The sequence below is a fragment of the Acanthopagrus latus genome, chromosome 22, assembly GCF_904848185.1.
Source record: "Acanthopagrus latus isolate v.2019 chromosome 22, fAcaLat1.1, whole genome shotgun sequence".
Classification (NCBI taxonomy): domain Eukaryota; kingdom Metazoa; phylum Chordata; class Actinopteri; order Spariformes; family Sparidae; genus Acanthopagrus; species Acanthopagrus latus.
The window spans coordinates 1,095,503-1,383,860 of NC_051060.1; the positions used below are offsets into that span (position 1 = coordinate 1,095,503).

At 41.2% G+C, this 288,358-nt stretch overlaps 5 protein-coding genes and 1 long non-coding RNA gene across 13 annotated transcripts; 3 read left to right on the plus strand and 3 right to left on the minus strand.

Moving 5' to 3' along the window:
• Positions 1–360: 360 nt before the first annotated feature.
• On the minus strand, positions 361–64,003 carry mdn1 (midasin AAA ATPase 1). Of its 2 annotated transcripts, none has more exons than XM_037087401.1 (101): positions 63,748–64,003; positions 63,230–63,456; positions 60,225–60,449; positions 59,566–59,673; positions 59,060–59,252; positions 58,770–58,979; positions 58,166–58,297; positions 57,004–57,107; positions 56,591–56,705; positions 55,312–55,496; positions 53,809–53,890; positions 53,531–53,626; positions 52,516–52,628; positions 50,018–50,166; positions 49,785–49,845; positions 49,364–49,575; positions 49,167–49,270; positions 48,887–49,031; positions 48,437–48,533; positions 48,051–48,164; positions 47,343–47,490; positions 47,006–47,113; positions 46,352–46,503; positions 45,440–45,618; positions 44,963–45,171; positions 44,051–44,197; positions 43,800–43,941; positions 43,581–43,715; positions 43,258–43,396; positions 42,392–42,524; positions 41,893–42,023; positions 40,461–40,599; positions 40,073–40,187; positions 38,831–39,091; positions 38,544–38,741; positions 37,359–37,567; positions 37,144–37,266; positions 36,834–37,031; positions 36,202–36,309; positions 35,827–36,015; positions 34,742–34,831; positions 34,375–34,638; positions 34,018–34,282; positions 33,489–33,648; positions 33,067–33,183; positions 32,772–32,980; positions 32,533–32,681; positions 31,971–32,170; positions 31,554–31,777; positions 31,244–31,357; positions 30,631–30,760; positions 30,335–30,441; positions 30,119–30,252; positions 29,832–29,998; positions 29,481–29,601; positions 29,042–29,255; positions 28,671–28,911; positions 28,448–28,571; positions 27,735–27,899; positions 27,432–27,646; positions 26,966–27,353; positions 26,639–26,751; positions 25,332–26,007; positions 25,064–25,225; positions 24,537–24,822; positions 24,170–24,408; positions 23,091–23,186; positions 22,857–22,951; positions 22,607–22,731; positions 22,018–22,170; positions 20,795–20,904; positions 20,610–20,683; positions 20,169–20,497; positions 19,187–19,333; positions 18,972–19,098; positions 18,412–18,517; positions 18,106–18,221; positions 16,738–17,145; positions 16,430–16,656; positions 16,136–16,273; positions 15,536–15,729; positions 15,193–15,354; positions 14,972–15,109; positions 13,654–13,789; positions 13,213–13,385; positions 12,896–13,027; positions 12,533–12,674; positions 10,799–11,115; positions 10,554–10,709; positions 8,016–8,117; positions 7,719–7,917; positions 7,409–7,582; positions 7,085–7,242; positions 6,885–6,974; positions 3,384–3,499; positions 3,127–3,301; positions 2,941–3,014; positions 2,617–2,731; positions 2,254–2,320; positions 1,609–1,751; positions 361–1,527 (listed from the first exon to the last, which is right to left on the minus strand). In XM_037087401.1, the coding sequence occupies exons 1-101, from the start codon at positions 63,841–63,843 to the stop codon at positions 1,342–1,344; spliced, it is 16,605 nt and encodes a 5,534-aa protein (XP_036943296.1). In that variant the 5' UTR covers positions 63,844–64,003; the 3' UTR covers positions 361–1,341. The 2 variants fall into 2 exon arrangements, with proteins under 2 accessions (XP_036943296.1, XP_036943295.1); XM_037087400.1 differs by having other exon boundaries at positions 15,536–15,732.
• A 108-nt stretch (positions 64,004–64,111) lies between these two features.
• On the plus strand, positions 64,112–79,222 carry casp8ap2 (caspase 8 associated protein 2). 2 transcript variants are annotated; one of them, XM_037087404.1, is made up of 11 exons: positions 64,112–64,435; positions 65,155–65,246; positions 66,525–66,598; positions 67,647–67,721; positions 67,898–67,998; positions 68,376–68,450; positions 68,918–69,033; positions 69,694–72,134; positions 72,738–75,477; positions 77,920–78,019; positions 78,124–79,222. In XM_037087404.1, exons 3-11 carry the CDS (start codon positions 66,565–66,567, stop codon positions 78,175–78,177), a joined length of 5,736 nt encoding a protein of 1,911 aa, XP_036943299.1. In that variant the 5' UTR covers positions 64,112–64,435; positions 65,155–65,246; positions 66,525–66,564; the 3' UTR covers positions 78,178–79,222. The 2 variants fall into 2 exon arrangements, with proteins under 2 accessions (XP_036943299.1, XP_036943298.1); XM_037087403.1 differs by lacking the exon at positions 65,155–65,246.
• Positions 79,223–81,758: 2,536 nt separating this feature from the next.
• gja10b (gap junction protein alpha 10 b) lies at positions 81,759–84,799 on the plus strand. Its single transcript, XM_037086436.1, has 2 exons — positions 81,759–83,171; positions 84,299–84,799. The coding sequence occupies exons 1-2, from the start codon at positions 81,759–81,761 to the stop codon at positions 84,335–84,337; spliced, it is 1,452 nt and encodes a 483-aa protein (XP_036942331.1). The 3' UTR covers positions 84,338–84,799.
• A 1,271-nt stretch (positions 84,800–86,070) lies between these two features.
• bach2b (BTB and CNC homology 1, basic leucine zipper transcription factor 2b) lies at positions 86,071–186,343 on the minus strand. Of its 3 annotated transcripts, XM_037087035.1 has the most exons (6): positions 186,059–186,343; positions 168,791–168,929; positions 121,561–121,815; positions 103,553–105,064; positions 93,603–93,809; positions 86,071–92,958 (listed from the first exon to the last, which is right to left on the minus strand). In XM_037087035.1, exons 2-6 carry the CDS (start codon positions 168,827–168,829, stop codon positions 92,467–92,469), a joined length of 2,505 nt encoding a protein of 834 aa, XP_036942930.1. In that variant the 5' UTR covers positions 168,830–168,929; positions 186,059–186,343; the 3' UTR covers positions 86,071–92,466. The 3 variants fall into 3 exon arrangements, with proteins under 3 accessions (XP_036942930.1, XP_036942931.1, XP_036942932.1); XM_037087036.1 differs by lacking the exon at positions 168,791–168,929; XM_037087037.1 differs by lacking the exons at positions 168,791–168,929; positions 186,059–186,343 and adding an exon at positions 131,362–131,462.
• Positions 176,231–177,888, plus strand: LOC119012851. The gene is made up of 2 exons (XR_005072617.1): positions 176,231–176,374; positions 177,317–177,888. It is a non-coding gene; the product is annotated as an uncharacterized LOC119012851 (long non-coding RNA).
• A 17,783-nt stretch (positions 186,344–204,126) lies between the features above and the next one.
• Positions 204,127–233,030, minus strand: map3k7 (mitogen-activated protein kinase kinase kinase 7). Of its 4 annotated transcripts, none has more exons than XM_037086108.1 (18): positions 232,827–233,030; positions 232,164–232,283; positions 231,919–232,029; positions 231,666–231,731; positions 230,100–230,145; positions 227,500–227,638; positions 225,635–225,759; positions 224,633–224,761; positions 224,075–224,205; positions 222,512–222,593; positions 220,437–220,567; positions 220,172–220,319; positions 219,378–219,458; positions 212,907–212,974; positions 208,774–208,873; positions 206,845–206,906; positions 206,359–206,474; positions 204,127–205,825 (listed from the first exon to the last, which is right to left on the minus strand). In XM_037086108.1, exons 2-18 carry the CDS (start codon positions 232,254–232,256, stop codon positions 205,645–205,647), a joined length of 1,809 nt encoding a protein of 602 aa, XP_036942003.1. In that variant the 5' UTR covers positions 232,257–232,283; positions 232,827–233,030; the 3' UTR covers positions 204,127–205,644. The 4 variants fall into 4 exon arrangements, with proteins under 4 accessions (XP_036942003.1, XP_036942004.1, XP_036942005.1 ...); XM_037086109.1 differs by lacking the exon at positions 232,827–233,030 and adding an exon at positions 232,365–232,492; XM_037086110.1 differs by lacking the exon at positions 219,378–219,458.
• Between the last annotated feature and the right edge of the window lie 55,328 nt (positions 233,031–288,358).

Consider the following 288,358-nt stretch of genomic DNA (forward strand, 5'->3'; position numbering starts at 1 on the left):
ACTTGAGTAAGAGAACCAGGCTGCTGACTGCCTGTCATACCTGCCACTCCCTGCTGATACAGCTTTTCTCAAAGCAATGCCCTGCACCTATTGTCTTGCTTGACCAGACTGTAAGCAAACTCATAACCTGGGATTACTGGACCATCCCTCTTGTGGCACAGGACAGGCAGAGGATAGCTGGTTAACATGTTGTTGTAACACTGTTGTTTCTTCACAAGTTATTGATAAAAGTTAATTAAAAAAATAAATAAATAAATACATTTTAAAACAAATTACTCCTTTAATAGTTTAGAAGTTTTCTTGCAAAGTCAAATCAAAATGTCTGCTGAAATGAAAAGATGAGTGCAAGCACAGACAGAGTAACCTTGTAAATGGTTTATTGTCACACAATCATTCATTTCTTAGTTTAACACATGGATGCAATGAAGAAACAACCTCATAAATATGACCGCCTGCGTACATGAGTCCACATTACAAAACACAGAGGTGATAATAAACATTTCAATGCACATATCAACACCTACTTATAATGGTCGCAGTTCAGAGCTCTGATTTAGCAGTATGGATATAAGATGAACACAGCAGATATGTGTCTTTAAACCACTAAAATGGGTTTTACTTGGGCATTTATCAAATCTGCAGTCCCTGTGCTTCAAAGTGCATGAGAGCTGAATTTCAAAAAATCCGGACAGAGCTGTGAGCGAGCTTCTTATCATCAACCCAACAGCTCTATCAGGTGTGAAGTCAGATGCAATACTGTTTTCCTCTCCAAGGCACATTATGAAGTTCTTCTGAATGTCAGTCATGACCACACTAACATGCTACTGTTAGGTCACAACGTCAGGAAGGGTTCTGTCACAACACAATCCAACAACTCAGCTTTGTCAGCTCTGAGCATCTGTTGTTGTGTTCACATTGAAGATAAATGATTTGATGAGCTTGGTAACACTGACTAAAACATCCACACAAACATGATTTCAGAGCTATTGTACAACAGGGACAGAGGTATTTACTGACTCTTCACTGAGGTGTTTCACACGCAAGGAAATCACATTTTTGTTTCTATCATTTCATCTCAGACGTGCAATTTAAAGCAATTCCTGTTACAATACAAAAGAAACGGAGAATTCCCCTGATAAGAAGGACACAACAGCAAAGGTTTCTATCAAACTCTACTAAAATCTACAGTAAAAATAACAAAATAAAGGCACATGTACAGCGGCAATCCTCCTTTTTTTTCTTAGTCCTTTTGTTGTGGCTGAGAGGCTAGCAGCAGAACGGCATTGTGCAGTTGGTTGCTGCCCACTCCTCCCATCCTGTGAAAGATGGCTTCTCATTGGTCTACTGGTCGGCTGCCGTGACGAGCTCAAACCACTGTCTGAGTGCGTCACTCAGGGTCTCCGGCAAGGCGTTGACATCTCGCAGGATGATGTAGAAGGGGAAGGGGAACTCTTCCATATAGGAGCGGATCTCTGGCAGTTCGCCTGGCCCTTTGAATATGGGCACCTTGATGTCCAGTATGGAGTCCTGCAGCACAGCACCATGGTTTACTTACACATTGTGTGTGAAGATTTAGAGAATAATAAGGTCAAGTTTTTCTTTACTTACCCGTGAGTTGGGGTTGTCAAGCACCACAAAGATGATGAACACATTTGCACTGCGTGCTGTACGCAAAGCTGCCATCACTCGCTCCTTCCCCTCCAGGAACAACCCCCTGCCATCAGACACGATGACCAGCAGCTGGGCTGTCTCTGTGGAGAGAAGTCAGAGGTCAGACAAACAGTGGAGGGTAACATCATAACATGCAGCTGGTCAACGCAGTTAAAATTGGTTTGCATTGAGCCAAGTCTTTCAACACCCAGCAGTGACATCTTGGTGTACTAATGGAGTACGCTTATATTTCAGTGTATTACAGTGAGATTTTAACCACTGGAGACAGTGAATGTAGTGGTTCCACACAAAAAAAGTTCAGAATTCTGACTTTAAAATACTAATTTTGAGAAAAAAAGCTGGAATTCATACTTAAACTCACAAAGCCAAAGGCAAATACTGCAGACATTTAATAGTTCTCACTCGATTTCAGCCTTCTGTAAACTGTACTGGCCAGCTCGGCTTGCAGACAGCCCGATGTTAGAGTGAGAGGCAACAAATTTGACTTTTGCTACCATGAGTTTTGTAAACACAGTGTCCATAAACTGCAAAGCACACAATTATTGCTGTTCTTTTACTTAGCTACACAGCTTCAAGTATTACCTGAGCTTATAGATCCAGGAATCTGCTGTCGTGCCGCTAGAAACATTTTTGTGGAAGTCTCCAAAAACTAAAGATGTGAGATGAGAGAGAGAGAGAGAGAGAGAGAGAGAGAGAGAGAGAGAGATCTTTCATTGAAAGCCAAAAGGTAGATCGAGCATTATAACATATCAAATTCAGATAAAGAAATAAGAAAAGGAAAACAACATTTATAAAAAGAAGAAAACTTTTTAAACGCTTTTCTCATTTATTGTCTCTTCCCATACAGCAGACATCCTAAATTAATCAAAACTTAATCAAACTAAATTAATGTATTACTTTCAATAGATGTCTGGAATAAAAGAAGCAGTACAACACAATGCCCACCTGTGCTATTCTGGTCTTCTTCTGTTGGAACTGACAGAGTCTGAGGATCCGGGCCCCCGACTCATCGTTGAACTGCTGCTGGAAGGGGTGGAGCAGCTGCACCTGCTCGCCAAAACTGCACACAAGTAGGCGTTAAAGGTTCGCTTCACATCAGATACAAGTATACGCAGTATGACACCACCAACTGTACATACAGTATCAGTGCATTTCATTTCCTACTTGTATTGTGTTTAAATTTTTGTTCCAAGGTCTACATGTTTGTTATCTGGCTGCACAGTTTTTCTTTATATTTACTGCATCACAACTGAACATGTGTTACCTTACCTGCACACCGACACCTGTCCCACCTCCAGCAGAGTGAGGGCGTTGATTATCACTGCCAGGGATTCAAAAGCCAGCTGCACCACACACAAACACAGCAGTAATTTATTTGGACACATTCAACCCTACTTTCTATTTAATGCAATCATTAGGATTAGTATGTCAGGTTACATAACTGGGCTCTCTGACCTGTTTGGAGTGGTTGTCCACCATGCTGGAGGAGTCATCCACGGCCAGACAGATCTGGTACTCCCTCTTGCTGGGCTTGGTCCTCCTCAGCCAGATCTTGTCTTTCCTGAACTGACTGGCGATGTAGGGGATCACCTTTCTCATGTTCAGACGTTTCCCTGTGCGGTAATCACCTCTGTGGAACATCACACATTAGCAACATAATGATTTAACCTTTCCAATAGAATGCATGATATAGTGAGTGTGTTTCTGCTGACTTGAGTTTGGCGGCCTGCGTGGGCTCCAGGATGAGGCGGAGCTGCTCACACAGCTGCTGGGAGAGAGCTGAGGTCAGACTCTGGTACTGGTGCCACATGGAGGCCGCTGCACTCTCCTGGAACACATCAGTCAAGAGTTACAAACTGGACTTCACACAGTCTGAACAACAGAGTAAGACTCTTGATATGGTTCAAGTTATGAAGACAACCATTTTAAATATTTAGAACGTTTCTGATTTTTCAAACTACTATTGTGTACGGTGAGGTAATAGAAAGATATTTCAGAAAAGCATGTATAAGAACTTGAATCTGAAGACTACATTTGTACAAAATAACTATTTGAGGTGAAAGACACTAGTCTTTTTAAGGTTCAGGTTCAGGTTTCAGGTTTGCCAATTCAGCACCATTGTTTGTTCACACCGAACCAAGCAGCTCTGCTGTAAAGCTGCACCAGTGTGTCACTTCATAAAGCAAGCCAGCGCCGCAGACCCAAAGGAGGTTTTGATGGTACACGTCATGATGATGACATCTGTGTGTTTTATTCAACATGTTACACAGGTGTCCTCCTGTTAATCTAAACATGTACCTACTGACCGTTTATAATCATTTGGATGATGTTGTAATGTGTAGTGATTGAGATCCTGACCCACCAAACATCCTGGAAAGTGAATTTTCAAGTGAATTTTCATTTATTTTTTACTTGATGAGTGAAGGATCTATTTGGCTGTCAGAGTGTGAACACCATCAGATCTGTGCCTCTGACTTTTCCATTCTCATACACATCCATCTGTTATGGAGCGACATGATCACTCATTTGAAGTTGTGTCCACCTGATGAATGGAGGTCCAGTATTCTCTCTCTTTCTGCTCTGGTTTTTTGTCTTTATCAGCTCCTGAGGGAAACATCTGCCTCTTGAGCTGCTAACTGCTGCACTAGGTTCATCTGCTTTTCCTTTATTTCCCATTGAAGTTACTCATAAATTGCTTATTTGCCTATTTTGACATGGGAGGGAGAGGTAAGGTCACTCAGTGTTACCTGAAGCTGGTATGGTGCATATGGTTAAATGTGTGTGTGTGTGTGTGTGTGTGTGTGTGTGTGTGTGTGTGTGTGTGTGTGTGTGTGTGTGTGTGCGCGCAGGTGCAACATCTTCAGTATGAAAGGGAGCGGAAGTGATTGCTTGACAGACAGAACATGTCACTTCACTTAGTTCAGTTTCACAGGCTCTTTGCCTTTTATGGTTGTAAACAGAACATTTCCTCCTGTCCATTTCCTCCACATTGTAGCAATCCACATACAGGAAGGAAATGACAGGGAGGTGAAAGGACAGAGCTAGAGATAGAACTCTGAAAACTCCAAACAGCTGTTTCTACACACCTCACGCTCCACGGTGATTTTGAGTGGGGGCCAACACCTTGATTCCACTGGGCAGATTGCTTTTATTGGGTGCGTGCGATGATGTTTTGTTTCATTCTCCATGTGGCTTCACGTGGGAGTGTTTCAGGAGAGGTGTGTCATGCCTGCAGATATTGTTGAGTTGCTGATATTTCGTTTATTTCATCATTTCATCATGGAGATCGTGAAGAACACCAAATTCCTCGGTGTCCACCTGGTGAAGAACATAACCTGGTCACGGCTCCACCGTGAAGAAAGCCCAGCAGCGGCTCCACTTCCTGAGAAGTCTGCGTCACTGTTTTGTATTTGTCTGATGCACTATTGCACCTCATGCAAATAATAATAATAATCATATAAATAGCTTTTTTTTTACTTTACTTAGCAGTTACATGTAGCATTTGGTATTGTTGTTGTCGTTGTTTGTCAGCACTGAAGCTTCTTGGGTAATGTGATTTCACTGCACTGTGTGTCGTGTGTATGGCTGGAATGACAAACCCTCTTGAACTGAATCTTGAATGAATTTTTCCTCGATTTTTGTCATTCTACTTTGGTTGAGTTGTTATAGCAATGGTGGATAATGAAGATGCAGCAGCTGGTAGCTCCCCCAAATGATGCTACATTTTCATTTCTATTGCCATCAATTTTTCAGCCCTTTTGCTGAGACAAATTCTGACCATGGCAGAAAACAATTTTTTTTTTCTCTGGAGAAGAGAGTGGGTGTTTTGGATTAAGAGCAGCAACTTTGATATCATCACAGCCCATGGTGTCTTTCAACCATCCGGCCTTACTGTTTGGACTGCCACAGGGAGGAAGAGAGTAAGAATAGGATGCTAATGCTAATTGTTAAGATTTTTCATTTTCATTTTACCTGTCGGATTATTGCCTAACCACTGTGGCGAATCAGTGACAAATCACTGTGCACTTTTATTCACCAGCTTGATTTGAGTCTAAGACACTGTGATTTAATTGTTATGCACCAATTAACTGTATTATTAAAAGAGTTGTAAATATCCTGTTGATAAATGAGATAAGTTGCAAGCATTAATCCTTTTATGAGGGGTTAATACACTGGAGAGAAAAGCCAGAGTATGAGAAAGAACGCAGCTCCTTTACTGTGGAGAGGCCAAGGTTATAGATAACCAGTCTGTTTTGCACAGATGGAGTCCTTTTGGTGAGAAGTAGAGAGTCAGCAGAGAAACTCACACAAGAAACCCAAACAAGTGCAGGATGAGAAAAGTTAGAAGACAGGAGAGGGAGGCTTTTTCTAAACAGGACGTGGTCTCCATGAAGTGAAGGAATCATGTTGCCAAGGGACTGGGACCATCCCATGCATGCACCAATGATGGGAGAGCTAAGTCAAAACCACAGCTCTACCCCGCCTGTTTAACCAATGAGAGATATTCACCTTATCTATCTGCTTTAACCAATGAGAGATTATACAACTTCTGTAACTGAAATTATAAAATACATTGAAGAGTGAAATTGTGCATCTTTTTCTGGGCGATTGGTTTGCTGCCTGTGATTTTTCAAACAGACAAATTCCTTGATATCTGGCTTTGCTTAATGATACAATTCTAAATGAATGGTTAAAAGGCATGTTGTGGTATATCTCAAATAAATGAATACGCCTGACATAATCCATCTTGGTTTGAGGCTGCTCCTGGCTAATGTCTGGTCACAGGCAAAGGAAATTAACAAAATCTGGGCTCAGGTTGCAAAACAATGTGAAATCATGAGAGTGCTGTGCCCACAGAGACTCGTCTCCACCACAACTTATTGGATAAAGCTGTTGCAGTCGATGGGCAGACTGACCAGAGCACAGGACCGCAACTGGATGAGGACAGGTGGACCCTGTCCATTAATTTTGACTGTATGTGAGCACCAAACATCAACATTATAAACAGTGTTTCCCAGATGTGGAACTTTTGATATGAAGATGCTGACCACATTATCATCACCATCTTGTTAAAGCTGCTTACATACATCCTGATTCAGCAGATTCAGAGGAAGATTGCACTGTGTGTTTATGTATACTTGTTTATAAATCCACTGTCAGATTTCCTGTCTGGCTCTGGAAGAAGAGTCATTTGGACCCGAACTTGGACTCACCTCCTCCTGAGTTCCTGGGGCCAGTTTGGTCCAGGCCTCCAACTGCAGCTCCATCTCCCTCCTGATCTCCTCTGGATCTTTCTCTGCTTTCTGCAAACACAAAACACATGTGTCTCAGTCCTGTGACCAGAGAGTATTTGAGTAAGACAGAGTACTAAGTGCAAAGAAGTGAGTGATGAGAACAAGAGGTTTGTCTCTACCTGCATGGTGTCCAGCAGCAGCTCAGGAACTGTGTGAATTGTGGATTCTGTGCCTCTCTCTGCTGGCTCCTCTTCTCTGAGATTTAGTCGGTCCTTCCACTTCTCCTCCTCCTCGCTGTCTCCCTGATTCTGCACCTCCATCTCTCCACTGTCAACACCTGAGCAAGAGGCGGAAGTCAGGTGGTGTGCATGTTTCACAAAACAACAACATGGACTTCTGATTTTTATTTTCAAATGTTATCTATTCTAACTCCAATTCTACACACACTGTCTGCTTAGTGACGTGACTGAGCCCCCAATGCAGGATGAGAAGGAATGGGTCACCTTTCTGGGAGGCCTTGGTAGAGTCCAGCTGCTCAGGCTTCAGCTCCTGGATCTCAGCAGCCTGAAGGTCCTCTTCCTGACTCTCTGTTTCCATGGCAACATCCTCGTCGTTCTGGTCTTCATCCTGGTCCTGCTGAGGCCCTGCTGCTTTCTGTTGGTCAGCACTGGCAACATCTGGAAACAGCAGGATGCAGCAGAGACCAGACATTTCTTGACTTCAAATCTTGCTGTGGTGGCTAAACAATGTGACATCAAACTGTTACTGAATACACACTGGGAGTGTTTGCTGCATATGGAGGTTATTACTGACCATATGTCTGTGTGTCATAGGCTGTCTCTCCCTGTTTGATGTGCTCATACAGGTCTGACTCCTGCTGGGCGTCACTCTGCCTGCTGTCATCAGTACAATCCTTGCTGCTCTCCACTGTACGCAGTCGCTTGTTAACACGTTCATTGTAGTCACCTGTTGACCGCTCGTTGTCAGCCTGGCCAGGTTTTCTTTTGAAGCTCTGGAATGGTAGAAATGGCAGAAAGTTTTAATAAAGTGGAAAAATTGATTGGAGAAAAAAGGGAGGAAGTCTTGTAGATTTTCTGAGGCAGGTCATACCTGAGTCTTCTGAGTATTCTGCATCTGTGAAGCCATTCTTGCCGTCAGCTTAGACTGGTGGCCCTCTGATTGGCTGGCATCAGCGGCTCCGCTCCCATGCTCCTAACAAACCAGAATAATGGAAATATATTGAATTTCATCTTCCTTGTGGGGACTCTCCCCCTCCTCCCCGAGACAAGTGAAATAGCTTGTCAATGCTGGAATCAAACTCACACCACATCCAAATTCCACATCCTCTCCCCTAAATCTCTCACCGCCTAGGCCCCATCCCACTACCACGCTTGAAACAGCCATCACTGAAATGTCATCATGCCAGCTCCTCAGAATCATCCTGAAAACAGCAGAGCACAGCCTGTCCATGTAGACAATACAACTAACTCTAACTGATTGGTGCCGGGTCCAGGCTATGATGTTGATATCATATTTTGTAATGTTTTGCCCACAGAAAAGCCGGGGCCTCTTGGAGCTCAGGTTGCCTCCTCAATTCCTGTGTTGACAGTGTCACGATTCTCCAAATCCTCGATTCGATTCAATTTTCAATTTGATTCTCGATTTTTGCATTTAATTTTTTTAAATCACAGGTTGCTATGCCATTTTTAGACTAGACTTTTATGCAATATATCTGACCTTTGTTCACAATGTACCACACTACATTGTCAAATTTAAAACATTTATTAACAACATAATGTAACAATAACAGTCAATTGGAAACTTAAACAAAATAACCTGCTATCTAGTTTCTGCAGATCTTGCAAACTGTGGCTTTTTTTGTCAACATAACTCGCTGAAAATCCAAATTTCTTCCACACCTGCGACTTCAGTGAAAGAGGTGGTTCAAGTTCTGTCGATAGGTCTCCACTTGCCATTGTTGTAAGAGTTGCGATCCCCTTTCAGGAATATGGTGGTGCGTGAGATGCGTGTGCGTGAAGTTCTTAAGGTGTGAGTGGGTGAGTGAGAGTGAGGGAGTATGTGTAGGTGTGGACAGTGAATGAATGGTAGAGGGAGGAGAAGCAAAAGGAGTAGCAGTAGTAGTGAGGGCAATAAAGTGTACAATACAAGCTGCAGTTTGGCTGTGAATAAAGGCGACAGCTCCTCCAGATACAGCAAAGCTCCCAGGTATTATTTCCCAACCAGCTTAACAAGTGAAAGTGGTTCACCCCGATGGTAAACACAAACTTTGGCCCTGCAGGAAATCATCTCCCCTGTGCTTCCTGACCATGGTCCGGGAGCCCAACAGGAATGGTGTAACGCCATGCTATCGTTTGGCTGGCTGTAGCTAATAGCCACTGGCTTAGCTAGTAGCTAAGTTAGAGGAGGTTGACTCGCAGCACTTCAACACTTACCGTGTGTGTTTTTTTCCGCTTGGCAAGCCGACCGGACATGACATGGGGGTGTGCCAGCATCAACGATCCCATTTTTTTAATTCAAAGTTTGAGATTGTGACTTAATTTCTGTCGATTGTGATTTAAAATCGAAATCCTGACACCCTTAGTTGAGAGGTAATAGAAAAATGGTGAACTTGCTGAGAAACAGGAAGTGCCTAACTAAATCTATGAAATTTAGCTCCCATTCCTTGTCAGCCACAAAGCGTCACAAATAAATTGCACAGTTGGTTTTGACTCTCTAAAATTTTCTCCATTAAATGTCAGGTCTCTGAAACTTGGTTAGACGAAGATAACAGTGCAGCTATTCACACTGAATCAAGCCCTCCAAGCTTCTCTTTCACAAGTGAGACTAGAATGCATAAAAAAGAGGAGGTGTAAGTATTCAGTTTAATGAGGTACTCAAATGCAAGCAGATGTTTTATGGAAATGTTTACTTCTTTTGAATATGTGGCTCCTCATACATCTACAGGCCACCTAAACACTGTACAGATTTTTTGATGACGTTGTTGAGTTACTGTCTCTCATCTGCACTTTACTCTGATTGTGTGTTAATTGTTGGTGACTCCATGTGGACAAACCTGAGGACAGATGGCTAAAGAACTGTGTTGTGTCTTGATAACTTTGGACAACATGTGAGCACACACAACAGGGGCCACATCCTAGATCTGGTTATCTCCTCCCCTCTCCAGGTTCTCCATCAGTGACCTTGTACATCATTTCAGTTCTGAAACTACAAATGGTATTGATGCCATTGAAGTGAAGGTGGTCTCTAGTTAGAAAAAATATCTTTGGAGAAATGCCATGCTGGTGAAAATGGAAGAACTGACAAAGTCAAGGCAGTCCTTCTCCTCAGACATTAGGAGCAAAAACAATAACAATGTATGTGCCCTGTCTGCTGCTGTCAACAGGCTAACAATCCCTCCAACTTGATCCAATCAGTAACAAAAATATAAAGCACTTTGAGTTGCCTTGTGTCTGAATTGTGCTATGCAAATACACTTGCCTTGCCTTACTGCAAGAATTGGAATTCTTCAAAAACACCAGTTTGGAATCTTCTACAGGCAAACGAGTTCATAAATAACAGGTGATTGGGTATAAATGGTGTTTCCCTCCTTGTAAAAAAAGCACTGGGTCTAACTGATGAGTCAAGTACCTCTTTAGCTTGGTCTCTCTCTGACGCCTCTCCTGCCAGCTCTACAGCTGTATCGCTCTGAACATTCTGCTCTCCAGTCTGACCGTCTGTGTTGTGCTCCTTCCTCTCAGCAGACTCTGGCTGCTCCTCATCTTCACCGGCTCCTTCATCCTCCTCCTATAAGCATTACAAGTCCAAATAGTAACACAATAAACACAATGTGTGCATTGTGTTTAAAAGATATAGTAGTTCTTTGGCCTACACACCTTTGGTTTTTCTCCTTTGTCATCTGGAAGAGCCAGATCTTCGGCTTTTCCTGCCTCCTGTCCTCTTTCCTCTTTTTCCTCCTCCCCCTCCTCTTCATCCTTCACAGAAGATTCCTCGTCTGCTTCTGTGTTCTCTCCTCCTCCCTCACCATCATCATCTTCCATCTTGGGCTCCTGACCGTTCTCCTCTCCTGGTTGGTCTGTGTCTTCCTGCTCCATCTCCTCTGCTCCCTTCTCCTCGTCATCTCCATCTTTCTGTCCGTCCTCCTTCTCATCCAGGGCTGTAGCTTTCTCGTCAATGTCACATGGATTCTCCTCTGAGGAGGGGAAAATGTCAGGGAATGGGGAAGTGAGCACCGAGCTCATTTGAATGCATAAACAAACTGGCCCTCACAACAGTTTCACTACAATGCAGGGGTGGAATGGTTCACAAAATCCACGGTTCGGTTCATATCACGGTTTTGTGGTCACGGTTTTCGGTTCGGTATACGCTGATCGTTAGGAAAATCAATTATGTCTTGTATAGTCAGGTTAAAACTGAAATAATGAAGCAGTCTGACATTTGCTACATCATTGTGACAGACTTTAGTTAAAAGTAGGTAGACTCTGGTACTGCAAGAGAGGTGACATTGCTACTTCAAACATGCTTTTCATTTATTTGGCAAAGAAAGTTATCTTTAACAAATGCTAAGAACAAATAGTTATTCACTGTCACTAATGTAATGTAATGGGCAGTCACAGACAGGAAACTTTCAGTAGCCCTGGAGTAGAGCTGGTAAATACATTTCCTTTTAAGGATTTGAGTCATTATGAGTCACTCACTAAACTGAACTGGGTTGTGCAAGTCACTTGAGTCAGTATTGGCTAATCACCATGGAAACTCAGTCCTAGCCCATTGTCTGTTAACCAATAACGTAGTAAAAAACACAATGCAATAAAACATTATATACATGATTAGAAAAATAAAAGAGATACTAAAATAAAATATAACAAAATAAAACAAATAAACAATAGAGCACTGAGGTAGGAATGGTGTAAATGGATAAAGTTCCCAAATAGAGATAATAATAGCCTACTTACAATATACTACTTCATATTTATGTATAATTTTTATATACAAATTATTTTATTTTGCAAAAATTGATCGACCTAATTTCATTTTATTATGCTACATTTAAACACCAAACATACAGTAGCCTCTGGCTACCTGCAGAACATTGTGTAACATGATGTTATTTCAGAAGTGGAAGAATGGCTTCTGTTGTACACTGACAGGTATGTGCTTTTCACGCTGACTGGAGGAAGTCTAACCCAGAGACTTCACTCGCTCGTCTGCTACTCATTCAGAATGTAGCCGGCTGTTTGCGCTCTCCTGCTCTGACTCGCGAGCTGTAGTGCTATGATGAGTCGGCTGTGTTTCCGGCAAGCTAGCTCGCGAGCCGCGATGCCGGTTTACTGGCGGTTGGCATCCAGCTCTGTACCGCCACCTGCTGCTCTGGAGTGTACACGCTTTGCCTCGTTAGTAAATGAGAAAAAGAAGTTGCGCGTGCCTATGAACCGAGCGGTACACACGCGCCCCGAACCGTGACAAGCGTACCGAACGGGACAGATTTTTTTTTGATGAACCGCTCCACCCCATTACAATGAAGAATGTATGTTCACAAATTTAAAACAGTGGATCAGAGAAGTTCATAAGCATTTTGAATATTCCAGAACATTAACAGCAGGTCTCACCATCACCCTCGCCATCTCCGTCATCTCCATCCTCATCATCCTGGTCCAGATTGAGATCCTCAGGCAGATCCATGGCCTCAGGCTCAGGTCGCTTTTCCTGCTGACCGTGGTATGGGTCCACTTCATTCTCATCAAACTCCCTCTGGAGGTCAGCAGGAACACAGATCAGAAAAAGGAAATCCATACAAATGAAGGGAAATTGGTGACATGTTAGAAATATGCATCAGTATTCCTGGATGAAATTTGAAAGGAGAAAAGTAAAAAGTGAAGGGTATATCAATAATTAATGGTTAATACAGTTCAGTGACTGTGTGCAGGAATGGCGATCTGTGATTCTCTTCACTTCTTTTAAAAAAAGATCACCTCATCTCCTTGTTCATTGACTTTTTCTTTCTCCTCGTCATTGATCTGTTCATCTTTGTCCTGTTTTTTCTTATCCTTGTTGGGGTCTGCAGCATCCAAATTGTCATCCTTAGCCACCAGCTCTGACTCACCCTGAGAGAATCCAGTGTTGACAGCAAATAATGACACAACAAAGGTGACATCTGAGTGATTAAAATTAGATTCACTGAGCAATAAGATAGATGGATATGTTTCAATGCATGGAAATAGCTAATCTTTATATCCTTTTTTTTCAAATGTGTTTTGTTCAGCAGCCCTGCGGTCACTGTGGTTTGTACCTGGTCCATGCCCTGGCCTGACTCCTCCTCCTTGTCACTTCCTTCTTCCTCATCATCATCTTCATCATCTCCCCACATTCTCTCATCCAGAGTGTCCGTCTGTCCGTCACCCAGGTCGCCCATCTTTTTATCCAGCTCCTCCTCATCCTCTTTAGACGAGTCCTCATTGTCACCTGCAAACAATTCAAATGAATCCACTCACATATCACATACTTGCACTAAATAATTTTATAGAAGTTTAATTTGTGTTTGTCCTCTTATATTAAAAACAGCTAAGTGTTTATGCTCCAATCTATGATTTTGTCTTTTCAACATGTCATTTTTTCTACTGAGCGTCTCGCTATCGAGATAGTCGAAATACAAACTTAGAAATGAGTGAAGCCTGAAAAATGAGCAGGCTGCATTCAGTAAGCTCACTAGGCTACAGACTGTTCAGGTTACCTGGTTCATTCTCATCCCCATCATGCATTTGACCATCAAAGTCCTCTGACATCTCAATAGCGTTATCTTCTGCCTTGATTTTTTCTTTATCCTCCTGTTCTTCCTTTTCTTGGCCCTCTTGGAAAGTGTCCTCCACCTGGACGTATACAGAAGAAGCTTTATGAGAAATGTTGGTCAAACGATCCACCTTAAAGGCTCCTTATAGTGTTTCAGGTCATCACTGCTTACAGATTCATTTCAATACTGTTAGATAAAAATTCTTTAAACATTACTTCTGGATGTATTTATTTTAACATAGTCAATACATGTCATAGTTAGACATGCTGGATATTGTTATTTTGAATTATGATATTCTTAAGTACACTCAGTTGGCACGTCAGCTGTATTCTAAATAGTGTAGTGGAGTTTTTGTGGAAAAATACGTTTTCACCATGTCAACTACTGCCACTCGCCAACTTTTCTTTCGTTATTGAAATATCAATTTCCGAACAATATATCACCCAAATGCAGAGTTTCACATTAGAAGGGGCCGTTTACTCCAAATATGTTATTTATATGTTTATGAATCTCATCCCAATATGTTCTAATAACCTCGAAACTCCAGAATAAATGAAAGTAATTTGCTCCATTGGTCCCAGAGAGTCTCCAACAAGCATTGCCACCACCTTGATGTTGTTTCTGGATGGGTGTAACAAAAAATCTCACAATATTTTTCCAGGAAAGAAAAGAACTATATGTTCGAACCTGAGATCCACTGTAACCAGCATATTTTCTCCCAACTCTCAGCAAAAACGAGCACATTTCCCTCTATCTCCCTCTTCCTCTTTATGTATTCTCTGCTCTCTTGTTTCAATTGTTGGATTCCAATATACAATCAGGATATAATATTGTTGCATGTTCTGTTCAAAATCCATGTCGCAGACACAGCACCTCAGTAGTTTGGATGCATCCCCTATTCTGCAAATTTTAACTATTTCCTGCCAGGATTTCAGATGAGTGTCCAGCATGGGATCACCTGAAACCATCAAATGATCTGCTACTAGGGATGTTATTGGTAATCCTTTTAGCTTCATGCCTTCCATTTCCTTCCATCCTGCAGTGTATGTTGGTGAATATAGGCAGACTACTGGTCTCAGCTGAGCTGAGTAATAATATACTTGTAGACAGGAAAGGCCCATTCGCCCTTTTCTTTTCTTAATTACAGTTTTATATTTAATCCTGGCCTTTTTTCCTTACCATATGTACCTTAATAATAACTTGTCCAGTATAAACATTGTTTAGGTGGTATTCAGCTAGTAAGTGGTTGTAATTCCATCACCTGATCTTCATTCTCGATCTTGTCGCTGACGTCTTTGGTGCCCTCGCCCTCTCCTATACCACCACCCTCGTAGTCATGAAACTCTGTGGCACCTTCTCCATCTCCACCAGCCATCAGCTCCTGAGGCAGGCAAAAGCCCTGGGAGGGAGACCATAGCAATCTCTTAAGCTTTAAGTTCAACTTTATATTTTATTACCTGTTACTTTTTTTTGTGTGTGTACCTTTTGAGCGAGCTCAGTGAAGATGCTGGCCAGCACAGACAGCAGTTTGCCTGTGCTCCTGTGTGCTCCCAGTGACACAGACAGGTAGTAACGCACCAGGTCAGAGTAAATCCCCAGCAAAGGCTCCAGGCGCACCAGCATCCTGCACGCCGTGTTTACCTCCTAAAAACCAACACACACACACACACGCGATTGGGGTGTGTTTAACGATGACTTAACAAGGTAAATGATCATATTAGTTCTGTCAACGAGAAGATGTATAGTTGTATTTTTCTGTTTAGTAAGGAAAATAGGTGTTCAAGTGTTTTTGGTATCATACTGTATGCAATGCTGCAGTTGGTACCTGAAGTTGTGGCGGCTGACAGGAGTCTCTGTGTGTCCTCAGGTGGCTCAGCAGCCTCTCCAGGCCACCACCAACATCTGCCACACACAGAGCCTCCACCTCTGCTGCCAGCTTCTCCTCCAGGAGTCGAGTGAGGTGACCAGGTTTCAGCAGGTCCTCCACAGGTTCTTCATCCCCCTCCTCTTCTTCAGCACCTTCTGAAATATCAGACAACATCACGGTCATAACCAAAAATACTGTTGGAAAAAATATTCTGATAGATCTGCTTTTGAGGAGATTTGCTTCAAGGAAATATTTGGTCAGATAACGATCCTGTCCAGGTTGTGACTGGCAGTAAAATGATTTGGGAGATGCTCGGCTGGCACACATTAGAGTCACTGACAACTTCTGAAGAATGTCCAAATAGCTTTGATAACCGTTGCTAACACAGTTCACCTCCTCGTGGCTGATAATGAGTTCTAAAGTCCGAAGACACTAGACAGCAGCAGCTGTAACAGTGTTATACTGCTGCCCTTCTACATTGGAATGAACCAACATTTAATTGAAGTGCTGGTGTACACAGAAGTGAACAGAGGGCACTGCTGGCTTCGAATGCATCACCTCTCTTAATGTCTCCATGCTGCTCTCTCTGTTCCTCTCTCTCACTTCTCTTCACAAGCGTCTGGACAGCACACAGCACTGTGTTGATGTTCGTCTCCAGCTCAGCAGAGAACTCCGTACAGAATGCAGGCTGGTCAGCTGTGGAGGAAATAAGGAGAGGATCTGTGTAGTAGAACCATGGTACTATATAGGATTTCATTTTACTGCTGCTCTTTAACAGAAGTAGTTATTTTTTCAACCCCTTACTCTGTCTTCATGACTGACAGTATTGGGCTCAGTGATCGGTGTATTCACCTGAGTTCTGGTGTTCCAGGGACAGCAGCTGTGTCTTCCAGGTGGTGAACTCAGTGATGCCAGCCTCCACCTGTCCTCTGACATACTGCAGGCTCTGGGTGATGGCTGACTGGTTGGCTCCACCGCTGACACATGTGGCCGGGGTGAAGAGCTGCTCCACGCTGGGCATCTGAGCTACCACAGATCCCAGCTGGTCGAAGGATGAGCAGCATGTGGCAAAATGGTTCCTGTGGAAAAATACAATGTTGCTGACTCTGCTTCTGTCTTGTGTTACTGCTGCATCTCATTTCAAATTAACCTTCTTTTACCATGTGTAGAGTGCCCTCTCAGAGGTTTGCCGGGCCACATTATCCAGTTCCACCTTCAGGCTCTGCACCTGCTTCAACATCGTGTTCATGTGCTGGTTTAACTGGCACCAGGCGCTATCTCCTCTCCGCATCAGACAGCCCGGGGGCTGGCGATGTGCTGCCAGCGGGGACGGGCACATCAGGGTGTGCTGCCTGCAGCTGCTGGTATCCTCCTTCAGCTGGAGGTCTTCCGGGCAGCACTGATGCAGCCAGGCTAGCTGCTGTAGGACGGTGGCGCACTGGGCAGCCAGTGCCAGTCCTCTACTGACCCAACCATGAAGAGATGCCTGGGGTGGGAGGGCACACCCCGGGTCCTCACTGTGGCTCTGCAGGTGGGCCTTGAGACCCTGGATGCTGTTTGTTAACCTCCTGAGAGTGTAGATGAGATACATTATAATGGTAGATTTATCTGAACAGTAACACAAAGTGTATATAATATTAGTGTTTTGCCATTTTAACTTAAGATGCTAGCATTAAATTAAACTCATTTACATCATTATTCCATACCAAGGGTATATGCTACAAAAACTGAAGATCTTTTCAAGTTTAATAAGCTTGGATTAAAAATCTATCTATTAAAAATCTATTGCTCGTTTCAAGTTTTAGTTTATACATGATGATTTCAATGGAAGATATTTTGACTTCATTCAAGTAAATGTTACTTTTCTTGTATTGTTAAGCAATTTGTCTTTTTTGAGTTAATTTCAATGATACAAAGGATGCGTGTGAAAGAAAACCCACTTTGAAAGAAATCATTTAAGCACTACAACAAGATTATGCTAAATATAACAGTGCAAAAAGAATGTACTTAAAAATGAAACAAGCATTTTCTATCAGAGCCTTATTTTGAGAGTAAATGTAATTATTATTAAGGCGCACTATGTAGTTTTGGAGAAGAAAGAAAAAATATTAACTCAGAAATATTCATATTTTCCATAACTGAATAAACAAGCTGTTGTCAGAGGAAAATAACCCTGTTTGAAGCAAGAAGGGTGGCAGGGTCCGCCAAATATAAACAATCTGAAATCGTGTTTGTTTATTCAGTTTAATCAGTCATGAAAATGAAGAGTTTGTTTATCTAGTTTGTTTTGGCAGAAAAGTCGGATAATGAAGATTCTCTTCTGATTCAAATTTCTTCCCTAAAACTACGGAGTGCACCTTTAAGATTTGTTGTCATGTAAAATTATTATTTTACTGCATGGGTGGATTATTTGACCAGTGTTAAGTCATTTTCTATCTAAATCCAGTGTAAAGATGAAAATGCAATAATACAGGCAACTTCTGTTCCTTAGTTCCATACTGTATTCTGTAAGCACAGTGCAGACTGACCTGAGACGGACCCACTGCTCAGTGAGCTTGGCCAGTCGCTCCCTTTGTTTGAGGACCAGCTTGAAAAGATGAGAGGAGAAACCTCTACAGCGCTCTATGTTTCCCAGGCCCAGCTCCTATGACACACACACACAAACGTTAGTCTACAGGAACAAAATAAAGGGGCAATACATTGAGGAACTGCAGTTGCTACATTCAGTGCTAATCTGTGATTCCTGGGATTCACTGTCATAACATTTAGATAAATAGCTTTAAGAGGAATGCTATCAGTACTAATATTTTGGACAACAAGTGTCTGCATCTCACCTTGGCAGCGTGTTGAAGAGCAGTCTGCAGGGCTGTTCTCCTGGCCCATGAACGATAGAAGTACTTCTGACATCCATCCCATGCTGTCAACAACTCTGTAAACAACCTACAGCATCAAGCGGACAAAGAAAAGGATTTCAAAGAGCAAAGAAAAAATATTCTAGTGTTTCCTCTACATCACCTTAAACTGCAAGTGAAAACAAGTGAGACTAAGTTTTACTAATTGGTGACAACTGAAGCAACATCATGGGATTGTGGTGAATGCTAAATTGTAGTGTAAAAGTAGCACCAGTGAAACACTAATGTCGCTTATACAACAGTAAGTAAACTGTGAGTGTATTTCCTTCATTTTGTTCACTTATTGGACTAATTTGCAAGCGTGCTGCTTTTACATCACCCAGCTGAAACTATGGGGACTATCAGACTGTAGCTTCTTGCTGTATGAAGGGACAGGACAGGCTGGAGCTAACTGATTTCACTTCAGAAGACAACTCTGCAACACAACACATAGACATCTTTGACATCACAAATGTCACCCAGGTGTTGGTGCTTCTATTTACATGCTCTCCGCCTGTTCCTGGTTCCTGACAGCAGAAAGAGCGGTGTTCATCTCCAGAGGCTGCATACAGAGGCTTTTCACTGGGTCAGCTGTCCTGTTCCACATCAGGCCTTTACGATAGGACAGACCTTAATGGGAGCATGATATATAAGAGAGGTTAGAAGACCGGGGATCCAATTACTATGTGACACCTGTAAATCAACAAAGAATAATTACCTATCTCTGTGAGCATCTTGAATAGGTCTGACAGAGCTCTCTGCTTCTGTTGCAGGATGTGCTTCACCTCAGCCTTCTGCTTCTCTTTCTCTGCTGATGTGTCGATGGTTAGGCTCTGCAGGTCCCGCAAGTTGCTGATGACTTCGCCTGACAAGAACAACAAAAACAGAAGGACACTGTGTTATCACTGCAGGGTTTGCAGCTGTGGACAAATAAGGAAGCAGCTCTGTGACGTGTTTTGTTGGGGGATTTGAGGCCTGATGTCCTTACAAACATATGCTCTTCTTTTATGATCATAGAAGTGGTTCTGAAAAAAGCACCTAATCACAGAATGCTGCAGAGACTGACCACATCCAGCAAAGACAGGACCAGGTCACTTTTATATCACATGATTTATGCCAGTTACAAACACTTATCTAGTTTTCAACTCACTGCTGCATGAAAATGTTTCAATATTTATCTCATATTTTGTTTCCGGTTTCCGGTTCACTCGGCACACTGGCACTATCGACCATAATTAATAAAATGGCAAATGTATGATTAATACTTTTTATTTACAGTTAATTAACTGTTTCAAAATCTGAAATGCTTTATGAACCATTTATTAAGCAGTTGTAAAGGTTTATAAACATTAGTTTAATTGCTTTGTAAAAGGTTTGTAATGTTTGTTAACGATGACACAACATTTAACTTAAAAGTGGTGCCTGACAATTCATCCTGAGGGCACATAAATGTCTGAAGCACCTTTCATGACAATAGTTGTTAAATTAATTAATATTTCAATCTAGACTAAATTGGTAGACTAACAGACCAATAGTTGCAAAATGCAAATTATCCTGAGGGTGGAGCCAAAGGATAAGCCATGTGGTCATTCAAATCAAACATGTTCTTCCGAGAGTGTGAATGTGATCAGTACGTAATATATGTTATGTCAGTCTGCCCATCAGACTTTGGTTTTATAGTGTTTGAGTGAGTTTCCTACCAGTGAAGCAGTCCAGGTCTTCAGCCAGCTCAGGCACTGGGTGTTTCTTCAGCAGCTCCTTGCACATTTTCTTCATCTTCCTAGACAGAACAGGAAGACGTCCCTGTAGAGATGAAGCTTCAACTCCTTCACTTGGGCCCTCATCCTGCAGATCTCTACCCTTCCCAGGCAGAGCGATCTTCAGTGCCTGGTGAACCCGATGGATGGGAGTCTCCTCTGGGTTGGCATCCACACTGTCCAAGCTGGCGCTACTTCCCTGTTCCACCAGTGAGGGAACACTTGGGCCATTCAGAGCCTCTTCAAACTTCTTAACAAACTTGAAGAGAGTCCTGAGAGAAAAGAATAGAGGCAAAACATTGTTAGTCCATGACCAGGACACTTAGCCCTGAAGAATTTCCAATTATATGGTACAGCACAAATCAGATCAGGGTGATATCTTACCGGTGGGTTTTCTCAACTGACTGTTTGATGGACCAGAAACTGATGTCATTCCACTTGGAGATCTTGACAAAGTCCTGAGGACGCAATTCATATCCCAGTGGAGATTAATAATGTGTGTATTACTCGGACATTGATGGAAAGTGTCATATTAGTCATATGCAATAAAAAACGACATGATGATAAACCTTGAGCTCCTTCTCGATGGGCTGTCGGAGCTGATTGATTCTGGTCTGGATGCAGTCAGAGAACTGACTGTAGTATTTGTGCAGGTTCCAAAGAAGACTGGACAATGACTCTGTGACACAAGGAAAGAATTAACATGTTATCCCTCATCAATGCATCAGTTTCTCACAGCAAAAACAACAAATACTAAGTAGTGCCTTGTTGTCATCAACAGTTCAAAGGTCAACATGATTTGAAACAATAAACCTCAGTGATGAGATGGTAGTTTCCATCACACTACCAAGTTTAAAAAATGTTCTTTTGCCTTAGAGACATTCAAAAAAGGTCATGACTGGAACTGAACCAGTGGTGATTGCAACTGTAAACACTCAATAACAAGGCGCAGCAGCACTATTGAGTTCAGCCGAAAACCAATCAGTGATGTCTGAGACAGTTAGATGCATGACCTTTGGGCAACAGACAGAGACCCTATCTGGCCAAATGATCAATACATTTGTCAATATCCACACAAGTATCATGATGTAATTAGCTGACAACTTGCCCTCTGTTTTGTTACGCAGAACTGTTACAACATGATGTTTTTAATTTGAGCTGATAGTAAAAAAAAAACAAAATCTTAAAAATATTTGTCCTTGGGCTCAACTGTAAACAAAACATGAATGTTCACTGACATTATGTAGTAATCAAATAGTCAATTGGTGAAAGGTCATGTACCCTTTTAGTGGTTGCTTGTCATGTAGGGGACATTGAAGTTAAAGTCTGGCCTTGATCAGAGCACCACAGAATGAGGACAGTGGAGTCCTGTTATCACAGGACTGTTTCTAGTATCGAGAGGAGGAATGGTGACAGTAAATAATAACCCTTTCAAAATACACAGGGCTTGTGAGAACTGTTGCTATACTATGCTAGCATAGTTAAAATCACAAAGACATGACGGACTTGTGAATTCCTGTTTGCATGACAAACTGTGTCAGCTAAAATATTGAGTGTGCGAGCTTTATTCAAAATTTCAAGTTGAATGTGTTTGTGGTGTGAAATTGAGGGCATGTGTCTGGTCATACAAACGAAAAAAAAAGGAAACCATTTTTGCAATTTTCACAAATTCACAAAGTTTATGGCCAAAAGAAGCTGCTGTAAAATCAGGAATTTTAGGCTCCAACAATCCTGCAGGACTAATTCAGATAGACTAGTATGTCTTGTATAGGATGGTGGTGTGGTGGCTGACCTTGTCCAGTCTGGTTGGTGACCAGCAGGAGGTGGCAGTGGAAGCTGAGCAGCATGGTAAGGCGGGTGTGGAACTCTCCCAGGGTGGAGCCCTCCATGAAGGCCTGGAGGGTGGAGGACACTGAGGAAAGAGAGAGGTACTCCACCTCCTCACCTAGAGAAGCAGAAACAGGAAGTTTTAGCAATCATAGTATTTCATTCACTTTTTACTCTTCTAGACTTGACTTGATGGGAGAGTGAATGTGTGCTGCGTTTACTTTACTTTGTGTCTGGAGATACAGTGCATGCTAATTAGTATGCTAAGATATGCTAATGGACAGTTTTAATTCTTCACTCATACTGGCTTCCTGTTTTCTGTATAGATATTTTCAAGCCATTAAACAGCGCTAAGCTTTTGTATATCTAACATATATTTTCAATGTGATATATTTTCCACCATAACTACGTATTAAGAAAGTTCCCCTCAGCCAAAAACATAAAAAAAATGATTCCTCACTTTATTAACCACGTCAGAAATAAATACAGTGTCGTATTATCATTTTGTCATGCAGCTGAATCAGCACACACTCACACATCTGTACAGTTGGTACCTGTATTAGCATCCATTTTCTGCTCCTCCAGATACCTCTCTACTAGTTGGTAGATAGAGAACCAGTGTTTGGTTGATTTCTCAGTGTGCCGCTTCATTGCATTGTCCAGACTGCTCGACCAGCAACTACATGTGACAGGAGAGGACACATTTAACAACAGAAACAGGAAACAGCTTGTATACTGTGGTCATCACCATTATATATCCTGGTTGAGAAAAACAGAGGATAAGTTAAGGGCTGCAGGTCATACTTGAGCTCCAGTTTGCGCCACTGGATAATGAGCTGGGTGACTGGTTCCAGTTCCTTCCGCAGAGAGACGGAGCGGCTGGCGTTATTCTCCCAGTCCTGATGGGAAAAGGATGATGGATATTGAAAAATATCATTGATTTACTTTCTAGTTAATCTTATCAACACAATGTGGAACTCTGATTGAAGCTAATGTAATGCTGCGTGCTTCAGGTGGTATCTTGTTAGCACAGCACACCTGTGCTTTGCTGAGCAGGATCTCCAGACCATTAAGGAACTTGGCCAGTGGGCTTGCCAGGCTGAACGCCATGATCCTCTCCATCACCACAGTCAGCTGGAAAACAATACACACAGACAGGGTTAAACATTGGAGCAACCAAGACCTAACACTCATCTGAAGGGTCCATCAGGCACTAATAGCTACAGTATATCTGGAAGAGGAGATGATCAATTTTCCTCAGCCCGCTACCTGATGTCAATAATATAATATAATCTGCCACCCCCCCAATTTTGTTTTCACACTAATTTAAACTACACCTTCATGTGCAATTGAAATTAAAACAACATTCTATTTTAAAAAAACTGCAAGCTGACTTTAATTTGAGGTAGACTAGTCACAAATGCAATGTATTCAGTTTGCACTGCTGTAGTTCATCAAAAATGCATCTTCAGCAGCAGGAGTTGGTAGGCAGTGGCTTCATTTTAAATCTGATTGGCAGTAGTTTAATTCTGTGGGAGTATTGGAGAAGAGGGAGCTAGATGAAGAGCTGAAGACGAACGGCTGCACACCTTCATTTTCTCAGAAAGGTAACAACTCTCTTTGCCTCATTGACGTTACCAGGTTCCCTCTAACGACTGAGACTAAAACCTACATATTTCTAAATAGGTACTTTTGCTTCTCATTTTGACAACAAATCCTCTGCCATCGTCATGTCAGTCAGCTCACCTAACTCTCTCCATGCTAAAAGTTCAATGTGACGCCTGTTACTCTTTGCTGTGACTCTGCTGCTGGCCCCGCTGCTGCATGAAGAAGAGTAACAAACAACTGCTATTCTGTGCTAGCCATCCTTGGCTAAAGTCAGCTACCGTTAGCTAATTAGCCATGGAGTCAGTGGAGTTTGCCTTGACCTCAGTGTATGGGAGAGTCATTGAGGGCAATGGGGCTCAGTGGCCAGAGAGTGGACACAGTTGGACACCTAACTGGGACTGAACACAAACTCCAAGACTGATGGAGGTCAGTTTTAAGACAGAGGATACAGTACTTGAATGCTTAAATGCTACAGTACATCAGAACTTTAATGTGAAAAGGTCACTGACCTGTACGAGAGCTGGGTGCTCTGGCCAGTCCTCCAGTCTTTGCTTGACAGCGACACTCAGCTGCTCTAGGACAGGAAGACACAGCCGGGCCTCGCTCATGTTGGGCTGCTGGTAGAAGTCATAAGGTCCATCTGAGGTGACAGCTAGACTATCAAGACCCCCTGAGCCCTGCACTGTGTTCTGCAGGAGGGTGGACAGCAGCAGTTCACTGCCAGTCAGCTGCTGGTCCAGTTCAGCATCTGGGGGGTGAAAAAAAGAGGTCATCACACACTTTCCTTTAAAAGCAAGGACCCATTTACAGGAGTAAAATTATGCCTTGCTGCTAGGAAATGGTGAAACAGAAGTGATAGAAAATAAGATCACTGACCAATCAGATGATAGAAGTGTGACATCATAGGTGAGGCAATCTGATAGGAGGAGATGAGGGCGCTGATGTGTTCTTTGCTGTGATTGGCTGGTGTTGTACCCTGGTACCACAGTGACTTTGCATATCCCAGACAGAGGCGCTGATGGACCTGAACCATGGTGTTCATGGCAGCTGGAGACAGGAAGCTGCTCTCACTGGACTCTTCCTGGACTTTCTCTACCTCCTCCTTCAGTCCCAAGTCTGCTGGACCTTCCAGGCTTGGCTGGGACATGATGTCTGCAAAGTCCTTATGAAGTATGGACATGCACAATGCACTCATAGTCATAAAGACCCTGGAATGGTTTTGTTTGCTGTTCTGAATTATAACATTTCAGTTGAATATTATGGTTTAGGTTTGAATGATTGAAGCTTCACCAAGATTTGACCAGCTCCTCCTTACTTGAGATATCATGTTCATCATCATGAGGCAGATGGACTCATCCACGTGCAATGTCATCTTATCTAACACTTCCTTATTCTGTAAATACCTGGTTGAACTGAGGGAACTGCTGTCTGAAGTCCCTCTCGTCCTGTTCTTCCTCAGTCAGTCCTGAGCCATGCAGCCGACTGCGGTTACGGTACAGACTGGCCTCCAGCTGCTCTTGTTCTCTCTTTCGTCTCTCCTGCTCATCCCACTCATTCACAAGGGCCTGAGGAGCATCATGTAACAGTCAGCACGGCAACGGCCTCAGTTAAACTTTAACGTTAACGTTAATCCAGAAATCAGTGGATCTATATGTAAACCCAAGTACTGACCTGACAAATGTGTCTGAAGAGGCTGCGTGTCTCTTGGCTGAACTCTCCGGTGGAAAGTGTGTGGCACTGCAGGTAAAGCAGAGCGTTCAGGAGTAGTGTGGATGACAGGGGGACTACATGCTCGGGGTCCTGCTGCTGGGGCAGAAGCTTCACAAGGCAGCGCAGAACATCCATGCAAGTCCTGGAGCAGAGGAAGTCTGCCCGGGCTAGGTAGGATGGTAGGCTGTGGGACAGGGAGGGGAAGGCCAGCAGACAGACCACCAACTTGGACAGACCAGGCACAGGCGTGAGCGAGGCGGCCACCTGCGAGGCCACCAGCCTCATGCCGTGTCGGAGCTGGAGGATGCCGGTCCGAACCGGCCCAACCACATCGGGGTACAAGGGATAATCCTCCAGCAGCTTATTGCAGAAGCGCTGCTGGGAGTTCTGCCACACAGCCTCCTTCTTCAGCAGGCCCTGCACTGCCGACCTAGACTTGGAGGAGGATGAGCTCTGCAGGGCCTTGAGAAGGTGGGACAGGAGGTCTTCCACTGCAGATGCCTGGCCAATGCTGCAGAGGTAGTGCTGCAGCTCCTGGAAGAGGCGACCGTACTGTGGTTCATGAGGGCGACAAGCCTGTTTCCTGGAGAGCTCAGCTATCTGCTCCTTCACCTGCTGCATACGGATCCACAGGTACCTATAACAGCAAGTCAAATTCAAACAATAAAGGATAGGCTCAGGCTCAGGCTCTCTGTGGGTACCATCATTTTTGTCCAGGACAGTTTCATTATTATTTATTTATTTTTTATTTTATTTTATTATTCTGTTGAACCACAATTAAAAAGCAATGTCTGATTTTCATTAGTTTATTTTCAGTACATGTATTATTACTTTTGTCGGTTTCAAGTTATGTCAGTGATCATCGTGAGTTTTTCTTTGTTTTACGGAAGGTACCAACAATTTTGTCCACATGTGTATAAATAATAAAACTGGCTGTGCATGATCAAAATAATTTTACCAACCTCACCTGGTAATACTGTCACTCATGTGTGTGGTCATTTTTCTTTTTTGTGCTTTATCTGGCTTTAATTGATAGAACAGCTCAAAATATGACAGGATGAGAAAGAGGGGGAGAGACATGCAGCAAAGGGCCCCAGGCCAGGACTCGAACCTGGGGCTGCTGCAGCGAGGACAAAGCCCCTGTGCAAGGGACGCTGGTCTACCAACTGAGCTAAACGGCGCCCCATTTATGGTCATTTTTGAGTTGTATTATACCAAATGTTCTCAGTTGTAATATCACATGATCAGGACTTGCAGCTGTTTCTGACCTTATTCTGGGATGCTGGAATCCATCGGTGGTGCTGCTCTCCTCCAGCTCTGCTCCAGTCATCAGCTGAGATGATAGGCTGCGTGCTCTCCACTCCTCCTGCAGCAGAGCCAGCTACAACAGACACATAGGGACATGCCAACGCAATCATGAGGTCAAAGAGAAAGAGAGAGAGAGAGAGAGAGAGAGATACATGTACGTGTGTGTGTGAGTGTGAGTGTGAGTGTGTGTAAACATCTAAGGCTGGAGTTCACAGTTTCTGAGGGCAGAGAAGGATCGTATTGTTGTTACAGAATGGGGTGAAACAACAAAAAAGACGGTTGTTCACCTCCTGCTGAGCGTAGTTGAGTTTGTAGGCCCTCTTCACAGCTGGGTCAAAGATGGTCTGTGGTGTCCACACTTTAATCTGCAGCAGACCAATGTTGACCCAGAACACTCCAGAGCGGGCCAGCTGGTTGGAGCCTTGGACTTTGCTTTGTACATACTGCTGTAGGCAGGTGATACAGGCCTCCACCAGTCCGTCGGGGAGCAGATTGGGAGGCAGGAAGTCTCTGAAGACGGTCTGGATCTCTTGGGCAGCTATCAGAGGGTCGTGGTCCTCAACCAGGCTCTCACAGCTCTCCATGTATCCCTCCTGCAGGCTGGGAGGCAGCAGGTCAGCCATGCTTTGAAGCTGCCGCCGCAGAACTGCGCCTTGGAGCCTGAAGTCTGAGCCCCTGAATAGGTACAGTGGTGATTAGATAACCCAAAAATGATAACTGCTTGTGGAGATTATTTTTAATGCTTGAATCTACCTGAACTCAGCCAGTGTCGGGATGGCCATATTGTCCCACAACAAAGCAGACACATCCTGTAGCTGCTGGATTCTCTCCTTCCACTCCCCCAGGGTGACATGGGAGAGGGAGAGGAGGGCAGCACCTGATGGTTCCCATCGACCTCCAGTCTCACTGCTGCTGAGCACTCCCAGGATGCAATGCGACCACACTGCTTTACTCAGCAAGGCTGGTCCCTGAAAACAACATGGATGTATATTAACCCAGCAGGGTTCACTTTGATTAAATATAGTGATGTTAACAAGAGTTGTTTAAGCCCAGTACCATGTTGTCTGCTCCATGGTGCTGCTTAGGAGCTGGTTGGCTCTCAGATCTCAGTGGGTCCCATTTCAGCCAGAGGTCAGGGGCTGAGGTCACACTGCTGGTCCACAGGGCAGCAAGAGCTTCTGATAACAGCTCGCACCAAACAAACTGTAGCTCCTCAGCGGGCTGCAGGATACAAGAAGCATGAGCAGCATACTTTATATTCGTAGCTTGGAATACTGGTTTTGTTTTTTTTTTAAAGTATTTTTCAGGTACCCAAGGAGGGTCGTGCAACCCAGGGATGCTGCAGACCCTCCAGAGTAACTGCTTTTCATGCGTGATTTGAGGGATATTTGGATACATGGAATTTGAGTTACAGCAGTATGTAGGGGGTTTGTACCCAAATCAGGATCTTCTGAACTTTTACACCATCTCACGGCAACACCACTCCCCGATGGCAGTCACCCCCCCAGAAGGACAATATGCCCTGACACACTACAAATACTGCTCAGGATCGGCTTGAGGAAAAAAATAAAGAGCTCAGGGCATTGACCTGGCCTCCACATTCCCCAGATCCCAAGCAATCCAGCATCTGTGGGATGTGCTAGAACAAGTCTTAACCGTGGAGGCCCTACCGCCCCAACACATAGGACTCAAAGGATCCACTACAAACATCCTGGAGCCAGACACCACAGGACACCACCAGAGGTCTTCTGAAACTTTATTGTACTGACCCTGTCACTGCTGAGCAGGAACCACAGTGGCTGGAGCTGACTGACATTCATTGGCGTGGACTGTAGGCAGAAGCGCAGATGTCTGGAGAGTTCTTGGCGTAAGCTGTCCTCAGCCTCCTGGTCACTGCAAACCAAAAGTAAGGGTTCGCTAAAGAGTCAATCAACTGTGTCAAGATCCGTCTCCAGAAATATTTTGCTACTGATAAGGAGGAAGTAGATTTACCCAGGAGAGAGAGCCAGGAGCAGCAGGTCCGTGCTGAGTCGCAGCTGGTTGATAACAGCCAGTTCTTCCATGAGGGGCCAGAGCTGAGCCCTGCGGCTGAGCTGCTGCAGCTCTTCCCTGGCCAGGTGGACTCCGTCTCCTGACTGCTCAGCCTCAGGCAGGGAGCAGACCTCCAGGAGCCCTCTGGAGGTCATCTGTCGCTGCTGCTGCTCCACACTCAATACCAATCTTTCCAAAACTCCTAAATGGAAAATATAGGAAAACAATCACACACTGACTACATGGAGTTTTTCTCTCATCACCATTCCAGGGCCTATAAGCACTTCAGACAGATGGAACACAGGTTAAAGCTCTATCTGACAAAAGCTTACCAGACTTCTGAGAATCCAGCTGGTTGTTCGCCAACAGAACAAGGCCGAATGCTTCCAGCAGACTTTCCTTGACGTCCAGCCCGAGCCCGGCACCCTGAAGTCTGACCAGCTCTTGCCTCCAGGGACCTGTGGCGCCATCCAGCCTTAGATCGCTCACATCCAGGGCTTTACTCAGCAGCCTGAGCCGAGACGCACACTCAGCCACTGACTCCAACTGATGAAGACGATGGATATGGTTTGTGAAGTGATTCAGATCATCATATAAATAGTTGTGAATGAGTGACATTATACCGGACTGGCTTTTAAAGACTTTCTTTTCTTTTATTATACAAGAGAGAAAAGAATGGAAGATAGATGGTAAAACAACATCTGATGATGAGTAAATGTCTTCAAAGACTATGTCAGACGATGAAGTAAAGCTGGTGAGGTGTCTCCAGACCTTGAATGGCAAAGCTTTGCCGAGAGTTTTCTGGATGCCTTTCAGAGCTGTGGCCACAGACACTGGGGTGGACAGAACCGTCTGGATGGCTGCTGAGACCGTCTGCAGCTCCTGGTGACCCCTGCAGTGCAGTACAGCCATGAGTGTTGGGAAATGGAAATATGTTAACTTTAGACATTTGGAAAATAAAATTATCTGCAATTGTACCAACTGAGTAAAATGTAAAAGAAAAAAAAAACATACATACATAAATAAATAAAGAAGACAGATGGTCTGTTCTAATCATACAGTCATGCTACTCTGCAATGTATGAATGAAAGTTGTATGTATAATGTGGAGAGAGGTCTTTACTCAAATGTGGTGTCGTTGTCTCCCAGCAGCAGCTGTGGCAGTCGGATGATTAGGTGTTTCTGCACCCACTGCCAGTGCAGAGACAGCACAGAGATGCCCTGAGAGTCAGCCGGCAGTGTGCTGCACACATCCCAGAAACGATCCAGCCACTGCAGTAGCTGGAGGATCTGGACACACAAGACAGGTGGAGAGCCATAAGTGAGGAGAGCATAGCAATGTCAAGACAACCCAATAAAATAAAATAATGGATGCAAAGTGAAACATTGATAAAACCAGTCAGTTCTGACCTCAAACATGATGTGGTCTGAGATGTAGGGTTGTCCGTTCTGCACAGCCTGCAGGGTGACTGAGTCCCACAGGTCAAAGAAGGTCCTTAGATGCATCAGCACTGGGTGGGGCAGGTGACCGATATCCACAGTCCCTGTGAGGGAAGGAAAACACACTTTGGGGGTGAGTTGAATTGTCACTCATGTACTGAGAATTGTGCTACTGTGACTTCATACCTTTACTGAAGGCTGTAGCTATTCTCAGGGCACTGTTCTGAGCTGACAGGTTGATAGCACAGGTGCAGATAACAGAGCGCTCCTCTCTGTCCATCAGCAGAACAATCCTAACAATCACACACACTAACTATTAGCACCTTTGAGAACATTTTTATGAGTTTACAACAGTTGAAAGAATTCTTTACCTCATGGTTCATACATTTATTACAAGGTTAGCCTTCTGCTTGCAATAGTACCTACCGACTGCTCTAATGAGGACATTTTCAGCAGGATAAACTCTAACCCTCCCACTGTACCTGTTGGCAACTGCATTCAGTGTCTCTAGAAACTCCATGTATCTTTCCTCGTCCTCAAAGTTGCACTTGTTTGCCAAAATGTCCAGGTATTGCTTATTCCATCGCATGTCCACCAGAATCCTGTATTCATCTAGTAACATAACAAACAGTAGTTAATACTTATTATAGAAGGCAGCAGTAACTGGCAACATAAGACAAATGTTGAAAATCATCATTAGTTTTATCAAGATGTGAAAAATGAACCAAAAGCCCCCACACTTCTTAGTACCCTTTACGGAACCCAAGACATATAAACTGTGCTGTGCAGCTGGTGCAACACTGGAGGTTTCTTTTCTAAGAGTAAAGTTAGAAGTTAGTTTGAAAACATGATCATACAAACATTTGACTTCCCTCAGAATCAGAATTTTGACTTTACCTGGAATATTCTGATTTGAGCATAACTTCAAAACCAGCATTTTTATGAACAGTGCTTTAACTTGATCACAAGGTGAATAAACCAATTCTGATTTTAATCTAAAGTGTAAATATATTTATTCATATTGCTCAAATATTCTGATCGGGACTTTCAGTTGCAGTATTTTTAAATGAAGAACAAGACAACCATAGAGCTTACCGATGTTGTGTGGCTGGAGCAACTCTGCGAGAGACTTGCCCTTGGCTGCAAGTTTGCTACCAAACACAGCCTTCAGAGCCCTGTTTCCTGCCTCCACCTGGACCAGAGCTGGATCTGCAAGAGTCAAGAAGTCCACTGTATCCCTTATTTTCATTTGACATAACCTGTAAAACACAGGCCTATCACTTTGATCTCCAATATTTGCAGTGTGATTGAAACACTGAAGAATTGAATATTTCGTTTTAAAGCACTGTACTTAAACGTATAGTCTAAAATGTTGTGGTGCTGTTTGTGTGTGTAAGCATCACACCAGGAATGTGTTTGTAGCTCTTCCCAAGGTGTGAGAGCCAGCTGCTGCGCAGGATCCAGTCTCCATGAGAGGCTCTCTCTGTGACCAGCCTCACCGCTGTGGGGATCAGCCTCAGAGCATCTCCGTCTGCAAGATCCACCACTCCTCCAGCGAACACGAGGCCTTCATGGACACCACTACTCTGAAGCGTCCTCTGCAGGTCGCTCAGACTTAGTGGACGATTCCTGTGCACATGCAACACAATGGGTGTAATTGTTTCCAAGAATCAACTGTTTTCTATGTCTACTAACAACTGAATCTGCAGCTTTTTCACATGAACTGATAAAAATGTTTTTCAACACTTGCACTTTCAGTGTTTAGATGCACACTGTCACTTCAACCCTTTTAGGAGTTTAACTCATACAGTCAAATCCTTACCGTTTGCCCTGTAGGCTTAGGGTGTTCAGGCAGAATGAGAGGACCTGTCCGTCTCGGAGGACAGCAGAGAAGCATGAATCCTCAGTGGAGAGGAGGGCAGAAGGGAAGCCATCAGGCCAAACTCCAGCACACAGCAGCCCACTGCCCCAGTCCTCTGTGTCCAGGATGGCCAAGCGCTGCTCAATCACCTGCTGGGCTTGCTGTAAGGGATAACAATGCAAAAATGATCAGTCTTCCTCCAGGGAGCAGGAGTGTGCTCACTAGATGTCTTTATGCTAGAAAAACAATCAGAAACATGCCATTCAAAGAGTCATGAAGATTCAACACAATCCCTACTGCTGCACTACTTGTAATATTCACAGTCCACCAAAAGCCTATAAAACATTTTTTTTTTTTAAAAAGAGAAAAAACTTGCACTTTGCCAACGATGTTTACAACGAATGACAGATGACTCAATTTTGAGTTGACAGGAAGAGTGACGAGGAATGAGCCAGAAAGAAGAATAAAAGAAGAATCTCCCTTTTAGATGCATTCTTTTATATTAATAAGGGGGAGTTGATACCTTTTGGCTGGCAGTGGTGCGCTGGCACAGTGAGTAGGCCTCTCCACAGGCGTGCTGCAGGGCGCTGGGTAAATCTACCCCTCTCTGCAGCTGGCAGGACAGCAGGGTGGCAGCATGGAGAAGGGAGGCCACTGATGAAGCAGGGGAATCTGAAATATATAAGCCAGGATGTTTCTCATAAACTCTGCAGCCTGACTTGCTAACAGCATTTCAAACTGCTGTCATTATGCAGTGCTTACCCCAGATGGCAGACTTGATACTTTTGTGTATTTCAATCAGCAGGTCACACACGCAGTCCCCAGTCACCCCTGCCGTGTGAAGCAGGGTCTTCAGGTCCAGTGTGTCCCAGCAGACTCCCTCATGTTCCCCTGGGATGTAGACCTCCACCCCTCTGTTCCTCATGGCTCTGGAGAGCTCCCCATGCCCAGGGTCCATGGTCAGGAACAACCTACACCGCCATGCACACAGTAGCTGAGCATGGACATCTTTAATGACTTACACAAAAAGTTAACAAATGGTTATTTTATGTGCTACCTGAAGTTTGGATGTGGGGTGATTTTGGGGGTCTTCCCGTCTATGACACCGCGTTCGTTGATGGTTAGAGATCCACCGGGCTCCAGCAGAGCATTGAGGCGATCTAGGACAGAGGCACTAAGCACAAAACAGATGATTTGTGCAAGTTCAGTGGGGTTTCTCTTCAGGCTAGAAATTAGGTGTTCAAAATGCTAATACACTTTCCGGACAATCATTTCTAAACTCTCCCGACATGCATAGCTTTGTAAATAACTATCTAACATCAGTTAACTTCAATCAGCTGCTGGATTGGTTAAAGTAAATTTCAAAATAATATTTTCGTATAAATTGACATCTACACATGAGAGGCTTTTTTTGTATTATTTAAAAAACAGTGTAGTTGATCGACAGCAGACAACGGAACACTGCACTTTTTTCCTCACTTGCAGAAGTTGACATTGTCCATGAGCAGCCAGTCACCAGCCTGCAGGGCCTGGACCAGCATACCGTCCAACCACTCAAAGCCACCGTTTGTCCAGCCATCCTCCAGCTGAGCCAGACGCTCCTTCAGCAGAGTGAAGTCCATCTGCAGTTTGGACATGTCTAGAGGACAACAGAAGAATTCTAAGTCTTACAAGATGAAGTGAAATTAGAAAGATTGAAAGAATTTTCAGGGTGGCTGTGGCTCAAGGGTTGGGCCAGCATCTTGATATCAGAAGGTCGCTGGTGCAATTCCCCTGGTCTGCATGTCAAAGTGTCCTTGGGCAAGATACTGAAGCCCAAACGGCTCCTGATGTGCTGGTCGGCACCTTGAATGGCAGCCACCACCATCAGTGTATCAATGTATGTATGAATTAGTGGAATTAATTAGAATTAGTATGAAGTCACTTTGGACAAAAGTGTCTGATAAATGACCTAAATGTGAATGTATTTTCATTTACATCAGGCAGTATTCAGTTATCAGATCATTACCAGTGAACACTTTGAGCTTGGTGTTAAGCTTCTGCAGGAGGAGGATGATGACCTCCAGCTTGTTCAGTGCCTCTGAGTTGATGTTTCCCTCAGTTCTTTGGAGACCCTCCTCCTTCAGCCAGTGGCAGAAAAGACCCCACGTCTGCAGCAGGAACTCTGTGTCCTGGATGCCAACATCCAGCGACATCAGGCCCCGCCTTATAACCATCGCAACTATGTAGTCCACGCTCTCCAGCACTTGTTGCCATGGCCGCATGATATCCACCTGGAATGAAGAAGAGAGTGCAGAGTAATGTGGCTGGATGTTTTCAGTTGAAAAAGAAGTGTAGCAAACTAGAAAACTGAGTTCCTGGTTACCTGTTCAAAGCCTCCCAGCAGCTCTGTTGTGTCCATGGCACTGTTCATGGCCATTACCCTGAGGCGGTGGCCCGTCAGCAGGGCTATCAGTCTCACCAGGCTGGTCTTCCCACTGGCCGTGGGCCCAACCAGTATTGTCATCCAGCCTTTCTCCACACATTTCATCAGGGATTCCAAGGGCCGCAGTGCCTGATGTGTGATGGACAGCGGGGGATCCAGGGCCACAGGGGCTCCGCCGCTGCGCTGCAGGACAGAAAAGCCCACCTATGGGGACAATCCATAGAAGAAGAAATCCTTAATTTTGTCCAAACAATTCAAAACATTTGCTGCTGAGAAATTTACTTGAGTGGTATTTTTTTTTACCAACCTGCAGGTTGAGTGGAGTAATGTGGAACTCTCTGGAGCCGCTGTAAGGCTCAAAGTCCACTCCAAACACCTTCCTGAAAACTGAAAGCACCTTTGTGGGACAGGACAAGGTTCATTTTTACAAAAACAGTGGAAAAAAGCTTTCTAAATGCATAATTAACAACTACGAGAAAAGGGAGGAAAGCCACTGAATGCAGAAAAGATATTCTCCAATTTTCGGATTATCTGAAGCAATGCAAGTTTTTTTTTTTTTTTTTTTCATTTTTACTGTATACACAAGTTAATAAACGTATGTGATGATGTAGCATGCAATCTGTAAAGTAAGTAGATATCCATCACAACCCTGATTAACTTGGTCAAAGACACCCATGTTTTCCCTTTAAATGTGTTTCCCAGACCTTCAAACTGTGACCAGATGACTTAGTCAAAAGAAATTTCCCCAGTTTCAAACTTTTTTTTATCGATTCAATTTGCTTTTCAAATTAAAAGCTTCTTCTGTTGTCCCCTTTTCCAGATCTTACACCATAACCTCTGCATTCAGACTAAAGAACTATCAGTGGGTCTGAGATCCTCTTCAATGTGTTCTCATTCTTTTACAACACCAAAATGCGTTTCATCAGCGTATTAAATATATTTTCAGCAGAAGCACATTTAAATACATTTACATATAATAACAACAGCAGTAGGTCAAATACACAACCCTGTGGGACACCACTAATTAAAGCTTGCCATTCAAGCAGAGGGCTCTTTAAAATCTTTTAATTAAATATTAGGCAAACCATTTAAATGCAAATGGACATTACACACTGCCGTGGTCCTTGATGAAAAATGCTTGCTTTTAAAGTCAGTTAGAATCATTCTACCTTACTTCTCAGGAACCAATTTACCAACACATACACAAACACTTGAACAATTTTAAAAGGACACCATTCAAAAAATTAAACACATTAAACAAAAATACATATCATATAACCTGTACATCTTGATTAATAGATTTATTTCATCGATATACCGATTACCTTTTGAGATTACAGATGGACCTTCAAGTGCTAGAAATGTGATGTCTGATGTGCCAAAACAGTTTACCTGAGCCTTGTCAGCCTCTGTTCTCATCCTGTCAGCATACACCAAAGCTACATGCTGGCCGGGGTTGAAAAATCCTGGTGACTGATCAGCCTGCATCAGCTGACACCATCGAAACATGTCACGCAAGTTGAACTCCCAGGGGCTTCCTTTCTGACCCCACCGCCGCTCCACACACACCTCCTGGACAAGCTGTTGAAAGCACAAATAGCCTTTAATATGTCTTTTGACTCAACAGCTTTTAACGTGTGAAACACTGCCTAAGGACAGACCTGCCAACACGTTGAATATTTCGCTGGTACAGCAGAGTCAGCCTCAAGTTCAGTATATGAAGTCATAGATAGTCAGTCATACAACAGTAATGGAAGAAAAACCTACCTTGTTACTGAACTCCACCATTTTAGCAATGATTTCCTTATCAATGCTGGGGAAAATAGAGTCTCCTATGAACTCCATGTCTTTGCTTGTGAGCTGGTCCACAAAAACCTGAGAATGGAATAAGATTTCAGGAATCTAGACAGATCACATGATTACTTTGCTCAGCGATCGAATTCTGGCTGTTTCCTCCTTCAGCTCTCTATTCAGAGATGGTGAGCTGCAGTAGTACTTTCAAGAAACCATATTCAACCCAATCTATGGGGTCAATTATGGATGACGAATAAGCCATTTAAAACTGATAAAAACTTTTGTCTAAAACTGAAAATTATTTTGCACACACTTGCAAAATTGAATTTAACATGCATCTTATTTTCAACAGTCTAAGACCCAAAATATGTTTCTGCCCATTACCGATAATGTGGAGAAATACTTCTTCCCATCAATTTGAGCTCACATATTTGTACACAGACTTTGTTTTTTCTTGAGTGTGAATTATTTGCATTTTCTCCAACTTTACAGCTACGATTGTTGTCTGACACTTATTTCTTATTGTTTCATATTGCTCTCAATGATGATAATACTATTTTGCTGAATATACAAATGTCTGTATAATCATCTTGACTGTTCCTTACCTGAGTGAATCTGTTAAGGAAGGATTTGGGCAGTCCCTTACGTCCACCGCCCTGAGTGAAGGGGTTCTGGCATCCAAAGATCTTGGTCTTCTCTTGCTGAACCTGGAAGCTCATTCCCAGTTCTGGAATGAAGATCTCTGCTCTGTGATCAAAGCAGGCATTAAGACCCTCCAACACTGACTGAGACGCCAGGTTCAGCTGGGAGAATGAAAAACAATTCAGTTTAGTATCACAAATTTCATCAGCATCATCAGATAACAATTTATTTGCCATCAAAGCAGGCTCGTAGGCACAAAAATGCAGTCTTTACCTCATCCAGGACAACCCAGTGGCCTGCCTTCAAAGCAGCCAAGAGGGGGCCGTCACGCCACGCAAACTCTCCTCCCTTCCCTCCCTCCACAGGGAGATCTGTCCCAAACAAATCCGTCACATCCTACCAAAGAGTGCACATCATCAACATTACACCCCTTTTAAATTCTTTCAGCAGATCAATAGAATAATCTGAATATTCATATGAAGGCTTACCGTTTGCTCCGACAGGTTGATTCTGACCAGGTGGTTTCCAGACGCTTTTGCAAGCGCAGCCACCAGGCTGGTCTTTCCCACACCAGGTGAGCCCTCCAACAGCACAGGCCTTTGCAGCTTCAGAGCACGAAGAAGTCTTTGGGCATTCACCGCAGTGGTGCCTGCTGCGATGGCATAATCTGACAGGTTACGGCTCTCGGTCTGAGGCCCTTGGGGGGGGGGGTGTACAAAAGAAATGCCAATTAGATTGAAACACAAGAGAAGTATGCGATAACCAGCACGTAACATGCAGAATCTGAATTGGAGTGATTTCACAGGGGTGGGATATGGAGAGGAAAAACTGGATTGGACAAACAACTTTTACAAAGCAGTCCATAAATGACTTGATGCAAGAGACATGAGATTGATATCAACATCAGCTGCCCAACTGCTCAGAGCCGGCCAGCTCAGGAGAATAGTTGAGAACAGAGCCAGACCTTCTGGAGGAATAAACACCTGGAGCCATTTTAATTCTGCTCTGATGGGATGAGGAGAGCTCACAGATTAATTTAACTTTGGGGATTCAAAAGTTGATTCGTCTTTACTCCTGTTTATCAACCTGACTGCAGCAACGATCCCCAGAGGTAATTCACATTGCCGGGTGTTTATGTTCTGCAATGTTGACTGCTTAATGGAGCTGAATGGCAAATTACTTTATGTCATGAACGTAACGTTACAGAGAGGAGAGTGGAAAAATAAGAGAGCAAACCAGAGACCCAGGTGAGTGCTGAGTTTAGTGAGAGACTAAAGTCAATTCAAACACAATTTAACTAAACACCCACCACTGTGGATTTAAATCATTACGGTTAGGGTAAAGTTTAAAAGTTTTATTAATTCTACGATAAGTTGTTGCCAACTTCCTTGCTCACACTTTGCAGGTGACCAAATGAAGGCACACAACTCAATAAAATATAGAACAAAGGTCTAGTTGTTTCTAGACATTTTGATGAGGAAATCTTGAATATTATATCCTAGTCTCAGGTTAAAAACATGGGCTGACACCAGTAGATGCAGCTCTGTGGAATGAATGTGTTTACATAAAGCATTTGAACGTATATATACAGTTCAGAAGATATTAACAAAAAGCAAAAAAAATGTGAACGCGAGCATCTAATAAATCTGTTAGGAATGAACTTAAGTTGATACCTAAGGCAATGTAGAAGGGGTCAATGCCAAAGAAATCTTCCCCCCACTGTGGTTCCCGCGGCACGTTGCTGTCATAGACTCTGAGGGCGTCTAGCATCTCCTGATCCAGGTTGGTCATCTTGCTCAGCCGCTGTTGCAGGAAGCCCAGGCACAGTCGGCGTGCCATCAGAGCGCTGTCTGCACAGGACACCGTTGTTCCTGCAAGAAAAGGTAGTCTCAGATCCCATGTGTTCAACAGTTTCCCTCAGAGACAAAAATTATGAAAAAAAAAAAAAAGCTCAGTTTACCAGAGCCGATGCCGTCTATGTAGACCAGACATGCTGCGTGAATGAAAGCGGTAACAGTGTCCAGTCTGAGGTCCCACTCCGCTTCATCTTCATCTTCCATGGCTCCCATGGTCATGAAGCCGTCTTCATCTCGCTCACACACAATGTTAAGAAAGTTAACCCACGACAGGATGTCTCTTACGCTCAGGATGCAGCGCCGGCCGAAGTCCTGTGTGGTGAGCCACTCGATGAAGTCCAGCATAAGCTCTGCGATATCGCCGCCTGCATTTAGACCAACAAACAACTTCAACAACACTTTTCACATCTGCATATGTTTTCACTAGGCAAGGCAGTTCTTTTATACAGCAGAATTAATTGCTGTTAAACTCTGTTTCCATTATTTGCCAAGGGAGAGGGTGTTGACTTTGAGATTTATGGCAGTGGTATATTGGGTAATCACATCGCTTGCTTTAAGATATAAAGATAAATCAGTTTCAGGTTTGATTTGTCAATGTTCAACCTAATGACAACTGTTAGTGATGTTACTAGGTCTGGGCCCAAACACGTTTGGGGTTTAAACAGATATTTATTTGAATAATCTGAAATTAATAAAATGCTGAGTTAAATTTTGGAGCACCCATCAAGTCCCAAATGCAGGTAGATTTTCAAATCATCAAGTGAATATCTGATGGCCTTCTACCACACTGGCAGGTAAACATTTGTACCAAAACAGTCATGTGACTCGAGACTGTACTGCGTCTTCGTGTCATTCACAGAGGCACACAGTCAAACTTTCACTAACACAGCCTAAATCTGGGACCTCATGGTACATTCAGGTACAACTCATCTCATAAACTCTAAAATCTAAGTTTCATTCAAGTTTCTATTTTTCGTCTTTGACGAAATAGATGGGACTATATCTGTAATTTCCATCTTGTTTTTTCACTACAGAATTTCTAAGACGTAGATGCTAGGAATTTCTTAGGATCAAATAGAACGTGTTGGTTATCTTATCAGTTACTTTAACAGTAATTAAATTAGACTTATCATGCAGTGGTTGTGTAATAATGCTTATGTACAAGTTACAACGGGTCTCAATCGTCCATATACTAAAACATTTATATTATCAAGGTATAATATGAAATAAATTGCAAAAAATAAATCTTATTTCATGAGCTGTTTAACAAGTTCTAATGAGGACAAGTGAATGGCTTTAACCAAAACCTGTTTCAGTGTGGTATACTTGGCTCTAATCTAGTTTACCATCGAGAGAGAGGCCTGAGCGCAGGTTGTGTTGGATGATCTGAACCAGGTCACTGCGGCTGTTGCTCTGAGGACACCAGATCTCTGTGAAACGGTTCCTGAGGGCAGGAGAGAGCTGTGCAAAAACAGACAAGCACAAGAGTTAGACTCTACCTACTTGCAGTTCTGGTGGATTCCTCTTAAAAACACATGCACACATTTCTAAAAAGAATGTTAAATCATTGGGACAAACATTCTTCCTCCAAACACAACATAATCAGTCAAATGCAAAACTGTCTCTGTCAACAGTCAGCAGGTAGTGCTGCAGTGGCTTATAAGCACTCTATCTGCTGTATCACCTTCATCCAAAGCCCAACTGACAACGCTGGAATATTTTTTCTTTATCTACCTCCTTCTTGCCAAAGTCTCCTCCCGGGTTCATGGTGGCAACCAGAAGGAAGCCTGCAGCTGCTCTGATCAGCTCCACGTCATCATTGTCTCCGCTGCCCTTCTCTGCCAGAACAAGAGACTTCTCTGTCTCTAGAACACTGACAAACACAACACACTGTCAGAGGCTCCTCTTAATCTCTCATTAACTGTATGTGGATAAATATGTGGCGGTGTGTCATTGTGGATTATGGTGCTCAAAATGCAAAAGAGCACAAAATGCAAAAGTTCTGAATGAAATATCATACAAAGTGTAACAAAACTGCACTTTAACAATGCTTGTTAAAACAATACTTTAACAATACTTGTAAAAGTGCACTATGTTATATAGAAGTCTTACCAACCTGTTGTCAGGACATTTACTTAAAGTTTGGAAGGGATCCACAGAGTTGTTTTGTGTAACAAAACATTGTCAAGTTTGATGTTTGAGTATCAAATTGTTTGCTAATGCACATTTGTCTGATTGTTCATAGGGAATCAGTCTTACAAAAGCTTCTCTTTTAATAACAAGGTTCCATGATTACAATACAACAAAACTAATACTCATACAATACAACACGGCCTTACGACAGCAAACAAAAGCCTTTTTCACACAGCAATTCTGCAATACTGCTACAACGAAGGCTCGCCTTTACACTGCCTTTGTTTGTCATTTCATACAGCAAAGTGTTGCAGAACCAAGAGAGATGTGATGGTATATATCATAATGTTGAGATTTGAGCATTTTTTAAAATGTTTTTCAAACCAGTTCAGCCGATGGTTTATAATCATATGAATGCTGTTATAATGTGTTGTGATTGAGATCTTGACCCACCAAACGTTCTGGAAAGTGACAAAGTTAAGTTCATTGCTCTAAGTTACATAACATAATTTCTGTATGTAAATAGCAGACCCTGTCTGGCTCTTATTTGCGGAGAGGGATTTGCTGGAGGGGAAGTTCACTGAAGACTCTGTCAGGAGAGCTGACTATCATGGTGACTTTTCCTCATTAAATTTGGTGATTTTTTTAATATATAGTAATTCCAGAGACAGTAACTACAACAACACAGAGGTGGAAGGCAATGAAGACATTGTGACTTAGAGTTTTTTCTCTAAATCGCGTCACATGATCACTGCCAGCAGAATCTGTCTGGCTCGCTGTTGACTATTTTTGTGGGCTGAAGTGTGGGACAGTTTTCTTTAATGTGATGAAAGAAATCTGTTGTATTGTCAGACTGAATGTCACATCCCTGCCTGTCCAACACTGCCAGCATACCCTTACACACAGAGGTAGTCTTGCCTTTGTTGTTGCTCTGTTACCACCTCTGTTGGGGGATCATAGGCAAGGTGGAATATTGCCACATGATTCCTGAAAAAGCAATGTGAAAGGGGCTAAAAACAATGCATGTGTCTACCTGTTTAGTCTCTCCAGCACTGAGTCATCTGCCAGGGAGATCTCATCCATGAGGAACACTCCTCCTTCCTTCATGGCCAGCACCAAAGGGCCGTCATGCCACTGAAACAGCCTGCCATCCTCACCATCATTCTATACACACACACACACACACACACACACACACACACACACACACACACACAGACACATACACACACAAAGCAGATTAATAATATCAAAGCACATCTGTGCCCTTTGGTGGTGCTGTGAATCTTGTACTCAACATTCCTGCTTTAATTACATGATGATTTAATGGCTGCTAATGCAAATGTCTGATCGGTCATTTCTTGTTTTCCACAAGCATGACGGTATGTTTCAAAAGCCTAAAAAAGCTAATGACAGCTTTCCTTGTTATTTATCTTATTCACTTCTGCCAGCTCAAAACAACCTTGGAGTAAGACTATATGACTTTTTCTTTGCCTATAAATGTGTCACCAAATCACAAAAGAAGTCAGTACCTGATGTGTGTGTCTGACAGGTCGCAGACCTCCCAGGAAGTCAGACGTCTCCATATGTAGGTGACAATTGACAGAGAAAAACTTCTGTCCAGCCAAAGCAGCAAACAGTTGGCAGATTGTAGTCTTTCCACATCTGGTGAAGGAACAGGACAAATACTATGATAAAAATATATACACACATGCACTGATTGTATAGTCCATAATAATGATGTTAAATAAGGTACAGAACAAGATTACGCAGACATGCCAGGAGCTTTATGGAGGCTGTATCCAGGTGTTTTAAGCTCACATCAACTTAAAAGTTAACATCAGCTTGCCAACATTGACATTGTGTTTACCATCTTAGTTTAGCATAAACTAATGAGCAGAAAAAACAGTTAGACTTTATAATAACCATCATCAATAAATTGTACATTTAGTTAATTCAACTTTAATTAATAGTTATTACACTGTAAAAAAAACAAACAATGAAATGTTTATTGTTTAGTTGCGAGTGATGTTTACAAACCTTTACAAATGCTTAATTAATGGCTGATGAAGATCAAGATTACAGATTAAATTAATTAACCATTTATTAGTTATGGTTATTATAACGTGTTACCTACAGATATTAACCTGGTGGTGGTGCTAGAGGAAAGGCCAGTGGATCACCAAAGTTATTGGGATTCATTGTCTTGGAACTATGTTTATCAATACAAAATTCCCTCTCAGTCTGTCCAGTAGTTGGTATACTTCAGTATGTACCAAGGTGGTAGGCTGGCCATTATTGCCCAGCTAGCAGTGGTAAAAATGATTATCTCCATAGTACTCCAATGAGTAAAATAAGACAGAATGAATTTGGTCCAGCAGTCACATTTTAATCTTACCCAGTGTCTCCCACGAGCAGCACGGACTCTCCGAATCTAAGCGCTCGTCCTAGCAGCACAGCTAGTCTCCTCATGCCATGTGTCCACACCACATGACGAAACTCCTCTGGAACTCCAGCAATGCTGTCAATGAAGGGACCTGCCAATCAAAGCACCAAGGCAACAACTGAGCAAGGGAGCTTTTTTTATGTCTTTTGAACTGACCTTTTTGTTTGCAGGAGGAAGACTATGCTAGTATGCAAGAAGAGACGTCAACATGCTGTTTCAAATTCCAAAACAGCAAAGTGCTGTAAGTGTTTCAAAAAGCATTATGGTCCACTTACTGAACTGGCTGGTGACCTGCTTCTGTGAGAACAGGTTTTCAGGGTTCACCGTTCTCTTGAAGTGCTTTTCCAAGATGGACAGTATAATGGCCTCTTCCTCTGGCTTCCTAACACGTCCTGCCAGCAGCATGTACCCTGATGAAGACAATAACAATTTTACCTAAAGTTTCAATAGAAAACAAGTGTCAGCTAGTGAATTTAAAGTCTGAAAATCGTCACCATCATCAGCCAAATGCTGAAGCCAGTCCTGAGAGACCTCTGTCTGCTCTGCTAGCCTGTAGCGGTCTGCCCAGCGGAACAGATCTCTGAGGGTGATGAAGCCATGTTTACCCGCAAACACAGATGATCCTCTGCGTAAGGACTAGACATGGAGAACACATTTCACAAATGTAGTTAGGATCACCAAAAATAAGTAGGTCACACACAGGGTAGACAGACAGTTCTACAGCAACACACAAGAGTGTAGTTACCTGAAGGTCTTGCATAACCTTGACCAGCTTGGTGCAGTAGGATGGGGGCAGGCTGCACCTCTGGTGGAGGATGGTCTCCAGCTCTCCAGTAGGCAGCTCATCAAAGTGAAGCTCCACAAAGCGATTCCTGAAAGCCCTGGAGAGCACCTGGAAACCAGTCAGTAAAGATTACTATGTTAAACTATTCTTATGCTTTGATCACAGATAAATGTCGCATAAGATGTCAGTTTATCATTTCCCTCAGAAATATTAGATTCAATGGAAAATGCTTTGTAAGAATACTTAGGAGGTCGTATTATGCTTTTGGGTTTTACCCTTTCCTCTATTGTGTTATGTAGCTTTTTTGTGCATGTGAAAGATCTGCAAAGCGAGTAACTCCACGCCAAAGGGAGTCACTCTCTCCAACAGAGAACACTGTTATTTTACTCTGTCATTGGGGTAAAATGGAAATAATCATTTTTACTGCTGCTAGCTGGGCAATAGTAGTCAGCCTACCACACTTCAAGATGTCTCACTCTGTAGCTAATAGTTCAAGTGTTCAAGACACAGTGTGAGAAGGGATGCTGTAGCAATGCACCATGAGAAAAATAATGTGTTATTTGAAAATGTAAGTTTGTGCACCTTTTCCACTAGGATCCCCATAATAAAAGTATGAACGTGAAAATTAACAATATTTGACCTCTGTAAGACGGCTAAATTCCCATGCCAACTCCTTGTCAACTTTTAGAGAGCATCCTGACAGGAAACAGCGAGTGATTATAACCACCCAGAACATCACTGATACCCATCCATCGAGCATCAGTAATATTGGTGAAGTGAGATGTCCAGCATGTTAGTGAAAGTGATTCTGATGGTGACCATACTATCACCATGCGGTCAGAAAAAAACTCTCAGACTGAATGGATGGTATACCTTTCTACCACCATAGAGACCAGGGGGATTCTGGGTAGCAAATAGCATGAATCTTGGGTGAGCCTTGATGACTTCCTGTGTCTCAGCCACAAACAGCTCCCTGTTGTCGTCAAGTAGTCTATTGAGAGCCTCAAGAACATCAGTGGGGGCGAGGTTCAGCTCATCCAGGATGATCCAGTAGCCTTTCCTCATGGCATCTATCAGAACACCTGGAGCAGATTGACACACAAATGACTGTCTGGGAGGATGCCAGAGTTCAATAGTGGAAAGGGGCTGACTGGGGAAATGCTACTACAGTCTAACAGTAGATGGTTGTCTCGAGAGGAATATACTTTGTATATTTGCAATAAGCATTACACTTCGTCGTCAGGCTTCGACTGCAACAAAAAAGTAATTATTCAGTTTGACATACTGTATTATGTCTAATGAATGTGAAGATGATTCTTAATTAAAACAGATAAGCCTGAGAAATCGTACCCTCTTTGAACATCAGTTTGCCCCTGTCATCTGATGAGTAGCAGCCTATGTACTCCTGGATGTCGGTGTGCTCGTGGTTGTTGATTCTCACACACTGGTTCCCTGTAGCAGCAGCCAGCCAGCGGATCAGACTGGTCTTCCCCACAGATGTCTCTCCCTGGATCAGCACCGGGTGAGTCCTGTGAGGCCAAATCATTTAGAGATATAGTGATGTGTGGAGGGTAGTCTATTGATTTGTAACCTGAGATAACCTAATAAGCCCCAAGGGCTAGTGAGTAGTGTGGTGATCACTCAGTCATAAAGCAGTCATTCTTACAACTATAAAACCAGAACACTGATTGCCTGTCATCTTCATACATACGATGGGAGTCAAAACTGGGTGTTAGCATCCTATGTATATTTCTACTATTAATAGTGACAAATGAATAGGACTTAATGTTTAATAATTCATGCCTTAAAGCTACACAATCAGTATTTTAACAACTCATTAAAACAATAATTTGCACAGAGCTAGCTTCATAAAAAATGTGTGAAACTTGACTGGTCAACACTGAGCCACATCCAACACCTTTGGAAAAAACTTAACGATCGACTGTAAGCCATACTTTATCACCCAGCATCAGAGTTGGACGTCACTTGTGCTTTATCTAAAAACTCTATTTAATATCTATTTAGGGAGTTGAGACTGTCCCTGACAAAACCCATACACAGACATAAAAGCTAATCGATTTCTGCTTGGCAGGTCACCGACACTGGGAAATTCAGTCCAACCACATTTTTTCCTGATGCACTTTGATCCATGTCTTCTAAAAGGGCCAGAATTAACTCCGACAAAATGAACATTTATAGATGAACCATTGATTTCGGGGGAATTCATGGACAAGAGGTCAGGTGGGGCAACAGTTTTCCTACCCTGCAGATACCACTCTAGCAAGGTCACGGAGGTTGAGTTTGACTGAGGTGGTGAGGATGTAGCTGGGGTCCAGAGCCGGCTCCATCTCACCCTGGGCCACCCAGTAGCCCTCCACATCCACACATGTCCGGTCTGAGGGCGCCGGGATAGGCTGCAGGAAACACAACAAAATGCTTCCAATATCATTTTGCATTTTACATACCCTTAATATTAGCATGTTTTTCCTAAACTCTTTACTTTAACTGTTTTCCCTGTGTCTGTTTGTTTGGAGAAAGAGATGGATCCAGAAATGTTTTGTTCCAACATTTTCATAAATGCTCGGGCAATAATGAAGTCTGGGGTATTTAGTCAGCTGGTACCTATAGGTGAATGCATTTTGATGTGGATTCTAATGAGAATCTGGATCTAGCAGATTTAAATAGGTTTTCATAGAGTAGTCTCTTTTCAACTGCTGTACAGTTACAAATAAAATATTAGATTAGGCTTGATTGAATGAAATGGGGACGGTTGAGCCAGGGTGGAGGCATGTGCTCTACTGGGTGACATTGTAGTTGTTACGGTTTTGAAGGCAAGATATGTTACAGTACTATGTTTGCTACATTTAAAAATCAGAGCACTTTACAAGGCAGGAAGTAGCTCTAAGAAGGTCTTACTTGTTTGAGACACTTAATGTTCCCCATCAGGATGTGCTGACACACCAGTTTCTGGACCAAAGGGTGGGAACTTCTGTCCAGCTGGGTCAAGAAGCTCAGGCAAAAACCCTGCAATGAAGAATCAGGGAGCGTATCAACATGGAACGCATGCAGGTGATGGGGACAGAAACAATGTTACACTGTCACAGCAAGTCAAAATAATGGCGAAACACTGAAACGATCCAAACTTCTTTCAACATAAGCAAAAACCACTGGCATGTCTCAATATCACTTGGGGTACATAAGATTTTTTTTAACTTTGTACTTCAGTGGACTGACTCTTTATAGAGCAACCTACCTCATAGAGTGAGCGCTGCACACCGTGGCAGGGGTTTGCTGCCACGTACTTCAGTGCCCTGCACAGGGTTCGCAGGCTGTAGTGGGGTCTGTGACCTGTACCATCCACCAGATGTGAGTTGGCCTCCTTTCGTACTGCTAGGTAAAAACTGCAAACCAGCACACTTGTTAAAGTAACATTAATAAATACATCAGCAGTCTTCTTGAACCTGCTGTGAGATTCTTAAAAATGCAATGAGGACTGAGAGGTTTAGGCTAGAGCTATTTTCATCACATTAAGTATCTTAGTGTCACTAGAAATGTCTGCCCTTGGCATCTTGATAGTAACACCATAAAGAAAGTAGAAATGATACATAAAACTTGCTGTATTATTAAAGCACTACACTAGTTTCCTGAATTAAAGGCTGCTACTGTATGACAGATTATGTTGAATTTTTTCATTACTTTATTACCTTATAGTATCACTTATACAGTATATACACGAAAGGATATAAAAATACAGCAATTTCTTCTCTTTTATACCAAAACACATGTAGAGGAGGTAAAACTACATTGTTCAGCCCTGAGCAGTGCCTCAGTCTGCATACAGTTATGGTAGATTTTTAGTGTCTATAAATGAAATGTTCCCTGATACACTGTCCTTAAAAGACTTTTTTTTTGAGCCATGGTTGTTTTCAGCCGACTTGAATTTTCTCGTGTAAATGCTAACCTTATGATACCACTGATGACATTCCTGGGTGAATTCAAGCCCTTGAGGTAGTCTGAAACCAAAATGCGGAGATCTCCTTCACTCTCTAGCTCCTCCACAAACAGCTCAGTAAACCTGGAAGACAGGTGCACACACAGAGCAGGTTAATACATGGAGCATGCATATACAGTCAGTATGTGATATCCCCAGATGAGTATATTTAATTAGTTGTACCAATTTAGAACTCAGTCTTGTCTGGGATTTATCTAGTCAAGAGGAAAAACCTACCCTCATTTGAAATCATTAATGTGCTTTGTGATATTTCTAAGAAATAACATAAAATAGCATCTTAGCTAGGCTGACGAGATAAAGACTTTCACTATGTCTTCACCTCTGCACACTCTCACCTGTTCCTGAGGCCCAGAGGCAGGTTTCTCTTGCCCACATCAGTAGCTGGATTCATGCAGGCAAAGAGCCGGAAGTCTGGGTGGCGTGTCAGAGGCTCTATGATAAAATAAATCACAACAAAATCAACAACAATTCCAGGAATACTGAAACATCAATGAAAAGGGCAACATGTATTTGATTTAAACAACATACATCTAGGTCAATCATTGTGATCTGTTGAATGTCACATCTAAATATTAATGGGTTTAGCAGGAAAAGCTGATACCACTGAATTTAGTTAAGGGAATAAATGCATTTTTGTTATTTTTCACTGAAACTCAACATATCCAACAAGGGATTCAAAAGATTCTTTATTTGATATTCAGACCAAGTACTGCGATTACTCAGATTCACTGAAACTGAAAGCCATCAAATCCAATCCCTGTCGTATGGGTGACAGCTGTCCTCACCAGTGTCTCCCCGGTCCAGAAGCACCAGAGATCCAGCACTGCCCTCCAGAAGTCCACTTAAGCACTCCAGGGTCTCCGCTGCTGCCAGGTTGATCTCATCCAGCAGGATCCAGTGGCCCTTCTTAACTGCCTGAGCCAACGTTCCCTACAGTGGAGCACACAGAGGTCAGAGCTGATGAACACAGTCCAGGGCTTTAACTCATGGTTTGTTGTTGCATTTGGCCTTTCTTTGGCAGTTGGCAATGTAGAGGCTGAGGGGGGCTATCTTTTAGGTCTTTACCTCCACAAAGGCAAAGACCATGGCAGTCTCACAGGCTCGGATCTGTTGATGGGTCTGGCTCAGCTTGGCAGCCAACGCCTCCCACTGCTCCTGCAGCAAGGCAGCTGCACAACCACACAAGAAATATTAGTCTATCATGGTGCCACAGCTGCCAGTACACTCTCATTTATCGTTGTTAACTCTTTCTGGTACACTACCATTTGATTTCTCCTGCAGCTCCTTAGTGAGAGCAGACTTGCAGACATGGTCCATGAGTTTGAGCAGATCCTGCCAGCGCTTCCCCCTGAAGCAGGTCTGCACATGACCCAGGAAAGTCAGGTTCTGCTTCCTAGAGTATGTCTGGGAGAACAGATCCTCAAAGGCCTCCCGGAGAGGGAGCAAGATCTGCTTGTGATCAACTGGCTTGTACCTGCATCAGACAGAAAATAATGCGTGATGCCTTTTATTTTAAAGACTTTGAACTAACAGAATAACAGAGTGTACAGCTGTTACAGCATGAAGAGTTTTTATCTCTCAAAATGACAGATGGTATTTGAGGTTGCCAGAGCATGAAATTTGTAGGTGATGGAAAAAGTTACTCATGTCAGGTTTATTCATGTACACTTGTATGTCACTCACCCTCCAAGCAGATCGGCAGTGTCACTCTGCTGGTTCATGTTCACAACTCGCAACCTGTGTCCTGAATTTGACACGCAATAAGGAATATTTCAATCAGTGGTATGGACTGCTTTTTTAAAAAAAACAAAAAAAAAACTCTATACTTATGAACATCAGGCACAATTTGGAATTCAGGACAGCATGTGGACTCGAGCAGGCTGGGAGGCACAGCCCACCTGGGCTCCTGAGCTCACCTGTGACTCTGGCCAGGTGTTGAACAGTGGAGGTCTTCCCAGTTCCTGTCTCTCCCACCAGAAGAACAGGCTCGCCTTTGGCTACACACACCGCCAGCTGTTCCAGCAGCACTGAAGAGGGACGTGTGGCAGCAAATGTCTGGTTCTCCCTGTTCATGGGGGAAAAAAAAAAAAAAAAAAGAAAAATAAGTAAATGTGTATGTTGATACTGGTGTCACTGTCAAGCCCCCTCAACCATGAAATACAACATTTATCTTAAGTCAGCTACAATTTTCTAATATAAGGGCACCAAAAGACAATGAACAATATTTACAGTCATAGTCAAAAGTTTACATCCACTTGTAAAGAACATGTACATCATGGCAGTCTTCAGTTCCAGTGATTTCTACAGCTCTCATGTCTCTGTGATGAATGAGTGCAACACAAACTACTTTGTCACAAAAACATTCATGAAGTTTGGTTCAGTGATGGATTTATTATAGGTCTCCTGAAAATGGGACCAAATCTACTGGATCATAAATATACACACAGAAATTTCTATTATTTAGTTAAATGTCTTTGTTTCACCTCAGGTGCTGTTGATAACCGTCCACAAGCTTCTGGACGTCCTGAATTTTTAACTGTTCCTGTTGACAGAATCAGTGAAGTTCAACTTCATTTGTTAGCTTCCAGGCACAGACTTGTTTCTTTAAGTCAGGACTTTGGAAAGCTCATTCCAAAAGCTCCACTGTAGCCTGACTGGTCCATTCCTTTACCACCTCTGATGTGTGTTGGGATCATTGTCCTGTAGGAACACCCAACTGCACCCAAGAGTCGACCTTCTGCTGATGATTTTAGGTTTTCCACAGCAGCCTCTCAGCTCATGGTGATGTAAAACACACTTGACTGCAGACACTGACGCCAGAAGCCTCTAATTCATCGAAGACTTGCTTTTTGCTTTTTTTAGGTTTTTAGTTGGCTCTTGACCATCCTGACCCGTTTTCTCTCAGCAGCAGGTGATAGTTTGTGCTGTGCCATGCACTTAGAAACATTTGTTTGCACAGTTGATCTTGGGACCCGGAACTACTTTGAAATGGCTCCAAGTGACTTTCCTGACTTGTTCAAATCAATAATGTGCTCTTTCAGATCAATGCTGAGCTCTTTAGACTTTCCCATTGTAATGTTTGAGTCTAATGGCTGTATCAAACAGGTCCTATCAAAATGGGCTGTTATCAATCAGGTTCACTCAGAGGAAGTTTAGAGGCCATGCTACAAAGAAAATACGCTTCACACAACTTTCTATAATCAACTAAATTGATTAATGCAGCTGTAGAAATCACTTGAACTGAAGACTGTTGTGAACATGTTCTTTAGTGTATGTAAGCATTTGACTGCAACTGTATCTAAAGTTGTCTCAAAGACACTCTGAGCGGATTCACACTTATTGCAAGAAGACATTGCTAGCAAGAAGAAGAGATGGACTGAGGAGGAGAATGTGGGCAAGCTTAAGCAACAGGCACTGGATTTCCACGACAAGTGAGGAAGCTTGTATATGGTTGAAGGTGTGCAGCCTCTGTCTACAGCAGAATCACCACCTTTATTGGGGACATATGGAAAACCTAGGCACATTCATTTCTGGTATCTAGAGTACCTACCACCCACAAACAGTGAAATAAGACCTCCCAGTCAGTGTTTAATATTGGCTGCTTAGGTCAGATGACATGAAAGTACGTAAAGGTTAGGCACATTTGATTATGATGATGTCAACAAACAGTGAATTAACTTTACTTTTTATGGAAATATGACAGAAATATCCCCATAACAACTGGAAAACTGTTGTATTATGTGTACATTTTAAGGAAGCTCAAGGATGTGTAGATTTACTATGGGCTATCAACATTAGACTTAGTGTATGAACAAGTGTCACTAACTATACAACTTAAAGAACAGATCACTACCCAACATCTTTGACCTGACTTCAGACTTGGAGGATGTGAGCTTTGTCATGCTTTGTGTTGCTTTACTGTTTATTTTGTAGATTAGCCTGTAGAATCAGTTGTTAGCATGTTGCTCAGCCATAGCTTCTACCAGTCTGGGGCAATGTTAGAGACTTAATTGAGCCAGTAACAGTTTTTAGTATCCAACAGTAAATGTGTCTTATCATAACAGAATTGGATCGCTTTTAATAGAGTTATCACTACACAGAATACTGCAGACACTAAACTCATCTCAGTTTTCGCATACTACTGGACCAAGTCACACTTTGTTTTCAATCCATGGTTTGATATTGGCTGTACAACAGAATCAATGTGAATTTGGGCATGTCCTGATTTGTCTAACCATTAGATGGCTTTGTTTACCATAATGTAGTTTGAAATCAATTTGATGTTTACAGAGCAAAGCAGCAGGGGATCTATTTGGTTCTATCAGTACGTGAATATTGGCACAGCAACTAGCTGATGCACATATGGTGTAAACAGAGGTCAAAGGGGTCAGGGTGGGCAGGATGTCCCACTTACACACTCAGCTGCACTGCTTCAGTCTGCTTTCGACCCAGTGTCACTCTGCCCACGGAGACCTCCAGCTCGGTCAGCATGATGCCAGGCTGATACATCTGGCAGAAGTGCTGGGCCTATAGACAAACCAGAGGCCAGAAATAAAAAAACAAAAAAATTACAACGGGCAGAAACTGTCGTCATTGTATGGCATTCTGTTAAAAGAGAAGTTAACAATTCAGTCATTATGTACCCGCCCCCATACTGATGAGCTTCACAGCTTAACAGTGTTGCAGCAGTCTCCTAAACAACTGTAAAAGCAGGAGACTTGTTTTAAGATGTAAAAAAACAAGCATAAAAATGTCTTCATACAGCTAGTTGGTGTAATCTAAGTCTCTAGAAGCCTCAAATTCAAAACTGATTTGAAAGGATGTTATTTACACCCCCGTACAAATGCACAGTTGAGCTTGTGCACATACTTCAGACAGGGTGCATGCTAACACCTTTAGCAGCTACAGTGAAGATTTGGGCTTAAAAAGGATATAAATAGTGTATTTTCTAATCAATTCAAGTCCAGTAACATAATCAATATTTAGTATTATTATTGTATTGTATTTTTTTAAACCCTTTTCTATCTCCCACTTTTTTTTTCTCTCTTGATCTTCCTCAATGTATGTGTTTTCTTTTGTTGTTAAATGCTGTAAAAATTTAAACAATAAAAAAAAAGTCCAGTAACTTAGAGACTGATGGACGAGCTGTATTGAACCTATATCAAAGCTATATTGAACCATTCTATGTTTTGCTGCAGCACTGTTTACTGTGAAGCTCCAGAAATGTTTTGTGGACTACGAAACTTCACCTGACTTTCTTTCAGCATGTGGGCAAGTAAATAATAACTGAATTTCTTTTTTATTGAGCTATTCCTTTAATGTCAAAAAAAACAACATTTTCTCAATTTTCAATCAATGTTGTCATGGTGTGCTTTGAATTAATGCCCCCTGTGTTCAAAATTTCTGTCAATAAAAACCTTGTCAAATACCTTCTCTTTGGATATATTGAGCTTGCTTCCAATAATCTCGGCCATTCGCAGTCGATTTACGGGATGAGACAGCATGGCTGTGAAGCAATCAAGAGCCTGAGGAAGGAAACACCAAAAAGGCACCAGTCATTAAAAATAATACAAATTTAGGAGTGAACATTTCAGTTAAATATGACTAAAATAGTACTAAAGTAATTATAACTAATTACTATACTCTGGCAGCGGTGAAGATATATATGCTTTCATTCAGTTGCTTTTTTAAAATCCAATCCACAAACCTCTTGGAAGACATGTTGTGCTGTGGCTGCTGAGGTGCTATCAAAGTTAAGGCTGATCCGCTCACACCATTTCAGTAGGTCCCTATGGAGTCATAATAAGGACACAACAACAAGAAAAGAGAATGAAATGTAAATTAATGTAACAGGTATATTATTTCTGGATGCTAGCTGCAGAGTGAGACACTAAAATCCTTTAACCAATGTTGTCAATGTATTACATATTGTCTCAGGGGATCAAGAGGAATGAACAAGACATTATTGGAGACTATTGAAACCATGCACCAGCATGTGGGGGCACAGAGTAAATCAACAAATCAGATGTGAAAGAGTTGGATTAAATAAACATTTAGAGAAAAAGCTGGTCACACCAATAGCTGTGGTGAAGGCTTATAGTATTACATAGTGACAGCTGAAACAATCAGTAAATAAGAATAAGCAAGAAAGTTGACCTAACATAAATATATCTTCTTCCATAGCATGAACCCTGATGAACTAGACAAGCATCACATGCCAAGCTATAAAGTTAATTACATTGATCCATGAAAAGCATATGTACTATTGAAGTGCAGGGCATGGAAACGAACACATTGATTTATGGCTGAATCTTCACCAACAAAGCTTCTATGGATCACACTGAAAGCATGTGGAAACTACAAAAAGCACCAGTACAGATGAGAACTGTCTTTAAGTATGCAGGTACTTATAAACCTGTTGCCTAATGAGAATGCCCCTCTATGACCTGTAGAGGCTGTGATTCCTGCCCCTCGTCCAGAGGACAGTCCAATCGATCATCTATCGAACACGGCAGAAGCTGGTGGAAAGCTAATTAAAGTCGTGGAGGCTGCCGAGGCAGAATGGCTGGTAGTTGTGATTGGGAGATCTGACACATGTAAATCCAAAGCTTTCTATGTTTGCCCCCACTGACCATGACTGTCAGGATTACAGGGTGCAGAGAGGGTAACAAAAGGTTGTTATATTAAGGTGCTCTAAATAGCACAGGGTTCCTGTGCACCCCGTATATTTCAACAGAATGGTCAAATTCTTGTTGATTCTTGCTATAGATAACATGGTTTCAGTGGATTTTTATTTTTATCATGAAGACAATTTATAATACACAAAATATAATCCATCTTAATTTGTAGTCAGTCGATTTCAGTGTTTATAAACCTCTGTGCAGTTTGATAGCCATATCAGATATAAAGCAGGGTCCATAAGTGTGACACCAGATTGAAAGGCTCCAAGGTCATCGCGTAAACCTAAAATAATCAGAAAGTCTGGGAAAGTGTCAGAAGTCCACTTCTAGTTATTCTAAGCAAAGAAACTGGATCAGTAGTATCCAAAGCATGATCAGGCAGACCCAAAGTAACCACACCATCAACACCAATACATCTAGCATGGTTCAGACTTTTGGACCCCACAATATATTTCACATAAGAATAGCAGTTGTCCTAGATAAGAGATAAGAGATAAAAGTAAAGTGAGAGCAGAGAACGCTGGCCTCACCTCAGTGAGAGCGCTCTCCCCTCCAGCGGTGTGCTTTTGTCTGCAGATGTGTGCTGCTGGCTGCATTCAGCAGTTTGGATGCTCCCTGTGTCAGGGTCAGAATGTCTCTCTCCAGTCAGCTGGCAGTAGATATCCAGGAGACGCTCTGACACCACTGTCAGCTTTGGAAATCTGCTGATGAGCACCTACATAGACAGACAGAGGGTAAGCTAATAAGACATGAGGGAATTTCTGGAACCTTCTGTGAATGCATGAAATTACATGATGTCACCGACTTCTATGCACTAATCTCTCTATAAAAGCAAGGAATCTCTGTCTGTGTGTGTATGTGTGCTTCAAATATCTCTGCAGATCAGGATCAGAGTGATCTGAGAGTTTCAACATGGCTGCTGCGTGGCTCAAGGGTGTGCAACGTCACATTTGTCTGGACTACAATGATACTGTTAATGAATTATTTCATAAATGCTTTACGAATTCTGCTAGCATTGTCAACCATACCCACCATAGCCACATGTGCACCAGAGCCAATCACGGCAGAGCTCACTTCCACAACATACCTTAAGAAACAAGCAGATTTATACTTGCAGCAGAGCGAGCTGGACCAGGATTTTGCCAGCGGTTGGTCCCGTTCTGTGCATCTAAACTGACTGTGGATTAATGAGACTAAACGAGTCCGGACCAAGTCTGTTCCGGTCTGAGGAGATCCGGATACATGAGGACAACAAAGTGGAATTGGAATCTGTGGATGTTCGTGTGTAGCTAGCTGCTAGCCCACCACCACACAGCCCACCTCCCGAATCGATGGACTGGACGCATCGGCACGTCCAAAACCGGACTTAAATAGGGTAAATAATGTCCGCCACGCTTTTTCGTGAACATTGCCGTCACGTTTGCTTTGTGTCTGGTGCAGGAAGAAATGGTAAAAACAGGCTTTTGTCAGAAAAGTGTCCGCAAGCAGCAAGTTTGGTTGCTGAGGAACATGGGAAGTTGTGGGTACAGAGACAGAGATGGCGAGTTTTGAGAGTTGAGTTGAGAGATTTGTGACATATAGCGTGTTTGGAGTGTATAGTTAGTATGTTATATAGTGTTTAGTGTAGTGTGCTGCATTTAAATGTAAATAGTTACATATAACTTTGTAAATTTCAAAAACTTATGCACAAATTTAGCAAACAACAATTTATATTTACATTATAAGTAACGCAATTGGTTCATTAAACATATTTGTGGTTTTCACAGTAAAAAATCTAACTTTGTCCTTTGTTTGATAAGGGGCACTTACCTTCTTCAGCTCCTCTCGTGTCATGTTGCCTATTTGCAGCTTGGTCCAGTATTTGTCCAGCAGGGCTGCATGAGAATTCTGTGGTTTGTGCCAGCTGCCACCACTGTAGTACGTCCTGCAATACCAAAAACATACTCTTGTCCAATAACTTTTATGCCTTTCCATTAAAGACAATCTGACAGTGACCGAGATTTGAATAATGCATAACAATAACAGAGGCCTAACATATGTTATCCTGTGGTGTTTGTAATTGGGACATGCACAAGGACAATCATAAGGTGCCTGAATTTGTTTATATAAGATCTTGACATGTTCCAACTGTAAGGAGACACATCCATTAAGTGAAGATAAGCTAGTAATAATCACATCCCTTCAGTGCATGCAAACACAGGAAATTGTAACAGTATTCTTACCTTCTCGTTGCAAAGAACTGAAATCCAGGAGCAACATCGATGCAATCCTCCCGCCCTGGAATCATCAGTTTTTTGTTCTCCATCAGAGGCAGGAGTACAGATATCTAAAAAAACAAGTCCGGTTGTAGATTGATGACATGGCATGTTCAGGTCTAACATTAACAGGGGTTAGTAATAAAAAGCATCCGTTTATTATGGACCTATTCATGAAATACAGTGTAGCAAGACCTGGTTAAGATACCATGTATAATGAGTAGGGCTGGGACGACGCATCGACGCAATCGACAACATAAATTTGTCGACATGAATAATTTGCGTTGACGCGTCATCCCAAACAGGAAGTGGTAGTACCCGCGGAGGCTGAGAATAGCCTTTCTCACACAGAGACACTGCATTAATGCCGCAGCGGCGGTACGTCAATTTTCCGCCATTGGTCATTCACACTGAGCTAAGCACCGCTGGAGTAAAGACGAACCGCCGTATAATTCACACAGAAAGCTGCGCTGTGGCTCCTAAATAGACGTGACAGTACGCATCATGATGATGACGTCAGTGTGTTTCCCAGGTGACCCCCTTGTAAATCTAACCCCGCGGAACGTTTACCACGTGTAGTGATTGAGAACCCGGCCCCATAAACATCCTGGAAAGTGGAAGAGTTACGTTTTTCGTGCGAAATTACATTATTACATAATCGCTATCAGTAAACAGGTTGCTGCGTGACTCTGTCACTTGCGTTTGTCACTGTTTTCTGGGGAAAAGTTCACTGAAGTCTCGGTCAGGAGGGCTGACCATCGCAGGGATTTACATCCACACAACCACTTGAGAGAGTTAAAGTGTTTTTGCCAGTGACAGACACTGTTTTTCGGGCAGAAATGTGACGAAGAGTCTGTAGGACAGACGTGAGGACAGATGCTGCTCCGCCTACAACTGTGGTATTTTTTTCCTCATATAAGTTACCAACAACAGTTACAATTACTACGTTACTTTTGTTTGGTCATGTAACGTTGAATTAATCATAAGATTAGTCGACTAATCGAAAAAATAATTGCTAGATTAATAATTTGAAAAATAATCTTTTGGGACAGCTCTAATATTGAGTAAGGGATGAAACTTAAAATATCAAGGTCTCAGTCTATACTGTTTTCAAGAAGTTTTAACTGACCACATCCAGAGGTGCATGGTCGATGTCTTCCAGGAGGATCCACTGGCCTTTAGATACAGCTTGTGTCAGCGTTCCTGGCTGCCACACAAACTTCCCTGGTATGTCAGTACAACGGTACATCCCTAGCAGCATCTGTGAAACAGAAAAAACATACATTTTCAGGCTTCCATCTAATCTCCATTAAATATTAAAAGAGGAACTCCTATATCTTAAGGCTAATGTCTAATAAAGTTATATGGCTGTTTGGCGCATATGAAAACAATGATCCTGTCGTAAACACACAGTTAAACAAGCACCATTGCCGATGAATATCTATCTGCATGACTCAGGCACAAAGGTTCACTGACAAGGTAATGCTTAAAGTTGTATTCACATAACATTTATTCTAATTCGCTAGCTTTCCATCATCACTCTCCATCTTGGAAATTATAGTGGCCAAATGAAACACACTGCTACCTTGTGTAAATTTGGATTTCTGGAATTCTCTGGTTTGAACAATAGTGGAAACATTTGGGATAATCTAAGTACACAACTCAACAAAATATATAACAAAGGCCTATTAATCTTAAGACCTTTCAATGCAGAATTCTTCAATGTTGCTCACCTTGCTGTCAGTTTGATCCCCAAGCTGGACCTTGAGGATCTCTGTAGTTTTTGTATGTCCTGTGACAGCAGCCATAAACTCTACCAGAGCGGTTTTACCACTTCCAATAGGGCCCTCAAGCAGCACAGGCTTCTGGGAAGCCACGGCCAATGCCAGTCTTCTCAGATTCCGGCAGGTTGAGTCCACCAGCACCAGATCTTTTTTGTTCACCTGCAAAATAGAGATCAATATAACGACGGTAGAGATATTCAGCAGAGACTGTTTTATGTGACAAAACAAGAGCTGCGTACCTGCTCAGCCTGTCTAGGAACTATCCTAGGTAGGACAACACCACAGACTGCCACAACATTCTGGGACAGGTCCTCTGATACCACCTGGCCCCTGGTAAATTTATTAGCTCTCTCCTGGCGCCACATCACAGAGCCCTGATTGGTTAATACTAAGGCTTTTTCTACCTCAAGCTGCTGAGCCTCTTCCAAGGCTCTAAACAAGGAACAAAGAAAAAGACATGGCATGCAAACAAATTATAATCAATACTATACCAGTTTAGCCAAGATAACACATTTGTTGAAATAATACACTAAGAATTATTTATGAACACATTCATTCTACAGAAATATTAAACAAAACATGTATACAATCATAAGTGTAATGAAATATACTAAAACTATGCTGTTTTAGTGCCATTACATTACAAAACAGTTTTATGAGTAGCACTGAAACTAAGAATTCTTCAGAACACTTGGTCCTAGATTTGAAACTAGGTAGAAAAGAAAGGAAAAACAAAGCTACATACTTAATTTTCATGTGTAGGATCTCATCACTTGTAAGCACCTTCCTCAGAAAGATGGTTTTCTGGTTATCGGTCATATGAGAGACCAGTGCTAAACAATGGGCAGTGTACCTGTCAGAGACAGTTGGAAAGTACAGAATGTTCAATTGGGTGGAGCAACAAAGCAACGAGCAAAGAAACGCAAAAAAGCAAAAATGAAAAACTTTGCAGGCATTACCATTAACATAATTATATCAGCTACATGTTAACACGTATTTCACATTTATACAACTATGAACAGTTGAGAAAAAAAAAAAGAAAAAGAAAGGAATACGTTCCCTTTGAAGAATTTTAGTGAGACTGTCCATAATGAGTCCAACAGTGTCATAGAAGGCCAGACAAATGGAATGCTTTTCCAAACCTGTAGTCTACATTACTCACAACACACTCAGAGACATCACTGGAGGCAATTTATTAGATCACATACAGCCTAATCTGGAGCCACAAAAAGCTTTATACTACTTGTACACATATATGCACACCCAGAGTCTTAAAATTTGGGAATTTTGGAATTCAAGTAAAAAAGGGTAAGATGACTTATTTTGCATTTCCAAATGAAAAGGATTTATTAACCTGTATGGCCTGTGACGCCTCATTAGGTCTAAAGAGGATCAGGTACATACCCTCGAACCATTACGTCACTGGTGAGCAGCTGTGATACACAAGGACTCCAGTCCCAAAGCATTCGAAACTTGGCACAATCACTCTGGAGGAAATGTAGGGTGGCACCCATGAGGTCACGCAGCTTCATCCTCCTGGGGCCATACTGAACAGCTGATGACTCTTCACTGGTGAAGAAGAGCCTCTGAAACACTGGGGGGGCATCATTGAAGTACCTTGCAGCAAACCTATCGGAGAGAGGTACAAAATGAGCCACTGTGGAATGCAGCCTGGAGAAATGCGAGATGGTCCAGTAATTTTGGAGTTTATCAAGAATCTGACTGTTTCAAAACATACACCAACAGGATAAAAATTCAAAGTCATCAGTCTTGCAGATAGACTGTTCTGAAAACATGACATCTGTTCTGAAGTTCCACGAGGGACCTGCCTTGGTCCATTACTATTTATAATATACATGCTACCACTTGATAACATCATTTGAAAGGACAATGATGCTGCAGCTTTAAACTCCAGTGACACTAATTTTTTGGCAAATAGTAAATAATTGAGCAATAATTACTTAAACCTAGAAGAAACGCAGTTTAAAAATCTGAAGAAATTAACTCCCTGGATTATCAAGTCTCTCTTTTGTCCTCGATTCAGATCGAAGTCTCAAGTCCCACATTAACAAGCTAATGAAGACATTTTTAATGAATACATTTTCTCCCTTAGAAAGAACCATGTACCTTTATTTTTTTTTATCCAACTCAGTAACTGTAATACACTTTTTACTGACTGCCTCTTATTCGCCATCTTTATAGAGCCCTTGAGTCAGTAGTTAAGACAGAACGAGAAGATAATGGGGATCATAGTCATAGTGTTCCAAGAACAACACAAAATTGCCCTTTTTGCAGATGATATTTTGATATACTTGGGACATTCATCTGCTTCATTTCCAGAATTGCTCATAACCCTGAGGGAATATGGTTTATCATCAGATTATAAACTAAACACCAACAAATCTCAAATTTTGAATGGCAAATTTCATAGCCAATCCATCAGAGAGGAATTTAAAGTGAGTTGAGAATCAAAGTCAATTAAGTACCTCGGTGTGAATATTCCTAAACATTTGAATATGATTATATCAGAAAATTATGGCCCCCTGATCATCTGGCAGGGGAAGAGGCCAAGAATTCGCTTTAAGACTCTTCAATTAGCAAAAGACAAACAAGGCCTCTCTCTCCCGAATATCAGAAATTACAACCAAGCGGTGCAGATAAACATTTTAGTTAACATCTGCAACCCTACCACCCGAAGTGGAAAGACACAGAATATCAGATATCTAGTGATATTCCATTACAAGCACTCATCGGGGACAGTGGGTTGGTTGCCTTTCTAAAAGACATAAGCCCATTGATAAAAATGTCAGTTAAGATTTGGCACAGGGTAGTCAATGAAAACAAGGCTGAAGAACCATACTGGATCATAAGATGGATAGGATATGACTCTAACCCTGACCCTTTCCTATCAAACAGGATGAATGCAAGATTCAAACAGTGGGCCGATAAAGGGCTAATAAAACACTGTGACCTCTATGAAGGGGGCACGCTGCGACAATTCCAGGATCTTAAAAGTTGATTTGGTTTAACCAGTCGGGGGTTTTACAGATTTTTGCAACTTAGACATTACCTAGAGAAAATAACGAGAAAGGAAGAATTGCAACAATCTAATTTGGGTATTGTGAGGATATTTCTACTCGGTTACAGGTCAGACCCTGAACGTGGAAACATATCAAAGATGTATAAGATGTTACAAGAGGTAGAAGGGAACGATGCTGCATATATAAAGAAGAAATGGGAAAAGGAGAGTAACATTGTGATGCAGATGGAAATGTGGGAAAAAATAATATTCACAACAGTGGAAAAGTACATCTGCTCTGTCCTGGAGAGAATTTGGGTGGAAGAGTATAGTTAGGTTTTTAGAGCTCCAGCTCAAAGGACTTCTCTGGGAGCAAGTACATCCTGTTGGAGATCCTGTGGTGAGAATAAGGCAACAAATTTTCATGTGTTTTGAGACGGTGAAGAGGCCTAAAAACAAATATTTGTATAATATCCTATTACTAGCGAGTAAGAAAGCAATTACAAGAAATGGTTGGTAAAAGATTCTCCAACAGTCGAGGACTGGATCAAGTCGAGAACCGGTATAGGAGTGCTGTGATGAGAGAGAGTGTGGGTGCTTTTTTAAGGATGTGAATTTTTCTTTCTTGATTAATGGCATGTGTACAAACTTAAGAGCAACATGTAAAATTTATTTTTCTTCAAATAAAAAGTTTAATAACAGAAAAGTTCTGTAGCTTGGATAATAACTGGAATCACAGTAGTCCAGTTTTAGCTGCTCTTCACTGGCTTTGTGTAACTGAAGTATATGGGCTGTAGTTTAAAAATGTATATATAAAAAAAAAAACAAAACAACCGATTAAGAAAACATAGAACGCTTGATACTGCTCAATACAGCTCAATATAGCTCGATACTGCTCGATACAGCTCATCAAGCTTCATAATCCGAGTCTCTGCAGGCCCAGAGATCCCAAAGTGATTTGAAAATAAGTTATTTTCACCCATTTTAAGCGTAATTCTTAACTGTAGCTGTGGGTGAGCTGATAATGACTTTGTGTGAACCGTTCCTTTAAGGGGTCTTCACTGAACTGGTTGCTCACCAGTAAACAAGTCCAACAATTAACTTTCCTAAAAATGTTTCCATTTTTAAACTCAACCTCTGCACACAAAAATGAAATTATTACCAGTCTTCTCATCTCACGCTGGGCAACTAAACCAGACCTTTAATCTCGAAGCTCAGTGCTAAACTAGTCACAGCTTCAATATTCAAAAATATTTTAAAAAACTGTATTTTTGCTTAAAGGCCTCCTTCCAAGTTAATCCAGCTCCTCAGGTCAGCACTAGAATCTCTGAAGATGAGACATATAGGGGACATTTCCCCTGGTCACTGTAAGAGAATAAATTCTACTTACGCCTGCGCATCAGGACTGACACCGAGGAGTTTGCTGAGGGCCACACACAGGCGCTCGTGGAGGTCATGGTTGATCCTGCCACCAGCTTTGACCCTTTCTGCATTACGCTCCAACAGGTCCAGAACCAGCGGCCGCAGGTGTCGAGCAATCAACAAAGTATAGTCCTTCTCCAACAGAAGCTGAGCCAAACACTCCAGAATACACTGCCTGTCCTGCTGGCTCCATATCTGAGGAGAGATCATATGGCAGGGACGCCTCAGTTGAAATATTGATTGGTTGACATAAAAGCATTCATAAATCAATATATTGTTTTAAATATATTCACATCCTATGGATTAATAAGGAACCAGAATAACTTATATGAAACAAAAAACACTAAAACTATGTCATTTGGACTGTGACTGCTGGCATGTGATAGAAACAGTACTACATGCTGCACACAGGACACGTTTTGTGTCACAGTGTGAAAATAAAAACACTCCTTTATTTTATACAAGTCAGGAATCAACATATCTTACCTGTTTGGACAGATATTGGCTTAGATCGTTGTGACTTTTGTCAACATGTCTGGATATGGTGCCCAGTGACGACAGGCTCAATTCTAAATTTTCCATCGTATCATTTGTCGCCTGTGGAGGAGCGATCTACAAAGAAAACAAGCTCGCGCGGGCTCTGAAGAAGTATCCTGATTTACTGTTATTGAACCAAACTGTGAGGTTCATCACGCGATTGTCTGTCTGAGGTTGTATCACAACACATAAGCACGTTCCCGTCACTGATGTTAAAATCCTGTCCACATGTGAGTGAAGCTCAATTCCTTCCGGGTCGGGCTAGATTCTCCCCCGACGTCGCGCTGTAATGACGCAAACAGACGGAGACACCGGCTCAGTGCAACTCTCTCCGCTAGGAGAGCAACTTTCGCCCTGGAGATCTGCCATATCTGCTGCGGTTTGATACTTTCATTCACACCAGTCGGCTGCAGTGGGAGATGAACCGCTGGAGAATAACATCTGTCACGGAACAGTTGCTCTCCTTCAGGGTTTGACTCCAGTTTTAAGGATATTTTTTTTCAAACCGATGAGCTACTAGAACACTCCCTCAGCTCTGACAGACCGCGCGAAAATGTCGTTACTTCCTGTGCAGAGAAGTCTTGGCGCGACATTACAGTTGTAAACAACAGGAGGACACAAAACAGTACGCCGACAAGTAAGTCAACTAAATCATAGTTAGCTAAACGTTCTATCCTTTTTTTCTGAGTGTCTGCTCGATGTATAAGTTAGCGTTCACATTAGCATCCCGACGTACCGACTGAGCACTTCTGTCTTTTTGGGTAAACTTAGCTCACTGCTGAGTTTGGAAAAGTACATTTAAATGCGCAGCCGTCAGTTATTTAACTGACTTCTTTATCGAATAAGATTAAATATCAGTTAAGGAACGCTACTGCGAAATTTTCCCAAATAAATATTCATTGATGCGTTCTCAATAAAAATAAGTATGAAAACCTCAGTGACGTGATGCAAGTTAGACTTAGGTTAGCATGACAGGATAGCTGAGCTCAAAAGTCCATCAAGTAATATAACTTAAAGATGCTAAACAGAGACAAGTTGACTTTGAAGTTCCTTCTATGTTTTGTAGTACCTGATTTAAGTAGACATGTATTTTGGTTTGAAGAGGTTAGGACAGCTTCATTAATGTCAATGTTAGCATCAACAGTTACTACTGTGAGCTCATTTTTTCAAATATGAGATTTGGCCGGTGAAAAAGAAAAAAGTGGAAATTGAACAATAACGTTAATTAACCAAAAGGGTCAACATTAAACTGAGAAGCAACAGTTGGGCTGCTAGCTCTTACTGAAGAAGTCTGTCTCTGTGTAGCCCTGTTAGTGGCTTTGTTCTATGCTGTCTTCTTTGTTTTCTTGTGGACAGTGGTGAACAAAAGAGGTCCTGCTAGACCACTGTTATAATGCTAACAGCTAAGTGATCAGGCTCCACTAGAGAGAACCTTACTGCATTTACAGTTAAAGATGAACTGTAGGTATGAGCAATATATTTACACATTCTTTGTCATGTTTTGTATAACAATGATAACAATGATAATAATAATAATAATAATAATAATAATAATAATAATAATAATAATAATATATTTTTCAATAGTAATAATAATAATAATAATAAGAAGAATATCTTTTTTTTTTTTTTTTTTTTTTAAAAACAACCATAAACCAGCAAATGAAAGCCCAACAAATCAAGGTACTTCTTCACAGTGATGTTAAACTAAACTGCTCATTGATTTGAAATATTGCCCAGCATCACCTATAACATACAACCAGAATGAATAAAGAAAAAGACATAAACAGTACAGAAAAATAGCAGACAGTTGACAGATGTGTAAAGTATACTGTACATATTCTGTCAAATTGCCTAACATTATTTGTAGACTGATATAACATGAAGTTTAACTATTCTGGAGGATGAACTCTGGTAAGGGAGATATAGTCTTTGAGTAATGGCACACTGTTTTTAGGCTATATTGTGATACATAAAATATATCTCAAAATGTCTAAATCTCACCAAAAGCATTCAAGAAATGCTAGGACAGGGCGACAAAATCAAGTATCTCAACATTTTTGAGTCAAAAGATATTCACATTACTTTCACATTATTTTTTGAAATTCTCATTTAGTTGATATTTTGTCAAAGTATAGATAGTCATCCCTAAAATATTCATACAGTAGAGGTACTGTAAGAATGAAGTGAGTAAATATTTACTGGTTCAGTGTGTGAAGGCAATAATTAGTCAAGTAGAACATCCTAGGAAGTTCAGAAAAGGACATCATTTTACCATGACAACACTTATGTCATATCTCCATATAATGATATTGAAAAGACGAAATATCACCATAACCATAAAATATCCATATATTTCCTCGCTTTAACTCCAGTGAATTATTAATGCAAGTTGAACAGTACAAGAGAAGGATTTAAACAACAAGGTCAAAATTCAAACAGCAGATCCAAAAAACACTCCACCATACCCTCACAATATGCACCAAAAGCCTTTTCTTTCTCAACCTGACCTGCTAAAATCTTTCAGATGACATCATCAGGGTTATTTTCTCCAGAGACTGTTGGAGTGCCTCTTTATAGATTGGTTTGTCAACTATAAATAATTGTGATGAAATCTTGCCTGGGTTTTCAGTGCATCCACCAGCTAGAGTTCATCTCCAGCCTCCAGCCTTGTGTTTTGGGTAATAGTTGTCGTAATTAACTATTTCTTTTGTCATTGTTACCAGGATCTTCTAAGGTAACTGCATCAAGGAGATACTTGGAATAATGGAGGACAATGACATCAACGATGCATCTGGCCGTAAGTATAAGGCTATTATATATGCATTCAGTGATACTATTAGATCTGTTTTTTTTGGTCTATAATGGGGAATTCTGTTCTTAAAAAGGCTTTAGCTTTGTAGGGATGTAAGATAATATTGGAATGTTGTGATATAGTGTGTTAATTGCGCTGTATAGTAGTATTAAAATTTTTTCAAATGGAATGGAAATGTAGGACTAGCCACAGCATGTGGTAATGAATGTGGGAGTTATTTTGGAGGTGATGCGCAGCTGCCCAACAGTAGTAAGAGAATCCATGTCATGTGATTGCAGAGCCTAGTGATCTAGTGTTTAGTGAAAACAGAAATGGTCCTAATACTGAACCTTGAGGGACACCAGTTTCCAGAACGCAGGGTTTGGGCAAGGTGCCATTCCATGTGACCTGAAAGGTGCAATTTGTCAGGTATGATGTGAACCAGGTTAGAGCAGAGTCAGCAATGCCAAGTTCAGCCAGAGTGGAGAGGAGGATTTGATGGTTGACTGTATCAAATGCGGAGGGTAAGTTGAGGAGAATGAGGACTGATGAGTAGGATGAGACTCTGTTGGCACAGAGTGACTAAGTCACTATGAGGAGGGCCGTTTCAGTGGAGTGAGCAGTCCTGACTGATTTGGGTCAAGGAGGTGGTTTTGTGAAAGATGGAAGGAGGACAGTTGGTTGTAGACTGCACGTTCCAGGGTTTCAGAGAGGAATGACAGAAGAGATACAGGTCTATAGTTTGGATGTCAGCATTCAGAGTCTATGGTCTAGCTGTCTTGAGGGGAGCTGGAATATGGCCTGAAGTGAGGGAGGAGTTGATCAGGGTAGTGAGGAATGGCAGGATGTCGTGTGAGATGTCTTGGAGAAGGTAGGAGGGAATCGGGTCAAGGGAACAGGAGGTGGCATGGTTAGATGTCACTGGTGTGAGAGCATCTTCAGAGGAGAGAGGGCTGAACAGGTTAGGCCGTCAGAGGTGATGGTTGGACAAGGTGCTTTTAAAATGTGTAAAATGTGATAACAAACATTTATAATACATATATAATATCCACAGTCTTGGTACCGGATGTCAATGAAGATTCTGTGGATATCTACGATGGCCTGGATATCGGTTCTAGCAGCAATGCAGGTAAAAATAGTTTCTGAAATAGTTTCACTTTCGTCTGATACAGCACAATATCATAACCAGAAGTCAAACATAATATTACATGTGGTAAAGTTGTCCAGCACAGATTCCTTTGTCCAACATTTAGGCTTTATAATCATGATTTATCTAATTTATTGTCTTGTTTGGGTTAATTACAGAGAAATCACCTACAAATGCTTCTGAGCTGAAAGAGTCAATGGATCTATATGAAGAAATTGTTACAGAGGAACAGCAGAGCAGAGAGTCATTGTTCTCTGAGGTGAGCCAGGTTTCCTCACATGAAGTTTCACATTTAAGTCCTATATGAGGGGGAGATTATAACCCTTGCTGTGGGTTGGCATTTACATTGGAAGAGGCCCCAAGATAACAAATAAAAGGATGCAAATTTGTTTGTAGACTGGTTTGGGTTAATAGTGATCTAGTAGTGACCCAGGACTGAGGTGAAAAACCGCTACAACAGATTTCCCCCTGACCAACACTCTGGTGTCAGGTTGAACTGTCAGGTTGAACCTTTGTTTAAATTCGGTGTCATACACTACATTTGCATATTAAAGGATTATCTGATAAAATGCAGAGGGCTGCTTTCAGCTAGCCAAGTGTCTCATAATCCTATTCTTTTTCTTTGTTTGTTTCAAGTTGAAGTCCAGATTCCAAGCAGCCCAAAACCAAATCAAAGAGCTGCGCAGAAGACTGGAACAGATGGAGTTGCAGGTTTGTTTCCTCTTCCCTTCTTTTTCAATCAAAGGTTAGCTTTATTGCTTGATTATTATTAGGCTTCATCCCCAAGTCTGGGGAAAAAAAGAATACAATAATGGGGTTTTGTTTGTTTTGTTTTTTTCTACTGATGTTGGTATGTTAGTAGTCAGATGTTGGCATGTTAGTAGTCAGATTAAATACTTCATCATTTATCTTTTTAATGCAGCAATACATTCGCATACATAGGATTCATTATTAGATTTCTGGATTGCTTCTATTTGTACTGTATACCCACTTTGTCCCCACACTGAGCCAGTCCATACAGGCTATTTTTAAAGTAATAAAGATAAGTTTGAATATGTTGCTTATGTTTGAAAATGGGTCTTATAATGTATTCGAGAGGTTGTTAAATCCTACCTCCACTAATAATTGAACAGCACTAACATGGTGTGCTCTCTCTGTCTTCTCTTTTTCAAAAACAGAATACAGGATTGAACAGTGAGAACTGCCGCCTCAAAAAGAACATCTCTGCACTGTTGAGAACAGCTAGACAGGAGGTGTCACGGAAAGATGCTGAGATTCAGAGATTGAACCAATGGTAGGTTTTGTTTTATAATCAAATGGTGACTCATTATAACTAACCCTGTCCCGAATAACAGTTTTGGGGCTACAAACCTTTGAAGCAATCATGTCAGCCCTAATTCAATCTTTATTATCTGTTTCACAATAATATATTGGGCTGTAGGTTAATGTAATGTATGAAATGCTCTATATTGCCAAAATCTAATTCAAGCTGCAATGATTAATGAATTAATCTGCAACAATTTTTGATAATTGAATAATTGGTTTGAGTAATGTTTCCCTGATTCCAGCTTTTTAAAGAGGCATTATGTTCAGTATCTGAAAAAACAATAGTGTTGATGTTATGTCAAACACATCTATGTACTGCTGAGGAGATGACTAATGAAGTTAGCCTGCTAACCAGCTTGCCCCACCCCATTCTGTCTCACCATTTTATAGCTCAAGAGGCAAAAAAAAAAAAAAAAAAAAAAAGATAATTAACATCAACAATGAAAATAGTTGTTAGGCTGTGCTATATCTAACAACTTCAGGTATGATATTTAAAAGATCATGTTGGCAGCTCAGTTACAACAGATGACTTGTTCATGATCCACCACTATGGACTGTAGAAGCTACCTCTACTGACTGATCTATGTTTACATTCTAATCAGTTGTTAAATCATTGTTTCATTGCAAGGTCAGAGAAAGGACGCCTTCATCATCAACCTCACAATAATCATCAGCGTGATCAAAATTCCTTCAGTCGTACCTCCACCGGCAGCTCGAAGAGTAAGCCACCTCCTCCACCATCCTCAAGTCCTCCACCTCCTCCACCATCCAGTCCGCCTCCCCCTCTTCCACCTCTACCAGCTTCACCTACCAGGGATGATCATCCTCCACACAAACCTCCTCAGTCTTCCAGGAAGGACAGCGATAGTTCCACCTATCTGCCCGCTGGATCTTGTAAGACAAGAGTTTCAAAAGAATCTTCATACAGTTATTCAAAAAGTTCCTCAAGAGGAGAGTGTGATGTACCTGACAAACAGACTGAGCACTCTATCATCAAGTCCACCAACTCTTCATCGACCCGACATAGTGAGTCATACAAACACAAGTCCAAGCACAGAGAGGAAAAATGTCCAAATCAAAAGCTATCTGGTTCAATGGATAGGAGACAAAGAACTGGTTCAGATCCCAACAAGGAAGGATATGCCCCTGAGAAAAACAGGTCCCACAAAGCAGACAGAGACACAGGACGAAGATCAGACTCCAGATCTTGTAAAAGCAAGGACACCCTAAATGTTGAGGGGCACCACAGATCAGAGCGGGCGAAAAGCCCTCCACCAGAGACTATAGGTTCCTCTGACAACAAGAATGGGAGAGGTCGAGAGATGAGAGAAGACAGAGCCAAAATGTCCACATCAGACTCTAAACATGGTGCAGCTCACAGCTCTAAAGAGGGCTACCACCGAGATCATAGAAAAATCAAGACTAGTGATGGACATATCAGAAGTTCAGACTCAAAGAAGCCTTCTTCCAACCAACATGCTGACTACTACAAAGAGAGGGAAGGGGACAGATTGCCAAGGGATTCTCAAAAGAAAGATGATGTGCAGCGTCAAGAGGAAAGCAGAAAGCACAAGAGGAGCAGTCTGTTAGAGACAAGCAAGGAACGTGAGAAACAGAGGTCAAAAGAATCACTTAATCTTAAAGTAGTTGTATGTAGTAAGGAAAGAAAAGAAAAAACACGAGAGGCCTTAAAAAGATCATCTGAAGAACCTAATGGTACAGAGAAGCGCTCTGTGGAAGAAAATAGTCCAAACAGGAAGCTGTGTTTCATGGAAACACTGAATCTAACCCTTTCACCAATTAAGAAACCAGTGTTGCCCATCGATGCCAGCCAGGATAACCTCACATCTGTGGACGAGGTCACAGAAAATAGAATGGATGATGAGAGCTCACAACCTAACATTGAAGACATGTGCGTGATCGATGAAGTAAACAGCAGTGAATTACAAGCAGAGTCAGAAGATGTTGCAGAACAATCTGCAGATATTGCCAAAACTCCAGGATCTGAAAAGACAAATAATGGGTGTGATGGCATGAAAGATGTCCTTGAAAAAGACAAAAAACACGGTGAAACTCCTGCTGCTGCTAACAAGCAACTTGAAGACAAAACTACCTCAGCTTTAGATACCCCAGAGAATGTACATGTAACAGAAAAATCACCAGAGATGAGTTCTGCAAAATCATTTTCAAAAAATTACATGGACAAAACCGAGCTGGCCTTACACAGCCAGGTGGATGAATGTGGAGCAATGGAGGCTACAGATGGTGTCAGTGACAAATCTGGAAGCATTAACAAACGATGCACAAACAATTCTTTACAAAAAGTAAACCCTGGAAATAAATCTGATCAGTCTGTTCCAGTGTCCAAACCTGTTGTGCTTGATTCAAGTGTAGTGCTGAAGTGTAGAACTTCTAAACCTGCCGTACAGAAAGGCTTCCCAGCGGATTCAGTCAAAGAAAGTTTAGCTGCTTCACCCTCAAGGGGAAGTCCTGCAGCTGAAGGTGTTCCTGATGAGGCCAGTCAACAAAATCAGTCAAACACTACCCTACCTCAAGACTGTCAGCAAGGACTTTGTCCTCGGGCTTCTAGTTCCATTCATGAGAAAGATGCTTGTGGAATGTTAGATGGTCCTAAAGATGCAGATGCTGTATCCAGTACAATAAGCCTGGAATCACTTCCACAAGAAGGGTTGAGTCTTCCTGAGGCCATTTTCATTTTAACACAGACCAGTGAAAACGCCAATGATAGCATCACAACTGAGCCAAGTTCTTCCACTGGCTGTATCGCAGTGTCCAAAGTCAGCAGTACTACAGAGGAGTCGACACTGCCAGAGAAGTATAGGGATCTCACACCAAAGAAGAACTTCAGTCCTGGAAAGAGAGAGATTAACTTTGAGCCTTCCAGTTCTATGCCATTAGTTCATGATGAGGACTCAATGATGCGCACACTGAGCAATTTGAAGAAGATCCCTGATGCCATAAGCCCTCTGAGGAGCCCAATACGGATGGTGAAGAGAAGTCATCTCCATATTCATGGCAAGCCAGGTCATGTCAAGAGCCTTCAGAAAGGTAAAGGTGGCCTGATTATAAAGTTGGGTTACATTAAATCTTTAGTGCATATTGCATTTAAAGGATTAGAGTGGATGTGATTGCTTGTCATATTTTAGGTCTGTTATCTTGTGATTACAACTTAAAAGAGAGGTTCACCCGAAAATGAAAATTCAGTCCTTATCTACTTACTCCTGATGCCAATGGAACGTTAGATGAAGCTTTGTAGTCCAATAAAAACATTTTGGGACTGTAGTAGATGAGGAGTGGTTTTAAAACATAAAAAAACAAGTTCAAAGGCATAAAATGGTTCCATACTGTTTGTCTGGTGCAACCCGAGTCTCTAGAAGCCCCAAATTGATTTGTAAAGTTATGTAGTGTGGCCAAGGAATTACTTGGGGATAATTTTCTTAGTAACAGGCTCAGGGTATTGTCATTGAAGCTTTGGCATCTCAAATTTCATTGATAGTCAGTTATTTACTGTATCATATAAAGACAAGATACACATGATTTACAAGATAATAATAATATTTTGCAATAATTATGTTTTTTAATCATAATTATGAAATGCTGTCATAACAATTAGAACATGCCTAAACTCTTTTCGTTTTCTCTACTGTGCAGAATTTTCATGCAGCACAGCTGATGATTCTAACTCAAAGACACTGGATGTCAACAAAGAAAACAAATATCCAGGTTCCCCAGCAAACCATGAAGCACAAAACTTGGTGGACAAGATATCTGACATGCCTTCAGGTCTCTCTGACACTGAACTGGAGGAAGGGGAAATTTTAAGTGAAAGTGATGAGACAGCTGCAGATTCTCCCATTCCTGCAACCAAGAAGACGAAGTTGACACAACCGGTTGGAAATAAACCAAGTCCAAGGCCTGTGTTAAAAAGGACATCTAAAGAAAGGTGTGTTACATCAAAAGAAACGAATGAAATACCGAGTGTATCGACACGAAGTCCAAAGAGTCGTTTTAAAACAGTTTGTCCTGCAGCAACCAAAGCTGCTTTTTCCACCATAGAGGACGTAATGGAGACATTCAAGTTGGTTCGTGCTGAGATCAGAAAGAAGTACATGAAGCTTCATAAAACCTTTCCCAAGAAGAGCTTCTATGGTGTGATGGACAATTTCCAGGAGTCTTTTTTAGAATTTGTGGATGGTGCTCATTTTGGTCAAATATGCAGACAGGAAGGGGAGCTGAAATCCAATCTGAAGAAATTGATTGCATCTGTGTTTAGCAAGGTATCAAATAACGGTATTGTGAAACGCATCTTTGAACAGCAAGCAGCTGATCTGAAGCAAAAGTTATGGGACTTTGTAGATGATCAAGTTGATTACTTGTTCAGGGAGGTTTATAAAACGCTCAAGGGCCTTTGCAAACCAACAAGAGCTCAGGCTGAAGACCGTATTACCAGTGGATCTGAGAAAGGATCTAGACAGCCTCCTGCAAAGAAACCTCAATGTCAACAAAAGGAAGCCCATTCAGCTCCTACCAACCTGAATAGGATCAAGCCTTGCACTCTGGCGCCATACAAAAAAGGCCTTGGGAGCAGAGGCAAAGATATAAGAATCACACATGTCAGTAAGGACAGGAATGTTGACCTGCACTCAGCAAATTGCCCAAATACACAAACTTTGGTGGACTTCCCTACTCCTAAAACTGTTCTTTCAACTCCAGAGAAAAATAACATATCTTCTCTGGTTGTCCCTCAAAATAGCTCTTTGCTTGACAAAACTGACTTTGAGCTGCTCACAGAACAGCAAGCCTCCAGTTTAACATTTAACCTGGTGAGAGACACACAGATGGGAGAAATCTTCAAGTGTCTCCTGCAAGGATCTGACTTGCTGGAAAACAGTGGCATAACTGGAGACAACACCGCCTGGTCTCTTGGTACACCAAGGAAGGATGGAGAGAGACTCATCAGCATCACTACTCCAACTAAATTTGACTCGCCATCTAAACTGCTTTCCCCATCTAAATTTGAAACACCCTCCAAACTTATTGCAACGTGGTCAAGCATTTCACCTCGCAAGATGTCATCTCCACTATCCAAAGATCAGCTCCCACTGAATCCAGCTTTGTTTGACGAAAGTTGCTTGTTGGAAGTGCCGTCAGAGAACAGAGCAATGCTGCAGTCGAGCTTGGCTCCACAGAGGTCATACTCCATCCTAGCTGAAGATCTGGCAGTCTCCCTCACCATTCCATCACCTCTCAAGTCAGACAGCCATCTTAGCTTCCTACAGCCATCGAGCATGCACATCATGTCCACTCCAGACAGCGTCATCAGCGCTCACATAAGTGAGGATGCTCTGCTGGACGAGGAAGACGCTTCAGAACAGGAAATTCACCTGGCCCTCGACACTGACAATTCCAGCTGCTGCTCCAGCAGCAGTGTCGCCTCGGAACAACTTGCCACTCCCTTCATGTTCAAGCCTGACTTACCCATGCAGGCACTAGTGATGGAGAAGTCCAACGATCATTTCATCGTAAAAATTCGTCAGGCAGCCACAGACACCACGCTCACTGCTGATGACAACTTAAGTCAAACACTAACAGATGAAGATCAGCTTAGAGAAGATGGCATTGCAACGCATGAAAGTCAAGAAAAAGCTGTTTTGTCTGACAAATTACTGAGCAGTACCCCTACAAATGCAGAACCATCAGAGAGCAACCTTGTTGAAAGGTCTTGGACCTGTCGGACCACCAACGGTACAGATACCCATCCCACTGAAGATGCAAGCTCAAGATTACATGAAGATTCACCCAACAAAATAGAAAAGTCAACTCAACAGAATACCTCAAAACTGCCAGAGTCTACTCCTTTAGATAATAGTTTGCGCAACAGTGCCGAAAGCTCTGATCCATCCAGCAGAGACAGTTTCACAGTCACTGCTGATGACAGCTTAAGTCAAACACTGTGCAGAGAAGAAGACATACCAGCTCAACAAAGTCCTTTAAAAGCTAATTTCTCTGAGTCTTATAACAGTCCACATCACCCTGCTGAAAGCTCTCCAACAAATCAAAGGGTCCAAGTGCTGGCGTCACATGTTTCAGACTCCAAGAGAGGTATAATGGAGGTTTCAGACTCAGACACAACTTTCACCACTGCAAAGAGAGACATAAGCAGCACACCACAGAATGACCAAAGGGATCTACTCAAACGTAAACGGAAGAAACACCAAGAGAAATCAAAAACCAAGCGCTACAGAAAAGATGAAGAGAGTTCCGAAGGAATGATGTCGAATTGTAAGGATGATAGTGAATCCAAATCCTGTCCGGCATCACTGTCCCCAAACAGTCTCTATGCCAAGAATGTCATCAGGAAGAAGGGCGAGGTGGTGATGTCATGGACCAGGTCAGTAGTATATATTTGTATTCATTTGAGTACTGAACAATCCTGAAGTATTTTCATTTTGCTACAACACATTTATTAATTTATTAATTAATTACACTGCAAATTAACGCATGATAAAAATTAATGCAATTAATTCTGAGATTCTGAGTGGTAATTCAATGCGTGAGCATTTTAATTTTGGCCCATTGAAAGACCCGTAGGCTACTTGGCAGTGGCACGTCAGGGTAGCACTAGCACCGAGGAACTTGTCCGCACGTGTTCGTCACTTCCCACCTGCGTCGCTAGTTAAACAGCGTGACAACAGACATGAGCCGTTTTTATACAGAGCACCAAGCCGCCAATTTGCCCGTCCTTTAGGCGGCTCGGTCCGTGGTTTTAGACAGAGGCCGGCAAATTGGGGATCGCCAATTTTCCGCTTTGGAGGGTACACTTATTTCCGCCTCACCTGCTATCTACAAACGAGGCGGAAATGTGCCGTCAATGACCTGCACTGTAGTGCGACCCACAACCGAGGAGTTTTATTTTGAGGACAAATTATATGTCACCGTTCACAGCCTTATACTTCTACTATTCCTTTTGAATTGCCGTATTTAGTCAGCTTTGGTATTCATTTTGAATTGCTCTATTGAGTCAGCTTTAGTGCTCATTTTGAATTGAGAGTCTGCTTAAGTGCCTATTTGAGACTCAGCCTTACTTTATTTCTGACTTTTATTTATTTAAGTGTATTTGTATTGCATTTTTGAATAATGCACCTGGCCTAATTGGTTTGCTGGGATGTGCTTGACCATTTTGTTTTAAATTTCATTTATGAAACGCACTTTACCAAAAAAAAATGTGGATTTCAAATCTTCTCTTCTTCTCTTCTCTTCTTGTATTTAATTGATTAGTCATGAAATACAATTTTGTAATGTCCTAGAATTCGAATTCTTTATTTGGGTACCTTCAGCAGATATGAGATTAAAATGCGATTAATTAGATTAATTGATTACAAATCCTGTAATTAATTAGATTTTTTTTTTTTTTTTTTATCGCCTGACAGCCCTAGCTGTTACACACAGTAGGAGGTTACAACCTTCAGTCCTTAAAGGGCGATACAGAGTTAGTCAGAGCATGTACGGTACATGACCACAGTACGAAACATACATGGTGTCAGCTTGTGCCACCGTGTTGGACAGAGCAAGACTGGCCTGAAAATAGATACAAGTAAAAGAAGAGTTGGTATTTTGCAGAATAGAAAGGTCTGTAATTTTAACGTTTCCCAAGACTTTAGCCTTAAGACTTGTATTTATCCCACATCGGGGAAATTCACTTGTCACAGTATCAGGTAGACAGACAGACAGACATACAATAAGTACAAGACTTAAAATACTAAAAAAATACTAAAAAATTATTTGAATAAGAGGCAAAAGGTAAAATATAGAAAAGACTATACGTCATGTGCATTTTATATATTTCTATATATATTTTCTTTTAAAATGACTCACAGTCACTTTAAGTGATGGGAAATAATTTTAGCGTTAGAAATTGTTGCAACCCCAAATCTGCTGAGGATGATTTTGGCTTATTTGTCTGGGTTAATACTTGTAGAGACATCCCATACTTCCCATATTTACTCATTTAATTTGCTTAAATGTGCAGAATGTTTTGGATTACGGAAATTGCTTTTTCTGTCTATGTCCCAGTCATTTTAGCTTTCTGGTTCTTCAGGTCATAAAATAGCTCATTCAAAATTCAAGATTCTGCATTTGTAACTGCTGATAACAGCTCATCATTCTGTATTTTATAGCAGTGGTGACACAGGTAAACTCTAGGACAGTTAATTACAGTTAAAGACAATTCTGAGATACATTTACTGATCCCCTGAGGGGGAAGTCAGGTATATGCTTGCATGATATGGTAAAATATCAGTCAGTATAGAAATAGTACTATTTAATAATAATAACAGTTCATCTGATCTCTGGAAGTCTCTGGGAGCCCAGATTCCCAAACTGATTTTAAGAAGCATTATTTACACCCTTTCTGAAGATGAAATCCTAACTATAACTGCCAAGCTAAAAACATTAGTGCATCTTAAGGAAGGTCTTTCAAATTGATGTAGGATCTCAGGGATACAGAGAAGCCATTCACTTTTCAAACAAGTTGTTCAGGAGAATGCTGCAGCATAGTTTCGCTGTGAAGCTCCCAAAATGTATCTTTATTTTTAATATGTTGAATTACAAAACAGTACATAAAGGAAATTCATGTTTGGATTAACAGGTGGACATGTTGACAAAAAAAAAAAAAAAATGTCACAGTAAAGGAACTAATTGTCATTTGTTACTCCCAACCCTGGATGTTACATGTAACGAGATGGTGATGTTTGTAGTTCCAACGCTATTCGACTGTCGAATGAAAAGCAGTGCACCTGAAGATGATTACAACTCTGTATTCTGTCTGTTCCAGAGAGGATGATCGAGTTATTCTGGTCGCCTTGCAGACAGAAGGTGCTTCACGTGAGACTTTCTCTGCCTTGTCAGAGAAACTTAGTAAGCCATCTGAGCAGGTAAGCGCCAATTTACTTTTCATTTTTTATGATTTGTGATGTGACTGTACAGCTGTATTGAAGGAGCATGTGACGGTAACTGGTAACTGCTTGTCTTTTCTCAGATCGCTCACAGATTCTACCAGCTCATGAAGATCTTTAAGAAGATGGACAGTTGATTGTTTAGACTGTGTGCTTTGTTTTCTGCAAATAGTTCTTGAATTTGAACATTTCCACAAACACACCTGCTGCACCAACATACTTATGTAGGCTACTGTTGATATGATATGGTGCATGAATATGTGACCGCAGGGTGGATAAGTCAGTAGAAGTCGCTGTGGGTCGCAGATTGATCTCCACACGGGCTGCCCTTTTCATCAAGATCTGGAGAAGTTTTAACCAAGGAATCCAAGAAATCCATTCACTGTGAAGGTATTTGTTCTGGGTATTGAACTACCTGTTCATACCGTTCAAAAATAATTCAAAGTGAAAAATAAGAATGTAACAATAATGACTCAAGACAGATACAACTGACAAGATGAAAGGGTGAAATGCAAAGTAAAATACAGTTAATATCAGCGTTGATGTTTTGGATGCACTTTTTGGTTTTTAAGAATCCACACTGCTATCATTACATGGTTCTGGATATTTTGTTTTTTCTGATGTCTGGCCCTTGCATATGAGGCATATTACATTGTCCTCAGTGCAGCATCTAAACACGCCTTCATTTCTTGGCCTTTGCAGAAATTATTCTTTGCAAAAGTGTTAGTCTCAGCAAGTCCTGATGCTCTCTAAACTGAATTGGTAATACACGGTTCCAGTGCGAGTATGCTCAAATTCTCCTTAAAGAAGTGATTTTTGGTTTTTAATGAGTGGATGCTCCATGGAAACAACTTGAAGCATCATCCATCGTTAGATTTTGAGCTGTGAGACTAATCAGCTCGGCCATTTTATTATAATTTTCAATGTGTTATATTGGGTATATTTTAGTGGATGTATTTGTGATTAGTGTGGTGGGGGAGTGCTTGATATTTTTGAAGGTTGATCATATGTTTACATGTCCAAGTAATGTACAGGGCAGTACATTTATCTCTGTTAATACAAATGAAACATTTTATCTATCATTTCTTTTGACTCATCCTATTGCTTATAAAGAGCATGGACACATTGTAAATATTGTGCCTAATTCTTCACTGAAAATAAAGTTTTATTTATTTAAGCTGGTTAAGTTCCTTGTTTTTTAAGCATTTTATCAAAGTTAGGAATGTATTATAGTTGTGGCAAATTGGAAAATAGTGAGAAATAATCTGTGAGCCAGCACCATATACTGTCACCGTGATACAAAGGTTCATATAGTGTGCCATGAAGTATGGAAATTGAGGCAAGTTCCGAGGGATGCCGTTTGTAACTCAGTAGTAGACCAGCCAGTGACAGAAAGTGGAGGACAGAGGCAAACCAAGTGGGTGCTACACTTTTTATGTCTGAGTTTGGATGGATGTCTCATACTAATTTACTGTCTATACTCAATTCTGTATAAATTACTGATTAAATATCAGGCTGTAAAATCAAACTCATTCTAAATATACGTTAAATACTAGTCATGCCTGATTAGTAGTATTAAGATTCTTTAAGTAAAAGTATCAATACCACAATATAACACAATGTACTTAAGTTGTTAAGAGTAAAACACTGCTGTAAAATATCCTCATATGTGTTCACTGATATATAATTAGGACATAAGATTGTTAATACTTATGCATCAGTGTATAAATGCAGCAATTGACTTTTGTAGGTAGTCAAGATGGAGTTACTTTATGGGTTTACTTATGTCCAGTATTGTACAAAAGTCTGAGACAGCTAGTCAAGCTACTACTATTTTCAGGTTTGTGTAAAACGTGATGACTCATGTTTTCTTAGCGTGATTTGACAGTTTGAATTTGACAAGCTTCTTGTGATGTCACAGCATGGCTTAAATGTTCTATGGGGTTGACGTCAGTTAATTGTGGATGACCTTCCATGACAGGCAGGACTCCTAGGCCTTCTTCGTTGTTTGGTCCAACTCCAGAGGAGGCAAAACAGCCCCAGACCACCACTGTGTTTAACTCAAGATTTGAAAGACTGATATTCTCTTTCCTGTTTGTCTCCTTACATACAGTATTGTACAGTATTATACAGTACAGTACTGTTACTGCTGTGCATCTCAGACTTGAGTTCATCAGTAAATAGGACCGCTCATCCACTTTGAAATTCAGGTATTTTTTAACCCACCTCAAGCGTCTGGCCTTGTTTATACCCTGAGAAGTGTTTTAGAAGCTGCTGCACATCCTCTGAGACCACAACAACACATGCTTCTTTTGACTGGACCGTTGCTGACCTCCTTGTGCTCTTTACTTAATAAATTCAGTATTTGTGATGAAGTTGCTTTTCTAATGCACAGGCTTGATGTATTGATCATCTGATGATATGGTCACACTTTGGATACAACTGATCCAGTTTCTGAGAAGCAATTCAGGTTTCCATCCACTGCCCCCTTAATATCCTTTAGTGTAGCCATTTGAAATGGCTCCATACTGCAGCAAGACAATGAGCCCAAAATTTGCAAGAACTACTTGAAGACCAAAGAAGACCAAGGAGCCCTGAATGTGACGGACTTACCTCCATCACCTGACCTCAATCTCAAACATTTATGAGGAAACTTAAAAACTGACAAAGCCAGGTATTCTGTGACATCACAAGAAGCTTTGTGGAACACTGTTAAATCATGTTCAGATAACATGACTCACCAGGTTTTACACAAACTTGTGGAGTCACAAGCTCGAGTCCATGCTGTTATTGGGGTAAAAGGAGGATCTAACAATGAACCGTAGTCTTTAAACTTATCTCATAGTTTCAGTTACATTTTTACAATATTTCTGTCTGAAATATGGTGCAGTATAAAGTAACATAAAATGGAAATACCCAAGTAAAGTACATCTTTTGAATGGTGAGTCAGCATGTTCCATTATATTTTTTTTTCTGCCCCTTTATTTGGCACCTAACTCCATTTTTAAACATAGAAACTCCTTTCAAACATCAAAACGTCCAGCTCAATTGGGACATTCCTGCTATTTTTTTCCCATTTTTTTATATCCTTCAAACTTTCTGAAATATTCAACGAAACTTGAAAACTTCCACGTCATTCACATATTCAGAGCATTATTCAGGGTTTTACAGCCGGCAGTGTGCATTTGGCATCAACTCTTCAACAGCCAGCGATCACAACTGCAAGTTATTCAGAACTCGTCTTCTCTAGTTAAACATGTGATTCCAAAACCATGGATATTGATTGACTGGCTGCAGGGATTTTATTCCATCTAGACAGAAAAGCATCAGTGAGGTCCAAAATTGATATTGACTGCTATTTCCAATGTAGTGTCCTGTTAAAAGTGCCAGGGTGAAACTATCCTCAGGGCATTATAGGGTCATGTGGTGGATCAATGGCTTTCTAACTGGAGTCCTAGATTGCAGCAGTATGAAACAGTGTCAGCAAAACTGCACAGTGGGGTCTCATCTCTCTTCAAGGGACAACACATGAGCCCACTAATGAATCTGCTCTTCTATAATGGCTCAATGCTGAAGCATATGTGACAAGGATGATAGAGAACATGTGAGTAAACCACTAATATTTCTTTTAATTTTAAATTTCCATTCGATGATAATCTTCATAGTACTCATGAGTTTCTTTGTTCTTTGACAGATAATAATAATAATATGACAGAAAATGGGGGATTGGAACTTATTAGGGAGTATTTTAGAAGAGGTTCACATTCATTCCACCATTGTGGGGAAGATCTGGCTCACCATCCTCTTCATCTTCCGGATGCTTGTGCTCGGCGTTGCAGCTGAGGACGTCTGGGATGACGAGCAGAGTGAGTTTGTCTGCAACACAGAGCAGCCTGGATGCAAGAACGTCTGCTATGATCAGGCTTTCCCCATCTCCCTGATCCGCTACTGGGTCCTGCAGATCATATTTGTGTCTTCCCCGTCTCTGGTCTATATGGGGCATGCACTGTACCGTTTGAGGACCCTTGACAAGGAGAGACACAGGAAGAAAGCCTGTCTGAAAGCTGAGCTGGAGGGGACAGACCCTGTCCTGGAGGACCATAAGAGAATTGAGCGAGAGCTCAGGAAATTAGATGAACAGAAGAAAGTAAGGAAAGCTCCCCTCCGGGGCTCCTTGCTGCGCACATATGTTTTCCATATCTTAACAAGATCTGTTGTGGAGGTGGGCTTTATTATAGGACAGTTTGCTCTGTATGGCATCGGACTGTCCCCTCTGTACAAATGTGAGCGGTTGCCTTGCCCCAACAGTATTGACTGTTTTGTTTCACGGCCGACAGAGAAGAACATTTTCATGGTTTTCATGCTGGTTATTGCTGGAGTTTCTTTATTCCTAAATCTCCTGGAGATTTTCCACCTGGGTGTGAAGAAGATCAAACAGAGCTTGTATGGATACAAATATGGAGACGATGACAGTGTGTACAGGTCAAAGAAAAACTCCATGGTGCAGCAGGTGTGTGTGCTCTCTAACTCCTCACCACAGAGGCTGATGCAGCTTACACAGATGACCTGCTCTCTTGTATCTGATGCTCGTGGGGAGACTCTGCCACTGAGTCCAGCCCAAGTGGCTCCTCAAAATCAGGAGAGGCCCAACAGCTCCAACCAGCAGCCAGCACAGACTTGCCCGCCAAGTCACGGTGACACCAATGGTCTACAGCAGCAGGGGGTGGTGGAGCGGCGCAACCCTCTGGACAACAGGAAGCCCTCGTGCAGCAGCGATGAGTCAAATGGACCTCACTGCTCAGTCCAGCCGCGGTACGCAGGACCTCGACCCACACTGATGGCTGGCCACATGGAGATCCCAGCAGCCTTGAGGATCCCGCAGAGGAGGCAGAGCAGAGTGAGTGTTTGTAAGGAGCTCAGTGACATGAGTGATTCTCCTGAGAGCGACCACTTCCCCACGGCCAGGAAGTGCAGTTTTATGTCCCGAGGACTGTCGGAGAGCAAGCTGGCCTCTCCGTCCGACAGCACCAACTCACAGAGTGGAACTGACAGCGAGGCCCAGCACCTCAACCAGGGAGAGAGTCCAATTATGACACCGCCACCTCCCGCCAGCGGGAGGAGGATGTCCATGGTGAGTACAACAACATATTATCCAGTCATATCCTATCCTTTAAGGCAACAGATGTCACTACCTGGCTATCCCTGAATATATTAATGATGTACAGTCTATTTAAAGTGTAACTTAAAGCAACAAAATGTAACTCCCTGGAGAAAGATCCTTGATTGTTGAATGTCTTCGCCAGGTTGTAAAATACTGATTCTTTGGGTTGGCATCTGTTTTGAGCATGCCAGCTGTCAGGATTTGGTGACCTGGGGATGAGGCTCAATAGTTTTGTCTCCAGGAAGTTACATTTTGTTGGTTTAACCATGAGCTAAAAAAAAAGCAGTGTCACTTATGGTGAGTGTGTGTGTGTGTGTGTGTGTGTGTGTGTGTGTGTTATCATAGCAAAATGTGATCATAGAGACACCTGTTGTTGTGCGAACAGCCACATATTTTGAGTACATTTGCAGCTTATTATATGTCTGTCCCAGATTTGTCAACACTTTAGCATCACACCTGTACAAGATGCAGTGTCAAAACTTTACAGATGTGTAGTTGAGATCAAAATGAAGACCGAGTATGTACATGGGTCTAATATTAGTTTGGGCACCAGAAGAAGTAGAACATGAAATACCTATAAATATAACACTGCATCTAAATAAATGAAAACATGCCTTAATTTGATTCAGTTTCATTCAGGCATTAAAGGCCCAGTGTGATGGATTTGGGGGTCTCTTTGCCAGCCATGTCATCCATGTTGCACCAACATGTTTATATAGTAGCCCAGAAAGGACAAACCAAACACTGATTCAAGAGAGAGCAGTTTGCACTGTAGGGTGAGGGGAGGGATATTAAGTCAGTTGCAACCTGCAAACTTACTGGTTGATGCCATTAAATCGTGCTGGATGTTTGAATCTTTAATATTCACTTCCCTCTCTGGTTAAAATAGTTTGTTACACCTTAGAACCACTGAGTTGGGTGTGGTTGGCATGGTTAGAACTGTGCTGTATTGAACCTGTAACCACACCTACCAGGGATGTCCACTGTTGGTTAGCAAAAACAAGATTTTAAATGTTAGTAAGAAAAATGTGTTTATGTGTATGTGCCTGTGATTTGACTAAAAAGCTGTATTAACAACATTTCTGTCTGTCTTTCAGAGCATGATTCTGGAGCTGTCTTCAATCATGAAAAAGTAAAGAGAAAATAGACATTTTGTGACAAAGCTAGAAGCGAATGAGAGTTTCAAAGGGACCAAGGGATCCTGATCGCATAGCGACTCTTATCCTGTCACCCCACTTCAATTTTGTTTTCACACTATGTTTAGACAGTATGTATTGTGCATGAACAAGAACTTCACTTCAGACATGTTAACATGATGTTCCACAGACAAAAGAAGTTTGATAATTTACTTCATGTACATTACAAATTCTATCTCCAGTAGCTGATTACTTACTTTGTAGGGTGGTGGGTAGTTTTAAGAGACCATCAATCAAACTGAATCCAAATTTGATTTGGCTCAAAGCATATGTGATAGCTCATAAAATGAGACCAAGAGCCTGTTGCAATGATATTTGACTGAGGATTGTAATTAAAGTTTGTGGAATTGGCATCCACAAAAAAGATGAGAGAACTCTCTAAACCCGTGTTTAGAATTATCATTATACCGAATGGGCCGGCGAAAAAAAGGGCTCTTCAATTTCAGCATTTTGGTTTGACAAAAAGTAGCCTAATATTGTTTATGAATATATCTGCTTTTAATTGTGAATATTTCTGTTGTTCTGTTGTTTTTTCTATTAAATACTTTTCCCTCCTGAGCTGGAATAAACTGTTTTGTCTGTTGTTTCATCTAGAGTCAACCCACTAGTCTGACAATGCTGTTTTTCTGCTCTGGTTAGGTTTAGACACAGAAAGCACGTGATTAGGGATAGTAAAATATAATGATTAAGCCTAAAATACCCTGCTTTTGTTGCCCTTAGCATGGCTCGTCATGTCTTGAGGTCTCCTTAAAAATATCTCACTTCAAGTTTCTGTCAATTTTGATCATTAGCTCCACACTTACATTGGTTAATATCAAATAGCAGAACACTATGAATTTGGTCCCAGAACACAAACAGTACTCATTCTGTTGTGTGACAATTAGTTTAGGGTCATTTGAAAAAAATGCAAAATTATGTAAGATTATGCACCATAAATGCATAATATTAACTGAAAAGATAAACGCCCCCATCACAATACAAGGCCTTAAGACCTAGGACAAGTTCAGCCAAAAATGAAAATTCAGTCATAATCTACTCGACTCCATATGGATGGAAAGTTTCTTAGTCCACAAAACTTTTCAGAGCAAAGTCGTCAAGCACCATTGCAGCATTCAAGGTGAACTTATCTTTATAACCGTATTAATCACAGTTTTTCACATGAACATTGGGTCCAACTACTATTTGCTTTTCAATTTAAGTTCAATCGAATGCTTTCAGTACAAAAAACAAAACTAAAATTATTCACTGCACGCTACCTACCCAAAGATGAAGTGAACATACAGTGTGGGGGCACCCATTAGCTGAGTTGGTAGAGTGGGCGTCCCATGTACAGAGGCCCTGTCCTCTCAATAAAGCCATACAAAGGAAAAAAAAAAGTTTTAGCCTCCGAAGAGCCAGACTTTTCCTTTGGAGATGAAGACAAAAATGGAGCTAAGATGACAGTGAATATTGGTCTCACATTCATGATGTCCCACAAAGGAATGCTAATGTTGCTCTTAGTTGGTTGGATGGATTAGGAAACTGTTTGTTAATGCATTCACCACATCAACTTTCTAATTTCAGAGTTTATAGGGTTGTATGTCAGTGTTGTGTTTGCAGGTCAATTCATGTAGCTTTGAAACTTACTAACATTTTGTCATGTATTTGCAACAAGATGCACAATAAACAGAACATGATATGCACGTTTCTTTATTTCATAAAGAGAAATGGTGTCTAGACAAAAAAGTAATTTATAGAACACTAGCAATTGAAATGAATGAAAATGGGGTTTGCACAATACCGTATTTACAATGGTTATTAAGTCATTTTAATTAATTAGGGTCATGTAGCATTTAAAAATTATAAAGGTAAGAACTCTTAGTAGAGAATAAGCAAATAACAGCTATTTCAAATTGACAATATTAACACAAAACAATCATCTAGAAAAATGAAAGAAAAAAACAACTTGAACTATAAGCTTAAGAGCTATTACATTAAAAATGATGCACCAAAATCTACTAATACAATAATCCATATAATCTGTGTAAAAAGCATGTAGAAAAAACACCTGATGCAGTTTGCTGATACAGTCATTGACCAGTTATGAGAGGTATGAAGGATTTCACAGGTAGATAAGTGTGAGAAAGTCCGCACTGGTGACTCGGGGATGGGGGGCCCAGGCCCCTGCATACACTCACTTCACTTGAATGTGAACAATGGCCTCTGCAAGTTCTAAGGCAAATATCGGAGGTGCACTTGTATCCATATAATGCTGACCCATCCCAAAAATTGGATTATAGACAAGTTCTTTGTCTCTTTACATAACACCAAGAACCAGTCCAATTGAACCGAGCATCAGTTTTACATGGCAAAAAATGTATCAAACATGACATGACACCTATTTGTAAACATTTTCCATTTTTATATTTTGCTCAATTCTCAGCCTGCGCTTTCAACCAGGATACCAGATTTTTTTTTTTCAATAAAGTTGAGGAATATGTGAGAAAGGCATGTGTTTGTTCATATTATTTTACAGAACAACCTTTGGAGTTGACAAGCCAGTGTTTGTTTCAGAGAAGCAGCAACAAAACAAAGTTTAACCAAACAAGTCCACAGCAAAAAGGTACGAGCATTCAATTACAGAGTTACGGCGAAAGCAAAATTCAAAAAGTAACCAGGAGGATTCCTCTTATCCAAGAATCAAATTCTTAAATTCAGTATTTTCTATGCATAGAACTATTACCATTACATCATTTTTAAAGCTGCACTAATCAATATTAAAAAGGTTCGAATAACACGCGTGCTACCTGTCCAGAACTGAACAGCAGAGATACCAAGTTACCTGGTGAACATCGTGGAAGATTCACCAGCTAAAGACACAGATATATTTTCAGGAGGTGTTCGAGACCGAAAAGACTTCAAAGAAAAGATTGGCCCTGCATTCAACAGATGGACACGAACACTGCACCGAAACCATGATCATGTTGCTCTCTGTCTGCTCAATGTCTCGCAGGCAGCCCTATCCAAATGTTTAAGCCACTAAAAACTCTGTTAGGTAACAATAGAGAGCTGCAGGGATGACGTGTTTCTGTGGGTTAACCAAAAAGTTAGCATCAGCCTGGTTCCTTCAACGAAAAGCTGATAAGATTCAGTTGGATTATTGCATAAAATAAGATCTGTGGGAAACACAAGTTTATGCTACTTATTACTTTTGTTCAGCAAGATATTCTTCACAGGTGAAGACCACTTTTATCACTTGTGAAGCGTAAATGCAATCGCCAAAAGTAAAAAGCTAACACTGGGCTATAAACTGACGGTTTAAAAGACCATGGTCACATGACTTCAACGTCACCACAACTAAGGTAGAAATTTTGAATCAGAATACTTTGTATATGCCTGTGAAGTGAATAGATGACCCTGACAACCTCTGTTTTCTAATTAAGCTATTTGATGTAAAACACGTTCACTTTGACATTTACATGTATGGTGTTTGCTGAATATATCCTAGACTTGTGTTAACCACAGACTTTTTTCAAGCATCTACATGAAAGTAGAAACAAAAACCCCCAAGTGGCCAAAAATCAATTAATGTAACTTTGAGTAATAGTAACAAATCAATGTATGTGATGTTTTTAACCTTTTAAACCTTTCTATTTGTCTAATAAAGCAAGTAATAAAAAAAAAAAGTCTGCTTCTGAGTGATATGGTGAGCACATTCAAACACTTGGCACCCTGAGACACTAAAAGGTCACTACACTCAAATGACAAAAAAAACACCCCAACATATTTTCTCACTTAGTTTCCTGCTCTGTAACCATGTACATAGTTTGGAGATTGTCGGAGGTACCTGCCACTACCCCAAAAGAATGAAGGTAAACAGAATTCTAAACTCAAATTTAAGTTTTCATTGGAACTAACAAAACATATTGTTCACAATAATGTGACTAGTGTAGGCAAAAATCTCAAGCCTGGACCTTTACTTTGTAACCCAATACAACCAAAACTATCTGCATGACTAGGTGCCATATGAGGTAAGTGAGAAATGTATTTTTAGCTATGTATTTTTTGTAATGTGAGTGAACAGACCCCTTAGACAACACTTGATGTGTTGTAGATTTGGACATTAAGTAATCTCACCATTAAACCAGAGGATGCATGTTACTGTGCAAACAGCTGGTGTTAGAGCATGCAGCAAGACTCAAAGAGCGTGGAAGTCTGGACTAAAAGCTTTTTGACTGGAGAGTGTGCTTCAGGGGCCTCTGTGCGATGTGTCACCTCTTTTACTTAGCTCTACAGAAATCTTAAGTTTTGTTAAATTGATTTATCAAAATATGCTTAACAGAAATCCTGCTATGCAAAAACAAGAATGTGACCATTGTCGTATTATTCGGACATCTGAAAAGACACACTGGGGCCTTTGTCACAACAGTTTTGCTACAACACAAACTTCATGAATTCATTATCTCCCAACAGAAAAACATCAAGCAAATTTAAAAAAAAAGTACATGAATAGAAAATGAGTTGCATAATGTTTGCAGAAAAGAAGCTTCTGTAAAGTAGGTGGTTCCACTTCAGTTTGCTGGCTTTAACCTGGCAGAATCTCCACATGGGTAAAAACTGGTTTGCTTCAGTAAATATGTGCACAATATAAACAGCACAAATAGGAAAAAGGGCTGAACCATTACTGCCCACTCAGGCTGTGCCACAACATATGTATTGTGTGTGTATTGTATGATTATTTATGTGTCTGTGTGCATGTGTTTGTGTGTGTATGGGTACAGGGGCCAGTCTTTTAACAATTTAAAGGTTTATAAAATACACTTAATCTGTTCGGCTGTATAACATAAACAGTCTCACATATGAGATCATATTTCAAACTACATCTAAACTTTACATCAGTTAAATTCAGGGGGAAAGCTTTAAAACATTTCATCCAATCTTTAAAGCCCCAATCCCAGATATTTTTTTTCAGCATTAAATAGGGTAACGAAACACTGGTGGATGGGTAGGTGTTTCATGGGCATGTCACAGGTGTGGTCAGTCATGAGTTTAATAGCACCCCCCATTTGATCTGATATATACAGTGGCTATACTATGCAGGATATTACTATCCATATTCTAAGGCAAATTAGTATTTACTACAGCACTTTCACTTGAACCTCTGTTGAATGTTAAACATCTATAAAACTGGACATGGGACATCTCAAACTGCACACAAAGTCAGTTATGACTCTTTCTATTATCAATCTTTGATCCATGGAGGTTTCATATTTAAAACCTTTGTTTGAGCTGAGGTGAACTTTTTAAGGAAATCTGTGAAAATGTAAAGTCTATGGGCAGAGCAGCCAGCGGGAGAAATTCTACTGCTCATATTCAGCGAGCTAGGAAGAAAATATTTTATAACCAGGAAGTTAACCTGGATGTAAAAACTTTCTTGACGTTTACCGAAGGTGGGCAATTCTCATCGGGCCGAATGAGCGCCATCTTTGCTATTCCTATCTAATGCTTCTGTTTAAATCTATGCTAGCTCCACAGAAGGGGCTTGTCAAGTGGTTGGCAGCTATCTTACATATAGTGGTTGCAATAGCAAGAAAGGAAAAACTAAAGCTTATTATCTTGCTTAAAATTACCATTGTCAAACATTAGGGAAGAGTGTGAGTAGATTTATGGTTAGGGTTGAAACCTACTGTTAAAGTAATGTACTTTTGTTGGTTAAACTTCATGGAGGATGTAGACTAGTTTTGTGCATGCTAACAAAACTATTTCTGTTTAGCTTTGCTAAAATCATGATGTTTTTGTATTTTTAATAACAAGTACTGTAGTAGATATTCACATGTCTTAGAGAAAGATAGTAAACTTCAGTAACACTTTCAAGAAATGCTCAGTGAGGTACAGAAGCTAGTGGAACACCAGCTAGCCAAGAGTTGACATTAGCTTCAGCGCTTTCTTAAGCTAACAGGGGGTGCTGTTTTGGATTGGGGCTTTAAAGATCATTGAATGAAGCTTCACATTCCAATTGTATTCAACCTTGTACAGGAGTACTGGCTCCAGTTAGAGTTAAGATAATTCAGTTTGTTTATACATAGAAATTTAAAAAATATAATTTAAAAGCAGACTGCTCCAGAGGGAACTTACGAGGCAAACAGAAGCTAGACAAACTAACTAGGCTTATAGCTATAGGCAGCATGCATGCACATCACAAAGTAGGATGTTCAAACAAATGCACAATAAGGGCAAACATGTTACTTTCTTAATATGATTGTTACTTAATCATTTGGACAACACATACACTGTTTTCACGTCAAATGAAATCTGAATTAGCTTATTCAATTCCTAAACAAATACAAATCTAAGGTGTGAACAATCTTATACTAAACCATTAGCTTCCTTTTGTGTTTAGGTTTCAGATACGTCTTCTTCATAGAGATATTTCTAATTGTATATTTGTATAATCGTATTCACAAGATGTTTCCTCTTGAAATGCCAATTTAAGTGCTCCTTTTAAGGGGTCTCAAACAAAGACAAGGACCCTCATTGAAGTGCTAAATGGCTCTGAGCTCTTGGGGCTGGAAACAAAGTGCCTGAATTAAGTCAATTTATTTTCTTTCTGTCAAGAGGTGCTGGATTTTATTCAGGTTCAGTTTGAAAAAAATGAATGTCACTTAGATGTGGGCTGGGCTCTTTGTTCTCTCTCTGAACATCAAATGACAACACTGAAGAAACCCAAAGCGTATCTGCGAGAGTGTACACAAACAGCATCTTTAAACACTGATAAGAAGTAAGATTTCCTCCAAAAAACACAAGGCAGAACTCTTTTTTTTCACATTTATAGAGGAGTCAAAAGGAGGAGAGGAGCTGGCCTGAGCCACGCATTCAGAAACGTGCCTTGAATGTCTAACTTTTATACATGCATGGGGCTCAAAATTCTATGTGTGTTTTGACGCATGTGTCTGTACTGTATGTACTGTATGTGTGTGTCTTAATGTGTATCGAGCTGATTTCCTGAGTATAAGAACACCCGCCGTAATGGGGAGTATTCGTTAGGCAGGACAGGAAACAGCAAAGCAAAGATTTTTCCCTTAGCAAAAAGGTGCTTGATAAAACCCCGGTGAAAAAGAAACATCTAAGCCTCTACCTGTACAAAACCACTGTTACAGTCATCATGCTCCGTACTATATACATATCTGCCAAACAAGCACTTGAAAGTCACCATTACAACATCCAGATACAATGGTATTGCTGATGAGTGGGAAATAAAAATAGCCATTTAACCGCCTGCAAAGACTTTTTTTTTCTTTCACTTCAGTGCTGAGGAAGGCAAAGGAGGAATGTTTTCGGTTACAAGCCTGTACAAAGTTCTCCTGTACAGAAATACAAATGCAACACGCTTGAAGACATTTTTGCATATGAACATTTTACAGTCTAACTGCATCGTAACTTCCTCGTGTACAGAAGCTGTATTCTCATTTTTCATGAATTAGGTTGAACATTCAGAGGATTTTTCTTTTTCCTGAGTTTGAATTGCTGTGACGAAAAGGGCCACTGAGATATAGCGAGACAAGAACCACAGACAGAGAGAGAGAAAGACAGAAAGAGGTAGAGAAGATTGATAGAGACAGAGTGGGAAAAAAAAGAGGAGCAAATGTGAAAAGAGAAAAGGCAGGAACAGAGATACTGTCGGTACACAGAGAGACAGAGAGAGCTGCTGTTTAGGTCCGATGAGGTTCAACTTTGAGTGGTGATGTGTGACACATGGAGAACAGAGTCTCCACTGTAGAGGTTGCTGCCGGGGCGAGTATAGCACCATTGTAAGGGTTTGGTGAGAAGTTCCCACTCTGTCATGGTAAGAGGAGAATACCTGGAGAACAGTATTGCTGCTGTTAAGACAACTTTAGTGTCGACCGTTCAAAAAAAAAACAAAACAGAACAACAGAACAGCACAAAAAGACATAAATACAAACAAAGCTTGTTTTTCAGTGAACACTGGCAGAGGCTGACCATCTCAACAACCCAGAGAGAGGGTTTGTCAGAAGAGTAAAATTAAATAATAAAAAAAATAACATCAAAAATAACAACACAGAGAACCACCACTATTTAGTACAGTCCTTCCTTGGCTGCTCATCAGTTGTACATTTTTCAGTCATTTCCTGGCAAAAATCGACTGTTACCGTCTGGTTGGATTTCTCCAGGCCCGACTTTGTGTACAAGCTGGTGTCTTGGCCGTCCATATCTCTGTCTGCCCCATTTCTGACGGCTGAGTCGGGCTCGCTCTCCGAGGGGCCCGGCGAGCCGTGGAAACTGGGCTCTGGCGTGGCTGAGCCCGAGTGGGTGGTGAGGTCGATGCTGGTGGTGTTGGTGGCGGGGCTGAGGGCAGGCTTGGGCTGGTGGGCAGCGTTGTTGCTGGCAGAGGAGTTGGCGGGCCGCAGCACGGGGCAGTAGTGGTGTAGAGACTGGACCTGCTCGGGGCTCAGCTGGACGTCCCGGCACACCTCCTGCGACAGGCAGGAGAAGTTCTCCCACAGCTCACCCATACAAGCCTTCAGCTGGTTCCTCTCTGTCAGCAGCTTCTCCTTCTCGCACACCTGCACACACACACACACACACACACACACGACTCACTTCAGAGGGGCTGTTTGTAAGACAGATTTTGACAGAGGCTTCCACCCACTGTCTACTGTATGATGTTATTTAGAGTTATATTCAGTTCATTCAGTAAAACACTATACCAGCATTAGGTTTAAGTATTTCACCCCTGGAAGGGGGTCTTTGCATAAGGTGGGCTGGTCTATGTCGTGGAAATACATAAATATCTTATAAAATGGTGCTACATGACCAGAGAAAACTGAGAAAAGGGGTTGTGGTAAACTGAGTGTTGGGCAGTGCATGGTCTTGAAACAAAAAACAGTATGGAAGCCTGCTGGCAACAAACAATAACAAACGAATGCTACATCGAATGCTAAAATATGTTTCTGAAAACATATTTTCAGGGAAATAGGCAGAGTCCTGACCACAGCTTCACAGCCCACACACTCAGTGTCGCCACAAGAGGCCACTCTGATGCTGTGGAGTTGCTCTATACAATTATCTACCCATTTGAGAGCTACATCACATCATTTCCATTGGTTTGCTCAGGTAGTGGGTGAGGTAAATGTTATCCCTGATGACAAGTGTCCTGAGAGTGCCTCAGGGACAGAAGACAGCTGGAGACAGAAAGCAGTCGACTCACCAGTTTTCGGATCTCACACTCCAGGTTCAGGATGCAGTCGAGTTTCCTCTTGCGGCAGCGCTGCGCTGCAATGCGGTTCTTACTCCGCCGCCTCACGTCATGGATAAACTCAAGCTGTTCCGAGGTCAGTTTGTGCATTTTCACCAACATTTGGAAGTCATTCCGTGGAAGATTTGTGATCTGATCTACGGGGAAAGGCAGCTTCACCTGGAATAGAAAGAAAAAGAGAGGACAGATGTAATTACTGCTGAGCAGTTGGGCTGAATTTGCTGATTCATCTATCTTTGTATCTTTAGTCTTTTGTATCTCTGTACCCATCCACACAAACCTGAGAAAGGGTCTGAACTGAGTGAAATTACTATTGTAAGTTAATAGTTATTGACTGTCATCCAAATAGTATCTATAGAAGAACTACACAATACTACACATGAAACCAACTACCTGCAGCCCTGATTTTATCACTACCAATTTTCTTAAAGAGGTTACTGACACTGTTGGACCCAGTATTTTATTGATCATTAATAGCTCCCTAAAAAGTGGCATTTTCCCACACTAGTTTAAACATGCTGTGGTCCAACCTTTTTAAAAGAAACCAAACCTTGATCCTTTGGTTCTTAACTATTTTTGGTTGATTTCTATGCTTCTGTTTTTATCCCATGTTTTAGAGAAAGTAGTTTCTACTCAACGTTTAGCTTTTATGTCTCACAACAACATCCTTGAGCAATTCCGGTCTGGTTTTAGAGCTTTACACAGCACAGGAACTGCCCTCCTCAAGGTAAATCAGAAACAATCAGAAACTTTCACTCTCTCACCTCCAACTGCTACAGAATTCAGCAGCTAGGCTTCTAACAGCTTTTAACAGACAACATCACATTACCTCAGTCCTGGCTTCCATTCATTGGCTCCCCGTCCGTTTTAGAATTGACTTTAAGATTTTACTGATCACTTTTGAAGCACTCTTTTGTCTATAGCAGACATTTTACTTCCTTACGAGCCAGCTCGCAGCCTGAGATCCTCAGGCAGGGCCCTTCTAACCGTTCCAAAGTTGAGGCTAAAAACTAAAGGGGACCGTGCCATCAGGGCCCCTCGGCTTATTATAAACATCAGTTGTAACTTTATGGTAAAGTGTTGCTTAATAAATGGTCTATAAATCATTTCATTGTTTATGGTGAAACTACTGGCTTATGTTTTATCAACTATAAATTACAAATAAAGTTATTATAACGTTTTACCAGCATTACATATGATGGATTTTCCAAAGGGAGATGCTGATACATATTTTGAACCCATTATCTTTAAATCCGTGTATTGTTGTGTAGAGGAGACTTTAAAACAGCCCATGAGGACTCAGGAGGATGACCTCTGTATTCATTCAATCTAGCATATATATATATATATATATATATATATATATATATATATATATATATATATATATATATATATATATATATATATATATATATATATGTATATGTATATATATATATATATATATATATATATATATTATTTTTTTTTTTTTTTCCTCAAAAGGTCTATGGTTGTTTCTGGGCACTGACTGTACTGGCTGCTGTCACTTTTGCATGAATGAGAAAAAGCACTTCTAAACAGTCTGATGTCTTATTAAACATCTCCTGTGCGATTCAATGACAGGATTAATGGTGGACTATATACATTTACCAGCTACATGAAGGACGATTTACCAAGCGGGTCAAGTATCATTGTGTCACTTGGCGCAGCAGCTGAACTTGACCACAAGATGGCAGAAGAGCACTGCTGCACATGCCTCACAGAACAGGCTTCAGTGAGCTGACGGCTCTCTCAGCCTCATATTTAACATGTAGCGATATTTCAAGCAGAGGGGAAAAGGTGATGCAAGAAGAGTCCCTCTCCATCTGTCCCTTAGCACCTGGAAGGCTGCCAGTATGACAGATTAAGGGGGGCAGTGACTTGTCAACCTGATCCAAATCAGCGTCAGGTGATTTGTGGGGGCATGAATATCTGCACCGGCAACTAGCAGCAGTGTTCACAGGCTGCAGAACAAAAGAAGTAGTGGAATAAATGCAGCAGTGATTTGGCAGTGGCAGCCAAAACCAGAAAGCCGTGTGGTATAGCTTCACTGATATGAGAGCATATCAAGGTTTGTATGTGTTTATTTTTTTTCTCAGTTTGGAGAGCAACAATAAGTCAGCCTCTCTCCCTCAGGTGATGGCAAACCTTATGATAAGCACATCATAGGCAGATCCACCCCAGCGGTATCTGTGTGCACCAGGGAGCTGTAGCTTTAGGCGGCAAGTGAAGCAGTGGAGGCATAACAAAGAGCCAGAGGAAGACAGCCGGAAAGCTTGGCAGAGATGAGAGAAGCTGCAGCTCTCTTTCTCCTCTTACTTTCCATCTCCCTCCCTGTGGCTGCCTCTGCAGAGTGCAGGAAGAACAAAGTCAAACAAAGGAGGAAGCGAGGAGAAAGAGGAGCAAGCGATGCGACTCCACACTCCCGCTGCACCTGCTTTCTCGAGCAGGGCCAGCAGCTCCCCGGAGACTCTTAACCGCTCAGACGACGGCTGCATAGGCTGCAGCACAGGCAGCTCAGCTCTGTTTCTCCACCAGACTGTACACAGCAGTGGCTGAGGCGTCACCTGGTGTAAGCGCTGCACTCGTGGGAATAAAGCAAGTTGCCTACTCATGACAGAATTGAAATTACTACTCACTGAAGAGAAAATCTAGATGTCAATCTATTCCTGAGAGAGAAAATGGCTTGAGTTTCCTCATTAGAAGTGCAGCCCTCTGAGCCGCCAGGAGCCCTATTTCTCATCTCAGCTCGACATCTGCATGCAGACACATGAATAAATAATGGCCTGAGCTTTCAAGGCCACACAAGGCTCTCACTACTTTGCCAGGGCACGACAACTCTAGCCTCAAAGAGAAGCACTAAAGCTCTAAAACATCAGTAGGAGCTGCCAGCTCCCTCTAAAGCTTAAATGTTTGTGATTAGATAGCTTGTGTACCATACTGCACAGCAGTGTGAGCATTCACACTACAGGATCTGATGGGATCTAAGTCCAAACCAGGCTAGAAAGAGAAGGGGGTAGGAGACGCTGCGACCTTGTGATGGTTTCTTTCCCCCCCTCATCCACCAGTCACTGGTGCACAGGGGATGGCTAAATTTAGCCGCTCCACCACTAGAACCAGTTCAGCAGCAAGGCTGAGATGACAGAGTACGCTTCAACGTTAGTCATAAATTCACAGCCAACTGTTCTGGATTTACATTTCTTTCTCAGTTCTCTTCATTCCTCCTCCCTGCCCTCAGTCACTCTCTTTCTCTGGGTCATTATGCTGTAAATGGGGTGCAGAGTGAAATGTAGGGCTCATCTTTTTATCAGGACCAGCACTGTGCAGCCTCAAATTCAGCCTCCAAATACTACTTACATGACAAGAGAACAAGTCAGTCAGAGGGTGGAGCTGATACGTTTTCCCTGATGATGGATGATGTTATTTTCTAAACTGACTGATTGAATGTTTGACCCTTTTGGGACATTTTTTTTTAGCAATGCACAGTACAGTACAGTACAGTACAGTTCACAGTACTTTACATGAAATAAAAATGTGGTTTCACATGTGCTGTATTCTCAGGCACACATGATTTTGGACGTTTCACATATGCAGCATTTGGAGGCACATATGGTTTTCAGATGTTTCACATGAACTGATGTTTGTGTAACAACAACAACACAAACAACAACTCAACTTTTATGCTAAGCTAGGCTAACCACATCATGATGTTGGCTCGGTATTTACACACAGACTAATTCCCAAAAGTTTGCTTTAAAATGACACATACTCTGGGTAAATACTTGCTTCATTCTTGTACAACACTCTATTCAAATACTGTTATATTGTTCATTCTAAAACGTTTAAATTGTCCATTGCTGGTTAAGTAGGATATCATTGCAGTGTGTGTGACAGCCTTCAGATGAGGGGAGGCATTAGGTGAAGTGTAGCTCGATGGATGACCCGGACTGGGAGGGGTCACTGCTCTCTGCACTCACCTGCAGTCTCTTGACCAGCTCCAAAGCTTTAACATCCCCACAAAACATTTTTCTATATTGGCAGCACTTTTACACAAAGGCCCCGGGGCTATCATCTGGCAGTTTGCTTTAAAAGCTTAAGCAATTTTCTAAAATGACTGCTGCTTGACACCTCAGGTCTGTGTAATACTTGTCCCCTATCTGATCCAGACTAAAATGAGATCTTATCTAATGTGTGAGCTTTACTGTTCTTCACATTTGTGTTTCCCTGTAACTAACCCTGTTACATCTCACATGCTTGTAAATGGGATTATAGAACAGCAGCACACACGCATGTCCCAAGTCAGATCTTAATGAAGATACTGCTGAGCGGTTCAGTATTAACTGCTTTATCCCAGGGGTTAAAGGAATGATTTGCTACATTTCCGATACATTAATTACTGCTTTGCTTCTCTCTTGCCGGTTTCTGTAATCAAAAATAATATCAGCATGTACTGAGTTTATAAAACCTTTATTCATTAAAAACAAGTTTGTTTGGAATAAACACGATGTATTTATTTACCAGTTTCTTCATATCATAACCTAGAATGGTATGTTCAACCTTATCCAAAAAAAATAAATTAATTAATTAAAAAAACTACACCAACAAATAAAACTTGTAGCACTGGACACACTGGTTGATTGCCAAGTAATTCCTTGGAATTTGTGCTCAAAAACACCACAGTACTGGCTGCCAATCTGCATCGATGTAGCCAAAATCAACACAACAAGAATTTGACAGATCACCACTGCAAGGTAGCTGGATGGTAAACATCTCAGTGCTTCCTAAGGACTCAGGACTACCACAGGATGTAAGGCCCTGCAGAGGAAAGGAGTCTTTTCTGTGCCCCACGTTTGCTTTGGCCGAGCTGTAGCAGCAACCTGGGAATCTCCATTTCATCCAGATCACGCACTACACCACCATCTACCTTTTAGAAATGCTCAGAAATATCTCCTTTATTTGGTCCCTATATTTGTCCCAATCCACTCAGCGCTCCAGAGCAACCTAGCATGTACTCTAGGGGTGATATAGGGAGTAATGACGAGGGACTGTATCTCATTTCCTTGTTAGAAATTTGTTTTGTATATGCATGAAGCTAGATAAATATAGATTTCAAAGTACAATGCTTAGGTAAACAGCATTCCTCCTGCTTAATTTGAAAGTCTCCCTCTGCGAACTCTGTAGGGTCCCTGTGTTACCATAAGTTCATCTTTTGTATGCATTGTCATTATCCAAAATTGATTTCAGTTGGAAGTGAATGGGAAAATATGGACCTAGGATGAAACTTTATCAAGTCTCCTTCACTTGAAAAAGACACCAGTGTATAAGATTTCATCTGGTGTCCTAAGTATTAACACTACTGGATGTGACTAAAACAAGTAAACTGCTCCACAGGCAACATTATGAATAGCAAATCCGACTCAGACCGCAGCCACATCATATCTAGAGTAGAGCAAAGGTTCCCTGGTATTGTGCAAGGGTAGCAGAACTGATATTAAGGTCTGTGCACTTCCTGTCACACGTACGTTCTATTTCATGTTTCGCCTGATAAAAAACAAACAAACAACGTGCTGATGTATCAGAACTACTTCCACATTCCTCCTACTCGCTCGGAGATCAATATTTGTAATGCTGTGGCCCGACGATACACGAGAATAAGCTCAACGCCTACATTGCAGCCAAGAGCTGGAGCTCTGAGAGACACCGAGAGAGGGGACAGACTGAGGTACAAATGGTGCTGTGTATGGTTCTTTCTCAGCTGAGATGATTCTGCAGCAGCATGACCTCAGGACAGTGCTGAACATTAGTTGTGACCTGTGTGAATGCACACTTTGATTGCTTCACTCTACATGAGAACTTCAATGTGGTTCTGTTTGGAAGCCATTGCAAAAGGACGTCGAAGTCAAGTTTGCTAAAGAGCGCACACTGAGGAGTTAAAAATATTCAGTGAACTGACAGAATGTCACTTACAAAGTAATGTCTATCAAAAGTTTACTATGATTTAGAGCGTAGTCAATGTAGAGATTCAACTGGATTCAACTTTAATTTGGCAGTTAGAGATAATGTCCTAAAGTCCTGAAGTTAGTGAACTGACAAGTACTGTCCGTTACGTTACCCAGTAATGTAAGTAAAATGAGACACCATCAGCCACCAATGTTAGCTAAGTTAGCTAACATTAGCGACCATGGCCATACAGTGTAGCCAACTGAATATGGAAAAGTTTTCTGTTGCTTTTCATTCAACTTTAATTTGGCAGTTAAGAGATAATGATTCTTGTTAAAACAGTGTAATATCACAAGTACATACATCCCTAAAGTTACTGAACTGACCCGGCAGAGTCTGTTGGCCAGTTATATCTATCGACAGTTAAGTAACATAAGCTAATGTAAGCCACTATAATCGGCTAGCGGTCATACTAAACCAAGTAAGGTTGTAGCCTCAGAAGAGTGCACTGAAGAGATCATAAAGACTTGTAATTGCTTAAAAATGTAACTTTTTTGTGGGATAGTGATAAATGCTATGACACCAGCACAAGTTAAAGTTAAAGTTAACATTAAACAAAATCAATCCAAAGTTTAAACATAGCTCACAAAAACATAGTGGTCATATGAGATTGACTACAGAGATGAAACCCCTGTGTGTAGCTAGGCAACTAAGCTGTGCATAAAAGTGTTTTATTGCCATGAATTGAATTCAACACAGACCACGTTGACTGATGTTACACAGCAATGTATATCTAATGTTAGCTAAGGATGATGAACAATGAGATAACCACATCTGTCACTACATAATACGTACAGTCCAGACTAAAGGCATCACTCTTTATCTTTCATTTGTAATTTCTTATCTTGAATTCCACCGCTCAGTCAAATTTTCTGAAGGGTTAGTAGAGTTACAAAATGTCCAAAACAAGGTATTTTCCCTGACACAATATACATGAAGTGCAATACAATTAGATATAATTCCATCATTACTGTTGTGTCGGAGGTAAGTCAGACTTTGATTCTAGCAGTATACATTACTGCTGTCATAGTAAAGAAGATAAATTTACTCTGAGACAGATCTAAACTACAGTCTCTTCTTTAAGGCGACTTAGCTGTGTGCTGTGTGAAGCTGCTGATAGTTCTCTACACAGATGTGGCCCATATGAACAAAGCAGCCTATAACCACAGAGCAGGAGCTGCCCACAGACCTCAAGTGACTCTGGCTACCTTGAATGACTAGGCTTCGGTCAGACTGGCCAGCACTTTAACAACTTCCTTCCTCATCAAGATTCATTGTGTCCAGTCCACAATCCGGGTCTGCAGCTATTTTTATCAAAGCTGCTTTCCCCTCTGCCATTTGCTCTGCAAACACGGCGAGGCCAGCCTTCTCTCCATGTTTGTTTGTACAGCAGAATTACAGAGAGGGCTGGTCGGAAAAAGAGTGACCCAGGAAGCATGAGGTAGCATTTCTTCACCACATAAAGGCCAAGGGGGAGTAACCTAACACGGGGCTTCATTTTGCAAGTACTTCTCTGTGACCTCCACCAATGCAATAAACTGTAGAGCAACACTCATTCATGCGGAATCTGATCACCAGCCTGTGATAGTGAGTGGAAAGCTGGCAGATAACCCCGTCTGAGAGATCTGAATACTGAGAATAACGTGTGGAGTGCCAACAATGGCTGACACAAACATATATACTGTAAACACAGTTGTACCCACACAAAAAAATGACAAAGGGAACTGAAATGGCTCTGAGTCATTTTTAGGCTGCTCTCCCAGCTGATAGCTCAGCAATCCCTCACCATTTATGGCAGCGCTTTCAGTAGGCCCTTCAAAGGCCCATAAATCTGATGGCGATGCGTGTTGTGTACCACACTGCGAAGGTAATGATTACACATTACTGCTAAGTCTCTTTGTCTTGCAGATCTGTTTGTGCAGGGGAACTGGATTTCTTTTCATGGAAAAGCACAATCCTGTCATCTAGATCCAACCCTTGCAATACACTGACTTGCTCTGTGAATCCTATCACCATGGCAACGCACCACTTTCTCTATCCTTCTTTCTGCTCCCCGTGTGCACTTAGAGCCGCCCTCTCCACCAAGCTCATCAAAAATAATTCTGCCCTCACCTCGAGCAAACACCACTGAATTTAATATCACTGGAGCGAAGATGGCCTGGTGGTTAACACAGAGCCTCCTAGGGCCAAAAGTCGTAAGTTCAAGCTCTGTAACAAAATATGACAGTCTAGAGAAAAACACATGATGATGTGAAAACCTCACAACTGATTGCAGTGATGCATAATTTATTGTAAAAGCATTTCAAATCCCATCCGGGGGGGGGGGGGGGCCTATTCCAAGATCCGCTAAGTATTTGAGCAGCCCAGTCACCAGGATAAAGACCCTTGTAAAAACCACTACGCTCACATTTATATGTGTTACATGACCTATATTGCCTTTTTTTTTTACTGTATGTGTCACATAATGTTCAGATTACATGTTTGTGACCTGACTTTCATGTCATGAGGTGGAGAGAAAGGTGGTTTGTGGCAACCAAAGCAAGTACTAGCCAAAACATGATCTGAACCTAACCCTAACCTCAAACCCTTACTAAGGGGCTTGTGTGCCTAAGCCTAGTTGTAAGCGTAAGCCCAACATATAATATAAAATTGAATCTAAAGGGATGAAAAGTTTCAAGGTATCCATGGTTTGCAGAAATGTACTATTACATTTATTCTTGTGACTCAGTTGATTCAAAAATATTTTGGAGATAAAAGGTTTTGCTCTGACGGCATATCTCATCGAAAGATGATCACATTGAGATACAGATGGAAATTTGAATCATTAAAGTGAGTAAACAGCATTGCTACATGGAAGCAAAGCTATTCTTCATGAATTGGCTTTATTGTTTTCTACTTTCCCTCAGGTGGGAAATCTGCTCATTTCAGTGTTATTATTACACCTGCGTTAGAGGGTCCCTCACTGATCTTTACCAGGTAAACAACAACAGTCGTCTAGTCTGCAGCTTTGAGGACGTCTGCCCAGCTGGATTAGGAGAGGATGATTATAGGCTTGGCTATTCATCCCTGTCAGCACTGTTGAGCTGCGGTACAGCTGAACCTCTTGCCCACTCACATTGAACTCACTGCAACCGCTCAATTCAAACTTTATGGATAAGCACGTCCCTGCTCTGAAGTATTGGTTTTAATCCCTTTGCGACCCACCTCATAGCCTCACTGTGGCTGAGCATCACAGATAATTATCAATAGATCAGAAATGTCAGAAGTCGGCAAAGCTACATGGAGGATTAGCATATGCATATTTACAGGCAAATGTCACTGTTTCTGCTGGATAAAATGAGCTAGTTAGGCTCGTCGGCACTGGCAGGGAGATAGAGCCAGAGGGAATCACTTCAGAGGGAAGTTCTGCCCTGGGAGAACCTGACCTTACAATTGCCTGTAGTACCCCTCACACACACACACACACACACACACACATACACACACACACACACACGCATGTAAGCACACACACACACGCACACACACACACACACACACACACACACACACACACACACCCCCTACTCTCAGCTAATATGATCACAGTCTCAAAAAAGCAGCACCACAGCTTCCTAGACTGTCCTGGTGCGTTTGGGCTCACATATTCAAACCATTACACAGATCTCCAGCAGTGCATAAAGCAGATTAATAATATCAAAGCACATCTGTGCCCTTTGGTGGTGCTGTAAATCTTGTACTGAACACTCCTGCTTCAATTACATGATGATTTAATGACTGCTAATGCAGACCTGGAGAGCAGGCCACTGCAATATAATTAGCCATGGTGGAATTGATTGTGATGGCTACACATGTGACAGACAATGTTTTACACTCACCTCTGGCCCTTGCTCTTGTACATGGCAGGACTCGCTGTCTCCCTCTGAAAAGGAGCCCGACTCATCGCTAGAGTTGATGCCATAGGACTGCTCACATTTGATCTTGGGCCGCACCTGGTTAAAAAGGGCATCTCCACCTACATTTTGCTCCTGCTGGTCCACATTGAGGCAGCGAGCCACATTGGAGCATGGCGAGGAGGAGAACTCAAACTGGGGAAGGCTGCAGGGTGAGCCTCCACTGCCGTCCTCCGCATAGGAGTATGAGGAGCAGGAGCTGGAAGTCCTAGTGCGTGTCTCACAAGGCGGCGAGCGTGGGCACACTTTGATTGGCACTGGGCAGCTGGTGTTGGGTCGTGGGCGGCACAGGATCGGGGGCTCAGAGGAGGTGGTGCTGGGAGAATAGGTCTGGGTGGTTGGGAGGGACTGGCTGGCTCCAGCCCACACGCCCTTTGGCATGTGCTCCGTGAGCTCCATCTCCAAAGAGTTCCCACCAGGGTAGGAATGCGCTGGGGTACCCAGACGGTTGCAGGCCCCTGAGGAAAATATGACACTACGGCGGTCTAGCTCAACTTCTTGTTTGCAGACCCCATCACACGAAGCGGACTTGAGGGACAACCCAGCAGGGAAACCGTCCATGTCCTTTGGGGATGTAACAGACAGATCTAGCTCCCCAGTGAAAGGCCTGAAGTCTTTTTTGTGATCTCCCTGAGAGTTTCCTTTGTCCTGGGGGCAGACAAGTCTGTTGGTGAATAGCTGCTGTGATGTGTTGGGCAGACTGGGTAGGTCAACCCCTTTCTTGAAGAAGGCTCGGAGGCAGGAAGGGGACTTGGTTCTCTTGGTTCTTTCCACAGATATTGGGTTTTCCATCTCCATGGCAGTCACACTGTCCTTATCCCTGACGTCCTGCTCGTCCCCTGACAGGCACAATGAGATGGCCTCTTCCTCTGCCTGTGGTTCAACTTTGATCTGGGTCAAAGGCAGCCTGCCCTGACCCGGCACTGCCCCACTAACGCTGCTCTCTTTTAATGTGCTTGGAAAACCTGAGGTACTGGTGTCTGAGGAGGTGTCATCATTGTGCTTGTTGCAGGCCCACTGGTATTTCCTGTACTTAGGGCATCGTGGCAGGTCTGATGCTCCATGCCGATCAAAGTCTAGCCGGCCATCCATGAAGTTACTTGGCACAGCCACTGCTAACCGATCATCGTCAGGGTGTCGAAAAGAGGTTAGGGCATCAGCACATCGCCGCACTCTGGGGGAGTTGGGCCTTTCCACCTCTGACTGCATGTTCTCATCCTCTGAGTTGTTCACCTCCGCCGCCACCTTGTGACAGAGCAGCAAGCCATCTTCCTCGCTGCGCAGCTGAGCTTCCAGGAAGCGAAAGCATGAGTCCTCAAGGTTGTGCATGCGCAGGAATTCAGCACAGCGGATGACCTCCTGGATGTTTTCTCTGCTGAGTAACAGCTTAGCAGTGTAGGCAAACTGCAACAATGGGGCAAATCCCCTGGCAGTGACCTGCAAAAAAACAGGGAAATTGCCAGCATTATCATCAGCGCAGCCATTGTTCAAAGCACTTGGAGTGTGGTGAGACAACCTGACAGCTCCAACAACCATAAACAAACACTGTAAAGTACCGGTTAATCTTTTTATGGGGTCAGCATTGAACATTCTATACAGCAGTAAATAAGAACTGGTGCGCTGGGGTTGTTGGCAGGTTGTGTGTCCAGCCTCATGGCCATAATAACAACCTGTGGGACATTCCAGCAGTCTACCACTGTCTGCTCTGTGGCCATATCATTGGTTGTGCCTACACACCCTCATGTCACTGCTTTGTATTTGTGAAACCCCTACTTACTTGAGGTAAGAAGGATGTCTAAGCACAAGTGTTCCTTTTTATATGTATTCAGTTACTCCTATTCATTGTTGGAGGTAGGAGTCTATGTAAAAATGTTACCTTAAGAGCTTTGCTCAAGTGTCACATAACAATAGTTCTCATGAAAGAATCCAACAAAAATCTTTGTCACATGTTCACTTAATTACACCTGACACTTGCTTTCGAGTTTCAGCCTCAAAACTAAGATTTGGTATCAGTTCCAAGAGCTTTCATACTCATACCTATCTAATATTTTAAACACTTTGTGAGTTAAATATTGTTTAAGCATTAGCATCCTGAATAAAATGGCCTGAATCTTGAAACCTCAGAAACATTAGATGCCAGCTTTTGGCATTTGACAGTAAACTGTGGGTACTATGAACACATTTTAGGTTTGATATCCAGCCCTTATTATACCTGGGCCCTACAGCTTAGCTACTTTGCCTTCAACACATTCACAACATGAGCATGTTGACCAGTACTCTTTACTACAGCCCATCAGCCTCACTTTCTGAGTCAGTGCCCTGCATCCTCAGGTCAAGTGCCTGTAAAGCCTAATGGTTTGTAAGACTATGGCTTATCCCCCTTGTGGCCATGTGGTGCAGGATGACAGAGGGAAGCCTTCCATTTAGACTTAATGCCAGATAATTAGGTAAACTCCCGAGCCTGCAGAAGTCCAGGCCGCCCTCTGCTGCTGTTGTCACTGAGCACACAGACGAGAGAAAGGGCCCAGAGAAGCCGGCTTTAATGCAAGGCTTGTCTGCTGTTTGGAGATCAGCATGAGGTTCACACTAGGTTGCTTTCATCACTTTACTCAGGCTCTAGTGCCCAGTCCCTGCAGCTTTATCCTGGTTCATTCTCTGGTGACAAACAAATTACAGTTGGACGCTTGGGGAATGCAATCAAACCACACACACACACACACACAGAAGGTGCACTTGCAAGCGCAATTACAATGGGCTCACTTTGAATCTTGGATGGTATTGTTTGCTCTACAAAGCACCTTTTCAGAGGCTGAGTGATGTAAAGTCAGTAACTAACAGAGGCTCGCAGATGTAGGGGATGAGCAGCACAATGTGGTTTTAATGAGCTCGCTGTTTACTGATTGTTTTGCTGCCTTTGTCAGAAGAAACAAGAAGATGAATTACTCTAGGTGGAATGGTATCCACTGTGTGAGCACTGCTGCAGCTTCTGAAGGTCCAGCGGCCTTTGCCAGACAACCCACTTGTAAGAAGGATTTTCCCTCCAGAGCAATCAGACTTCAAAAACCGCAGAGTTTACTCGGTGGTTTTTATTCCGCCCGGAAAAACAGCTAAGCAGTATGCATGAGGAAACACAAATACATCTGTAAAAAATAGCTTGAGGTCATCGAATGAGTCTAAGAATGCATTAAATCATCTGGCTGTGTGGATTTTCAGGGAGATGAATAAACATGTGCATTAGGTTTCTGCTTTGTTTTTTCAAGACGTTTGAACAAAGTAGAACAAGTACTTTATTGACTTCTTCCTTATTCACTTTCCAAAAATGCTATGTGAAATTAGAGATAATACATGCTGGAGGCCCAGAACTTAACAGCACAATGGAGGATGTGTCTGTGCCAATTTGAATGGAACATGACCCCAAAATACAGACGGGGATTGTGTGATTAAAGAACAGATATGAGAATTACAGCTTCAAATTATAAAACACCCATCTTGACTTTGAGCTAAACTCAATGATCTGCAAGATTATATGTATGAACAACTGTACTAAATCGAGTCTGGATTTAAACTGTCTGTCTGATGATACTCTTAAAAATTGCCTTGAGCACACTCTGACATTCATACTGTGCTTGTGACTGATGATCTTTATGCAACTCACATGTTATCTGTCTGCAGTGTTGTAGCCAGGAATTAAGAAATACTGACCTCTTCCATGTCAATGGAAATAACTTGCAACATGAATTTGTACTATTCATTATTTTGTTTTCTGTACATATTATTTCAAAACAGGCCAAAACCTTTAGCCGCATTGCCCAGACTAGGTTCTGGTGGGAAAATTCAAAATTCTTCATCAGTAGTATCAGAACCAAGTCTTTCAACCAATTTGCACATTTTTCTTCACTTTTTAATTCATCGGGGTTAGGGTTATGGCCTAAAAGTAGGCAAAATGAGATATACTGCATTTATATAGGAATCAGTCAATTTAAACTCCTCCCCCCAGCATGCTTAAACCCTCAAATCAGACGTGTCGCAGGTCCTTCCTTCCATCTGCTGTCAGACTTTACAACAAGCACTGCTCCCAGTAGACCTCACTGTGCAATATAAACTCTATACTCATTTCCCATTTCTCATTTTTGGTCTGGACAATTTTTTGATATTCATTATTTGTAAATAATAAAATAATAATAATAAAATTTGCTATCCAAAACTCTTGTTGAGAAATGTTGAGGGTGGTAATGACTGTTAGAAAACCAAAGAAGAATACTGTACGTCAACAAAGGGAGAATACAGAATTGATGGTTCTTTGTGAAAACACCATCATACAGACACATAACACAACACTGATATCATAACAGCTCAGATAGCTACTCAATGTAAAGTAAATGATTAAAATGTGCAATCTCTGTGTTCTCAACCTCTGTAGCAACTAAATGTTGCATTTCAACTATTTTCTGGCAAAACCTGGATACATCTTTTTGTTCTTGTCATTGTTCTCTTCCATGAACTACAGTTCATAATTAGAAGACACAACTATGTGTGAGTCGGTTGAAAAGCTTTGATCATGTCTCTTATTTCATGATGTAATTAGCACTGTGAGATGAGATGCTTCTTCTTGACCAAAACAGCTATCAAATCTGTCAATATTTAATTCAGATGGACTGTAGCAGCTTGAAATAATTCCCAGATTGGTTAATAAGTCAATTTTCCATGGCCCCGTTGCCTCCATTGATAATGTATTGGTGACCATATTCTATTGAGCATGCTATAAAAAAACATGTTAATTTACACTGCCATAGTCAGATGTGTTTGCTGTTGGTATGTCTGATTTTTGGTTTAATCTTAATTAATGTATTTTATTTTGTTAAAACACATCTGCTCATATCTCTGTTGCTGTTATAAGATTACAAACAAATGTTTATAATGTAAAGCATCATACCAGCACCAGTCTTAACAGATGTGAGATGTATGCTAAATACACATATGTTTGCATACAGTTTTACATAATGTAATGCACTACAGTGTATGATGCGACTACTACCAACAGTTAATTAAAGATATTTCTGTATTTTCTGAGCTGCAGGGAGCACTCCAACTGGTCCTGATAGTTGAAGCTCCATCCTTCTTGTGTTAATCCAGCGCATCTACCGGCTGCAGCCTCCCAGCATGCCTCTGGTCTAAAGCACCTTGCAGTGAGCTCTGGCTAACAGACAGTCCAACAGCAACGGGCATATCAGTCATTGTTAAGAGCAAGCTGCTGACTCCATATCTGTGAGGGGGATGGTGTGTGTGTGCATGTGTGTGTATGTGCCTGTGCCAGAGTAAGTGGGTGGGTGGGTGTGTGTGTGTGTGTGTGTGGTGTGTGTCTGAGTGTGACGGATTGGGGGAGGGTAGAGGCATTGACTGGACTATCCGCTCTTCTGATGAGCACAGCACATCCACTACACTACTGCTGCAGCACTGCTCAGGAACATCGACACACACACACACACACACTCCACACGTGTCCTTGTTTTCATTGCTTGTAGGGACATCACATACACATACATTCAATTCCTGAGCCTTATCTTAACCACTACTTACCTAGGCCTAAACCCTTGACCACACACACATTTATGTACAATGTAATGCATCCACTGAATCCTTTTTTCACTCACAGTATATGATTGCATACTGTATGTACCCTTTAGGGTCTTTGATTTCAGATCATGAAGGTTGTATAATGATCTTGATGAAATGAATAAGTCATTTCTTTTGTATTTATGCATAAATGGGGTACCCTAGAAATTTACTTAAATGTCCATGAAACTGGGGGACTTTCGAGACACGGATAAAAAAAAAAAGTCAAAATCTGTGCAGCAGAGGCAGTGATCTCCTGATTTTTAATCCCTAGATGGGTTAATGTCTCAAAACAGTAGAGCCTACATCACCCATGATGCAGCCAGCACCACCCTTTCATTACAACTTGGAACTTAAATATTTCTGGATCTACTTGGAAAGAAATCGGTGGGATTTAGCAATGGGGGAACTGATGGTGTAGTATCCAGCGGCTATCTTCAAATCCACCAGACTACTTAAATAAAAAACAATGATTTTCATACTTTTCATAATATCATACTTTCATAACTCATGAGGAGACAAGAAAAAAAGGAGAGAGATTGTTTAGTGGCAAAAAGTAGTAGAGTCTCCAAGAGAATTCTGAGACAGGCACATGTAATAATGAGATTCGAAGTAAGTAATTTGTTTGGACAAAAAGGTGACCACAAACAGCTCCTACTTACGACTGGTCAGTAAATAACAAGTCACTTAATTTGTTTCAGAGTTTATTGTGTTTACTATCTTACCATCATATCTGTGAAGTGAGACGTGTGCACAGAGCCCAAAGAATACTAAAAGACAACACCCACCCAGCCACAATCTGTTCACCCTGCTGCCATCTGACAACAGATACAGAAGTATCCACAGGTGTACCACCAGACTACAGAGAAGCTTCTTTCCTTAGACTGTTACTCTCAATTCATCCTCCACACCACACCTTGAAAATAGTTATTCTTGTGAAGCATACAGGAACTACAACTTCATTAAGTTGTACAACCCTAATAGATGAATGAATATTTAAAAATCAAATGTTTTGATATGTGTGTTGAGTACCGACATTTAAACTAAAGAGGGACTATGTAGCTTTGGAGATGAGATTGACATTTGTTTGATATTTAGAATATGAATGACACACACAGACAAACACACAAACACACACACACACACACGGTTAGTTACCGTAGATCAAGCCATGCCCACCGTGGTGGTTTAAATGAGTCTGGGCGGCCGTCTGCTTCTTGGGCTGCCGATAAACAGCAAAGCTGCTGGAGGAAAAGTGCTGAGCGTACCAGGGATCTATTTTCAGCTAGTATCAGCAGCTGCTGCCTGCGGGAGTGCATCTTTATGTGTGCCCTGCACCATATGTGATTACTCCACTGTTACAACCAGCACAGCAGCCTAATGAAGGAACGCGTTGAGGGAGCAACACAGGATGGAGAGAGGGAGGGGGTAAATGCTGAGGGAGGATGGACGGAGTTCAGAGCAAAATGAAAGAGGAAGGGAGATGGTAACAGTGTTGGAAACAAAGTGTTTAAGGAAGACGAGGAGGACAGGGAGGATACACAGAGTGTTTCCTGGTCATTAGCTGACTGCCATGACATGTGAAGCATTTCAGCTGTTGGCAGAAGTTAGTGTATGAGTTAAGACAAAGAGACAAATTCATCAACCTGACAGATTGGGGCCATTTTAGGCGAACACAGGCCTGCTCTGCGTCTGGAGAGGACAGGCGATACCATTACAGGGCAGCAAATTATAGACAGAGGCCAATCATAGACCTGGCCAATTCTCATGACATTTTTAGAAAGCCTGCGAAATATCCTTTCATAAACAGGGTGAGCAATACTATACCATCCTCCATTCTCCTCCCTAAATCACTCACCTCTTTTCTCACCCAGTGATCCTCTTTTACAGCGGCCTTTCGCCTCCATAGAGGAGAGAGGGCTAATTTATGCAAATGTCCTCCAGTGAATTCCTGCATGTCATGCATGCTAATGAGGACATGGCATGGCATGACAATGGAGTGCTTCCCCACGCAGGAGAAAACACTCTGTCTCCATTGGAAGGAGCAGCTGACGCTTTAACATCAGATCTGCTGAGTAACCTGACATTAACCTCTGTGTTCGCAGACAAACAATAAGGAGCCCGAGTCACAGCACTAATGGAAATGAAACAGGCAATGTACTGTACGCTGTCATGGCACTATTACGGGTTAAGCTGTTATGCTGGAGGAGATGTGCAGGGACAAACGCCTGCCATAGAACAGAAGAGCTCTTGGGCAAAACATCTATCAAACAGATAGATAAAAGAAGACAAATTACCAGGCCAAAAAGTGTTTAGTTGGAAAAAATCTCTGTATACACAACTTGTATCAAGGATTTAAATATATAGATGTGCAAAGTAGCTGACATAGCAAATGATGTGTTTCTTTTTCAGCGATATTTAAGTATTAAATAGAACATCATCAGTCAAAAATGTCCTCCCCCCTTAATTTGATTAGTTGTTATGACACAGATGTGTACTGAGGAAGGTTAACTTCAAGCTGAAGTAGTAAGTTTGCTCTCTAAAATCACAGTGTACCAGATCAGCCCAGCTGGCTGAAAAAAAATGTCGGCAGTTAATGTTTCTGAGACATTTGAAAGTGTCTGTCAAGTGGTATTTGTGACTAAACCTCACCAGACTATGTTGAATGCATAAAGTTTTCTTAAAATGCTGTTAACTTGAAAAAGAAAATGGAACGTAATGAAACATGCAGCTGCAACACAAACTCTCGACAAATACATCACCAAAAAGAATGTTTCTGGTGTGAAACAGTTTGGGTTGGGTTTAGGCATGAAGAAAATAAAATATAAGTAAAACCCACCCCTAAACCTAACTCCTCAATCTAACCCTTATACAGTGAATTAAAGTCAAACTCATTACACACAGCCTATAAAATAAGCCAGAGGACCTGCTGCTATATCAGTTTTCTAGAGTCTTCTTGGTTCTAGTATCAAGTCCAATAGTTTAGGTGCAGAACATCCATGTACACAGGTTTAGTGCACATTAGACAAGTGTTAACAGTGGAAAGAGGTGCTCAGTACAGTGAATACATTTTCACATTTTCACAATGAGAGAATTGTAAATGTAAGGAAAGTGTCATCCTCAGTGACAGCAGAAGCTCAGACATTCCTGGTGCTGAGCTGTGGGTAAGTAGCCCCCCCCCCCCCCCCCCCCCCCAACGTGGATTAAATCAGATAGTGTATGTCTTAATCCTCTCCTAGTGCAGCTTACTGCACAGGCCAGACACTGGGCAGGACGTAACCCCACCTCTAAACTATCTAAAAAACATGCTCAACTTTCAAGACTCTGTTTGGGCATTTCTAGTCATACAGTTATTTTAATCAATCCTTTAATTTCTCCAAGTATATTAACAAAAAACAAAAAACAAAACTAAAGATAACTCAATAGGGTATTCAGCCAGGACTGATGAAAGTCTGTGTAGTCATTAACGAGAAATGTTGGCTGCTAAGCTGTGCAGAGTTGGAGGTTAAATACAAAGGGCATAAACATGGGAATCACACTGCAGGCTGTCACCTGAAGGCTGGCTGCTCAAGGTGCTCCTGCACCCAGCCTCTAACACTCAGACACTCAGATTTTCTCTGTCAGCTTGCGTCATGCGACGTGTCCTTGTGTTGGCAGAGAAAGAGAGACCCCCTGCTGGGCTAAGGGGGTTGGGTATTAGTGCTAGTGCTACCATTGCAGCCCATCACTCCTCTCTCTACCGCTCCTCTTCATCTTCTACCACCCAACCCCCATCTTAAATGAACGCAGTGCTCTGTCCCTGGCTCCTGGCTTCCACCATCTGTCTTATAGGCTGTTTGTGTGACAGTGTCCTGGCCATGCACTCAGTGTGGGACCAGTCCAAGTGAGGCCCCCTCAGATTAGCTGGTATTGTGCAGGTTGAGCCCTGATCAAGTTTGACCTCAGGTGGTGGATGGATCATCACTGCGTCTAAACCACAACAAGAGCATTACATGTGCCTGTCTCAGGTCTATCTCAAATTAACGTATTTGCTTAAATGCAGTCTGATGCTTTTCAGTCTCAACCTTCTTTTACAAGGTTTTTGAAGTCCCACAGATTTCTCCTTTGCATCCAAGAGAACACCATCATTATGTACATAACCACAAGAGGTCACTATTCAGGTGAATATAAAATATGTCACTTGCACTTGAAAGAGCCAGCAGTGACTTGATTTTTCTGACGAGGCCAGTCTTCAGTTGTCGCCAACATGTTAGCGTATCCATGCATCTCAACAACTACTGGCAAGAATCCTGGTAAATATCATTTGAAAATGTAAGATCCATATGGGTGATCACAAGGGATTCTCTTGAATCCAATATTTGCACTTGACTTCCATTTTATTCCATAAGGGGATATAACCAGACCGAATGGGCAGATTGCCACAAAATAACCCACAACTGTCCTGCCTTTCTTACACTGGCCATCAATGCCTGGACCAGTGTGCCTTCACCCCAAAATACACCAACTGGGTTTGGCGTCGACATCCCACCTGACTGCTGGATCCGCCCTCTCTCATTTCTCTCTTCCACTGACACTTTATGGTTTTAGTGCTCCTGGCTGAATATGAGTCTACATTATGCATGGAATTGTAACTGTCATGTGCTGCCACCCTGTTCCAAACTGCCTAACTTATGATCTTGGGAGGGGGGAGCCACTGAGGCTGTCCCTAACCCCATCCCTCACTATCATCAGTACAACATACTTTTTGACACGTTGCTACTTTCAAATGTGTAAAATGTCTATCAATGGCTGTAACTAGCTACCATTAACTAATTAGCCTATGGTTCAGTTAGCTGTGGAGCCAGTGGCCCTAGACTTTGCTACGACCAAGACCTCGGATCACAGAGGGACTCACCACAGCCAACTGGGCTCAGCCGAACATGTCTGGACACCAAACCAAAATTAGCCTCTGAGACTGACAGATGCCAGTTTCAAGATGGGATGCAGTACAGTGTTAGTTAATTTTTCAGTGTTTTGAGCAAAAAATCTGGCCATATCTTACAGATTGTCCCTGTGAGTCACCATTAATAACAAACTCTTCAGTATTCCAGTTTACATTTCCAGTTTGTGTGCCATGAACACTGCAGTCCTTAGTGGCCACAAGCACCACTTCAGATTTTTAGTTTTGTTGAAATAAATCACAGCAAATCCTTTGTTACACTGCAGGTGGAATACACTCTCCTTTTCAACAGGGTGCACATTTGTGTGTGTTTTCTTTTCTGGCTCCTGACTAAGGGAAGAACTGACAAACAGGAGGTGGTTTGAGGTCTGTAAACCAGCACTCTGCTGAATCACAGTGCTGTCCGCTCCTTTCTTTCCAGAATAAAAATCAGGAGAGGGCAGGAATGGCAGCCCTGGGAATCTACCACCATCATTCAGCCAGTCAAACATTCCCACGCTGGATGCGAGATGTGCAAACAAGAGGCAATGCCACAGCTAATCATTGGAAAGACTGTGGATAGTTATTTGATTTGTTTAAGTCAACAGATGTAACACTGATGTAATGACTACAATAAATTAGGTTTCAGGAATAACATGAACAGTAGTGAGGATCTCCAGATTCTCACCATCATCTGCTTGGACAGAAGAACAAAGATTAGCTGACAGCAGTCTGCTGTGATCACAGCAGAGATGACTGAGTCACATTTTTGCAATATGGAGGTCATTTTTGTTTGTCAGCGATAACCGCTCCTCTCCAGTGGAGGGCTCTCTTTGAATTTTCACTCCATGGATTGTATTTATGGCACACTGGTGCTTATGAATCCCCCTTTGTTCTTACACTCACAAGAAATATGATGTAGAGAAGCACTGTGTGTGTGTGTGTGTGTGTGTGTGTGTGTGTGTGTGTGTGTGTGCGCCTCCATCATCCAACATGGACGTTGTGCTCTTCTGTTCCTTCCCCCTGCTGGCTGGCCCGGAGGACAGCACAGCTGAGATAAAGCGGGATTGTTTTGTTCCCATGATGTGATGGCCAACAAAGCCCCTTGATGAAACTGGCTGCCCACAATCACATTAGATATAGATGATGTCACTCACCCGCGCCAGCCCCGGCTACTCCAAGGGCAGCGAGGCCATGAGAGAGCAGTGATGAAGGTGGTGGGGGAGGTGGCCTTTGTTTCACATTTCATCTGCACCGACCTCCCCCCTCTCCTTCAGTGGCAGCAGAGGTGCCTACTTTGCCTTTTGTTTCACATAGGTGGCAGCCTTCAGTAGCTGCTGAAGAAATACTCTCTATGACACAAGTGTCAGCAAAGTGCTGCTAACCGAGCACAGCTTAAGGCTGCTACTCTGAGCCGACACAGACCAGTGGGGGCTGAGAACCAGCCCTGCCCCCATCATCAGAGAGAAGACGGCAGTCAGACACAAGGCAGGGATGCGTCAGCATGCTTTAGTCACTGACCGTAAAGCACAGGGTGACAGGGGCCCTTAAAAAAAAGTCGACAGGCCACATCACTGAAATGACATTCTTCCATGATGTGGCTCTGACTTGTCTAGACAGTCAGAGAGAGATGTACTACCTGCTAAACAGGGCAGGAGAGTGCTATATAAAGGAGAATTTTGCCTAATGAAAAAAAAAAAAAAAATTGACAGATTCTGCAATTGCGATAGGATTCATAATTAGTAGAAATGTTATTTGAATAGATTGTGATGCATCGCTACAGTATTTCAGTAATTGCTGATTAGTCACACATTTTACCTTCATCAAAACATGTCAGCATCTGAGATTTGGATATTGTACTGGGCCATATTGCAATTTCAATTTCAATTAATTCTATACTTTATAGATCACTACATTTAATAATCAGGATCACAATTCCTTTATAGTCCCGGAACTGGGCAATGTGTGGGTGCAGAAACGTCAAACCGACATCAAAGAACTAGCAGCAACGAAAGCCGCCTCAAATTGCCCGTCTCAGCCAAAAAGCTGCACCACAAAGACTACAGCCGACAGCTAGCTTGTACATTCTGCGCCAGACTGAGAAGAAATAACTCTCAACACCACCAGATGATGGTAGACCGTATACATCATTAAAGGTTTGCAAACCGTTGTTATAATACACGCTTGCTAATGTAGGCTCTTCTAATAATGGGTGAAACCATGCATATTACAGTGACACGCTCAAGGTGCTTTCCTTTTCTTTTTACATTTTTGTTCTCATGCACTGATTTGCTTAGCTGAACAGCCAATCAAAGTGATTTATCTCCTCGACGAGCTCCGCTGCTGATTCGCCATGCTCAGCTGGCTGTAAAAGTCACTGACAAGGGCCATGTGGTGCCATCTAAGGCCAACAGTGCAAAACACACCAACTCAGGCCCTAAGAGGCAAATATTGTCCATTTTACTCCATTACATTTGTTTCACAGTTATTACTTACTTTGAAAATAATTATTTTACAATTACTAAAATATATGAACGCTTAAATAGCTTTTTATATATGAATAAATCAGTAATGGAAATCTAAAATATATATACTGTGTTAAATTACACATTTGATCCTTTGAGCATGACTTACCCACAGCACCAGATGTGATAGCTAATAACTCATTTGAAATCACAGTTCAAATCAATTTGAGTTCTGCAAAATGGCATAATTCACTATTTTCAGTTGGAAAATGCATTTCTGCATTTCTTCATAGTATATGATTAAATTGGCAAGGTGCTGGTGAATGTGATGTAGCTTCCTAAGTGCCCACTGAGAAAGAATAAAGCCAACATATTCATTATATGCTGTTTTACCATTTGGATAAAACAATAAAAAATATATGAAATGTTCGGAATGGCACGGGACTATATCGCTCTCTCTGGCACATTAAAGAGACAGTCATTGAAAGATGTTACTTTCCACACTCTATCTCACACCTGAAACACAGCAGCTCATGCATTATTCATGACTGCAGTGAGTGAATGAAAGGGATGCTGCTTTAAGCATCCAGGAGCCATTCCCTGCAGTCATTCTTTGAGTTAAAGAGCAGAAAAAAAGCCCCGATGCTCATTTTTACATAAGAAGACAATCCGACGTTAACGTCTTTTTCAATGTGCTGGCGACAAAGTCGTTTGACAGATGTTACTTTATTAATACACGCTGGCCCCAGCGAGGAGCCGCAACTCCACAGCACATGCGGGATGTGCCCCAGTTTTCACAGCAGCACATGTATGCATGCATGTGTGTTCGTGTGTGTGTGGGTGTGTGACATCAATACGTCAGAGGGGTACTTTCATCATGTGTTCGGCGGAGGAGCTCTGATGGGGATCAGTTGAAAGTGGCAATGCTAGAGTGAGCAAGAGACAGGCGTGTTGCTGAACCTGACGAGCGGCGAGCCCGAGGTGGCATTAATCTCACCACGAAATGCTACCCGCTGCTGACAGCGGCGGCGGCGGTAACATCTGACAGGTGCTAATTGGCAATCACAGCCCTATAGGCTCAATAATGCACTTTCTCACACCTTTCGCTGAGTCTTTATCCTCCAGCGAATGACAGATCAAATTAAAACACTGTTTCACTACTATTCCTTCTCATGCCAGAAAAAAAGTAATGAAAACAAAATTAACACAAAAATTAACCATAAAATCATAAGTGAAATTAAATGTGATATGTGATTGTTTATTAAAAAGAGAAGAGATCATCACATCTACCTTTGTCCTGAATTCATTCATAATGTTTCAGAATAAAAGAAATTATTACAACACTGCACTTGACTCTCTATTGGGCAAATCATGAACAAAATGCCCCTGCCCCAAGAGCCTACCGTGGCAAGTTATTAGGTTTAAAAGCACCTTTTCAAGACAGCCCTGCTAATACAACAAAACAATACTACTTTTTTCTGTAAAGGCATTAAAACTACACAGACACAGTTTTATCCCTTAAAGGTTTTCTGTGGAATGTCTGTGTTGTGCTGGAAGCTGGTTGTTAGCTTACACTCACATCCTATTGGACCGTCCATCCATGGGCTTCTATAGGCAACAGAGAGAGACTGGGGAGGCCTCGTTTTTCATGTCAAGTTACAATCTGCTCAAATATGCCCAATCAAAAATTGATTCATAAATGTAAATTGATAAAAATTGTTAAGTAGAGCCCCTGTGAGGTGAAGCAATATTTTACCTTGCTTCATTCACACGCAATTAACTATTTCAGAACTTTCAGTGTTCAAATCAGTTCTCGTACCAACAGCAACAGTGTTAGCAGGAGCTTGCTAGCAAGCTACATGTGCAGGGATTTTCCCTGATCACTCAGAAGTGAAACACGTGAAACATAGCAACCACACAGTATCTTTCTGTTATATTAAAGTACAAAATGCCTCCTTTTGTCTTTCTTGTCATCAATATTAAAGACATGTGAGGTCAATCACGGTCTTGACTAATAATATTCAGGATCAGTCATATATATATATTTTTTAGCTTTTTGTAACACCAGAAAAGATCCATATTGTCATAAGGCACGGTACAGTGCAGCATAATTTGCTGTCAGTTACCAGGAGTTGTTTTCCCCTGTGGTTTCATGTAATGCTGATGATGCAAGATGACAGTCGCTAAAACTGTCTAGTGAATGACTTACATGTCAGTCCAAATGACTTAATGTGTATTCCTCTGGGCCCTTTTGTAAAATGCCAGTCTGAACACGAACTGGACCAGAACTAAAGGCAACGATGTGTCTTTGTACCAAATTATCTTTAGCACAGATGACAAATAGTCATCAATATATTTGAAAGAATTTATTGTCCAAATGAATAGGAAAGAAACTGAAATGCTCTGACTGTGGAGTTCCACAAGGTCAGTGCTACCATATTTACATATTTACACGGTGGCCATTTTCCTCTGACATCACAGTGGGAAGCTCAAATGCTGTTATAAAAAGCACATCATTCACTACTGTTCCAGGTTGTGACATGATAATGTTAGGGACCCTGACAAACCTTTTGCAATTCACTGCTCCCTGACTCATCAGCAACTGGCAAGACAAGGATAATAAAAATCCAGAGGGATACTGGGCTATACATTATGCTGTTAGACAAAACATCGTTTTTGGTTACCCATTAAATTCTGTTAGACAACAGCTAACGTTAGCATTCAACATCTTACTAGCTGGGGTTACAATTTGAGTTTGAGTTTGAATTTAGTGTCACAAAATACAACAGAAAAGGCATCCATTTTGAAATGTAAAAATATTGGACTCAATGTAATCAAGCTTTTAATGTAGGCTAACGTAACATAATGTAATGTGAAGCAGGCTTTGCCAGCCACTCTGTCTCAGACAAAACACTCACTAGTGCTTGTAAATACTTTAATGTTGCAATTTGCATGAATATTACTGAGAGATGGGATTTAGTGTGCATAGTGTCCAGAAATGTGTCCAAGATGAGCGTTGACAAGTCTTTTCACTATCCATTGTCTTTTCAGTTGCTGATCAATCAGTATAATGTGTCATGATGACAATATATGAGATTCTCTATATCTACATGACTTGCAGACTGAAACACAGCAGTATGATGCTATCCAGCAGCATTTCATCTTTCCATCCGGGCTTGACATCAGAGGAAAATGGCAACCATGTGTATATGGTCTATACCAGTGGTTCCCAAACCTTTTTCCTTGAAGCCCCCCTTGCCTGTGTCCAAGACAAGCCAGGCACCCCCAACCCCAACCCGCATAAACTAAAAGAATAAAGTGATTAATTACAAACTTTTATTTGCAAAAATAAACAACAGTTGCAGGTTTTTGCTCTTATTCTCCTTGTTATAGATACATTTCTTCCTTTTTGTGTCACACACAACTACGCACACAGTTTAATTTTTGAACAGAATAGGCCTACCTCATGGGGTGCTGGTGATAAACAGCTAAATGAATTTAAACGTGGACCAAAAATATGTTTCAATTTGGATTATACAGAGTTCTGATTATCCAGTTGGGTGTGTTATTTGGATTTTATATATTTAATGTGCACAAATATAATTTTGGTAACCTCACAACCTCAGAGCAGACAAAGTTGTGTGCACCCCCTGCGATCTCTGGCGCCCCCCTAGGGGGGGCCCGGACCCCAGGTTGTGAACCACTGGTCTATGCAGTCTTACAGTTCTTTGTAAGTAGTTACAAAGTAATCTGTATTTGGATTACATTTTTGTTGTGATGAATAAAGAAACGTGTTACTTTCGCAATTCAAGGAATCTCTTATTTATTTAGTTTTCTATAACAGTAATCTGCTTCACCTATAGAACAGTCCTTACCCATAGAGGAACTGACTGTCAGACACACTTTTTGAAAAACCTCTCCTTCATTATAATGACTACTGTGGACTACAGTCAAGTTGAGAGAACAGAACATTGGCTGGATGAGTCTATGTGTTTTAAAAGCCCAAATGCACTTATAAAGTTAGAAAAAAAGCCCATGCACTGTCATAGATGGATTTGTGCTTTCATCTTTTCTATGGAGGCACCCATAGTTCATCAGTAAACATCATATACTTGCTAGAGGAGCCCGTGTTGTATTGTTGTCATTGAAACAGCTGTGCCTAATACTGTATGTCTCTGCCGAGTTCTCTGTCAGATTGTTAGCAAAAGAGCTGCAAATGTTATATTGTAAGGAAGGCTACACAATGACGGTAGAGACAATACATTCACAGGTACATGTACAGTTGTACACAGTATAACCGAGATACACAACCAGTCGTAAAGGGGTTTACCTTAATGTTTGGTAATAAATAAACTCTACTCTGAGTAGATAATGCAGAAACGTAACAATCTACTTTTTAATTTAACAGTAATGTTGTAACATGATGAGTTAGTTTTAAACATGATATTACTGAACACGAGGTCTATGGCGCTGGAATTTAGCTAGCTTCTTGTTAGCTGCAGCTGATGAGAATACCAGGTATACCAGATATGGTCAAACTGAGCTGTGACTTAGTGTGTTATAATTTGTGTGATACTTAATAAGACAGCTGTTACTTAATAAATCATCTGCTGAAATAATACATATAAATGTGACTATACTTCATTCATACTAGGGAAAATGTCAGTAAGCTTTGGGATACGTTTTTCTGTATTAAGACAGTATGGACACTGTGCTGTAATTTATGTTAGGCTAATGTCATTGCCAACAGTTGCATTCTGATCAATTTTTTGCTTGAGGTGGAGCGTGGTCAGTGGCTATGGATGCTAGGGGAAGGTGCAGAGAGCCTGGCAGAATTGTACATTTAGAATTTTAGTGTTTTATTGTCTAAACGCCTACAGCAGTTCTACTCCTGCAAGAGAAAACTGTCATGGAGCCAGTGTGATTGATAGACGTACCTCTTCTGGAAGGCTAACGACCAAGCCATTCTCTGCCTGGCCCACCAGCGCCTGGAGGAAATACTCGCTGCAGGCGGCCAGCACGGCCCGGTGCCCACGGAACTCCTTGCCCTCCACCAGGACAGTCACATCGCACAGGATATCCTGCTTCCGCTGGTCGTTGAGGCAGAGGAGGATATTGGTACAATGAACTGTCGACTCATACACATACATGGGGGCTTCAGGCTTCTCATCCACGGACATTCCGCTCACGCCCTGGAAATAGAAACACAACAGAGGGGGGTCAGCTTACAGCCGAACCCAGCGAGCACATACCGCAGGGCTGACATCAGCCCCGACGGTCTGCTGCAGCCAGCCTCATGATTCAACACATACAAGCCTGACTGACTGCTGCTCTCTTCACATGCTCACTCCTATAACATTCAAAAGCCAGCAGAATTTTGTTGTGCATTCCCCGGCTCAGTGTCGACCCACACAAAAAATTATACATGACTAACAAAGGACTGACTTTGAGAGTAGTCCACACATTTCCACTTACACACTTACCCTTGTACATTCAAATCACGTGCTCAAAAAAACCCAGGTAGTGACATCAAATGATAAAAACACACAGGAAACCCTTTATTTAAAGGCCAGTCACATTTAAATCAGAGGTAGACAAGAAGGTCCAGAGTAAAGTGTGCTGTGTCTTGTGCTTTAGAGGTCCACATGTGTTTGTAATCTAAGAAGGACTCACTGTAAAGGTATGCTGAGTGGCTTGGACACACTCTGCAAGAGAATATCAGCTGCACCGTTCTTCACAGGATAACCCAAATGTCACAAGATTGATTTTAAGCTATGGGCACAAAAAACTGTATATGTGCAACTTCAAAAGAGAACCCTATTGCCACGTTAATTATTACCATAGGCTTTTAAAATGTATCAAGTCCAACCAACAATAAATTCAAAATCTCCAGCTCAATCAGCCTGAAAGACAGTGGGTCAAAAGTGAAGGTATTAATGCAATATATAATACACAGCCTGTCATTGCTGTTGTCTATCAAACAAACAAACATCTGCTGAGTGTTGTGTGGGTAGGGCTGGGCCCTCGAGGAAAGAGACCTTCTGGAAGAATAAACACCCCGAGTCACGTTAAATTGTGCTCTGATGCGGAGCCATATACTGGCAGAGAGCTCAGAGAGGGATGTATCACTGTGTTGCTGCTGTTATCAGCCTGACTGCAGCAGTTGTCTGTGTATGGGACCTCCACTGTCTGGTGTTTATGTGCTTACGTTAACTGATGACTGTAGGCATTGTGTATTTTATTCATGAACGTAACAGTTACAGAGAGGAGAGAGGAAAAGAAGAAAGTGCACCAAATCTCCTGTGGGTGCTGAGTTTAGTGAGAGGTTGACCTGAGTTATAAACCCACAGACACTAGCCCTTTTTAGAACGCTGTCATCTCTGAGCATCTTCCCACAGCATCCTATCTCTCTGGTGTATTACAATAAATAATATCTCATTAAAAAGTGTTATGTTGTACTCTGGCTTCAGCTTTATTGCCTGGCTGCAGTCACGGGTCTTGGATGATGAGGAGTTAAAGGACCCACAGTAAGAGTAAAGTTCTGAACTTGTGTTGTTCTTAAGTTACTGTGTGCTGTTTCATTGAATAAAAGCACTTTTTCTGTTAAAAGCAATGCCTAGACACGGGGTGACTTTGTCCCTTTGTCCCAGTTTTACAAAGTGCAGCAAATTCGATTTTCTCAGAAAAGTTCAGTTTCTTTAATTGGCAGGCAAATGTAGTAAATGTGATTACACTCAGAACACATCCTCATTCTGAATGAATGGAGTTTATAATTCAGTAACTCCTCCTTATGATTGGAGGGGAAATAATCTGAAATGCTGATGTATACATTGCGCTGCTTTTGATTGACAGCTCATGGGTCATAGGGGCTCCATATATATGGAATTGTAAATAGAGTTTTTCCCAAACTGGTGTCTTTTTAAATACATTTTTGTGTAAATAAATTAAAAAACACTTTCACTTCCTGGTGTTAGCACTGACTAAATAACCACAAGAAGCAAATAAAGCTCTTACTGACTGGTGAAAATGCTTAAGACGAGAAGAAATGTTGAGTGGAGCTAGAATTCCTTCAGTAAACCCAATAAATAAACTTGACAGAGAGGAGTTCCACACACAATATTTTCACCCAGCACCCAGGATTCTCAGAGTGGAAAGACAGTGTGTGTGTGAGTGTGTGTATGAAATGGTGCAAGTGTTGCTACTACTTTAAATGTGAAAATGGCGACTGACGGCCGTCTTCACCTTGCAAATAGAACTAGCTCCCATCTTGTGAAAATGGGAGCCTATCGCTGTGTGAATGGAAAGGGACAGGATGGAAATGCAGTGAAGGAGAGCTCTCCACGCTGCAGCTGATCAGATGAGACTGTGATCACTGGCTGTGGTTACAGGGGCAATCAATCCAGTTGACAGGTCTCACAAAAACACGAGTGCTGAATGAAATCATTGGACAAGACGTTGTTTGTTTCCATGTGCCACAGTAAGCAATCATACCACGGCCTATGAAAAAAACTGCATCCAATATTCAACAGGATCATTGCATAAATGCTATTCTGTTGTCTTGAACCAACAATTTCATCAGGATATAGAGCTGGAGATGTACTCTGATGGGTAGAACCCTAACCCTGTGGAATTACAAGGCTGCAGGTTAACGCTCGGATACTCAACCCAAACCAATGGACCTGATGGATCCCAACAGGCAGGATTGGGATAGGGGCTGACAAACATTTAGAAATGATGTCCATGGTCACTGACATCTATTGACATTACTTTCAAGTTCTTTTTGTGAAATGATAGATAAATTAATAACTGGTATAAAAATAAGTGTTGTTGTTGTTTTTTAATTTTTAATTTTTCATACATCTATGTGTAGAACAATGTAGTCATCTACACTGTACATGTCTCATGTCAGGGTTAACAGACAGGCTGTAGGCTAACCATGATAACGACTTCTGTACGTGACGAGGTAACGGATGTCAAGTTTGGGTCCAGCCTAGTTACGACTCTTTCAGACTAGGTCAGATTTGGACATGAAAAATAAGTCCTGTACTGATTATTGGACAAATGCGTCACCTTGTTCAATTCTCAAATGTCATGACCACCAGTGTAGGCCAGGTGTTGCAGATGGATATGCAAATGATTCAGGAAATGCATTGCCCTATACCTCATATTTATGAAGTCAACAGATTTAAACAGTTGACAGCATTTTTTTGAACAATCAGCGCCTTTGAAAACCAGAAGCGCAGACTAACCACAGCCCAGCGAGTGGTTTATTTCTCCAATTGGGTGCAAGAAGAGATCATGTTGATGTCTCAGCATAAGAGAGCAGTCACTCAATCTCTATCTGCTGTATAGCCCACTAGAGGTGACGTCTGACACAGGCAAATGCATACTGAGCGTAGACCACAATGAGGGAAGTGAAAATTGTGGGCTGGCTTTGCGAGGCTGCACTGAGCCATGAATTGCGTTTAAGCCATTTGTAGATTATGTTGTTTACCTGTGACAGAGTCACACTGATGACTGGACTGGAGCAATCTACTGCAAGAACAAACAGTCTGCTGTGGGGGCTGTTTTGGAAAGTAAGTCCAGACTCTCTTGTGGTTCTGGCTGGTCCAACTCTTGTATAGTTTGCTTATTTCCACCAAACATTTCTCAGTTAGCTTCCTTGGTCTTCCAAGAATAATGTTTCCAGATGCGGTTGCGAGGTTCACAACACTCCAAACATGCTATTTCTACCATGGAATGCACATTTGCCTCACTTGGACTTCGGATGGTTTGTTGCAGTGGAAGTAAAATGCAAGGATGACACAAACACACACACACATGCACACACAAATACAGTGCAAGCATATTCACAAACACACATCCTTATCCAGACAGACAGACACACATACACACACACACACCACAAAATAGCAGGTTGTGGCAGAATTCTAGAAGTGCTGATGGATGCAAAAGATTTCCTATTTCTTTCTTTCTTTTTTTTTTTTTTTTTTTTTTTTATTCCAGGGTCAGTTGTTGACGGCAGCTCTTTCTGCTACACTTACACAGATGCAGCCAACCTTCTCTGGAGCTGCTACCATTTCTGTGTAGATCAAAAGCGCAGCGGGATGGTGATGAGAGGGCTCCTGCTGTGGTCGGAGCTGACTTCAGGGCTCACCGGTGGATGCTCCTGCAGTGAGCATGCACATCTGAGGGGGGCTGATGAAGTCTAATGTGGCTTGAGACCTGTTAGCTCTGCACCACAGATTATAGCAATTATGTATGTGGAGCTACAGCGCACTGCTTCAGTTGTGTGTGTAGAGCAGCCCACACACTGCTGTACTGTGCAGGAGGTGCATCAGAGAGGAGCTGCAGGTAACATCCTGTACTAAACAATGCTGTCATTATGTTCACCTGTCACTATCCCAGCTGACTGTACCTGCTGTTACCTCACCATTGTCAGATTGATTTCTCACTAACACATGGTTATAACACCATACAGTCACACAGCAAGGTGTTTTGTCCACATCATAAAGATTTCTCTGTAACTTCTTTGTATTTGTGTCTCTAGTCATGTTCTCACTGCAGAAAGGTTTCCTCTGTGAAGATGTGACTGTAGATTCAATGTACCAAACTGTCACACAATAGATTTATTCCATCTGTTCAATCTATTGCTGCATTTTTAATCAACATTGAATTAGTTGCTCTTTTTCTCCCTCTCATATCTTTGTTTTAAGTACAGAGCTGGAGACAGGATGTGGTTAGCCTAGATTTGTATAAAGATTGGAGCTAGAATCAGCTAGCTAGCTCTGTCCAAAGTACAAAAAAACACCTCTGAAGCTCACTGAACATTTTATATCTCATTTGTTTTACTTCAAAACAAACTGAACTGGGAAGATGACAATGGTTTTAGGAATAAGTGGTGTGCTTAGTCTTTATGCTAAGCTAGGCAAATCCCATCCTGACTCCAGGTCTGTATTTAATACACACATGATTTTGATAGAAATCTTCTCACCTAGCTGGGAACTGAAATCATCAATCAATCTCTATTTGTACAGCACACATTCACAACAACAATAGTTATCTCATGACACTTTCAAGTGGAGCGGGTCCAAGGTGGAATATTCACTGTAGCCGCTAAACTAACTGTACTAGAGCGCATCCTGACTGGAGTGGAGGCACAACTTCATGTAAAGAGGAAAAATAACATCTTTTCAAATCAATTTGAGACTTGGAGCCACTGATACTGAAACAAGGCCCTGTCTCCCTCACTTGTCTAGCAAAATGCTGCAACTCTGTTTTACCGTGAAGCTCCAGAAATGTTCTGTGGACAATGAAACTTCAACTTACTTTCCACTGGCATGAAGGTGAGGAGATAACAACATTTTCAGCCCTGGTGAACCAAATAAGACATAAAAAACGCCCATGACACTTCCCCAGGGCCCAAGATTATAAAAGCTCACATGATTTCTTGTATCATTTAATCGGCAATGCAGCCACGCTTTCCTCTTTTTTGTTGGTTAACAGCGGGTCACAGGTGCCACTGATTATCGCCATGGAAACACAGCTGAAATACTTTATTTTTATGTGGAGAGAGAAAATAAGACTGGACTCATTCAAACCAAGCAAACACAAGTATTAAGAGACGAAAAACCACATTTATGTGTTGAGCAGGATGTTTGAGTCAGCTTTGGCCTGACTTTCATATGACGTGGTCTCAGTTTGGGGACTTTTAAGTAGGAGGGGTGGGAGGGTGGGGTGGTAATGTGTGAGTGTGTCATAATGTGCTCTGTGGTGTGTGTCGTCGCCCTCTCTGGATCTCAGCAGAATGATGTGCAGGGTGTGTGGAAGAAGGAGGTGGGTCATGAAATAGAATAGAAGTGCACATCTTCGTGTACATCTACAGCACTGTGATAGGCTAAAAAAACAAGGCAAGTTTCTTTTCAAGATTCTGGAAACAGCAGCTGACAAAACAATCTTCACTCAAGTCAATTAATCATTCTATAATACAAAAATGTTGAAACACAAGTTGTTGTGTCTTTATGCTACACAGTAAAAAGCGTTTTTTTTTTTTTATGGTGAAGAAAGGAGGATGAGTTCAGGATTCTGAGGAAAGCCTGAAGACAGAAGCTATATACTACCCTTTCCTTTGCCTGATAGCTGGATGCAATGGCAGCACATGTAGAAGTAGCAGCCAACAGCTCTCTAAAATTTTGCTTCATTTTTGTTTAATGTAATATTTTTTTTCGACTTTTGCTGCGTGAACACACTTTACTTATGACAGAAATACACCCATCAACATCTGAAAAGGAAGTGTGGGGTTTGGATTGAGCAGCAGACCGTGAGACACTCTCTGCCAACAGCATCTCCCTCCCAGCCAGTCAGACCAGCAGGACCAAAAGTCAGTTATCCATGCAATCGGCCCAGGATCAGAGCTAGGCTAACGTTTGTCATAAGATTCCGTCTTAAATTCTATTCTTTCCGTCACTCTTTGATATAATAACATATTGTTTTCCATCACTTCCTGATAGATTAGTGCCACAATCAATCAGGATGGAGCAGAATAAGGACCGCAGGTACATGCACACCTGCTGTAAGTGATGAGTCGTTGCATATAACAAACACACAGGGGGTAAAGAACAACTTCAACAGTTTTAGAATCCCTCAAGTTATTGGAATGATTTGTCTAATGGGACATATCCAAGGCATGAAAACATACCAATGCAGCCTGTGGCTCCTTATAATAAACAAGGTTAGTTTTGACTGCTGCTGCTGCTATAGTCTAATAACATTATCCACTGAGCCAGTAGAGTCAGAGTGAGACTAACATGAACACTGTGTCACTGTGCACAATTAGAGGGGAGGACTCCTGGCAGATGACTGTAATTACACTGAGGATGAACATGGTTTTAATTGGAATTATCAAATTAGGCCATAGCAACAAATGCCCTTGGAGCTGCGCCAGGTGGCAAATGTCAACATGTAAGGTGATGATGATGATGCATAGGTAAATGAAAGCCCTAACCTGGGGTGTATCTTACCATGTCAATTTCAAATGAAAATCAAATGTCTGCTTCAAGGCAGTGTCTGCAAATAAAAAGGATGCAACCATTATATTTTGTGTTTGAAAGTAACATGCAGATCATATTTTTGGAGGGGTTTCATTTCCTCAAGTGAAACTTCCTGCTTACCCACACCCCAAAATGAGTTTCTGTGGCAGTGTTGGTCAGTGTGATAGTATCTCTATTCATCAGTCTGCACGGCAGCTTTTAATACTTTGATCTTCAGCAAGATATAATAATACACTACTTTTGTTATTAGTAATCTTGGTCCCCAGAGGATGATTGCTAATAACTTTGGTGACAGCCTGCCCTTTTCATCTTGTCAAAACCACATTTATGTTTGACCAACACTTAATCCATGACAGGAAGTGATAGGAAGTGCCTGAATGCTTGGTATAAAGCCATTAGGGCTGCATGATATTGATTATGATGATTATTTGACAGATGCAATAAGATTTATGATTCGTTGGTATGTCAAAATGTTCATCAAAAAGTTCACTTGTTATAAGAATTGGTAATGTTTTCCAGAATTCAGAATTGGTCATGTGAAGCTTTTGATCTTGAAATCTGATCCAAGGTTTTCACTTTACAACTGACGTCTGACTGTTCTGCTGTGACTTAATTTGATTACATGGTTATCTATGAGTTAACATGACTCTATGACCTCTGTGGCTTATGAAACCATTGCAAAACCCATTGAAAACCAATAAAGTGCACTGTCATCAAGACTAAAAGCAACACTGTTTTTGTAGTTCCTTATTTTTTTCTCCATCATATTAAATGTGTTTTTCATATGTAACTCTTGGTACTACAGAAAAAAAGCATGCAGCTCAGGCAGTACACACATTCAGAGAACCATCCTAACCAGAGCCAGCCTTCAGCCAACACAGTTAAATCACAGATAAATCTTTGCAAAAGCAAAGGCCATTCTTAGTAAGCGGAAGGAAGGATGACTTGTCTCCTCATCGCAACAAGCAAACTGTAACTTAGGAAGTAACTGAGTCATACATTTAAAAGCTGAAGTGACTTGCAACACAAAAATCAGCAAAGAGTGGTGAACATTCATTTAAATAAACGACGTCTGTGGTGTTTTGTATCAAAATAAGCAACACAATATTCCTGGAGTCAATTCCTCCACTTACTGTAAGATTGTAAGACAACATTGAGGGTGAGGTGCTTTCCAGTCCAACCACTGTAAGATCACTAACATCCATGGTGAAGGCTCCTTCACACCGCTGATAAGGTAAACAGCCTTTCAGAAGGTCACTGGGTTGCTGATATTGATCCTGAGATAATATATGCAAGACAGCCTCGTCTGACACCAGCTCTGCTGATCACATACAGAGGAATGTGGAAGCATAATGTGAAGGTTTCTTTGTCATATTTCATCACACTGACATAGATTATATCCATGCTCTCATGATAGACACATGATTTTAAAAAATGTCCCCGTTTGCGGGACAAATAAAGGAAATTCTGATTCTGATTTACACATAGCCCAAACCTCTACAGCACAAAGGCAAAGGACAAGACCCTTCAAACCCTGTGTACACAAAATGTGACAGACGTACTGTATTCAAGAAAGTTCATGGTAAACCTAACATGGAGGACACAGAGTCATCTCAGGCTACTGCTCGAGTCACTGTGCTCAAGTCCATCCACAAATGTATCAAGTGCTTTCTGCTCCTGATGGAAATCAATACCGTCTCCCTGCGCTTCGATCGGGGGCTGAGCAAAGACAACACAACATCAATTCTTGGAGAAAGCTTTGCCCATTCAAGGTATTCATGCACAAGGTAAGATACAACTAGACTGAACTAGAAATGAGCAATGTTGTATTTGGAGTTGAACTAAAATATTGTACAAATGTAAATGGAGTCCCTTCATACAACCCCCACGTACTTTTAGCATGGTCAGGCAACAAAGGTAACCCAGGTTAGCCTTGAGCCTGCTGGACAATCCTGGCTGGCTCTTGCTGCTGACACTGATGAATCAGACTGCCTGTGAGAGCGCACATCTGTCTGCACAGCCCAGAATGCACTTAATACATTGCACCAACCCGCATGTATCTGCAACCGTCCTAATTAACACCAGAGCTACTGCATCTCGTGGCGATGGAAAGGTCCAGGCGCTGACCTCAACCATGTGAATCAATACTCAAACCACAGCAGAGGTTTACCTTTTAAAAGAAACAATTAGTGTTGAGCACAGGCAGAATGGAAAGCATTAAAGACAGTGGAATGAAAGGCTATGAAACCCATTATCAGAGCAGCCAACATCTGCATCAAAAATGCACTGAGGCTTATCTCTTTGACATCAGGAAAAGACTACTAATGTGCAGAATGTCTGCACTGAGGGATAGTGCTGTGAGCCAGGTGTCTGAGGAAAGATTTCTGAGACGTGTCTTCCAAACTTGGTGTCAGTGTAGCGTCTTTCAGCTTTATCTATCACCACAACACCCAACAATGATATTAACAGGAGTCTCTTGCTTACTAATCTCACATCGAAGAATACATTCACGAACAAAGACATTTTTGTGTTGCTGAAAATGCAATAAACCCAGTTTCACTTAAGCTACCTGCTGCAGACTTGACTTGTAAATCTCAAGAATCATCGTCTCCATCCATTCAAAGTCGCAGAAACAGAAAACAAAAACAAGCCTTGAAAGCATCAGCTGCCAGTGTTCATTGGCATTACCTCAAAAAGGCATCAGCACACATCCAGTCATCTTGTTATTCCACTCTTTACTCTGACAACTTTCTAATGTCTCTCACTGCATGTTACCGGCAGCATCTGAGCCTATCTCTGTCCGTGGGTGGTGAGTATGACTGAGCAAACGAGGTATGTGTGAGTGAGTGTGTGTATGTGTCTGTGTGATGGCATGCCAGAGTATTTTTGGGCCCTGCCTGCTTAAATGCAGCTTGCATGAATCATGACTTCCCACATAGTAGGTCAGTGAGTGGGGTGAGTCATATTGCTGTCTTATATGGTAACGCGCTGCACATGTGACAGAAACACTGGGGTTATCTATAGACCAGGCTGGCTGCTGTGTCTCAGCCCTGTCTTGGTTTTCGCGTGATATTGGAACTCATTTGTCTTTGTTTAATCTCATCTTTGACATGTCTTGCAACAAATATATCTTTCATGTTTATGAATTTGATATTCAGTTTTGAACAGTCTGCCCAGCATTTTGGTGTGACTCAACATGACTAAGACACATTTTGGTTTTCCTTTTCAGCTTCAGACTGACATGTAAACATCACAGCAGCCAAACATTGCTGCACAAAAGCACAAGAGTCACCACAAAAGACAAACATACACGTAGCCATTGTCAGAATTTAGACAGAATAGCAGAGGCGCATTCCATTTCCTATCACATTGAAAATGACGAGCTACCACCTGCACACATGATAATCTGTTTGTCAAAACCTCTTCCGGTGAGATTGGCTGAATCAACAAGAAAACAAGTTTGTTGTTTGCAGACACCTCAATCAACAGGAATAGAAAACCAGCTCACGATGCAAGAGAAACACCCCAAAACTGTCACTACCAAGAGGGAAGTATGCCTTTGAGGGACTGGGTTAGGATATGTGGAGTGTTTTCCAGTAGCAATACTGCTAATTAGGCCAGTGATTGGCAGGCCAAGGGGCTGCTAGCACGAGTGTACCCGAGACTGGATTATGTGCTGCATTATTAATGGGGCCGGTGGAAGCAGAGGGAGTGTGTGTGTGTGTGCGTGTGTGTGTGTGGGGGGACCTTTATTCAACACAATAAAATCATCTTGTGCATGAAGTTGAGACAAATTCAACCGTCAATTTAAAAAGCAGAGCAGTCATGGAAAAAAGCAAGTGGAAAGTCTCCCCACAGGAAAGAGTTGACACAGAGCCATCGCCCACGTCAAAACCTTCAAAAGCCATGTCTGTACGCATGTATGTGTGTGTGGGTGTGTGTGTGCAAAGCCAAGAGTGTGTGTGATCATGTGTGCATGTGTGAGTGGGCTGGAGGGTACTGGTCTGTTGATAAGGCGAAGAAAAACAGTTTTTTCACACATTGCTCTTATGTGTGCAACATCGCAAGTTTTAAGAATACATGCAAATGCTCTTGTTGTTGTAGCAACATGCATAAATGTGCCAAACCAGAGCAATGGTATAAATATCCAGCTGGGATCAAAGGGCCCCAAAGCCAGGCTGTGAAGAAGATGAAAGACACAATGGACCGATGTGACTGATTGTAATACACCCTTGAAAAGCACAAAGACTCATCCAATGTGTCTGAAAATTCAACTGAGCGCCACGCTGCTGCTTCTCCATGTCAAATCTTTCCCTATGCTGTTGATTGTGTGCTGGTGTGATGTCTTGCTATGCAGCTGAAGCTGCTCTGAGAAACAAAACTTCCCTGAAACCGTCCACAAAAAAGCTCATGTAATGGAGCACTTCTAGTCTATAAAGGTGGCTGTGCATACAACTACCAATACCATGGTCATTGCACATGGGTAGAGAAAGCTCAGAAACTGCTTGACTTCTTAAGGACGCTTAGGCTTAGTTCCCACGCCAAGTTCTAGTCAACATCTGCAGAGCAGCAGAGGAAAGCTTCCTGACTGGACACAACAAACTGCCATGGTTGATGCATGATGACTCTGCACTGGCTGATTAAAACCACACAGAACATCACTGGTACCATCTACAGAGCATCAGTAATATCAGTGAGGTGAGGTGTCTGCACAGAGACCAAAGGATACCTAAAGACACAAAATATATATTTATTAAGAAAAATAACCACAGTCATGTCGTGTCGAGTGATTTTCTATATGGAAATGGCATACAAAAGGTCGTGGTGTGCAAGATAAGTTCAGAACATCTAGTGACAAAGCATAAAACAATTAAATATTCAACCATTTCTATTCATATTATGCATCCAATCTCATCTCATTTTCTTTTAAAATATTTTGACATTGACGTTTGACATTTTTTTGTGTTGAGCTGTTTTTAGGCTCTAACTGGTAAAATGTCTTAAATGGACAAGTGGGAAAGCTACTGACATCAAATCTGAGAAAGAGCCAAGACTGAAGGATAACTTGATTTGATAAAAAAAATGTGCTTGCCCCAAATACCACATGGCTTAGCACTTGCTGTAGTAAAAACAACTAAATGAGAATCAAATGTCAGACCCAATTAGGCTTGTATTTGCCAAAATCAAGTGGTGGAATGTACGCACATCAACTCAAATACTGTATTTAAGGTTATTAGTATTCAAGGCAATTTTAAGCTCCATACTTGTACTTTACATGAGCATTTCCATTTTCTTCAACTTTATGATTCCATATGTCAAAGGACTTTGAAACACATCCCATGCATACAAACTCCAAATAAATCTGTGCTTATGAATTCCATCTTATGCTGACCTGTGACTGTGATTGTGAACATTAACAGAGTGATCCTTCACAGTCTGAAGAGTGTAACTATCTTGCTGACTCTCACCTAACTGGCTTGCCTACTCTGAGCCATCAGACAGGTCACATTAAAACCTATATGTCATTCAGGCAGTGCAGTGCATGCGTAGTGATCTGCTGCACAGCCGTTGCTGTCAGTTTACTTGATGCCAGTGTGAGGGGCATGAGGGAGGAGCACATATTCACATGTTCCAACACTTGAAGCTGAGCTTGATGCTCACTCGCATTACCCTGCCAAAGAATGGCCATAGCGGGTTAGATGACCCACTGGCAGCAGCACCCACAGTGTGACAGAGCTAATTTGGGAAGTGATGTGAGGGTGACACACACACACACTCACACACACACACACACACACACACACACACACACTAACACACACGCACGCACGCACACACGCACGCACACACACACACACACATCGCAACATCATGTCTTTAAATAACATGGTCACTGACATACAGTAGGTGTATAGTTAATTACACTTAAGTTCATATTCATTTTGAATAATGAAATGTTTCACATACTGTTTTTTAAGCAACTGTTTATTGTTGCCACTGACATTTATGGCATTATGGCATTTATTTGGATGGCCATTATAAAATTGTTTATAAACCTTTGCATCTGCTTAATAAGTGATTTATAAAGCACTTAATTATTTGTCAATAGTTAAAGAACTATTACATAAAGTTGAATCAATATAGTGGTTAGACAACTTAGGGTTAGGGTGAGGGAAACCAAGAAAGATGATTTCTGTGTGCATGGTCATTCTTTCACTATCTAACCAAAACCACAGTCTGTCCCTCACCTTGACCAAGTGTGTGGCTGGCCTAAACCTGATGTGATACAGGACAGGAAGCTTGGTCTCTGCTGTGCTCTACATACACACGGCCACCACTCGGTCCACATCTCTGCTGGATAGGGAAGTTATTTTGGATTGGAAAAAGTAGTGAATGTACTCTAGGATTCACCCAAACACCTTTGCCAAAGAAATTTAGCACTTTGAACCACAGTATGTTGCACATGATATTAATAGGGGCACTGAACCTCAGTTCATGGTTCAGTGACTGAAACATGGCTTCAGATTTATAAAAAGTTGGTAGTGAGTGCTTGGTCAGATTGTTACTTGTGGTTCCATAATCTTTGAGCTGCAGTACGAGCTAAGAGTTTTTTGGAAGTTGTGAAAAGGGAAGTTGTGAAACATGTGCTTAAATTCTTCAACATAAAAAAGTGTAATTAAAGACAATCATTTTGGTATTGTGTGGGTACTTCCCCTGCGCCACAGTATCCAGCCCTGATGATGATGTGATCACAGTACTGGTGTGTATACGTGGGCAAGCTGAGCCTGACAGTTTGTTCTTGACCTTAGAACTGCTAATGGGATTTTTTTGTATCTCAAAATACTGCACACGACTTCTCTAATAGTCCTCATGATATTTGTGCAATTTACTGCAAAACCAGGAATTAATAACATGATAATAACACCACATAAACTAAGAATCTGACAACTGAGATAAAGCCATGTGTAGTGTATGAACTCTTAGCCATAAGGTGGATCCAGGCACATCTGTCACAGGAGCATATGCTGTCTTTGTGTTGACTGGTGATGTATTGCGATATATTGCTGTATCAATGACCCTGGTGCACAGACCTGCTTCTCTCTCTGCAATCTCTCTAATCTCGGTGGTTTCTGTAACCACTGTGCTCATTTCACGGCACTGGGCGAAACACATGCGTCTGAATCGTGCAGGAATCTACAGGTTTCATACAAAGCAGTCATTAGTCAGCTGATTTCAGTGATTTGAATGCAGGTACCTCTAATGATGATATTGGCCTGACATGACTGAGAACCCAACAAATAACAAGACATGAAGGAGTCCCAAACACTGGATTGAGTGATCAAAACATGTGCTTGTCGACTGAACTGTACACTCGCCTAAGAGACATATTGAAGATATATTACATTAATTACTGTAAAGCATCAGTGCTGCTCATGTATCATATGTCAGTCAGAGCTGTCAATGTACGTCAACACAAGCTCTGACTGCCTCAAATCAAGTGCGAGGGCACACAATGAAAGGTTATGGTTTCAAGTGTGCGCAGATGTGACACAGAGTGCGGTTAGCGGCTTTTGGGCAAAAGTCTTGATGACTCAACCTGAGAAGAGAAAGCAGTGTTGATTGGACCTCTTCGCACGCCCAAGCATCACAAGTCACAGTGGAAATATTCCCAGGGAGGAGGAATTGTATCACCAGTGAACAGTATTTGGTTCTGACTGAAAACAATGTAAACAGGGTCAGATATATATTTCTAAATGTATTCAAGGACAGATTTGTTAAAATTCCTTCAAAATTCTGAGGACGTGTCTCAACAAGCCGTGCCTTTCTTTCTTTAAATATGTAAAAACTGCTCACAAAAAATGTTAAACAACAAAAGGCTACCAAACCCTCTGAGACTGAGAGACGATCCTTATGGAACATATACATGTATCATTTCATGATATAGAAATGTCAGAATAATCATAAAAATAAAATAAAAATAATTTCATTTTTTGGTGTGAAGAAACAAGGATTCAGCTCCTTACTTAGCCTGGTGTGAGTAAATTGAGATGTGGTTTGGAAAAAGCTTAAGGAAGATAGTGAAAAGTTGGTTTGGGATATCTTTTCTTATTGCACCTGAGGAAATTCTCAAAATTGTGCGTACTGTTATAAATTGTTGCTAGAAAAAAACCCAAAAACTTCACATGACACCCTTCACAAAGCCTTCCCTGCCGGCCCTGCTTCCAAACAGCCATTGTTTGTGGCTCCAAAGGTGCAACCACTGCTGAAATAACTCACTTACAGTCATGATTCTTGTGAGATCAATATTTATCTCTGGGCCTATCGATTTCTTCTTGATTAAAACACTGAACTGTAACAACTTCAAGGTGAAAGAGAACTGAGTGCAAACGCAGGCAGCTGTTTTTGGAGAAGTCACTGTCACAGAAACCTGAGCTCACACCAACTCTGACCACAGCTCAGCACAGTTCAAACACCGATGGTATATACTCTTGTGTGGATGACATGTTTCAGTGGGAAGCATTGATTGATTTTTCCATCACGGCTGGAAATGACGAATCCAATAATCAGTTAAAAGCATCATATCTATAGACGACACACACAGTGAGTCAGAGCTGGTCTCGTTGTTTTCCCATATCGATCCTCTTCAGATGTGATTCATTTTCTCTCATACTCACAAAATGGGTCTCAAATCAAGACACATTTAAGGCCAATGATTTCAACAGAAACGCTCCACATAATCTTCATTTCGCATCCGATTGAAAACAAAAATAGTCATTCATCATCTATCGTGGTCCTTCCAATGCCACTCCACATTGTGAATGCAGATAAGCCTGCAGTCTGCCATTTATCAGTGTCATATGGCTGCGAGCAGTTCGGCTGACTGATGAATATGATGCCATCTAAATGTTCATATCTCCATCTTCTCAGCTCCTTATAAAGATACATACACGAACCTGCTGTATAAAAGGAGAGTATCTGGACGTGAGAGAAGCCACTTAGTATTCACCTGTTATAACTCCTTTACTGCATGTAAATTTCCCTTTCAGAGATGATGTCAAGAGAGGGACTGAGGGAAATTTTCACGCTCTGTTTTATCCAGCAGTCAATCAAAGGGGAATTAATGTTACTCATACTGTATGCAAATGATCTATTTTAAGTGTAAGTGGTTCAGATTTGAAACCAATGTTCCATCAGTCACTGTTAAGGTCATGGTCAGAGTGGTGTCACGTTTTTCCTTTAAATTTTCCTTAAATATAAATCATTTTAATTTTAACTCTGAATCAAATGGCTGCATATAATATAAAAAGGGTTGCTCCCAGTGACCACAGGTGATTGCATCACACATATGTCTGAGTTTTCTACAATTTCCGAGAGATCAGCACCAAAACTAGCCTGTTCAACACAACCCTGTGGCTAATCGCTGCAACAACTGATTTTGTCTGAATAAGGCCCAACAACTGCAACAGCTACAGTAGCTAATTAGGGTGCAGTGACGGCAGCCTTTTTCCTTTTCAAAGACACATTCTGTTTCCTGCGACTTGTAGGATGCATTAGATGCTCCTACGGTTCACACTGTTCATGCACTCTGATCTTATGATTTGGATCCACAAATATCATGGCGCATTTCAGTGTTTCCCACAGAATGTGACTTTAATTGGGGTGTTGGCTGTCCAGCTGGGGTGTCATTAAGCATGCGCATGCGAGACTTCCACCTTAAAGTCCGGTTAAGGAAGTACGCCGAGCTAACTTGGATGAGGAGAAAATGGAAACAGCCAGCTCTTCTTGACTCTCCAACTTTATTGGATTAAATTTCCCAAATTCTGACAGTAGGGGGGGTTGTGAGTCTTTCACAACCTTAGCTTTTAGGAAAAAATCCCCAGTGCATCGCATGGCGATGTAATTGCACAGCTTGGCCACGACAAAAACTGTCTTCAGGTGGGCTTGATCTCAGCGATGAGGCCAGCCGTCTTTGCAGAGGAAGTTACGGTCAAGCCAACTGTGTAATAATAGTCCCCCTCTTCTTTGTTGGTTTTACAGGCAGACCAAAATACCACACTGTCTCACAGTATATAACATCATGCTATTCACTGACGGGTACGTTGTCTTGAGTGAGTGAGAACGGGACGTGCAGCTCCAAAAATAGAAAATCAATATGTGGCTGCAAATGTTGAGGAAACGTGGCACGAGTTTAAAATAATTGATGATCAGCTGTGCAGCATAAGCTCGTCCCCTACTTCCTCAGTTAAATATCAGTTTATTTTTTCATATGCAGTCAAACAGATTTGTTGATGGGACAGGAGTCCAGCAGCTCAGGATCACATCCCTGTCCCTCATCAGTGAAGACACTGCCACTGTTTAGTATGTATCAGGTCCTGGCGCTCCTGGCTCTTAAAGGGAATGGGAAACAGCACTTGGATTGGTTTGATTTATGTTCTGCCCAAAACACACTCATGACTAATTCAGAGTCTAAATACCACCTCTTTGGGCTGCACTTTATGTGCCCAGATTATCAGCTGTTCAAGTAGCAAAACGGTGTTGGACATGCTGTAAACGCACTATGGTGCTGCACTTCAGCTCATGTGCTACAGACCATCTAAATAGCGACTAAAGCTAGTGAACACACTGAAGCATTTTAAGAGCTAAAGAAGCAGATATTTTTATTTGGCAGGTAGTGGCTAAACTAGAGTGAAAGTAAGAGCAAATATTGAAGTAAACTACAATACATTTATTAGGGGGATACAAACATGCCTTCTGCAACGAGCTGGCGACTCATCCAGGGTGTACCCTGGCCTTCGCCCATAGATAACTGGATTTGGCTCCAGTAACCCCCACGACCCCTTAGGGGGAGAAAGCGGCAACATCCCTGCAACCCTCATGGAAAAAGCGGAAGAAAATGGAATGGAACAAACATGCCTTTGCAAATTGTATGGGTTCCTTTACAGTGAAAAAAGTTAAATGGTTAATTTAGTCCCACCAGCTGCTACTACCACTGATAGCACCAGTAGCACTCCATGTGCTACAGACTTATAGTAATGCACTAAAAACCTACATGACTGTACTTTCCACCTTTCACTTGAACAGGTAGCAGAAATATCCAGTCCTGCTGCCCTGCACTGTGTCTCAAAGTTCATCCTCTTCTGCCGCTCTCACTCAGTCTGAAGTCAAGTGCAGAACAACCATTACACTGACTGTTGGAGGCCAGCCTTCCTCTAAGATCAGCCCTGTGGAAACCACTGGGGGAAATAACGCAGACGCAAGCTGCCGCTATTTGTGGATAAGAGACAGCGTTGGCTGAAATGACATGTTGGACGATGGTCTGCGGGGGGACATTGGCTTTTCTCGTGGCACACAGTTCTTGGAAGGCATGATTGATGCATCTCCGCTTGAGCGTCCTAAGCATTTTAGCTTGTCTGTGGCAATGCAGCTGCTACACAGTGGACGCGGGCTACGAGAAGGCCACTCTTAAGCTCCATACAGGGCTAAATCGCCCTTCTTTATCCTGCCGCTGTTTCCTGACCGAGGTCAGCCTCTCTGCACACCACAAATTACTCCCTGAAATGCTGCCAGACAGGGTTGTGGAGAAATTGCCATTTGTTTGTTTGTGGCTCAGACTCTGCACTAAGTCCCATATCGTAAGAGACTATTTTTAGCTGCCTAATCCTTCAATGGAGTAATAATGGCCCAGACTTGCCAGATGACAAAAATAAACACAAAAGCCCCATGTTATCGACTATACTGGGTTTATGTCTGATCTTTCATTATTTTTGACCCTTAAATTTCCATTATGAAAAATCTGTACCATGCAGTCATTGTTATGAAGTGATATATATATATATATATATATATATATATATATATATATATATATATATATATATATATATATATATATATATATATATATATATATATATACATATACATATACATATACATATATATATATATATATATATATATATATATATATATATATATATATATCAGAGCAACTAGGATGGAGATTTCAGCAGCAAGTGTTAATAGCAACAAGTCCCTCATAGGGAGGGTCTGATTCATTTCTTTCACAACTGCTGGAGGTGTCTCACACAGACCTGGGACATTCTGCCCAGCTAAGCATTAACTGTGCAGCTAATCTGTTGAAGTGGGTGGGGACAAGCATGACCACACACAGACTGCATGAACTCCCCTCTCAGGCTTCAGGAACTAACTCTTCGGACTGTGTAAAATCCTGCATACATTGACATAATGAGGCTGGGCTGGGCCTCAGCCTCTAGTCTTTTAATAGCTTTAAAGCATCACAAGGGGATCCGGGCCCTGTTTCCCATCATTAGCCATCATTCCATCTTGTAGGATCACTTCTGTGGACCTGTTGACACTTAAAAAATCCCAGCTCATTAAATATAGCAGCTTGGTCTGTGACCTCAAACTTAAAACTAAGACTCTGCCCACCCCTCTAGTGTGAGTTTTGCATATGAAGAGTCTGCAGTCATTGAGCACTAACATGTAATATGCAAAGTCTGGTTTGACTTTTAAAGCTTGCTGGGAAACAGGTTGATAACGTTGTCAAACGGTTGCGGTTTGGTCAGGATTAGGAAACACTATACTTTGGGTTGAAATATCTATGTTGAGTCACATCATTTCTGTAACTAAAAACTTCTTGGTGACTTTTGTGGTTTGTTGTTTTTTTTTTTCTGTTGTTTAATGAAAGAACATACTAACCGGTGCTTTCCAGGTAATGTACTGGGCATTAATGTAAGGTATAAAACAACCTAATTCAAAACAAAAATTACTCCATACAGCTCGCCAGGTGTAATCCAGTTCTCCAGAGGTCCCAGGATACCAGATTGATTTGAAAATACGTTATGCATGATTGAGCTTGCACACCCACTTCAGATGACATTAAAACATTAAAACATGTGTAAATTTCAAATCAATCTGGGATCTCAGGGATTCTGGCTCTATGGAGCTTTTTTCTTTCTTTCTTTCTTTTTGGTTTTTTTTTTTTTTTTTGATGTATTTAAACAAGTTCTCACGATGTTACACTGTCTCACTGTGAAGCTGAAGAAATGTTTTGTGGGCTATATATTTAGCAGTTATTGTATTCTGCTTACCCTTCGGGTACATCTGATCTATTACAAATTGTAATCTTCATTACAATTTCTATCACTTATGAAAACAGTATACTACCTGAGGCAATAGCTAAGATTGGGAATAGAGACACATTGCTACAATGATGTTACGAAACACTTGGGTGTAAACAAGTCAACAGTTTACCTAGATTATCAAACCACTTCATTTGGAGGTCAAACCAAAATTGTAGCTAACATTACAGAAAGTACAGTGAGTGAGAACTGAACTAGAAATTCTTTTTCTAGTGATGCCAACAAATCTCAGCATTTAACTTGCTGAGTCATCATCATTTAACGTAGCTGAGAAGCAGCTTTTATACGGTTGTACGACTGACAGCAGTAGCCAATGATGTAACGTATGCAATGACGAAATGAGACGTGTTTTACAGCACAAGAAGAAGCAAACAGAACCAACTGAAATAGAATGAGTGATGCACAGCTGAACTCTCACTACATTAAGACAAGAGCATGCACTGAGGGAGATGTGATAGCAGGTGATTTATTTTCCAGAAGATGATGAATGGGCTCTGTTCCACGTGTCAGAAGTGGGTAGTCATCCCTAACCAGCTGCTGTCTCTGCCCTCTGTCCGTGGTGAAGTCCGACTCATGTCCCACTTTCCTGTGCATGGTCCAGCTCACTGCTCAATATGTTCCAATGCAAAGCCAGCCATCGACTCACAGCCTACATGAGCTCGATAAATCTGTGGAAACATGCCTGCCTCAGCCAACGTATAGACTGGGAGTATACTCTACATCCTTCTGGTTTTGTCGAATCTGGCGTCATTTTTCTACCTGACTTCTATATTTACCACCTAAAATGAGGGTAGTGCAGCTTACTGAAAAAAGGGAAAATTTATCAATCATGTGTGACCACAGTTGCCTTGGAATATGTTGTTTTAGTTTTGGGGGTTTTGGTTTGTCTGTTTTCCTCAACTTGGTGACCAAAACATTTCCACATTTGGCTCCTGGAAGCTTGCTGGCAAACAGGTTTCAGTGGAACTAAATCTAATTCAGGACTGATTTACACTGAACATGTCCACATTTTCTGCTGTTTATTGAATTTTGCATTGAGGAGAGAGTCTTAGGCTGAACACAGTTCAATGACTGAAGCCAAAGAGGTTTGGATTGGACATTTGGCAGATGCTTAAACATCTGCAGGATATCCTAGACAAAGGTCATAAAACGGAAACCAGTTAAAAGTCAAATCTTTTAAATGCAAAACCACCTCTATAATGGTGGCTTTGTTATGTCTGCCTATGCTACAGGCTGGCCTATATACTGTCTATACTATGCTTTTATTGCAATGCCACTGCAAGAAGTTAAAGCCTTGAAAGTGGAACCATCTTTAAAACTGTGCAGCATCTGTACGTGTCCTGCTGTTCTGATTTGTTCGCATTGATTATGAAGTAGTGAAAGTGTGACAGAGCTTTATTTGTCCAGTGTGTTTTGAAGCAGTATCTAAGGTATCTCAGTCTCAGCACAAGCTTCAGCATGAGCAGAGTTTACTAGCATGGCTTAGCAATCCCTCTGGTCCTCACTCGCCTCGTTTGGTGAACTTTTCTCACCTCTGCAGCTCACAAAACTCGTAAAAGTCCCAGCCCAGACTTCACCTGTCAGGGCAACAGCTCAGAGTGAGTCACGGTCCATTCATCAGCCGTGCACTGACTGAAGGTTACTTGAGGGAAGAGCTGATGTCATCTGAATTGACTGTTGCTGTTTCGCCTCAGAATTTATACTTTCAAAATGATACCGAGGCCTCTCTACTTGTGATCTAGGAACTGACAATCACAGTCACATGGGGTAATGTAAACATGGCCAACAAGATGTCATTTCACGGTGCGCAAACAGTGGACTTATTTTGAACTCTTTCACATCCTGTGTGACTGTCCTAATCTTGTTTCTAACAGTTGCTCAGGCTCGTCACAACACATGCTCAATGTTGAGGTGACGGGGGAGGAGCTGGGTCGGTGGAAAGAGCGACAGAGGAGTCTCGTAAACAGCTCACAAAGCACCGGGGTTGCCGCAGGACATGCATCCCCTCCCATTCTTTACAGACACAGACAGACAGACACACACACACACACACACACACACACACACACACACACACACACACACACTGCACAATGCTAATGGAGGCGGGGGCGGTGGGGACATTTGGACTCTGTTTCACTTCCCCATTCCCACAGATATAGAACAGTGCAGGGCCACACACATTTCTGCAGCCGTGTGAAATGTCCATACTGTGTTACTCTGTGAGTAAACAGGTCTGTATGGCATTAAAGAGGATGGAAACATAGGACTAGGTGATGTGGCCAAAAGAGTTATCACGTTTTGTTTTTTCATATTGATCGATAATTATCACGATATATATTAGACAATAATAACAACAGAACAGACAGAACCCAAAACAAACCAGAGGGTTAACTGTGGTTTGTAAAATACAATTATTTATTGTCAGATATTAGATGACAAGCATTCAACAGAACCAACCAACCAAATGGCTTTATGTTAAACACTGAATGTATAAAATTATAAAATAGTACAACAAATTGCTTGTTTCAAAATGTCTCAAACATTTTACAGGTAGTATACTGAACTGAACATAGATTAAAGAAAATAAGAAAAAGTGAAATATTGTGGATTATTATGCTACTGTATCCTGTGAATATTGCACATTCTTGAGCTTGCAGGTAGTTGTTCAGTTCAGCTTCATTAGCCTCCTGTTCTGTAAGCCCTGATGTGGTTCAGACGTGCAACCAGACCACATATCATCTCTGAGATGCTCTTCCACCTTTACCCTTCACTCTGTGTATAGCTGAGGGATTGATGTTTGGCAGAGTGTATTTGGCATCAATGACCGTCATTAGCTTCTTGAATCCCTGTTTTTAAACTGTGCTTATAGGCATCATATCTGTAGCCGTACAGTATGTAATTGCGCTGGTTATGTCTTTGTATCGCTTCGGTTTCTTCTTATATGGGGCAATGGCTGAAAAAGCAGCTGCAATTGTTGGCTGTTGAAGTGAAATTTGACTAGTACAAGCAGTGGGGCTGGTCTGTTGGCTACTTGTGGGGAGGCTGATGCTAGCATGATGGCACAAACTCATGCTCTCGGAGTTCTGTTTGGGATGGGTCTGTTGAGATGATGGAAGAGGTTGGTGGTCGCTGACACATTGTGGACCTAATGCTGGTCTGTCATTTGTCAGACTTCAGGTAGGAGAACTATTTCCAAATGTGCCAAGTGGTGTGACCTTTCTTCTGTTCAATCTCTTCGTCTTTGTCAGTTTCACATCAGTTTTTACGCTTGTTGGACCGCTAATTTTCTTTCGGCATGACGCCGTCATTCTGAGGTGTTGTGAGTGGGAGGGGCCAGAAACATGCATCCACCACATGCATTTGTTTCTCTGATGTGCGTTTGGTTTTTGGTTTAGTGTTTTCTAGGTAAAGGAAAACTGAGCCAAAAATAAAAAAAACTTTATGGAAAATAAATGTCATAAATTTATCATCATTATCATGGAAAATGTTATCATGAAAATGATCAAGATCGAAGCCCAACTGAAACACCTGTCTGAACTTTTAAATTCAAATCAATATCTGCAAAACTCTCCATTTTATCACATACTATAGGTTGTTGTCTTCTTAAGTCATTAAATGTGTATTATGCAATACATGGTGTTAACTGATATGTTTAAAATTGAAGGTGCACTTTATGACATTTCTTCCTTTTATTACTTCTGCTATGTTTTTCCAATGTTTTAAATTTCAGCTCTCTGTGCTGATTTATTCTTGATATGTTATGAAATAGTGAGCTGCACTCTCAGCCCAGAACTTTGAAAGGCAAGGTGTGGCAGAAAGTAAGGGTTTGGAGATTGAGGTGGAGGATGCAGGAGACTCCAAGTTAACCACATACAACATAACAACAACCGCCCCTTAATTTTGGTGGTTTAGTTGCCTAAATCTAATGGTACGTTCACCACACAAGTAAAGTTTTTCGCGTCAAGATTGCACACAAAGTCAGTGTAAAGTGGCTCTGAATAAATGATGAAAATATTCAACTTTCAGAAGAAAACTTGCACAAGCCGCAAGGCTTTGTCAAATATTGTGTGGGGAGGGCTGGCAGACCAGTCAGGCTGCTCAGCTGCACAGAGCCAAGCTCTGGAGGACAGAGCTGGGTGCAATGCTTTCCACAGTGGTGCTTTTAAGTAATGAACTTCTGGAAAAATAAACACCCAGAGTCACATTGGATTCTTCTCTCACCTGGAGCTGTTTACCGGCGGACGAGAGCTCAGAGATTACTTTTGAATGTTTGGTATTTAAAAGTGGATTTATCTTGAATGCACAGGGGTGAGGGGAAAGGAAGAGAGAGAACCAAAGTCTCTGCTGAGTGCTGAGTTTAGTCAGGGTCTAAACTGTATTCAACCAGTAAGACACACACACCCTCGGTGCATGCTGTTGCTTGATAGCTTACAGCTAATGTACCGTAAAGTGTTTTGGCCGTACAATGCGAGTACAATGAGGCAAAATTTACTTTTGAAAGTTATGCTTGTGACGTGATAAGACGTCACATGCATAACCTAAGTTTCTGTTTTATAATCTTTAGTTGCCATGCATGTTTATGTTAGAAAGAGCACAATGTGAAATAATTTGCAAGGGCAAAACATGTTGCCTCTGAACATAATCCTGGATTTCTCTAAACAGCCCAACATAGATGCTCTCATCTGGCTGGGTTTGGATGCTGACATGAGCATTACACTCTAAATGGAGTTTACTGATCTACTGCACATGATTATGGTAATATTCCCTTCCCTTTTATCATTTCTGCTATGTATTTCAAACATTTAGAGTTTCTATTTGCTTTCAGATTGATTTGATAGGGGAACTATTTGGGACCTTCATACAATTATCAACTGCATTCCTCATGTCCACTTGCACAATGAAAGCATATTAACTTCCTATTTGATGTCAACAATTGACGTTCTGATTAATTTTGGCAAAAGTCTTTGTCAGGAAATTACTTACTTAATGATGCTACAATAGTCTAGACTTTTATTCCTTATGGTTCATGGGTGGATCCTGACTCGACCATAAATCAATAAACAGACCCACATTTCTTGAATTTAAAGTTCAAATTCGTGACTCAAAGAAACCGCATATACAGTGATTTCTTGGAACAGCCACAATAATGGGAAAAGGGAAAAAACACTTTAGAAATATCTCAATCTACTCCGAATGTGATTACGTAATTGAATAAATACAGTACAGACCCGCATTAGTTCTCTGTCTCCCACTCCTGCACGCACACACACATGCACACACACACACACACACACACACGCACGCACACACACGCACACACACACATACACACACACGCTGAAGAATGCTCTGAAGTCTGAAACATTTTTTTCACCCTGTGCCTCTGAGTCATAATATGAAGGAGGAAGCCAGGAATGAGTCAGAAAATGTTCCACAAGTCTAATAGTACATCTCAGTGCTGCGTGAATGGCTCTCAGGGACTGTTTGTCTCCTGGCACAATAAATAACTCCAGTGAGAAGACTCAACTTGCCGCCTGGTGACATGTCTTTCTCCTACAAAACTACTCAGGATAAAGACTGATTTTGCACTATACAGAAGTGAGAAAACATCAACAGAGGTTCCCTGAAGTGAACTGACTCCCCTTCCTGTGTGACCACCTCTAATTCGTTTGCATGAAAACTTCAAATACAAAGCACATGCATTGACTGTGGTAACGCTACACCATTCTCCACTGAGAAATCTGAAAAATATATACAGCCCTGTCTACAGCTGCTCTTTGAAATTCAACTCCGTGCCACGAATTAATTGGCTTTGCAGATGAAGGAGACGTGCATTGTTAAGTGCTAAGTGCAGAACTGAGCGGCTTGGAGGAGCAGCATCACATCAAAGCTCCACCAATTACGTTGGGTATCCCCGCTCCATTGAGAGGAGCGAGGCTTGCTGTGAGGGGGGTGGAGGGTAACTGGGTAGTTACCAGTTCAAGCTTTGACTCAAGTCTGTATGAGGACCGTCCGTCCGACCTTACTCATGAGAAAATGTTTTGTTCAGCACCAACTGGATTTATGAGTCATTCGGACCATTGGATATTCTACAGACTTAAGGGGCTCCACGTCATAATGTTCAGCAATTAACTGTATGTATCACTTTCTTATGGGCAGTGTGAGGGGACTGTAATGAGACATGGATAAAGAGACCTTCCTCTCTCTCTGAAAACTCTTCATGTATTATCATAAATGACGAAAGCAGCACATCCTTCTATTTAAGGAAAAAAAAAAACATTTTAACTTCAAAAACGAAGATTATAAAAATAGCTGGCAATTAATATTGCGGATTCATTTTAGCTTTACATGCAGACGACATGCAATGATTGACCACATCGCAGCTAACCAACCAAACGGAGGCTCTGAGAATCTCCTCTAACTCAACATACAGTAACATAGAGAATATGCTCATCAGCCAAGGCTGGAGTTTTTAGAGACACAAGAGACTTCATCAGAAGATCCGCACACTAAGTGCTTTCATTGCCGTGGGTATCCTTAAACTGCTGGTTCTCTATCTCCTGACATTAAATCGGTCTGCGGCAGCACCCAGAGGGCATCAGCTCAAACGTTCATCTAAAGAGATGACCAACACGACACTGCCAGTGGCCTCGCTCACTCACCCCTCCTATCTCATTCCTAGTAAAGAGAAGGACTTCTAATATTTTTACCTGTCCTGCTGCTGCATGAACAACAGAGAAATTGAAGCTGTTCCTTATACTGCCTGGCAATTCCTGGAAAAGCAGCATTGTTTGAAGCAGTGCCAACTTGGTCAGGCCATTCAGCCATCAATGAGTGTGCAGCGAGGCAGGGAAAAAATGATAACATGGAAATTAAGACTAGGGCTTCACATCTGCCTCATGTGGAATTTACGGCAGCTATTTGAAATGGCAGATCTCTACACAATTAGTTCAAAGAGCAGTTATCTGTTGTTGTTTTTTTTAAAATATCAGTTATAGAGATTATACATTATTTCCAACAAGACAGACAGTCAAGAGCAATGCTATCGCTCAGCCCAGTCACTAGAATAAAACACTGCTGGTTCTGTAAACCACTGATACATTCACATTAGTACGTATTTCCCAGTCAAGTGGCTTTTGTTCCTAAACCTAACCACGGCATAAGCACAGCGTTGCAACAAAAAGAACTATGAATTTTCAACATATCTGTGTTTTGCAGGAATGTACATTACTAACATTTATTCTGGCAATGGGGTTGTGGCTCTGTGAGGCTGTTCTTGTTAACATCAGCGTGCTAATATGCTTGCTAACCTTATGGCAATTTTGATGACAGAGTGACCGTTTAACATGTTTACTGCCTCAGTTTAGTGTGTTAACATGTCAAGGTTTGGTAATTAGCAGTAAGCACAAAGTATAGTCTGAGCAGATGAAAACTGAGGTATTTTCTCATACAAAACAAAAATTTACTAAAAAATCAAATGGATTTTTCTGAGGATGTCTGTACATCATTTCCTCTGATATCTTCCAATAGCAATAGCCTATCCCAAAGACCAAAGTGGTCAAATTGTGCATATTACATTGTGTTACCTGAGTCTTGCTCACTCTCTCAGTGGAAAAATGAAAGCTGTTGTAAAATCATCAGGCCTCAGTGAAACCCTAACCGTCCACAAGGAAGATACTCAATCACCCACATGAATCGTCCCAGCACAACCTCAGTGATTTATTTCACAATCCAATAAAATCGTTGTGTGGACCACAGTCTGTCAATGTCACAAACTGCTAAGACATTGTTGTTTTTAACCGCCGATCGACCAGGACTCGCTGTCCTTCATTGGCTGGCAGGTAGAGTCCCCTCCCCGTTGATGAGGTGACTCTGTATGGGATGCCCAACAATGCACAGAGGGGACTCATCAATGAGTTCCTTTCTCCCACGGGAGCCACTGTTTACTCAGCACAGGGCAGGCTGGAGAGCAGCACAATGGTGTTGCTGGGCCTCTGTGCCTAATATTGATGTCATACTACTCATCTCCACATTATCCCTGCTATTGATTAGTCTGATCTCAGCCTGGAGCGCTGGGGAGCAACAACAAACAGAGCTCTTTTTTCTCTCCTGTCTTTTACCGTCTTATCCCACTGACTCCCACATATTCAGAGAGGAACCAAGCCAATTCTTTTTTCCAGTCTACTCAGTGAGTCCCCTGCACCAACGCTCATGGTTAATCGATCAGAGCTGTGTCAATACTGCAGAGATTCTGAACTCCTGAAGTGCACAATCACATAGAGTGAGTAGGAGCTTTTCATCCCTCGTGGCTGAATTTGTTTTGCAGCAAAGTGATCATGAAAAAGACACGGTTTAGTGTTCATAAAGCATCTGCTCTCACTCTACATCCTGATTCATATACTCAGAGCAGAGTAAACTGCTCAATAACAATATAGCGTTTATCTATATTCTTATGTCACTATGTGACAGCATCTGCACTGATTCAACTTGCATCTAATGTGATGATGGGTTGTTGCAGAGATGTGAGAGAAAAAGAAGCTATCACATCGTGCTAACAGCTAACAAATCACCCAGAGAGAACCCTATGCTACCAGGAGCTTCACAGTAAGTGGAAAATGTGAATCAGCGACTGTAACGCTTCAACCCCCTAAAAATCTGTGGAAATGTAGGCTGCACCCACTACCCTCATTGTTTCCACATAGGAAAATGTACAGGGGTTTAACACATTCATCAAATGAGACTGTATCACATCCCTGACTGCAGCATATCTGCCTCCAGACGAGGGAAGTGGGCTGAACAACACTTTGATCTAATGCTGATGAGTAACTGTATGGCATTTAGTAGAAGCATCTATTGATACATGACAAGACTTTCTGGCGACACATATTTGTGTTGATGCACCACATGTACCATTGTTGTGATCATCTTCTTAGTGTTGTCAGCATTACCAGTATTGATAACAAGGATGTTACCAAAGTCATTGCTGAGGTTTGACGTCTGATGGACAAGATGATTGTGTTTTATTTATGTGTTTTAAGATAACACTTACTCACTTCCTGTTTTTCATTGCTTGCTGTGTATGTATGTGTGTGGGGAGATGGGGTGTGAGATATTGTTTTCATTGTTGTCAATGTGTGACGCACTTTGTGTTACTTTGCTGTATATATATGTGTGTGTGTATATATATATATACACATATATATATATATATATATATATATATATATATATATATATATATATATATATATATATATATATATATACACATATATACACACACATATATATGTTTGTTTGATTGACTGATAGATAGACTTTAGATGATTAGACTGTTTAGAAGCTAGCCAACAATATATCCAGTTTTGTAAAAGTCTTACAGTATCTGATATTAAATGCACTTAAAGGGATATTCCGGCATAAGTTTAATCCATGGTCTAACACACAATCCATGGTCCCTTGAAAGAGCTTTGCCAGAAAGAGAACACAGCTCACCACTCTCCTGCAGCAGCTTGCTGTAGAGTTCCGCAGCTCAAGGATGAAAATGTATGATTATTACTCCATGGAAATGCAATCAAAGTTCATACGTGTCTTGCCTACCAGTTTATAACAGTTATTATTGAGAGGGGACAGGGAAGAGAACAGAATTGAGCATTTCTAACTGCACTCGGTAATCGACTCGTAGGGCTTCCCCACAATGACCAAGCTGCTGGGGCTGCTTCAGTAGAAATCCAGCAAAGCTAGCAGATGTTTGATGCCTTGAATGTGCTGGGACCCTGTTTGTACTGTTGCTGAAGTTTGGTGCCGTTCTGAGCATTATTTGTGGCTCTGAGTGGCTTTTTGATGGCAGTTTCTTGGTGGAGGCATAGACAGCAGTGTGTTGTTATCGTGCAGTCTTTTCTGAGGATGCTAAAACTACGCAAGCTAGTGGTCGGAAAACTTGATCTCTCAAGGGGGGTCTTACTCTGTGTCACAGTGTGATAGGCCATGGATTAAAATTACGGCAGAATATCCCTTTAAATATCAAAAGTAGAAGTACATGTAAATTATTTTTGTTTTATAAAACTGTAAATAAAGTAATTAAAAAATGAAAAGATTTGCTGATTTGGCTTTGTTTAGTGGAGTACATTTAACAGATGCTTTTGTCCAAAGTGACTTGCAGTAGTTCATACAGACATTCTTACACTGATGGCAGTGGCTGCTGACCAGTTCATCAGGAGCAGTTTGGGGTTCACTATCTTTCCCAAGGACACTTTGACATGCAGACTAGGAGAATCGAACCAATGACCTTCTGATAACAAGACGCTGGCTCTCTCTAGATTGCAGCTTAACTTAACAGACTTAACAGTCTTCTTATTTTGGAGGACGTGCACCACCTAAATACATTCTCATTTTTTTCACTTGTAAAGGAGAATGTTTGCATTGTTTTATTGTCACATTTACTTATATGAAATAATAAAATCTAAAACACTCCTCCCACCACTGTTTGAAATGAGAAAATTCTTCAAATGTGTTGATTTGTGTTGGAAACTGATTTAAAAACAATTATACACAGTGTTGTTTTAATAAAATGTGACGTTAGGACTTAATGGATAATTTAACCTAAAAAGTAAATTCATTACCTAAACACCCCCATAACTTTGGAGAGTGGGACAAAGTTCCATAGTCCACCAAACATTTCTGGACCTTCGCAGAAAAACAGCATGACAGCATTGCAGATGAAGCTCTCTCCGTGCAGATAATGACATATCAGAGCTGTGGCTCTGTGGACACAGCGTCCAGGTGGGAGCAGCAGTGACACCTTTCACTGTATGACACAGAAACACTGTGCCTGGCTCTTCCTGTGCTCTGCTGGCCCTCTGCCTGGACTCTGTCACTCACTTGTGTTGCCTTTCAGCCTCGCCTTTGACATCAGCGCTGCTCGCGGGGCCGGGTTGCTGTCTAACTCCGGCTCGGCCTATCTAGGGTTTCACGTGAAGCAAGGTGTAGTAGGAGGATAATTTGTCCTCTGATGTCTGGCGGGTCACAGTATCTCCCAGAGCTATAAATACACCCCTTGTGTGCCTTCATACTTGGGGAGGGAAGCCCATAGTGGGCAGGCAGAGAATTACAACCGGTTTATTGATGACGGAAAAAAAATAAGGGCCATCTTTGAGCAGCCTGGGGAAACAACAAACCCCCACAAAGTGCCAGCATAGCTGTCACGTTGATGGCTCACTTGGAGAATTCCTTGAGTGGTTTTCTCTTTCAGATCATGCCTTCATTCAAGCTGCAATTTGAGCATTTCTTTGTGTAAAATGGCAGGATACGATCATTCACATCAACCAGGATGTACTCCACACACACGCACATACATGCACACACACACTCATGCACACAGTGTTGGCGTGTCTGCTTAAATATACACCTGGTTAATTATTCACAGCCCTGAGGGTCTGCAGTCTAGCAGGGTAGCTGCCTGCGTAAGGACCTGTCTTTCCTGATTTTATCTCTCAGCATTTCGTTATTCTGGGCACAGAGTCAATGAGAGGCACGTCATCAGAATTCTTCTGGTTTCTAGGAAGGGAGGGAAGGAAGGGGTCACAGAGCAGTTAAACCGACAAACCTAGCTGATGGGGCGGCTAGGTGAATGAGGCCTCTGAGCGCGAACGGTGGGGGAAAAGGCTGGACTGCGAGGCTCGCTGGAAACAGATGTCAAACAGGAACTTGTGTGTTTAACGTCTCCTCTACAACAAGCTTCCTGGAGACACGATCTGCCTTGAAGGGGGCCGGCCGGCAAACTGCTGCCTCATACTTTACCTCGGTCAGCCTGTGACCTACTTTCTACTGGGATGTGGAGAGTCAAAACAAAAAGTAGAAAAACAAAAGGCTCACTCACTCACTGGTTGATATGGAAAGAAAGCTTTGAGGAATGTCTTGGGGGAGTGTCGGAACAGCGACTGCTTCTTTTTCACAGGCAAATATTCACGTGTCATTAGCTAATAAAAACCGGTAATCAGAAGGAAAACAGATTGATGAGAGATATGATAGCCTAGAGTATCTGGGTTGGTTATGGAAAAACATAATTTTCAGCAAAGATTGAAGTCATAGTAAAGTACAAAAATGATCCGTTCAGCTCTGGTTGGTCGCTATCTATCAGAGAATTACAGCAAATGCCTCATAGGTAAACTCGTGAAGTCAGGGGTAGATGGGATTACAGGCAGGAATTCTGACTTTGAGTGCTGTTCCATTGTACTTTTGCAAGTAGATCAGAATTGTGTAGTTCTGAGCAACATTGCCACCTTGTTCTGATGGATACACTGACTGCCTCAGGCAGCTTTAGCAGTGTCACATGTGCGAATTTTCATGTTGCATTGAAATCTGACTTCACCTGGCGGAGAGATACACATCATGAAACTAGTAACTCATTTTCATAACGAATTGTTTTCTGCTTTCTATCACCGATTCATCATGATGTAAGCACAGTGCACAGTTCAGCAAAGCATTGTCACTTGACTACACAGCACAGGAAGTGACACCTTTTTGTATAAGGCCCCAGGCAACAGAGTTAACTTTTCAGTACAGAAAAAGGACAGGGCAGTTACTACAGCTCATCATGAATGCAGAATGCAAAGACAGAAGAAAGAGTACCGCCTGCACTGGGCGGGCTTCTCGACATGATTTGTGCCATCACTGATACTTTGGAAGTCAGACCTGGTCCAACTGTTCACCATACGCAAGTGTGACGTGGAAACTTGAAGCCTCCAGTGCACTGAGAGTGGACTCAACAGTGAAGCAGGAGACAACTCGTGTCAAGCAGGTCAACTTCTGAATAGATGCCGAACGATACACGATTTTCAGTAAAGAAATATTTTGATATCGATATATCAGCCAATATTCTTGTATAAACTGGTCACACTACATTTACATGTCATTGCATGGGATCAGGATATTTTACAGTTTAACAACAAACTGTATTGTCACACTGAAATGGAACATCACTGTGATTTTAATAATTATAACCTACAGCACCTACAATTATAACCTACACCTACAGCAGCTTTGCTGCATTATATTCTGTAAAAAAACAAAGACATATTTGATAAAGCTCAAGAATTCAAAACCGCTATCAGACTGCACGATCCTCAAGATGTGTTTGTTTAATTAACGAAATCAAAGAAAAAATGTCACTGGATGATCATTATTATTGTTCTTTTGTACTTCGGGTACCTACAAGTAAGTAAAGAAATGTACAGGGAACCACAGATCCTGGTTTGTCTTCAATCATTGGAACTGAAAGCTCATTTCCATCAGTTTTCAATTTAGAATCGAGATCTGGACATCCCTACAAAACACACAGAGTGATGATCAACCAAGTGATACACATGTCTAAGTAGGTGATAAGATGGTGAAAATGTTCAAAAAGTCACTTTTTCAAAGTCAATACTACACTCTGTATGAATTTAGTCTTTTTACAGTTCAAAATCAGTTATTGTCGCTTGAACATTACTGATAGCTAATGAATGAACAAATGGATTCTCCTCACAGGACGTAGAGGACCGCGGATGGAGCACATGTCAGCGTACAGAAGCTGCTGCTATAATGTGTCAGTCGGTGACATAGATCAGTCCAGCAGCCAGATGAAGGTGATAAAGTGAGCAGGAACGGCACCCTGCTGAACACATCCACACTGGCTGCTACTGACGTGAGAACAGCCTGTTCCTCACTGACTCAATCATTCAATACCCCCCCCAACACACACACACACACACACACACACACACACACACACACACACACACACACACACACAAACAAACCAACAGAGCAAAAGAACAGACAAAGGCCAAACCCCCTGTACCACAGTACTCTGTCTGCATAAGATATTGTCTGTTTGCATTTTTTTGATATAAAACATTTAGTAAATCTTCCAATACTACAACGTCACTTTAGGTTCAAAGCTCCAGTGTCTGCAGCGCTGCATTCAGATGAAGTCCATTGACATTTCCCAGCGATGGCAATTGACATGCAGAGTGTATCACTGACAAGACAGCACTGGATTCCCACAGAGTCATGGATTATTGTTCTGTCACCAGATCAGTGGTCAGACAGAGAGTCTGAGACAGCTATTAATCATCACACCTCCTCTCCAGGTGATGCTCTCAGGCTGATGACTCACTGACTCCATGAAGCCAGGGTCACCAGACCACTCATTAATATGTCCACACATGGATTCTGTATATTCAAAATTCAAGATTCAAGAGTCAAGTATTTTTTTGTCAATTCTGCTACATGTATAGGACGTGCAGAGGATCGAAATGGCCTTTCCTCACACCCATGGTGTGAAAAGAAAATATAAAAGATGAAGAATATATTAATATGAAATATATAAAAAAAAAGGGTAAAGAAAAACAAGGCACCAGCAAGTATTTAAATACAGTATGTACATCAAAGTGTGAATATATAATAAATCAAGTATCAAGTATTTTAGTATTTTTTCACTATTATCACTGGTTTTCTACACTAAGGACATTTGGTGCTCCAAATACAGACTTCTGTTACATACAGAGAATGGACTTCAAACAGCTGTACGTGAGCACAAAACTGAGTGGAAGGAGTTTCAGTGATGAGGAAACTAACCTTACCCTTCTTACAAAAAACACGTTTTCAAATCAACTTAAGTCGACATAAAGTCTTCTTTTTGCTATTTCATGCAGTGTCACAACACACAACCACCCGTTACGCTACAATAAGTTGCAATTCTGTGACCGCTGATACATTGCAGGATATTCATCTCAGAAAACATCACAATATCTTTGAAACTGAGGAGGAAAAAAAGTGTAACTTGTCCATATCCATGTGTATCATCATTCCCATGTAAAAAAGACATGAACTGGCAAAAGGCAAAAAAGTGGTGTATGATTTGTTAGCATAAAACAACAGCTTGCATGGAGTTCTATCAGCGCAGGAACATGTTGATCATTCATCACTGTCACTGTTTCTCCTGCACTCTTTTGTGGGAGTGTTTGTGTGTTTGTCAAAGGAGACTAACAACAGAAATACTTTTTATTTATTTATTTATCTATTTTTGGAAATTGAGTTAACTACACAATACACAGTTGAGTAAGATCATGTTAAATGTTAAATAAAATAATCTGTGATCTTTACTGAGGTTTCCTTTCTCTTTAAACAGAACCTAAAAGATTTCACTGAATCTCTCCATCACAGCCCGACATGTCAAATTGCCAGCACATTTACATACGAAAGCTCGTGGCTGGAGGTGACACATTTGATCAAGGATTCACACATAGGCTTTCCAGGGAGCGGGTATGAAAATACTGCATGACAGAGAGGATTCTTTCGTTGTGAATTATTAATATGGTATTTATAGGTCTGAATTTTTAATATTGGGACTTGTTTTAAAATGTAAAAAAAAATACAGATTAAAAAAATCCTAAAATGGCTCATCCAGATCATCTGGTGTAATCCAATTGTGCAGACGCCCATAGATCCCAAATTAACTTGAAAAAGCACGTTTTACATATTCTTAAAATGAACTCTTTACTGTAGTTTCTAAGCTAAAAACATTAGCATGCACCCAAACTGAAGTTGGTGCGCAAGCATGACTGTACATCGATAGTGGAAGTAACATCTTTTACATTACGTTTACATTTAGGGCATGTAGCAGACACTTCTGTCCAAAGTGACTAACAATAAGTACATTTGTCTAAAGAAAGAAAGAATAGAAACAATTGTGAAGCCCTCATCTGAGGATCGTAGCCGCTATTCATCAAGGATACTTTAAGTGCATAAGTGCACTTCGCCCTTCATCTTTTCAAATGAATGTGGGATCTTGATTCCTCTGGAAAGCTGGATGATGCCAGTGTGTTTTTACACTTCAAAACAAACTTCATTTGTTTAGGAGAATGCTGCAAAACTGTTTTGCTGTGAAGCTCCAGAAATGTTTTGTCAACTACAACACCTCACCTGACTTTCTGTCGGCGTGGGGGAGGAGCTGATGACTGCATTTTCATTTTTGGGTGAATTTAACCTTAGAAGTGTGTTTAGAGGAAGGGTCAGGTCAGAGTCACTCCACAAACTGAGTGTTTGTGACAGGAACAAAAATGTGTGTGGTACTTCCTGTACCCTGGCTGTACTCCACACACTGCCCAGCTTGACTCACATTTCCACTGACATTTGTTTTGCTCTCATCATCAGCTTATGACCTCAGTGTTTGCAGCTACAGGGTGAGCAATGGGGTGACGGGGGTCAGGTGGGGGTTGGATTAGGTCTCTTGATGCATGAGCGAAGATGCCGGCCAATGAGATGCCATGAAGCAGAGTGTCTGTCAGTAAGAAGATTGAACGGAAGGGGCGAGTAAAGGGGAGCGCTTGGGTATGTTAAAGAACAAAACATAGAGGAAAGTGGGAGGAAGAGGTGGGACAGACTGGCTGTGGTGGAAGCGGCTGACTCAGGCAGGGTTCACTGAGTTCAGCTAGTAAATAAGTGACTGACTCTTCTGAGTGCATTCCAAGGCTCCACCTCACCCTCCGCCCAGCGACTTCTCGGGGGGATTCCTGGGGTTTCTGGGGCTGCTCTCTGCTCCATGTGTCAACATTTCCAGGCCCTGATGCCAGCAGTGAAGAGGGGCGGCTGCTGCGTGGCTCATTCACTATTAACATGTTTGCTACAGATGAAGAGGGGAGGTCCACATAACCCCCCGCCCCCAACAAAAACATCCCGAGGCTCCCAGTCAATCGGCTCGCCGTGGTAAATGAGCCAGTTTCCAACAGAAGCCCCACACACTGCTGGAAAAGACTGACATTCAGTCATGTAACACACAAAAATATTTCTCACAGCCAAACATGGCTGTCACTTGTGTATGCAGATTAATACACCCCTGAAGCAATCCAGAATCTGGCCGTGGCACCATCTGCCGCGGCTTTTGCTAATCACCTCAGCCAGATGGGTTAGCAGATCTTTAGGAAGCTTGTTTTCCTGCTCAATAAAAATGTGCCACATCGGGCTGCAACACAGAAATTGGAACTGTTTTTGTCTAAAAAAAAAAAAGGGGTCTAACTCCATTTTTTGCCTTTGAGCAGACTCAGGTGATCTGCTACAAGAATGTTGAGCATGTCAGATTTAGGAACCACGGACAAAACACCAGAGGGAAATTTCTGTGAAGGGCAAAGAGGTAATATCACTGTAAGAGAGACATTTCATATAAAGAGCAGTTAACAGTCTGTTCAGTAGGTAGTGCTGAGGTAATGACCACATACACACATGCAAACACACAGCTTGAAAATTCAACGAGCATTCTGAATCAGTGGCACTTGAAATTTGAGTCTCAGCACATCTGCTCCATACGTAGCCTCCGTCTTTGGTTTTTGCCACATCAGGAAAAACTGCAAGTGGTTATTTAGCTCTGCAGTGCAAATCATTTCATTTCTCTGATGAAAGTCGTAATTGAAGTTCAGCACTGCTACAGCCTATGTGACTCAATGAAACAGATCGTTCAGATCTGATTTCTTCTGTATAAAATAGATAAGGTGGGAACTCAAGAGTTTCACCGATGGCAGGATTGCAGGTTCCAGCCTGTTTATTTGAGATTTCAAATCTCAGCCGACAGCATCTGGGTTGTTTTTACGTTCCTGCTATAGGTTGAACATTCCTGAGCGGAGGCCTGAAATCCTGAGAACAGCGCCTGAAGTAAACTAGCTCAGAGACAATGGTGAGAGGTTGAAGGTGAGGAGAGTGGGGCCTTTGCAGCTACTAATATATTCCTGGGAGATTTCTAAAGTGCTCAGACGCCAATTGCCCCACATAATGGTTTCCATGGTGACGAATCCTCCGATCCAGGGCTGTGGTACAGAAATGAACCGGCAGAACAATGACCCCTACTTCCACCACGTTACGGAACATTTTTCAGCCGGCTCCTTTTTTTCCATTCTGTGTCAGAAGGTGAGTAAACTACGATTTACAGAAAAGAAAATCCGCTTTTGTCCGTGTTCCGTTTCCATCTCTGCTGTTCCCATGATCCATGGCTACAGCTCCGAACTTCCTAATGCTTTTTTTCCAGAGGCTTCTTTTCAGCCTATGGTCTTGACAACACAGTTGGAATTTGCATGCATCAATAGCTTGGAGGAAAACAACATCCTTAACAGAATACACAAAACTGGAGAACCACATCTCTTAGGAAGGGTTGTTCTGAATTTAGCATTTAGGGTAAAATAATTGGGGATGTTACATTATTGATTTGAAGCAGCACTCTACCATCTCTATGGCCTCTTATGAGCTATTTATGAAGTCTTCTTTTTAATAATACTTTAAGCAATTCTAATAGTATTTCTAGTACAAGAGAAAGAACAAAGAACAACAAAGAATGCCCCTCTTCTGAGAAAAAAAACACATTGCTGAAGGCTGGTGGCTGCCAAGGAAGGTTTTGATGTCACACTGACAGAGGGAAAGTGCCCCATACTGACCACGGCCATAGCTTTGGCACCCACGCTTCCCATCAGGCCTCTCCAGACAGCTGGGGGCGACATCCTACCTATAGATCCCCTGATCACAGACAACAAAGACGAGATGCTGCCCAACAGGACGATAAATAGAGATAAAATAAATAATAATCAATCAGTGAGCCACCAATCAGTTTGAAAAGGTGAAACTGCCTCCAAGTAAGCATGTCTGGAAGCAATGTCATTCCACCACTTTACACATCAGGTTTACTCATCACGGTTCATACAGCTCAGCTTGTGAGAGCAGTTGTGTAATGCGCTCTTTGTCAAATCTGACATCTGTTGGTGTAACAGTAATGTCACCTGGGTTATCTTCAAGTTCATATGAAATAGTCTGTGTTACTGGGAACTGGGAGCATGGAGCTTTACCATTCAGGGAGGCTCTAAAGGACTCCGCCAATAAGTGAGTTCATCGGTGTGTCCTTGCAAAATAGATGGTGCTAGCAGCTTGGTGAGGTAATGAGTACTTGCAAGGCTATTTAGGGAACTACTTTAGCTGGAGAGCTAGCCAGTAACACTGCATTCACACACACACACAGATACACAGTACTAGGCAATCTCTGGCCTCTCATAAACCTGCGGGTGTGTTGACTGGACACTTGTTTTCTGACAAACTACAAGCAGTGAAGTCGTTAACGAACTGTTGCAGAGTTTATTTCCAAGTACAGAACACATGTTTTACCACAATCAGTCTCACACAGATTTACACTATGGTTTTGAATCTGCGCTGACAGACATCCTGACTCCTACAGATATATATCTATAGCCTTCGGGCAGATTCTTTCTATCTATCTATACACACACACACGCGCGCACACACACACACACACACAAGCTCCATTGTACAGTAATGACAACACCTGAAATGTGATTCTGATGTTCTTTTCCCTATAGTATCTTTGTGTTAAGCTTCATATGGCGTATCACCTCCCACCCCCCTGTTAACATGCATGGCACCAGAGAAGCATAGTTCCCAGAGACAAAAGTCACACATGCACAGACGGAGGATATACAGCCTCTGACAGCTCTAACTGGAGTGGGAAGACAGGCTATAATGGAATCTAAATAAGACTGTGCTGGCTCATTAAAGTTGCCCCGTGTGTTTGGTCATTAACTCTCCTCTTGTGTGACCTTCATCGCTCAAGGTGGGGTGGAAGGGTTTGGCTCTGCAGTGTACAATCTTGTTTCCAACACACTTAACAACAGCCCGCAAAGACAGACTGTGCTGATTTATGTCCTGTGAGCGTGTTGCCACTTTTATAGGCTATAAAAATTATTAACCCACTGAATGTCCTCTAAACACTTTAATTCCTCAGCAGAAAATATCTGCCATGGAAAAAGCTGGTGCCTGCTCCTACGAGGCCAATATTGCTTTTGAAGAAGAAAGTTCACAGAAAATAAAGAAAAAAGTTTTCTCATCACAGAGGGGATTCTACACCCAAGCAGAGCTCACTGGGCATCACCGCCACTGGCTGCTAGCCATTAAGTTAACACTGAACCCGATAGTAGCATCCCATGCCGGTCCAACTCCAGAATTAGCTCAGATTCAATTATTGATGGTGGATAGACATGCTTTCTCTCTCTGTCTTTAGTTGCACAACAAGACTAAGGTGTTGTTCAGACTGCCAGCTCGAACTAAACATGAACACATCGAATCAGATTTCAAACGTCTCAACACAACACCCAATGACAATATCAAATCCTGGGTGTCTGAAGTGTATCAGAGTACCTGAGCAAAATCCATGCTGCTACTAGCCGTGTGGTATGCAAGACAACACAGTATGTGGAGTCACGCTGAAATAGATGGTCCGCTGGCTTCTTGACAGTCTGACTGTTTGCATGGCGAGATGATGGATCTCAATTTCTTATGACGCGTTGGAAAGACACGTCTCAGGTGTGTGGAGTTACTGATGCCTCTGTCGTTACCACAGCAACCCATGCAGATAGGTTGGTGATGTCTGGCCAAACCAATCCTACCTGATCAGTTACAACACTGTGGACAGGCCTGCCATTATTGCAAATGTTCCAATATTTTGGGATATATTTAATCAATCACTTTATTGAAAAAAGCAATAGATTGATTAATTATAACATAAATCATTAGTTGTAATCTTAATCCTAGTGCATAAATAGTCAGGTGAGGAATCATTCATCCTCCAGAGCTAATTTGGATTCTTTCAGGACTCCTGACTCTGTGCAGAGTAACTACCTGAAGGAATATACTGTATTCCTGCAATGCTAAATCCAAGACTGACATGCTAAATCCAGACCTCCCTGCAGGGAAAAGAACTGAAAACATGCATGTGTCAGAGTTGCTAGTCCAGCTGTAAGAGGAGACTGTGAGGAACGAGTTCAAACAGCATTCAGTGGATGTAAAACAATTCTTGTGTGATCATGCAGATTCAAAGGTCAAACTGAAACTTGCCTCTTTCCACTGTTTTTTTATTCTCCTGTGGTGGGATTTGTCTACTAAAAGGGTCCGTCTTGTCCGAAGTGTGACAGTGGTCCTGGGACAAGCTGGCAGGCTCAACATCCCTCCCCCCACTGGCAGGACCTGCAGTGTATTAAAATAAATCTGTGCACACGTCCCACCCCGCCATGCTCGCTAGACATTACCTTATACAAGGCTAGCAGCAGCACGTTCTGCTCTCTGCCGGCCTAGGAGCACATTTTAACCGCCCTGCTGCCCCTGGCCTTAACCCCACCCCCACCTTATTTACCCTGCAGCCCCCTTCACCTTTAGCCCCAACCTCTCCTGTGTTTCTGTGTACATGATCTCACATGACTCGACAAAAACCCCAGGGCTAGAGCAGGGCTGTCCGGAGCGTTCTCCCTAGAGAGGAGGAGAAGATTGACTTTGTGGAAGGGACCTGGAGCGTTGCCCTCGACTTGGCTCAAATTGTCCCACTTGTCTGAACTGATGGATTTTGGCTAAAAATAAAAGCAAAAAGGGGCCCTTGACAGGCGGATGAATGAACTCAATGGTGCTCCTCCCGCTAACCGAGCCACCACATCGTGCGGCCTCCTCCGGGTCCCCCGATGCCTGAAAGACGAGGATGGCGTGCACAGCCCTGGGAGCGCTGAGTTTCACAAACAAAACAGCCCATTTTCCATGTGTGGCGGGGGAGATTCAGCAAAGGGGTAGAGCAAATGCAAGATGAGCCAAGTGAGTGGGAATTCCTGTGCTCCCCCCCCGTTACCCCACCCCATGCACATTCCCCCGCCACATTCATAGCAGCAAGAGATCGGAGCAAAACAGAGCAGCACCAGACTGGAAAGAAGGATCATAACCCAACCCAAACAAATAAAGGAGCAGGCTGGCCTGTGGGCTTTTCCCTCAAGGAGATTAAGTCCTGCCCTGATCAGACAAACTTAAAAAACGCTCCTTTCCTCATGTCTGTTTGAATGTGTTTCATTTGTCAGCTTTTTGTCTGTCTTCCACAATTTGATTTTTTTTTTTTTTTGGATTTTGATCCCTGGAGGCTGCTTTCACTTGGCTTTTATTTATGGGCTTATAGTGTATCCAGTACACTTCCTAGCTGTCATATATTGTTATTTAAAGAATAAGGTACCCATAAATACCACCAGTTTGTGGGAAAAAGAATAAATGTAATCAGTTTGAAAGTGTGGACTATATGTCCATAACTGTCCTTGTTAGGGTCAGAGAGTTAAATCTGCATCATGACAAGTCAATTAATTAGCAACCAACAGATCCTGTTTGCTCTGTAGCCACAGGTGGACAGAAAAACAACCACTGGATTACTGTGAATTGTCTGAATTTGAGGTGGAGTTAACGAGATACTGTTATCACTGGACAGCAGCGGCGCAATACATCTTTTTAAAACAGTATCATAGCTATATATTATCAAAGATAAATATAATCAATTAAAATATGACACAAATATATTAAAATAACGTAGATCCCAGACATGTGGTGGGGTATGTGCCTCACCAGCTTGAATGGGCACTACACCTCTGCCTGGAAAGAGTTCGTTACACTGATTCCAGCAGTGTGTGTTTGAGAGTAATGGCTGCCACTTTTGAGTCAGATTACTTTGATGGCTTCAGTTTAACGAAAATGCTTGAGAGATTGTCAAACAGTGTCTATAACACTTAGCACCACATCGTTTTGACGTCACATTAGGGGCTGCGTCTGGCAGAGTTTTGTCATTTTCATGCCGGATCATTGATTGGCAAGTAAAAAAGCAGGAGGGGCTTGAACCGCTCTCTCAAGCTTATTTCAGTCTTTCATAACTACTTTTTCTGGGTGTACAACCCAATATAACTCTGTGAATGATTTTGCGGAGTGAAGTGTGTGAAGTCAGCCCAATTCCTCACATCTTGCACCTGTCTGTGCCTCTTGGCTTTCCATTTAGCTTTCATTTGTTGTCATGAGGGAAAAAAAAGTATTTTAAAAGAACTGCTCACACTACTATTGCACAGACCATCACTAGTTTTCAGAGTGACCTGGGTGCAGGGCTCCTTTAAATATTCCTTGACTGTTTGCCATATGTGAAGCTCGTACGAGGTCTGCACGGGTGTTCCAGACTGCCATCTGGATCCTATCAGAGACCACAAATACAGATGTAGTGAAAGCGCTTGGTAGCAGCGCGGGCCGCCCAGCCTAATGAATGGGAAGAGCACATGTTGAACCCCTGCAACAGGTCAGTGGCAGGCGTGGGCTTCACCTCACCTCACACACACACAAAACAGAGGGAAGATCAATTGTCAGGGAGACGTTCCGCCTCAACCCGCATCTCACGCTACCCGAGAGTGTCCCGAAATATCCCTTCTCTCCGAACAAAAGAACAACAATACGGCAAGAGGTGATACGTGATACAGCAGGGTTAAAAATAGACTCACTGCTGACGAATGGTGGTCTTAGTTTACACCCTAACTAGCTGTGGCTAAGACTCCGACGACTCAGCTCAGGATTTGAAAAAAAAAATAAAAAATACACAAGGACAGGCATTTTTGTAAACCACTTATTGATGCAGAAATAGGATCTGGAAGTCTCCGTTCTATTGGGACTTTATGTGCCCTGTAACTTGAGAACAGAGAGAATCAAATGTTCTCACGCATGTCAAAGCTAAGAAAGTCCTGTTTGGGGGATTCAAAGGGTCTCATGGTATGTGAAGCATAAATGATCTGCCTGAGAAGACAGAGAAGTCCACCTTTTCAGGGGGAGGATATTTCTTTTGTTTTGATGTCACTGCACATGGCGTACTACATAGAGGATCATCAAAACATTACATCATGCAGGAAAAATCCATGAGAGAGGCTGCGAGCTTTTCCAACTGTGCTTTGCTGCACATCAATCAAAGCTCAGGGAGAAAAGAACGGAATTAGGGAGAGAGAAGTCCTGAAAGCCACTTGTTTTCCTGCAAAGTGTTGAAAGATTCAGAGGATCAGACGTCTGAATCGGGCTCTGGAGGTGGTCTTTCCTCCAGGTCAGGCAAAAAATGAAAAATGCCTCAGGGAGGAAGGAAATTAGCATAAAACAAGGTGTTGCTTTTGATTTAAATACTTTTAAAACTGTGTTATTATTCTTTAACTTATTGCACAACCCTTTATTTTCCCTCTCTTTTACACATGTAAACAAGAACATTTGTGACTAAAGGACTTTGTAAATCAAAGCAGCACTTATTCATACTGAACTGATTGATTCAAAGACATTCCAGAGGTATAATGGGAATAATTTCTCCCACTCTGTGTCATAAGTGCATGCAACATGCCTCGGAGTGACAGGAACAATGGCCTCTTTCACTGCCTTCGCCAGGCTGGAGATGGAGAGGTGCATCATGGGAAGCAGACAGGCAGACAGGCTCGTACAGTCAAATGCGGATACTTCAGGGAGGCCTCACACAAACCCAGGCAACAGGCAATGGCACTTAGACTTCCAGATATGGGCCATGTGTGAATTATGTGCTTGGATTACTCCTGCTTTGTAAAACACACAGTGCCTGCATCAGAGGGCAGCCAGTTCACACACCTCTTACAGAGCCTGATCTTCAGAAAAAATAAGTACAGTGGTTGTTTGGGATGTACAAGCACCATCCGTAGGATGGACTCACTGCAATCGCAAGTTTTCATATCTTTCTTAGTATGAAATTAAATATATATACAAATTTCCTAAAGTTTGGCCCTCAGGAAATATCCTTAAATAAAAAAAACAATACATTTCTTGAAGATATTTTTAAACTAAAGTCTTTATAGTGTAGCATTTTTTTTTTTTGCCTTTTTTTCAACTTTCTCATATGTTTTACGAATTGCTGTTGTGATACGCACCTGTCGGCCACCGTAGTTTTGACATACTTTTTACGTAAGACTGGAAAATAACGATTGTTCATATTCCAATGTCACAAAACAGGATAAAACTGTTGTTGGCATATTTGTGGAAACATCAGCTGTCACAGTCTGCTACAGACTGGAGAACATGTATGTCCCACAAACATAAGTACGACTCATCCATTGTAAACTGTTGGTACGATGCCTGTCATTGGGCCCCTTTACCTCCCTGCATGTACATTACTGTTTTAAAGATTCCTGATGCTTTGTGAAACCACATTAACCTAGCTAGCAACTTATATGGGGAAATTAACAAATTATGCTGAGAACAGCTGCTAACGGCACAAAGAGAAACAAGCTAACTCAACTCTCTGTATGGAATACAGTGAAGAGTCATGGACTAGCTTGTATGGGACCTGATACACAAGGCCGTTAGTCAGCTGTCTGCCAATGTCGGGGCCGTCGGCGACATTCGTGGCTCTCGTTTCTGCGGAGTGTCCCGCACCAGTCAGTCCTTGTCAGCGCTTACGGTGCAAGTGGAACCGGCGGCGGGACATGCTAGAAAAACAAGTCTCTTTGATTGGCTGTTCAGCTAAGCAAATCATTGCGCCAGCAGAGACACATAAAAACAAACCGACGGCCCCTTGAACATGCTGCTGTAGCACCTTTGATTTCACCCATTTAGCGAAGCTATATTTCCACAGCAGAGCCTTCTGTTTTCCCTTTGTGAGTGACAATACAGACTACTGCCACCTGCTGGTATGGAGAGATATTTCCTATCACGTATACGCAGAATGAAGAAGCTAGGAGGCCGTTCACTGTAGACTTTGTGATGTGTTCAAGTACAGCTTTGTGGCCAAGACACTGTCAATGCGAGGTGACTGCTGCTAGTTCTCTGATGTTGGTTTGGTGCGTCTGGGTCTCCAGGGTGTTGAGACTGCACCGAACACATTACAGTTACAAATTACCAATATCATCAACCAACCACACGCGTAGGGGGCGATGTTGTCGCAGAAAAACAATTATGATAACATACCATTTATTGATCTCTAATGAAATGTACATTTTGATTTCAGCTGGACTGTCAGATAGAAATATATTTTACTGTGGGAGGTCCGCGGCTCGTACAAGGCTTGAGCAGCGCGCCACAGCCACCATAAGAAGTACGAGTAACCACGTTGAGCTGGTCTCTGGGCTCGACACACAGATGCCAGCCCTCCACGTGGTCTGGGCTAAGCAGCCTGACAACTTGTACTCCTACTACAGCGGCTTTAACTTCACCCAACACTAAGCCACAAACTCTGGCTATGAGACTAACAGCTCCCAGACAAAGGAAGTCGTTGTGTTTGCACATAGATTATTAAGAAAAGCAGGGATAAGAGTTGTGACTTTAAATACACGTGAGACCTGCCATAAAGAGATTTGTGTGCAGCGTGTCACTTTAGAGTTACAGCTTCCTTTTTCATAAGCACATAAGGAAATTTGGACTGGATTTATTATAGGAGGGAAATGGTTAAACAAGTGAGTTTCCTTTCTTTATTTTGTGAGTAAGTTAGTGGATATGTTCATAGCTATGAGGCTTGTTAAACGATTTGCACAAGTATAGGAGAGAACAGAGCCAGCTGGAATAATTATCATTGAATATTTAGTCTATTACAGCCGCTATTCTAGCACCTGCAAAGGAAGTTAGAGAAGGAAGCTATATTTCCTTTGCACCACTTAGTTATAAATGGATATGTGCACTTTGTCAAGAATTTATACGTTTCGAAGCGTGATTCTTGTAGTCAGAGAACAGACAGTCATATTATCAGTGAACAGGAGACTTCAGATTATATGTTTTAATGGAGATTTTTTGCTTTTAGATTTCAAAAAATGTACACCAAAACAGAAAGCGGTCTTGTTATTATTTTATTTTTATAAAACATTAGTCTTGTTGCTGCTGGTATTATAAATTAAAAATTAAATAAAGATAGATCAAAATGAAAAGAATGAGACTACAGCACCCTCTGAGTTTGTGTTTGTGTGTGTCACTGCGATGCATGTTTGCCTCAGCTTCACACAGTCTAACCACAACAGGAAAAAATAAAAAACAGCCTTCCTGCCAACAGAAAATCATGTTGTAAAAACAAAAGGTGGGGTAGATACAGAGTTAGTGTTACTTACAGACTTGTCCTTCATCTTCCGACGGTGATTAGTGATCATTTATCCACGAGCAGCACACGGTCACACTCACACATCTACATCACTGTCAGTCAGAAAGAGGTCATGATTGGCAGGTCGGTGGTGAGCGTAGAGGACGTCCCTGTAGCGTGAACACAGACCCTCCTATCATCCACAGTTACTCATCCAGTGTCACAGGAAAGCCACAGAAGCACATTAAGATTTTGTGACTCCAATTCAAGAGTTTTATCAGTGTGAGACAGCTGCCGCTCTGTTACCAGTAAACGTCTAATTCTTCACATTTCAAATAAAATCTAAGTCAGCTGAATGATGTGGAAGTTTAAGATCCAGCTCCAAAAGTCACTCACTCTCTTCAGACTCAGGTGTAGACAGCAGTGGCTGCGACACTGCTCCTTTTGCTTTTGTGTTCCGGGAATTTGCCAAATCAAAGTTCAGAAATAAAAGGAAAATGGAAATGTTTTTTTTATTTATTTTTTTATTTTAAAGTGCTGATGTTTCAGAAGCATCCACTTACGAGCTCCTTACAACACACTCAACCGTACCTTTAGGACTTGTTATAGCTCTGTTTTACTTATTATTTCTATAAATATTTGACATTTTATGCCCTCAAGGTTGTGTTAAATTTTCCCCCTGCTATCAAAAATGGTAATAAATAGATATTTTTCAAGATATTGCATCAAAGACAGAAGTTCCAGCATCCTGAAAACAAAAATAGTTAGCTGGGTACACGCAAGATGATCCACTGAACTATATTGATAATCAATTATTCATCTATCCAAAAATCAAGCATTTGATCTTTGAAAAATACGAATTTGTTGCTTTTTTCGATTTCAGCACAGACTACTTGTGCGCTTCTGTACAGCTACTGGACAAAAGAAGACATTACAATGAACATTTGTTTTTATTTGTTCTCTTTTTTAATTGTAATTGCTTCTCATAGTCATAACTTAATCCACTGATGAGGTGAAGACCATAAGATGGTCAGTAAATGGCCCTTTAGTTATGATTTCTTTTGTTAAATTACTAGACAAGAATGGACACTCGTTGTCAAGAAGACAATGACTCCCTCATTTAAAAGCATGACCTTGCATGTTGTGATACACAATATACATCTTGATAATGTGAAATCCTCTCAAAAGCACTTCATTAATGCCAGGACCTGGTGGCACTATCAAATATCACAATATTTTTGCCCAAATACCTTGAGATCAATATTGACTGTGACTACTTGTACTTTGACAAAATATGAATACATATATGGAGAGGCTGACTCAGAGGGATCAGACTACTCCATTATTAGAACAGGAGAACGGTCAGGTAGGTTCAGGAAATGTCATCATTCCACTGTAATGCAGCCTTTAAAACCAAAAAGACAACAATTATGTCATATCACCATATAAACCTATCCAAATTCAAAGACCATATATAGTCTCATATAGCAATTATGATCTATATTGTATGTATTGCCCAGCCCTGCGTGGAATTACTTCTGTTGACTGAATCTGGTGTAAAACAAATGTTGACAACATACAGTACACAGAACAGACTGACCAGAGTCACAGCGCAGCCATCGTGGAGGCTGCCGAAGATGATGAAGTGTTGATTGTGATGTAGTGAGAGCTAACAGCACTGTGTCTCTGTTTGTGCTGCTGGTTTCACATTGAAATAAGCTGTGACGTCTCCTTTTTCTCTTCTCCTCTTACTCTGCCACCAGTGTCAACTGATAACTATCAAACAGCTCGACCCGATGCAGATTTCCAACAGAGATATCATGATGGTTAGAGCGGCCCGTCGCTGAGCAGAGTCTGATAGATAGCTCTAGGAGGAGAAGACGACTGTGATAGTTGGCTTAAAGCGCAGCATAAGTGTTCCTCTTGTATATCATCCTGAAGGAATACATATCACAGCGTTCAAAGAGACTCAGCGATCAGAATCAGATTGAGCAGCACTCGCTAAGCACGATGAGAACCAATTTGCTTCCTAACCTCCAGACACACTACTTGAATGAGATGAAAAGGGAAGTGCGCTGCTGTAAATCATCTCAATGTCCAGTTCCTACAGCCTTCCATGCAGCCACGACTATTGATCTCTCCTCTAACTCTCTCCTCGTGTCTGCTGTCCTTTCTCAATCCATCCTTCTGCCTCCCTCAGTTTTACAGAACAGCCGCTGATTCAACATGTGGGACACTTTCAAATACAGCGAATGAGGAAAAGATCATGTTTTAGCTTAAAAAGATGTTTCTGTTGCAAAAAACGTCTCAAGCTCTCATAGAGCACACACTTTCTTCAGGAGACAGGGCAGATCTTCTCTGATCAAATTGTTCCAGACTTTTGACCATTTATAACTTTAAGTAAGTCAGCATTCCTGTAGAGCTTCTTTAATTTGATAACATATAACAAAGTGCTGAAAACAATGATTATATAGATGGTTAAGACCCTCAACCCAACACAAACATATATATATATATATATATATATATATATATATATATATATATATATATATATATATATATATATATATATATATATATATATATATATATATATATATATATATAATCATGGCCCTGATCTGTTATCAATAAACACTGCCTCTGATTTAATCTGTGATCACATGTGCAACTACTCCTCACCAGAATGCTGGATGTGAAATTTGCCTTTCACATATATTTATTATATTATTATATTATATTATATATATATATACATATTTTCATATATAATATTTTTTCACATGTGAACTAAAATTTTAACACGTGAAAAGAAAACAATGTCAGATGTTAACTGGACATTTTCACAAGTGATTTGCTTTGTTCACACACAAATCAAGTTCTCACATGTGAAAATATACATTACACATATTAATTACGCACATTAATTTGTGATTGGCTTTTTTTTTTTACATTTCCATATGTGGAAACAAAACATGGTGTATGAAATCACATGAAATTCTCCTCTTCATGTGTGAATTCTATATTTTAACGATTACATGTGATTGGAATATTTTTACATGTGATTGGCTATTTTTTCACCTGCTTGGCTGTTTACATACAGATTACATATGGTCATATGCAATTTGCTTTTTCACTAGCATTTCCTCGTGTAGAGAGCTGAACTCTATTGGCTGACAATATGAGCTCTTCACACTACTATATCATATATCAGCTTTAGCAAAAACATTTAATCTACAATCAATCTGCTCAAAACTTTTCCAGAACAGCGTCACAGTGCCCTTCAAAACAGAAGGACTCGACTGGCAATTATGGCGTCTATTACAGAAGCGGATGAGGGTCAAAGAAAGTTTCTGAATTTTAAGTTTTTTTCTTCAATCTGACTTCAATCTCAAAATATAGATACAGAAGTCAGAACTCAGATTTCTTCTTTTTTAATGTTTTTTTTTACAGTGGCCCTAATTTTCTTCTGTAAATTATCTACGACGTTTAACAAACCAAATAAACATATCTGAATACTAGCTGGCAGTTGCCATGATAAATGACTGGTTATCAGAATAAAAATGTTCTGTAGCTTGACTAATTCTACCCAGGGCTAGAGATAGGAGTAATGTTAAGAATTTATTAAAAGAGTTAAAAGACCAATGTCTAAACATTACCAGCTCCTCTATCTAATACAATAATACACTTGTATCTGCACAGTACTAAACAGTTCACAAAATGCTTCACACGTCAAGGTTACAAAACAGCGAAAGTGAATTAACACACTCCTTCAAGTAGTAGACATACACACACAGAAACAGGCACTGATAAGGAAATGCTTCAAAACTGCTTGATGCAAGGGACGAATCAAAACTGAGACAACTCATGACATCTAACCACCCAGACCAACTGTCCAGAGACAGAGGTAAAAATACATAAATAGAAATTCACCTTTAAAAGTAAACAAAAACTGCGAGTAAATGGTTTCCGCGGCGCAGGCTCCTACTCTGCACTGTTTAAACATGCTTGGCTGACGCAGATCTTGTGACTCAGTATCAACAGTGGACCATCCACAACTCTGCCTTGTTGACCTTTCACCATCTGTCCTTAATGACACGGCCCAGGCCGGCGGACTGCACAGGGCAGCATGTGACCACCGCAGGTACACAACAAGAGTCCGCTAACACACTGCAGGTCAGAGGGAGGCACAGGTGAACTGACCGTGAACTCAAATCACACTTACTGATTCTTTCATGTGCTGCTGTGGAGTTCATTAGGGTCATTTGGGTTCAAATTTCCTGACTGAAAACTCACCGGGGATCAGTCTGACACCATGACTTACCTTTTCTGGAAGTCACATCATTAAAACATCTTTTATTACTTGAGGTTTTTTGCTGTGAGAAACCGCTGGCTAACAGACGTCATCTTCTTATGGCCACTAAACTTCAGCCTCTTTCTCAGACTGTGTGACTCCTCAATTCATCATTAGAGCTCCACCATAAAAAACAGCAGTAACAAGTAAAGGGTATTGAGAATAACTAAACAGTTATTCAGAAATAGCCAAATATCAGTATTCGACAGACAGACAGTTTTATAACCAGTTAAAGGGTCTTGTAGTATGTTTAAGTACACAGTTTTATCTTAAATTTAATTTTCCCTTTATTGGACAGAGAAGGTATGACATGAACAAAGGTCAGTGTCTGGAATCCAAGCAGTGACAGTTGTGACTTGAACCCAAATATTAAGTCCCAGCAGTCATTGCTGACCAGAATGTGACATTTTCCATAATCCTTTTATATTACTGTGCTTTCTTGCAACAGTTTAAATATCCATAAACCAGTGATTAGTTGATTGATGCACAAAATGAGGTAGGCATGGATGAAGATATAGTTTCTCTGGTGCCACCAAATTTCAAAGGCATCTTTCTCATCTGACCAATTAACCCAAACCAAGAGGAGTGAATTGTCCAAAGTATGATGTGGACATGCCCTGAGGGGACTGACTCTTATATTTTTATAGGCCCATATACTTCAAAATTACAGGAAGAAATCATCATAAACCTGGCTGACAATTATCCACGTACAGATTACACCCCCAGAGGAAGGGTTGTATACATGGATTTAACCCAACTTAAACTAACCTGACTTTCACGTTTTCCATACCACATCTGTGTGTTTCAAATGGAAAACCCATTGGGGTGAACGTCATGCTCTCAGTTTCTGTGCTTTCAATCCAATACTTCTCTTGCTGTAGAATTAATGTCCCATTTCTTGCTCCCTTTTTATGTGCCATGATTAGAGAAACAACATTATTAGGGAAAAGTACGAGGCACAGTGGGCCACTAGGGCGCACAGACAGGATCTCCACCTATGGCTCCCTGCTGTGAAATGGCAGAAAGCCACCAGCAGCAAATCCTGCTGATCTCGTTGTAAGCTGACTGGTTTACAGTGCAGCACGGGGGCTTGGTAAAGGAAGTGTGGGCACACTACTGCACTTCCACGCCCACAACCTCCTCCCACCACTACACCAGCCCCCTTCCAACCACCTGCGCTGGTCTCACAGGATGCCGCCCCCCCCCTCCCCCTCCACAACCCTCCTCTTCTCCTCACACAAACTTCTTTACAGCTGTACTTCTTATACCACACCACACACTGAACACCCTTTGTTGTTTTACACCTCACTGCTTCAACAACGTCAATGAATATGCAGTTTACAGTAAACCGCCTTAAAATGCAGGCAGTGGTTAGGAGGCAGGTTCATCCAGGGCAATGCAAATTATTATTGTTTCATTCTTTATCAAATTCTCTAATCATGGTTTCATGTCATGGAGATAACTTTGATTTCATTCAACAATGTTATGAGATGTCTGGTTTACAGATCTATCTAACTTAACTTCAGCCAAGATTTTTACTGGAAGTACTGTACAGAAGAAGCTAATGTCTGTTGACTATTTATAATATTGGGGAAAAATGTGATAGCCTAAATTTTTTTTTGTGAGCACCTGAATCAAAAGTCCATTCTAAACTACAACCTTTTAATGATTTGATTCAATTTAATGCTTCATATTGCAATTGGTAGCTATTTCAATTGCAATTTCTTCTGTAATTTAAACTCTAGGCATATTTGCTATTATGTCAGTTATTAAATAGATACTTCTGAAGGCTAACACCAAATTATCTTGCTGGTAGGATTCAGATGAAATTATGTTCTAATCCTTAGATAGTTTTCTACAGAAAACATAATTCCATTTAGTTTTTGTTAATTAAATTAGCTTAGATTATTAGCACTATATTTCCTCACAACAGCTTAATTGTAAAACAAAAAAAAAAATGGTATTAATGCCAAAATGCATTTTATATCTGATTATGAAGAGTTATGTATATCACTGACACCCCTGCATTAGCTAACATTAGCTTTTCACAGTGTAAAAAAATCTGCATTCAAAGCCTGAAAGGCGATAACAATTTAATCTATTTAAACTGGCCGAATTTCAACCACACATCACTTCACTATTTGTTGTTGTTTCTGGTCATTCACCCTAAACTATAACTAAAACTATAAAAAACTATAAGTAAAACTTTATTTATTTAGCAATTTTCTAAACACAAGTTACAAAGTGTATTTTATCAGCAATAATATAGATTAAATCAAATCAAAAAAGAAATAGTTATCACAGAGTCATACAATACAAAACATACAAAGACTACGTCACTACAGATCCACACTCACACAGATGAAGCCTAATGATCATGGGAGGGCCAGCCCATAAAAGGATGTTTTTAACAGTTCTTTTTAAAACACTCACCGGATTTATCTGATTTGATGGGAGGGGAAGGGTAGTACCTTGTAAGCAATTAAAAGAATCTTAAAGTGAATTCTAAACTTATCTGGCAACCAGTGCAGAGAGTCTAAGATAGGTGCAATATAAGATTTTCTAGCTAACAGCACTGCTGTTGCATTTTGTAGAAGCTGAAGTTGAGCTTGGGCAATTTGATTATGTTCTTAGTCTGAAATGGATAATATTGATCTATCTCAATTGAAAGAAACAGGATTGAAACAGTCCATTGAGATGGTCAAATTTCAGGAGAGGATAATAATTGGGACCGTTTATAAAGATCTCAGTTTTGTCAGAGTTTAGTTGAAGAAAATTATGAGACATCCAATTCTTTATGGCAATCAAACAGTTTGGGAGAGTGTTTAATTTGAAGTACACATTTGGTTTTACTGAGACATAACAATTATAAAAGATACAACCTAATTAAGATATAATATAATGAGCATAAACAAAGAAAAAAGTATGGGAACATTCAGTACACTAGCCTACATGTAAGGAAATGATGCGATGTGATAACTAGGCCACAGTTTGAAGAAAAACTTAACACTTCCTTGATTTTTCTTTAAGTGAAAATCCACACATTCCATCCTGTGTGTTCTAACATCAAAATGTTAAAGAGTGGTTGTTTTTTTGTTCTTTTTTGTCATGAAGAAATCATTGGCCAAGTGTGAAACACTGGTAATCAGGCAGCGTGTTAACTAGAGTACACAAAAGAATTTCATTCTGTAGTTTGTCCACAGAATTGTGTTAATTAATGACAACAGGTGGCCACAGCTGTCAGTTAATTTAAACCAGGTGTGTTCCTAAATCTTATCTATAGCTCTACACTAAAATGAGAGTATGGCTGTTAAAATAAGTAGAGCACACACTTTATGTCTTGGCAAATGGGTCAAAAAGAAAAAGAAAAACTTATCTATTGATTTTAATTTACAATGATGATGATGGTAATGTAAGAGATGACAAGACAACTGCTGTAACCGTACGCCGATGAAAATACGTTTCAGAAATGCAAGCTACAAGCTAGAAGTTAGAAAGCATTACACACACAAACTGCTCACTCTTTTTCTGCTCATGTGCATTAAATAATATCAGTTAATTCCAATGAAATTAACTGATAATAAAGTTCATTTAGTCCAAGGTTGCAACATTTGGCTATGACCGCCATTTCAACTGTTCATTGAACAGTGCACGCTGCCGCTCAAGAGTGTAGTGCTCTGAATTATCACATGATGTGTTCCAACAGCGCTCTGAATTTAAAAACTGTCCAGTTTGTTCTAGAGTGCACTTTGGTGCTTATCAGTGACTATTAACAAAATCTTATGATTTGAAAATTTCACTTGTTTATTTAAAGTAATCATTCAACTATAACCTCCTTCCTTACAAAAGTCTCCGACAGACATCTTACAATCAACACAAATCAAACCAAAAGCAAAACTATCTGCATGGCTAGATACCGCGAGGGTTAACTGAAGAATTACATTTATTTGCACTTTGACTGAACTGTCACTTGGAAGATTGATGTTGTGCAGTTGAGTTCATAATCTTGTCTTCTTCAAGCAGATGATCATGCAGCTATAATGATGCGTGTGAACCATTCTCATAGTGATTTCTAATAAGTCAGCAAACAAAACAAGCAAGAGATCAAATTGCTGTGTGTTTTGAATGATCAATAGTTCCTCCCTGACACTTGTTTACTCATGCATGCTTATTATTTTCTATTCATACGACGTTCATCAGCCACAGATGTCAGAGCTCCGTGTTAACATGCCTCACAGACACAATGGGAGTGTTTTGTTTTTGCAGGGTGTCTCTGATGTGCAAAACATTACAAATGAATTCAACTAAGGAGGAATTCTGACCTCTGCCACAGCCGGTGTCACCTCCAAGTTCACAGCGATCACTGAGCGGCTCTGGCAGACAGACAACAATGTCCTGCCACGGGGGTCATCCCTCCCTCCTTCAGTAAAACAATGATCTCACTCCCCGTACCAGGAATCCGCTGATTGTTTGAAATACCTTCCACTGTGCTTGACTGAGCACAACTTCTTTTTCCCATCGACCCGGAGGACGGAGAGAGAGGTGTCGGAAAACAAAATGACCTTGGCGGGACACTTAAAGTCCTCTAGCAAGATGGGAACTGCCTTCATTTGGCCCCTCACAACCAACTAGCCAAGTCAGTGAGAATCACTGTAGAACACAGAGTGACTTATGATGCTCAGATATGCAAAAATCCATCTTCCTGACCAATTTCAAGGCCAATATCAACACCTGAGACAAAAACATTAAAATAAAAACACCATATCACCTTATAGTCTTTTTTTCTAAATAAACACAAATTGTTAACATTTTGTAATAAAAATATGTCAAACTGTAGTACAACAGAATTTTGTTATCAAAGATGATAGGAATGGTGAAAATGTTTGTAATTTTAATTATTTCTATTAATAACTACATATAAAAGGTGCACTTTCAGTACACAACATACATTTTTAATGGCACTGATTTTGAATATGAAGAGTCTGAAGCTGTCATCAAATGTCTAGTCACATGTGTTATCCTGTGTAAAGATGATGCCATGACTATTTTTTTTTTGTTACGTTCTTCTACAGGGACATTAAAAACATTTTAACTAGCCCTTAAATACAGAATACTGGCATCAGCTGTATTAAACTCCAGTCAGAAATTAATCGTTCTATTTGCTCTTCCATTTGATTGTTTAAGATGCTGTAAGCAGAGTTTGACATTAGAAGGCTGTTTTACAGTCACTGCTCAAAGCCTAAATAGTCTCTGTGCTCAATGAAAATGTTGATTTTCAAGAGGCACGCCTACGATCATGATTTGTGACATCACAAATGGAAGCCAATCCTCGTCCAATATCTAGCATTGACTCACTTTACAGTGAAGCAGGAGACATCTTGTGTGCAGCAGTTCAACTTGTGAAATTACAAATATTTGTATATTCATGGATTCTGTAATTTTACATGAGAAAGAAGGACTAGGTGCCATTTTAAGGATTTTAATGTGGTAATCATACAGATTAGATACAGAGATTTTTATTTATATATATATATATATATATATATATATATATATATATATATATATATATATATATATATATATATAATGTGTATATATATATATATATATATATATATATATATATAATGTGTATATATATACACACATTATATACATATATATACACATTAAAGAGGGATATCTATGTATCACTGCAGCATGTAGTTAAACAACAGAATTTATTTGAGTTTGGCTCACAAGTGACCTTGAATACTTTAATACCTTAATCAAGAAAGTATCTAATATCTCAGCGAGAGACAGAAAACAGACGGCATGACATGACTGCAGCAACTGGCAAAGCTTTCCCCTGCTGCAACGTGCACTTCAGTGTCAGAGAACAGAACAAAAGAGTGTCACATATAAGGATATGACCTCAAACTGCAGAGGAAGAGGTGCATAGTCTGCCTGTGGAGGAGGGGGAGGACGGAGGTGAAACTAACACTTTTTATTCCAACGTCATTTACACAGACATCTTTATATTTAGAAACACAAATGCTTGTGACCAACAACCAATGCAGATATACTGTATACAGATGCAGTGATATTTACACTTGTTCAGCATGTTAGGTGTGAATTGGTTAACACCAAATTTATCTAATTATATTTACCTTTACGTCATTCTCACTATATTTGCAGATTAACTCATTTACTAAATCTTAATAAAGGATAACATCTATATTAATTAACTTGGTAAGTAAATATGCATTTTAGTTCTGGCTACAGGCTACTTCACCAAATTCCTTTTAATTGATTTTTTTTTTTTTTTTTTTGCACTTTTGCACTTTTGCTGGTGACAACTTAAACAAGGAGTTTCAAAGCTCATTCTTGGCTCATCTCCATCTGCCGATGATGATCATGTGATGTGATTGATAGAACCGGCAGGGCTACGAAATGGATCTTGATGTGAGACGGCCTCGACAACTAGAAATATAGTCTGTAAAGAAAAACGTTGTTAGACGCTAGTGACGAGTAGTAAAAACAGAAAAAAGACACGAGAAAATAAAACACAAGAAGTATGCATCAGGAAGAGGACTGAAGGAAAAGCCAGTGAAGACTGTATGTGTGCAACAGTGGCTGTTCTCTGGTCAGTATGAGGTCCTGCTTTACGTGTGACTCAGCAGCTGCAATGAGAAAACTGCTGACAGGAGACAGTAGGACTTTAAATTGGAACTACTACTACTGTGTGCTTCAGTGTTCCCCAGGAGGATGCAGAGAGGGGCTGCAAACACCAGAGAGAGCCTAACCCTGGAGACACACTCTGTTTACACCGCCTCGTTTTCACAGCAAACTGCTCTAATTTGATATGGTATGCATATCATTTCCATGGGGGCAGTAGGAGGGTGGGCTCTGGAGACCACACAGACAACAGTGTTTACTATGAATAACCTCAGCAACCCTAAGAAAATCCAACATGAATATATGGAGGAGCCAGCCTTGCTCTACACAGTGACGATTTCTCTGTTACTGTTACCAGGGTGAATATCTAGACACAGTGAAAGCACTTGATGTGGTTCTTTGGCTGCCATTTTCTCAGTGGGCTCAGCGTGGAGGAAAACTACAGCACGTGTTATTCACGTCTGTGAATAATAAGGACCACACACAAGCCAGATGAATTTAAAGTGACATGCAAAACGTGCTTCACGAAAGCATTTGCTTAAATATGGAGGCATGGTTTCATACAACTGGTTGTTCAAGAGAGTGCTCAACAAAACATGTCATAACTATTTTTACCAAAGTAGGTGCCCCAGTGGAAATTTCACCACTGAACTACCCAACCAGCACCAGAAAAATTGACTGGTATGGAAGACAAAAAGGGCCACACAAATAAATAAATATTTTAATTCCGAAAGATCTTCTAAGACAAAAATGGCAGTACAAAATGAGAAATCTGACAATTGAGATTAAGTCAAGTAAATTCTCAGAGAGGCCAAAATAGAAATATCTCAACTAATACCCTAATAAATTCCATGTCATGTGTATTGTCATGAATCTCAAGAAAATTAATATAATATTATGTTTAAGTAATTATTTTCAGAATACTGAAAAATAATCTGAGATCAATGACTGAAGAAATCTTTTAACAAATAGGAAAATTAATGAAGAATGTCAAAATTTGTGACAAGATTGTGCCCATATAATGCTAACCCTAACCAATGGATGTGTTATGAGAATGAAATGAGTTTTTTTTATACTTGTTAGATTAAAGTGCAGACTGACTGTAATGTAGTGAGCCTGTACTGTACATTTACATGTATGTACACACACACACACACACACACACACACACACACACACACACACACACACACACACACACACACACACACACAAAGCACTGCCCTGTTTCTTAAAGGACCCAGAGAGGGAAGACGAGAATGACGGATGAATTACATTATTTGTCAAAAGTATATGGCAAACAGTGTGGCTAATCAAAATTGCCCAGGAATGGACTAAGAAAAATGTTAAATATAATAGAAATACCAAAATACACTGGAAGAGGAAAAACTGCTAATAAACTAAACTAAGTCAAAAGTGCCATCACTTTTAGCTTACCGTTCTGTTAGAGAAAATATTTATTCAAAGGAATATCTTTTGTTTAGCTGGCTGTAATTGTCTTCCATAGATTGTGTCAGACTCGCATCTTCTTACTGAGGAGCCCACTTTGTCAAAACAGCAGCTGTGTGAAAGAAAGGAAACCAAATCCAGCAGCAGCACTTCTACTCAGAGCTCTCTCCAGATCAGTGGGTGCAAGTTTAAACACAACTCTGCAGCACTCGTAGTAGTAGTTGTAGTAGTAGTGCTGCACTAATGCAACACAAACAGGTCATTATACTGTGCTAAATGTTTTCTCTTTATTCACTGAACACCACTTTACCCATTCTTTGAAACTGCTTCAATAACTACTAAACCTCCCGCCCTCCCTCTTTCACTCTTCAAATGTTTTAATTCCAAAACAATTAAGACCAGATGTGCATCATTTAACTCACTCAGTGTGTTTTGCACAGTTGTAACCTTATGGATGACTACAGGACGGGTATTAACTGAGAGTTCAGAGGTGAAGCTTTCCGCTGGAGGCAGTAAGACGAGTCTGTGAGATCATCAAATTGGTTTGACGCAACTATCAGGATGATTTACGTGTCTTGATAATTTCTAACAGGCAACACAAGAAAAAAAAAAAAAGCCCAACCAAAACAGAACAATCAAAAATCTGCCTGTGGTGTTTTAGATTTGATAGCTTGTTGGCAACTGTCTCCGTTGTGCAGCAAACACACAGACAGGCACTGACTCTGCAACCGCAGACTGATGGGAGCTGGCTCTGACGGGATAATGCAATCTGATTTCACATGGTGAGCGATAAAGCTAGTGCACATCACTGCCATGAACGGTGGGAGAAGAATAATGAGCAGCCATGATATGACGGAGAGAAGGGATCACAGCAGAGAGAGAGAGAGAGAGGGAGAGAGGAGAGAGAGGGGGAAACAATAGCCCTTGGTGTAAAGTGCAGGATCTTAGATTTCTCCCAGCAGTGCTGTTCCATCTATGCCTCACACTGGCAGCAGCCCAGTCAAACATGCCTTTGTGCTGACGTGGGAGAGCTATGGGAACATGTTTTCTTCTTTTTTCCTGGCTAAGGCATTGGCTAGGGATGTTGAGCGGAGGTGGTGGGGGTTATATATCCTCAGTGATGCAAACGATCCTTTAATGATATGGAGGGAACAAATCTATTTGAGAAATGGGGATTCGCAGCGTTTGTTGTTCCGTTTCTGACGGAGGAGCTGCTTTTCTTTTGTGTTTCCTAACAATTCCAAATGATCCAGTTTTAGAACCTTAAGGGGCTGCTGGGATCCATCTATGATCACACAAAGAGATCACTCTATCACATTATACTCCAAGTGCAATTTCATGAATCATTAACCCATAAGTGCTCAGTTACTTTTGAACACAAGCAGCTTCTATTGTCATCAGGATTTTAATTAGCTTGATAGGAACTTCAGCCACATAAAACATGATTACTCCAGGCTCAGAGGAACACTGAAGGTTCTAGAAGTGAACAGTACAGTTCAGAATGGAAACATGAAGGGGGGACCAGCAGGGTCACATGAAGGGATCCTGTTGCCGTGTGGGATTTCAGCAGTGGCTGGGAACCCTGAGGGACTCATTATGCCGAGATCCCCAAAACAGCCTCACTCAGACTGAGAGAAGTTCCCAGGCCACACTCAGTTTGGCCTTGTTATATAATAACGTCCACCACTGTCACTTCTCTTTTTTCTTGCTTTAATCATTTTGATGCACCTGCAGTTGTTTGGGCTGGACAAAAGAGAGGAACAGGGAACTTAAAAATGTTGTGAAAATACTTTTTATCATTATGAATTATGATGCTCCAAAGCCCCAAAACGGCTGGATATAAAGAAGGTGTAATCACTCGGTATTACTGCTGGCCTGATTAGGACCCTGTGTTATAAACAATAGGTCTTCTCAGATAAAGGTTTACAGAAAAACTTGCTCTGGCCCTGAATGCACAACAAACACATTGGTTGCAGTCCCATTAACAGTAATTGAATCTTCTCCACTTTTACAATAATTCATCCTCCTTCAGCTGCTTCTCCATACAAATTCAACCAACACAGGCAGTTTAGCTCCCAGCCTTTTGTGTATTTTGCATCATTCGACTTCACAGCAGTTTTAAAACTACTGCTGCTACTACAAACAAATTAAAGCTGATGCAGTTTAGTGGCAGCTTGTCAACCAATCTTGAAATGTTCCAGTCTTTCATACATCATTGGTATGAAGATCAATGCACCTTTTACACATCCATTTTTTTTTTTTTTGAAAACGCCTGTTCTTGTTGACCAGTTCTAAACTCTGCATGGGCTGGATGGTCTGGATGGCTCCTGCTCTCAGGACTTCAGAAGTCCTACCAACAGCTCTGATCACAACCCACACAACTAATGTGACTTTCTAAGTTTTTTACACCAATGGAAGGGGCAGAAGAGGGAGCAAGTTGGAAAAAACAGGATGCAATAATGAGGCAACAATTCCATATCACTGTTAACTGACATTCAGAGGACTCAAATAGTGATAATATAGAATCATACAAACAAAAACACACAACACTAAGCGAGATTTTCACCACACTTAACTGGAATCCTCAAGATTTGACTGATGTTACTGTTTGTTGAGAGACATGTCTCAATCAGACATATTAAACTTAAGATGCAGGGGAAAGTTGCTCCTTTACCATTATACTATCAAGGCAAGCTATCAAGGTCAGAATGGTGTTTGTAATTTAATCCGTCTCCTCATCCTGGCAGACAAAGAAAAAAATAATACTGCAGAGACAAATGAAGATCTTTTCAGATGACAATGTGATCCAAGCAGAGGAAATAAATGCGCTGGCAGATCGGATGAAGTGGCTTTTAAGCCTGACTGAGTCACTGTGGGGTTTACAGTTTTGGACACCCCCCCTCACAATAAGCAGGGGATTGCCATGCATGGGAAAAGAAAGGCAGCGGGGCTACTGTACAGAACAAAAGGCTCCGTGCGTAAAACTGCGCATGAGTACTGCCGCCATGCACGTGTTGTGAAAGCAGAGCGATGTCAGCCAACGACAATGTGTTTTCATTTCAGCTCCCTTTAAAATGACAATTCAACGTCACAACGGGGCTGAAACCATCTTGTTCTGGCCGTGCACGCCAAACCATCTGCAGCACGATTCCTGAAATCCAATAACCGCGTTGTTGTGATTTTAAAGAAATAAGAGCAAAAACGCGACCCATGATGTGAGGGCTGGCTGAGGGTGGAGGGTGATGCTGCGATCCCCTCAGTGCCATCATCGCGTTGCATCAGCACAAACAGACAAAGAGCCGTGATGCCGCGGATGTCACCTCCTCAAAATGCTGTATCACCGCATTAATGGCAGCATCACTCACTCTCTTGTGATTTCAGGCACCTCATCGGCGAGTCGAACACGTGGCGAGTGAACAACGGCATCACGAAATAAACACATTTATTCCGCCTTCTCGTTCTTGTCAACACAGAGCCGTGCCTGCCCGAGCTGCGTGAACACATGCTTCATTTTATTCCGCTAGAGTCTCAACAAAGCACACGCTGAAAACTGAGGCGAAGCTTTGCCAACCGAACTGCTGTCAGTGTAAACTCTGTCAGAAAATACACACGAGCCACATTTAATATCTGACAGGTATCTTTAGGACGCTAATGGATCGTATGGATAACAACATGTGTCATCAAAGTGGTTGCGTAAATGTTTTTTTTTTTTTTTTTTTTTAATTTAATTTAATTTTTTTTTAAGAAAATCTAAAATGTTCCGTCTTGTACTTTCCATAGAGACTTGTATCACAGTAACCTATAACTCACCACTACACAATAAGACTGACAGGACTGACTAAGCCGCTACCGCAGCACTCATTCACATGACAATGCAGGACCGCGCGTAAAGGCGCAGCTGTTACGTTCCAGTCACCGCTCGAGTTAAAAATCACCTGTGTGTTCCTTTATTCTCAGCACGGTGATGGCAGCCGGGCTCTGCTCCTGATATCTGTCTCGTAAGGGGTTAATAATGTTAATGGAAATATGGGCTCTTAAACGACACCGTCGCGTGATTGATTCCATTGGCTGCCGGAGCAAAACAGGCTCGTCCTTACACAGCAAATATTCAGATGATATTTCTTTTTCTTTGTTTTTATTTTTTGAAGTGCTTTTAAGTGGATTAATGGGGAGGTGTGATAAACGATGATTTTAGATTGGATAAGGCAGGAAAGATTTTCTAATTTACTGGATCGTAAAAAAAAATAAAAAAATATATATATATATAACGATAATTATACTGAGCATAACAATGGCAATAGTAATACATGCTCAGCTTCACATTAATTGGGTGAATCTGCATGGAGTGACTGAGGGAGGCGTGTAATGACGTTCGGTGACAGCTTCTTTATGGAGCATTTCTCCCGGCAGCAGCGTGCCTGACCCTCCGCTGGGATCACCGACGCATCTACTTCGCAAAAACAGAGAAAGGGGAGCGCACACGGCGTATTGACTCAAAGCATAACAGGATGTGGTACTGAGCTGAGTTTCACTCCCGAACCCGCGTTCACACCCCGACACATTACACCCTCCAATATTCGCACCACCGCCAAGCTTTCAAGATTCATGCATGCGGTTTTTCTGCCTTTTCTATAAGTGACTTTTTTTTTTTTTTTTTCCATATATCACAGGGAGGGCTCCCCGGCGCTCTGTAGCCCGCTTACACAAGTTTGCAACTCGAGTATGAGAGCATCAACAATAGGCTGAGATTGACAAACGAGGAGCTCGTAGAAATAAGACAGAAAGAGAAATAATGGTGGTAGAAGGTGAGAAGACGAGGAGAAGCGTGCTCACCTTTTACTTTCTATTCCGCTCGTATTCCAGCCTTTTGTCCGTTTCCCACATTAAGTTCTCTCACATGATGACTCGCTTTGTCGTTTCCGCAAAGCCTCCCGACTGCAGAGAGGTGACTTCTTCTCCCGCCGCTGCAACTCTAATTTCTCACGTACATCAAAAAAAAAAAAAAAAAACAACGTCTGTGATTCTACGGTCTGTTGTTACGACTGCGCGCGCGTGTGCGTGCGTGTGTGTGTGTGTGTGTGTGTGTGCGTGCTGATCCAGGCGGCGTGCCGCTCCGTCTCCGCTGTTCGTTCCACTCGACTGGAACGCCTACTCTCAGTCGCTACATTGTTGACATTCGGCCGCTGACGTCACTCTATCCCCTCATTCACAACATCGTTAGCGCGGTGCGGCTTTGCGTTGGCGCCGTCCAGAAGCGAGCGCGTACTCTCGCGATTGTGCGCAGCGGAGCTTGGAGAATGGCACTACCGGCGGCCAGCTCAAATCTCTCCCCTCGTGCTCGCGGGTTCGGCGGCCTGACTCCCCCTCTCTCCCCCCTCTCTCTCTCCCCCCTCCACCTCCTCCCGGTGCACACAGCAGGAATATGACGGAGAGCGATGACACAAGGCGCTTCTCACGAGCCGCAGACGCAAAAAGGGAGAACAAATGTAATCGACTTGGTCAATTTAGTCAACTTATCTCTGAGCCAAATGTCATTACATCATCATCACCATCTTCATGCTGGAGAGTGAAAATGAGCAATAACGTCCCGGTACAAACACCACGGGCCACCGCGTCGGTTACCTTGATTTTTGTCGGCCCATGGCGTAAATTACACAGTATGAACTATAAACAATATGTGCAATGTCTACAACAACAACAACAACAACAACAATAATAATAATAATAATAATAATGATAATAATAGTAATAATAATAATAATAATAATAATAAGGAGAAGAAGAATGAGAATAATACCATCATCATCATCATCATCATCATCATCATCATCACCATCCTATTTTCGGTTTCCATCAGGCACATCTTGTCACCATGGGCAGTATTATTCAGAGGTCCTGTGATTCATGTCTGATGACATGATCACAGCTGTCTTATGAGTGGGTCCTGTCTCTGTGTTACGCTTGATTTGCTCTGTGGTTTACTTGCCAATGCCAGATGAAGATACAGTATCTGTGTTTGCATGTTTCAGAGTTTACTAGGTTTGGATTTTAACAAGTGACCGAAAATTAAGTTTGATCCAGGCTGTTTCCTGGCAACAGGATGCCATTAAGGAAATGATCGCAACCTAGTTGCATGACAAATGTGTGGCGTGGTGAGATGATGGAGATGGAGGATGAACACATAGGAAAGAAGAAAACATTTCTGCTACTACAGAACCCTTTTCTAATGACACTGAGCAGTTTTACTTCATCAGGCCTCTCAGATATTATATGAAATCATCTGAGAACTGATCACCACTTGTTGGGTGACCTGCTGACAGTATACATGCATATCCACCCTTTCCAAAGCCCAAACCCTCACTGTAGGTGGGAGCGGTAGAGTGCATCCTGTCAGTAGTGTACAAGCTCATCCTGGGATCCTTGGATTCTGGAGACTTTAATTTCATTTAACTAGCTGAACAAAGACATATTAAGATTTCTCTTTTTTTTTTTAGAATATGAATAAAAATGTCAAAAGAAAGTCTCTATCTACAGTTGTTAAGGAGAATGCTGCAATGCTACAGGAATGTTTTGTGGACTGCAAAATTTCACCCGACTTTTCATCTGCTCAGGGGTTAAAAGATAATGACTGGAATTTAATTTTTCAGTGAACTGTTCCTTTAATGTATGCTGTAGTGGGCCAAACGCCTTCAGTGTTATGCAACCATTTACATTACCAAACCTAAGAGAAATACAGCTGGACTTTCGTGGTCTCAAGGGGTTTAGTTACTCACTTTGCAGTCTCTATGATGAGGGGTCGTGCATGTCTTGGGAATAGAGAGCATCAAGCCAGAGAGGTGTGGTACCACTGACTTCTATGCTGCAATAAACTTGGAAGGACACTTTGCAGAAATCCATTTTGCCTTGGTTTTGGTGTGCTAATGGTGGTGATTGTACATGGTGAAGGACCAGATACGTGGGGACTAATTTCTAAGTTGAGAAATGAAAACAGACCAAAGCAAATAGGCAAACATAAATGCACATGCATGATGCTAAATGAGCAGATCGAGAGGTGGGAGGGAGGTAAGCTGGCGAGCGCTGCTCAGCTTAAACATGGGCTATGTGAGGGAGGCAGGGCTTTTTGTTCTGGAAGGAGCTCACATCCTATTTGGACAAGCGAACACTCACAGGAGATGTTTTAATTCCTAATGTAAAAACTACCCCCGGGGAGTTTGCATGTAATTATGCATTATCACAGTACAGCAGACAGCCCTTCTTCATAGCAGCCGTCACTTTTCACTGGATATTCCATGAGTGGCAATCAAAGAGCAGCTCCATGTGCCGGTGCCTGCATTAAACCAGTGATTCGCGATGGTGCTGCTGCTGGCATCAAAACAACACCACCAACAGGCATTTTTTCATTGGCATGGACAAAGCATCAAAGTGAGGGAGAATCAGGGAATGAAGGAAGTGTGCACACTATTTTCAGCGGGGTGATGATGCTATTTCATGATGATGAGTAGGGCAACTAAGAAAATACAACGTGAAAAAGTGAGGCTTTTTAAGTTTCTTATCTGGACACAGGAATTCTTATTTGATTTGAGGCGCAATACATTTATAATGAACCAACATGATGATCAAATATGTTAGCAGAGACAGATAAGTATGCCCTCATTGAAAGACAGTCTGACTGAAATTCAACTTAATCTTGAACTAAAAATATCATATGAAATATATCTGCTATATATATATTTTGTATATTTTTCATATTTTGAATTGTGTACTTATTGCAATGATCAACACGAAGTCATTTAAATTTTATGGTCGGCGTTCACCATTGGATTAAAGTACTAACAGTATCATTTCAGTGCTGTTGATTGGTGCAATATCTGTGTGGTTACCACTAACAACAGTACAGTATTGCGGTACATACACTGTAACCTACCCGGGGTTAAAATTCCAACCTTGTTATCGCTACTTCGTTAATGCTTATCAGAACTCCTGAGTGTGAAAGAGCTGCCAGTGGCTTAGCAGGTGTACATCGGTGAAAAGCAACATCTTGTTAAAATCATCTCTAATGAAGCACGCTAGCTAGCTAGCTCCGGCTCCAACATGGAATACAAATTTAGGGGGTCCTCGGTGTCTGTTGCTGTCATTTCATAAACAGACTCTTAAAACTCGGTCCCTCTCAATCTCAAGTCACCTTACGTATAAAGTTATTTTTTCCCACCCCTGACTACACAATGTAATAACAGCCATTAGCAATACAATGCCTACATCTTCACAATGCCTATTCTCTTAGCACTGTGGTACAATTTTTGGGAGAGTGACTTATGATGTATTTTCCAGTCAATAGTGAGCGAAAAATGTCTGGAAATGATTCTCTGCTCTTTTGAATAATACAAAAATATATGCAATAGCCACTCCACCATTATAGTTTGTCACCTTCACAAAAAGTGAGGATAATTCACGTTTCACTTAAAAATGCTGCTTTTCTAACAGACAGTAGCACCATTTGCTTAATCCAAATGGTACTTTTTTATGTGCAAAGTCAGCTTACTTCTAAGAACTCAGATGACAGGTACAGATTTCATTGCAGCCTGTGCACAGTGTAACTTGAAATTAATATGCATTACTCATAATTTAAAAGTCAAATGTGACAGAGAAAAATCAGAGGTGCCCTGAAATAAGGAGCTAAATGCCAAATAAAAAGTACAGCACCAAAGAAGAAACGCAATCCGTCAAGGGGTTATTTTTTGAGGGTCCAGAGACACAGCTTGACAATCCAGCAGCTAATCCCCCAGATTAGTGAAGGTATTCATATTCATAATCATCCACTCAGAAACCTTTGGGACATCTGAAGGTTTTTAATTCTGAAACCTAAAGTGAAGGGGCTCCACAGCCGGGCTGGGGGCCTTCAGCAGGCAGGAGCAACCCCGTGTCTAAAGGGGCTGGGAGATGAGCCTCGACCCCCTTTTGTCTCGGCGCAGTACATTCACAGTCAACATCTTGCTCATGCTCCCAATGCTAAATGCACTAAATGCATGAGGACAATTTAATTACAGAGTATAGACTCCCTGCACACACACACACACACACACACACACACACACACACTCCTGCACTCAATGACCTCTCCTCGAGGCCTTTTCAAGAAAAGGCGGCTGACTGAAGTTGGGTGGCGGAGAAGAGGGGGAAGGCGTGGGGGATGAATGGTGGTGGTGGGGTGGGGTACGGGGTTGAAAGAGTCTACAGAGCAAAGGCATTGGCCTGGCCTTCCTGCCCAGCGCTCTCACCGTGGACAAACACTGTGTTCTTATGTCAGGAAGTCTAATTAGACTTAATAAAAGCAGCATGTGAAACATCTGCCTTTCCTCCATGACAGAAAAAAGAGGAAGCTCCATGCAGAGGGAGGCCCGCTGAAACACCCTCAGTGTAAAGACAAGGCAGAGATGGGGACCGGGCAACAAAGGTGGAATGTTATTGTTTGGTTGATAGGTGTCAGAAGAAAATGCGTCCCGTCATGCATGCATCACTGAGAAGCAACGGATGATTGCTGCAGGAATGTGTCCTTAAACCTGCAGAAAGTTAGTTGCACGTCTCCCTCATCGCAAAGTCAAAGGTTTCTGGTAAGATACCTCAAGTAATGTCCGAGGATAACACAAGCTAAAGACATTTTCATGTTTTGTTGTATCGCATAAAAAGTGTTTACGTGTCTTAAAAAGGTGGCTGCTAACAAGTGTCTAAATGAGACCACCGTGTTTGTCGGGGACATAAAATGTCATCATGCCGAACGTGGAGACTCATGTACTCTTTTTGTTAGCCTTCACCTCTTCATCAGAGAAGATTCTTTTTAACCAAGCATGCAGATAACAGCTGTATTTGACAGGTGACAGATTGAGGTACTCAGTCTCAAAATACTCAGTTTGTAATGGCATATTTATATAGCTATTAACTTTAAATTCAATCAGATTTTTTATGAGATCTCTCACTGTGTGATGAACTCCTTAATACAGTTAATGCATCTCTCTGTACATAAGAACTGGTACTGGGCAATTTTCTGTGTAAGTCACTTTATTCTATATTCATTTATAGTATTTATGTTTATGAGTTTATGAGTTTCATCCATACACCCTCATACCTAAATAATTCAATAGGTTGATTGCCAGTGACGCTGAAAACAACATATATCACTGTTCTCTTCTTCCCATGCAGCTGCAGCGTACCAGCGTCAGGTGAACTGGATCTACATCATACTCTCACAGGTCGGTTAGGTTTAAAACAACACTGTGGTTTGGCTTAGAATACCTGCGTTGCTTACATACCTTGTCATGTTTTGTAGTTCACTTGATGTTGGATTAGAGTTCATGGCTTATTTGAACCAACCAACTATCCACCCCAACCTCCTCCCTACATAGACGTTTGTCACTTTTCGTACTATTTCGCCTGATTTCGCCTGATTTTTTTTGGAGTTCATTTGCACTCAGACTCACAGAAGTGCAGCTGCATGCAGCTTCTTCAGGATTCTGTCAGGACAGAGGAAGAGTCGTTATCAAAGCCCCCATGAAAGCAATTTGCAACACATTATGGAGTTACAAAGTATGACAGGTATAAACAATTCTGTTTCTCTTTATTCATCAATCTGTAGATTTCACAAGGCTTTTCATCCATACAGTCACAGTTTATATCCAGTAAATGTGCACTGCGAGCATAAACAGGCACATGTATTATCATGCATATGCTCACTAGTGACTCATAAGAAAAGTGTTTACAGCAAATCCAAAAGCATGAAAAAAAAAAGCCTTCCTCAGAATGAGAGACACATCGGTCAAAGAGTCATCACTTCAAGAGCGAGGATGACTCATTTCCAAGTGATTCATCAGGGTTTGCGGTCACCCAGATAGGATCGCCAGCCAAAAAGTACTTCCACGAATTTGCTGGCTAAGAGGAGAAGCAAGTCCAGGCAGAGGCACAAAGACGTAAAAGCAGCAGCGTTGTCAGCCAGCGAGCCGGCATGTGACCCAAAGCCAAATGCCTTTGATTACATCAATTATTGCGAGTCTGACGGTGCCTCGGGGAGCGATCTAACCGCCATTCATAACAGAGGCTGCCACAGAACCACCTATCAGGCTCAGGTTACCTTCTGCTCCTCATTCCTCAACAACACATACAAACACACACCGTGTCACACACGAAAGATAACACACAAGCAACGCGCTTTTCAGACCCACATATCTTAATACCATGTCAACACATTCACACATGCATGCATGCAAAACACACTGAGGCTTAATTAAACCTCTTCAACTTGATGAACATTTGCATTGCCCACTAAGCTGCTCAAATGTTCGAAAAATGTTAATTCTATAGAGTCTTATACGTTTTTGATTCTGTTTATTCCAACACACAGTATTTGATGCTCATACTGTGTAAAATAAGATATTCAAATGCACGATATAGAACGGAAATTCATATTGTATGATATTTGTATTCCTTTTTTTAATACTCCTGTCTCCTTCTGTTCAAACAATCTTTTTAAGGATCTTTAAGTATAAAAGTATATATTTTTTCCCCCTCTATTGACCAATTTTTTTTAATCTGCTGGCTCCAAAATGCTAATCAGTGATGCAATACATTTTTTTTTTCATAGTCAGGGTTAGGGTTAGACATTGGACATGGTCTTTTAAGTGTATTTGATGACTCAATACGTTAATGTCTATGACTTTTTTACTGTAAAAACACAGACTCTTAAAATAAATAAATGAAACTATACAGCGACGTTACAGTGACACTCTTCATTTTGTCTTCAAGTATTTGCAAAGAATACAGTGTACTAGGAAACCCATGTGTAGTAAATTCCACTTTATTTCTTTGTTCAAAATTGCTTCTCCGTACTCATGTTCTTAACTTCACATGTATTTATGTAACACAGGACTGCATGTTCTCATGGCCGCGTCATCCCAACAAACTCACATTTTCCCAGAATTCACAAATTTGGTACCTCTGGAAACATTTAGGTCTCCACAAGAATTTGAAATTGAATTCCGTAGGTTTGAACAAAGTTTGACAACATGATTTGGTCATGAGTCGTCGGGGGGGCAGTGAGGTTGGGGGTTTAACTTTTTTAAGTCATTTTCTTTCTCTGAATTGCAATTAGAGGTCAGCAAACAGAATTTTATAATACAGTACATCTTATTCTCTGTTTATAGTAATTTCTCTGGGAATAAATTGGATGTTTTTTAAATCAGATGCATATATGTGACTGGTGTCCCTCTATATAACTGTGTTGTCCTAGCGGTTGGCTGTTATCTGGTGTTTTTAGATTAAGGTTCAGCACTTATGGGTGGTTACAAACTTTGAGTTTTACGCGGCTGTCAGGTTTGGTATTAGATTAGACTTGACTGAACGGTTGGGGGTATGTACTCTACTGAGCGCCGTTTTAATTCAAAAATGTGCTTCTCCCTAATACAGCATGTCGTCTGCAAGAAAAACATGATAACTAATGTGAATAACTAAAGGTATGAAATAAATGTAATGGAGTGAAACGACAACAGACACTACCACAACTGACATGTAAAGTAAAACTGGAAACAGTACCATACTTGAGTTAAAGTATTGATTTAGCTTCTCTGGGTATTTCTGGCCATTAGTGATCTTGGAGAGAGGACTGAGCTGGTGGCTTGACAACTCAAAGCGTCAGTATTCGACAACCTTGGAATGAGAATCAACAATCAACCATCTTTCTCCAGATTTGCTTACTGCACCTTTGAGTAGTGTGTTGTCTACTGCAAGGATGAGGCTTCAGCAGAGCACAAGCATATTTTGACCTTATTCCAATAGTTTTGGAAGTATTTGCAGACATATATAGTGGCTGTGCTGGAAGTCTGCACTCTCTGAATGCTCTTATTGTTCTTAAGGTTTTATGCATGATTTCGGACATATTTGGTTCTTTGGCAAACTTGAGTAGATCGTGTAGTTAAATTCCGAACAATACTGGAGTGCACAACAGTCTGTACATTTGTAATAACGAACCCACTGCTGGGTTGAAAGGTTAACAGACAGAAAATAATGGAATGCTGCAGAAGAACCCAGGTGCAAGAACCCTCCTCCCAGCGTGTGTTCTCTGAGGAACTACCATTTGGCTGGCTGAGTGGAGGGAACTGCAGGGTCAATCCTCGCCCCCGGCTTACAGCAGGATCCATCTCAGGGAATGAGCTGGTTTGCAGCTCTCTCCATACCTTTGAGATTAAAAGGTAAAAGCCTGAACGTCCACACATGACAGGTTGTCATTGTGTGTTTGTCAGGTATGCATGCGTGTGCATGGCATGCATGTATGTGGGTGGCGAGGTTGGAGAGTTGCAGAGTACAGTTGGGTGGAAAGCTAGTTTCTATGCACATAGATACAACCATATCTTTTTTTTTCCACAAGCAAATTGGGCTTACAAACACGAAATACACGTGTTCTGAGAGGAGGGCTTTATGTCTACAGGCTGCTGTAAATCCCTCAGGACAGAATCTGAGGATGTCTAAACAAACCAGTTTATATTCCTAAAGTGGAGATTGCATCAGATAATTGAAGTGTTTGTAAGGCAGATATTCTTTTTGACTGAACTTCAGACTCAGTCTCTGTGTTCTCACCGCGGCCGTTTAAATCTGCCTCCAACATGTCTTGCAAATACCACAAATTATCACAAACAATGAAAAATGACAACACATTATTCCAAAATATATTCTGATTTTCTGTTTTTGTCAAATATCACCAAAATTTTGATCACACTCTTTAAAGCTGCACCAATCATTATATTTGTATGAGTGATGGATCAAATTATAGATATGCATTAGAGTCACACACCCCCAAAACACTTATCACTAGCTCTGCTTTTCTTCTCCTCTGCAGAGAATCTAAGCGCACTTTTTAAGTCAACATCAACCATGTATTCAGCAGCAGTATACCATCACGGCCAGCCAAGCTGCGCATCAGTTGCTGCTCACCGGGAAATCCACCACCAAACAGCCAAGACCAAAAGTAGACCGACTTCAGCACTCCCAAAACACCGGACTGACTGAGCCATTCTTCCTTGAAGAGCTCAGTATCAGCATCAAAGCCCCTTAAGACTGGCAAAGCCATCGGCCTGGACAATATTTTCATAGAAGAGATCAAGCACTTTGGACCTCTGACACGGAAGTTGGTCCTTGAGCATGAACAACTGCAAGCTGACAAGAAACACCCCAAAGAGCTGGAGCAAAACCAGAATCATCGTTCTTCTAAAAACCTGGTAAAGATCCAGCATATGCAAAGAGCTTCCACCAAATTGCTCTGCTATGCCACCCGTACAAGCTGTTTGAGCACCTGATCCTCAACAGGCCTGCCCCATTCGCTGAACCAGCCACCATCCCTCAACAAGCTGCTTTCTGACCTGGCAAATCCACAACAAGTCAACTTCTGAATCTCACACAGCACGTTGAAGACGGGTTCCAGAAAGGACTGGTGACAGGAGCCGTCTCTGTTGATCTGTCTGCCGCATATAACACTGTGAACTACCGTCTCCTCCTGAAAAGATCTTGGAGAATACCAAAGCCCTGGCATTCACAGATCTCATCGGAGCCCTCCTGAAAGATAGGCACTTCTATGTTGTCCTTAACAACAAGCAAAGTCGTTGGTGATGACAATGGAACAGCTTGCCTCAAGGTAGTGTGCTGGCTCCACTATTGTATAACATCTCCACCAATGACCAGCCAATGGACCAGAACGCTGAGTGGTTCATCTACGCTAGTGACCTCTGTGTAACATCCCAAGAGAGTATGTTCGAAGCTGTAGAATCAAATCTCACCTCAGCCCTAGATGAGCTACAGCTCTACGACGAGCACAGCCACCTACACGCAAACCCTGTGAAGACCCAAGCCTGCTCGTCCCATCTCAGGAACAGGGAAGCAAACAGACCCCTTAACATCACATGGTCTGGAACCCCTCTTGAGCACTGCACCAACCCTGTCTACCTTGTTGCAACACTGGCTCACACTCTCTCCTTACACTTACATTAATCAGGTGACCAGAAACAGGACCTATAAAATTTCAATGCAGCTTTAAAGCTCCATTCCAGAGAATTTTGGCATCTTCATGTTTGCTGTTTTTCGGACCCATTTCATGATAATGTTGACGAGCCAAGTATTGGCACTTAGGAGATGAATTTGTGAAGCTGTAGAGTCACAGCAGTGTTTCCTGAAATGCAAGACACTGGCTCGAGTGTACCTGGTGTTAAAAGAGTAGTGTTGATCAGAGCAGAGGGAGTACAGCACAGGTCACAGCTTGACTATGAATAAGCTCTGCAGCTCCTCTATACCCAAGAGGACCTTATATGTATGTGACCACAATCACTATCCATGCTAATATACATGCAATCACTGTCCATGCTAATGATGTTGCTCTTACTAGAACTGCAGAAAATGACATCACAACAAGCAAAAGTACCAATGCAGGCACGAGGGGACCATTTCTATTACAGAGTTCAATAATGTTTGTCGGAAAAAAAAGAAAAATACCTTTATATTGTCAGTAGTGGTAGACTGAGCCTGGCTAAAATCTGTTACTGTAATAAAGCCCAACATTACTCTGTGTAGCTGCTTTAATCAGATTCAGGATGTGCACAGTAGACACTGTGTGTGTGTGTGTGTGTGTGTGTGTGTGTGTGTTTGAGAGAGAGAGAGAGAGAGAGAGAGAGAGAGAGAGCTGGAGAGTGCTGGCGAGTGAGTTTGGAGTGGGACAGTGCGACAGCCTGTTATTATGGCCCATGTGACTGACAGCGTGTGGGCGAGAAGGTAATTGCTGAAGTATGCCTGCGGTGACGAGGGCCTTCAGGGGAGCGGATGTTCAGCAGACTGAGGCACGCAGAGCACACACACACACACACACAGAGGCACAGCGAGCCCAGAACTGATGACTCATCTCTCACACCCCATTCACTCCTGTTTGTTTACTCCACTCATCTACAGCCTAAAGCCTGAGTGGTGACAGACAGCGAACTGTCACCCAATGATCGGGCCGTCTTAAAGGATTTCACCTGTTTAGACTTCAGCACAAGCAGCTTAGTTAGATCCAGGTCCACTTCCCATGTAAACAGCCTGCAGAGCAGGCAGACTGTAAGCTTCTGTTTACTGGACTGAGGAGACGCAGACACAGGCTAAATTTACTAACTGCACTCTCAACAACAGAGGTTCTGTAGTGGCTGCAGTATATGGAGGATTAGACTGCTGGACATTATTTATTACACTGTATTAATGTTATGTGTTTATTTTGATTAGCGTGTGAGGACACATATCGAAAATATTTCCATTTGATGGAACAATGCAACTATAAACATGATATTGCTTCAGTGATGAGCTGGAACATGTTGATAATACAAAGTGCTGCTGGTCGTTCAGCACAGTGTGAAAACATATGGGGAAAATTACAGGGTTAAGAAATGAAAGGGTCAGTTCACCCAAATCAGGAAACACCTCTAGTGGTATATATGACCATTATAGTGTGGCCTTTATCAGTCCGTGTTTTCAGTTTTATGTCTGAGATCTCTTGCCCACCCAGTGGCACAATGTGTGCTCAGCCAAGGCAGTGACATGTTAGTAAATGAATGATTAAAAGCTGCAATAATGACATTTTTATGTAACCAAATAATCTAGTCATTGCATAATGTGTCGCTTTTAGTGACTGGTGGTGGAATGTAACCAAGGGCCATATTTAAACTGCCTCGTCATATTACTATGAAATTAACGTTGACTGCACAATGTGATGGAAGCAGAAAAATGAGACTATCGTTGTTTACCTATGAACCTGGAGATTGCTCTACAGTTCTGTCTACCAGGTATGCAGTCACCTGGGATAGAAAGGTTAACTGGTGATCCATTTCCATTATAGACTAAATGATTGATCAAAGTCACGGTTGGTCCTGTGTGACAATTTTGAGGTGCGAGCACTCTGCAGATTACACACAGAGCCAAAGTGCCACATCTTTTGCTCAATATTGAATCCAATGATCTGTCGACCTGTAGTATATTGAGGCCTGACACTGCCAAGATGAAAAATAAAAATGAATAAATTGCTCAATAAGTAATCAACATGCCAATAAAAATCATATTAAAAATAACTGTAGGCATTAATGTATGAAATGTGACATACTATGATATATTTGTCTGAATTTCACTCTGCATTTACTCACCTTCATATTCACTGAACTATTTATTTGTTTTACTGTTTGATTTTATTCATTCATTTTTCAGTCCTTCATATAAGTCTATAGTTTGTACATACATGTAGATAAATGGATAATTATTTCTACTTGTGCTTATTAAAGTACATCTATTGAAACTGACTTACATTTAATATCAGCTACTTCAAGAGTCCTATTCTTAGGGGTCACATTCACTTTTGCCAAAGTAATATTTAAGGTATCTTTAGCCTTTAGCTCTTTAGCCTATTTTAAGTCTTTATTTAACTGTTTCAGGTTTGTGACCTCTGTGTTAACTGATGCACCAACAGCAGACAGAAACATCTTGAGATTAGCGGGTGAAGCACTGAGCTGCTATAAGGAGAGTAAATACTGGACTCATGTCTGCTGAAACAGCCATGAATGCTACTGTTCCTGTGTGTTTGCTGGCTGTGTGTGAAGAAGCAACTGTTTGCTGATGTGTAAGGTTGGAATATATGGATGCTGTGTTTGCAGAGCGTTGTGCTGCTCTCAAGTGGCCTACTAAAATGAGTTCGGTAGAATAAGTACAGTGGATCAGATAAACTGCTTTATCTTGAGAATGCAGAATACATAAAACAATGCCAGTGATATGATAACATTGAGTCACAGAGCTATACAATCATTTTCCTGAAAGATAAATGATCTTACAATATACCTGATGTTGTTTCAACACACTAGCTGCAACCCTTTTCAACCCATTTGACAAGCTGCAACTCTTATTACCCAGTTTAGGATGGGAGTATGAAATGACTCAGCTCCTTATTTGTTAAACAATAACCACTATAGTCATTTATACAGTCACTTTTAATTCTTTAACATTCTCGTGATTATTTTATGTATTTCTTGACTTGGAATTTCAAGGTAACACATGAGGCTCAAACATCTCATTGAGATTCCAAGCTCTGATCTGAGCCACTGTCACAAGTGCTGTTAAAACAGTACATAGCTGATTTGTGGGGGTGCAGTGTTAGTCTGAACAGTCATATCAGGATCCATGCAAACTTGGCTTTACGCTAATGTGACATTAAAGGAAAAGTTCACCCAAAAAGGAAAAAAAAACAGTCATCATGCACTCACCCCCATGCTGATGGAAAGTCAGTTGACGTTTCGTAGTCCACCAAACATTTCTGGAGCTGCAGAGCAAACCAGGGATGCAGCATTCTGCTAAACAACTTAAGTAGTTGGAGACTTGCGTAAAACGTGAAAAAAGACCATATAAAACATATAGAATGGCACTGTGCAGACTGTTCAGCGTTATCCAAGTCTCCAGAAGCCCCAAGATTGTTTTTTTAACAATATTAAATCAAAAGTGTCCATCTACCTCAGCTGTTTAAGAGAGCGCTCCAACGCTGTGTTGTGAAGCTCCAGAAATCTTTTGAGGGCTATGAAACTTCACCCGACCTCCCATAGCCTTTGGGTGAACTTTACCTTTAATACTTATAATTAATCATATGTTTGAACTGTAATTATAATTGTATGATGTTTATGGTGCTGTGTTGAAGTGCACACAAATGAAAACACTGGATCAGTGAGTTGATAAGAACTGATGCGTGCATGAAGGCAGCTTGCAGTGTGTATGGGGCCTGGTATTACTAGCTTGCAATTTTAACTTGCAGACTGAATGCGCAAATTTCACCTCCAGACCTACAAACCTTGAGCCAAACCAGTGAGTAAATAGTGCCCTCGTGACATTTGACTGTTTATTTGTGTTTTCCCTCGACCGTTGTGTGTGGAAAACTGTGCGGGCTGATGCAGGCTTCGTGTTTACATGGCATGAAGCTGGCTTGCTGTTGGTTTGAACTGCACTGCTTGCCTCCCACAGTCAGTTTCACCGGCTGCTGTAGAAATGCTGTGGTGTAAATAGCTTTAAACATTTCAGTATTGACGTTAGCGGAGGCTGCAGTGAAGACATTTACACAAATCCTTCCCACCCTGATTAAACTCTAGTCGACACACGCTCATGCACATTTTGTTTACAAAATGTCAAATTTTGCCAACCAAATGTGTGTCTTTACCTTTACAGTGGTGCTCTCATCGTATCCCACTCATTCTATCCTGAACCTAAAGGCATCAGGGAAGAAGATGTTCATGTATGGCAACGCACAGCTGCCAGAACTCTGCAGCATGAGGCAGCAGCACGCTGTCTGCTGCGGTCAGCTGTTCACCATTCAACACATCACAGGCAGGTGTTGCATTGACCGTGGTGATGAATACAGAAACACAGCTCATCTGGAGCCCACATTTACCGAGCCTGCTTTAGCAATGCACTCCCATACTATGTGTATCTATATTAGACTGCACAAACCACCCGCTTGACTTTGAGTGTGACACTCTTCCCTCAGGTCTCAGATTTAAAGTTTCCTGGTTCAAGTGCAACAGGAGAAAAAAACAACTCCTCAACCCTGCTTAATCTGCACGTGTAATATAGTGTTTTAGAGGTTGTTTTGTTGTCTCATTATGAGTATACTATGTGTATGAGTATATGTACAGGAAAGATTTTTGGACTTTTGCTTTTGGAACTTGCGTGATTTTTATCTTGTGCCCCTGACTGGATTAATAAAATGACTAAACTGAACTACACTGAACTATGTACTTACTCACTGTATGTACTTATTTAATATTATCATTATTCCAGATGCATCCACATAGAGAAACATCAACATGTTCATCTCCTGTGTGACTCCCTCTTGTGTGCTTCCTCCAACAGCTGTTTACCAAGTCAGTTGTAATTAATTCATTTATTATTAATTGTAATTAAACTGACACTTCGGCTCCTTTCAACACTTTGGCTTCAGCTGACACTTAAACAGCACTTCCCCTTCCCCCCTCAGATTTCTCTCTGACGTCCAGACGTTCAACCTCTCACCTGTCTTGCTGCTGCGATGTACCAGTAGTGCACTGTGGGGTGTGGCAGCACCCTGTGACATCACTGTGGTTACAGGTGTATCAGAGAGGAAAGAGAAGCACTGATTTCCAGCCTAGTGTCAAATAACTCTTAAAATTTCACTTTACTTCCACTTCTGGCAGTGCCTCTGTTTCAACTGCCACTTTAACTTCTTTAAGTGTTCTCTCTCTCACTCGCTTCATTCTCTCAAATGTTTCCATTGCAATTTTTTAAGTGGAAAGGAAATTTCTTTCAGTAGGAGAACTGTTTTTGAGTCTGTGCCTCGGTACGTGAGTGGGTGGGTGATGATCCCTTGTCACCCTTGACAGTGTGTGGAGTGGAAATTCAATCACTGAGTCGTACCTGGTGTCTTCCATCAGGCTGCACAGAAAGCTTTGACCTTTCTCATCCACTGCTATCAAATCACAAAAGGTTTACTTCATCCTCTCTTCCATGACTCATACAATCAACCAAGCAGAGGCAGACTACTGATATGCCTAGTTGATAAAAATGGGGAAAAAATCATAGGAAAAAGAGAAACATTTGTCAAAGCGTTTTCTTCTAGTTTTGCATTAGAAAAGCAGCAGCTGCTCACACTTTCCCTCCCCTCACCATCATTAGTGTCCTTTAAATAGACCCGCAGTGAAATTATGAATGGAGAATGATGGAGTTGAGTGCTGTTCCAAATAACAAATTAATTCATGATCCCAATTAGCATACTTACGCTGTTACTGTAGCTAAATGCAATGTGTAATTACATAATACATGAAGTAGAGTAAACAAAGAATTCAGGGCTAGAATATGAGGCTCTCTGCTCCTCTGATGTCTTTGACTCTGCAGAGGAGACCTCAGTCAGTTCTTAAAAAATCGCCTGCAGCCACTTTAAAGACCAACCAGGGATTCATGCAGATTAATGGAATCCTAACTGGCACACGGTGCAATTTATAGACCAACATGCAAGATATTATGACCCAAATTCTGTCCATTATTAAAAACTGCAACATCTCTCTCTACCACTGCTAGCCTATTTATGTCACCCAGTTTCCATGGCTACCATGCCATAGATAAAATCTAAAGCACACACAGGTTTTCAACTTTCCCTTGCAAAGAAGGATGAGGGATGACGTTCATTAATGCATTAGAACAAAGGCAGACAAGCATGTTACTGTGCATTATCTGATAGTTGCATGAATAACATATTGTGTTTAAAAGGAAAACACAAGAACGCTATCATGGACAGTTTTTGCTACTGTAGGATGTGTTGCCATATGTTTGGAGTTTTAAATAATAAGTCTACCCAAAATTTAAATTCAGTGATCATCTACTCACCCTCGTGCCTACGGAGAGAAAAGGAAAGTTTCAAAGTCCACAAAACATTTGTGGAGCTTCACAGCAATACCTGTTTTAAAATGTAAAACAAAACAAAACAAAAAACAGTCATACTGGACATGTGTCAGTGTTGGCCCAACACTTAACACCGATCTTTGGCTCTGACCAGAACTCAGGTACTGTTTCGACAGCAGCGTCGAAAAATTCAAAGGATCACCCAGCCAGGCATTTAAAACAAGCCCACAGGAGTCATTAGGGTTTTGACTGACCTTGTGAAAATGAAAGCATACATGCATAATGAAATGGACAGTAGCCTTCCTTCCTCTCTCTCACACACAAACAGACCATCGCCCTGGATTTCCTACCAGTCCACAGTGGGCCAAACACTACACGTCCTTCTGAGAACAAAGGAGTGCAAGACAAAGCTGGCAATAATATGCTGTCTTCCTTATTCCCACCAGTTCAGTGAGGGCAAGCAGGAGCACATACACAATACCTGGTTGGAGAAGGAAGATGACATCATTTCTCCGCACTAAAATGAGTCGTTGTTCCCCATTTAGCTGTCAACTTCAAACACAGACACCATCAAAACACACGTTTTTGTCAGCAGAATGCTGAGATAATTTCAGCCTGAAATGTAAACCAGAAGCTGGGGCTCTTTTACTGCCAACAGACAAACGGGTCATGTTCAGGGTCCTCACTATCAAAGACCAGACACAGTTTATGTAACTGAATCTATTTCTATATTAGTTGAATGGGCTCAATTGAAAAGAGTGGCTGTTCACACAGTCAATAAAGTAGGTCGGGCCTGGCTTCATAGCATGACATAAGGATTCACTTTGATCCTGGCTATTGATACACTCAAGATGTATGGTTCTTTGTCTGTGAAAAACAGCTCCACAGTGCCTTGTTAATGATAAAGACTGGATGTTTAGCACCACCTCCTGGCTGAATAGAGACACTGCGGCAGGGAGTGCTTACTCTGTACTGTCCTCCAGTTAAGGGCCTACTTTGTTTTCTGAGCGGTAGAGCACACGTCATAATAATGTACAGTGGTCAAAAGGATCAAAACAATATTACACAAAGCATGTTTCAAAATGTCATGTTTTATGAAATGTTGCGTTTTCTGAAGTGATGTGTTTTGTGAAATGTTTAGTCGTGTTTTTCAAAAATGTTTCAAAAGTGTAAAATTGTGAAACTTGTTATGTCATCTGAGGTGTTGCTGTTTTGGTCAAATGCTGTGTGTGGCTGTGTGATTTTGGGTGTATTGAGGTGACGATGATCTTCTCATTTCTCTAGAGGAAGACAACATTTCACCATATCTGTAGCAAGACTGAGCTTTCGAAAAAAACATTTATCATCCCACATGCAGTTCTTGGACTCACTCAGCTCGACAGAAAACCAATTAGAAAAAAAGGCCACTAATATACTGCAAATGCATCCAACAAACATCCACACATGAAAATGGACATCTTTTCACCATTCAGTTTATTTCATAATGCCTTCCTCACCATCATATACTGTACCTTTTTTCCCAATAAGTTACTAGGAAACACTTAATAAACAGTGTGGTGTGTGTTTGGTAAAAGAATCCTTAGTGACCAGAAAACTCATGAGAATCAGTGAAGACTCACGCTTGTACAGTAACAGATTTAAAAGTAAGACTCATCAAGTCTTGCACTTTTAAAACAGAATTGCTTCAAAAAAAATTTGTACATGATCAGACAAAACAAAGTGATTGTGCAAAAATACTTGAGGGATATGAGACCAAGAAAAAAAAACATAAAACATCCAATCCTTCTTTTTAAAGTATATGTCATCGTTTTGTATGTAAAGCCGTAGGGAAACATTTACATTATTACAGCTTACTAACATACATCGTTCTCACTCTCCTCAGGAAAGGATTTCATTCAATGTCCATTACATTAAAAATATATTTTTTTGTAGCTTTTATCCCCACTAAATGTCACATAAAACAAGCACTTAAAATGCAGGCAACTTCTAAGGCAACATGTGAACTAAAAACAAACTAGATACTGAATAGGGAGCTACAGGCTCCTCTATTTTGTCCGCAAGGGCATTCCCAGACCACATAAAACATGTCCTAAAATGCAAAAATGACACAGGAGCTATCATACAAAGTGAACTACTGAATAGAAAAGACATAAAACATCTACACGCAAAAAACAATACTGAAGTCAAAATGAAAAGGGGAATCGACAGCTACCTGTATTTGCTCTGCATGAGGAGCAGCTCATTACAGCTGCAAACACACCCAGAGCTATTCCTTTTTCTCTGATGTCTGGCATGAAGTAAACCCTCTCAGAAGTGAATACATCAAACATCTTGAGCAGGTATAGAGGTCTGTGGAGAGGCTCATGCTCATGACTAGAAAAGGGACAGGTTAGCGATAAATAGGTTGATTTAAGGGGTGTGTGTGCAGAACAGGGATACCACACACACACTGCAGAACAGGTTTCAAACATCCACACTGCTCTCAAACTTCTGCACGTGATTCACACATTTTTGCTGAAAAGCCTTTTCACATTGTGGAGGACGGTGTGGCTGTCAGCTGAGGAGTGGACACATACTGACCGGGCAGCCCAGAGGCCCTGAGAGCAAACATAGAGAGACACACAACCCACACTCATCAGCCTGCCATCACACTCAGAGGACACACCGCCGCTGGAGAAAAGGTCCATCCCGGAGCACAGCAGCAGGGTCTGAGGGGATCAGGATGGGCTGCAGTGATTGTTTGGTCTGCGGTCACAGAATACACTGTGAGGATGTGCAAAGGTATGTACAGAAGACGTCTTCTTCATCTACAATGCAACATGCAGGACACAGTAGAATGCAGGTCTCTTTACAAAGCTGGACTGGGAACAGTGTGTATGTGTGCAGAGCATGAGAGTGGGTAGTGTTATAGTGCTGGGGGAGGAAGGGTCGGCAGGGAGGGAGTGGTAGCAGTTCATACTGTCTCTGTCTCATCACGAGGTACCCTGTCTCTTCTGTTGCTGGACCCGGATCAGCTCCAGCTGTTTTTTGCACTTCTGGTAGTATGTGGACAGACTCTTGTTCTCCTCCAGTAGCTTTTTGTGCTCCTGCACCAGACGGGACGTGTTCTGCTGGTCCTTCTCATCTTGGTCCAGTTCTGCGATGAGCTCTTTCCTGCACACAAGGGAAATTGTTGCATTGCATTAGTGTGTGTGTGTGTGTGTGTGTGTGTGTGTGTGTGTGTGTGTGTGTGTGCGCATGTATATATATTTCTTTTACTATTTAATTTTACTATTAAATTAAATCTATAGTAATACCTTGTGAAACCATTCTGCATCATCACCATCCTTACATGTATGTAATGACAAATACAGGATTTACTTTCAAAACAAAAGCAGTGAATATTTGACAGATTCCTACGTAGTCTTTAAATAAGAGATGAGTTTTTTGGTCAACGACAGCAAACAGTTGTTTCAGTATGCTTGTCTTCCACAGCTTATGTGTCTGTTGCCTCAGATTTGTCTTCTAAATTTGGTTGTTGCTTCTAGATGTCTTTCTGTACACCTCTTTTATTTGTCGAACTTGAGGCAACACATGCACGGTAAGAAACACTTTGCTTTACTTACAGGTGCACTGAATTCCATCAATACCAAATCAAAACCCTTAAAAGCACAAAATGACCTGAACAACTTTGCAGTTAAGCTTACTTTCTCTGGATGAGCAGGGCAATCTCTGTTTGCACTTTCAGGTATTCTTGGGCCATCTTGCAGTGCTGCTCAAACACGGCCATGGACTCTTTGGAGTTGGGACAGGGAGCAAGCGGCTGGAAATAAACATGTTGACTTGAATTAACTTCAAAATTCACCACTGCAGAATGTACTTATATGAGCTTTGAGTAAAGTCTGAGCAGATGTTCATGCACCAAATATTTTACTGCCACTATGTCTTAATTTTCTCACTGCATGTTTTAGACAACATTGTGATTTCAGGGTTTATGTTTTCATAATGAGGTTGGAAGTATTTAATTGTAATTTTAAATGTCACTTAATTCGTCTTTGAAAGTAAGGAGGTTTGGTGAAACAGCACCAAGACATAGTTAAAGCAGAGTGAATGCAGCTTACAGTTTATGTTTCAATAGGTAATTAATGAGCTGCATAAAGTGTTGTTTGCTGGAGGCTGACTGGATGGTGTACCTGCAGCTGGTGATCCAGGGTGAGATAAGCCATGGGAATGGAGTTGTCTGAGCCGTTGGTGTCTGAGAAAAGAGATGAACAATAGGACGAGGACTGGTTGCTATTTCTGATTGCACAGGAAGTGTAGGCTGCGAACTGCAGGTCTTTCTTCAGAGATAACTTCCTGACCACCTCTTCAGCTTGGGCTGAACACAGGCCAGCACCGTACTGCAAATCATTGATAAAAACTACACAACATGTCTCCAGTGCAGCCAGACAGATTTAAATGAGTCCACAATTACACTGATGATATTACAGCTTGGGATGTCCAGATCAGGGTTTTTTTTTTTTTTTATCCCATCCCGATCCGAGTCCTTTAATATTTACTAAATGCAGATAGCGAGTCCCAATCCCATACCTATACCATCCACTGCTTTTCTCATATTCCTTATGTTGTCACGTAAAATGACGTGGATGCGTTGCTTGTATATTTCACACGTTCAGCATCATTGCCTATTTTACATGTTCTGCTGTACGAGACCCATGAAACTAGTGTGCATACCGGCACCTTGTAACTCGAGATGGTAGGGCATACTGGGGATTCAAAAACTCCAGATGATGATGAAAACCCCGATCCTCTACCACGGAGATGAGCTGGTTATCCAGAGCCATTCATTTAGTTATCTCCTCTGTATCAATTTTTGGCCATGTCGCTGTCTTGAGGACATTTCTCTGTCCTTTCGAAAGTATCCGCGAGTGTTTGCTGCTTCCATGTCTTTGCCTGTATTGCTTGAGTGAGCTCATTGTTTAACTTGACGTGTTTTTGTTTTTTTATATGCCGTGTCAAATGTGTAGTATTACATTTTGTTACCCCACTGTGCAGTGGTCATATTGCAGATGTGACATGTCGCCGTTGGACTGCATTCGCTTTCTAATTTAAAATATTTCCACATCGACATTTTATCCAAACGTTTGCCACAGTAACGTTACGTGTGCATCTGAGTTCTGCCACAAATTGTGCTCTGATGTAAAAAACTAAATCGGGCTTGGGTCCACGTTCAAAATTGCACATCCCGATCAGCATAAAAATGCCCATACTGCCACAGTCCAGATGCTGCAGATCGGATTGGGACATCCGTAGTTACAGCCACCAGTTTTAAGTGCAACTAACAGGAGAGTCCTATGAAATCTAATCTTCACTGTTTTCTCTTAACCATGACTTCTAAAACATGAAGCTTTCTGGTAACAGTTATCTATTAGGTTAACTGATAACTGTTAAGTGTGAATATTATTATAGAAAAAACACACATTAGTCATGTTGTGTCTGAGTTTCCAAATATTTTATCTTTCTCTAATTAAAAATTGTGAGAAATTAAGACATAGTATATACCATTCTCTGTTTCTGTTTTTGACTTTTCTCACATACAATTATAATAGTCTTAGTATCTTTTTAGTTAACCAGCAAAAAGCCAACAGGATAAAGTCAAACGGTTGTTGTAAAATACCCTGATCTTTCCTAAACAAGTATTTGAATGCACATGACAGTTGTTGAGGTCTTAAATATATGGTCTGTTCATTTTTACGAATCCAGATATGAGTTCAAAGATAGCCCAGCGATCAGTGCTGAAAAAAAAGCAACCCAAAACACTCACATCGCAAGTTAAATCAAATCATGGATTGGGAGAACTGTGAAACCCCTACTGTGAACGCAGGACTACAGCGGCTGCTTACTTTAAGTGTGCACAAGCTGTTGAGATTAGTTTCTTCCGGTACAGCCTCTTGTACCCACAAGTTGTGTCTCATTGTAAAGAGAAAGCACTGTAGATATTTTACATCTTTTCACATTCATCTCTCCTTTCTTTTCGGTGAATGTTTTTTTTTTTCTTTCTAATAACCATACTCCTATTGACATGTGCCTGCTGACTTCAGTGGGAAAGCTGTCATGAGTACCTGTGGGGTCATCAGGGGAGAAGTAACCTCTGCTGCTCGTCTTATCAGGTGGCATCATCCTCACACTAGGACTGGAGGACCGGCTGCTGTTTCTGCTCCCCTGCAAGAGGACACGACACTTATTAATCACCTGTTATCACATACATGTTTTCTTACATATGGAGAACATGATTTGTAGGCCATGACATTTCAGCAGCACCACAGTAAGGGATGCATGATATGGATTATTTTCAGACAATACCAATAACAGATGGCTACCCGCTTCTCATGGCCAACACAGACAATAGTTTGTCATATTTTTGAATTTCAAAGAGAAGTTCCTAACCAATAGTTAATGCACACCTGAGGGTAAGAAAGGCTCAGATGTAGTGAGCAAAGATGGATGATTTAATATTCCACATCCTCTGTTAAGACTTGTTTTGTTAAAACTCACTGACCCTCACTCTCCTCTCCGAGTATTGTGTGCTGTGTTGTTGTTCTTTGTCTCTGTCTTTTCTGTGTTTAGCATCAGATTACAAACCCACTGTAAATGTCCACACAATTACCTATTGCATAGCAGCAGCAGGAGTAGCAGAAGTACTGAATGTATAGATACTGTACATTTCACCTTCATCATTTCTGATTTGGATATTGCTTTTGGCCATATTGAGATTTTGATAATGTTTCGATTTATTGTGCAGCCCTAATGCAGTTTTACGTCCGCTAACCTGGTCCTGAGACCAAGAGAGCCCAATTTTTAAATGGCTTTCTTTTATACTCTTGAAATAAATCATTAACTTTCAGTACAAAACTGACAGCCCAATGACAGTGTCAGTGACTGCACATCTACATTTCTTGTTTCTTCAACAAACACTTTTACTGCCTACAGGATGCCATTTATTGGATTAATTATTCCATGGCCGCTGAGAATTATTACTTGTGATTGGTCAGAAGGAGTGGGTTCATTTTTAGTTGAAGGTATGACTGAATGCCTCTGATGCTGGTGCTCACTGCGGATCTAAATGAATGTTCAGTATAAAACTCAAGGTAAACGTGTCAACAAAGCAGAGATATTATGAGCAACCAGCATTCCCTGGTAATAACATGTGAAGCTGGTGGCCTGCAGGTTTGAGTAACGTCAAACATGAACAACATGTAGACAAGTTAGACAACACTTTAATCTGTCTTAAACTAAAAATCTGTCTCGAGCCAAATATCCAGTTCAAACAATGTAAAATTTGAATATTACATTACCAAAATGCAAACATATTAATTTGTATGCAGTGGTAGAACAACACATACCATCAAATCTGAGGTTTATCATATGTTACCGACACATTTCAGAGTATCTCTCTAGAACCCAACATGGGATTCAAAGCATCAAGATGGTTACCAAGCAAATCCACACAAACAACTCCATGATCAATGGTCCTGTCTCATCACTTGGAGTCTGGGAGTCAGGTTGATCCCAGAGGCAGTGCACTTTATCTTCTTTAGAAACAGTGGATTGTTAATAGTGAACTCTAAATGAACTTTAAACTGCACAGATCTGTGGGTTAACTACTAAACAAATGGAAACAACTGTTTGGGAAAGCCGGAGAAATGCTTCAAGCTCAGGAGCTTATTTGAAGCCATGTGTGTTTGAGGAGGGAGCACTTGGCTGTTCCAACACCTCTGTCTTCATATTCTTGCAGCTGACATATCAAACACATGTCAAATTCTATGACACCTCCTCCCTAAGGATTGACAAAGAATGCATCACATTCTTTTGAAAGACAGTATCAATCAAACATCCACAAAGCTTCACAGGAGGAAAGAATGAGAGTAGCAAATATAGAGCTCATAAGGAGAGGAGAAATAAACCCCTTCAGTAGGGGTGTGCTAGAGTCTAACTCTTCACCTAGCATTATTTATTGATTAAGTGTATAGTGTGTTCTGTGTATAGCTCCCATTTTAAGTAAAATTCAAATCACCAAAAATGTGCCTTCTTGCTGTGAAAAACGTCTATATATATCAGAAAGGCTCCTCTAATCTCCAAGTCTGTGAGTGGGTGGACCCCTGTACATGTTTGACTGACAGCTGGCCTGGCAGGAGCACAGAGTTTAAGTAAAAAAAAAACTTCTGCTGTTAGCTGTAGTTTACAAGTCAATCAAAAGACAGCCAACATTTTGGAAGCAGCGGTCATGACAAATAAGCAGCACAAGAAGTAACTGACCAATGTTGACATGTTGACTAATATATGTTTTTGACCTGGTCAATATGTTCAAGCCTAAAGGAAGAGCACTGAGCTGTAAAACCCCACAGACTTACATTTTGAAAGAAGCAATTGTAAAACATGGATACATTTTTCTGAGTGTTACAAACACATCTGAATTTGATCCAATAAGTCCATTACATGTGTAAAAGTTTAAAAGAGCTACACAATGAAATTGTTTTATCACCTTTCAAGTTAGCAGAAGGATAAACCAGTTTCTAGTACGCATGTTTAATGGGCTATTTGTGATCAGGCTGAACATGTTCCTTCACTACCTTCTCCTCATTAACTGCTGTTTGTTTTCACACTGTTATTCCATTTGTGATGCGAGTTTGACAAAAGATACTGTGCATCTACCCAGAGAACTGCCATTAAAACCAGGTAACCTCTCTATCATTTTCTTTCAGTAGTGAACAGGACACTATTGTCAGGCAATCACCATGTTTATATTTTTACAGTAATTGTGACCGAAAATATGACTGAAAATATTGAACTCCTAAACTAGAAGTACCTCTCTGTTGCTATGGATGACATTTTATTAGGGCGCACTTACAAGCGGTGACAACGGTGATTGGTTGTTGAGTGACAGGGCAGCCCATTAAAAAGTTATTTAGGCTGCGCAATGCATGAAGTGAAATAAGGAAGCTGCCTACAAGCCCATGACAAAGCCTATGAAAAGATACTGGATAAAGACATGTATTTATGAGGAGAATAAAGTGCAACCCCCCAGACAAAAACGCTTCGGACAAAAATTACGAATTAGAAGATTGCGATGAAAAACGTGAATTGCCAATAAAAGTGGCATTTGCTTGAAAAGCTGCGTCCATTTCGCAACAATCTCCAGTATATTGTAACACGCATCAAAGACAATTTGTGTTTTGATGGAATGCAACTGTTTTTCCGATTGACAAAAGACGTATTCGCACGAGAGGTCATGTGATCATACTGGTCCCATGTGAAATCGGCATCTCTGTGATTTGGGGTTGTTTTATGTTTTTCTTAAGGTTTTTTGTGTTTCCCACACCTTTTTTTCTGCCTTCTTCCCGGTCAAGGAACATTTTTCTATCTTTCAACAGGCTCACCAGTTATTATATTAAATATATCCATATCTAACTGTTGTGCTGCTCCAGCAAGGGCTCCGGTGCGATCGACCCCGGGGGTAATGTCCGTAAATTCGAGTTAAAACACAGACTTTGTTTATCCTGTGCGAATGCGCCGCACGAAACACAGACGTGGTGGGATAATTTCTAAATCACTTGAGGTCCCCAGGTAACACTAATCCTGTGCGAAGAGTTGCATTTTCCCCATAGCCAAATACCGGAGCGTTGCCAAACACTTTAACTCCTCCGTTATTGGATTGTTTCGGGTGGTTGGGGAAGTTACTGCGTCCCTCACCAACTCAACCACAACTTCAATCCCTTCGTGGTCCATCCGACATCGTTTTAATAATTCCCTGTCATTTAGCATCTCCAAAACATTCGGCTGTGAATAGGTCTTAGCGAGTTAGGAGTCCTCTGGACTACCACTAAGGTCTCCCAGACTTAGGTGCTACTTTTAGGCCTAAAATGTTTTGTGAATAACTTTTATTTTCAAAAATTAGGAGTCCTAAAGTTATGACTGACACACCCATTATTTTTAAGAGTTGCTCCTAAATTCGCCTGTTGGGAGCTACTTTTAACCTAAGAATACGGGCCCTTGTCTGTTCAAATATGCTATCCAGAAGCTCACCAACAGCTAGCTGATGGCTGCTGGATATCTAGTAGGCTTGAACAAGCTAGCAAACAATAGTTTTTTGAACCCACATTTTATAATGCAACCAAAAACTCAAATATGAATGAATATATCAATGAATCAAACTCACAAACCCTCTGCCACTTTCTAGTGTCTGGCTGTTTCTTACCTGGCTGGACTCTGTGCCAATGCCTGGCAGATCCTGCACTGACCGACGTCTCTGAGGTTCACATGAGGCTGTTGACAAGATAGACAGAGAGGGGGAGGAATGAGACCCAGCAGAGTTTGTGAAAGGTGATGGTGGGAGGCTAGTGCCGTTGTATACTTGAGGAATATCAAAACCACACTGGGACATCTGCACTGATTTAACCCCCAATATCCTGGCCTGGCAACATGTGTGGTTGGAAAGTGACCACAGCACTAAAATTTCCCAGATCCACTGACAATGCACAACAAACAAAAACACACACACACATACACATCACATAAGACCCAACATATCCACACAACAGCTGAGCCAGTAATGTCAAGGGTTTGCACTGACAGGATGGTTCAGGTAATCAGCAGGTTATGAAGCCATGGTAACTTGCAGGTAATGTACATCTGCTGCCAAGATTAACAACAACATCCCCAATATCTCACCTGTAGTGCAGCTGCAGTCAAAAAATATAAAAATGAATGCTCTATTTGCTTCAAAAGAACTTGAACATAGTCTTTACAGTCATCATGTCTCCATGTCATGACAGGTGTTGTGAATTATAAGCTTTTGACAGCCCTGCAGCCCTCACATCCTTGAAAGTTTTTAGTAGCCTATTTATCTCACACTCCATCATCAAAAAATTGGGAGAGAGTAATTTAAAGTTGTAATTTGTAAAATATGCCAGAAATTGAAAGTAGCTCCTAAAATAAAGGGTGCAACATATCACAAGAGTGACAGACAACTGCTGCTCTTTGCTAGCTGTGCTTTGCTGTAGCTTGCTAAGCCAAACCCTGACTGAAGACAGCCTCAAAGACCGATGGAAAAGACAGATTAAATAATCCAGAGTTGATTTACAGCGGTTCTGACCAGGACTGCGACTCCAGGAATGAGAAAACACAGCAGGCAGGGACAGGAGAGGTATGAGGTGGGACATAGAAGTGGACATCAGCAGTGGGTGAAAACAAGCTGTGATATTTCACACTGTGAATTGTCAGTTTTATTTAGTTTACTTTGAGTTTGAATGAAGTGTGTTTTATGAGTCAATAATGTAGTTACGCTCATCTTAGTTCAGAAGAAAAATGACAAGTTAATTAAGAAAATAGACAGTTGTACTTTTTACGGTTAGTAAGGAAATAGATATCCAACTGTTCCATATTTGATATTCTATTACTTTGTTTTGTTCCTTTATTGCAGACAACGTTAAGAGAGTGGAGTAATTCAGCAAACTGGCTGTGGGCATACATCTTCCACCTGAAACTACAGGTGCTATCAGACCATACCTTGAGGTACTAACTTCAGTAGCTATCTCTGCAACACAGTACAGAGATGTCTTTGAATAACATCAGTCTGTTTCTTCACACTTTGTTTACAATTTTCTATCTTTCCTTTCTGGAATGCTTGTGGCCATATCTTACAAAGTTATTCTCTGAGTGTGTTGATTTTAACAACGTACATGAAGTAAACAGTAGTTTCCCAATCTTTTTCCCAATCAATGACGTTTCTTACGTTCCAACATTATGATATCCTAATTTTTTGGGCATTTTTTAGTTCCAAAAGCTATCACAGGATTTGAAGATTTTGATTTGTTCAGTATCAAGCACACTGATTGTTGCTCAATAAGAGGAATGTTGACTTCACTTGCAATCTAAAACCAAATAAAGTCATAGTTGCTTATCCAAAATGTAAACTTCTCGAAAGTTACTGAGAATAATTTAATAACTTAATTCCATTTTACACTGTACAATGGTTAAGCTAATGCCCAAACACACACTGACATAAAATAAATAAAAAATTGCAATACAAGGTTCACATAATAGCAAGCTGCAACAGGACTAAGTCTTGTGTATCAGGACTGCACAGAGGTTTTTCATAATGTGTGCATATCCAAACTTTACATGACCTGGAATTGATCAATTGATCACACCTTCTCACACTTCAGTACTAACACAGATGCCTGGGTTTATCTGGTCTGGGCTGACTACAAGCACCTATGGCACAATGAAGACACAACAAGAACGGAAGCCCACTTAATAAAAAAGAATTCCAATGACAACACAAAGAACTATTTGGATCTTACTTTTCTGTATCTTTTGTTGTTGTAATGTCCTGAGAGAAAGTCTGCTGCAACTGTAGCTTATCACTAGACTGAACCAAATCTAATGATTTCTAAATGTATCCTTTTACAACTGAATATAAGCAGTGTTACTGAAATTTGTACAAATAAGTAACAAATGTGGTTGCCAATTCTAGCCTTGGAGGAACAATTTACTATTGCTACTTGATAGCAGAGGTGTAACAGAACATACATTTGTGAATGGATAGCTATTCAGTATAGGATGATTTGTTCGGTATGCGACTCTCTTCCATTAACCTGGTGATATGCTCTTATGAACTTTGTCTGGTGTGTGAAGAACATAAAGTCCAAAGTGTGAAACCTACCTGGAAAGCTTTGGCAGTGAGACAGAACTGATGCATTATATACACTTGTGATCAAAATTTTAAGACCAGTTGAAAAATGGCAAGAATTTACATTTTGCACTGTTGGATCTTAAAAAGGTTCTAAGTAGAGTTTCAAAATGCAAAAAGAAAAAATGGGAGTGACACAAAAACAAATTTGAGTAAGAAAATTATTGATAACAACAATTAAACTGAAATAGGCGGTTCATCAGCTGATCAAAAGTTTAAGACCACAGCCTTTATAAGCCAAAATCTGTGCAAAAATGTGGATTCAATGTCATTTTCTGTCAGGCATTCACACTGTCATGACCTCCTGATGGCAAAAGACAAAAAGCTTTCTCTCGTTGAACGAGGTCGGATTGTTGAGCTGCATAAGCTAGGCCTCTTGCAACCCGCCATCGCTGCTAAGGTTGGACGCGGCAAGACAGTCATTTTGAATTTCTTAAAAGATCCTGAGGGTTATGGAAAAAAAAGTCAAGTGGTAGACCCCAAAAAAATTTCCCCGGCGCTAAGCCGGAGGATCCAGTTGGCTGTCCTTCAAGACACGGGACGATCCTCGTCCCAAATTAAGGCCATTACTAGTGCTGACTTCAGCCCAATAACCATCAGACGGCATCTGCGAGAGAAGGGCTGTAAGAACAAAAAATTTCTTCAAAGGCCTCATATCCTTCAACGCCACAAAATTGCCCGTTTGGACTTTGCAAGAGAGCACCAAAAATGGGACATCGAAAGGTGGAAGAAAGTTTTATTCTCTGATGAGAAAAAATTTGACCTTGATGGTCCTGATTGCTTCCAACGTTACTGGCATGACAAGGAGATCCCACTTGAGATGTTTTCTACAGGGCACAGTGGAGGGGGCGCCCATCATGATCTGGGGTGCTTTTTCCTTCAATGGAACAATGGAGCTTCAGGTTGTGCAGGGGCATCAAACGGCGGCTGGCTATGTGGAGATGTTGCAGAGAGCATCCCTCATGACTGAGGGCCCTCGTCTGTGTGGTAATGACTGGGTTTTTCAACAGGACAACGCTGTACTTCACAATGCCCACCTGACACAACTTCTTCCAGAGAAATAACCATCCTGTGTGTTCCCCTGATCTAAATCCAACTGAGAACATTTGGGGATGGATGGCAAGGGAAGTTTACAAAAATGGACATCAGTTGCAGACAGTGGATGCCCTACGTGAAGCCATCTTCACCACTTTGAGCAACGTTCCCACTAGCCTCCTGGAAACACTGGCATCAAGCATGCCAAACAAACTTTTGAAGTGATCAACAAGAACGGTGAAGCTACTCATTACTGAGTTGTTTTTTGAAATGTTTGTTTCTATTTTAGGGGGGTTTCAGGGTTTTTTTGAGCTATGGTCTTAAACTTTTGATCAGCTGATGAACAGCCTATTTCAGTTTAATTTTTGTTTTCAATAAATTGCTTACTCATTTTTTTTGTGTGTCACTCCCATTTCTTCTTTTTGCATTTTGAAACTCTACTTAGAACCTTTTTAAGATCCAACAGTGCAAAATGTAAATTCTTGCCATTTTTAACTGGTCTTAAAATTTTGATCAGAAGTGTATTTGATGGTTGCACATGCACAGAAACTTTTTGACAAAGGGCCTTTGCCATGTTTTTGTTTTCAACATTGTCAAATTGTATTTATAGATTGTATTTTATATGTATATAAAGTGTGTATATGTGCACTTATATTTGAAAACTAGCTTGCCTCAAGTTGTGCCTTGAGAGACAAATAAGTATGCTGACTTGAATTGATTGTCTTCTTGATAAAAATTCCCATTCTGATGAGTCTATGGACATACAACTCAGATATTGAGTGTTAACGCAGATAAAAAGCAAAAGCTTCAATTTGTCACTGTCATATAGAGCAATCTGGAAGCTTTATGGTTTCCCTGTAAATGACACTGGGCAAAAAAGCAATGGAATGGACATAAACTGTGTGTGACATTAGTGAATCAAGCTTTGATATGTCTTTGGTTCATTACACACTATCTGCTGTTGTCCAGGTTTTATCCACATCCCTGACAGCCGCTCTCACCCAGGATGGCAGGACATTCCCCCTTAATCATTTTGCCTTTTGTTTCACTTAAATATCTGAATTGTTGATAGTACAGAAGCTGATTAGGAGGGACTTGCTAACCCCTAGTTGACAGTCAGCTTGTGAGTATCCAGCAGAGCCGTGTCACAGTAAGGTGTATGGAGGATTTGCAAATATCATGGTTGGTGTCAAATGTATTAATTCAACCATTATCCTCCTTCTCCTGATCTTACATCAGAGGTAAGGAAGCTGTATGGTTTACAATTGTTTCCACCTCCAGCTCTCTTTTCCGAGTCTATTATGCGGAGAAGGTTGCTTGGGAAAAAATTAAATAATTAAACTGAAACAGAAGTTTGGTGTATTAACGCACTGATGTCATTTCAAAGTTAAAGTTTATTGTTGAACTGTAATACACCCTACCTCTGTCACAGATTTTTGATTCTGTCATTTGACAACTGCATTTGTGGGATCAAAAATGTATCTGTATTGCCCAACATACTGATATTGATATTGTATCGATATTGTCATCAGCCCAAAAAATCTGGCTTCTTACTGACATATGTGCTGATTTTTCTTTTCATCCCTTCGCACTGTCTTGTGTCATTACCCCTACCGAGGTACATACTAGACATGAATATATGTATATATGTATGTATATGCAATCATAAGTTCCCTATCTTTAACCACATACACCAGCTGACTCCCTTTGTCACCAGATTAAATTAACCACTCATTCAACATGTCACACAAGGCTCCAAAATAGAAGCTTTTCTTGACATCCTGAGCTGTCCCCATTCCTTTCATCCATATCTCTACTTGTAATAATAGCTCTGACCCTCAATGTGAGAGAAATTAATCAAAATGACTTTTTCAAAGTTAATGGATGTAAAGAGAGCAAGAGGGGGAGAAAAAACTGTCATGCTTTCTCTATGTCCTCTATGCATGAAAGGCAAGGGCAAGCTCAAATGCAGAGAACTGGTGTACTGACTTTCTCCTGCTACCCATCTGCTGCAGCCAAGCCAGAGAGTTAGCAGAAAGGACAGGACCATGAGTTAGGAAGCTTATCTCATCTGTGTCACCTGATCTGATGCAATATACTGATTGGATTTCCTGTACCCAGCTTAAGATGTGTTGTTATTTCAACAGTTTATAGAAATACCCATCGTCTTAGGAAACGGGTCCAGATTGAACTACATTTGGGTTTTAAAAAGTGACACCAGATGAGAATATTAACTCATGTTCTGCTTCTGCCAACTGCAATTCACAGAATAAAGAGAGACATAAGGCAACTCTGATGTGTGTTACTCCAAGATTAGCTAATTCTAGCCTTTTTTTTTTTTTTTTTTAAATTACAGACAGCGCTAAAGGTGTTTATATACTATGGGTGCTGATTTGTGTGATTAATTTGCATGTCCATTAGTTTCCAAGTGTTGTATTTGTCAAACATACTTTCACATAGCAAATATTACGCAGTGAAAAAGCAACATAATTCTTTTCAGAACATGGTAAATTAGAGCTTTTTCACACAGTAAACAAAGACATTAACCAATCATGCGACCTCTCTCTGTGTCTGCTGCAGTGCAACATAACAGAGCCTGGAGCCCTCTCAGACTGCCACTGTTTTTCTGTCAGTCCTGATGGTCTAGAGTTTGCATATTGGAGCTTATGAAACACTAAACACAAATTTGTGCTGCTGATGGTATGAATAATTTTTAATGCCAAATGTCTGCAGGAAAGTAATTTCATATTGTTTGTTTTACTCATCTACAGTTTGTAAAGGCCTCAAGACAAGCAACAAATGTAATATGACTGAATCTTCTGGGGTTGGTATCATATGGAGTGACACACAGGAGAGGGACCATGTCAGAGCACTGCAACCCACGGGCTCAGCAAAGCTAGCTCCACCCGGTCACCAGGAAGCCCAGTGGTCTCATTATACCTGTGACGACGATCTTGGGGACATCCAGAATGGTGCCGAATGATGCCGTTTTACGGTGGCCTCGTTTATACTGGGGGCGTGCTGCGAAAACACACACATACACACACACGTACAGCTGCGGACACAAGCATGCAGATGCAGACTAACACAGACTGGTGGCCCACAGCTGGACTGATAATGAGGGCTGCACACATGCAGAGCATACATTGTACGTGCAAGGGCAGCATGCACCCAGTCATTCCAGACGCTGTGGAGTGGCACTGCGCAGACTGTCGGAAGCCACTGCACTACTTTTCTCAGCACAAACAACAGCAGGCATTCAGCTCCAATGCTGTTTGGATACACAAATAGTTCAACAAAGCAATCTAAGAGCTGGTGTTAGTGCTCAAATTACAGAAACTCTATTTTTTAAAGTTGCAGTGAAATCTGAAAACAACAAAAACTCTGACATATGCTCTGTGCTCCTATCCAAAATCCTGAGGTTCTGTTCCAGCATGACAGCACTAGTGAGGTTGCTGCCTTCTCTTTGAGGCTTTAAAGTAGGGATTTTGAAAGCTAGGTTTGACATGCCTCTGTGTTCAGGGGCATCTGGATGGGTTCATATGAGGAATAAAAAAATAAAAAATAAAAACTTCTGGAGAAAAAAATACTACATGCCTTTCCTGTACAAATTTTCTAAGTAGGTACTGTACAAAATAAATAGCAAAAATCATATGAGCATGCCAGTCTTCCTTTGTATAGCTTCTCTTCTGCTCTGCTATTGTGTGTTTGTGCTGTGTAATGCCTGGCTATACCTGCAGGTGCAAATGGCATCTTGGGCTCCAGCTCTGACAGGTCAGCACTCATTCTTTTGCTGTCAGATGATGCCAGGCACTGTGTTCGTGCAGGCAGACTCTCAACACTGCCCCCTCTGGACAGAGGCAGAGTCCTTAATGGGTCTCCCTGAAAGAAAAATAGGAAAACTTTTATCACAGAAACGTGTTTTCTTCATCTATATCTGTTATTTTTATTTACTTTAGCCAATATTTCAATGTTTAAAATGAGGAAGAATTGATTTACCTTTGGCTTGAAGTGAGGAGCAAACTGAGGTGTAATCTTGATGGTATCATTGCTCCCTTGCGAATCACTGTGCTCCATGTTTGCTTCACTTTTGTTGCTTGTGCTGGTGCCAGTGTAGTCCACATATGAGCCTGTCATTCCAAAACACAGGACAGCTTTTATGACTTCTCAGTGGTGCCTATCATCAAAGAGTTTCCATTATTACATCTCACGTAGGGCTGTAACGATACACCAAACTCACAATTCTGTTTGTATCACGGTTTTTGACCCACGGTTTTCTTTTTTTGATTAAAAATGTTATTTATGTAACATTTCAATAACTTAGGTATATGACACTTGTCTGATAGTATCAGAGGGGCAGTACTGTGGAGGGTGTGTCTATCGGATGGTCTGTTAACTGCACAGATCCCTCACTCAACTTAATACAGAGAAATGTTCCATAAAGCAACGTTACAGAACCAAACAAAGGTAACGTAATAACTGTAACCATCTTTGGCAACAAGGCAAAATACCGCAGCTGTACGTGGAGAAGTGTCCTACCGACTCCTCGCCACATTTATGCCTGATAAACAGCGTCTGTCACCAGCCAAAAAACCTTTTAACTCACCAAGTGTTTATAATGAAAAAAAATCTCTGCGACGGTCAGCCCTCCAGACCGAGACTTCAGTGAACTTTACCCAGGAAGACAGCCTCCATCTTGTTTTGATTGACAGGGCAGACACCGGGGAAACCCCTTGAAAACACACACACGTCATCATCATGACGTGTGCCGCCACGTTTCTTTAGGAGCTGCAGCGCCGGCTTTCTGTGTGAATTATGCAGCGGTTCATCTTTACAGCAGTGTTTCGCTCTGTGTGAACGAACAATGTCGAAGAATTGGCGAACGACTGCTGTGGTGTTAAATGTGGTACTTACAGCTCATAGGGCTTGATCTGGACTGAAGGCACGAGACAGGTTCGTGGATCTGAGAGTTGCGATTTCAGCTTCGATACCTGCATCGTTACAGCCCTAATCTCGTGGCCTTATCTGCTTGTACTGATGGTTCACACTGAACACACTTGAAAGTAACTGAAAATTTAGAATGACAAATGTTGTCCTAAAACTGCTCATGTTCAGAAAAGTACATTGATTCATTGCCCCTTCTGTACACTCACCAACAGTCTGGTCTGTTGATCTGCACATCAGTTCAGTTCAACAAAAAAGCAAGACAGTTACCCTGAGTTTACACTCAACTGCTAATAGCAACAGGTACACAAGTTTCGAGATTAAACCTACCTGAGGACAGAAATTTGACTTATTTTACCATATTTACATGTTTTTTCCTCAGACATTATAAACTTAGTCAATCCTGACAGAGGACAAGTACCAGTAAAGTTGTTTTGGATTTTACCTTTATATTTGACCTTAAAAACTGTTGCCTTGTTTGGTGTCATTTTTTCAACACTACCTCACATGTGTGACTGTACAGTTATTTTTTCATTTTGATGTTTTGTATTAACACATTAGACCTAAAATTACACAAAACATAAAATCCTAAAATCTTCCTAGCTCAAAATTGATTTTTTTTACAATGAAAACCATAAACATGTTTAACAAATCAATTTTATAACTTGCAAATACAAATATAAATTGCTGTTTGCTAAATTTGTACACGTTGTTGAAATTTACAAAGTTGTATATAACGATCTATATTTAAATGCAGGCAATGCCTCTGGCTCAGGTATCCCTAAGCTCTTTCCAGCTCAAAGAAGAGCTGCACTGCCTGCACCACATTCAGTAGGCGCCTCAATGTTTTGACACACAAAACAACCAAAAAAATGCCACCGTCCCTCGCCACGTCTTGCTGCTACATCATCTTAAATTGGTCATGTGATTTGGACACACCAATGTGTCTGTCCCTGTCAGAGGGTTAAAATAAATTAGTTAAACATAATGTATTTCCCTTTTGCACCCTTCTCTACTACTTTTATTTCAAGATATTGGATCTTGGACATCTTTGCATTTAATGTACCGCTTTAACATGCTTTCCCATACTGGTTTGAAGTTTTGGTTGAGCTTGAGGATGACTGTGGTACCTGTACTTGTTGCAGAGTTGCTCTGTCCCTCATCTGAATACTGGTATGGATATTGCAGGGGTTCATCAGACCCTGGGAAGTACTGGAAAAAAATCCAGACAGAAGATAGAAGAGAGTAAGCAGCATTGTATTAACAAACCTTAAGGTTTTCATTACCTCTGCCATGTTTTCACTCGTGTCTCTTTGTTTGTTGGTTGGTTGGTTTGTCAGCAGGTTTACACAAAGACATAGTAAACAGAATTCCACAAAACTTGGATGGGTCTCGGCCAGAACAGACCCCATTAACTTATGTTGTGTATCTGAAAGGGACGGATCCAAGAATTTTTTACCCATTTACATTCTTAGATAGAGCACTTAAGAAAAATTGTTAACTTCCAACAGAAATAAACTATGGTTCTTGATGTAAAAATAAGGCATACTTGGGTGGCTGGTATATATGAGTGAGTACAAGAGTATAATCTGATGTGGATCAAGTAGAATAACGTGTTTTCATGGATGGTTAACTTTTTTCAGCTCCTTCATGGTAACAAATAGGGGTAGATTCTTGCATCTACCACCAACACACAGCCAACATAATGGGGATAGGTACCAGTGGTGATCAGGCTTGAATGAAGAGGAATGGGCTTGGAGGAGGCATGTGCACTACTGAATGCCATTCTAGTTTTTAATGATACACTCCTTGATATAGTGACTATGAGGAACTTAAAGGTTTTGTTGATTCTAGTGTCCCTTTGGACAAAAGCATGACAATCTGTAGTAAAGATCTTTGCTAGCACATGCTGCTGCCATTTGTTTTGGAAGCGAGTTACAGAGAGACCGCAAGATGGATCGCAATGGGGTAATGTATTTACATGTGATATGTGTGATTGGACCCGAGCACAGGCATTAATAACTATATAATAATCAAAGTCTGTTCGCTGATGGTCTCCTTTGCTGTCACAGGTCATTCATAATCATCAGAGGAATCACCAGACTTTTTCAAAAACACTTAAAAGTTCCTCGTAGTCATTTTAAGCAACCCTAAATCCACATTTTTTGACTCAAGCACAAGCACATAGTGTAAGAAAAAATGGGGGGATTACAATATAACAACTTCAATTTCAGTTTTGCCAAATCTAATGACTTGATTCTTGGGTGTCTGATTCAATTCAAAATTATTCTGGATACAAAACGGATTCTCAGGGGCATTTTTCAGTACTTTTTCAGTTGGCTGGCTAATGCACTACCCTCAGAGTTCAGTTCCATCATTTTCCTTTCGTAATTAATTAAGATTTTTGACATTTCTGAATTGATTCTGGACTGTAGAAGATCAGAATCAATTGATTTTTTTTACATCCCCAGTTTTGGTCCAGTTCCAATTGGTGCCGCTCACTTGTATTGTAAAAAAAAAAATCTAGACCAGGGGCAGGGTGTTATGACCAACCATAACTACTGTAGTCACTTTCTGGCTATTTTCATGAAGACAAACTCTGGTTCTGCTCTCTGTGCAGTGCTTACCCTCTCTAAAAAGCTTTCATTAAAGTGGAGTAAATGAATCAGTAAACCTGATGAAATCACAATTACCTTCATTAGATGAGTCATGATCTTCACTATCTCCTCCATGGAAGGCCGCTGAGAGGGGTCTTTAGACCAGCAGCGAGTCATCAGACTCTCAATGGGCTTGGGCAGATTTTTGATTAAAGGGGGTCTTGTGCCTAAATATAATATAGAAAAATGAAAAAACAATAAAGTACTTGCTCACACAGAATCAAAGGAAAGAAATAAGTGTTGGCATCACACATGACAGGCAAAGTAATACTGCAAATTTATGCTAAATCCCCCGCCTCCTGCTGTGAGAATCTTTAATGACTCTGGCAGGCAGTTTCAGCGGTGAAAATATTAAACTTGTCCTCGGATACTATTAGTGTCCCATTAGTATTCACCTCCATCCATCTCTAGATCAGAATAAAGTGCAGGCAGTGCAGCACAGGTGAACATGCCTTTTAGCTGCTCTCCTCTGCCTGGCTCTTAACTTTCTCCCAGCAGGCCTCGCAGGGCAGACATGTCTGAGGACTCACTGTGGCTGACAGCTGGACGTGGTCTTTGCACCCCCTCACCCCATCCACAATGTCAGTGACTCACCGTTGTGCACAGCCCACATAATGCGAAAAGCTGGTCCTCCAATTTCATCAAAGGGCTTCCTGCGAGTGATCACCTCCCAGAGAATGATCCCCCAGCTGAACACATCACACTTCTCGCTGTAATTGCTGCCTGGAAGAACAGAAGAACACACAGCAACACTTAGGACCTTTTCAAACAGGGAATAAAGGCCTCGTTTGACATCGCTGACTGACTGATTAAGGTAATTCTCGGTGGCACATTTGAGATGAGAGTGAGGATGTGCCTGGGAAAGCATAACAGCTTTTATCTCATCTCTGCTTTCAGAAGGGAGGAGGATGAAAATAAGGGAGCAATTTTTGCCAAGGAACAGCTCCTGTGTTGCTTAATTACTGGGCCTATTATTGCAGAATAAAGTGCACATCACACGCCAATTCTAAAGTTGCTGCGCTGAGGCGTCCTGATAGCATTTCACACTGATGCAAATTAGTTGTAAAGAGTTCACTGAGAGGGCAAAAGTGAGTTGTTTAATTGCACTGTCTTGTAATTTGCCTTCAAAAACAAGATAATGAATCAGACTTAATTCATCTTTCCTGCTTACCCCCCTAGCCAAGAACATGTCGCATCATGTAGAAATACATTAGGATCCTAGCTGAATGCGACACAATTTCTACACCATTGTTTCCCAGGGGAAATAAAGCCACCAACATCACCCCATTCATCTTCTCACTATGCTTGGGAGACAACCACCAATAAAACAGGAGAGTAAGGCTGCTGCTGATGAATCAAGGCTTAATGCCTCCTTGCTTGGAGCACACTGAGCTGCCATTGAGGTGAGAGGTGACACAACAAAGTTGGAAGCACTTACAATGGTGTGGGCAGCTTCATTGGATTGAGGTGATTCTGAGTCTATTTCTACAAGTCATACAGTAACTGGATACATGTGAACACTTTTGAGTTAAAAAAACAACTGACAGGGCAGGTATCCAAAGCCCTTCAACTACTTGGAATGCCACTCATACTTGCCTTCAAATACCTCTGGGGCCATCCATGCTGCACTTCCTTTGTTGTTGGTCATGTGGGTCTGAATGTCGCATGCTGTTCCAAAGTCACATATCTTCAACACAGTGCCACCTGCCACTAGAAGTAGACTGAAACAAAGAAAGCAAAAAATAACCTCCTTCTGAGGCTGAACTGCATTGAGCTTTAAATAAGTCAGAGCTTGTTTGAGTAAAAAAACAAAACAAAAACATATAAACAAATCTATAATTGCATAAGCTAACACTGTGTTTTCCAAACTTTTTGACCTATGAGCACATTTTCTCTTCTATTTCTCTTCAAATTGTTTAATTTCGATGATTTTCACAAGTCCAGAAAAATGTTTGTCTTTGTTTGTATGGATTTTGTTCAGAATAAATATCTGTTCAGGTCATAAGAAAACATAAACTTCCTTTTGGTTAACAGAAATATAATTAACTATCTTGCTCATTCCTTAAATGTGGAAGTTGGGAAGTCTCAGGTGAAGGGGCGTGGGAACCACTGAAATAACAAATACGTCTTCGAAATCTAAGCGATATGCCAGACATAAAAGCTAAAAACATATTCTAACATGACTAAACATCAACTCATCTATGTACTGCAAACTGCAAAATATATTAGCATATTTATGTTCTCTCACACAGGAAATGTAAGTCCAAGTACAAATTGGGGAGTAACTCTGGGAAGAACTACTACAATAGAAATTAATTCCTGAACAATAACCCAGAGTTGACAATTTGTCACAATGCACAACCTTGTTATTCCTAGAGACTCCACAACAGTCCTCTAGGAAACGGCCCAGCTGGTCATTCCCAGAGAGTCCTGCCAGGAACTTTCTTTCCACCAGAGGAGAGAAACAATGTCTAGGGTCTGGACATCCTTCAGTAATGATGTGTTACTGGGTGTTCAGACTGATAACAAAACACAGCTTTAAGTAAACGCAAAGGGCTGCGGTGGTGTGTCTGTGTGTGGTTTAAGCTTTAGGGTTTGAATACAGAGATACATCTTGAGTCCAGCGTGTTTAACACATGCATCATTCAGATACAAGAACACTGTATGAGAAAGGATTTCAAAATAATTGAATTGTCACAACAATGATTTATCGTTTCTTTGTTGTATAAATGAAGAACTTCAAGTAATCCATCAATGGAGCACTTTTAGTTTCAACAATTGTTGTTTTTCTCATTCATGTTCTCATTCAACATTTTCACACTTACACAAATGTTTTACATCCAATTTGTGCAAATTCTGGTACATTAATGCACTAAAAAAAGTACTTGCTTTGAATTTTTGCCATGTATGATCCCTCCTTTTAAGTGTTACATTTTCTTTTAAAACATATAATTTCCAACAATGTTTAAAGCCAGATAAATCCTCAAGGATCGCTGCTACAATCGGCTTAATAAACAGTGAAGATGAATCCATTTTTTAATCCAGAATGTTCAAAGGTCATTTCAGAGCTCTCCTCAGAGCAGATTTCATTGTGACTCCAGAAGGTCTGGCTCTGCACCTGATTCTCTTCTCCAGAGCTGGCTGACTCTGAGTAAATGAGCAGCATTCAGCAAACGTCTTGTTTTGTTTTAATTGAGACCCCAAGTGGCAGAACTTCACATGTTAGGATGTAAAGATCTTAATCATACTACATATTTTTGACCAAGCTTTTTGCAAACCACATAGTTTGCTCAAAAAAAATGTGCATACTTCTTCCACATAGTATCAGACAGCCTGACCAAAGTTAGGCATTTGTTGAACAACATAACATAAATCATTCAAAAATGTAAAGGAAACCACAAGGCACTTCATTGGGACAGCGACACAGTAAACGAGAGAGAGTGAGGTGAGGAGGTGCATACTTGGGTGGCTTGAGGTCCCTGTGAATGAGAGCCTTTGGTTTCATGCCATGGAGATAGGCCACACCCTGGGAACACTGAAAACACCAGCTCATGGCATGGGAAGCAGTGTAATAGGGGAGGGGTTCAGCACCATGCAGCACTGTGGACAAGAGAGCACAGTCACAACCACCAGCACCACAGACAGCAAACCCCCAGAGAAACTGGTCAAACACACATACACACCCACATACTAAACATAGTGTTGCTTACCTTTCTCTTTGAGCTTCTCTAATTAATCAATTTCAGGAGGAAAAAACTTAAAAAACTAAAATATACAGATCAACAACAGAATTCACAACTCAACTGAATCACATCAAAGTAATAGTACCATAGGGTAGTTCCCAGGAGTAACTTTGATAGAGATCCAGTAACTAGGGATGGGATGATAATTGTGAAGTATGAAGAACTGCAAAAAGTCCCAAGCAGTGGGATTTACATCTAAAACTAAAACTTGCTAGTATGAACCTCTTGGGAACGAAAGCTGTTCCAACCACTGATGTGTTTGGAAAACAAATATGACATCTTTTAACAGTATGAATCACAATGTAAAAATTACCTGCAATAATTATTTCAGGCTTGAGTGTCTAATTGTACACATGAACAATATCATTGGGACAACTATTTCCTGTTTATTACAACTTAGGCCTTCCTTTGAATTTTTTGTGACCCTTATATCTGGGAATATAGTGACATTGCTTCATCAAAGTCCAGGGTGGCAAGAAAGAGGCAATCAGACAGGTTGTAAACAGACAAAAAGTTCATCCTGATTAGTAGGGATGTCCCAGTCTGCAGGATCTGGATCGGGGTGATATGGGCATTTTTCCACTGATTGGAATCAGCAATTTTGAACGTGGATCCAAGCCCGATTTTTTATTTTTTTTCCCCCAAGTCAGAGCACAATTTGTGGCAGAACGCAGATGCGTGTGTAATGTTACTCTGGCAAACCTGTTGATAAAATGTCTGCAGTGTGGAAATAAATTAGAAAGCGAAAGCAGTCCAATAACAACATGTAATACTACTCATTTGATGGAGCATATAAAAAACAAACACTCAAAGAACACAAGATCACTCGAGAGTACAGGCAAATTCAGAGAATTTATCTTCGAGACAGTGACATGGCCAAAAATGTAACAGAGAAGGTAATTAGATTAATTGCTCTAGATAACCAGCTCATCTCTGTGGTAGAGGATCAGGGTTTTCTTCATCATCTGGAGTTTTTGAATCCCTGTTATGCCCTACCATCTCTGCATTACATTACACTGACTCCACTTTCCAGTTACAATGTGCCGGTATGCACACTAGTTTTGTGGGTCTCATAGAGCAGATCATGTAACACAGGCAATTGAGGAGATGTTGAACACATGTCAAATAGACAAGCAACGCGTCCATGTAATTTTACGCACACACTTAAGCTAGCTGTACACGAGGGTCTGCTGTCACAGTGCAGCGCCACAGACTCACCTGCTAACACAAGGAAGGTGGTCGGCCATTGTTGCAATAGCATATGCAGAATAAGAAAGAGACATATGAAAGTATATACTTTGTTTCAACAAAAAAAAACTATTAAGGAACAGCTTGAATGCAGGTCTTCTTTTCTTAATGCAGCTGTATTATCCAGGAAAATATTAGTTAAGGTATCGGAGTATCGGATCGAGACTTGGTATCGGTATTTACTAAATATTAAAGGACGAGGATCAGGATAAGAAAATCTGATCGGGACATCCCTACTGATTAGGGTTGGGCTGATGGACGATGCCATCAGCATGACAGTCATTGATTACTGAGCCCTGACCACTGTAGCATCATGATTTTAAAGGCCCACCACAAGAGAGCTCAGAATGTAGTGTGTTCCCTCAGAAGTGGTGTGACGCAGGAGTTGTTGCAGTTTGTCACATGTGGGAGAGAAAATGAAAGAACTCCATGAGATCTTCTTTTTATCAAACCTGTCCACTTTGGTGAACCCAAGATTTCTGCAGGCCCCTGTTAGTATGTTTCTCTCAACTGTGCTTTTGTTATTTGCCTTTCTTACACCGCTCAGTTATGCTCAGCTCAGTGAAAGGGACAGTGGGAAACAGCAGTGATGACACAATACCTTAAATTCAGAATGCCTGGTAAAATCCATTACATGCATAGTAGGCAAAAGAAAAGGCAGGAAATCTATCTGTTAGCTGTGGTGGCTGTTAACTACAAACAGCTTGGCTATAAATGTACTGATCCAGTGTTATCTTCTTAGAGATAAATCCCTATGGGACAAAGACTTTTTCTATTTTTGTAAAACACTATTATAAGTGTTCCTCTAAAAAACAAAAAAAAACATTTTGGTATGCATATTGTTGCCTATTTCCCACATCCATTGGATACTTAATGCATTGATGCAGTGTTTTAGTTTATACAAGAATTTTGACAAGTGACTGAACATGCAAAAAGTGGGAGGGTCAACTGAAAAGGGCTGCTTCTCATGACTGTGTGAGGCTGTGTTCATTTCACTGCTAGCAAAGTGGAACAAATGCTGCCATCGCTAATACAACATTATTGTTCTCTTGTAGAACATGTAGACTCACCATTGTACAATGAACCGCCTTCAGCATACTCCATCACAAGGCAGACCTGAGAGAGAAAGAAAATCATCAGAGACTCACAGATTCAACGGGTATAAAGACAAACCATTAAGGGCCATCCACACCGAGAACAATCACTATAAGGATAATGACGTGAGCATCCACAATGATAAACGTGACAGCTGCACACTAGAGCTGTGTCAGAATCTTAGGCAAATGGATATTGAGGACCTGTTACCATTGCACTGAAAAACAAATAAACCCAGAAGGGTAGGGTTTTACAATTGTATTCATATTTTTGACAGTGTCAACATCAATTATCCTGGCACTGGTCAAAGAGGATGTCAGGAAAAACCAAGACTGCTTGGCATTGTGTGCATTCTTTTAATGTCTGCATCCCACTGTTATATTATATAAACATTTAAGAACTTGTGAGCATGACTACCAGTAAATTCAGATATAGATGATTTTGATTGACTGTCGGTGTCTCTGCTGATCATTAAATGGTGCCAGAGGAACCACCTCCAGCTCAACACCGGGAAAACCAAAGAGCTGGTGGAGGATTTCCGCAGGCACAAACAACCCTACACACAGGGAACAGACATTGTGATGGTGACATCTTACAAGTATCTGGGAGTTCACCTGAACAATAAACTGAACTGGACTGATCACACTGCAGCTACATATAAGAAAGGACAGAACAGACTGTATCTGCTGAGGAAGCTCAGGTCCTTTGGGGAGCAGGGGGCACTCCTGGCCTCTTTCTATGACTCTGTGGTGGCATCAGCCATTTTCTATGCAGTAGTCTGCTGGTGCAGCAGCATCTCAGCAGCAGACGGGAGGAGACTTGATAAACTTATCAAGAAGGCCAGCTCCATCCTGGGATGCCCTCTTGACTCAGTGCAGGTGGTGGGAGAGAGCAGGATGATGGACAAGCTGTCATTGCTGCTGGTGCAGGAGTCCCGCCCCCTGCAGGACACTCTCACAGCACTGGGCAGCTCCTTCAGCAATATACTGATACACAAGTGTGTGAAGAAGAGGTATCGCAGATCCTTCCTTCCTGCTGCTGTCAGACTTTACAACCAGCACTGCTCCCAATAGCCTATTGACCTCACACTGTACCCTACACCGTGCAGTATGTCTGCACAAGGTCTGGTCAACTTCCTTAGCACCCATATTTATCATCTGTATTTAAAATCTACATTTAAAAACAATTTAAAAAAAAAAAAAAAAAAAAATTTGCACTACATCATTTAAATATGTATATATGTCCATTTCTTCCCGTTTTAATTTCATTGCTTATTTTTTGCTATTTTTCCTGTTATTGTAATGTGTTTCTGTTTTTATAATATCATGTCGCTGCTGTGACAAACAAATTTCCCCGTCTGCAGGACATTAAAGTATTTCTGATTCTGAAATCACTCTTAAAGGGATAAGCATTATGGTTGTTGTGTGGACTCAAACTATTATTGCTCTAGGTGTGGACGGCCCTTCACTGGTGAGCTGGAATATCACTGTGGCCACATAGTTGAGAGAGCATAAAATATAATAACTTTGCAATTAACTTACTGGACTATGGCAAGAGCCATACAACTTCACAATGTTGGGGTGATTCACACGTGAAAGCTGCCGGAGCTGGACACAAAGAACAAACATTAAGCACAATTCCATCTACATGCATACTGTCAAACACATCAACATGTACTATGTGCTGCTACTACTGATAGCACTGATGTTGAGTGAAACAAAATTGTGATGTTACATCTTGACAGTGTTTCAACTGAATCACGTTGTAGAGAGGAAAACTCAGTTCCAAAAATACCTCAACAATAAAGGCTTTCCTCTCTGATTCACTCTCGATGGTCTTGATTGCAACATCTTTGCCTTTCCATTTAGCTTTGCAAACAACCCCAAAAGCTCCTCTCCCCACCACCTGGAAATAAACAGATAAGAAGAACGTTATCAACAAAATGTATGCTTCTTCACCTTCTGTGATCAACGTTAAGGAAGGGCATTAACATTGCATTATTTGAGGACATGGAGAGCACAACAACAAAGTCCACATACCTCCTCAACTTCAATATCCTCATAGTTGATTTCTTCGAATGGATATCCAGGAGGTGTTTCTAGAATATCGGCGGATGGTAACGTTAGAGACATTACTAGCCAACGTCAGCTAGTAACTTACTGAAAAGAAAGAAAGAAAAAAAAACATAAATATTATCGTTAAATCACAGCAAATTCAGGCAATGGGATGCGCAGACTTACTTCTTGTCATCTAATATCATAATGACACAACACAATTTAATAGAAACATAATAAATACTTTAATAACTTAAAAGAATTGGACCATGGTTAGCTGTCACGAGCTGTCAAATAGGATACAACAGCTTAACGTTAGCCTTCTGTCAGCTTGTATGATGCAGTCAACCAGCTGGCTAACCGCGTAGCGTAACTAGGTAGCAGAGTCAACTGTAGCTGTCCTAGAAAACCTGTCAGTGAAATTTAAGAGTGCTTAAAGTTAGCCTTTACTATACGACAATCTAGGTTGCATGCTAAAAGCAACAACGTAATTCGGTGCTGACCGCAATTTTACCATTACTTTGCCTCTATCGCAAATAACAACAAGCTATCCAAGGCCTACAATGTATTAGCTAGCCAGCTTGCGCTAGCTGGCTGGCCCTGATGCTAACGCTAGCTACCGGGACTTGTTAGCTTAAACAAACCAACCCTTCGTAGTTGACTTGCCACCAGTGCCGGCGCTCTGGACATGGGGATATTTTCTACAGTTCATGTACAGAAATCCGACGAAAAACGTCCATGTTATAAAATAGTCTTTCTATATCCTCTTGACAGCCAGACATAACTTTTTCATAACTCGTCTAGCTAGCTTGCTAGGAGTGTATTTTTATTCTTCGCAGGAGCAGCTCCATCAGGAAGTGTGTGCGTACTGCAATTCTGTCCCCTGAACACTAAACAGCGGTGCACATTCCAACCTTTAGAAAGGGAAAGGCTCGCTGTAATGTTACTTTTTCAGAAGGGGCTAATTTAAACTATGTTACATCCTGTTAAATATTAGGAGTGACAAATTTTGTTTCGTATGAAAATGTTTCCGCTGTAAGTAACATATTATGAAAGAAAAGGTAGCCATATTTAAAGTATAAGGTAAAAATTTAGAGAAAAAGAAAAGAGTATTTTATTCATGAATAATTTAAATACAGTATCAAAAGAATCGTTGGTTAGATGGCTTCATTTCTTTAAACCTCATATGATAATGTGAAGCCCCTGCAAACTGTCTGATGGGGTGAAAGCTCAGTGTAGCTGCTTTAACAATGTAAGTGAATAATCCCTTGAAATTCTACTTAGATATTTATGCATGTCCAATACTGCAATAGGCCTACATGAAAATAAATACTGACATACTTTAAAAATATTTTGCTCATAATATAGTGCTTTAATTCAAGTAACATTTTGAATGTTTCATTGAAGGCTATGAATACTTTGCCATCGGTTGATTATATCCCATTTGTTGTGTTTATTCTTTCCACTAATTTGTAAAACTCTGTTCAGCAACTCTCCGCCAATCAATGCTGGGAACTCTTTTTTTTTTTTTTTTTTTCTTACATTTTACTTCAGTAGATTTCCTTAGAGGGCTGAGCTACTGACTCATCTTGAATTGTTGCAAATGTCAGCTGGCATTACACATCTGATAAAAGCTACATGAATTCTGAACTTGTGAAAATTTGACGCATAGTTTTATATGAAATACTTTGAACTGTCTCGGTCAACCTTACTCTAGAGAGTTTAGAGAAAAGTCCGGCTGACCTTTGATGTAACAGCTCCGCAAGCAGGACCCTCCTTGATCAGGCAAGTAAAACTTATGTAATGTCAAAATTACATTTGTGGGGAGGGATGTTATATAAACACAGCACTTGATGAATGCTAATTACATGCTCCACTCACTGGGAGTAATAAAGCAAGTTCCCAGTGGAGGCTTTCCAAACCACTAGGCAAGCACAACTCATACTAATGAGCATGAACTAATTTGTTGTGATATTGAACAGAGGGTTGTTAATAGCAGGAGCCATCCCTCTCCCCTGAAATAATTATTCTAATCGCTCATTTCAAAGGTGATTAAAATACTCTCACCTGACAGTTTTTCTGGGACTACCTGCACCAGCATATGGTTTGGGTCAACAGGAACTTGCATGTTTGTTTACTTTGTCAGCTGCCAAAAATCTTTGAAGAGTCAGACCTGACGATATGTTCTCCCTCTGGACAGGGGACCTTCAGTGAGTATAGAGGAGACATCCCTGCAGCCATGTGGCATCATCATGCAGCAATGTGATGGAAGTGATGATGTTGAGTAACAAGCCAAAGTGACTTTTACCAGCTGGGGATGGAGTGCAATGTGAGGACAAATTATAGCTGTCATTAGTGCTGTACAATGCACTCAGGAAATTCTGACACTGAATGAACAGGGATTACAAATTGTGATGTTTCCGGTCGGTTACACTGTATAGAGAAATGGTTGTATTGTTAAATTACAGTTTTGCTTTGTCTTTTGTTTATTGTTCATTGTTTTTGTTTTTTTATATAAAAAGTCTGATCATCAGAGGGAGGAGTTGTAAAGTTTGATGGCTACAGGCAGGAATGACTTCCTGTGGTGGTGCATTTACGAGCAATCAGTCTCTTGATGAAGGTGCTCCTCTGTTCGGCCAGAGTGGTATAGAGAGGGTGAGAGCCATGCTGCAGTATCGCCTGCACCTTCGACAGCATCCTCCTGTCTGACACTGCTGTCACAGTGTCCAGGTCCACCTCTACAGCGTCACTGGCCTTCCTGATCAGCTTGTTGAGTTTGTCAGCTACTCTCAGTCTGCTGCCCCAGCACACAGCAGCAAACAGAAAGGCACTGGCCACCACAGACTCATAAAACATCCTCAGCATAGTCCGGCAGCGGAGCCTCCTCAGAAAATAGAGGCAGCTCTGTCCCTTCTTGTAGAGGACTTCAGTGTTCTTAGGCCAGTCCAGGTTATTGTTGATGTACGTCCCCATATATTTGTAGTGTTCAACAATGTCCACATTATGTCCCAGGATGGAAACTGAGGTCACTGGTGTCCTGGTTCTCATCAGATCCACCATATAATTCACCCATATGACTCACATTGTAAGGAGACTAGAGGTCTCTGATGACTGATATGTTGATTCATAACTAATTATTCATACCACAAAAATTATGTGATTGAAAGTCAGACATTGAATCTTGGCCAGCATGTCAAATGTTTGATTCATTCCTATTTTTACATTTGCAGACCCTTGTGTATTAGATGGAGATTAAAATGTATGCATCTATATTACCCCATTTAAACCACTGTATTCTTACCTAGCAAGTCAATTACACAGAATGCTGCTGCAGAACTTTAGACTGATCCAATTTAACATTCTTGCAGTGTTGATTGGGCAGTTTCATGTCCTACTTGTCAGTTTTGGGTTACACTGTGCAGGCTAGGTTGTGTGGACAGGATTTGGGCTGGCTGGCATGTATCTCTCTATAAAAGCAAGGAATCTCTGTCTGTCTGTCTGTCTGTCTGTCTGTCTGTCTGTCTGTCTGTCTGTCTGTCTGTCTGTCTGTCTGTGTGTGTGTTCCTCAAATATCTCTGTGGATCAGGATCAGACTGACCTGAGAGTTTCAACATGGCTGCTGGGTGGTTCAAAGTTGTGCCAAGTCACATTTGTTTGGACTGCAATGATACGGTTAATAAATTATTTCATAAATGCTTTACAAATTCCAGGAGCATTGTCCACCGGAGCCACCACAGTCACGTGTGCACCAGAGCCAATCACTGCAGAGCTCACTTCCTTGACACACCTTTAGAAACAAGCAGATTTATACCTGCAGCTGCGCGAGCTGGACCAGGATTTTGCCAGCGGTTCGGTCCTGTTCTGTTCTGTGCATCTAAACTGACTGTGATTAATGAGACTAAAGGAGTCCGGACCGAGTCTGTTCCAGTCTGAGGAGATCCCGAGGACAACAACAGTGTGTAGCTAGCTGCTAGCCGCTACCCCCACGGCCCTCCTCCCGAGTCGACGGATGCACCGGCAGGTCCAAAACCGGACTCCAAGCAGCAAGTTTGGTTGTTGAGGAACAGGAAGTTGTGGGAGGGACAAAAGCGGATGAATGACAGGCAACGATGGTCAGTGTAGAGACAACAATATTGAGAGATGAGAGATTTGTGACATTTAGCGTTTTTGGAGTGTATAGTTAGTGTGTTATGCAGTGTTTGGTGTAGTGTGTTTGGTGTGTAGTGAAGTCAGTTTTTGGTTTAATGAGTCAAAACAATGAGGAGATGCTGAATGTGGAGCAGGCAGTGCAGCTCTTCATTCAGCTGGAAGGAGCTCAGGCAGACCTGAGCACTGCCTGTATTTAAATGTCAATAGTTACATATAACTTTGTACATTTTTAAAATGTATGCACATATGCATTGTAAGTAATAAAAAATGGTTTGTTAAACATATATGTGGTTTTCACAGTAAAAAAATGAAACTTTTTCTACTCGGATTTTATGTTTTTTGTATGGGTTATTAGTATGTCAAAATAAAAAAAAAAAATAACTGTAGTCACATGTGATGTTGTGTTGAAAATAATGACACCAAGTAAATAGTTTTTAAGGTGAAATATAATGGCAAGATCAAAAATAGTCAAAAATGGCCAATTATACCCTGGAATATCGAATTTCACAACAAACCTAAATATCCCTGACGTCCCTCCTTCAAACATTTTAGAGCTGCATTGTAGGCCTTAGCATCCTATCTGTAGGCTTGCACATATGTCAACACTTAAATTGTTGTTTCATTATGTCACATTGAAAGAATGTGATAAACCACAATACTGTTGCTATAGTTCATGAAACCGTCTATATTCTTTATTATAGATAATAACTGGGCATTTTTAAAATCAATTGTAGTTGATTTTGAGCAATTACTCAGATGGAAAGCATCAGATTAATCTGGCAACATTGGATTCTAGTGTCAATTGGTAGAGCTCTATTCCCACGATAAAATAAAATGACAGTGGATCCCTAACCTTCAGACTATCTTCTTTTGGACTTCAGACCTAGATCAATTTAAAAAGACAGCTCAAGGTCTACTTATTTAGAATATGCAAATGCACAGTGGGGTCCAAAAATCTGAGGCTACTTGTCAAAATACCTTTACTAATTTTGCATTTGTTTCTCATGTAATACTGCTTTCCTTCATTACAAGTGCTGATATCAGCCAAACAGTTTGAGTGGGGTATGTCCCGCTCTTGCTTGACCCCTTTTTGCTCATTTTGATGTCACAGATTGCTTGGCTTTCTCGGTCGTCAAGTTCCCCAATAAATGTTCAAATGGGTTGTCGTCAGGAGACTGTTTAAGGGAAGTCCATGACACTCAGGACTCCTTGGTCTTCTTTGGTCTTCAAGTAGTTCTTACAAAGCTTTGAGGTGTTTAGGCTCATTGCCCTGCTGCTGCATGCCCTATAAAAATTCTGTAACTCACTACTTGCCGTAAATCCTTGTACTCTGATGCCCCATGCATGGTGGGAATCCATGTGTTATGTGTTCTGATGGCCACAGGATGTTGCTGTTGCACTTCCAACAACTGGCCTCCTCTTCAATCACAGTTCCCTCTTTTTCTTCACTTCTTATAAGGCCAGTATATTTCATCTGCTGCTGTACCATGATACACAGGAATTTCTCACAATTAGAATGCATTCATTTATATTCTTATGTCAGCATCAGCACTCTCATACATGGGAAATAATCTGTTTCTTCCACTAAGTCATATGATTAATTATGGCTCACTCGTGCAGCTGATGAACATTTGTCTTGTGTTTATGGCTTTTAAGTGCCACAGGCGCTCCAGGTTGCCGTTATGGATATCTCTGTCCCTGATAAGACTTGCATTGTTTAATTAGAGTGGAAGGGAAAAAAGGCCACTGTTTGCAAATATTCACCCAAATCATTTTCCATAAGTGGAGCAACTTCCACCTCTGAGTAAACACTGTAGACACTGGGGACCACTGCAAAGTCATTTTGCAAAATCATTTTAACTTTATCTAAATGCACCGTTCACTTACGCTGAAATTATTTGACAGATGAAATACATCACTTGGAAAAATAATCCCACAGGCTAATTAGTATTAGTCTGAGGAGCTGTTCCAGCACACGGCTGAATACCCAATAGAGTCGCACAGTGAATCAAAGAGCTACACCTGAAAGAGTGGCTTAAATCCTATAGAAGGCTCTGTGAAGACTGTAGCAATGGGACTATTACAGTCAAGGCATGTTCAAAGCCCAGGTCGAAATGAATGCATTATTTGCCGTCTTTTTGTTCTCACTTCAAGAGCTGATTTGAATCAGATTGCCACCCCAGCCCCCATTTTCCCTCCTGTTCAGCAGGTGACAAGGCAGCTCCAGCCCAGCACAGCTGGTGGCGGTTGTTCCAGCAAACAGCCTGACTGCACGGCAACCAACTGAGATTGACCTTTCTGTATTCTTCCACCAAGACTCGAAAGCATCAGACTTGATGAGTGCCTTTACAGGCAGCCATCCCCTTCCATCCTAACCCCCCGTGCATCAGCCCCAACGCCTGTGTGATGAACCTTCCCTTGTTTCTCATGCGGGATAATTTATCCACTCAGGCTTATCTGAGGGGAGTGGTTGACCTTTTCATTTTGAACACTAATGCTACCTTCTGGGTGATTTTTTTAGAGCATGAGTTGGTGTGCGGGACAAGACACCTGCCTGGTGGATAATCCTATGGCAAGCTGGTGTTAAATATTTTTAGCACATATTTAATGAGGTAAGAAATATTGCTCCCAGCTGCTCTCCACTTCTTTTTACTGTCTACTATGAAATGTACTTTTATTTCGAAAAGATAAAAAGTCTTGAGGTAATTTACGCCAACATTTTTGATGTCACAGGTGTAATATTTCATGTCTTTTCTATAATTGCTGCAATGCACCAAAGCTTATTTCTACAGATTGAGCATAACCCTCCTAAGGAATTATGCATACATTTGAATGTTTTATTATTTTTTGAAATAAGGCTTAATTATTTTTAGTGTTTGTGTTTAGTTTTGACATTCGTCTCACACATAGCAGGATCCTGAGCCCAAACACACCTCAAATTCTTGCAGACCAAAGAAGACCAAGTAGTCCTAATTCTCATGGACTCTCCTCTGCAATCAGCTGACCTCAACCACAATCAACATTTAATTCATAGAACAAATGCGAAATAATAAGGATTTTAAGTTTTACAATTTTTTTTTTCTGATTTTCTACATTCTGCTGTCAATATCAGTAATATTAGTTTCTATTCGTCATTAATGATCTATTTGAACACATCCTGATAGAGATATTCTGGGCTCCAATATAATTACGTTCAGTAGTAATACAGACATATCTTTATTAATATTGTTGAACAACTACAGGGACTCTGTTCAAATTTATTTTGTATCTGCACGCTTTAAAAAAAGAAAAGATAAGAAGCTGGATGAAAAAAAAACAATGCAAAATATTTCCACACTATTTCAGACAAGACATCCATCCATCCATCCATCGTCAACCGCTTATCCGGAGTCGAGTCTCAGGGGCAGCAGCTTCAGCAGTGAGCCCCAGACTTCTGTTTCCCCGGCCATGTTGGCTAACTTTGACTGGGGAATCCCCAGGCGCTCCCAGGCCAGAGAGGAGATGAAATCTCTCCACCTGGTCCTGGGTCTGCCCTTAAGTCTCCTCCCAGTTGGATATGCCAGGAGCACCTCCTGAGGAAGGCACCCTGGTAGCATCCTCATCAGATGCCCGAACCACCTCAACTGGCTCCTTTCCACGCAAAGGAGCAATGGCTCTATTCCAGGGCCCTTTCGATGGCTGAGGTTCTCACCCTATCTCTACTGAAGACCCCAGCCACCCTGCGGAGAAAACCCATTTCAGCCGTGTACCCGTGATCTCATTCTTTCGATCATGACCCATCGCTCATGACCATAGGTGAGGGTAGGGACAAAGATTAACCGATAGATTGAGAGCTTTGCCTTCCATCTCCCTTTTCGTCAAAACAGCGTGGTGAAGCGCATGCAACACTGCACCTGTTGCTCCGACTCTCCGGTCAGTCTCCATCACGCCCCATCACCCCCTCACTCATGAACAAAACCCAGAGGTACTCTAACTCCTTCACTTGGGGCAAGGACTCATTCCCCACCCGGAGTAGGCAATCCATCGGTTCCCTACTGAGAACTGTGGCCTCAGATTTAGAGGTGCTGATCTGCAGGTCACTAACCTGTAACCCCTCCACACCACGACTGCGCCTCGAAATCCTGTCCATGTATATCACAGACAGGATTGGGGCAACACCCACTTGGAACAAGTCAGACTTACTTCTGAGTACACGCACGCGGCGCTCGCTATGGATTGCCCTGAGGCGGAACCCCAGATCAGCCCAGATACAGCCCCTAAACGCCCCACATTTAACTATAATAATGAGGATCTCATGCACATGCTTTGGAGGTGCATATCAATGATGACACAATAATGCCCAAAAGCCTGTTTAGATTGATTATCTTTAACCATGCTTTTCAGAATTGTTGTAATATTTTTGCATCTGAAGCTTACTTCTCCACAGACCCTACCTTATAGAATCAGTAGGAGACCTGGGATCTCTGGGCTGTGTTGTTCTATAATGCTGCACTGAGCTGTAGGTTTTACATCTTCATACTTACGAGGTAACGCTGTCCTACAGGCCCTGGCACCATGGTCACCCTACATGACAAACTAATACTAAAGTCACAGACCTTGACGTTGCGCTCTATTGAGCTCCATTCTAGCTTTTAATGCATTGCCTTTTTTAGTTTCTTGCCCATCTGGGGGCTGATGATATGCTGTGGCCCTGTATGGGTGTATATGCGTCTGCAGGTGTGTGTGACAGAATGTGGTAATTTGGCAGCTGTTATACTGTTGTGTCTGGCGGGCTTGTTGATTTGTGTTGCCTGTGTACCTGCACACATTGTTCAAAGTACTGGGCTTTAATGCAGGAGATGCATGTTCACGTCCTGTCACAGACCTGCATTTTCTATTTGCCTTTTTATCAACTGTAACAACAATCTTTCCATGACCTTGACCTAGTTGTGTAGTATACTCACTATCAGTGAATTGCCAAAATCATGAACTTTCCCAAATCTTAAAGGAAAAGTTCAGACGGAAATGAAAAGTCAGTAATTGTCTACTCACCCCTGTGCTCATGGATAGTCAGTGAAGTTTTGTAGCGCACAAAGATTCACAGCATAACAGCACTGTAGCATTCTCCTAAACAACTGAAGTAGATAAGGGCTTGTTTTTAAAACAAAACAAACCATAAAATAGCTCCATATACTGTAACTTGTGTGGTGAACTCCCTGTGAGAGCCCTGCGATGACGCCCCCTGCAGTCTACATGTTAAAGTGTCCACAGGCAAGATACTGAACCATCACTCTTCCATCAGTGTGTTAGCACGCATTAATTGTTACTGATCCTGATGAGCCGGTGGCACCTTGCATGGCAGCCTGTGCCACTTGACTTGTGTTGTGGAGCACTTTGAGTAGTTTCTAATACTAAAAATGCACTGCATAAATACAGCTAATTTACCATTTAGACGGTGACCTCTAGCAGCTGTAGTAATTATTACATCTGCAAAGAAGGAAGTTATTTGAGGTAGTGTAAAGAGTGAAAAGGCTGTATAGGGAGGAGGTCTAGGATGGATGGTCAGGTGTTTTCCTAAACCTAACCACATAGCTTTAGTCCCTAACTGTACTATGACCATATGACAAATGTTCAATACATGTGTTATGCAGCAACATTCATGTTGTTTTTGGGATGATATATGTAATTGTGGAAGACGATGCTGACAACTGATGTATTCTTTTCTTTAAGTATGAGGACGCGCTGCAGTACTTACACCTTCGACACACTGTCGAACTCTTGCACCCACTCTAGACGGCATGCATGCTAACACTTTTTCTGCTCAAAAAAGGGGTGTAATGAAAGTCTTTTCGAGTCGATTTTAGGATTTCTAGGCTTCCAGAGATTTGGATTACACCTGATGAACTGTCTGGAGCCATTTTGTGCTTGTTTGTCTTTTTGTTCATTTTTTCCTTTTTTTTTTTTTTTTTTGACATTTTAAAGCAAGACCCTATCTACTTCAGTTGTTTAGGAGAATGCTGCAATGCTGTTTCAGATGTGAAGTCCCATGAATATATTGTGGACTATAAGACTGCACCTGGCTTTCCATCGGCATGGGGATGAGTATTTCATGACTGAATTTTCAATTTTGAGTAAACTGTTCTGTCAAGTACACCATTGTTTCCCTTTGCAGATTTCCCAGAGACTGAGAAAAAAAGAAAAAAAAATGTGCTGAAGAAATGTTGTCAGGATTTGCAGAATTACCCAATATTGACATTGTTTTCTTGTGAGAGGACACTAACTAACCCTGGCACTTCTGTAAAAAATATTTTTCCTACAACTTTCTTTAGCTGCAGAAAAAACAAAAGCACCTAGCCAGAAATCTTTAATTTCTTACACTTTATAAGCCTTTCCAAACAGTCAAGTGGCTTTTGAGGATTTCCAATATAGAGACAATGTTGCTTAAATTAGCTGATATGTCCTGCATTCTTCCTCATACGTGTCTGAAGCAGAAAACTGTGACTACATTGAGCATAACCAGCATCAGCCTTCTTCCTCATATTTCTGCATGTAGCTCCAGTTTATGTCATCCAGGGGAATCAATCATATTTAAACAAACTGCAAAACTGTTGGATAGAATCAGGAGTTGTAGATTAGTTCTCCATAGTCCCCATAGTTCTCCCGTGGGATCCATCTTGGTAAACACCACATTTCATCTGGAGCCACCAGCTTGACAGGCCTGTCTGCGGATTTGTTTTGGCTTCGGAGGATATGATTATGGAAACAAATCACTGGTACACATTGGTTCAAAGCTGAAGTGGTTTTGCTCTCATTTAAAAGCTTGGTGTTTTTATTGGAAACACAAGAGGTTATCACAGGGCTCATATAGCCCGTGACATCATCCCAAAGAATGTGTAGTAGCCTTGTCTTGAAGTGAAGTTATGACTGCTCCCACAGAGCTCCTGATAAAGACTCATTTATCAAACCTATTTTACCTGGCCTCGACACTGCTTCCAAAAGGGCCTGTTGAAAGATAAGATTATTTTTCTGGTTTGCAGACTTTAAAGCTGCCTTCCACATCAGAGACAAGTTAATGCAATCAGTTATTCCTGGCATCCTCTCCTTTGGTACTCTGACCATTCACCCAGTCAAGAGTCTGTCGCTGTGATAAAGACAGTGCCCTTTGCCAAGGAAGTGGCCAGTGCAGTAGCACATCAGTGTCGAGCATCAAAACGCCTGGAGGAGTGGGATAAGGTAATGTCTGTACCCTTGAGCAAGCGCACAGTATCAAGGCGAGAACACAGAGGAGCAGAGTGTGGCAGTCTCCAGAGAGGGGTCAGACAGGGATCAAGGGCGTTCTTGTTATTTGTGATTATTCTTCCTAGTATCTGCGCGACTGCATTTGGAGGTGATAAGAAACAGCAAGAAAGAGTGGACAGAGTTTTAGAGGCGCTCCTTGTCAACTCAGAGGCCCTGTATGAAATCGTCTGAGGAACTGATTTCTTCTCAGTGGCATCGGGTCAGGTGTACAACCTTTCAGAGATTTGGGGATTATGGCCACCCTTTAGCAGCATCTCTCTGTCTGCCCACAGACTTCCACTCCAGCTACTGTGCAACACCAGGGAGCGTTCATGTGACAAGCATGGGGGAGAAAGTCCCTTGTGCATGTGAGGTACCAGAGATGAACGACTGTGTGTGGTTCTTTGATAAAAATGCCTAAGGTTCAAGAATGCATACATAAAAATGCGAGGAGAGAAGTCACCACCATTGCCAAGTTTCTTTTTGGTAAAAAACATCCAATCAGTTAGCTACAGAGCATCAGTGATAGCTGTGAGATGTCTGCACAGAGCCCATAGGAGTCTAGAAGCCAACACCCACCCAGCCACAGTCTATTCACCCTGCTGCCATCTGACAACAGATACAGAAGTATCCACAGGTGTACCACCAGACTACAGAGCAGCTTCTTTCCTTTGACTTTGAGACTCCAGAACACATCTTGTAGTCATATCATCGTATTGTAAATTTGCTACATCTCTGACTAGCCTCATTTGTTTCACAAAGTTGAATACTGCTGTTTTTTGACAGTTTGAAAAAATAACGCCGCTGATGGTCATAACATTTTTGAAAAGTAGAAGAATACACTGATAAACTGAAAAATGACTGTAACTCACAGTGCAAGTACTGCTGGTAATTATTAATCTAACACCAGCATGACCAACAACAACTCTGCCTCTCTCCCAGACAAACTGCATCGAAGCCCACAACTCACACAGTGATATCATCACAAAGTCCAACTACAGGTGGCAAAGGCTGTGTGTTGTGAATAGTTACTAGGGATGAAGGCTGGCAGATCTGCTGGCCAAGATGGAATAACCCCCATGTCCTTAACTCTTGCAGCAATAGTATTTCAGATTCTCACAGACATCTTTGTGTGGGTCGAGGGTGTTTTTTAAAAAAAATAAAACACCATTGCAAATACCTATGCAAAAATGTTTGATTATAGCTCTATTTTTAATATCATTATACCTTAAAAACTGTTAAAGATGTTGGTGATTCCATCTACAATATGCTATATGACTTTAACATTGGTTTAGAAAAGGAATCCACAAACACAAACAAATGAATGGCTTCTACCATAACACCAAAGCTACACAGAGCCCGTTTTTTTTTTTTTTTTTTATATAAATGGTAAATTTACAAAAAATGAAATGCTTTATAAATCATTTATTAAATGTTTATTGTGAAGTTGATGTTCATTGATACTTAAATGGTTAAAAGAAATACTGTTTAGATCATCTGTCAAAATTATTTGGATGGCCATGCTAAAGTTGCAACTGATGTAGATATACAATATAATTGCTTTATAATTGCTTAATAAAACATTTAATTGTTTAATGATGAATTAACTATTAACTATGGTTTAATTAACTATAAAATTACTATTTAGTACTTGTAGTTATTATAAAGTGTTACTAAGGTAATTGTTGACTTTAGGATAAACAGAGGATATCTGTCAAAATTGTTGCCATTTTAAAAGTTCTGGGTGCATACATCACATCCACATGGCAAGGACATCCTAAAGATGGCACAACAGAGGCTGCGCTCCATGTTTTGCCCCAAGAGCTCCTGTATTTGGAACCAAAGCTCTTGTGAACTTTTACTCTTGTTCCATCAAGAGTGCGCAGGCAGGATGCATTACAGTGTGGTTCAGCAATCTGACTGCACAGCACTGCAAAAACCCAAAAGGAACTGTGAAGACAACACCTGAAATAATTAGCACGGAATTACCACAGCTCCAGAACATTTACAACACTCGCTGCAAAAGGAAAGCCCATAACTATGAAGGTATTATTGGTGCAATTATTATTGAGCACCTGTAACAGTGGAATTTGTAGTTGTGTACAGTGATTGTCTATGTGTATCAGTAAATTTGAGGTCACATACTCTATGAGTTGTGCACTTGTAGATTTTTTTCTCTCTTTTTTCTCAAACCTTTTGCACCAATAATACCTTCATACCATAACCACCATCCTGCTCATGGATTGTTCTTGCTGCTCATAAAGCATCACTGAAGCAATCAAATCACACACCGTCCATCTCAGTAGTGCTATTTTATACAGGCAGTCGTGCTTCTGAATAGATGAAAACCTCAGTTTTGATTAATAGCATATATACAATGTGACATGTGAATGGGTATGTGGTTAGGTGGGTTATAATTGTTAATATTATGTGAGCTGTGAAGGTTGTTGTGGGTTTTAAACATTATGGCATGGACTTTCCATATTCATTTATCAATACAAAAGATGGGGGGCGTGGCAAATGGGACTTACTTTCCACTTCTTTACTTTCCATTTTTCTTCTAATTTTTATTTCTAACCTAAATTACTGAGGGAAAGAAGTAAAATATGTGTACCTTTTTAAAACATGTATATACATTATGGTGTTACAGATAAATGTATGAAAAGGCTTATAATACTCTAAAACACTGTTCAACCCTTTGTAATACCCACATGATTGATTTTAAATCCAGAATCTTGTCACTGCAGTAGTTGTATAACAAAAAGTGTACAGCTACACTTTGTTATCCTTGAAGAGGTGTGCTTTGGCGCAGTATGGCTGCTCATGCAACAGCACAGGCATGGCTGTGCAATGTGGACATGAATAATAATCATGCATGTAATGCCACCTTGCAAAATCAAGAAATCCAGGAATGTGTGTATGGCCGAAACTACACAAAATAAGCCACAATTAAGTCAGTAAAGTCATATGGAATACACATGGAATAACCGGGCTGAGTGTGAGTGTGCCCTAAAAGACAACACCCATCCCAACCACACTCTGTTCATTCTGCCATCTGGCAAAAGACACAGAAGTGTCCATGTTGTACCACCAGGCTAGAGAGCAGCATCTTTCCTGAGGTTGTCAGACTCCTTCATCTTAATATAAAGTTTTTTCTGTATAGAATAAAGGCATTACAACTTGCATTGCATTTTGTTGTACAGCACTGTGTTAACCTTGAATTATTTCATATTTAATCATGACAATTGTGATGTAAACAGCAGCAATATGGTGTCCATCTTAAAGTACCCACAAGGAATGTACACTTGCCTGTATGTGATTGGCTAATCTCTTCTTTCTGAGGGTCTCATTATCGAAACAACGCACGTTTAATAAAAATGAAATTAATAAGACTGTGACTTTTAATCAAGCTAAGAATGGCAAAACACTCAGAGAGCAGTCAATCTATATATTAACACTAAACACTTTATGTGCATTAGTTTTCTTAACTTCCTAAATAACAGTTATCATCCAATTTGCTGAACTGAATTCAAATGAAATGTGGGATTACACTGCACAGACGTCAGAGTGACTGAGGGGGTTGGAGTGTTTCCAGAGCTCTGTGGCCCGGCATTTATCTCCACATGGCTCCGTTGCAGCTGAGGAGACTTGTGGCAGCTGCTTAGTTTGCCCCTACCTTGGCATGGCTGATGAACTGTGACAGCTGATGTCTGAACAACCAGTCAAAGAAACTGCCTGTAATGAGGAGTCTGCTGCTTGAGAGACAGATGCCATCATATTTCAGATAAAGTTATTCCCCTGCACTGCCGGGGCCATACTGGCTCTGGCAGGCTCAATGTGCCGGTGGCTGTCACGTGGTGGGTTATTCTGAGATCACTGTCTGTTTGTTTTTCTGAGCGAGGGGAAAAGCAAATATCTTGGCCCTACCTACACGTGTGAAAATGTGGCTCCACACATATAGCTTCATAGAAAATGCAGAGTCTGGCCTTCAATCTGCCTTTGGCCTGCTGCCTGTGGATGAACCAGGCCAAAGTGAGATTCAAAGCCAGACTGATTTAGACAACAATGGGAATCAATCTTGGCTGGGGTTGTACTTCCTAATTGAAAAGCTACATTTCCCTCTGGTTTAGAGGTGACTCAGCTATGTTTAAAATAGTATGACTAATGTTTTTAATTAGCAAATCATTAATACACCCATCTCCATAAAACTCAGAACCAAGCAACTTTAATCTGGTTTTTCATACACTAGATATTTGAACAGAAGTGGAAGCAGTACAAAAATATGTACTTTGAATCACTGAAGTAGTAATGCAAGAGTATGAAAATACTCCAACAAATCAAAACAATGACTTCAAGTATATACTTATGATACCCCTACCCCGAGGTACACTGGCCCGTTATGCTGCCCCTAGGTAGCGACATTGCAGCCTGTACAAGTACATGAAGTGGTAGTAAAATGGTGAAACATGCACATGGCAGCGGCTCCCCCAACAGGACAATGTGCCCTGCCACACTGAGAAACTGCCCAGGAATGGCACAGACAAATGTGACAAAGAGCTCAAGGCCTTGACCTGGCTACCATATTGTCCAGCTCTTGAAACAGTGGAGCATCGATAGGACGTCTGGTCCATGGAGGTCCCACCTGGCAGCCTACAGAACTCAAAGGATCTTCCACCAATGCCTTGGTGCCAGAAACCACAGGACGACCCTAGAGGTGCTATGTCTATGCCTTGATAGGTCAGAGCCAGGTGAGGTTGACGAGTGGGCCTGCATGGATCAGACTTGATCATTCGGATTGGGATCTGGGAGTTTAGGGTCCAGCTTAGGGTCCAGTACTACAGCCATTGCCATCAGGGAATGCTAGTGCCATGAGAGCAGGGTACTTACTATACTGTATGCAATGGTGTTTGGGTGGGTGGTACATGTCAAGTAATATCCACATGAATGCCAGTACCCAGTTTCTCCTTGGTTGTAACTAGATGGTCATTGCTATTCACTTCACCTGTCAGTGGTTGTAATGTTATGGCTAATCGGTGTATATCTCACACACACTTCTCACTTAAAGCTACCCAGAACGTGCGGCCAACATGAACACACCATCTGTACTTTTATCTGCTCACAAAGCATTCAGATATCTTTGATCTAGGAAAATATGCATATATCTGGGAAAATAATAATCCCAAAGTTTTGTAAATATTTTTATAATCCAACTATGCTGTCAAACATGGGATGATGTCTGATGAAAAAAGGTATTAGCTTGACCACTGACTGGTGATGTCATCAGCTAGGGACACAGCCCATGTGACCTTAACGGCTGCTATACAGACCCAACAAGTAAATGACAAAAATTATTAAAAAATATACAAACTGACAATGAAAGAACAACCGCTGCTGCTGAAAGTCATGAGGAAGACATGACTCAAAACAAATGTTCACAGATGTGGTAACAATTAAAGTTTTTCTGCATTAAATTTAATGTCTTATCCAACTCCTGTATCTTGGAAGTAGATAAGGTGACCACATGAAACACTGTTACATAATTTCTCTGGATTTTAACAATGTTGGGATAATGTGATAGCATATCATATCTTTTCCTTTGTAGTAGGTTTAAATACAATCAGAGTACCGTACTTTTCCAACATTAAGTGTCATAGAATAATCAACTTTAAGCTACTTTTGTGTTTTGTGAGTAGCTTGAAGGGAATAAAGCTTTCATTTTGCAGTAGAATAGACTCTTCAAACTGTGAACATCATATTTCATATCTCTCTTGCGTGTCTATTAAACACAGAACAGGCTTGTGTGTAGTGTATGCAGTGCTGTTTTTCTGAGGGTCAATTCAGGATCTAGTGAAGCTGCCCTCAGTGTTTTTAATTCTATGTGTTCTACTCCTCTCTGTCTTGCTCTCCTTCTAAATGTTCACATTAAACACACTGTGTTTCCCACTGTGCATTACATGTGTGTTATGAGTAAGGTCTAGGGAAGAAAGTCTGTACCTCCAAGTCAAAAACTGACTTTAACCTTTACCCCACAACTGCCCTTAGTTACAATCAGAGTTTTAAAACCACCTTTTCTTCCACTGTAAGGAGTCCATACTTACCATACTCAATGTCATCAGTTAAATGTTGTGTGTGTGAATGTGATGGGAGTCACCTCTTCTTGTGTGGTAGTGAGCTGAAATGTTGGGTCAGGTCCACTTAGAGGCAAATTTATAGTGACGGTTGAAATTAATAAAGGAAATTGAGATTCATTTATACATGCCGGCCTCAGCAGGCACATCAGCAAAACTGTCAAGCAGAGGTCACATATACCCCTGCTTCCTATGGAAGAGGCCCTAAGCCAAGTAGAAAATTGCTTATTTTCCAGTTCCAACAGGATGTAGTATTCTCTGTGGCCAGCAGCAAACATCCATTCCTATGTTAAAGCAATAGATCAGCACTTTTAACAGAGCTTGTCAGGGCTTCCTTCTTTGGGGTTTAGTGAAAGAACTGATATGCTTCAGCAAAACACAGAAACATCACTGGATTGGATAGGACATCAATCAAACATCACTCTGCTTTATGATATTAAAAGTGTGTTGTTTAACAGAAACCCACTCACAGAGAGTAATTAGTTACATTTAATTCAACCTGTAGTTGTCTTTATAATGTATGTGAAGTAACAAATGCCCTTTTAAAATTCATTTAACAGGATTTGTCCAAGAGTGTATATTAAATAAAAGACTAATCAAATGTATCAATATTTTTCTACTGATATACTGTTGCTATTTATAAAAAAAAAAATATTATCCCCATTTGTTATCTCTGGCAGTCTGCAGTCTGGGGAATTTCTCTCCTTCATCCTCTTGATGGTGTTGAATGCAGCTGATGTGGCTGCTTTGACCTGTACCAGTAGCATCTTCACTCTACCCTGGCCAATTCCAGCCCATCGGTCTGCTTTTCTTTCTCTGGTCACCTGGTGACAAAAGTCATGTGACACTGGTCACTTATATCTACTCAGTGCAGTCTTACCTTTCTCTGCAATAAATGAAGATATTATATTACCATATAACACCCCCAACCGACCAGCACGCCAAAGTACTTTGGATGCAGCTGAAGTAGCTATTAAAGCAATGTTACTTTAACAAACCAACCAACAATCTAATTTGATTTCTTTCCAGGTGAAGTTGTTAGGCATTTGCTAATTTACAGATTTTGAAGTCATTTCCCCAACACCAACAGCCCATGCTTTTCTCCCTGACAAGCTGATAGAGGCTTAATTTCCTCTTCAGAGTGGCTCCCTCTTGGGTCATTGGACACAACTATTATTGTTTCTTATCCACATCTCAGTTTGGTGCCACAGTCAGCCTCATATGATTATACGAATTTAACATCGAACTCCCTGAAACCAACTCAATGTATATTTTATACTCCACAGGAAGAACATAACTGGGTTACAGTTTTCCTTTGTATTTTCCCTCTGATGTTCAAGTCAGCATTTTTATTCGCCTTTTTCATTTCCTGTGCGTCTCGCTCTAGTATGAAAAATGAAATGAAAACTTTTGCCTCACTTTTCCTGAATTCAGCAGGGCTTTAATCAAATTTTTCTTTTCATCAAATTCAATCACATAACCGAAGCTGCTGGGCAACTTTAAAATGATCTGGAGAACATGGTCAACTGCATATATCAAATATATTGTTGCATGTTTTCATAAGCTGAGTATGATATGTTTAATTTTGTTTTTAAAATACTAATCTACTCTGTAACAACAAGAGTTGCAGAGTGCTGTAGAATAATAACCTGATTTGCAATGTGAACCTTGTGGTGCTGACCTTTGCTCAAACAGACTTTTTTCAGCGATGCTGCTATTCACATGCAAGGTCTGATCCAGGACTGTTTCTGTCTTTCTGGCGGCCCTATGCAAGATGCTGTTTCAGGGCTACCTATTTTTTCAACCTACGATGGAAGGATTCCTAACCCTTTTAGGTGATCCACAAAGATGCAACAATCTATTACATTTTAAGAGGAAAACAGTAGCTGTGAAAACCTCTCAAATTAGAATTACATGTCTTAAGTTGACCCACCCCAGCAAGTTGAACTGATAGAAGATGATGATACAAGGTAACCAATGGGGATCTCTCTATAAGTCAAACAATGAAAATGATGCAGTGTTCCTCAAAAATGTTTATTTCAAATTGTAAAAAGAAGGTTCTTAAACATTAAACACTATACATATATATACATATATATATATGTGTGTGTGTGTTTAATGTTTAAGTACCTTCTTTTTACAATTTAAAATACACATTTTTGAGGACCAGCACCCATCACTACCACTGTGGCATCTCAATATACTGTTGTGAACACAGCTATCAGAGCCTGACACATTGTATAGAATATATTCAAGGGCCCAAGGCACACAGTATATCTTTCAATCACCAGTCACTCAAAATTCAACACATTTGCACATAGTTTGCAAAAGCCCAATTCACAGCTAGCTGGGTCCAATTATTCCCTCCTGCATATGGGTTTGCAGGGTGCAGCTCCTCTCAGGCCGCTTGTGTTTTTAAAGACATCTTCCCTGTCATTGGGCTGGAGACACACCCCAGCACTGAGAGCACGGGCGTACACAGGAAATACACTGTAATAGTCTCAGTGCTTGTGCACATAAATCAGTGTCTGGCAATTTTCCTGAATGCCACAACATCCAGAGTGTAAGCTGGCTGTCGTGACTCGCTGCTTGTGTTTTCTCTGTGTGTGGAGAGGTTTCCATTTGCTATTAAAATGACAGGGTCTTAGTGGGCCTTCTGTCACTGGGGACAGGAATGAAAGTTAGCGTATCGAGTTGCTGTGTGTATTTACTTGATAACATGATCATGAGTGCAGATAGGTATGACCAACAAGTGCTTATCTCTATGTGAAACATGCCATACCCACAGCCAGTCACATCTCTGCTGTGTATCATTATAATAAATACCATATCACTGGAAAAGAATTGTGATACCTTCACTGATAAGCAATGGCAGAGAGCTCCCACTGGTACTTTTGCATGCTGCAAACCTGAGCGAAGACTGTGAACCTCAGATTCATTTCATTTATCCTGCCCGCTTTGTACTGTGAATGTTATACTTGCTGGTTAAAGTAAATCAAGCTCTCCTTGTGATTTCCCATGTCTTCAGATTGTATTTAACTGTGTGGTCCCATACGGATAAATCCACAGAGCGTGTTACAAATGCTGACTGACTCATAAGGAACTGATTGTCTTTGCCGCTCTCTCGCTGAAGACACTCATTTCTAATAGGTAAGCATTTGCCGTGATGGTTAGGTGCACCCCCAAAATGACATACGCTGTTATTAGGATTTTAACCACTTCACACGTTCTATCAAAACCTAACAACCTGACCTGCTTTGAACAGAAAAATTGTATTAGTGGGAGCCAAGATGAACCGGGAGACAAATAAGATCAGAACATCTTCCTGTTTGTATGAAAAGAATCGCTTTGCTGTGGCTGATATGGGAACTCAAACCAAAGATTAGATGAAATAACTGAGAGCACTGCTGTTTAAATTGTTGCATTAAAAGGTAATCCATCCTTTGTTTTTCCTTTCAGCTGGCAGAAACAGTAGTAAGAAAGGAGATGGGGCAACTTTGTTTGTAACGTTTTAAATTTCACAGTGTGAAGAGACTTTTCATTCTGCAGCTACAAAGGCATCTGAAAGGAGAGCAGCTGAGATGGAGACAGAGTGTCCTGTCCACTCCTCTGGTATCAGAACATGAAAGGAACACAAACATGACCTCCCATTCACTTGAAACGGTCATAAGAACTGACCTGCATACACTGTCACGCTCAAAATCCATTTTCATTTTAATGAGAGTGAGAGAGCGAGTGACAGTTCTGAGGAAACCCTCCAGTAGCTTTGTATTTTAGGGTGTTCTTTTCACTGCATTGTAGAAGAAGACAATCTAGAATGAAGGTCTCTTTTAATCATTAAAAATGAGTGAAAATTATTTCACCAGGAAGAAAATCCTCATGGATTATATTATATTTAGCCCTCAATCATCTGTTGTAATAGACAATAAATCCTTTAAAGTTTGACAATGTTTTATGTTTTTTACCAAAATGCTTGTGATTGTGAATCGGACCACTAACTAAATCCTTTTTGTAATATACAAGACTAACTGCAAGTTTGTATAGAGGTTGAACAAGTTTCGATACAGTATACTTTTTACTGAAGCTGCACTGAACAGGCCTTTGCACTTGTGGTGGCGGTGGACTCATTACTTTGACACCAACCAGTCAATGCTGCTTGGAATGTAATGACTTTCGGACACTGCATGTTTATTGTGACCCACACACTAATTATATGTTATGTGCCAGTACATCAATGTCATGTAAATCAAATGACAGTCACACAAGTTGTACATCCTTTTGCCAGTAAGTGGCGCAATGACTACAACTGTTACACTGTTATGTAGATGTCCTCTGGCCAGGAGTCTCATCAAACATAGCCAGTAAGTGGCACCATAACTGTAATCTAAGACTGGCATGCGGGTGTGTTCAGGCCTTTTATCCAAAATGTAAAGTTTAGGGAAACATCAAAAATGCACCCTGCAACAGAAACATAGACTTTGAGCAACTTTTCATGGTTAAGGTCTCGAGATTGCACAGGCCAAATCTGAAGTTGATCAAGTTTAATCTGTATGAGTTCACTGAAGTGCAATTATTGGGAATAATAAAGACGGCATACACCACAAAGGCTAATCTGCTACACAAAATTACAAAATTACAAGTGCAACAACTGTTTTTTATTGTCATTTTTTTTTTTAGCTTCTTAAAATATCAAAAAGACAAAACAAGGCTGATGATGGCAAAGCTACAGTTGGAGCTGAAGAGTCTCTCTCAGCATTAATGATGATGGTGGATACAGTATGCAGGCTTGCAATTAAGCAACAGTGTCTGGGTCGTGCCAGACTGTGGCAGTGTGCTGCACTGCACTGAGCATCATTAACAGCTCACTCATCCCCTGTTTAAACCAAATGGCGACAGAGAGTAGCGGGCATATGCGGTAATTAGGCAATTTCTAACACATATTAGGAATTAATTGCTATTTGATATGTAAGGGTAAAGTGTTAAGGAGGAGGGATGTGCCCATATTGCCCCCAGCTTATTGACATTGATTACCACAATGATTTAGCTCATGGAGGGGCAAAACCTCTGTCTCCATGGAGTTTAGCTGTTTCATATAGTGATATTTCCCAGCTTCAAAGTGCTCAGTGTGAATGCCATTTTTTGTGAATTTAAGTGTAAATTCTAATACAATGCAGCATGTCAAATCCACTCTGAGAATGTATTCACCATGGACGTTGCAATTGTGAGCTGTACTGCACAAACCAATACTTGTCTCATGGCCTTTTCTGTGTTTGGTTTTTCATCCAAACTGCTGCATATGCCCAAGTCTGTACTCAGGAAATGCGTGATACGTTAATTTTATCTTCCCTCAATGCCTGCCTGCATGATTCATCTCACACCTGCTATCCAACTGCTTCATTTTTTACACTTTGCCCACACAAGACACCAGCACAGCCGTTTATTGGTGCCAAAGATGACCACAGAAGTTTGAGAGAAACTGCAGTCAGAACAGAGAGTCAACATTTCTTTTTTTTGACTGGTGGATAACATTCTCAAAAAATGGAGTTTAAAAAAAGACAGATTTCTAATTTTTTTTCCTCATTGGTGGTTATCATTGGACCCTTGCAACCACTGAAACCCAGCGCATCCTGATATGAACTGACATGTTGTTCAGACCATGCTATGTTTAAGTATTCCCACTAAGCCCTTTGACACAGCACCTAACTGAGAGCTGGTAGACTTCCACTTCTTCAGCTGTAAAGACTGCTGTCTCACTCGTCAGAGCTTGTGATGAAGATGAGGCACAGAAGAGAGAAGTAATCTTTAGTCTCAGCTTGCTTGTTCACCCAATGTGGATCACGCGAGGCAATTTGGAGTAAATAATACCATTTCCTTCCCCCAGGCAATCAAAACACTATCTCTGTGAAAAATAACATGGGCACACACCAGATGATTGCCCACTTTTTTCTGGAGGAAATCTACTCACCAAACTTGGGTGGTAGTGGCAGACTCTGACAAAGTTTCTCCCTATATCAATTTTCCAGCAAACAACTGGAAAGAAGTTTCTGTTTAGATGAGATGCTCGAAGAAAAAGTTTTTCAGTGCTGCAAATATGAATCTTAGAGAAGTAATGTTTTTTGCAATATGAGTTTGATTGAGTGATCTCTATAATCATATCATATCATATAAAGTTTCAAATATTATATTATCATATCATATAAAGTTTCAGATAAATCAATCAAACATTGTTTATATGCCTGATCGTATGCTCTAGTTTTGTCTGTCTACTGTTTGGTGCTAGGCAGATAGTGTATGATTGGCTTGATCATAGCTTTTGATTGACACCTTACTTATTATTATTGTTAACAGATGGGCTTCATACGTTGCGTTAACATAAATTCTATGCTTTCTTTAATTTCCTCAAGAAAATATCAGCTGTACAGTCTGCTCCGTCTCCAAAGAACTGGCCATTGTCAGTGTAAAGTTGCTGGGCCCGATAATGTCCCTTGCAATGTGCTGAAAAAACGTGCCAATCAGCTTGCTGAAGTCACGACTGACATTTTTTTAGGATTTCACTCTCACAAGAGACTGTCCCCACCTGCTCCAAGACAGCCGTCATCATCCCTGCAACTAAAAATTCTGCAGCGTCTAGTCTGAACAACGACTGCCCCGTGGCACTTGCCCCCATTCTGTTGAAGTGCTTTGAGAAACTGGCTCCGCAGCACATCAAAGACAGCATCCTAGCCAGCCTGGACCATCACCAGTATGCGGTGAGAACCAACAGATCACAGAGGATGTCCACATCAACCACCGTCCACTCAGTATTTACACACCTTGAAATTAACAACACCTATATCAACTGTTTGTTGATTTCAGCTCATCCTTTAACACAATCTCCTCCATGGAACTGATGCAAATGTAGCAGTCTTAGCTTCAGCGACACACTGGATATTGGACTTTTTTACAAACAGCAGACGGTTTGGATTTGAAATCACACTTTGTCCATTGTAATGCTCAACACTGGAGCCCCTAGGGATAAAAATGTAACATGCTTGGTACCCATACTGAGCATCAGTGATACCAGTCAGTTGCCTACACAGAGCCCAAAGTATAATACAAGACAATACTCACTTCAGCCAAAGCTGTTCACTCTCTCTGGCAAGCAATACAGAAGTATTCGTTGCTGTACCACCAGACTAGGTCCTTTCTGCAGACTCAATTTGTATAATTTTGTTTCTGTCAGTGTTTCTGGGACTAGCTTTTTGTTGTATAATCCTTTATTTTATAATGATAAATAAATTGAATCTCGAATATTAAAGTACGATTTCAAATACTGGGGGTATTTTTACATTGTGGCATTACCACCTTTTACTTAAATAAAGACTGTAAATTATTCAGCTTCCAACATGCAAAGACTTGGTGGAGAGAAAGCTTGCATTATACATACTTTTTTTTAACCTTGTATGGAGAAAGGCGAAAGGAGGAGAAAGGAAAAAGATGTATTAACCCGAAGATCTGTCAAAGAATGCATTTGCGATTCAAGACCTAAAATGGGCTTGAGCCTGCAACATTCAACTATTTTCTACCGTTTAGTCTTGTGTATTTTAAGCATCATTTAAAGGATTATTTATGGTTGTAATTCACAAGTTTTACAAGGCATTAGCAGAGCAGCTGGGACTTGAAAGACAGAAACAAACATTGGCCTCCTCTCTGAAATTGGAACTTTCAACATAATTACATAGTGTTTTGACAGGAACAAGAGGAAAAGAGGGCATAGATAGTGTTCGTCATTCCGCCGTGAGAGCAGGGTGCGACGCTGTAGAGAGCCATGCTTCATGCAGCTGGAGCAGATGCTGCTGTTGTGAATAGAGCAGGATCCACGGGTGATCCTGCGAGACTGATTAGACTTCCTCCATTTCCCTCAAATGAATTCACAGTGATTGAGTATGAAGCGATGGCACTCTTCTCCTTGTCACTGTCACTCCTTATTGCCCTACCTTACACCATCCAGTTCAGTCTGCAAGGCTTCTACTGCAGATACTGAAGGACATCATTGCTGAGGAGAGTGCTGAAGGGCCCTGTGCTGCTGTATGACCAGCTGCATCACTCACAAGTGGACCTAAGCTGTAGAATTGAGTAGGGCAGTAAAAATGATTTTTTTTGTTGAGGCTTTGACTGATAAATATTGAATGTGAATCCCTTCCCATACCATCATATAGGCAACATCTACTGTACAATAACATAATAATAATACATGCAAAGGCGAATTTACACTTTTGAACACATCTTTAATATTGTGAAAGTGTCTATTTTAACTCGAAACGTGTTTTCCTAATAAAAGGTAATTGAAAACTGAAAAGAAATGAATGTAAATGTAATTAAAATCAAATAAAAATTAAACACTATATCATTTTGAAGCTTTTTGTTAAGTTGAAAATGGTGGTCCTAAATCAATTCAAATAATTAAAAAGTCATCATAATAACAATTTATCTCTGATAAATTGTTATTATGATTATTTTTGAGTTTTCAAACTATCAAGCAGGCTTAGAGGTAAGATCTTTAGCCCGAGCCCGAGCCCGAGCCCGACCCGGCCCGAAATTCGGGTCGGGTCGGGCCTAAAATGTCAATCATTACGTTCGGGTCGGGTCGGGCTCGGGCTTCTCTCTCGCTGACTTTTTTTTTAATAAATATATGTTTATAAAAATGTATACTAAAACGATGTGTAGATACTAAACTAAGGAATACTTGTTGTAAATAAATAATTTGGATAAAACAGAGAAGGCGGCGCTGTAAGGTAATTGCTATATAACTACTACTAAACAGGAGGCGCGGAGCAAGAGCACGATTTGCGCACGGCTTTGCGGACATTTCGTGAACGTAATCTTGAAATTTCGGGTTTGCTTCGGGCTCGGGCCTGCAAATCAAGTTAATTGGTCGGGCTCGGGCTGGGTCGGGCTTTAATGCCTGCGGGCCTGGGTCGGGTCGGGCTGGATTTTTTAGGCCCGATCTTACCTCTAAGCAGGCTACTCGTGTTTTTCTTGTAAGCTCTTGCCCTGGCTTGCTTCCTACCTCAGTAGTTCCAGTACACTTGCTGGAACCATCCTTTAGTCTTCAAAAACCTTCAATTTGATCTCAGCTCAAGTTTCATGACTGCATTGTGCACGATTGTAATATATTTATATATATATACTCAAAACTACTAAAGACCTTTTCTTTTGTAGTTGCCCCTACAATAGGTGTCTCCAGGAGCAAGTAAGTAGTAGTAATAAGTAACTGCAAAGTTGGTGATAATTTTCTGTGCTAATGTAAAGTGGGCGGACTGGTAGAGTGCAATTTCTAGCTAGCTTTAGCATTGCTGAACTAAATTGGCCAAGTTGGTTAATTAAACATACACTAAACTATCTTATCTGTCTTCAATCCTGGCCCAACCCTAGGGGTGGTCCAAATTTGTGTGGGTTTTTTTGTCAGTTGGCGAGAATAGTAAAATGATCATTATGCTCATATATAATGATTATGAGTTGATTTTTTAATGACAAAAGTGTCACGCTCAGACAAGGAGAGAGGACTCAGATACAGAATGATTGAAGTAAAGACAGGTTTTATTTTACTGATCTGCAGCTCTTTAGTATATATGACAAATCAATGGCTATGAAAATTCTATGGAGACAGACAGGACAAACAAGACGAATAACACATACAAAGGAAAACGCTCCCGAAGGAGGAATCTACACTGCTCTTAAATATTAGGCTATAAAACTTAAATAGGAAACAAAAAACTCTCCGAAGAGGTCAGCTCACAGGCTATGAAAAATTTCTACACTGAGTAATAAAAGGTACAATGAAAAGCACTCCACACGGAGGGAAACAAACGGCTATCAAAATTCTAAACTGAAAATCAAAAACTGTAACCATAAACTTTAGAAACAAAGAATCAAACAACCAAAGAGAACAAATTCAGAAAACAAAACTTGACGATACTTAACTTTGAGATTTACAATACAAGGCTGTGGATAAGGCTTCTGTATACGACTAACGACGAAATACTTCTGCGACGCAGACAGGGGAAGACAAAGACTTTATACACATGAGGAAGGGGAACACAGGTGGAAACAATCAAGGATCAGAGGTGACGTCAGACCGGGGACACAAGAGGAAGGGCAAGTGACCTGAAAGGAGAGGAGAGTTACTTTTCAAAATAAAACATGAATTTCACAGGACAAAAACCCAAGACAGGACATCCCTCACCGCTTTGTGACAAAAAGTAGGGTTGCAAAACTTTGACTTGCTCCACTACATTGAATAATGGGGATGCATTTTTTCCACTTGCTCCCTTGTTCAGGTCCCTTTGACTGGGCAAAATGATAGATTTGTAACACACTGACTTATGAAACCATTGCTTTTTTGTCACTCACTTAATACAACACACACATTTTTCCCTCAGGTGCTGGTGTGATGAGACCTTAAAGCAAATGAGAAAGATTACCTATAGTCATCAACTCATTAAAAAAAAATTAAAGCCGAGATTTGGATGAAATAAGCAATTAAGCCTTTAACCACTTCCTCGAGTTATTATCATATCATTTTTAATAAAATCCTTCAAAAAGAGTGAGTAATCAGTATTTCATATCAGTATTTGTCATTAGCTTTTTACTAGAAACCATGTGGGTCAAACCATTGTTTTAAAGTGCTACACACCAAACTCTTTGAACTGATACGATATCATAAAGAGTCAGAGAAAGTTTCTTTTTTTCTCGGCCAAACATAGGATACTTGAGACATCTATGAAAGTCCTTGACAGTTTTGTGTTTCTTGCAGCTCTTCTCTTTTTGATATGAGATATATACAACTCTCAGAGGTCACCTTTGTGTTTTGTGAGAGATTTTGAAAAGGGAGAGGGGAGGCACTCACAGCGAATAGCTGCTGGCAGCTCTTCATTTGAAACGGCTTAATTCATGGGGAGGTGAGCGAACTGCTTGGGAGAACAAGGGAAGATGCTGGAGACACAGACAGTACTATAGACAGCCAACATAGTCAGGCAAAAATTAATCACTAGGGGAATCAGCAAATGAGGACAGGCTGGAGTAATTTGATGGTAATAGTTGTACAAGATGTAGGCATTGGGTTTATTATAGCCAGTGAGGTCTACGCTTTCATCAAATCTCATAGTAGAGATGACAACAGCGATTTGACCGCCGGATTGCCGCTGACACAGATCACACACTACCAGGGGAAGGCCAACACCATTCAGCTGGACCAACATGAGGTCAGATCCACCCTGCGTAGACTCAGTGCGAGGAAAGCAGCTGGTCCAGACGGAGTCATTGGAAGGACTCTAGTAGGGGTATTCAAGCTAGTAGGGGTATTCAACACCATCTTCAGCCTCTTGCTTCTACAATCTGCAGCCCCCACCTGCAACCATCATCCCGGTCCAGAAGAAGCATACAGTGAACTGTCTTAATGACTATCACCCAGTTGCTCTCAGCCCCATAATCACCAAATGTTTAGAGAGGATCATCCTCTCTCACATCAAATCTGCCATCCCTTCTGACCTGGACACCAGATTACCTATCGAGCGAACAGGTGTACAGAGTGTTGTGCTGTCAACACAATAATCCACACAGGCCTTACACACCTGGAATAGCCCAACATACAGTACAACTCTCCAAGGACGTGGGTCACCTGATGTTGGGCTCCTGGAACCGGCAAACCACTGCGTCACCAGCAGGGAGCAACCTGCCCTCAGCTGGGACAGAAAAGTTATCAGGCACAGTCTGAGTCTGCTGAGGAGACGACGCTCAAGTCAGCGCCATAGCTACCATCGCTCCTGGATGATGTTTAGCACGGCAGTCATACTCAGAATGAAGAATGGGACTCACAACCTCTGGCACAGGAAAGACCTTGCTACCAGCCATGTCATTCCCCATGATAAAATGCACAACCTCTATGGGGAAACCAGCATGTACCACTACTGGGAAGAAACCAGTCACTAGCCCACTCTTAATGTGGATACCATGGAGGGGTGAGGGCATTAACCTCATCTCAATGCCTCTCACTAACGCGGGACTGGTCTTCGGCGTTTCCTGTGAGGAAAACATAACCTTTCGAGATGAATGGCTTAAAACATTCATCAGACTCACTTGAAACATTATGCGGACCCACCGGTGACACCAGCTTAATGAGCCCAACACCTTTGGGCCGATTCAACACTGAAGCCTGCTGCTTACGCCTCAGAGACAGTCAGCCACTATATGACCAGGCCTATACAGAAGAAACACAACTTTTCTACCCTACCATCCAACTGTGGCAGATGAACCTGGGCAACTGGCACATCAGTTGGGGGTTGAGTAGATGGTTCAAGTTTCACAAACACGATTTATGCGTGAGGGCAAACTCGTCAGCCAAATACGCAGCCTGCTGCAGAGTGGTTACCTTTTGCTCATTTAAATAAATGACAGTACAGTCTGGCAAACAGTTCTTGAACTCTCCTAGCAACATAAGTTCAAGCACAGACTTCAGATTGTCAACTGTATATGCAGAACACCAGCGGTCAAACAGAAGCACTTTCTCCTTCGCGAAGTCAGCGCGCGTTTGGCCTCCTGAGCCTTGCCTGTTAATTTACACTGGAGTAAAATGGTCCACAACTGCGAGATGCTCAAATGCACCTAAGTAGGACTCAACCTTGCTCTCATGTGAAGGGAGCACTGACAAAGTATTCTTGCTTAAATCAAAGGTGTTATCAAACAGTGGACACTGCCAAGAAGGCTGACCGTTTCCTTCTGCAGCTCCAGCTGGCGCATCTTAACAGCGGTCTCTGCCTCCACTTCCAACATTTTAAGCTCCAGCTCCCTCCAGAGCTAAAACTCCCGATCTTCCCTCCTCTCCTACTGGTCTAACTGCAGATGAGCTATCCAGAGTTTTAACCAAGCATCCACCTTTGAAGCAGGAGACGACTCGACCGAGAGTGATTCAAACAGAGGCAACGTGAACAGAGTTATCTCCGGCCCAACTGGCCCCACATGAGAAATAGGGTCAACTGGCCTTGACCCCGCCGCCTCCCCCACCTGAGGAGCAGAGCGGCCGCTGGCTGGGGGATCTGGCGACCTGGGGTGGTCCTCACTGGCGACCACCAAGCCAGGAGAATCCGACCCAGGTACAACCAACACAGCTTGATCAACTAAGCTGTTAAGAACAACTGCTTTAAGCTCTTGCTTCACACATGCAGTTGACACTGGTACTCCATAATTCGCAGCAATTTCAAACAAATCTTGTTTTTTACACAGCTCGAGCTGCTCCACACTAGGATTGGCCACAAACTCATCCAACGCAAAAGTCGCCATATTCGGCCAATCAGTCACCTAGCCACTGGCAAGTTTATCGGCACGCTACTCGGGCCAAACACATTACAGCTGATCCCTTAAACGAAATTCAATCACATCATCTAACAGCAGCAGTAACACTGACGTCCGACGACACACACACGCACACACACACACACACACACACACATAATTGTTACCAATCCAGCCACACAAGAACCAACTCAGATCCTACCTATGATAACTTTACCTGTTTACCTTCGGGAAAACAGCTTTGTTGCCAATGAAAAACAGTCATAAGCCAACACGGCTATAGTCACGAGGAAAAACACTGCACGCTGTAGCTCAGGCCGCCCAGCCCACTGGCATCCATAGCACCTTTGTACCAGTGAAAATAAAAGAGTTATTCCTCTTGCAATTCAGGATTTATATCTATAGTCCATTTTGTTTGGTTTGAACATAGGCTCATAAGCGCACCATTGGATTATATGTAGTTCATCTTCTAGTTTATACTCACCCCTAATAGTATTCCATATTTTTTTAGTTGAGCACTAAGGAGTGGATTGTCTGCTTCATTTATCAATCCTACCAAGATTTTATGGGTTAGTATTGCATGAATTGGAGGGTCATCCATAATGGAAAGTTCAATGTCTTTCCATCTAGCCTGGAATGTTGGGGTACATATGTTAATTAAGGGTTTAATTTGGGCTGCAGAGTAATGAGTTTTTAAATTGGGTGGAGCCTTTCTCCTTCCTCGCTTGGGAGTTGTAGGGTTTTGCATTTAATCCTAAGGGTTTTTTCCCTTGCCAAATAAATCTAAAGATTATTTTATTCAATTAAAAGAAATATTTTGAGGGGACTTCTACAGGAAGGGCTTGAAATAGAAAGCGATATTGTGGAAGTATGTTCCTTTTCACACATTGAATTCTATCACTGAGGCCAGAGATTGAAACAGAGTTCCATCTCTGTATGTTGTATTTGATAATGATTTATTTCAGCCAGTGTTGAGATGATTTTTTTGGAAGGTTTATCCCTAGATATTATTGATCCCACTTTAATTTAAAGGTGTTTTGAAGCTACATAATTGAATGACATGATTTGTCATATCATGTCATTGTCCGTAAACGCTTATCCGTTTCCATGGGGTCGCAGGGTGTTACTGCTGGAGCCAATCCCAGCCTTGTCTCAGGGCGGGGCAAGTCGCCAGCTCATCGCAGGGCCCTCACTGATGAGCAATGTGGGGTTCAGTATCTCGCTCAAGGACACTTCGACATGCAGCTTAGCTGAATCCTTTTCTAACCCTTCATAAGGTTAGAAAATGATTCAGAAGGGTTGCTTAAATAAACCAGAATATCATCTGCATACAGTGCCACTTCTTCATTAATGCAGATTCCTTTCAAGCTTTCTGTGTGCCTTATGTACTGTGCAAGAAGCTCTATGTAAAGTGTGAACACTAATGGTAAAATTGGACATCCTTGTCTCAACCCATGCTCAAAGGAGATTCTGTCTTAAAGGTGCCTTTTTTTTAACCTGATTTGGTGGTTTGCTATGTAAGGTTCTCTGTGAAGTTTTTTATGAAAGCCGAATCTTTCAAGGATTTCATTGAGACAGGCTAGTTTACTGAGTCAAAAGCCTTCTCAGCATCTAAACTCACTAGGACGGGTTCAAGCTTGATTTGTTAAATATGGTTTAGTATCTACAGAGACCGCCTGATGTACTTGTGGGTTTGTCTTTGGAAGATGAATCCAGTGTGGTCATTGTGTATAAGCTGTGGCAGAATCTTTTCTAGTCTTTTGGCAAGGATAGCTGTGTAGGGAGAGGTTGAAGATGCATGCCCTGAGCAGCTCTGTCGCCTGACCTGAAGGCAGCGTTGCGGGCCCTGAGGAGTGTGCAGACCTAGCTGGTCATCCAGGGTTCCTGGTTTGGGAAAGCCCGGATGTTTTTGTCCACAGTCACATTCCCAATGCAGAACTGGATGTAGTCCAGTAACGTTCCTTTGAATGTCTCCAACTCCTGATGTGCAAATAAGTCCCAGTCTGTCTGTTTGAAGCAGTCTTGTAGTTTGAAGAGTGCATTTCCGGGCCAGGTTGTAACAGTCTTAATATTTGATGTTAACCAAAACATTTAAAGCCAAACAGCTGAATGAGTAAAATAGTCAACACGATTAGGTCAAAACATGCTCTGACTGCTAAAACATCATATATGTAGGAAAGACTGTGGGATGTAGTCAGTAACACTTCATAATAACAATCACATAGTAAATACTAATTAATAGCTATTTCACTGTTAACAAACAATGAAATGCTTCATAAAACATTCATTGAGCAAGACTTATTTGTCAAGTTAATGGTTAATAAATGCTGTATAGTTAAACTATAAGCATTATTTGATTGTTCATTACAAATTTGCAACTGACATTTATAAACCTTAATAACCACTTTAAAAAACATTTCATTGTTTGTTGACAGTGACACTTAACAATTTTGCTTGATTGTCACTTACTTGCTTAAGCGAATTAGCATTTTTATTGGATCACACCATTCCCAATCCACTACCTGCTTCCTACTTGGTTTCTTCATTATTTCATTTTATTTAATTTGCTGTGATTGTGTCATGTTTCACTCTTGCAACTTACTCTCAAAGGTATTAATAGAGTTGTGTAAACATCTATTCCAATGCTCCCTTCATCACAAATGTAATAGTATGTAATATTACATGTGAACACCTTTCACGTATTATCTAATGTTGTTAATCATTTTAACAGCAGCTGTACCAAGTGATCACAGATCCCATTACACATAGACTGTCTGTCAGCTATCTGAGACACGTTTACACATTTCCTCACTCTGAATGGTTTATAATTTTTTCACAAGCTGTTTCCTTCCAATGGTGGATGCTCATTGCTGATATTAACTTTATTTACATACTGACTGCTTATCAGTGTGATGCAGACACATTTTTAAAAGTGGTTCATTCTACATTAATCCGCCAAGTTATCTGGACTGTGGGACAGTGCTATAAACAGATCTTCTATGTTGAAAGGAAAGTTTTGAAGTAAGGTAAATGTGCCTATAGGCATTTAGTAGTCTGACAGTCAAAGCTGAAGGTTCACTCAATGACATGTAAAATGTTGGTGTTGTTTATTTCTTTTATTTCAGTGCAATGGATAGAACAGAGCAATTATATCAAAGTACAACCTACCCTAAAGCTCTATTTTGTCATTTGCAACACATCCTTGTACTCAAATGACTGAATATTGCCAATAATTCCCAAAATGACATATGTCAGTGTTCCCAAAACTACATGACCACTGCAGCATACCAGCAACAGACACAGGACCTTTGCTATACGTCTGTGTGTTAGGTACAGGACCATTTTTCTGTAACAGAAACTACACAAGTAATGTACTTATATAGTTAGTGAGTTATAGTTACATTATGTATGTGTGCCTTAAATAACTTCAGCATGGTTAACTACAGAAACTCATGGTTGGCTTTTGGTTTACAGGACACAAACAGCGGTGTGGAGGTAGGGAGGGGGTCATGTTACACTTTAAAGCAAATGAAAACCACATCCACATGGGCACGCTTGCCCATTGTATCTTATATTCTATTTATAATTGTATTTATTCAATCATTTATTTTATTTACTTATTTCCAAAATTAGTTATTGTGTGAGTTGGTATACTGGTATTTTTGTATTTTGTTTATGATGATATTTGTATTTGATATGACTTACTAATACTAATTATTAGTTCTTTTTAATTAACCTGATAAACAGATGGATGAAATGGTTTGTTCTTATCATTATACAGTATGTGATAGATATTAGATCAATGGGAGTCACGGCACTCTGTGGGGCTTTCAGCACTTCAAGCAATGTTTATGATATCAGTGCTAATTTTTATTTGATTTTTTTTGTAATTTTAAATGTTTCACTCTATTAGAATTAAAACAGCTTCAAAATTGTCATTAATTGTTGTGATGTACAGTGTCTTATAATAGAGATAACTGTTTCTGCACTATGTAACTTCAGTGGGAGGGTATGATTACAGCATTACTTACATGTTTACTTCAACATACACATTTTCAAGACATAAGATTGTTATGACCAGGTGAGATTTGTTTGTGGTTAGTGCCTACATTAAGTCTGACAAATTCTTATAGACCTGTGATTTGTATCTACAACAGTGTTGTTGCCCTCACAAGCACATTGGGGGCACCAAATAGCACAACATGCCAATTTCTACATAATTTGGCTTTTAATAAATCAGCTACTTTTATCACAACCACATTTTCATACTAAATCGTGTTGTGTTACCATGACAACCAGATTTCCAGTTTGGGAATTTACAGGAGCTTAGCAGTCAGAAAAATATCAATGTTTAGAGCATTGATGGAGCGATTTGAGGCAGTATATACAGCTCATAGAAATGATTTATCTCAGTTCTCAACACAGTGAATGATAGCTTACCAATAAAACTAAAATCAGACTTAACACTTCTTAGATTACAGCTTAACGGACAGGTTTTGGATGCTTGCGGAAGATATCCATTTACTGTGGTACACTGTGTTTCCAACATCTTATACTGAATGTGTGATCTGACTCTCTCATCCCCACTATACTGTACATAAGAAGACAAGGAAGCAGTGTCAGTGCAGTCAGCTCTGCTGCTTTTGCTTTCTCTTCCCACATCAACAGCCTCACATATCCTATTAAAATGCCCACTATCTTTATTGTCTCTTTTTGTATGTCCTTGCAAATCTTAAATATAAGTTGATTTTAAGCATGGTGTGGCAGTGGATAGTGCTTTGGCCATACAATAATTAGATCCTGGGTTCAAGACCCAGCTGGGGCAAGTAAGATCAGATGACCACTCAGGTGAGGATGTGCATGTGAATGGTTGTTTGTCCCTATCTATGTCAGCCCCTGCCCAGTGTCAGCTGGCCCATCAGACCCTGCAAAGGATCCATTATAAATGATGGATGGATGATTTTAATTTTGAAGACTGACAAACAGACAGCAGTAGAGCTGATATGGTGGATCTGTAGTTTACCCAGTGAACATATTGACCACAGCTGCTGTGTCTCTTTGCTGCTGCTGATTTGCTCTGTGGTCACCAACTCCTAGCCCAGAGACGCTCTGGTGGTATGCAGCAGCTCCTGAGGATAAATGACCCAAAAGTTGGGAGAGGAGGTTATAGTATACACAGACAAACTGTCACTTAACTGCTGTGTCATAACCACAAGAAAAATAGAGTTAACCAGAGCAACACATGGGCATGATCACCAGACCAACAGTTCGAGTAAAGAATGCAACCAATGAAGGAAACCAGTCACAGGTAGAGTAGGGTAGATCCTGCAAGAATAGAAGCTGGATCCATAATAACGTCTCTCTACCGTAAGTTAGTAGAGATCAATTTAAGTCATATCAGACTGAAGAACTTCAGATAAAGCCTGATGAGAGGTGAGAGGTTCACGACTTCATGTAGTATCATCCTCGGGTTTCTGAGATGTTATCCTATATGTCTGAGTCTTGTGGCCTCCATTGTTCTGCTATTGTAAACTGCAGCTTTTGATAGCTATGGGTTAGTGCTGCTGGATGTTCTGGTCACTCTTTCTTCTACAGGTTCCTATTTTGGATTTAATCATATTTGTAATGGAGACTTAAATATTAAATATGAAGTCATGCCCTGCCCAAAATCCTTATGTGCAAATACAAGATAAGGGCTTCCACCACAGGACGTCTTAGCCATCGTTACACTGACAAAAACATGTTCACACACACATTCAAATAAGATGTTGCAATTCTTAAGCTGGCTCACCAGCAACATGCTGCACATTAGTGTCTCTTATGGCCAGTGATGGGAATAACAGTGTTAAAATAAATGGCGTTACTAACAGCGCTACTTCTTTTCAGTAATGGGTAATCCAACTAATGACTATTTCCATCGTTACAATGCCATTACTGTTACTGACTATTTAATGTGGTGCATTATATACTGAAGCTGCTCATTGATGCTGTTCTCATCCGACTCTCAGCTACAGGAGCTGCAAAGCTGATTTTTTTTCCTTTGGTGAGGGAGGAGGGAGGGGCGAGACAACCGCAAAAGTGATGATGATTGGTTAATATAGAGTAAGAGTTCATAAGCCAATCAGAGGCAGTGTTCAGTTTACACGCAAACCACTCATGCACACTGCAGCCTCACACACACACACACTCACCAGCAGTAAGCTGCAGCAATGGTGAGTCCAGAGAGAAAGTTGGCGTTTTCAAAGTGGAAGTACAGACACTACTTTAATCTCCTTGAGGTAAAAGGCAAGAGCGTACATGTGAAGTGTACATTACGTCCCAGAGCGAAGTGTTTGTCCACCTCTGTTGTAAGCAACTCTCTCTCAACGGCACACACTTCTACAACACTAGTGGCCAAAAACACAGTTGTTGACACTGATGATGATGATAGCAGGCCAGGTGTGGCTAACATGAGCTCCGCTAACAAAGAAGGACCCGGAGCCGTCCGAGCAGCTACAGCTAATTTTTCCTGTTCCAGCTCCACAATAACTTGTGACACAGACTGAACTGAATGCAATGATAGACAGGTATGTTGTTGAGAATATGCTCCCTATCAACAGTTGACTCAGACTCCTTCAGAGCCCTCATTGGTAAAATACTGGGGGGAGCAGGTGACGGTCTGCCATGCAGAAAGTCATTTTCTAAATACAGAGATGCTGAGTATGTTAAAGTAAAAGCTCAAAAGGAGGAAGAAAAAAAAGTAACGCAATAGTTACTCTCCCTGGTAACTAGTTACTTTTATAGTGGAGTAATTCAGATACTAACTCAGTTACTTTTTGAGAGAAGTTAGTTATAGTTACTACTATAACTAAATACTTTTGAAAAGTAATGTGCCCAGCACTGCTTATGGCTCATTCTTATCAGTTTGTGCCAGTAATTGGTGAATATTTCCTCCATGTGGGGGGTAATAAAACTCAAAGTGACAAGCGTCAAAGCCACATCAACAGCAGCAACGTGAATCATTTAAAGTGAAAAAAAAAATCCTGACAGGGATCCCAAGGATTTTCTGTATTGTTTGTTACTAAGACTGAATGGGGAGGTTAACAACAAGATGGGAGAGCAGAAGAGGAGTGAAAAAAGCTATTCGACTGGTGTTATTTCAAGATTCGCCTTGGCAATTACTAAAAGTAATTTAAATGCTAACAAGCTGGATGGGCAAAACGAAACAGGACTTAAAAGACCAAACCCTCTGAATAATCCCTGTGATCAAACAGGAGAAAGGACACACATGAGTCTCACCAAACAAAGAGACACAAAATGTCTCAAGTAATAATGATGTCGTCAGAGTTTTGACAGTGGTAGTTTCATCTGTGTTAAAAATGTCTCAAAAATAGTTCAAATTGATGAAGTGACAGTCAAGTGTCCTGTTGAAATGACCACGCAAGACTCTGAAACCCTGCTTACTTCAGGTATAACACCCCATTTCAAGTACAATATATAGTACAAATAATCACCGTTCTCATGCAACAACAAGCTAAGAATTTATTACATCTATAAAAAGGAAATAAGCAATGTATACATACATATTTTTTTATAGTAATAACCCAAACACTATTGTGGAGTCCCTGTCTGAAATGTGCTGCTACAAAAACCAAGAGGTGAAAACACTGACATTTTATAAAGTATTAATATCTGTTCCTTTGTGATTGTTGTTTTTAAACCAGAGGTGAATGCAGAATATGTTATGGCTGAAGATATACTGCTGACCTGCATCTATTCTGTTGGCCAGTGGATAATAAATGATCTTGTGGGTGGTAGTGATGTGTTTACCAACCCCCTTTAGACAAAAAGATAGTGTTGTATTTGACAGCATTTTCTATACAACACAATGTACAATCTGTTGCTTTTGAGCATTTATGTAACACCTTCAGTACCTGAAATCATTTAAGACAACAACAAACTTGATGCTTTTGGGATTCATTGAATATTTACTTTGACAGCTGTTTCTCATTAAGTCCTTTGCACTGATTAATTGGGATCCTGAATAAATGGTGTTGCAGGGGATTGTGTTCTGAGGTGAACAAAGGTGTAAAGCAAGAGCCATTTAATTAAATATTGAACAGTCTCAGATGGATGTCTATGTTGGTGACCCAAACTGCAAGCAATGCTAATTAAAATTTCTCTTCTGTCAGGGGACCTAGAGCAGATCCTCCCTCAGCTAGCTCACCTGCAAAAGGCTTTAATTTCAGGCGATAAACATGAGAGGCTATTTAGAAGAACAGAGCATTGAACACTTTGTGCTTTGTGCTTTTTTTTTTTTTTTTACATGAACATGAATTCTCAAATTAAAATTGGTGTATGACTGAATAATGGTGTGCTAATAGAGCCACACGTATTTCGATTTCAATTTTGGATTATTATTATAATGATACTTACACATTTTGTGCAACGAGATAATCTTCACAAATGAGCACCATGTTTATCATTTTTAAATCACAGATGAAATTACCCTAAGTAAAAGGCTAATATTAGGCTATAAACAAACTGCAGTGCAGTCACACGACTTCAATGTCACCACTACTAAGCTTCCTACTACACTATACTGTATACACTTTACTTAACTGATCAATCTACAAGTTGTAAAGTTAGAGGTAGAATAGTTACCAGTAAAGTCTGCCTATGAAGACAGACTGGTGAGTAGATGAGTCTCCATGTTGGGTGTAAGGACTTTGAATGTCCCCAACAACCTCTGAAGACACAGCCATTTTATAGGAACTTAACTGAAAACCCATTCAAAATAACCCTACCGACAAAAATGTTCATTTACTTTGGGGTTTTAGGACTCTTGTGGCCCTCTGTAGGGCAAAGGTAAAAAACACTAAGCAGTTCTCAGATTAGCTGTAATCTAATATTTTACATTTTAAATTCCACATAATGTAAATTTCTACAGCCCCAATCAGTCGGTGAGAACAACAACCTGTAGTGTCTCAAGATCCTTATAGGTCAGAAATCTTTTACATCTTTTTATTTAACGGTAATGATCACCTTGCAGGTTGATATTTTTTTGTGCCTGAAGTTTAGTGAAGAGTTATGACAGTATGTCTTGTATAGTTCTTAATAGGCATGGAAAGTAGAGCTGCTGAAGAATCTGCAGTGTTTGCTACATATTGTTGACTGAATTTTCACCCCCTGAAAAAATGTTCCCACAGCTACGAAAACACCAATTTGCTGCTTAAGTAACACAGATGACACAACAGGTAAACATGTGTGAGGGAAAGTTTTCAGCCTGAACAGAAAACAGGGAGGCTCTGTCCTAAAATATGATAAAGTACACTGAAAAAAGAATCCTTTGGGTTTACTTGATTTTAATGTGTACATCTGTCCCACATGATAAGAATGTGGATGACTGAAAACAATTCATTCTTTTTTCTCAATTAGTTTTTACTTGTTAAGCCAAAATATTTCAACCAGGTTCAGGCATTTAAAATAATCTGTAACATCAGCTGTTATTACATTATGAGGGGTATCAATAAGGCTCTTTATGTAATAAGTTATTACATTGTTACATTATACACAAAGCCTTGTTACGTTATACGTCCATGATTTTATTACATTATGAGCCGATAATTACATTATGAACTTTTATTACATTTTAATTATTACATTATGAGCTGTTATTACGTAAGTTTCTACAGCCCCCCACTAATTGACATCTACAGTGTTTTGATGGCATTGATGACCTTCGTGTCAGCTATAGTTTGAATTGTTGAGATTTTTTGCTCAGATTACTGGTTGCATCTCTTTCTGTTTTTCAAATGCACACAGAGGAACAAAGATGTTTTTCTGCTGTCAAAAACAGGAACACTGTGTGCGGCAGAGCCTCCACTGGCAAGGTAATAAAGATGTCTACTGAGAGCTCAAACTATGGGAGTCTGGAGGAAAAAGTCTGGAATTTTATTTTTGACTCTGCAGAGCCAAAGTGACAACCTGTGTCGAGCTGAAAAAATAATGAGCCAGGAATGCTCGCTCATCACTTTAGGAGCAGCGTCTCTTTGTGGTTAGACAGGAGCAGAGTCCGGCCCGTCCACACTCCCATTGCTGGAGTGCTGTTGTTTCTGGAGAACCTGGAAAGTTACTCAATCATGGCCCACCCCTGGGAGAGCAGTCAGGTACTTCACCTTATGAATGCTCTGCTGCAGCAGTCACTTGCCGGCTGAATGCCTCGGCAGAAAGCCTGAGCGGCAGGCAGCTGTATAAAAGGAATGATGAGACAGACTTCCTGTCATGGTTGGAAGTCAGCAGCTGTGACCCCTGTGTAATAACTTCAATTGTGGAGCCTTTTCTCTTTCCTGTGGCCTGTATGTAAATACAGCAGAGGAAAATAAATGTGGAAAAATAGCAATTATCAGGCAAGTTTCACCTGTGAGTGCTCTCTATTTTCCTGGATGAGGAGACGGCTGTATGTGGCAAATAAACTGAATCAAATAAGATCCCTCTTTTTTGCCACTAGCTAAAATATTTCTATTGGAACTTGAGGTGAATGAAATAGGCATGGTGTATAATCCTCTCTGAAAGGGCTGTAGAGGAGTAAACCTGCCCAGCAGAAGCAAATTAAGATGTCAGCAGCAGTGTGTTGGAGTAGAAGAGTGCACATCTCAAGAGCACAGATTCTGGACTATTTTTGAAAGAAGCAGGAAGATGACCTCAATCACCATCACAATTCCCTTATTAAATCAGACTCAACAACAGCAGCACAGGTCCCATTAATGCCACATCGGCTTTTACATGGATTCCTTATCAGGTCTAATGACTTCAATTTACATCATGCTGTGTGATGGAAGCTGGGTCAGCAAGGATGCTCAACTTAGACCAGGTGTCACTTTTCATATTTGTTACATCTCTGTGTTCACAACAGTGCTCGTCTCAGGTTAGCTTTGTTACAAATGACAGTCGGGTATGGCCATAATTTTAGTTTAAAATGTTCAAAAAATGATCAGACGTTATCAACAGTGTGAAAGAAGTGTGGAAGTGTGAAAGTGTAAAGAAACAACAGGATTGATGTTATAGCAGATATCTTTATGTACGGTGTTGCAAAGATGTCAGTTGAAGTTTAAGAGAGTCTGGGTTTGTCTTTCCACAATCACCTCTGGTTTGGTCAGAGTTAATCCTTAATTGACAAAATAACATGTAAAAATGTTCTGGCTCTACATGCTGATTCTGCCTGCTGCTGATCCCCAACAGGCGCTCTCTCCTCTCCTGCTGCACACCTCTTCTAACTTGCCCGGTCAGAGGCCTTGTAAATCACCTCTGTATTGTCATTTAATCTGTGTTCCTAGCACGGTGTCCGTCCGTATCCACTCTTAGGCTGCTAAACCTGACTGAGCTGAGCACTGCTGCCTGCAGTGACCCGCCCTGTTATCCACTGTCTTCATCCAGTCACACTAATGCAACTGGCTCGGCAACTATCAGATCAGTAACTTAGCTAAATAGTTAGCTTTTTAACTAACACTACGTTGTTGATTACTCCAATGACATGCTGGATTTTTGGACATATTTAGACAGTACACCTTTAACTTGTATGGGAGATCTAACTTGCCATGAATGTATTATATATTTTGGAGTTTTAGATAGAGACAATGTTTGTATTAATTCTAAAGAAGGGTAACCATATCCTGACGGCAGCTATTCAGCAAACCTGAGATTGATGTTGATCTACACCTGTCACTCTTAAAAAGGCAAAAAATAAGCCTGGTACCGTAACACTGTCAGTGATTTTCTGTGGTGTATAGCTATAGTTTTTAGCATTCTGAATGCTGACAACATTGGAAAACGAAGATAAAGAAAGATCACATTTTTCTGAACATCATACTCGGATTCCAAAGTATCACCCCCACTCTGACCTGATGGTGATCCTTTATCATGCAACCTATAATCTTCTACTTCTACTTTTCCAACTCATGTCTCTCCAGAAACTTAACATTTTTTGATATCACTTAATAATGAGTTGAGTATCAGCATTGGATTGTTCAAATCAAGAGTGACCCAGATTCCACTGTGCTGTATTTTAGCTCCCTGCACAGTGTGGTATTAGATAATAGATAGTGAAGTGCTTCTTTATTTAGCTTGCTCTGAAATGTTTTTTAAAAGCCCCTCGGGATACTTTATCACGCCTGGGCAAATGTATTTGTCTCTCCTCTTTTTGAGCAGTTATCGTTGTGTTTTTAATGTTGTGCCATTATCATTTGGTGTCTATGTTTTATCACTAGACTACATCCATACAGGACATGGATTTGTCTGGCCAGGGAGCTTATTAATTCAGCGAAGGTCTAATACATCGCTGGGTTGGCAGCGCCTGTAGTGCCTGCTGACAGGAAGACTGAGTTTTCAGATTCTTGTGAGAAAGACAGGCTGCCATTTAGGAGTCACCTCCAATAAAAAGAGTACCGTGTGCAGAGATGGGCCATCAACCACCGCAGTGCGTCTCTCTCTGGAGGGCAGTTTTACTTCAGGTCTTTATATATGCACTATGATGTGCTCTGTAAAATGCAAGAATTCCATGGAAGATGTGTCAGGGATCACAGCAAAACTGACTGCTTTTTCCTGCTAATGTTTTTGCGATATATCGGGAAATGATAGCAACATAATTTAGCATTCCCCTCTGCAGATGCAGGTTACGTGCTGCTGATGAGGGTTTGTAAAGACGCGTCAGTCAAACTTTTCAAAACAGCAATTCGTCATCTTCTCAAGTATTTTGTTTACTTGTCAAGACAGCACACTCGAGCAGGCTTGTAAAATTGTCAATGATGACAGGGAAGTTCTAACAGGCAAGTCAATGTCAGCGTGTCTCTTTTCAAATGACAGGAGAGGAGAGGAATGTTTTCTTTGTCAAGACTGACTGACTAACCACAGTCACCTTTTGTGAAAGATGGCAGAAAATGTCAGAAGTGATGAGCTTAAAATGTGAAAACATTTCTTGTGTCCACAGCTGCTGTACAGTTTAGATGTATTCTCACTGCAGGATTAACACCTGCTGGGAAACACGCAGTCACACCATATGCTGAAATAACATGTTGAACTATTGCAGCTATCAAGCAGCAAATAGGAAACATGTTGACTGGGGGACCAAAAATGATGCTGTGTTTACACCCCTTAGCTGAGACCAATGTGCAAAATACATGCTTAATAATAAGATGAACAATTTGAGTAAAAAATTGAATATTCTAAATTGTCCATTCAAATTCTGAATATCTCTAATTGTTATGTCCCCCATTTACTTTAATGACAGCATGCTCTTGGGCTGGCATGGACTCCACAAGTTTGCGTAAAACTTCATCATGAGTCACAGAATGTTTGGCTGTCTCAGTCTTTGAGTGCCCCCATACATGTAAATGTTCAGTGGGTTTGAGGTGAGGTGACATGCAAAGACCGTCAGGAAAGACTTTGAATAAATCAGATTTGGTGGGAAATTATTGAGTCATGCCAGCTCGAGCAAATGCTGTCATCTATCTGTTAAAACAAGAAAGCTCTGTGTGTGTGTGTGTGTGTGTGTGTGTGTGTGTGTGTGTGTGTGTGTGCCTGGGATATCTCTGCAGATCAGGATCAGAGTGACCTGAGATTTTCACCACGGCTGCTGCATGGTTGAGGAGTGTGCAACCTTGATTTGTTTCGACTACAAAGATGCTGTTAATAAATTATTTAATAAATGACTTAGGAATTCCACCAGCATTGTCAACAGTAGCCACACCCCGTGAATTTGTGTGCACCAGAGCCAATCAGAGCCCACGCACTAACTCCTGTGTTCCGAGTCTTGCACGACATGCCTTAAAGGTGACCACTAACTTAAGTAGTTTTAGCATCCTCGGAAAAGACCCCGCAATAACAATACACTGCAGTCCAAGTGTTGTTTGGAGAGTGCATTTTTGAAGCAGTGCATGCTAAAGATATGTGAGCACGTGTGCCCCGACCAGATACAGACTTTTAGCAACATCAGTTTGTCAAGAAACACCATTGCAGTCCGAGTTAGGAAACTGGCAGACAATCTGACAACACAGCTGGACGAAGAGTCACGCAGTTACCTGGCTTTTTCATTAGCTGTTGATGAAAGCACTGACAACATGGATACAGCGCATCTGTCCGTGAAGGCAGACTTCATTGTCAGCGAGGAGCTCTTGGATGTAGCTGCTGTGCATAGGACGACAACAGGCAGGAACATTTTTGATGCGGTGGAGAGGTTCGTGAGTAACATGAAATTATCCTGGGAAAAGTTGCTGGGGCACCTGCAAAGTGTGGAGGAAAAACGGGCTTGGTTGGGCTAATTCAGTCAGAAGCAGACCTACCAAATACTATAATATTATGAAATTCTGAAAATGAAGATTTTTCAAAGACTAAACTTTTTACTACATTAAAAGGTAGAAGACTGACTTACGATCACCAATTTGCCAGAAACACAACACCAAATGTTAATGTTGCTCCATATTGGCTAGATTTCCCAAGTGCCAAAACTACAGGGTGCAGCAACAACTACTGACTATTTATTCTTTGCTGTAACCATTTTTACTGTAGGGACTAGCTGCCATTAGCAAGGAGCTTAACTGGCTCTTAAGTGGCCCATTTACTCAGATTTCTGACTTGAAATTCAGACTTGGATGACAGTTCCTCTGCACTTTCCTGTGTTTTTGTTGTTCTGAATACAATGGTACACACCATATGACTCAGAGGATTAGAAAACACAGCAGGCGGGGGCAGAAGAGGCATGATGTGGCAGAGAGGCGAGAGAGAGTAGAACATCAGCAGCAGGTGAACACAGCAAGTAAAGCTGGAATATTTTCAATTCTTTCCCTGTGAATTGAGGATTTCTTTTGACCAAACCAGAGGTGATTGTGGAAACACAAACCAAGACTGCTTTTGGTGAGTGTTTTGTTCATGTCAAGTTTAATGAAGTGTGTTTGATGATGAGTCAACAAGGCGATTAAGCTTGTCTTAGTTTGTTGACAAAGAGAAACTTGAAGTGTACTGTTGTATTTTTCCTGCTTGGTTATATTCTTTGGTAAGAATATTTTCTTTCTTGATATTTTGTGAGTTTATTTTGTTTATGTGTTAGACCAAATAGTGAACATGTTGCGTTTAGATCTCCCAGCTTAACCTAGGTGGACTATCGTGGCATTTCCTTTTTGAAAGTGTGTCCTGCTTTTTCCTCTGGAAAAAGTCCTGAACTTCACCAGTAGTCTCCCAGTGTTTTTTGATTCAACGCGTCACCATACTTGGTGTCGTCTCATTTTGCTTGGCTTCATGCTGTCATTAGGTGGCATAAAGACTTGTCCTGTCGAGATATAGCCTTACTTTCTTTTTTGATACTGATGAGTCGTCAGCACTTTTCTCAGACATTTTGTTTCATTCATAAAATAGTGATGCTGCGAGGAAGACAAGGAAGAGCTAGCTAGGTGACCTGACGAGACTGAAATCAAAGCTCAAATCTCTTTTTAAAAAGTTTTACAAATGACTTTACAGACTTTACAAATGATCCAATGAGTGGGCTATTATGATTTTATTTAGCATCCCAATCAAAACATATTTTGACAACCTCAAAGCAGACAAAGCCCCCCCTGTGATCTTTGGTGACCCCAAGAGGATGGCGCAGACCCCAGGTTGGAACCCGCTGGACTATCATAGCATCGCCTCTGGGGGGGCCGAGATTGTATTACTGCATGAGACAGGACGGGCCTGAGCTATGAAGTTAGTCCTTTTAACAGGCAGTGCTTTGCTAGCATGTTAGCCATATTAACTTAGCTTGTTGCATAGTTGCGTGTAGCAGGCCAAAGATTAGATTAAGGCAGCTTTGACGTTTACTCAGGTGACAGATGAGATTGATTCTGACATTACAAATAAAGCTGATTCAAAGAATCACACCCAAGAGACTTTCGGGTTGCACGCCTGGGGATTACCTTTTATTGGAGAGTTCGTATCCATATCAGAGCTTTGTCACTCTGTGCAAGGTTTGAACTGATATTTAATTTCTTCTGGTGTCCTCCTGCACATTTGTTCTTCTGTATTGTCCTGTCATTTTCACAGCTAATATTCATCTGTTCAGTATTGTTCACTCATTGTTATCTCTTCTCGTGATCCATCTTTTAATCTGCCATTGTCAAACTGTGTGTTCCAACGGAAGAGAGCTTGTCCTCATTGTGTCAGCCGGTCAAACTAAATAGGTTGTGAAACTAAATGAATTAAAGTCATCTTAAAGTTTGGTTTTGCCGAGCTATCATTTTTGAAAGTGATATTTCAGGTAGCAGGTGGACATGTTTTCTCTCGTTGCACTCATCAGTTCATAGTCCCCAGAGAGTCTTTAGAGCTTCACACTGATTATTGCACACATCTAAAAGTAACTGGTGCTTCTTATGAGAATCACTTATCATTTGACGTGTGTTGAAATTTTTCTTAGGATACAAACATATAATCATGTAAATTCTGCAGTAAAACTGTAACCCTAAAAACCTTACTTCCCAGTTGTCTTGAATGTAATATTGTTATATTTGCCTCTCATTTAAAAAATATGCTTGAAGACAGACATAAGAGCAAACAGCCATAAAGTTTTTGCCGGCCTTTCCAGACTTCTGTTGTGCAGCCGCGGCATATCGGAGGAGACAAACACAGTGGCAGATTTGTATCAGGTTTGGTTCTAGCTGGAGGGGCCAAATGGTAATCAATGAACAAAACAAACTAGTGTTTACACTGCCCACTCATTTGGGTGAATCTTTCAGTGGTACACTTCAGGACTAATGATCAATTTATTTAGATTAATTAACTGCCCGAGCACTTCTCAAAGTTAAAACTCAATTGATTCGGAACTGCGTGTTTTGGTGTCATTTTCAGTCTAATATCAGTAAACAAAATAAACTCACAACACATCAAGAAAGAAAATATTCTACTCCTATTTTTCTTACCAAACAGAAAAAAAAAAACAAAAAAAACAATACACATTCTGAATTCAAGTTTCTCTCTGTTAACAAACTTAGACAACTGAACACCCCTTGCCTCACCCTCCACTGGATGCTAAGATGCAAAAGTTCCTCTACATAGAGGGTTTGGTTTGTCTGCTCTGGGCAACTGTAGGAACATCCAGGACTCCGAGGCAGAGGAGACCTGCCCGATCTGTAGGTGTAGGAGGCTCATTCTATGACTTTATGGCATTATTTTTAAAATGTGCCAGAAATAGATATTTTGGCTGTGTGTTATTCCCACTTTTTACTTTCCCTTTTAATTTTCCATTCCATTTATTCATTAATTCATAAAATTCTTCTCCCTTTGCATTCTCACCCATTTACGTTTACAAACATATTTATTTCTGTATTTTCTTCTTACATTTCTTAGCATTTGCATTTCTACTTGATTTAGCAATAGAGTTCTACACCTTGTTCTGCACTGCAAACCATTACACTCTCTTCGACCTGACACAGCTGGACTGCTGCTGATGCCGGCTTGTACAGACTCACTGTCTTCAACACCGGAGAGACCAGTTGGGTGCTTCAGGGCTGACCAGCATCAGTCATGTAGCCTACCAGAGGCACTGGTATCTGATACATTTTTCCAACATAAAAAAAAATGTAATGAGACCAAAGCAGGAGATTAAAAAAGCAAAACAATCACAGTAAGATGTTATTAACACCTTGGCAGATATCAAAATGGATATTGTTTAAAGAAGCTGCTCATAAATCTCCCATCAGATAATTCCTCTGTAGGAAATGAGGGAAAACAGTCTCTGTGTTATTCTAGACGGTCTGCTGTGGGTCTTTATAGCCTTTCCTTTGACCAGGGGGAATATTCAGCCCTAATGCCTCCACACTACCTGCATAATTCACGTCACAACGGAGCACTGTTGAGTTTATGAACTCTCCCCCGCCTGTTCAATGTCTTCACCCAAAATCAGCTTCCCAAAGGAGCTTTATACACCTCCTCTGAAGTGAAGGGAGAATCTCACCCTCATTTTGTGCAGACACACACACACACACATACACACACACACACACACACACACACACACACACACAAAGAGCTTCCACTCCCCTCTGTCTCTTCCCTCCACACTCTCTCGCTTCTTGCCTCTGGCTGTACTCCAGCAGCCAAAGCTGGACTTCAGTATTTCACGGTGAGGTTTGCCAGGATGTCAGGCTGGATATATGTGCAAAGTGTCTGTATTGGTTGTGACAGTCAGCAGGGATCCCCATAGTGATTGTAACGGAGTGCACAAGTAGAGGACAAACTCATTATGTTACTAATTACTGTTGATTGTTCTATGGTTTAGGTCTGTAGGCCTCTCTGTCCATCAATAACATAAAGAGCAAGAAAACTGCTACTTACAGCACAAAGAAAAAAGGTCACCAATGCATGATTCCTAAGTATGTTTTAAGCATCATCATCTTTAGGACAAGACTTGGTGCAGGTCTAAATATGTGTAACATTTCATTTATCTTCTTTTGCACCAATATTTCAGTTACAGTATGTCAAATTGAAACCAGGCCTCACTACGTGTTGTATTATAGGCCTACTTAAGCAACCTAGATGCCTGAAATGTAACTACAGTGAAGCTGGTGCACTTGGTACTGCTATTCTAATATCAGTGCAGACTGACAAGGCCAGCTGCCAGTTATTGAAGCAGTGTCCTTCAATTGGATGACTTCATTGATAGCTTGAAGTTGTGAACGAATTGATGGCATCCATGCTTTTCTTTTCCGTTAGATAAAATGAAAAAAGGGCATTATGATTACACCACAGTAACACAAAAGAAATCGCCACAGCTGAGGACGCCATTTTGGAGATGTGCAGTCACATATGTCATCTTATCACGCCAGTGATGATAATGTATGAGGGTCTTGAAGGATTCATAGGTTGATGTTTAAACTACTTCCCCTTGTAACTTTGTTCTTTGGTCAAGGGGGCACTGGAAGAACAGAGGGAAGGGGTACAAATTGTGCTCGGTTGGAATTACCCATTACCCATGCGGCTGCATTTGCAGATGAATTAGTCATATTGTAGAATGTAATGAATGCTACCGCCTCTAGAGGTTACTAGTTGTTTTTTGATAGCCTTTGTGTTTTGGTTGAATCTGGCCTGTGATATAAGAAACTAAAGCGAGCAGTAAACATTTTCACACACGCAATTTATGCTTTGCAGTGTCATTACATACTCAGTGACAGTAAAGCTTTTGTGGCTTTTCTTCAATACAAAGTACTGCAGACTGGAGCTGAAATGTGATGAGGCAATCTCATCAGCAGGCATCGTTGTCCCCATTAACTGTCTCTAAGAAATATCTTCCTGATCAGATCCAAGCAACGGTGGCATTACATGGTCATTCCAAATGGATGCAGGGGGTGAAATATTCAATTGGCTGTCTGCAGGCGACTGATGCTGCTGATTTCTGTGAACAAAAATGACGAAGAGATTGAGATGTTGCGATGAAATATGATGGGGAGGACCCCAGGAATTTATTGTCAGTGGACAAATTAAAAACGATTTGTGGCGTGACCTTGACAAGTGGCTCTCATTTGAAAGCCAGCGTACTGGAGAGCCTGCTGTGGTGCTATTCTGTGTGCACAGTTAAGGTGATTCAAACTCCAGAAATGACTGAAAGGAGAATCCTGACTGCCTTGGGCACATTGCCCAGAAAGTGAAATTAACTAAAGAGATAATTTTCAAAAAAGAAAGCTGTCATGTAGCCACATATACTCTCTTATGTATATTACCTATTTTATCTTAACAAGGGCCCAAAGCCAAGAATCTTTGAGCTGCTGAGCTCAATTTCACCTACAGCTCTTAAGGAGCACCCAGAGATATTATATTGTATAATATTTGGAATGTTCCCTGTACAGTAATCTCTGCAGTTATTACTTTGTGATCCATGGGACCATTCAGTGTTTGAGAAGGCATGTCCATGACTTTAATGGTACAGATATGATCAAAGTATCTAATACTGAAGAGAGCTTAACGTTGGTACATCCTCTGAAGGCTGCCAATCGAGAGGCCGCTGTTGGAGACAGAGTTTCATTTATAAATGTGAGATTACTGGATTGTTTTAATGAGGGACAACCATTAGAGGCGTTAGCCCAAACCCACTGGATATTTATAATGGGACACTAACCGGCCATATTAGTTACAACAAAAAAAGGTAAGCCAAAACCTGAACTTTTCTTAACCCTTACCAATTGGTTTTCGTGCCTAAACATAACCAAAGCATTAGCACATTGTCACAACATAATATTAAAAAGCAAACAAAAGAAATGTAAAGTTGTAACAACATATCAAACATAAAGTTTTAACATGGCATGGTTTGCAGACACATGCATTGGGTTTAGTCTGGCGACTGGGCTGAGTTTTCCTGTGACCAAGACTTAACACCTCTCAATAGTTCTGTCACATCATTCATCCAATTAATTAATTTCTCCTTTCAGCACTGTTACACCTAATCCTCCATGTTACTCTGTGTTATAGCGACACTAATTGTTGTCCATGGTCTGACACATCAATTTTCCCATAAAACTGATGATCAGTTACCTGAAGGAACACCATGTACTACGACAAAAACTCTGTTGAATCTAGAGGTGGTTTTGTCCATAATTACAAACTACATAATCTCTTGAACTAATGACCACAGAGGAAACCGTATGTGGAGACCAGATGCAAGCTCAAAGTACACTTTGGCCTGAAATTACCACACAAAACCACTCGCAAAAAATGTGTTTGGTATGGTATTCTGCAACCTCCTTTATTATCCATTACTTTGAAAAAGTAAAACAAAACCCTTGAAATCAAGTCTCCAAAAGCCTTGAATAAACAAGTTTAAAGAGATCTGTCTTGTACACATTTGATGAAAATACAATTAAAACATAAGTTAGATGGTAAACTATAGTTATGTTATACATGTGAACAAGGGCATCACTGGTGAGGACTCAACAGAAAATAAATTGCATAATGGCACATCAAAATGTATTATTTTTTGTTTTATTTGTAGGATTTTTTTTTTTTTAACAAATTGTGCTTTTAAAAATTAATGGAGACAAGATCCCCTATTTCAAGTCATTGAGACATGTCCCTGGTGTTCTCAGTGTAAATGACACCTACGAATGTGATGTAAGCTAACGTTTCTAAGTTAAAGTGTCTTGACCTTTGGTGTCACACTGGACATGAACAGCGGGCTCCTGGGTCAAAGTCCTGTGCTTCATTTAATCCAGCCATCCAGCCCAACCTTGCACTATGTGGAACGTGTCTCTCTACAGTACTACTTCAGCTGACTACCTCCTCTGCTGTCATAATAATTACAATAGCCACTTGCTGCAAAAAATAACCCAAGAAGATGGTTGTGCTGATATAAGTTTCTCTCACACTTTTTTCTTAATGGCATTATTTTCATTAAGGTGATTATTTGAGGTAAACCAATTAATTATTCAATGGACTATATTATATTAAAACATTATCAAAAGGGTTCACATTTCAGGACAGAGGCATTTAAATTAATAAAATGGCATACAATTTAGTCATGTCTCCTCCATCCCTGGCTGTTGACCACTGTAATGCTGTGAAACAGAGGCTGTTGGGGGAAAGTGCTCTTACGGAGGCACCAGATGAAGTTATAAATCTACTGCAGTGGCTGAGTGACACATCAGAATGAAGGCAGCTCCAATTACACCAGGGAGAACTGGGATACTTATCCCAGGGCATGTCTCGTTATTTCCACCGTGGCAAAAAAAAAAAAAAAAGTCAAATAAATAAATAATGAATATAGAAATTATATTGTCAACTCTTCAAGTCCTTGCTGGGTTTGCAGTTCTTTAGTTACTGTCAGACAGGAGAGAGATTCCATTTCCATTCAGTAGGACAAGCAGAAGAAAATGTGACCCTACTGATCAGTCACACTGCAGTTACTGTTTTCAGTCTTGTAGTTTCTGCCACAAATACCTCAGTAGAACTATATGAGGCTGACACACTCACTATCAAATATGTACATTTTGATAAGCGACTCTAAGCTTCTGCTTCAAAAGCAGGATCCCTCCTCTGTCTGAAGTATTCAATATAATTACCTGTAGTTTGAAAACATTCCCCAAACCAAAAAGCTCTCACAATATTTTGAAATAAAAATACTACATTTTCATCCTCATCCCTGATTTTAGCTGTGCGCATTGGTAAATGCATTTCAGCAGCTTTCCTATGGGGGGCACAATTTGAACAAGCAAGGTGAGGAGATGGGAGATAAAAGAGGACTACAGTACATACATGTCTAACTCCACCAAAGCCAGGCACAGGCATTCAGACTCACTTCTCTGTTGATTCCTAGGTGTGCAGTATGCAGGGGTGGCAGGTATCAGTCTGTAGACCAGTACCAGGCCTCATCCAGTTACATGATTTGTCAGAGGAGGTAAGTGTCAATGGCAGCTGTGAACAGTAGTGTTTTATTTCTGTCTTTGTGCTTTGTTGCTGTACAGTGTACGTGCACGTTTGTGCTTGTGTGTTATGTATGAACAGGAGGGTTGCTTACTTTTCAGTCTGCGGTCATGGTTGGGGTTCTAATGAAGATAAATGTTAATGCTACATCTTGCGTTAGTGTGCTGCCCAGTTGTTTGGCAAAGTAGATTGTGTGTTTCAACTCTGACAATGCCCCCATGCACAAAGCCATAAAGACATGTTCCTCCAGTTTACTGTGAAAGAGCTTCACTGGCCGTCTGAGAGACGGATTTATATCATAAAACATCAGTGGTCGTCCTCACTAGTGCTTCTGTTGGAGAAAATCCCTGCAGCCAGGTACCCACATTATTTTGTAGTGCAAAAGTGCCCAAGTTAAATTTCCACTCAAAAATATTCTAATTTTAATTTCATGTGCTCTAGAGTATTACTTTCTTTTTGAAAAAAATAAATCACACCACTGCATATATATGAAAACACATACTACCTATGCCAAGGAAAAGGAAAGGAAGAGACATCTTTTTAGTTTAATAACAAGCAACACTATATTATTTAAATCTCATTCAAACTATTTGATCTCACCTTGTCTGATATGATGTAACACTGGATGCATTCTGCTAAATCATGTAAACAATCCACTTATCTCTCAGTTGTTTGTTGGAGATCAGATTTGACATTTAACCACTCATGTTAAAGATCTGTGAGTTTGCTAGAATAGCCTATCTTTCTACATTTGTACTATTCAAACAGATAACACGGGTTTTTATTGTGAAATTTACATTTCCATTTCCCATCCATGTTGCTGTTTTAACTGACGTGACATGAATGAAAATAGAAACAGGACATCAGGCTCAAAATGGCGTGCTGCATCGCATTGCACAGTGCTGCATTGCTTGAAAATCAAGCAGATTTTACCACTTACTCTTGCTGGTGTTGCATGCAGTTATGACACAGTGTCAGATGTTTAGATGCTTGTTTTTTTTACTCTATATGTTATTCTCGTATAAATATAATTTATAATTTATATTCTTCAGTTGACTGTTATGTAATGCCCATGGTTCTAACACAATGACATACACCGATCAGCCACATCATTAAAAGGCAAAGTGAATAACACTCAAGTATGTATGTGCGGCCCCCACATGAATTGATATTTCAGTGTGTTTAAATAACTCAGTGTGTGTGTTTGTGTGTGTGTGTGTGTGTGGTTATGCGCCTAAATCTATAAAATGTGCTCATGTATTAATTATATGCATGTGCACTTAAAAGGTTTGCATGTCAAGTGTTTTGGTTTTGTATGTTTGCAAAAATGTGAGCATTTGCATGTTCTCCTGCCTGTGTGTGTGTGTGTGTGTGTGTGTGTGTGTGTGTGTGTGTGTGTGTGTGTGTGCATGTGCTGAAAGGTGTGAGGTACAGAGGTGAGAGCGCAGCCACTCGAGGTCGATTATGATATATATCTGCCTCTGACCTGGGCTCATAACCTTGTCACTTCAGAACACAACATTATGAATAAACAACATCACTCCTGAAAAGTCACAGTGACTGTAGTGCAGCAGCTGAAGAATGGGCTCCTTCCAGATTAATGACTGCAATGGTCTAATCAGATGAAAAAAGCGACTGTCCATTTTCACAGGTAATTTGCCTAATGCTCCCTTATTAAGATCACCGTTGTGATGCTGTGGTGCTGCAGCCGACTGACAGCCACATTGGGTTTGCTCATGAAATACAGATTTGTCCACTTTCCTCTGGGGCACAATTCCTAGTTATTATATTTCACCCCAGATCACTTGTAATTATCACAGATTTAAGTGTTGTCTCCACAATTAGCCTGCCCCAGCATCAAATCAATCCCGCTGGCTCATACGTGTGAAGTAAACATCTCCCATCAAAAGGGCAACATTTTATGATCTCTGCTTATTGTTTGTTCATTCAGAGAGCCACGCCAATCAAGCCCAACATAAAGGGGCTGTGATTCAGCTGCTGAACAAACTGGCAATGCTGTACCTCTGTAGGCAGTGGCTGTCGCTCTGGTACTGTGGGTCCTCAGCGGGGAAAGTCTCCTTCCTGATGCTGAAATGTAAGTTGGGGTGACAAGCTGCTAGCCAGGAGCAACTGGGCTAACAGTATGTCGCCTGTGCAGAGCAAAGGCCTCACTGCCAGTGAGGGCCAACCGGCTTGCCATATATCAGCTACTATTAGTCTAGACGGTGGTGACAAATACTAAAGAGGAGACTGAAGCAATACGAATATATCAGTGTTTGAGCCGAACAAGTCTAGGACATGGCTGTCATGACTCCCCAGCTCTTTATAGGCAGTCACTGCCTCACCAAAGAACATAGACAATACTTAAAAGCTGTATACATGTTGTCAGGTCTTGAAAGTGATATTGTAACAATATGAGAGCTGATATTAGACATGTTACGTTGGGGGGTAAGGGGTCTTGAGGCCATTGTAGTGTAAAAACTGCCCCCCTGTCCATAATATGTTAATTTATTTTTCTCTACAACAACCTGGAAATAAACTTGCTACACTTCTAGGAAACTTGGTCCCCAGAACAAATGTTGGCAATGTACATTCCTAGAAACCTTAGTGAAGGAAACTTATATGAATAAACATGTAATGTGAAATATGGCACTTATGACACATACATGTGAATGTATCAGTTGTTTGCAGAAATGATACCTGCCAACATTTCATTCTGGTGACTGGGTTGCCTTCAGGGGACAGCAATTATTCCTCCTTCTCTGGACTTAAAAGTCCTAATAACAGAAGACAGCCACAAAAATTTTGAGGAGAGGTTACTTTACTGAATTTACAGCTTCAGGCTCGCCAGATTAACAGATAGCGAGGCATGCAGGCAGGCTACACTAGGATGAAACAGACGAGGTGTAG

What these genes read in the sequence shown, in the direction of transcription:
- mdn1 (XM_037087400.1), bottom strand. Translation starts at nt 63,843, where the DNA reads ATGGAAAATTTAGAATTGAGCCTGTCGTCACTGGGCACCATATCCAGA. An exon ending in CTGCTCGTGGGAGACACTGG is followed by an intron (nt 42,525 to 43,257) that starts GTAAGATTAAAA and finishes TTCCTTCACCAG; the next exon opens with ATGTGGAAAGACTACAATCT. An exon ending in TCCTGCTCAGCAAAGCACAG is followed by an intron (nt 22,952 to 23,090) that starts GTGTGCTGTGCT and finishes TTTTCCCATCAG; the next exon opens with GACTGGGAGAATAACGCCAG.
- casp8ap2 (XM_037087404.1), top strand. Translation starts at nt 66,565, where the DNA reads ATGGAGGACAATGACATCAACGATGCATCTGGCC. An exon ending in CATCAACGATGCATCTGGCC is followed by an intron (nt 66,599 to 67,646) that starts GTAAGTATAAGG and finishes TAATATCCACAG; the next exon opens with TCTTGGTACCGGATGTCAAT. An exon ending in TTAGTAAGCCATCTGAGCAG is followed by an intron (nt 78,020 to 78,123) that starts GTAAGCGCCAAT and finishes GTCTTTTCTCAG; the next exon opens with ATCGCTCACAGATTCTACCA.
- gja10b (XM_037086436.1), top strand. Translation starts at nt 81,759, where the DNA reads ATGGGGGATTGGAACTTATTAGGGAGTATTTTAGAAGAGGTTCACATT. An exon ending in GCGGGAGGAGGATGTCCATG is followed by an intron (nt 83,172 to 84,298) that starts GTGAGTACAACA and finishes TCTGTCTTTCAG; the next exon opens with AGCATGATTCTGGAGCTGTC.
- bach2b (XM_037087035.1), bottom strand. Translation starts at nt 168,829, where the DNA reads ATGATCACTAATCACCGTCGGAAGATGAAGGACAAGTCT. An exon ending in TCGTTAGCCTTCCAGAAGAG is followed by an intron (nt 105,065 to 121,560) that starts GTACGTCTATCA and finishes GTTTTTTTGCAG; the next exon opens with GTCACTGCCAGGGGATTTGC. An exon ending in AGTGTGAGATCCGAAAACTG is followed by an intron (nt 92,959 to 93,602) that starts GTGAGTCGACTG and finishes GTGTGTGTGCAG; the next exon opens with GTGTGCGAGAAGGAGAAGCT.
- map3k7 (XM_037086108.1), bottom strand. Translation starts at nt 232,256, where the DNA reads ATGTCTCTAACGTTACCATCCGCCGATATTCTAGAAACACCTCCTGGA. An exon ending in GATGCCATTTGCACCTGCAG is followed by an intron (nt 219,459 to 220,171) that starts GTATAGCCAGGC and finishes GTGTTTTCGCAG; the next exon opens with CACGCCCCCAGTATAAACGA. An exon ending in TTGGCACAGAGTCCAGCCAG is followed by an intron (nt 208,874 to 212,906) that starts GTAAGAAACAGC and finishes GTCCTCTTGCAG; the next exon opens with GGGAGCAGAAACAGCAGCCG.